This window comes from Vipera berus (genome assembly GCF_964194415.1).
Source record: "Vipera berus genome assembly, chromosome: 4".
Classification (NCBI taxonomy): Eukaryota; Metazoa; Chordata; class Lepidosauria; order Squamata; family Viperidae; genus Vipera; species Vipera berus.
The window spans coordinates 82,502,496-82,790,853 of NC_138206.1; the positions used below are offsets into that span (position 1 = coordinate 82,502,496).

The following is a 288,358-nucleotide window of genomic DNA, read 5'->3' on the forward strand; positions in this document are numbered from 1 at the left end:
TACAGTCATCAACAGTGATTGTAGCAGAATGATCAAATATATAAATATTGCAATTCTCACAGTCCTGAATGACAAACTGTTGTCCTGCAACTTTCCCAGGTAAACGTCCAACTGTTTCATTCTTGAGTCCAGAAAACATGTAATCTTTAGGATCAATCTAGAACAAAAACAATATTTTATAATCAATGTATATTCTTAAAAGACATGAACACTTTAAGTCTGGAAAAAATTAGAATCAATATTTACTATAATATGCAAATTTTCTAGTATTACCATTATTTTATTTCCTCTCTTAAGACAGTCATCATTTCTATTCCATTGTTGAAGAGACTGAAGGAAAGGGTTTTTTAGTCAGAGAATTTCTATTAAGAGCTTACGAACTATTAATACAGAAGGGTATTCTATACGATAGTTCAAATATGTTATTGATTGATAAAATACTATTCGATTAAAAAAATCACAGCACAGCATAAAAAGAAAATCAAGTATCTTTTAAGAGAAGGAATGGCAGAATTTGGAGCGCAGTGAAAAGGGGGATCAGCTTAGAATCCCTATGTAGCCACAAGCAAACTAAGTCTAGCCAGATGCTGTTAGTTGAGAATATTCATGTGCATAGGCTTTTAGCAATAAATCATCTTAACTGTACCTTTATGTGTGGATTTGGTCTTTTGCACTTGTCATTTTTAGTGGTTTAAGTTTACTGATATATCAAGGATTTCTTGCAAGATGGTAATAGAATTGTACTTCTATAATAATATTGAAGGGTAGCATTAAACATTTCCATTTAAAGATATGGATTTTATCACAAAAGCATAACAATTTGTCTTAAAATGTAAATGTTATTTGATTTAATTAGTAAGCCATAGATATAGGTTCTAGGCCAGTGGCTCCCAACCTTTTCTATACCCTGCACCCCTAGAATTCTTCTGATATATTCTCGCACCCCTTACAAAAGTTCAAAATAATGGCAACGAATTATGCATATACACTATAATTTTGAAAACCCAATTTTTTGCACCCTCTGGAATATTTTCTCACAACCCCGGTTGGGAACCCGTTCATATAATTCAAGTATCACATTTTGAAGGATCATATCACATATTCCATTCACAGAGAATACTGAAAAATGGAATATTTAGCCAGATAAATAAAATTTATAGTTTTACACTTCATTGCACATCTAAGATGTAAAACAGGAAAACAGCAGATGCCAATTAAAATTAAACCAAATGGAATTGAGAAGCTGTGTCACAACTAATCTGAAAACACAAAGTTGTTCTGCTAAAATTGGCAGGATTGTGCAAATAATGACAGAACAGTATAATTCCACATGCTATCATCTTTTAAAGCAGCATTTCAATTTAGCTTAGCTTCCTCAAACATCAAAATGTTCCCCAGCATTTAGAGAGAAAAAAAGCTAAGCCTCCTTTAAATGGGTAACACAACCAGTTATATTATCCATTAAGTAACATTTATAGTCCCCATTAAAATATTTTATTATATAGCCTTATCTAGCTTAATTTCAATTCTTCCTAATATTAGGACATTTGGCATAATCCACTCTAAAGCACCAGCTGATACAAAATGGCATAAAAATTGAAAGTTATAAACTATTTAAAAGTAGGATACAATAAATTTCTGCAATTTGTTTTTAACTCAAAATTCATTTATAAATGTAAATATATTACATCTATATTCAGGTCTAATCATTTAAAAGTTACCGGTAACATGTATAGTATAGGAATATAAGGGGCAGCTAATTTAAAAGGATGTTTGTTAGAAAATCAGGAAATACTGTATTTTTCAGGGGGGGAAATCACACTGTATTTCACTTATTTTCATAACTCAAGGAAATGAGTCAAATAATATTTCAAAATTTCCTTAGGCACCAAATCTAAAGGACAGTTGAAGGTGGCCATCTAAATGTTCTTAAATAAAGGAGAAAAAAACTCCTTGGTTAGTGTTATGTATCTTGAAAGGGAGGCTTCCATAAAGCTTCACTTATTTTTTAAAAAACCCTCTGGGAATATTTAAAGCTTGTGTTACTACCTGCAGTCTCATTCTTTATACACAAGAGATATCTAGATAGAAAACAAGGGAAGATCATTATATATCTTAGATTATGTACACAAGAATACATTGATGTGCTCTGAACTATCACTATCAGGTTTAGGTATTTACCAAATGCAGACTAAATTAAAACTGATAAAATAGAAGTCAACAAGAAAGGTTGTGGCAGTGCTAAACTAGTTTGTGATCGTTTCATCAACTTGTCTATGGTACACTTCAAAAATATGAGCTAACACCTGTTTCCTTCAAAGGCTTCCTGAATTTTTTTAAATGTATTTCAATATCTTAAACTACAATATCAATAACTTTGCAGCTATATTGATCTATGACATCCATGCACTAATATATTGTAATCTAATTTAAATACCATTTATCTGCCCAAACCCAAATCGCTGCTTCCGAAGGCTGAAAAATTTCATATCATATCATTTCTTCAAATTCACCAGGACGGCTAAAGGCTGGTAAAGAGTATCTAATCACACATCTTTGGAGATGACAGGAATAACCTTTCAAATCCTGAAGAAGCTGCAGATAATACCTATTTGCCACACAAGCAGTATCTGGTGTTTACAGAAGTAATTTGATAAGCCCAAGCAAGCAAGCAAAAACATTGGGAAAGGTGGTGGTGGGGTGTTAGATGGGCTAAAGCAAGTTCCCCAACCCGGCACAACACCCAGAATTCTCATTCACCATAATCCACAGCTGATATTTTGAGAGTTCTGCTGCGAACAAAGCTAGAATGATATCCGTTTGAGGAAAACCGAAGTTAGAAAGATCTCCTGGGAACGAGAGAGGAACTGTTCGTGTTTCCCCAGTATATTGTTTCGCAGTAAACGGAATTAACTGAATTGATTGGATTCACACGATACACTGATCCGTGAACTAGCCAAACTGGCGCGGCTTGCGCAACACACACGAGCCAAGCCCCATTTATCCCAACATGTTGTGCAAACACAGCCAGCAAAGAAGAGGAAGTAGCCCTGTGCGCTCAGCCCTGTGCCCCCACCCCCAGGACAGCCGCTTTCAAAGGAGGAAATAGCGGTTACCTTGGCTCGCTGGTCCCAACTATACTGTGGCTGTTTGTCGGCCTCCGCGGACAGAGAGCCATTGCGGTCTCCGGTCTCAGCGCCCGCTTTGGTCTCTTTAACCTGCTTCCGCCTCTTGGAGAAGAAACAGCCCATAATCTGTTTCTTCACCTTAGAACACAGACACGCGCACTACAAACACCTTCCCTTCACTGCGCCTCCCTCCAGTCCAAACAGCCCCAGCGCCTCCCGCGAAGGAACTATAACTGAATATGCTCCACCCTCCACTTAAAGCTCCTGCTTCCGGCTTCTCCCTCATCCGTCTCCCATGGCGACTGCGGCTCCTCCCTTCCCAGCATTTCTTCCAATCAGCATCGTATGAAAGCTTTCCGTCAATCTGGCTCGCTGACTAATAACGAAGCACGACGTCGATCGCGCTGCTCGCCGTGAGTCTCGTGACTGGAAACCGGGAAAAGAATTGTCCGTAAAGAGAGCAGGGCGTTGACGCCGTGCTGCGCGCGTTCCGAGATGTGTTGCTTTTTCTGGCAGGGATGGGGGCGGGGAGGGAAGGATGTTTTTAATAATAAGCTCCAGTATGTGAATTGAACCATATGTCTTGCTCAAGCCTCGACTAGGGTGTGCACACAGGTTGCTCGGTGCGTGAAAAAAAGCATTCTGCTGATGCACAAAGGCACAAGGAATAGTGCTACCAACCTTAAAGATCGTCTGCACGGGAACCTACGAATCCTGCTTTCCTGGGTGTAGTAAAGTATCGTGGATTATGCTATTAACTGGAATGGTCGGCTATTTTATATGTATATAGCGTAACCTGTAAAGATTTAATCTCTTGTCTAGAAAGTACCGGCAAGTTGTCTGTTACCAAGATGGATGTTCTATTCTGGCTCTTAAGGTATAATATTTTACTGTTTTAAGACAAACTTTTTTAAATTACACATTAAAAAGTCAAATACTGTCAGCAGAAAGCTTTTTTTATCTCTTCTTATATGGGAAGAAGCTTCTGCCAACTGATGGGACTTCTAAGGAAATATAAAACAATCTCTATATAGATTGTTAAGATAAACATTAGTATTCCATCCAGGGTTCTCACTTGAGGCACAAATGACCAGGATCAAATTATCATAATGGACATATTATGTAAATACATAGCTCTGAACAAGGCTCTGTGCTAGAAAAAATGGAAGCAAGGAGAAGAGGATGACCAGCAGTAAGCTTGATGGACTTTGTTACAGTGGTGATGGATGGAAGATTGGAAAGATCAAGTTAGGGACAGATCATGGAGAAAAAATTATGGTTACTAAGAGCTGACAATGTCTTAATGGCACATAATCACAAAATACCAGCATAGGTTTTTATTTGCTTTGTACCTTCAAGTCAGTCTTGATGCTGGCAACTGGCTGAACAAGGTTTCTTGGCAAGATTTTCAGAATTGATTTGCTCTTGCCTTCTTCCCATGTTCACAGAGTGACTGGTACAAAATTTCACAGTTGGCTTTGTGCTGGAGGCTGGACGAGAACTCACTGTTTCCTGCTACTCTAGTAAATCTACAGAACTAAAATCCCTTGTGCACATTTTAGTCAATAGCATCTGTCATCATTTTGCTAGGCAGATGAGATGATTAGACAGTATTTTATGTATTTGTATTCTGGCTAACTCCCAATGATTTTGAAATATGAAGTCCCTATTTAAAAATGTGTGAAGAGTTAAAAAAAATAGTCCTGTGTATACTTAACCAGAAGTAAACAAAAGTAAAGACCTTAAGTTAAATCTCAGCTGCTTATCACAATCTAAATATATCCACACAGTCTTCTTGCTATTTCTTCTCCAGAGATGATTTTGTTCCCTCTCTAATATATGTCTCTAGCATTTCCTGGTGGTCTATATCATTCAGGTACCAAACAGGGATGGCTCGCTTTCAGATACAAACAAGTTACTAACCATGATAAGTACCGTACATCTAAATTCAAGATGTATGTGTCTGTATATGTATTAAAAGAAATAATTAAAATATAATTCATATCTGCTGAGGTAATTCGCTACCTATTTTTTTGCATGTTGAGAAGACTGACATGAAAAACATTTGAATCATATTAGTGCATTAACTTTAAAAATATTGTTTCTAATGCTTTTGCTACAGAATAAATTACTGCATCCTATATGAATAGCATACAATTTATAATTTAGACTGATTAAAATCAAGGAGAATAAAATTGTAACAGCTCTTAAGTGCAATATTAGAAAACTGGTTTATGTCAAGACAGCCCTTCTCTATGATATAATGAGTTATCTTTTGTAAAGCAGCACTTTAAATAAATACAAAGGAGATGGTCTGACTTCCAAGCCAAGGAAGAAAACAGAAATTTCACAGTATTACAGTCCCAGATCCCATTTTCTGTAGTCTAATTCAGTGCCCCCCAACCTTTTGGGCGCTGTGGACCATGGAGAACAGTTTTTCTGCAGACCAGGTGGGGGGATGTGGTTTCATGGTTCTGCATGTGCATGGATGGGGCTTTGCTTGCTTGCGCTGACTGATTCCTAGCAGGCTGGGGGTTGGGGACCCCTCATCTAATCAACATGTTCAAAGATACAACTAAACATTTGCTGATCATTCTCTTTTTCTCCGAATTAATTTCAAAATAATCCAAAAATGGCTAGTTGATTTTCAGTTAATAGAAGGAAATTATCTCTTAATCATCAATTCTTGAAATTAGAATTCCAATGCAGCTGGTGAACTTGGAGTCAGATTGTATTGAAAATGTAACCTTAATAATAAATACTTTATGGTCCACTTTTGTATTATATATATTATGCTGCCAAGCATGTGATCAAGTATTTTAGATTCTGAGGAAAAAAACTGCATAAATCCTTGTGTAGTTAGGGCAATAAAAAACAATTATTCCAAAGGACATGTAAACCTAATTTATGCATGTTTAATAAGTAAATGCTACTGGATTTAATTGAACATATATTCAATAAATTTGCATAGGACTTGCTGAGGTTTATATGAGAATCAGAATAACAGTTGGAGGGACCTAGTAGATCATCTAGTGCCCCTTGCCCATACAGGAGACCCTACACCATTTTTGACAGATGGCAGTCCAGTCTCTTCTTGAAAACTTCCAGTGATGAAACTGCCACAACATCTGAAGGCAAACTGTTCCATGGTTGATTGTTCTCACTGTCAGAAAATTTGTCCCCTCTAGGTTGAATCTCTCCTTGACCAGTTTCCATCCGTAATTCCTTGTCTAGCCTTCAGGTGCTTTGGAAAACAGGCTGATCCCCTCCTCTCTGAGCCCCTCAAATATTGAAATATGATAATGTTTCTCCTGGTCCTTCTCTTCACTACACTAGCCATGCTCAGTTCCTATAGCTCAGGGTTGTCAAACTGCTGGCCCTGCACTTATTTTTTATAGTGTGGAGACCAAAATTGGTTGCAGTATTCTAGGTGTGATCTTACTAAGGCTTTATAGAGTGGTATTAGTAACTCACGGGATCTTGATTGAATCCCTCTGTTAATGCAATTTAGGATTGCACTGGCTTTTTTGGCTGCTGCAGCACATCGTTGGCTCATACTGTATTTAATTGATTGTCCACTAAGACTCCAAGATCCCTCTCACAGTTGCTGCTATTAAGCTTGGTTTCACCCAATCTATATGTGTAGTTTTGGTTTTTCTAGCCTAAGTGTAACACTTTACTTGTCTCTAAATTAAATTAAATTTTGTTAGAGAGGGCCCAATGTTCAAGTCTATCACGATCCATCTAGATCTTGACCTAAAAGGGTGTTGACTATTCCTGCCAGCTTAGTATCATCTGCAAATTTGATAAGTTGCCCTTCTATTCCCTCATCTAAGTCGTTTATGAAGAAGTTGAAGAGTACTGGGCCTAGGAAAGAGCCTTCTGCTTACTTCCCTCCATGTAGACATAGTACCATTAAGGACAACTTGTTGAGTGTGGTTTGTCAGCCAGTGAAAAATCCATCTGATGGTGATGCTGTCTATCCCACTTTTTTAGCTTTCCAAGAAGTAGGTTGTGGTCTACTTTGTTGAATGCCTTGCTGAAGTCTAAGTATACTATCTTCACAGCATTTCTCTGGTCTACTAATTTAGTTACTTAATCAAAGAATGAAATAAGATTGGTTTGGCATGATCTGTTTTTAACAAACCCATGCTGGCTTCTAGTTATAACTTTGTTTGTTTCTAGATGTTCGCAGATCTATTTTTTTATTATCTTTTCCAGTATCTTCCCAGATATTGATGTTAGGCTGATTGGTCTGTAGTTTCCTGGGTCTGTTTTTTCCTCTTTTTTGAAGTTGGGAACCAAATTGGCTCTTTTCCCCGGTGCTCCAGGATTTTTGAAATCTTTGTGCAGCCATGTTGGTTTCTTCTTGATATTTTTGTTTTTTGTTTTTCAGTGGTATTGTGTTGGACTAGGCTTTTATGTTCGTACCGTGTTTTTCCGAAAGACCCGGTCTTATATTATTTTTGCCTCGAAAAGAGGCATTAGGTTTTACTTTGGGGCAGTATCTTATATTTTCCGTGATACCTGTGTCACCTTGCAGTGGCGGTACCAACAACCCCATCCAGCAGGAGCTCACATGGCTGCTACCCCACTTCTGCTGTGGCCACTCGTGGCAGGAGGCCGCATGGCATATTGCAACAAGGACAGGCAGGTGAGGGAGGGGGTGAAGCTGCCCCATGTGCCCTGCACCTGCTTTCTTCAGCTCCCCCCCAGCCAGGCCATTCCCCTCCCCGTTCTCCGTCCTCTTCAGTGGCGGCAATGAAGGGCTGGCGGCAGTCACGACGCAAGCCATGGGAGAGTTGGCAGCAGAACCTTTCACCATCACTCTCCCCTGGCTCTGAAACGGTGGAGGGGGAACAGGTCTACCCGGCCTATCCTCCATACAGTAGCATGGCAGTCCAGCTTGGGAGGGGAGTGAAAGAGAGCAAGGAATGGCCTGGCTGGGGGGGCCCTGACGGAAGTGGGTGCGGGGTGCGTGGGGCAGCTCCACTCCCTCCCCCACCTGCCTCACCTTGTGGCAGCCTCCTGCCGCATTGTGGCAGCCGGGTGGGACGGAGTGGGTGGGGTCCTAATTAGGGCTTATTTTTAGAGTAGGGCTTATATTAGGCCCACCCCCACAAATCAGGGTATGTCTTTTTTTCGGGGTGGGGTTTATTTTCAGGGAAACACGCTATTTTTCAGAGTTTCCCAAGCTTGTTTTCCCCTTTAGGATTGTCATCCAAGGAATCTTTCCCAAGTTCTCTCAGAGTTTGTTAAAATCAGCTCTTTTAAAATCTAAGACTGATATCATTATCTTCTATTGCTTATAGTTGCATTACATTGAATTCCAGTATGACATGGTCACTCTCACCCAAGGTTCCTGCAGTTTCAACTCCATTGCTTTTTCTCTGTTTGTGAGAATTAATTCCGGTATGGCTGTCCCTCTAGTTCCCTCCTCTACTTTTGGACAATAAAGTTGTCAGCTAGGTTGGTCAGGAACCTATTCAATTTCTCACTTGGTGCATAATTAGTCTTCCAGTTGATGTCAGAGTAATTGAAGTCTCCCATTACTATTGTAGTGTGTTTTCTACATATATTTGTTAATTGGTTAGCAAAAAGTACATCTATTTTTTCTGCTTGGTTGAGTGGCTTGTAGTATACATCTATGGCAATGTCATTCTTTTTTTCCTTTTATATTGACCCATATGCCTTCTAGGAGGCTTTCATCTTTAGTCTCATGCATTTCTGTAGCAATATAGTGGTCTTTTACATATTGTGCAATTTCACCTCCTCTTTTATGGGATCTGGGTTTTTTTAACAGTTTGCATCCATCAGTATGTTCCACTCATGGGTTAAATCCCAGCAAGTTTCACTAATTCCAATTATATCATATTTACCTTCATGTATTAATAATTCAGGTTCACCTGTTTGTTCCCCAAACTCTGAGTATTTGTGTATAGGCATTTGAGATCTTTATGTCTCACTCTGGGTATGCTTCCTATGTCTCCTATTTGGTGTTTGGATTTGTCTTCTTTCCCATCCTTGTTACCTCATTATAGGGGGGTTTGCTTGGCATTAGGTCCTGGAGATCCTAAAGATTTGTCACCCTCACCCCTCAATTTTAGTTTAAAGCCCTCCTGATAAGTTGAGCCAGGCATTTTCCGAAAACATTTTTCCCAGTTATGTGTGGTGCAGCCCATCCCTTGCCAAAAGTCTATCATAGAGGAAGTGCAGACCATGGTCCATGAATCCAAAGTTCTTTTGAGGACACCAACCCTTTAGCCAGTGGTTCACTTACAGCAGTGATGGCGAACCTTTTGGAGACTGAGTGCCCAAACTGCAACCCAAAACCCACTTATGTATCGTCGGGTGCTGGGTGGGCGTGGCCCATTGGGTGGGCGTGGCTATGGTGGTCATGGCAGACTGGGTGGGCATTGCCACCTCGATGTTGCTCATGGGGAGGGATACCTGTGGGGGCCAGGCAGGGTTGGGGGAGATCCACCGGGTCTCTGGTGGGTGGGACAGTGGGCAGGAGGCTCGTCCTGCGAGGCAGGGGGGGCAGGGCAGGGGTGCCATTGCCGCAGGCAAGGCAAAACGAGGCAGGGGTTGGGGCAGCTGCTGCCTGACACCATCGGCCCCCCGCATACAGCGAGCGCATGGGGCCCAACTCTGTCCATCAGCAGCCACAGCCTGCCAACCCCTTGGTTTTGGCACAACGTGGCTGTTTGCTGCCTTGCGCGTTGCACCCAATGCAGCTGCCATGAGGCCGCGGAACAAGCGGAGGTAAGGAACCAGTATACAGGTTTCTTACTGCCACCCGGCTTGTTCTGCGGCCTCATGGCAGCCGCATTGATCAGCAGGCGGCAAACAGCCGGTTTTGGTGTGACACAGCTGTTTGCCGTGTCATGTATTGTGCCCAATGCTGCTGCAATGCGGCTGAGCCGAAAGCCGCCATGAAACAAGTGGGACAGGTTTCCCCCCCCGCTGCGTGGATTGCCGCTGCCACCTTTCCCCCCACCTGCCATGCGGATTGTGCTGCCCCCCCACCTGCCGCTCGGATCACGCTGCTGCCGCTGCTCTTCCCCCCACTGCACGGATCACACTGCCAACGCCCCCCACACCTGCTGTGCAGATCACACTCCCAATGCTGCCATTCCCGCCAGATGGATCGCACTGCCTCTGCCCGCCGTGCAGATCACACTGCCTCCACCCCCCACCCGCCGCGCAGATCATGCTCCTGCCCCGCCCCCGCTGTGCGGATTGCATTGCCGCAACTTGGAAAAGTCCTTTTCCAAGCTCCGGAACTCACATCCATGGCCACAGGTTGATTTTGCAGTGCGCCAGCAGCCCAATCCAGGCTCCAGAGGCCTGGAAAATGCTTCTGCCACCCAGATCAGCCATGGGTGTGTGTGCAGAATTGCTCTGCAGCCCTAGATCTGGGCAGCAGAAGCATTTTCCAAGCCTCTGGAGCTTGCATCCATGGCCACAGGTTGATTTTGCAGTGCGCCAGCAGCCCAATCCAGGCTCCAGAGGCCTGGAAAATGCTTCTGCCACCCAGATCAGCCATGGGTGTGTGTGCAGAATTGCTCTGCAGCCCTAGATCTGGGCAGCAGAAGCATTTTCCAAGCCTCTGGAGCTTGCATCCATGGTCACAGGGTGATTTTACGGTGCGCCAGCAGCCTGATCTGGGCTCTGGAGGCCTGGAAAAGGCCTCTGCTGCCCCGATCGGCCATGGGGGGAGGGGTTTTTGCTAAATCTGCAGCCCTAGATCCGGGTGGCGGGTGGGGTGTTTTGCAAGCGGCGGCAGCACAATCCGCACGGTGGGTGGGTGGATGGGAGTGGCAGCATGATCTGCATGGTGGGGGGGTGGCAGCAGCACGATCTGCACGGCGGTGGAACAGCGGCAGTGGCGCGATCTGTGCAGCAGGTGGGGGGAGGTGGTGGCAGTGTGATCTGAGCAGCGGGTGGGGGATTTCAGGCCCTCCCATGGTCGATCCAGGTGGCAGGGGCCTTTTCCTGGACCGGGCTGCTGGCGCACTGCAAAAATTACTCCGGAGGGTTACCTAGACTTGTGCTGGCAGCTGCCTCCACCATCCAGCCCAGATCCGCCCAGCTTTTGCACCTGCTCCCTGACTCTCAGTGCAGAGAGAAAGAGAGCGAGAGCACAAGCTCACCTGGAGAGGTGGAGGGGATCAGCCTGGCCCTGCCTCCCTCCGGGGCGATGGCGCTTGTGCCCAGAGGGATGGCTCTGCGTGCTGCCTGTGGCACACGTGCCATAGGTTCACCACCACGGACTGATAGAATCCTTTGTTCTGTTATGGGCTGTTGTCCTTTCTTTGGCAGTACAGATTAAAAAACTACTTGTGCACCTAACTCCTTGACCTTCCTGCCTAGCTGTTCATAATCACTCGATATTGTTTTCAGGTTCATTTTCATGTCATTCATCCCTATGTGTAATAGAAAAGGGTAATAATCTGTGGGTTTTATTATTTTGATTAGGTTCTCAGCCACATCTTTGACTTTTGCTCCAGGAAGGCAACATACCTCTCTGGATTGATTATCTGGAGTACAGATGGCTGATTCTATTGGATCATGGATCATATTGGATCATGCTACAAAGTCTTTATGAATTAATTTTGCACTTGCTGGCATCTATAGAATTTAATCAATTTTAAATTAAATGAATACATATTTATTCAAGTTGTATGGTTACCATCTCACCTAACTCTGGACAGTTATATACCATCAATTAAAAACAGGTTAAAACATACAGTAAATACAACAACATAAAACCAATAATCACATTAAAAACAAAAATAAGTATAATGAGCAGCAAAATCCATCTCAACACAGCCATTATAAAAGTTCCCAACCATTGCCAAACCTCCAAGTGCAATGGCAAAACCAGGTCTTCAGACCTTCCTAAAAGCCATTGGGGTTGCAGCCAATCTAAGATCTGTGGAAATGATGTTCCAAAGGGTAGAGACCAAAACAGAAAAGGCTGTCTTCCTGGGTCCTGCTAGAAGACACTCTCATAGATGGGGCCCATAATATGCTTCTCCTGCTGGATCTGATGTAACTGGGCAAGGGCAGCCCCTCAACCCTGCTCCATGCCATATAGGTTTTATATGTAATTACTAGCACCTTCAATTGAATCAATAAACATATTAGCAAGATAGCTCATGGAGTAGAGATGTAATGTGCACTGATTAAGGAGCATGTGTACTGTAACTGCCTGCTATGTCATGTTTTGTACCAACTGTACCTGAGGATTGGAGAAGGGCTGATATGGTTCCCATCTTCAAGAAAGGAAAAACAACAGACCCAGGAATCTGCAGACCAATCAGTCTAACATCAATACCTGGGAAGATCCTGAAAAAGATAATAAAAAACAGATCTGTGAACAACTAGAAGCAAACAATGTTATAACTAGTAGCCAGCACGGGTTTGTTAAAACAGATCATGCCAAACCAATCTTATTTCATTCTTTGACAAAGTGACTAAATTAATAGACCAGCAACATGATATGGACATAGTATACTTAGATTGAAATAACGCATTTGACAAAGTAGACCACAACCTACTGCTTGGTAAACTACAAATAGGTGGAATAGACAACATCACCACCAGATGGATTTGTAGCTGGCTGACAAACCGTACTCAATGAGTAGTCCTCATGGTACTACCTCCACATGGAGAGAGGTAAGCAGTGAGGTACCACAAGGCTCTGTCTTAGGCCCAGTACTCTCTTAATATCTTCATTAATGACTTAGATGAGGGAATAGAAGGGGAACTCATCAAATCTGCAGCTTACACTAAACTGGCAAGAATAGCCAACACCCCAGAAGACAAGGTCAAGATCCAAAAAGATCTTGACAAACTTGAACAATGGGCCCTATCCAACAAAATGAGTTGTAATTGAAGAAAAGCAAAGTTTTACATTTAGGCAGGAAAAATCAAAGGTTTAAGTACAGATTAGGCGAGACCTGGCTCAAAAACAGCAACTGTGAGAGGGACCTTGGAGTCCTAGTGGATGATCACTTGACTATGAGCCAGCAGTGTGCAGCAGCAGCAGCCAAAAAAGCTAATGCAATCCTGGGTTGTATAAACAGAGGCATGGAATCAAGATCACACCAAGTATTAGTTCCACTCTACAAAACCCTAGTGAGACCACACCTGGAATACTGCAACCAATTTTGGTCACCATACTACAAAAAAGATGTTGAGACCTCGGAAAAAGTTCAGAAAAGAGCAACTAAGATGATCCAAGGCCTGGAGACTAAAACATATGAAGAACAGCTGCAGGACATGGGTTTGGCTAGTTTAAATAAAAGAAGAAATAGGAGTGACATGATAGCAATATTCAAGTATTTGAGGGACTGCCACAAAGAAGAGGGGGTCAAATTATTCTCCAAAGCACCAGGGGGCAGGACAATAAACAATGGTTGGAAACTGATCAAAGAAATAAGCAACCTGGAATTGAGAAACTTCCTAACAGTGAGGACAATTAAGCAGTGGAACAGCTTGCCTTCAGAAATCATGGATGCTCCATCACTGGAGGTTTTTAAGAAGAGACTGGACAGTCACTTGTCTGAGATGGTATAGTTTCTCCTGTTTGAGCAGGGGGCTGGACTAAAAGACCTCCAAGGTTCTGTTCTATTTCTATTTCTTTTTTTTCTTAAATATTTTATTAGAATTTTTTAACATAACATAAATCATTCAGTAATTTATAAACAGAATGTTGTCTGGGTAACATTTATAAAACAATCCTTAACAAGTAATTTCTATGATCTATATTCCATACGTTAATTTCATTTGATTTCCCCTTTCCCCAAAGTATCTTTGCAAAATATTAGATTAAGACAGTTCTCATTATTTTAATTAACAGTTAAGTATATAATTTCAATAATCCTATTTGTCATTTTAGTTGCCTTATCATAAATCCTGTTACCGTGTTTATTTCAGCTTATTTCTCCCTCCAAATTCTAAATATTCTTACAAGTGACAATCTTTTCAACATTTAACTATATTTACATTGGTGGATTTAATTCTGTTTTTTCCATATAAACCCTCTCATGCTTTTATATTTTTTAATCAATAAGTAAAAAAAGTAGAAAAAGAAAAAAGAGAGACAAAAAAGAAAAAAAAGAAGAAAGAAAAGGGAAACAAGAAAAAAGAAGAGCAGTGAAATACAAAAAATAACATATAACTTAAAATATGTATCCCTCCTAATTTAATATATATTTATTCCCTCAATTTCTTATTCTTTTTGACCATAGCTAAGAATGTATTTAATCTGTTTAAACTTGAGCATTCCATTCAATAGTTCTAATCATCTAATCCTTTAACTCTCATTCAAAACACATTTTTATGCTTTTCTTATCGTCACATTTAAATAGCTAAAACATTTGCTTTTGTTTAAATCATTTCAACTTTTTTCAGAAGAAAAAAAAAAACCCAAACATATTATATTAGTTAAGGGAAAAAAAATTTTTATCCCTCTAAGAGTAGTATATTTCAAAGTTTTTCCATTTCTTTAGCCATATTGAAACAAATGTTTCTTTTTAAAGTATTCTTTCTGATAAGATCCCATTTTTTTTCCTGAATTTTCATTTTAGGCTTTTTTCTCTGGTCGTTGCCTTTCTTAATCAATATGTTTTGCTGCACCATTTCCCTGTAAAGAATTTTTTCTCATTCTTTTCCTTATCTTCAAAGTTGCTTAGACATGTTGAAATATTTCCCATATGAATTAAATCATATTTTTTATTTTATATGGTTCCATCTTCAAGTCTCTATCCTCAAAATTATAGTCATCTCTGCTGTATTTTCCTGAGAAAGTTCTTGAAGTGAAATTAAGTTGAAAATAAGTTGATTCATGTTCTCAAGTTTATTCTGCATTTCCTTGTAGTTTGTCATTGTCCTTTGAAATTTTTGCTGCTTATCATATGCTTCCTTTTGTGAAGTGATCATTTTATAAGATTCCTTCTTTAAGTCTCTATCCTCAGAATTTTGTTCAGTCATTTCTACTGTATTTTCCTGGAAAATTTCTTGGAGTGAAATTAAGTTGGAAATGAGTTAATTCATGCTCTTAAAATTATTCTGGATTTCTATGTAGTTTAAAATCATTGTCCTTTGAAATTGTTGTCACTTATCATATGTTTCCTTTTGTGAAGTATTCATTGCTTCAGCTTTGTTATTTTCACTTTGTTTACACAGCTGCATTTTCTAAAAGCTTTGAGGTTCAGAGAAAAAAAATCCTCATCCACCAGCAGGTGTCAGCATTTGCTCATTTTTCATGTCTTTCTAGTCTTTTCTTTCTCTAAAGGGTAAGTTTCGCAGCTAACTAAAAAGGGAGGGAGCAGAGTCCCCCTCCCCCTTTCCTTCTTCAGAGATCTCTTATTTTGGGGACTTTCTTCTTCAGGAAATTAGGTAGGATAGAGAAAATCAATATTCTTACCCAGATTCAAGCATGCTGTTTAAGATCCGCTTAGTTTAAAAGCTTATGGCTTCCGTTTTTTCAGCTATGGCTGGACATGGAGTTAGCCAGCCTTTTCTTCCGTTGGTTTCTGGGAGGCTTCTCCTGGACTGTTCGGAGAGACCGCCGTCTCTCCTAAGTCTCTGGGATTTCCTTCCTTCATTCCACCCCTTCAGGGTGGGTTCTGGCCCCTTAGGGTCCCCAACAAAAAGAAATTTCAGCCGAAGGATTCGGCATTCCGAATCTTCCAACTGTTTCACTGAAAAACAGGACTCTATTTCTATTCACTGCAGGATGAAGGTCTCTTCTGCATGTTTCCAACCAATACAGTCCTGAGCTTTCTTTTGCTAGTTTGTTTTAAATATATTTTTATAAGCCACAATGTGAAAGCACTGCACCTGAAAAACAAATTAGAAAATTTCCCACTACTTTAAAGAGAGTGAAGCAGAGACCTTCTTTAAGGACTACAGTATACAACTCTATGCAGCAAAATCCCATTTATATAAGTCTTAAGTAGTGCCTACTCCCAAGTAAATGTGCTTGCAGAAGGAACAATATTGTGCCCACTGGTGATTCCTATCAGTCGCAGCCATTAATACAATCCTAATTGCATTCACACAACCTGCTTGCCCCAGATTAAACCATGGTTTCTGCAATATTCTGAGTTTGAACGACCTTCCAAGTCATAATTGACAACATAGACTGGATTAACACATAATGAAATAAACTACAGCTTGGTAGGCTAACTTGTAACTAAGTCATGCAAACTCATCCATCGTGGGAGTTGTAGTCCAGAAGAACTGGAAATGATCAGCTGAGTTTTAAGACTTCAGTTTGAGGTTAGGTTATTAACAGTCCCAAATTTGACCTCCTGTAATTTCCTAGTTCATCCGCGTCTTTTACTTTTCGCTTGTAATCGGGGAAAGCGGGCAAAAGCCACAAAAACAGAATGCCCTCCGAAGTAGCAGGTAAAGAGAAACCTCATCCGCAGTTAGTTTATTCCGAACTAACAGAGGTACATCAGCTGAATAAAAGAGGGATCGAACAGCTCGTGATTTGAGGGTTTGGTTGGGGGATTTTATTTTGAAATCTGACTATAATTATATAATTTAAGCAAACCGTGCAACGATTGAAGAACTCTTTCTGAAACTCGCCTTGTGCTAGATCTCCAAGTAATTATATTGCTTTGATAAAGGGAGAGCACCCAAAAGAGGTAACCACCCCTCCCTCAACCTGCAATGGTGCAGCCCAGTGTACTCTTTCTGCTGCAAGCGTAGACTCCACCCCGGTGCAGCGGGAAGGGGAGGCGGCGCGCTGCCCTTAGCGTGGCCAGTCTTTAGAAACGAGGCGCGACAGCGCTTTTCAATAAACTTAATGCTGGAGCTGTGACGCCGAGAGGTGGAGTTCGGTGATTCTGCCTGCCGAAGTCGCTTTTGCCTGCCTTGCCAGAAGCGGCGAGTTGCCTGAGCGTTCAGCACCGACGCCCGAGCGGAAGACTGCTCGGCTGCTGCAGAGGCTGCTGGCAGGAAGCTCGGCGCGCCGAGAGGACGCAGGCGGGCACGAGCGGTGCTCCAGGGGAGCCTGCCATGGCGCGTCTGCGGCTCCTGCTTCTCGTCTTCTCCCCAGTCCCTGGGCTGTGCCTGGGGGAACGGAGCAGCAGCGCCATTGAGGAGATCACCACGGAGAAAGAAGCGGAGGAGAGCCACCGGCAAGACAGCGTGAGCCTCCTGACGTTCATTATCCTCCTCACCCTCACTATTCTCACCATCTGGCTTTTCAAACATCGCCGGGTCCGCTTCCTCCATGAGACCGGCCTGGCCATGATCTACGGTGAGTCGCAGGCTCTTTGAGAAACGCGGCATGGCATCTGGGCATTCGCGCTGCAGTCCGGTTCTTCAGGACCGCCGCTAAAACCTGGTACCAGTTTTTCGTGTAAAAGTGATAAATGCTGGGCGTGCACCTAATTACATGTGCGCAGGTCTCTGTCTCTAGAAACCCTTTCTTTAGTTCCGTTTTTCCCCTTGGCTTGTTTGACAGGTCGCAGGAGACAAATGACAAACCGGGTTTTTTTTGTACGTGTGAAATGCCGGTTCACGGACACTCCTGTTCCTCCCTCCTCCCCCAAACACTTGATGTGGCTTCATTCTTCCCATGACTTTTCAACACATCAGTATTAATTTCAAGATGAATATTGTCCAGTTCTACCTGCTGTGTTCACCTTGCCTTGGCCTTTACATAGGAACTAGCAATATGATCTCTAATAAGGGAATGGGACAACAGAACCTCTTGCATCCTGCTTTGTTACGTGCTTAAATATTTTATCTGTATTAGGAAGATTAATTGAGATAAATATTCTACAGGAAGCATAAATATTTCTCATGGTCACTTGATTTTTCTCTCCATCATCTTTACTTGGAGATTATACTCTTCCCTCTGCATCTTTCTGCTACAATTTATTTAATTCGGTTGCTCCATCAATCGCGGTATTATCCTATTCCTGTTCAATAATTGGCCCTCTTACATGTTTGAGAAGAGGGTAGAATGTCCTAAAATTTGGGTATTTCCAGATTTTCTTTTACACAAGAGAACTCAATGGGATGATTTTTGCTGTCATTAGATGTCGTTTCCACCACCCCCTTCCAATATATATGTGAAAGGTTGTAAGGGAACTCTCTCAATGCATATTCTATTATTTCTTATCACACTCACTTGTTTTACATTATATCAAAGGATCATCATTCTTTCCTTTTACATAATAAAACTAATATGAACTGTACTTTTTTGGATGCTGTTATTAGTTAATCTTCTTAGAGATGTGTTACAGTATTCTAAAAGTATATATTTTCAAATCCTACCATGAAGGTTGTTCATTAATGGAACAAAGATGTGGTGGAAGTTGTGGTCAGTGCCCTATAGTTAATATTTTGAATTGTGGCTTGTGACATGCTACTTTTGACTACCATGTACCTTATTTCTGCACCATACACATAGAACTTTTTTTTGTTATTGATATCTTGAAATTTGTAGAAGGTGAAATGAAACCTTTAAACAGGGATGCCTTTTTCCAGTTCAACTAGCTCTGTGTGTTTATGTGTTAATCTTTGGCTTTTAGTGCTTTTTTCTCTCTGATTGTACTGGAACTAGAGACTAGGAAAGATTACACAATGTATCATAAATCCATTGTGAATGATTAGGAAACCAAATGAACAGTGTACCCTTCAAGGGGCTTCGGAATGCATGACAAAGTAAAAATGAAACCAGGCTTTTGTTCCTGCTGTCTGAAGTAGCACAGGCTTCTGCCCTCCAGATTTGTTTAATGAGTGGTGCAAAGGATTGTATGTGAATCTACAGTGACAGTGATTGTTTTTCAAGCCCTATTTGCAGTATTCAGATTTGGATCACCTTTTAAGTTTTGTGTTTAATGTTGGTAGCTGGCATAGGGGGAAAAATGACCTAAGAATTGGCAACTGTCTCTCTTTAACTTTATTTGATAGAGACACATATTTTGGTAAAGATCCACCAGTGGATGTTTACCTAGAGCAAAAAAGCATGTTTCTTCTCCAGTGCCTTCTTAAAAGTTAACTGCTTGAAACGTTATGGATTTTTCCTCTTCTGAAGTTTCCCAGTTTTGACTGTCTCCTTAGTCACTTGTTCCTTGCTGCATTGCTGTGTGATACTGTAGCTGCTGTCTTTTTTTTTTAAGTGCCCCAGATCCCTGCAGATCTTGAAAGACAGGCCAGAACCTGCTATGCACTATAATCCTGTCTAGCTATTTCAGAAATAAGCACCATGAACTCAGCAATACTTTTCCTTTTATTATAATCATTTTCATCTCCTGTTTTTCTGGCTTCATATTTACAACTTCGTAGAAAACTGCTTCAAAGGTTATGCACTGGATTTATATTCTATTTTCCGCAGGAGGTCAGGGTGCTTATGTAGGAATCCCTTTTCCATCATGATGTCCAGACGAATCACCCTGTGGCTGGGTTGAGTATAACTGGCCCAGTGTCCCCCACTGAGATTTTAGGGGTGAGGGTGAACTTGATCCTAGTCCTCAAGATGTTTGCTTCATTACATGGATTTTCTATAATGAGCAATCACAATAATAAACTATTTTGCTGTTCCATGAAGATATGTGGACCTTCTTAGAATTGCATTGTTGTCCATTTTTTAGAGTAGCTGCTCTTCTAGGATCTGATTTAGAATAATCTGCAACACAGCTGCACAGTTAGTAAAGAAGAAAGGGCCACTTCGACATTTTAAAAATAACAATGGGCTGCAAAGGAATACCTGTCACACCGATCAGCTGTTTTGGTGGCTAGCACAATAATGGCAGCACTGGAGTTAGCAGTACTGGTAAGTCCTGGAAGCATTGGATTGCAGAGTGTCTTTTGAAGCAGCGGCAGATCCTGCTTGGCAGCAGTAATATTTAGTGGCAGCAAATTGAGTTTGTAAAAAAACACTGGTAGGCTTCACAAGCCTTCTTGGAGGGCCCAATGTTATGCAGGCCTAGTTTAGAAGGCAATATATAGGCTTTATTCTATACAAGATATTTTGAAATTAATATTTATAGAACGCACATATAGCTATTAATAGGCAATATATCATTTAACCTTTATGGGTATGAGTATACACTGAATTTTTTATTTTTTGGAATTTTCTTTATAACACATTATCTTACTATTCTGTCTTTTCTAACATCTTTTTTGTTAAGTTTTTATCGCTATAAAATCAAGAAAATTGGCAGGACCTTTATATTTTCATAAGGAAAGGGTTGCAAACTAGAATAATATTCACTTTGTTTAGGTAATGCTTTCAGAGTATATTGTACCTTTAAATTACATAAACAAAAACATGTTTTGCCCTGAGGTGCTTTAACCTAAATTGACATTAAAATCAGGAAGGCAAGTGAGCAGTTGCAGTTATACAAACTTACGTTTTGTGTCCATTGTAGAACAAGGAATTGATTCAGCCTTCCCCTGTAAAAGGATATCTAGGTCAGTTGGACTTAATTCTTTAGCTCTTATCAGTTATGTGATATACTAGTACTAGCTTCAAATATAGTTAGTGCTCTCTTCCCACTGCTTGTGACAGATAAAGGATCTCAAGATTGTGGGTTGCTTTTCTTGGGCACTGGATGGCCACTGGAAAGTTGTGCACGGTTGCAATGTCCAGAGGTTCATGTGATCACCTTTTGTGACCTTGTGACAAGCAAAGTCAGCGGGGAAGCCAGATTCACTTAACCGTGTTACTAACTTAACAACTTCAGTAATTCACTTACAACTATGGCAAGAAAGATGATAAAATGAGGCAAAACTCATTTAACAACTGTCTTGCTTAGCAATGGAAATTTTGGACTCAATTGTGGTCATAGGTCAAGGACTAACTGTGTATTGGTGTTGCTCAACCATAGGAACTTAAAGATGCTGACTGAGGAATTCTGGGAATCCATAAAGCTTAAAGTTGTCAAGGCTGAGAAACCCTGCCTTATAGGACAACCATTTAAAATATCTGAAGAGTTCAATTATGTCTTTCCTCAGTCATTTCTCTTTTGGTAACTAAGGCAAACTCTAATTCCAATTCCGATTCTTTTGTCCTCCAAATGTTGCAACATAATTCCTATCATTTCTACAGTGACATGCTTCTTGGAGCTATTGTCAGTGAAGGTTGGCAATGTCTAAAAGGCCATAGGTTATATTCACCCGCACTAATGTTTACAGCCAGGGTAATTTGGTAATTTGAAAAATGTTATATTCTGGGCTGTATCTTGAGTGTGACAATAACAAAGAACTCTTGTTTTTGAGGCCTTAAAAGGTGTTTTTTTTTAATTGGCAACCAGAATTTCTAATCTTCCTTGTGTTGTAATCCTATATATAATTTAAACAGTGAAACTAAGCTTGACTTCTGTAACTTCATAGACATTGCTGAACAGTTTGCTTGCAAGATACAAAAATAGGTGGTCATTCTGTTCTTTGCCATGTTTCAAAAGCAGTTTAACCTGTAGCCTTGGACCTTACAGATACTTTATCATCCTGGTAGAATTATACTCAGCTTTCCAGATCAGCCAGCTGATTAGGTGTTGCATAGTATACATTTCTTAAATTTACTGTGGCTTATCCCTGCATTTTAAAATTGCTTTTTCATTATAAGGGAACAGCAGAAATCGCAGCAGCTTTTATATTTTAAAAAAAACTACTAGGAGATCTTAAAATAATTCCTTGTTTTCTAGTTTATTTCACAGCTTGACCTTGTTAAAAGTGCGTTGTTAATCTCTTCTGGCTTGTTTTATCTTAATGTGATATACACACCCACCCTTTGTGGCTCCTAAGGCATTGTTTTTGGTGGGGAATGGGCTCACCCCTAAAGCCAAGCACCATGTTATGGATTAGTGCCATATGTAAATCAGGTTCTATTCTTACTTGTTAAAGACTTATTTTTCAAATTAAGGTATTAAAAGTATTCAATTTTTTTTTCTTTTTAGGGTCATGTATTGATTATGCCTTGCAGTATGGTGAATATTAGATAGGGCTGCTGTTATATTATAGAAGAAAATTGATTTTTTATTTGTTCTTGAGCTTACATAGTACCCTAATGAATATATCTTGGGTTTAGGCTTCCGGTTCCTGTTTTTCAGGAGTGGAAAAAATGGATTGATTATATCCAGAACAAATATGGGACTAAAAAATTTCATTTAGCATTTGAATAAGTTTTCTTTTATTTTTTCTTTTCTTTTTCTTTTTATATGTAATATTAATATTGCTTGTAGTTATCTTATATGAGCTAGAGGGCGATAGAATTAATAGTTTATTGTTGTTAGCATGTGGATGTTTATGATTGTTCTTTGTTTTTATACCTTGTACTTAGCTCTGGGAAGTCGGGGGGGGAGGGGGGAATGGGGGGGAGGGATAGGGAGGGTTAGGTAGAGGTGGGGGGAGGGGGGATTGTTAAAGATAAAATGTACTGTAAAACTTTTCAATAAAAAAAATTGATTTTTTATTTGTTCTTGAGCTTACATAGTACCCTAATGAATATATCTTGGGTTTAGGCTTCCGGTTCCTGTTTTTCAGCGAAACAGTTGGAAGATTCGGAATGCTGAATCCTTCGGCTGAAATTTCTTTTTGTTGGGGATCCTAAGGGGCCAAAACCCACCCTGAAGGGGTGGAATGAAGGAAGGAAATCCCAGGGACTTAGGAGAGACAGCGGTCTCTCTGAACAGTCCAGGAGAAGCCTCCCAGAAACCAACGGAAGAAAGCTGGCTAACTCCATGTCCAGCCATAGCTGAAACAACAGAAGCTATAAGCTTTTAAACTTAGCATATCTTAAACAGCATGCTTGAATCTGGGTAAGAATATTGATTTTCTCTATCCTACCTATTTTCCTGAAGAAGAAAGTCCCCAAAATAAGAGATCTCCGAAGAAGGAAGAGGGGAGGGGGACTCTGCTCCCTCTCTTTTAGTTAGCAGCGAAACTTACCCTTTAGAGAAAGGAAAAAGACATGAAAAATGAGCAAATGCTGACACCTGCTGGTGGATGAGGATTTTTTTTCTCTGAACCTCAAAGCTTTTAGAAAATGCAGCTGTGTAAACAAGTGAGAATAACAAAGCTGAAGCAATGAATACTTTACAAAAGGAAACATATGGTAAGCGACAATTTCAAAGTACAATGATTTTAAACTACATAGAAATCCAGAATAACTTTGAGAGCATGAATCAACTCATTTTCAACTTAATTTCACTCCAAGAAATTTCCCAGGAAAATAGAGATGACTGAACAAAATTCTGAGGATAGAGACTTAAAGAAGGAACCTTATAAAATGATCACCACAAAAAGAAACATATGATAAGCAGCAAAAATTTCAAAGGACAATGACCTTAAACTGCAAGGAAATGCAGAATAACTTTGAGAGCATGAATCAACTTATTTTCAACTTAATTTCTCTTCAAGAACTTTCTCAGGAAAATACAGTAGAAATGACTAAATATAATTTTAAGAATGGAGACTTGAAGATGGAACCATATAAAATAAAAAAAATCATGATTTTATTCAAATGGGAAATATTTCAACACGTCTAAGCAACTTTGAAGATAAGGAAAAGAATGAGAAAAAATTTCTTACAGGGAAACAAATGAAGCAGCAAAACATATTGATTAAGAAAGGCAACGACCAGAGAAAAAAGACTAAAATGAAAATTCAGGAAAAAGAAGATGGAGATTATCAGAAAGAATACTTTAAAGAGAAACATTTGTTTGAATATGGCTAAAGAAATGGAAAAACTTTGAAATATACTACTCTTAAAGGAATAAAAAAAATTCTTCCTTAACTAATATGTTTTTTTTATTCTTCTGAAAAAAGTTGAAATGATTTAAACAAAAGCAAATGTTTTAGTTATTTAAATGTGATAAGAAAAGCATTAAAATGTGTTTTGAATGATAAAGGATTAGATGAGTAGAACTATTGAATGGAATGCTCAAAGTTTAAACAGATTAAATACATTCTTAGCTATGGTTAAAAACAAATAAGAAATTGAGGGAATATATATTGAATTAGGAGGGATACATATTTTAAGTTATATGTTATTTTTTGTATCTCAGTGCTCTTGTCTTTTTTTTCTTTTCCTTTTTCCTTTTTTTCTTTTTCTTTTTCTTTTTCTTCTTTTTTGTCTCTCTTTTCTTTTCTCTTTCTACTTTTTTTTACTTATTGATTAAGAAATTTAAAAGCATGAGAGGGTTTATATGGAAAAAACTGAATTAAATCCACCAATGTAAATGTAGTTAAATGTTGAAAAGATTGTCACTTGTATGAATATTTAGAATTTGGAGGGGGAAATAAGCTGAAATAAACATGGTAACAGGATTTATGATAAGGCAACTAAAATGATAAATAGGATTATTGAAACTATATACTTTAATCCCATTTATATCCCGCCCTTCTCCGAAGACTCAGGGCAGCTTACAATCTAAGAAGCACAAATCAATGTGCTTAGCAATAGCCTTCATTCTATGTATATGCCTGCTTATTAGGGCTTTCGGGGTGGGGGGGCAGCAGCATTTTTACAAAGTCAGCTTATTGCCCCCAACAATCTGGGTCCTTAACTGTTGTTAATTAAAATAATGAAAATTGTCTTAATCTAATGTTTTGCAAAGAAAGATACTTTGGGGAAAGGGGAAATCAAATGAAATTAACATATGGAATATGAATCATAGAAATTAATTGTTAAGGATTGTCTTATAAATGTTACCCAGACAACATTCTGTTTATAAATTACTGAATGATTTATGTTATGTTAAAAAATGCTAATAAAATATTTAAAAAGAATATATCTTGGGTTTAGCATGTGAGCGTTGCACACATTAATGGTTAAATGCATTGCAGTTCCAAAGGAGGATTGTGTAGAAATATATCTATTTCCCAAAATATGGTTCAAAGCTACAGCAACTGATTCCATTTTTCTCTTCCTTGCAGATCCTCAGTATGCACTTTGCTGGCGATATCACACTCACAATATACCAATGCAGATACTTGCACGCTTCATATAGGGGTTAGGTAAGTGTGAATCTTTACACCAATATTGTATTTTTTCACTTCTCTTAATATTCTTATTTCATAGCTTGTCCATAAAATAAGAATATTTTTAAAGGAAAACATGCCATATTGAACAGCATCACAGAAGTTTCATTTATTGCTATGATCAGGCCTTCCATTGGTTATTATTGAGGGGTGTGATGTTGCCAGCAGAGTGCATCCTGGTCTGGTCTGGTCTGGCCAGTCACTGAGTACCTGGATATTATGTTGAGGTCTGTTTTGTGGCTATTTTGAGAACATTACATTTTTGGGAGGAGAAGACAAAGGTAAGTTGTTATCATAAAATGCCACTTCATCGTCTACTCTTAAGCCTTTCCACTGCACCATATCGAAGACCATTAATTCTAGTGTGTAGTGTGATGTGTCCCTTGGACACATCCCCAGATACCTCTCCAAATGTCAGTTCGGAGGATGAACCATCCCAGGCATATCAGGATGGGAGTTGGTCAATGGCTCTGATCAGCTGTTTGAGAGGGATTTGGCTGAAGCACAGCTGCAGCAGGACAGCCCTGAGGCTTCAGGTGGGAAGAGCATGCAGCTGCAGCTGATCAGTGGTGAGGAAGAGGAACTGCCTTCTGCAGACAAAAGGCAGGAGCAGCTAAGGTGAACCTGATTACTCGTAAGGAGGCAGCCTCATCCCTCTTGATGGCCTGCACTGGAACCTGGCTATTTAGCATAGCAGACAGATTTTGATGATGGTGGGGACAATATGTTTATTTCCTAGCTGCATGTTTCCTGGTCGCTGTGATTCCTGCCTTGCTTTGGATTGACACTATGCCTTGACATTGGACCATGCCTTGTGAACTCTGGACTTTTCTCATGAATCCTCTTGCGTTGTGGATTTAATTTTATCTTGTTTGGGAAACTTTCAAGTGCCTTGTGGACTCATTGCCCATTGCTCTGTGGACTAGTATCGGTCTGCTTTTGGATGGACTTAATTGGGACAGTTCTCGGGTTTTGGTGAAGGGAATTGTTGGGAAACAACAAACCTATTAAAGCACTGATACATGTGTGTGTGAGTGAGTGGGACAGCACATGTACTAGCTGTAAACTCTGAAACAAATAAAGAAACAAGTGCCAAGATCTTGGGATAATAAATTTAATAACCTGTGTTTTTGTTTGATGTGGCCAAACCAAGTAGGAAGGCCTATGAAAGGGAGCTGTGCAGAGTGAGAAGGGAGATATTTAATGACTCTCCTTTGATCTCTTCTTTGCAACCTCTTTCTTTCCCCAACTTTTCCCCCTCTGGATATCTTATCTGCCTTACTGATTGTTCTGTTTTCAAAAGTAAATTTTTCAGTGTAGTAGTTGGTAAGGAGAGGGTTTGAATGGAAAAGTTAAGTATTGTCCTTCTTTTTACAGGTAGTCCTCAACCTGACCGCAATTGAGCCCCAAATTTCTATTGCTAAACAAGGGAGTTAAATGAGTTTTGCCTCATTTTATGACTTTTTGCTGCAGTTGTTCAGCAAATCACTGTAGTTGTTAAGTGAATCTTGCAGTTGTCAAGCGTATCTAGCTTCCTACATTGACTTTGCTTCTCAGAAGCCATCTGGGAAGGTTACAAATGGTGATCACATGACCTCAGGACAGTGCAACTGTCATACTTGCCAGTTGCCAAGCACCCAAATTTTGATCATGTCACCATGAGGACACTGCAACAGTTTAAGTGTGAAAACTGGCCATAAGTCATTTTTTTTCAGTACTTCAAACAATTACTAAACCAATGGTTGTAAGTGGAGGGCTACTTGTACTGTTTCTCTGCTGTAAATAAACACCTTTGTCCTGCTCCTGTTTTGCTTTTCTGGGGCCGATTCTGGGGGAAATTTCATATCAGCTACAAGGTTTTTTGTTTGCTTTTGAAGATTGGCAGAATTTCAGTACAGCTGGGGACATGATACAGTGATCTGCTATACAAAAATCTAACTCCGTGGTCCAAAATCATGTTGTAGAACGTAAACTCTTGACTTTTAATGAAAAAACTTCTGACAAGGAAATGGTTCAATTTTCAGCATATAGTATATGTTTTTTCACGTGAATAGTATTTCTCATCATTTGGTTTGTGTACGCTAACTAAGAATGATTGTTAAAGGTAGTCCTCAACCTACAACCATTAGGCCAATGACCATTCCAAGTTATGACAATACTGAACAAAAGGTGGTTACTTGGAACTGTGGCTGTTCTAGCATCCTCAATGGTCACATAAGCATGGCAACCCATTTGCACTTACTACTGGTTGCCAAGAACTCCACAATCATGTGATAACCATTTGCAATCTTCCCTTCTAGCTTCTCCAGAAAATTATTAAAGCCAGCAGAGAAGGCGGCAAGTCACTGGGATAGCTCTCCCCCACCCACACACTGTCCCCCAAATCCTTCTGTGCTTGTACTGGTTGACCACTCACACCCCTCCACACATCCTCCCCAATCCATGCAGAGCCTCTTGCACGTACTTACACCTGACTCCTACTTCTCATACATCCCTCTTCTCATACATCCCTCTCACCCGCATGCACCCTCCCCAACACTCCCCTGCATCCTCCTCATGCACCTTCTTACTCTCCCACACCTAGTGGCAGCTACTTACATGCCCACAGACCTGGGACTTGCAACTTCCTACCAGTTTCCTGGTTTTGGTTGTGGGAAGTCTCAAGGATGTTGCCTCACATAATTAATGTGGGATTCAGTTAACAATGGCAACTGGGATTTCAGGGATTGCCATCGCTAAGTGATGTTTTCAGATCTACCAGCTTCAGCTTGGCGTCTTGCCAGTATTCAGCCATCAATCAGGGAAGGGAGGGGGAACAAATGGACAATAAAGCTGTATACCTTTATTATGGGAAATTAAGGGGGGAATTGATAGTTTAGGAATCTGGTTTTTGCTGGTGAGCTGGCTTCAAGGCTGTTTGCCCTGAGAATGGAATTTCACCAACCCAAACACCTCAGCGTGGTGCCTGATTGGCTACACACAGACGGACCATGGGGAAGGGCTAGGGGAAACCAGGGGTTTAGTTCTGTATTGGCAAGCGGGAATTTTAGATTCCATTTGTCTTTATTGCAATCAGTGTTTCTTAGTAAAAGTGCCTATTCACTTCAACCAAATGGAGTCGAGAGTTTACTTCCCTAAGGGATCAGACTGGGGCAGATCTGACAGATGCACTTGTGTTTTATGACCACATTGCTTCTGATGGAAATTCCAGTTTCAGTTTGTCCATAAACCAAGGATTATGCATAACATCGAATTATAGTGGGAATTAGTCAAAGCTCTTTTTGAATGCACGGCAGAGGACGGAGCAAAATAACATTTGAAACAGAGATGACTACTGTTTTCTTATCATTGAAATTACAATTTATCTTTTTCCAGCCAGAATTCTGGATATTTTAAGTTAGTCTAGTACAGGAATAATTTCCAGAATACTGCTTTTTGAAGTGTAGGGTTCCTTTGGGAATTACACTTGGCACTGTTTGACCATTTGAAAGAAGAAAGCAGCCATTGATGAGAATAGCATCTGCAAAAGATGAAGTAAGAGTAGGAGTGATAGAGAATGGCAATTCATGAAAAGATGAATTGTCTTGTTGTTTGTATGTTTAGTTGACAATATCTTGCATATGCAGTAAGAATTAAGTTTAATATACTTGGACAATTTGATAAACTGAAAATAGTTGACTGCATTTAGAGCGTCTTGTTGAGAAAAAAAGAGTTTTTGAAATGCAGTATTTGTTCCCCTACCCGTCATTGGCAAATCTAAATAATAATAGAGTTTGGCTGGTGTCCTTGTAACTGTACATACTATGATTACTACTACTACTACTACTACTACTACTACTACTACTACTAATAATAATAATAATATGATCATGATATCTATTCAGTTGTGTCTGACATTTGGCCAGATCTCGCCACATCTTCTGATCTTGTATTCCTTCTTTATGTTTTTATATGATCTGACTGGTGTCAGCTTTGATGGTGACTAATAATATATAACCTATATAAACTTACTGTATGTAAACCATCAATGTACTAACATGGTGATAGAGCAATTAGGCCTTTCAGCAGATGACCAAACTGGAAGAGAACAAAATGCATCAGTAACTTTTCTTGCAAGCATCTGGGAAAGGAATTTTAGGTATTTTCCTCCTTCAGTCTCTTTCTTAAGCAGCGGAAGTGGAAGCAGATAATATTATTTCTGTAAGACCTCTAGCTATAGAACAGAGATTCTCTCAGTTTTCTCAGTTTTCCAATGATAAGTTTCCCACTTGGAAGGGATATTTGGAGAATGTGTAAGCAGAGTGGGCAGCTTAGTGCACACAATTCTATATGTCAGGGCTTTTCAACCAGTGGCACGGGTAACACCTGTGGTACATTGGCACCTAGCAGGTGGTATGTGACCATCCTAGAAAAGTGGTAGTGGGGGAGGGGAATGAGCTGAACCGGTGGTAACACCGCAGAAGCTGCAGGGCTGTCAGGGCTCAGCAGAAGAGCCAGGATCAGCGCCAGTCTCCAGCTGGAGGTCGGTGCTGATCCTGGTGCTTCTGCTGAGCCCAGAAGAAGCACCGATCAGCTGGAATGTTGCAGCATCTCCAGGGTCTTGTGATTTACATTCAGATGCTTGGCAACTGATTCATATTTATGATGGTCACAGTGTCCCAGGGTCATGTGAAGTGACCAAAACCTGCTGCAATCACCCAGCAAAGGGGGGGGGAATAAAAACCAAACACCCACCCCACCCCTGCTGCCAATCCTCAACAGAAATGCTCACAACAATGAAAACCTCAAACAGGAGGAAGAGTGCCACCGGGTGGGCAGGCAGGTGTCTTGCTCAGCTGTGGCTTGGGGGGCACTTTTTTCAGTGCCATTGTAACTTCAAACAGTCACTAAGCGAACTGTTGTAAATCAAGGACTACCTGTACTTCATCACTTTTATCCTTTTTTTTGGTCCTCAAGTTTTTGACACCTTGCTAGGCCACTGGTGGTACTTGGATGTTGCCATATCCTAAAAGTGGTACAATGGGTGAAAAAGTTGAAAAGCCCTACTATATGTAAAATGAACTGTTATACAGTGCCACTGGCTACAAAAAATAGTGGCAATATTAAAAGCTGCATACCTTAGAGCAGGTAGGGAAGATGCTGCAGTGCAAGTCTGGGCCTGTGCTAGGATTCCCAGGACATCCCCTACCCCTGAGGCACCCGATACTCCACTTAACAACCCACACAGTGACTTAACAATCACAGTAGGGAGAGAAGAGATTGAGATCATTAAGTGAGACAATCACATTGGTACCTTGTTTAATGACCAGTATGACTTGTGATGATAGTTGTCAGGCTCCATTATGATTATAAATTGAGGATTACATGTAATATAATGTCAGGTTCTTTAGGATAACTCATTCCCACCATCAGTAAATGTACAAAGTTCACCCATTGCCACAAGATGCAGTGCGAATCATTAGTTTGATTTGACTAAATACATCAAGGTATAGGATGCTTCCCCTTCATGGATTACTGCCTTGTCATGGCGAAGGGGCTTGCGTAATTCAATGAAGCTATGAGCTATGCCGTGCAGGGCCACCCAAGACGGAAAGGTCATAGCAGAGAGTTCTGACAAAACGTGATCCACTGGAGAAGGAAATGGCAACCCACTCCAGTATCTTTGCCATGAAAACCCTATGGACAGTACCAAATGGCAAAATGATATGACGCTGGAAGATGAGCCCCTCAGGTCGGAAGGCGTCCAATATGCTACTGGGGAAGAGCAGAGGGCTAGTACTAGTAGTGCTAGAAAGAATGAAGCGACTGGGCCAAAGCCGAAAGGACGCTCAGCTGTGGATGTGTCTGGTGGTGAAAGGAAAGTCCGATGCTGTAAAGATTTTTTCTCCATAGGAACCTGGAATGTAAGATCCATGAATCAAGGAAAGCTGGACGTGGTCAAACAAGAGATGACAAGACTGAACATCGACATCTTAGGTATCAGTGAACTAAAATGGACAGGAATGGGTGAATTTAATTCAGATGACCATCAGGTATACTACTGCGGGCAAGAATCCCTCAGAAGAAATGGAGTAACCTTCATAGTCAATAAAAGAGTAGGAAAAGCAATACTGGGATACAATCCTCAAAATGACAGAATGATCTCAGTTCGAATCCAAGGCAAACCATTCAATATCACAGTAGTCCAAGTCTATGCCCCAACCACCAGTGCTGAAGAGGATGAAATTGATCGATTCTATGAAGCCCTACAGCACCTTATAGAACTAACACCAAAAAATGATGTCCTTATCATCATGGGGGATTGGAATGCTAAAGTAGGAAACCAAAAGATAACTGGAATAACAGGCAAGTTTGGCCTTGGAGTACAAAATGGAGCAGGGCACACGCTGATAGAAATTTGTCAAGAGAATACGATGGTCATAGCAGACACTCTTTTCCAACAACCCAAGAGACGGCTCTACACATGGACATCACCAGACGGTCAACACAGAAATCAGATTGATTATGTGCTCTGCAGCCAAAGATGGAGAAGCTCTATACAGTCAGTAAAAACAAGACCAAGAGCTGACTGTGGCTGAGACCATGAGCTTCTCATTGCAAAGTTTAGGCTTAAACTGAAGAAAGTAGGGAAAAGCACTAGGCCACTCAGGTATGAATTAAATCATATCCCTCTTGAATATACAGTAGAGGTGACAAATAGATTTAAGGAATTAGATCTGATAGACAGAGTGCCTGAAGAACTATGGACAGAGGTTCGCACCATTGTACAAGAGGTAGCAACTAAAACCATCCCAAAGAAAAAGAAATGCAAGAAAGCAAAATGGCTGTCTGAGGAAGCTTTGCAAATAGCTGAGGAAAGGAGGGAAGCAAAAGGCAAGGGAGAAAAAGAAAGATATGCCCAATTGAATGCAGAATTCCAGAGAATAGCTAGAAGAGATAAGAATGCCTTCTTAAATGAACAGTGCAAAGAAATAGAAGAAAACAATAGAATAGGGAGGACCAGAGATCTTTTCAAGAAAATTGGAGAGATGAAGGGAACGTTTCATGCAAAAATGGGCATGATAAAGGACCAAAATGGCAGGGACCTAACAGAGGCAGAAGAGATTGAGAAGAGATGGCAAAATTACACAAAAGAACTATACAAGAATGAGCTTAACGTCCCTGATAATCACAATGAGGTGGTCACTGACCTCAAGCCAGACATCCTAGAATGTGAAGTGAAGTTGGCCTTAGAAAAACTGAGCAACAACAAAGCTAGTGGAGGTGACAGTATTCTAGCTGAGCTATTCAAAATCTTAAAAGATGATGCAGTAAAAGTGCTACACTCAATTTGCCAGCAAATTTGGAAAACTCAACAGTGGCCACAGGATTGGAAAAGGTCAGTTTACATTCCAATTCCAAAGAAAGGCAGTGCCAAAGAATGTTCAAACTATCGCACCATTGCACTCATTTCACATGCTAGTAAAGTTATGCTTAAAATCCTACAAGCTAGACTTCAGCAGTATGTGGATCGAGAACTACCAGAAGTGCAGGCAGGATTTCGAAGAGGCAGAGGAACTAGAGATCAAATTGCCAACATACGCTGGATCATGGAGAAAGCTAGAGAGTTCCAGAAAAACATCTACTTTTGCTTCATTGACTATGCTAAAGCCTTTGATTGTGTGGATCATAACAAACTGTGGCAAGTTCTTAAAGAGATGGGAGTACCAGACTGTTGTGTATTGTGGGCTGACCGTCAGACACAGATGACAGGACACTGTGTTAGAACGAAGGTTTATTGTGGTTGGAACAAGGAACTCTTCACAGCTCCGTTCTTATATACAGTTGCCGGCTAGTCGCTGGCCAATCCACATACTTGAATGATTCCGCCAAAAACGGTCGGACCAATAGCATACTGTTGCTAGGAGAGGCTTAGCTGATGCCCAGCTGGCTGTTAGACCAATAGCATACTGTTGCTAGGAGAGGCTCAGCTGCTGCCCAGCTGGCTGTCAAGTTTAACCATAACACTAACATATAACACTGAATATATAACATCCCCTTCACCCCCCCAATGAAGAACAACAACTTTAAACCCGGCGCTGCGCATGCTATTGCTGGTGATCTATGACCTTACGAAGTCTTGAAGATATGCTGGAGGCCTGCGCATTCTGCTGGAACGTCTTAGTGGCAACTCTACCCAGGTAGGGGACTGGTTATGTTCCTCATGTTCATTTTCCTGTTCGGGCATTGAGTCTCCCAGCTGGTGCCCCTGGCCCTGTGCTTCCATAAGAGGCTCTGGCCTACCCATGTTTGGTGGACTCACCACAGGGGGGCTTTCAGGTGGTGGTGTGGCTCCGTGGTCATATGTTTGCCCTCTGTCTATAGTGACTTCTTTATGCTGATTTTCAGGGGCCCGCTTCCTCAGCTGATCTAAATGCCTCCTCATCTGACGGCCCCCTTCCCCCTCAATGAGGTATGACAATGGCCCCATTTTATCAATTACCACCCCTTGCACCCAGAAATCTCCAGTGGAGTAATTTCTTGCCCATACAGTGTCCCCAATTGCTAACCCCGACATGGTCCAGTGTTGTAGTCTTTTAGATGCCACCCGGTCAGGGTGCAATCTGTCCAATTTAGTCCTGAGGCGATGACCCCAACGTAGTTCAGCTGGGCTTTTACCAGAGGTTGGGGACGGGGTGGTGTGTTGGCTTAGCAGGAATTGTGCCAGTCGTTGGTGCCAGTCTCCGATGACAATTCGCTTCAGGGCGTCTTTTGTTGATCTTACCATTCGTTCAGCAAGGCCGTTAGTCTCCGAGTGGAAGGGGGCGGACGTGATGTGCCTAATCAAGTTGGCCTTGATGAAAGCCTGAAAATCAGCAGATTTAAATTGTGGGCCGTTGTCTGACACAATGACATCTGGCAAGCCATGCGTTGCAAATAGCCCCCTTAGCACCTGTACAGTTTTTTCTGTGGTCATGCTAGACACTGGCACTACTTCCAACCATTTAGAATAACTGTCCACTACTACCAGGAAAAGGTGACCTTGAAAGGGGCCTGCATAGTCAATGTGGATTCTTGACCATGGTACTTGTGTTGGTTCCCAATTGTGTACAGTGGAATGAGGTTGTTCGGGTCTTGTTTTTTGGCACTGATAACACCCTGCGACCTGTCTTTCTATGTCCTTGTCGAGGCCAGGCCACCATACATAGCTGCGAGCTAGGGCCTTCATCCTGACAATACCAGGGTGTCCTTCGTGTAATGCCCCTAAAACTTTAGCCCTTAGCTTGTCAGGGACTATGACCCTGTTTCCCCATAACAAACACCCTTTATGTGATGATAATTTGTTTCTTCTTGTGTAATATGGTTGGAAGTCCTTTCCAGGGCACTGTGCTAACCACCCTGAAGCCACCCATGTTGCTACCCTGCTTAGGATTTTGTCAGTTGCTGAACCATTTGCTATATCTTTGGCTTGTAGGGGGGAGTCAGGAAGTTCTTGAATGGCAATGACATTACAGGCTGGGGCTGGATCTGGCTCAAAATGTGACAGTGGCAATCTGCTCAGTGCGTCTGCATGCCCCATGTCCTTACCAGGTTTATATCATAGCTCAAATGAATATGCAGACAGGAATACAGACCATCTTAAAACCCTTGGGGACAGGATTTGAGGTGTAATTTTATTGGTCGTGAATAACCCTAACAAGGGTTTATGATCGGTGAAAATAGTAAATTTCCTACCATACAGGTAGTCATGAAACTTTTTTACTCCTGCTACTAGGGCAAGGGCCTCTCTATCGATCTGAGCGTAGTTTCTCTCAGCTTGTGTAAGTGTCCTGGAGTAAAAAGCAATAGGCTTTTGCTCCCCTGTTTCTTCCAAGTGGCTAAGTACGGCGCCTACTCCATAGGATGAGGCATCGCACGCTAGGCATAAGGGTTTCCCCTCAATGAAGTGTGTGACAGCTGAATTGTTAGAAAGCAACTGTTTTAAGGCTTTAAAACTATTGTCGTGTCTGGTGGTCCAATTCCAGGGGGCGTTATTATCAAGTAGCCTATGCAAAGGCTCAGCAATTGTTGCTTTATGGGGTAGAAAGGAATGGTAAAAGTTGATTAATCCTAGGAATGCTTGTAGTTCTGCTTTGTTGCTAGGGGTGGGTGCCAACTTAATAGCCCTTATTTTGGAGTCAGTGGGGTGGATGCCCTGAGCATCCACCCTAAACCCTAAAAATTCTGTAGAGGGAACTCCGATATGGCACTTGTCTTTATGTAATTTTAAACTGGCCAATCGGAACCTGTGCAATACGGCTCTCAACCTGTCAGCTAGCTCAGACTCCGATTCTCCGGCTATCAGCACGTCATCAAAGTAAGGGCACACACCAGGGATGCCTTTGAGTGTTTTTTCCATTATCTCCTGGAATATTCCAGGAGCTACAGCGATTCCGAATTGCAAGCGATTCACTCGAAAGGCTCCCTTGTGTGTGACAATTGTTTGAATTTCAGCTGTTTCGCGGGTGACCGGAAGTTGCTGATACGCCTGCGCCAAGTCAAGCTTGGCAAAGATGGCGCCGGACTGTATTGCAGCGAGGATGTGTTTCACCGAGGGGACCGGGTAAGCATGCGGATTCAAGGCCCGGTTTACTGAGGCCTTATAATCCGCGCATATTCTTATGTTACCGTTCAGTTTAAGGGGGGTAACAATAGGAGTTTCCCACTCTCCCCCTTCCACGGGTTCTAGGATTCCCTGTTTCACTAGTTTATCTAGCTCGTTTTCGTTTTTTTCTTTTAATGCAAACGGGACCCTCCTAGCCTTAATTTGAATGGGCAAGATGTCAGGATTTAATCTTAGTTTTATTGGGGGCCTGGTGTATTTCCCTAGCCCCCCCAAACACGTCTGTAAATTCGTTACAGACGGAGTCTAGGGTGTTTGTTTGAATGGTGTTTATGCCCCCTAACCAAATGCCCAGGGCCTGGAACCAATCTAAGCCCACTAAATTAGTTTGTTTGCCTTCTGTAATTAAAACTTGTAACGGGCCCTGGAATTTCTTAAATTTGACTAATACCGTTGCCTGCCCTTTTAATCTTATCGGGGAACGTTGAAAGTCAGTTAGTCTAATTTTGGTTGGCTTTATGCAAACCCGCTGACCGCTCTTTAAACAAATTGCCGAATAGGTCTCTAACGAGATTAGAGACACAGGTGATCCAGAATCCACCTCCATTTGGCAGGGGATTCCTTCCACACTGATTGTTATTTTAATTTTTGGTTTGAGCGGGGGGTGGATTGCCGTCTGGCATGCCACTTCCAAATTTTCAATGACTAAAGGTGCCCGGGACTCAGGGGGCTTGGGGGGGGTTTGATACCTGCTGGCAGTTCATCGATGTCATTTATGTTGTCGCGGTTCCTGGCTCAGCAGACGGTTTGAATATGGCCGGTTTTACCGCAGGCATGGCATCTAGCACCGCGGAACCGGCAGGATGCTCTGGGGTGGTTGCCTCTGCAGCTGGCACAATTTGAGTTGGTTCCCCTCGGGTTTCGGCTTTGGGCTCTTGGGCTTTTGATGGTGTCAGTCGGCTTCTTCTGTGACGGTGTGAAGTTCCTACGGGTTTTAAACTTCTCCAGTCTCTGGAGGATGGCATCGATTTGTGTTTCGTTTGCCGGTTCCCCTTCTTTGTTGTTTGTGGCATTCTCCTGATGTACAGAGCCACTCGAATTGTCACCGTGTTTGAGCGCGTTCTTTTCGTTGATCACCTCCTGAGCCATAATTTCGTTGACGACTTCTGACAGGTTCAGAGTGGGTTTGGCGATTATCTTCTGTGGAGGTGATCGTCGCCCAGACCGAAGACGATTCTGTCCCGAATCCGATCTTCGAGGTCGGGGAAACTGCACATTCGGGCGGCTTGCTGTACGGCGGCCACGAAGTCCATTGCTGATTCTCCAGGGAGCTGGTTCCTCTGGATGAATCTGAGTCGCCAGTAGATTTCAGATTTCTTGGGCATGAAATGCTGGGTCAACTTGCCGACGAGGTCAGCGTAGGGCAGTGCCGAGACTGGATCTGGGATGCTTAACCCGACTGCCACGTCATACACGGCTGGCCCGCTGATGCATAGCAGCGCTGCTGCTTTCGCCCGATTTTCCGTAATTTTATTGACGAAAAGATATCCCTCGACTTGTTCCAGGTGGGACTCCCATTGCCCGGGGTGGCGGACGTCAAATTCGCGTACGTGTCCAATTTGCGTCATTCTGGTCTGGTCAGGTCACTGCTTGACAGGAAGGAATGTAATCGGGAGAGTTCACTCTTCCCTCCTTTCCCGTAGTCCGTGCTTCAGCTCTTGTGACTCAGTTAGTGCTTCAGCTCAAGCAGTATCCCACCCTCGTCGCCACTGTTGTGTATTGTGGGCTGACCGTCAGACACAGATGACAGGACACTGTGTTAGAACGAAGGTTTATTGTGGTTGGAACAAGAAACTCTTCACAGCTCCGCTCTTATATACAGTTGCCGGCTAGTCGCTGGTCAATCCACATACTTGAATGATCCCGCCGAAAACGGTCGGACCAATAGCATACTGTTACTAGGAGAGGCTCAGCTGATGCCCAGCTGGCTGTTACAGTTTGCCAAAATGTACTTGAGTAAACCAAAATCCTTCTGGGAAAACGTCTTGTGGACAGATGAGACCAAGATAGAGCTTTTTGGTAAAGCACATCATTCTACTGTTTACCGAAAACGAAATGAGGCCTACAAAGAAAAGAACACAGTACCTACAGTGAAATATGGAGGTTCAATGATGTTTTGGGGTTGTTTTGCTGCCTCTGGCACTGGGTGTCTTGAATGTGTGCAAGGCATCATGAAATCTGAAGATTACCAAAGGATTTTGGGTCGCACTGTAGAGCCCAGTGTCAGAAAGCTGGGTTTGCGTCCGAGATCTTGGGTCTTCCAGCAGGAGAATGACCCCAAACATACATCAAAAAGCACCCAGAAATGGATGGCAAGAAAGCGCTGGAGAGTTCTGAAGTGGCCAGCAATGAGTCCAGATCTGAATCCCATTGAACACTTGTGGAGAGATCTTAAAATTGCTGTTGGGAAAAGGTGCCCTTCCAATAAGAGAGACCTGGAGCAGTTTGCAAAGGAAGAGTGGTCCAAAATTCCGGGTGAGAGGTGTAAGAAGCTTATTGATGGTGATAGGAAGTGACTGATTTCAGTTATTTTTTCCAAAGGGTGTGCAACCAAATATTAAGTTAAGGATGCCAATAATTTTGTCCGGCCCATTTTTGGAGTTTTGTTTGACATTATGTCCAATTTGCTTTTTTTCCTCCCTTTTTTGTTGTGTTTCAATACACACAAAGGGAATAAACCTGTGTATAGCAAAACATGTGTTCCTGCAATACTTTTCTGTGAGAAATATTTGATTTTCTGGAAAAATTTCTGGGGTGCCAACAATTTCGGCCATGACTGTATTCCTTCAGAACAACCACTCTATGTAAGTTATATTGACAGTGTTTAGTTTAGGTATACTTAACGCATTAATGAATCTGTGCATTTTGTTGTCCTTGGATAGACAGGTTAGAATATCTCTCCAGAAGTTTCTGTACTATTGAATCTTTTGTATAAGTAGAGATTGAGACTGATAAAAATAGATGAAAATGCATATTTCATTATGTACAAAGATTATTAATGATATGCTTGAGATTCTTTCCAATAGTTTATTACTGGACAGTGAAATATTTTGTTATAATGCTATGCTTTTACTGAAAGAAGACACTGACTCATATCAGTTTTAACACACTTTCTTAAGTATTATATTAGAGTAAAGGGAATACTAGTAATATTACATTGTGGTGTTAATATTTTTAAACAGGTATGCAAGAGATTGGGATAAACAAAGAAAAGTAGCAATCACACATAGAAAAGGTCAAATAAAATCTCAACAATCTAAGCAAGTTACATATAATTACTTACCTGGATTTCGGATTATATTGTAGAGAAGATCATTGTGACTGGGCATAATTTGTTTTCAGTTTTTCATCCTCTTGAGAGCAGTTGTTTCAGTTTCATAAAACTTAGGCCAAAGACTACCTCTTAAGAGAGACTGACTGTTGCATGTCAAACTCGCGACGTCACGTGACATCACGCGACGTATCGGAACTTTTTCCCATTGCCGAAAATTGGATGGGCGCTGTTTGACTAAAGTATTCTAGACATTATTCTGTACTTGAATCAAAAAGAAATGCTGCAGTTTTCTTCAGATAAAGTACTGTGTGGAATTAACTTATTCCTTACAGTGGGGAACAAAGGTGAGTTCTCATCTATTAAGTATTCCAAACACAGTGCTAACTTGCCCAATTCTAAAAAATATCAACATATTAGGGTTTTTCACTCTCTCAGGAGATAGAGGTCTGATTACCAATGTAAAGACAAGCCAAAGGAAAGTAGTATAAATAATAATAATCAAATGGTAGTATAAATAATACTAACCAAATTCTACAGTGCTTTGATTCAGATTGGATAAAAAATATTTGTTCCATGGCTTTTTTCTCTACTATAAAATTGAGGTATGTAAAATAGCTATTACATTTCTAAAATACCCAAATAAATGGATGTGCTATTGATTCAGTTTGTGCAATTAAAATGCATTTGTGTTAGAAGAATGCCTTCAAGAGAATAAGATCCCTCTTAAGGTTTGTTTGTTTGTTTATTCTGTCTGCAATAAAAACAGGTACTATTTAAATGTTTGAAATGTGAGACATCAGATTTAATCTCTGGGCTAACAGAAGACTCCTGTTTGATATTGGATGAATCATTGATGGATTTCCTAACCCATCTCAGAGGAAGGTTTCTGTAGAGATGAATATTGATTGGGAACAAAATGAGTTGCTCCAAGCTTTGGAGGAAACCAGGAGTAAAGTTCAAATTACAGGTGACACTGTGGACAGCAAATTCCAAGTTTCATTACTTTTTAAAAATAAAAGGCTAAGGGTGGACCCAGCTATGGTAATGGATCCCACTCTTGAAAATAATGAAATAGATCTAAATCTGATATTTTTATAAATGCTGTATTTATAAATGCAATTTTTTTGCATTTTGATGGATCAACATCGTGATAAATTTGACAACAATAGATTACACATATAGGGACAAAATAATTTAATTAAGCTTAAGGTTTTATACTCTGACTTGATGCTGTGAGATTTAAAAGCCCAAAATCTGATACTCACAACTCAAAGACAAGTCTGGTTAACAAAAACAAAGATTTATTGAAAAGAAAATTGAAAATAATAAAGAAAATGAAGAAAGAAAGCGTTTGCAAACGTGGCCTCTTAGACCCTTCCCAAGTTGGATTGGGTTCAAAGAGCGCGCTGAGCAAGTTTCAAACTAGGCATTTATACTTTCTTTTCTCGATACATGCCCCCCTAAGAAACTTAAGTTAGTCTTTGAAGTCATTTACATTTCTAGAAGATCTTCTTTGAACTTTTACATCCAAAAGACTTATTGTAACAACTTCCTTACATCCGTCACTACACATCTTGTTTTACTCACCACCTTGAGATGTTCCTATCCTTTTTAACATTTCAAAAGAACTTTGTTGATTACCATGTGTGAATTCTCTGTCTAAGCAGGAAATAGATAGCCCCACATCTTAGTGTTACATTTTATACAATTTATAAAAGAATAACCTTTATTTATTTTCCTTTAATGCTATGCCTGTTACAAGTAGTCAACTTACAACTGATTAACAATGGTTCAGAAGTATGAACTTGGAAAAAGTAACTTTCAATCTGTACTGTCACTTATGATCATCACACCACCCTCGTGGTCATATGACCACAGTTCAGCACATTTACACGTGATTGCAGTGTTTTATGGTCACATGATCGCAATTTGCAACCTTTTTGTTGATTTCCAACAAAAAAATCATGGGTAAGCAGGATATACTTAACAACCAAATGACTCCCTTAACTACTTCTGTAAAAATTATTGTAAGGCCAACTTTGACTTATGATCACAACAATGAAATTGTTCTGGTCATAAGGATTATCTGTACCTTATTCTTTCCTGAAAATGGATTAGAGATCGGTTATATTTTGTTGGTATGTAATTGGCTGGTCTTGTACAATGTAAAACCAAACTAACCATTTTATGACTAATGCAATGTGTGAATGCAGCCATTTATGCAGTTTTCTTGGCAATACTTTTGAAAGTAGTTGCCATTGCCTTTTTCCTAGTGCTGAGAGAGAGGGACTTTGCCTAAGGCAGAACTAGAACTCATAACTACCTGGTTCCTATTTCCTTTAACAATAACTACAAGCTGGTTCTCCAAAAAAGTACAGGCATAGTGCTTACTTTTTTGAACAATATTTATTTGCTCTAGCATTTTTATTTAGAAAGCCTTTGGTAATTATATCTGACAATTAATATATGTGATTTGAGTGTTTGTTGATGCATATGCATTTTATTGCTCCAATATGCATTTGAAGTCCTTGTTATGTGCCTAATTCTCTTCATAATACTGGTTATTCTACAGTATATATTGGTGATATTATTGAAAGAATGAGTGTTGAGTAAATTACTGGTGATCATACTCTTTTGCCCTGGAACATTTTATGTTATCCTTCAAGAATGTTCAGGCTCTCGAGCCCTTCTCATTAATCAATTTACATCCCAATTAAAGTGTTCAAGGAAGCCTAGATAATCAATCTGGACATATATTAGGTTTTGCTCCTGCATAGGCATGACAATACTACCAGCAGTAATTATTTTCTAATTTTGGAATGATCTCAGCTCTCACTTAAAATTTATTTTTAGGCATATGAGAAAAAAAAGAAAAAATACCTTGTTTAAAAAGCTAGAAAAGCAAATATTGTATCCACTGATTGTGAATACTTCAAAAAAAATTGAGGAATTTCAGTGGAAATGTGTGTATAGTCATTAGGAAAATTATAGCTTTAGCATATTGAAGGAACAGAGTTTCCTCTTGACTAGAGATAAATGGTCTTGTTCTGATAACATGTTTAATTCAAAGCAGTCATTAAACCAGTCAAATCTTCTTTAATAGTTCTGACCGCACACAATCCTACCAAATTAAAGAAAAAAAATACAACTTGGGGAACATAGAACAAGGCTATATTACATCATTGGTTCTTTCTCAGATGGTTAGGAAGGCATCAATAATGTTTGGAAGTTATGATGTGTGTTGCCTGACCTTTGTAGCAAGTGTTGTTTTTTCAGCTATAGGATCTTTTCCAGAAATTTTGCTTTGAATAAATATGCAAGATAGGTGAATGGACAAGTTTAAGTATTCCCATGACACAGGTTAGTTAGTTTAACTCTGTGCATTAGTAAGTCCATTTTAACTGAAATTTAAATGGATTGACTTGATCCTTTTTATTGACATCATCCTTACCTCTCCCTCTGTTGATTTAATTAGGCATCTTATGGAAAGGAATTTTTTTCTCTTTGGTAGAAAAGGAAAGAAGATTTAAGAGCATGATAAAATACAGTACAGTAAAGATGGGAAACTTAAAGATGATAGCAGACATCAACTTTTGCCAAGTGGGAGATGGGAGTGATCGGTATTATGACATCACACAATGACATGGATTATGTAATATGTGCAAATTACATTTGTGTGATGTCAGGTTGCACATCACAAAGATAAGCCAGGCATAAATTCCCTGGCTTAGGTCTTTCAGAATTTTACCCTGTTGTGACTAGTGTACTAGACTACCAGAAAGAAAAAAAATCAATTTTAAAGCCATTCAGCCCTGAAATTCAGAGGGCTGGTCACTATCTTCTTCCTCAGTGTGTTGCAAAGGTGAATTCTTGTGTGGAACTTTGAGCCTCCAGAAGAAAGACGGTATAAATACAACAAAATAAATAACTGCTGCCCTGTTCTCTACTTCTTTTACTTGGGACATTGGTTTTCTAAGATAGTTGATGTAGGAATATATTTCCCATTTTTCTTTGGAGAAAACCCTAATGGTTCAGTTTTTTACATTGCTCACTTTTGGATGTGCTTTTTTTTTAAAAAAATGTTTTTAGAATGAAACAAGGTCCTTATTAATTAGTTTCTGTTTACTGCAGTGCAAACAGGGATATCAAGCAAATGGAAAGATTCACTCCCTTCTGTGTATTGCATCATCCTGTTGTCATTTACCTTTCCTTCCTCCCTCTGCTTCCCATATTGAAGACTGATCAGTTGAATAGGAGGGGCTATGAATTTGAACAAACCTGCCAGGTTATGTGTAGATACCACTCTCTTCCTCAGTTCAGCAGAAAAAAAGCCTCAGGTGCTGCTGAGAAACAAATGTTATCTTTTCAAGCATGGATGGGCTTAGAAACAAAGATTACAAAAGGATATTCGTTCTCTTTGGTTGTTCATTTCTGAATGTGAATGGGTCTGCAGAGACATGCTGGGCTAATTCTGTCATCTTGATAAAACCCCCTGTGCCACCGGAGGGTGGCTATTTGAGCACAGTAAAGGTTGCCCATAGGATTTCCCAGTGGGAGCTTGATTGGCTGAGACTCCTTTGTTCTTTATTATGTAATAATACTTCTGCTAAAACACCTATGAAGGCAGGCCTTTAAAATTTAACTAACCAAGAAACCTAGCCCACATGTTGGAAGTGTGCAATTAAAGTGGCCTTTTACAGATGCAGTTGATTGCCATAAGAATGCTTACCAATACAACGAAACAGGGTCAAACTCGGTAGTGAGTCCCTAGAGAAGATCAGAAGTGAAATTCTGTGCAGATTCGAACTTTCATCCTCCCAGAGTTCAGTCATTCATAATCTTGGATTTAAGGATTAGCACCACTTTTCTCATACTGCTCAAATTCTTAGCTTCAGCATGCCAACAATAGTTACAGAAAAATTCCAGGTTCAAAATATCCATCTGCAGCTCAGTTTTTCTTTCAGAATTAAGTTGTTGCTAGTTGCGAAGTCGTGTCTGACCCATCGCGACCCCATGGACAATGTTCCTCCAGGCCTTCCTGTCCTCTACCATCTTCTGGAGTCCATTTAGGCTCACGCCTACTGCTTCAGTGACTCCATCCAGCCAACTCATTCTCTGTCGTCCCTTTCTTCTATTGCCCTCAATCTTTCCCAGCATTAGGCTCTTCTCCAGTGAGTCCTTCCTTCTCATTAGGTGGCCAAAGTATTTGAGTTTCAACTTCAGGATCTGGCCTTTTAAAGAGCAGTCAGGGTTGATCTCCTCTAGGACTGACCGGTTTGATCCCCTTGCAGTCCAAGGGACTCGCAGGTGTCTTCTCCAGCACCATAGTTCAAAGGCTTCAATTCTTTGGTGCTCAGCCTTTCTTATGGTCCAAATTTCACAGCCATACATTGCAACTGGGAAGACCATAGCCTTGACTATACGCACCTTTGTTGGCAAGGTGATGTCTCTGCTTTTTAGTGTGCTGTCTAGATTTGCCATTGCTTTCCTCCCCAGGAGCAAGCGTCTTTTAATTTCTTGGCTGCAGTCCCTGTCTGCGGTGATCTTGGAGCCCAGGAAAATAAAATCTGTCACTACCTCCATTTCTTACCTGTACTTCTGGTAGTTCTCAATCCACATACTGCTGGAGTCTAGCTTGTAGGATGTTAAGCATAACTTTACTAACATGTGAAATAAGTGCAATGGTGCGATAGTTTCAATATTCTTTGGCACTGCCTTTCGTTGGAATTGGAATGTAAACTGATCTTTTCCAATCCTGTGGCCACTGTTGAGTTTTCCAAATTTGCTGGCAAATTGAATGTAGCACTTTTACTGCATCGTCTTTTAAGATTTTGAATAGCTCAGTTGGAATACTGTCACCTCCACTAGCTTTGTTGTTGCTCAGCTTTCCTAAGGCTCACTTCACTTCACATTCTAGAATGTCTGGCTTGAGGTCAGTGACCACCTCATCGTGGTTATCAGAGACATTAAGCTCGTTCTTGTATAGTTCTTCTGTGTAATTTTGCCAACTCTTCTTAATCTCTTCTGCCTGTGTTAGGTCCCTGCCATTTTGGTCCTTTATCATGCCCATTTTTGCATGAAACGTTCCCTTCATCTCTCCAATTTTCTTGAAGAGATCTCTGGTCCTCCCTATTCTATTGTTTTCTTCTATTTCTTTGCACTGTTCATTTAAGAAGGCATTCTTATCTCTTCTAGCTATTCTCTGGAATTCTGCATTCAATTGGGCATATCTTTCTTTTTCTCCCTTGCCTTTTGCTTCCCTCCTTTCCTCAGCTATTTGCAAAGCTTCCTCAGACAGCCATTTTGCTTTCTTGCATTTCTTTTTCTTTGGGATGGTTTTAGTTGCTACCTCTTGTACAATGGTGCGAACCTCTGTCCATAGTTCTTCAGGCACTCTGTCTATCAGATCTAATTCCTTAAATCTATTTGTCACCTCTACTGTATATTCAACAGGGATATGATTTAATTCATACCTGACTGGCCTAGCGCTTTTCCCTACTTTCTTTAATTTAAGCCTAAACTTTGCAACAAGAAGCTCATGGTCTGAGCCACAGTCAGCTCTTGGTCTTGTTTTTACTGACTGTATAGAGCTTCTCCATCTTTGGCTGCAGAGCACATAATCAATCTTATTTCTGTGTTGACCGTCTGCTGATGTCCATGTGTAGAGCTGTCTCTAGGATTGTTAGAAAAGAGTGTTTGCTATGACCATCATATTCTCTTGACAAAATTCTATCAGCCTGTGCCCTGCTTCATTTTGCACTCCAAGGCCAAACTTGCCTGTTATTCCGGTTATCTTTTGGCTTCCTATTTTAGCATTCCAATCCCCCATGATGATAAGGACATCATTTTTTGGTGTTAGTTCTATAAGGTGCTGTAGGGCTTCATAGAACTGGTCAATTTCATCCTCTTCAGCACCGGTGGCTGGAGCATACACTTGGACTACTGTGATATTGAATGGTTTGCCTTGGATTCGAATTGAGATCATTCTGTCATTTTGGGGTTAGGGTTAGGGTTATCCCAGTATTGCTTTTCCTACTCTTTTATTGACTATGAAGGCTACTCCATTTCTTCTGACGGATTCTTGCCCGCAGTAGTATACGTGATGGTCATCTGAATTAAATTCACCCATTCCTGTCTATTTTAGTTCACTGATTCCTAAGATGTCAATGTTCAGTCTTGACATCTCTTGTTGGACAATGTCCAGCTTTCCTTGATTCATGGATCTTACCTTCCAGTTTCCTATGGAGAAAAAATCTCATCTGACTTTCCTTTCACCACCAGATACATCCACAGCTGAGCGTCCTTTCAGCTTTGGCCTAGTCGCTTCATTCTTTCTGGCGCTACTAGTACTAGCCCTCTGCTCTTCCCCAGTAGCATATTGGATGCCTTCTGACCTGAGGGGTTCATCTTTCAGCGTCATATCCTTTTGCCTTTTGGTACTGTCCATAGGGTTTTCATGGCAAAGATACTGGAGTGGGTTGCCATTTCCTTCTCCAGTGGATCACATTTTGTCAGAACTCTCTGCTATGACCTGTCCATCTTGGGTGGCCCTGCTCGGCATAGCTCATAGCTTCATTGAATTACGCAAGCCCCTTTGCCATGACAAGGCAGTTAGTCCACGAAGGGGCAGAATTAAGTACTTTTGCTAAAAAAAGTAAGGCAAATATTTCTTTTCTTGCTCTCCAGTTTATAGTTTAAAAGCTATTATCCACTCATTAGATGCACACATTATTTTACCTAGCTTTTATTTTGAGAGGCAGAGCTTTTCCGGATTTATATTTGCTGCTAATTCGTGTGAGCAGTTTAGCAAGAAAGTAGAGCAGGATCACAATGCATTTTCCCAACCATTTTTAAAAGGGTTGTCTGCACATTGGATTGTTGAGATTTTGTTACCTTTTTAGAAAATGTAGCATGCAAGGGAAATTGCAAGCTGTCCACTGACATTCTTTGAATCCATTAGATTATCCATTTTTAAATTCACTTGACTGTTGAATTAGTCTTTTGTACAAATATAAATTTCTAAGATGTGTGTTTTGAGTTTTATAAAGGTAAACCAAAGCTCATGTCAAATTATTGAACGGGTAACAGATATTCTTTTGAAAAGCATAAATGAGATTGCTCTCTAGTTTACTCTTGTGATCTCAAAAATGCACTAGAATAAATAGCCTTGTGATCCAAGCTTATGCTCTTTGGCCAGGCTAGTGTCCTACATTGTTAGAATACTATGTTTCTTTATCAACCATGGTTCATGGAACATATAATCCATGTTGTGTTGTTCTATATTGGTTAATGCTAATTTTTCATACTCATTATGAGATTCCCTTTAGAACTTCATTTCTTTTCTCTATTGGTGGTATCCCACTAGATATCCAAAGGTAATAATTAATTTTAAGATATATCTGTTAGGTGTTTAATCTGGTACTGTTGGAAGAGAGGTCTTCATCGTGGTTCATCCAAGCTTGGAATAAACATGGCAACTGCTTTAGGAAGAAGGTTGTAGTTTATTGGTGAGAGAACAGACAGGAAGATGTCAGGCAGAAAAAGGACTGAGCACATTTTATACCCTCGGGAGCCTTTTGTTTCGAATTATTTTCTATTTCAGGCTTTGTATTTCCTGTGTCACGTATTCTGACCTGAGTCTGGGTGTGCCGTTCTGGTATTCTTGATGGTGGTGGGTTAATCCTATTATGTCCCAAGGTCATATCCTGCATTCCTGGGGCTGGGGTATGTAGATTTTAGGTCAGGGCTTTTCAACCAGTGATACGGGTACCACCTGTGGTACATTGGCACCTAGCAGGTGATACTCGACCATCCTAGAAAAGTGGTAGCGGGGGAGGGGAATGAGCTGAACTGGTGGCAGCACTGCACAAGCCTGAGTGAGAGATGGATGGAGCTGCAGGGCTGTCAGGGCTCAGCGGAAGCGCCAGGATCAGTGCTTTCTGAGCCCAGAAGAAGTGCCAATCAGCTGGAATGTTGCAGCATCGCCAGGCTGTTGTGATTTACATTCAGATGCTGGGCAACTGATTCATATTTATGATGGTCACAGTGTCCCAGGGTCATTGAAGTGACCAAAACCTGCTGCAACCACCCAGCAGACGGGGGGGGGGGGATAAAAACCAGACACCCCCCACCCCACCCCCGCTGCCAGTCCTCAACAGAAATGCTCACAACAGTGAAAACCTCAGACAGGAGGAAGAGCACTGCCAGGCAAGCAGGCAGTTGTCTTGCTCGGCTGTGGCTTGGGGGGCACTTTTTTCAGTGCCATTGTAACTTCGAACAGTCACTAAGCGAACTGTTGTAAGTTGAGGACTACCTGTACTTCATCACTTTTTTCCTTTTTTTTTTGATTAAGTTTTTGACACCTTGCTAAGCGACTGTTGGTACTTGGATGTTGCCATACCACACAATGGGTGAAAAGGTTGAAAAGCCCTGTTTTAGGTGTCTTCTTCCTAAGCTTCTAGCTCCAACCTTCCTGATGATTTACATCTGCATTTCTATAGAATTGGTTTCTGCTTGGGGGAAGGAGACCTGGGGCTATTAAGAGACCTGGCATGCTTTCCTGGTTCTTCAATATCTTTTTAGGAAATATATTTTTCTGCCCTTTTAATATTTCCTTCTCTGGGGAGCTGACTTCCCACAGAACTATTGAACTATTTTGCCTAAATGATCATGCAAATTTGTAGTGTGATTAAAGTGCTGTTTGTTTGTTTTTACAAATCTTAGCATTTCATTCTCTCCAACTAAAGATCTGATATATGATACAGCTATTTTCCAAGAACTCATGTCAACAATTTATCAATAAAAGTTTATGCCATAAATAGCATGGTTATATTTCCCCCCTTTTTTGGAATAACAAATTTATGCATCTCCCTTTGGAATACTATTTATAGGCTACTTCAGAACAAAAAAAATTCTCTAGGCGATTTACAATACAGAGTGAAATTAAATATACGAATAGCAAATACAATAAAAACAGATCAGCTCTAACTCAATCTTTTGAGACGCTTAGATATGAATTCATTTTGAGGCTGGAAACTTGCCAAATCAACCTGCTGGTTACTGGAATCACAGCAGAACCCAAGGTGCTAAACAAAATGTATTCTCCAAAGCACCTGAAAGCAGGACAAGAAGCAACGGATGGAAACTAGTCAAGGAGAGAAGCAACCTAGAACTAAGGAGAAACTTCCTGACAGAACAATTAACCAGTGGAACAACCTGCCTCCAGAAGTGGTGGATGCTCCAACATTGGAAGTTTTTAAGAAGAGACTGGACAGCCATTTGTCTGAAATGGTATAGGGTTTCCTGCCTGAGCAGGGTGTTGGACTAGATGACCTCCAAGGTCCCTTCCAACTACTTATTATTAATATTAATATTAATATCATTATTTCAGTTTCTAAATTGGTGTTTAATTGCTCAGTGTGTTTGGGGCTTTGGTCAGTGAATTGCCCAAGTATAAATCAGATAAAGATAGGACATTTTAAGGATCAAGTGCTTGCATTTTATGTTTTTTTTTAAGTTCTGAATGGTTTGGGGATCATCAGAAATTGTGGTATACTGAATCTGAGAAGGAGGTATGAATCCCTATATATTTTTTAAAAAAATAATCTAGTATATTTATGGACATGAGATTATTTATAAATAGGACTTCCTCATTTTCCAAGTAAGAATTAAAATATCAACATATGGCAGTGAGGCAGTTCTAAAATGATGCCCCACTGAACCTATTAAGCTTGCTTTGCATAATATTGTGATTATAATTATGTTTATAATGATGAGAAAAATATCTGTATACCTATCCTCCTTATGTAAAACATGAAAGTGAACATAAACAGTTGGTGACAAATCCTTCTTAAGAAATAAAACATGTAAAAGCTTATATAGCCCCAGTAGGATGTAACTCATAGTCCTATTTGTCTTTCAGGGCTGATTGTTGGAGTAATCTTGAGATATGGCATACCTCCTGCCAGTGGTCATGACAAGCCTTTCAGCTGTTCTCAGGAAGACAGGGCTTATTCCACTCTATTGGTCAATATCAGTGGGAAGTTCTTTGAATATACTTTAAAAGGAGAAATAAGCCCTGGAAAAATACACAATGTGGAACAGAATGATATACTGCGAAAAGTGAGCTGCCTTTTGTTAACTAAGGTTCTTACTGAAATGTACCATTTTACACAAGATTTTTTTCAAAGCTGAAAATGTGAGATGCCATGTGATGTTTCCTACTAGTAGGCTGCAGTTTGTAGTGATTTTCAAATACAATAACATCTCATTTCTTTTGCATTCTGTGGCCCTTAGACATAATTACTGTATTGATCTTTCCATAGGAGTTTGGTAGTTTACCTTCCCTCCTCCCACCAACTAGGGTACTTTGTTCTGATAACCTCAAAATCTCAGGTGTGCGCAACATGTACTATTAATAATCATTTCTTATTCTTTCTCACAAGTCATGATGTGGCTTGCTTCTTCTGTTATTTTTTTACAAATCAGGAACTAAATGTAAGGGTAGATTATCCAAAGCCACTTTCTCATTGATTTTCCTAATAAGGATATGAATCCAAACTTATTTTGTTCAACTGCTGATTTTATTACTGTGGTCTTAGTATTTGAAGGAAAGCCACCATTTTGCCATGTGCAGAATGTAGGTTAAGTGAAACTTTTGTTGGAAAAGATAAATGGTTGCCTGAATCTTCTTGCAAAGTGGAACATATGCTTGTGAATTAGAGTGATGTAGGAACTTCTTGCAATAAAATCTGTTTCCTGAGGCAGATATCAAAGTAATAATTTCAGAAAAATAATTTGAAAAATATGTCATGAGAAACTATCAAAAATATAGCCACATAGGCATTTTATTTAATAATATGTTCTCTCTCTTTTTCTTTTAAGGTAACTTTTGACCCAGAAGTATTTTTCAACATCCTTTTGCCTCCCATTATTTTCCATGCTGGCTACAGTTTAAAGAAAGTAAGCCTCAAATCCTCTTATTTTCCAGAATCTGGATTTTCATCTTGTGTTCACATAAAACTGAATTTTTCTTATATCACATTCCCTTCTTAAATACTTACATATTTTTCTGGATAGTTACCAATTTTGTCTTTATTTTCAATTTTTAAAATAACAGAGGGCAGTTTTTTTGTTATTATAAATTATTTCGTATATTGCCATTTTCTACTTTGATATTACAAAATCCATATGCCCTTGTCAGTGAAGCTAAGTTTATTTTATTTAAATATGTTTATGGCTACAGTTTTCCTGCCTCAACCATATCTATAGTGCAAATGTTTATAAATAATGTCTTGGATCCAGTGAAGCATCAGATGAAGAAGAGGGAGCCACAAAGAAGAGGGAGTCAAGCTATTCTCCAAAGCACCTGAAGGCAGGACAAGAAGCAACGGATGGGAACTAATCAAGGAGAGAAGCAACCTAGAACTAAGGAGAAACTTCCTGACAGAACAATTAACTAGTGGAACAACCTGCCTCCAGAAGCTGTGAATGCTCCAACACTGGGAGTCTTTAAGAAGAGACTGGAAAACCATTTGTCTGAAATGGTATAGGGTTTCCTTCCTGAGCAGGGGGTTGGACTAGATGACCTCCAAGGTCTCTTCCAACTTCACTATTATTATTATTATTAAGAAGAAATGGTCTCTATTTCCACAGCAAGACAGTTATGTGTGGTGTCTAACACCAACCCATCCACAAGCCTGGCAAATTATTTCCTGCAATCTCTACCCCACACACACACTTTTATTTTATTTTATTTTATTTTATTTTATTTTATTTATTTTATTTTATTTTATTTTATTTTATTTTATTTTATTTTATTATTTTATTTTATTTTATTTTATTTTATTTTATTTTATTTTATTTTATTATTTTATCCGCTCAACATATACAATGAGTCCAGGCAGTGTACAGCATTAAAACTTTTAGTCATCTTCTAAGAAGCATTCAGCGAAATCTAACATAGCAAGTGATAAGCATTTTATTTTTTCCTTGTCTCTTAATTAAGATTTGTGTTTATAGTATACAGCTAAGAAAGCTGCTGAAATAAAATAAATGCAAAAGGCTTTATTTTTTTTCTTGTGGGAGTTCACTGTAATGTGGAAATTAGGGCTTTAAATTCAGCCACAGCTGGATTTCACTTAATACTGTCTTCAGTTTCTCCTTTCACAGGTGCAATATATAGCTGCTGATGTTTTGTGTACATGCAAATTTATTATTTTTTAAATCCAGAGATAAAATTATAATGATGAGATATCCATTGAAACTGGTGTGCCAGATTTCTTGAATATTAAGGTAAAGTTAAGGTAGGAGATTGGAGAGTGTTAGAAAGGATGCACTCTATATTCTCACTGAGATTACTTGCTTTGTTTTACTCTTTGTTTCATAATTGCTAAGAAATAAAGGATGAAATTATAATATTGTATTTTGGCCATCCCAGAATGATTTATAAACCCATTTGGGATTGTAAACACCTTGTTGGAATGATAGGTCTGCATCCAAAGTAGATGAACCCTTATGGCCTGTAAAGTGTTGATAAATATTCCTCTATTTTCCACCAGGGATTCAAACATGACAAAGTCATTTTCAACCATTTCTTGAATACAGAGAGGACTATGTGTTAGTAACTGGATTGCTGTAATTATCTTGCATGCTCCATTTGCGTGAGCGATGGGCCCACACGCACTTGCCCACCGCATGCGCAGAACCATCCCCTCTTCCCCTGCCAGTCCACAAAGGTTGGGGAACTCTGTTCTAGTGGGTTAACTTATGAAGCAAGTAATAAACTATGAACGTCTCCATCAAATAACTTCCTTTTTTGACCCTGACTCAGCCAAACCAAAGCCCTGCATAGACACCCTGAGCTCTTTATATTAGCTAGCCCTGCAAAATGATTCAGAGATGATTGATGTTCTAATAAACATTTGTTTTCTGGCCAACATTTCCACACTCACATTACCAAATGTGGTACTTTTTTTTTGAGTTTGGCAAAAATTCTGAAGAACTCCTTTTTGCAACTAACTCACTTTTTTCCCTCCTTACAGAGACACTTTTTCAGGAATCTTGGGTCAATTTTAACTTATGCTTTCTTGGGAACTGCAGTCTCTTGTTTCATTATTGGGTGAGTTGAGTATTGCAATATTTTTTAGGCCTTGTGGGAGATAATTTTGGCCACTGTTCTTCAGCTGATTCAGTAAAACAGCATGCAAGAGAAGATATTTGGCAAAACTAATAATCAGTAAAAAAATTCTCTTTAATTTGTTTTGGTTTTCATTCCTGCAATTTGGTTACCTTTAAAAATAGCTTTAAAATAGTTCCCCTCCCCCTCTCTCTTTCTATGTGTGATGTGTATGAGAAGAATCAAGGACAATGTCCTTTTATTTATTTGTATTCAATGAAAACAGAGAGGTTATGAATGTAATCTCAGGGCCTTCCATTTAATTTAAGTAATATATAAATTAAGTTCTATATTTGTCCATTCTAGAATTACTTGGAAAACAAAAATAGTCATACATTTAAAAAAAACACATAATAGACTAAATCTAAAATAATGTGGTTTATGACCATTTCATTGTTGTTTATATTTGATATTACTCTACATGGCATTTTATGTGTTTATTATGTTTGACTGAATTTCATGTATTTTTAATTCTGTGTAGGGCTGAAAAGTATTTAAATAAGGTCAGAGAAATAAATAAAAACACTGAAAAAATAATGTTTCCTTGCATCTTCTTATTCTGCAGGAATCTCATGTATGGTGTGGTAAAACTAATGAACCTGGTGGGACAGCTTTCTGATAAATTCTACTACACTGATTGTCTTTTCTTTGGAGCCATAATATCTGCTACTGATCCAGGTACAAACTTCAGTTCTTAAAATTAGGTTTATACATGGTTGTAGTATGTTTTAATTCATGATTCACCTACATTATAATTGGCTCAGTTCATACAGTGTGTAAGGCATAAAGCATACTTTACGTATGCAGTGATTTCACAAACATGCTAAGCAAAACAAACAAGGAAAAATGCATTTGGCTTAACATGATGTGTGAATCACTTTGTGTCTGTATGGTTTTGTATAACTAGTAAGGTAGAGTTACCTTGTAATAAATTTAACGCATACAAATCAAGTTAAATATTTATTACATTCATAGATCAGCATAATTCATGTAAAGTAAATAAAGAAATTGCAAAAATGCTTGTAAGTCATTTCACTAATACTTAACTTAGCCTGTTAACATCTTTGACTACATGTTTGTATTGCAACATGAAAACTTTTCCCTGTATAGGAAATGTAAAGAAAATGTTTTCTATAAAGAATTATATACAATTTAATGTTATGTCTTTTACACTTTTTTTGTTTCCTTATTTTAGTCACTGTACTGGCAATTTTTAATGAACTTCATGCTGATGTTGATTTATATGCACTGCTGTTTGGAGAAAGTGTTCTAAATGATGCTGTTGCTATTGTACTATCTTCGTAAGTAAAATGCTCAGGTGTTTTCCTGTGTTTTGTAATGTCATTGTGGGGACATCATTGTTCTTTTATTTACCTGGAGATATTTGGGAATGGATGAATAGGTGAGAATTACCTGATGTCTAGAACAATGGTTTGTTGGTTGTTAATAATGATGTAGGATAGATTTTTGGCTGATTGCTATTTCTCTCTCCCTTCTCTTTTTACAGTTCTATCGTAGCATATCAGCCCACTGGGGAAAATGCCCATGCCTTTGATGCAGCAGCCTTTTTTAAATCTGTTGGCGTCTTTCTTGGAATCTTCAGTGGTTCTTTCATGATGGGAGTAGCGACTGGAGTTGTGACAGCTCTTATATCCTTCTGCTAAAATGCCTTCCAGCTGTTTGTATGTGCAAACCAAGTTGTAATTTCCCTTTTTGGCACAGGCAATTTGTTTTTCTCTTCTTTGCAGCTCTTGTCTCTGGAGAATTGTGATGGATAGCATATAATCTTCCAAAGCTTCTCTGGATAAGGGAAAATTTTGCAGCACAGGAAACTTGGTTTAGAGACAGGGTCTATTATGGATCAAGCCTAAATCAAACTTTTCATTCAGATTAGGCTAAAATGGAAAGATTATATGAAAGTAAATTTAAGGAGAAGGCAGGTAGGAAGATAAGGAGGGATGGAAGGAGATGAGAGGCCAGTTGACAAAGGAGTTCAGAATCTGGCCATTGTCCAAGCAAAGATTTAAGGCTAATCTAAAAACATTTTTAGTCTACATTAGGATGTTGTGGGAACCAACAATTAACTGTATAGCTGCTCTACAATTCTGCCTCATCACTGATACCCTTGAGACAGATATCAGTAATTCTTAAATCACATCTAGTCTTTGTGTGGCCTTGACAAAATGTTCACGTGACAAAGTTTACCAAACTACACTGCTTTCCCTTGCTGGAGACAGCCCTTTTTTTCCTGATGTCTTGGAGTACATTCTTGTTGGCTGAAGCTTGTGGTTTTACAGGTAAGACGCTTTTATAGAAAAGAAGAATTTAAGTAATGTCATGCTGACATAGCAATTTCTATTGTTGGAACAGTATAATTGTTCCTGTCATCAGATGTGTGTATTTATTTTTGAGATAAGTAAATTAATTTAGTTTTAGCAACAGTGCATGGAGTACATAATTGAATAGACTTCTGCAACACTTTGAATTCAATCTGGGCTTTGAATCATGTGCAAGAACAAAACCATAACACTTGCTCTCAGTATCTAAAAGCGGTGGCATCTTTTCCAAGAACTGCTTTAAGTTGTTGATTCACACTGATTTTCTTGGAAGCATAGTTAGGATATTGAAAATGAAAAGTTATGCAATCTATAACTTAGTTCCTTGGCCTTATTCCTGCATCAAAATAAATGCTAAAAACAACAATGTATACTTCAATTGAGAATGACATTTGCACATTTCTTTACATTTTGATGATATATATTTTCCTGGACTAAGCTGCCTTAGTTTCTGTCCTTTAGTGATGTTACAGAGTTCAAAATCAGTTTGAATTGTACCAAAACAGGAACATCCTTATATATTTTGAATTGGCTACCATAAGGCAGCTTTTGTAATCAGATACGCAGACTTCACTCCCAAAATTCTAAGCTAGCATGACCATTATTGATAATCCAGGTAGTTTAAAAGTTTTTATTTATAATATTGAAATTTTCTTTTCTATAGAATTGACATTGGGAATACATTTTTATGGAGACTATAATTTTTTGAAAAACAAGTTCAAAAGTTCCAGTCAGAGCCAGAGAAGCTGAAGCTGATTCCTCTGTATTTTGTTTTCATTTAAATAAGATTGTTAACATTTTTAATGGGCTGAATTTTATATAAATACAGAATTATTTATATTGAACAATTCTAGACAAAATATGATCTATGCTGTATTCTTTCTGGTTCTAGTAGCTATTTACAATTTTCTTTATTAGCAGGAAATAAATCTTTAAATGTTGAAACATTGTATGAACTGAAATGTAGTACATTTAAGTGCTATGTTTCAAATATCACTGAATTGCTGATACAAAGAGTCTAGTTGTAATTTTGTCCTTTGTACCTAGATGGTTGTGCATAAAATGCTTGTATTCTACAAACTATAGATTGATTTCTCAATGCCAGAATGAGGCTAGTATTTTATTTCAATCTCACCAATGGTTTGAAGAATCGGGAGCTGTGAAGGTTCTCTCTATAAACATGAAATATATATGATAGGTGGGCATCTGAGAAGATGCTGTATGGCAGGTCTTACTTACAGGTAGAACAGTTTTCTTTGTACTCCTGGGAATACAGAACTAGGTGTCCAGGACACAGAGTAATATCTTCAAGTAAGTTAAGCTCTGTAGCTTTTCATGTGATACGTGCCTTAGAAAAGGTTAACCTACCAGGTCCTCATAGGCAAGCCAGATCTTCAATACTTTAGGAATGAAAAAAACATATTTAAAATCTTAATAAGCATAGAAAAAAGACAATCTACAGTTATTTAATGTTTCTTTTTATTGCTGTTTTCTTGACAGGGGTTGTATCTGTTCTTTTCTGTGGAATAACACAAGCTCATTACACATACAATAATCTATCTGTTGAATCAAGAAGCCGAACCAAGCAGGTGAGGAAAAAAAATGTTGGTTTTGCTGTGTAAATAAACATGATTTGTATTGTATACATACACTTATTGCATCAAGTTGTTCTTACTGGATAAGAACAGAAAATGCTTTTTGTAGTTAATAAAAATGGATGAACTGAAATATATGATTGGGAAAACAGTCAAGTGCAGTCTTCTTTGGATTGTTACCCAGACTACAGGGATGCAGAATTGTAGTTTGAAATGTACCTCTGTCATGTCCCCCAAAAACATTCTTAGTCCCACAGAACCACAGGGCTGGGGCAAAGATTCTTGGCTATTCTTCTACTACACTTTTCCTTGTGCCAGTGTGACTGATGTATTCCCATTTTTGCCACATGATTCTGCTAGGACAGGGCTTTTCAACTGGTGGTACATTGGCACCTGGCAGGTGGTATGCGACCATCCTAGAGAAGTGGTAGCAGGGGAGGGGAATGAGTTGAACTGGCGGCAGTACCGCACAAACCTGAGCGAGAGACGGCTGGTGCTGCAGGGCTGTCAGGGCTCAGCAGAAGCGCCAGGATCAGCACCACTTTCCAGTTGATTAGCACTTCTTCGGGGCTCAGCGGAAGCGCCAGGATCAGTGCCACTTTCCAGCTAATCAGTGCTTCTTCAGGGCTGTCAGGGCTCAGCAGAAGCACCAGGATCAGCGCTGCTTTCCAGTTGATTGGCGCTGATCCTGGTGCTTCCGCTGAGCCCAGAAGAAATGTCAGTTAGCTAGAGCCCTGCCCCTACTCCGCAGAGGGCAGATCCCCATCATCCCCAGCATGGCAGGGGTCTTCCTACTGCACTGTTAAAGACAAGGCGGGGTCTGGTGAGGAGGAGGTGGAGAAAGAGGATTTAAGCAAGCGTAGCAACCAGAGTGGAGATCCCCCCAAAAAACAAACATGCTTTGTGGGTAACCTCCCAGCATGACAGAAGTGACCAAAACCTGCTGCATCCACCCAGCAGATAGGGGTGGGAAAATAAAAATCAAACACAGATGCTGCCAATCCTCAAGAGAAATGCTCACAACAACGAAAACCTCAGACAGGAGGAAGCGCGTGGCCGGGCGGCTGGTGTCTTGCTTGGCTGTGGCTTGGGGGGAGAGAAGGGGGCAGTTTCACCCCCCCCAAACGCTGTCCTCTCATGAAAGCAAGATGAAAACTCCAAAAAAGACAAGGGAAAAAGGTTAAAACAGAAGAGTGTCTCCTGATGGTTTGCTTCCCCAGTTCCTTCTAGCAATTTAAATATATAAAGGCCAGAAAAGAAAAAAAACTTCACTTTCTTTCATTGTAATTCAGAAGGGAGGAAGGGGAGGATTTGGGCGGGGTGGGTTGTTTCAAAGGAAGGGAAAGAAGGAATTTGGGTCTGTGGGGGGCGCAGCAGGTGAACGGTGATGGGACGTGGTCTTTTGAAAAGATCAAAATGAGGCAAAAAATAAAAATCCCCACCCCACCAAGAGCTGGATGCGGATGTGATTTTCTTTTTCTTGTTCAGAAGAGACACTCTTCTGTTTAAACCATTTTTCCTGGTTCTTTTTCAGAGTTTTTTTTAATGTAGTAGGTTACTTCAATAGGCAGGGAGCGACACAGCGTCATAACCTAGCTTTATTGCAACAGGAACAGAACTAACTGAGCAACAGGTAATGGCCGGAACTTATACCCTTAACCCCTCAGGTGTTCACCCAATTACCAATTGCCCGGAATCTCCCACCCAAATACGAATGTTCCCGCCGAAATGGTTGGGACTAACCGTCAGGGTCCCCTTGGGGCTAGCCTCGGCTTGGCAGGAAATACCCGCTTAGCTTCTCCACATTAGGTCAATGGCTTAGCATATTTACAATACCGTACATAACACCCCTCCCTCCTTAGATGGCTGTCACCCTCAGTCTATTCAGCACTCGTAGTCCTTGAGGTAGGCTGGGGGACCTCACATCCTGGTGGACTGGCGCAATGTCTGTGAGGCATCTGTCTCGAGAGGGGGGTATGATCCTGCTCCAGTCTAATGGACTCACGCTGTCTGCTCAAGTCACCGCAACTGCTGGCGACTCTCCCGGCCTTCATGCCTCCGTCTCGCCGGAGGCGGCCGCGGTAGACCAGGGCAGACTCAGGGAAATGTCATCACCCTGGGTGTCTGAGGAAATATCTGGTACTTCCTTGGCATCTGCCCCCTGAGCGGTCTCCATTTGCTGACGCCATCACTGGTCAATGTGGTATCTAACCATGGGCTCATCACCTAACATGATTTCGGACAAGGGCCCCTTTATCTTGGTCACCCTGGCTGCCACCCAAACACCCCACCCCCGTAGTTCCTGGCCCAGACCAAGTCACCCAGCTGCAAATTCCTGGGTGGCTTGGGTTGAGCCATCTCTGCCACTACTTTATCTGGATAAAGTCGGTCGAGCTTCGTCGTGAGCCGGCGGCCCCACCTCAGCTCCGCTGGACTGCGACCCGCTGCGGTATAGGGGGGTTGTGTGTTGGCACAGTAGGAAGTCCCCCGTGGTTATCTGCTTGAGCGATTCCTTTGTCGTCCTGACCATCCGTTCTGCCTGGCTGTTGGGTGGAATGGAGGAGACGTTGCATGCCAGATCATGTTGGCATTTAGGAAAGCCTGAAACTCTCCTGCTGTGAATTGTGCCCCATTGTCGGACACAATCACATCTGGCAGACTGTGCATGGTGAACAGTCGGCGCAAGTCATGGATGACTGTTCGTTGTCATTGATGAGACTGGTGCCACTTCCAGCCACTTTGAGTAGCTGTCCACTAATTATGAGGAATACCTGCCCTTGGAATGGGCCTGCAAAGTCAATGTGCACGCGAGACCATGGGGGTGGTGGTCTCCCAGTGATGCACTGGCGTGTGTAGCATCTCCGGTTGGGTTTCTTGGCACGCCTGGCAACTCCTAACTCAGTCTTCAATGTCCAGGCCTGGCCACCACAAGTAGCTCTGGGCTAACGCCTTCATCCTCATAATTCCGGGGTGTCCTTTGTGTAAAGAATCCAGCACCCTGGAGTGCAGACTGGGTGGAACAACGACCTGGCTCCCCCACAGCAAACAACCATTGTGGGCTGACAGTTCATCTTTCCTGCACCACCCAGTTGAGAAGCAACTGAATGTTCTGTCAGTGGCAGTTTCAGCTGGTACATCCTCTGCATTTAACGGGGTTTCTGGTAAGTCCTGGATTGCCAAGATACGCGATAACAGAGCTGGGTCCGGATCCGTCTGTGATAGGGGCAGTCAGCTGAGTGCATCGGCATGGCCCATTTCCCTCCCTGGCTTGTGGACTAACCTGTATGAGTAGGCAGCCATGAAGATTGACCATTGCAGCATCTGTGGGGACAGGATCTGCTGAGTCTGCTTCTCAGCCATGAAAAGGCCAAGCAGCGGTTTGTAATATGTGTAAACAGTAAAGGGTCACCCATATAAGAAGTCATGGAACTTCTTAATACCTGCAACAATGGCGAGAGCCTCTTTGTCAATTCGTGTGTAGTTCCTCTCCTCTCAGCCAATGATAAGGTTCTGGAATAGTATGCAATGTGGGCCTCGTGACCATCTGGTGTCTGATGGCTTAGCACTGGCCCGATGCCATATGGTGAAGCATTGCAGGCTAATGTTACTGGTAACTTCTCGTTGAAGGCCAGCATGGAGATGGAGGATAGCAGTGACTTGACCACCTTAAATGCCCTATCGTGGGTGCTCGACCAGACCCAGGGTGCCTTTCTGTCCAATAGGCAGTGCAGTGGTTCTGCCACTGCAGCCTTCTGTGGTAAGAACGAATGGTAGAAATTCAGCAAGCCAGGAATGCTTGCAGCTCCCCCTTGGATTTGGATCTGGGGGCTTGTAGAATCGCCTTCAGCTTTGCCTCTGATGGGTGGATTCTGGCAGCATCTATCCTGAATCCCAGGAACTCTGTGGATTCCATGCCGATTTGGCACTTGTCCTTTTTTAGCCTTAGGCCTGCCTCCTGGAGACGTTGAAGAATGGCCCTAAGCCATTCTGCCAGGACCGCCGCTGATTCTCCTGCGATCAGGATGTCACCAAAGTACGGGCAGATGCCAGGTATGTTTTTAAGTATCCATTCCATGATGCTTTGGAACAACCTGAGGGCTACACTTACTCCAAACTGCAGGCAGCGCACCCAGAATGCCGCTCTGTGTGTGATTATGGTTTGTGCCTTGGCGGTAGCATCATTGACTGGCAGCTGTTGGTATGCCTGGGCGAGGTCTAGCTTCGTAAAGATTCGACCGCCTTGCAGCAAGGCGAGTATGTGGCTTACCACCAGAACTGGGTAAGCATGCTGTTGGAGTGCCTTGTTTATGGTGCATTTATAATCTGCACATATGTGCACATCCCTGTTGGGCTTGACTGGGGTCACTATTGGAGTCTCCCACTGGCTACTGTCCATGGGCTGGAGCACTCCTTGCTGCACTAGCTAGTTTCGCATCTATCTTCAGCTTCAATGCAAAGGAAACTCTGCGTGGTTTTAGTTGGATGGGCATTACTGTTGGGTCAAGGTTGAGGGAAATGGGTGCCCCCTTGTACTGCCCCAGCTCCAAACTGAACATGTCGGCATATTGCTGGCATACTCCGGCTAGCTCATCTATTTAGGTCCGATGGATGCTGGTCACGTGATGCCCAGGGCTTTGAACCAGTCTAGCCCTATGAAGCTGGTGTGTTGTCCCTCCACAACCACTATGTTGAGGGGACCCTCAAATTCCTTGAATTGCATGTTGATGATGGCCTCTCCCCTTATGGGGACGCGACAGTGCTGAAAGTCTGTTAACACCAAACTGGATGTTTTAAATGGGACTCACCATCTGCTCTGCTTCGAGATGTGGTCAAAGATTTTGGAGGATAATGAACAGTGCTGATCCAGTATCTAGGTCCATGAGGCATGGGACACCTTGCAGCCTTGGCTGTAATCTGATTTTCTGCTTGCGAGCGCGTTTAGCTCCTGTGCGTTGGATCCGCTGTCTCCCTGAACAGTATTCGATTCGGGACTGCCTTGGAGACCATTTCCCTCTTGGCTGTTGCGTCGGGGTTTTCGTGTCCCGCCGCTGGCCTCAGCAAACTTTGCTGATGTGGCCCTGCTTTCCACAGGCACAGCATACAGCTGTGCAGAATTTGCACTCCGCTCGTTCATACTGGCCCCCACAGCTCGCACAGTTCAGTGCTGAAGCTGCTTGTTCCGTGGAGCGTGGCCATCGGGGTGGCTCTCGTTGCAGCTGGTCGACCTCTTCGTCCTCGCTGTCTTCTGCGAAGCCTTCGGTGGTCTCATGGTTGATCGCTGTGGGGCTGGTGTGTGTTTTAGGTGGCTGGAGAGTCTTCATTGCTCCTCCGGCAGCTTCTTCTGCCATGACTTCTTTCAGCGTATCTTGGAAGGTCAATTTTTCAATGGTGAAGAGGTGTTGTTGCAGTTCTCTGTTCCGCAATCCACAAATGAGCCTGTCTCAGAGACGGTCTTCCAGGTCAGGGAACTTGCAGTTGTGTGAAACTTGGTGAAGGGCTGCCACAAACTCCGCTGCTGACTCCCCTGATCTCTGGTCACATCACTCGAATGCGTGGCATCAGGCGATGACTGATAACTTGGGCTTGAAATGTTCTCTGTCTTCTTTTTAGGTTGGCATAGGTAACTGTTTCTGTGCTGGCCAGGGCTATTAGGTTTTCCGAAACGTCAAATGTGTCTTACCCACAGACACATAGCAAGGTTGCCGCCTTCAGCCCATTGTCCCTGATCTGGTTTGCACAGAGATAATTGTCCACCCGGGAGACGTATGTGCTCCACTGTTTGGGGTGGGTTATGTCGAACTCTTGAATTCTTCCCAATTTGGCCATTCTTGGGAGGCGGCATGTGCAGGGGTCTTGCCTGTGCTGCTGCGGTCGGAGCTTTGCTGATCCTAGGGGTCCTGGGGACAGATCCTCAGGTCTGTTGTGCCTCCAGTGTGACTTACTGGCAGGCAGCTGGGGAGCGGGTCCTGCCAGGGCTCGTAGCCTGGTCTCTCACCGGTCCATTGATCAGCAGCACCCTCCTTCCCTGCAGAATCCCATCCTCATCACCAGTTTTATGTAGTGGGTTACTTCGATAGGCAAGGAGCGACACAGCATCATAACATAGCTTTATTGCAACAGGAACAGAACTAACTGAGCAACAGGTAATGGCCGGTACTTATACCCTTAACCCCTCAGGTGTTCAACCAATTACCAATTGTCTGGAATCTCCCACCCAAATACAAATGTTCCCGCCAAAATGGTTGGGACTAACCATCAGGGTCTCCTGGTGGCTAGCCTTGGCTTGGCAGGAAATACCCGCTTAGCTTCTCCACAGTAGACGGGGGTCAATGGCTTAGCATATTTACAATACAGTACATAACAGTTTTCATACCGCTTTCGTGAAAAGGCAGCATTTTGGGGGGGTGAAGCTGCCCTCTTCCCTCCCCCAAGCCACTAGCCGAGCAAGACACCTGCCTGCCTGTGCTCTTCCCCTGTCCGAGGTTATCATTTTCATGAACATTTCTGTTGAGAATTGGTGGGGGGGCTGTTTGGTTTTTATTTTCCCCTTCCCCCCCATCTGCTGGGTGGTTGCAATAGGTTTTGGTCACTTCTGTCATGCTAGGTGGTTACCCATGAAGGAAGTTACCCACTCCAGTTACTAAGCTTGCTTAAACCCCTTCCTCCTCCTCATTGTCTGCAACGGTGGGGCAGGAAGACCCTGCCGGGCCAGGGATGATGGGGTCTGCCCTCTGTGGAGTAGGGGCAGGGTTACTATGATCCTTGTCAATCAGGTTTGATTTCCTTTCTTTCCCCCCCCCCCCGCTCCCTGCCTCCCCTGCTTGTAGCTGCCTCTGAGCCCCTCATTTTTGGAAGTTAGCATTGCCAGCATCTTTCTCCTGAGCCCCTCATGCTGGGTAACTGTTGCCACCCAAGAGCTAGGGAATCTTTGGGGGATAGCCAATTAGCACCCCAACATGCCCACATGCCCCCACTTAAGTGCAGAAGCTGCACCCCCCCAAAAACCCCTGCAGTCACCTAGCTTCTTTGAGTCAACCAGAAGGAGAGAAGGGGGTACAACAGTGCAAAGATTAATGTCAGAAAAACAGGCACAAGTTTCCCATTAAAAGTGTGGTAAGTGGGTGTACAGACAGTCCTCAACCTACAATCACAATTGAGCCCAAAATTTATGTTGCTAAGTGAGAAATTTGTTAAATGAGTTTTGTCCCACTTTATGACTTTTCTTGCCACATTTGTTAAGTGAATCACTGCAGTTGTTAAATTAGCAACACAGTTGTTAGGTGAATCTGGCTTCCTCCATGGACTTCGCATGTCAGAAGGTTGCACAAGGGCATCATGTGACCCCGGGACACTGTGACCATCATAAATATGAATCAATTGTCAAGTATCTAAATGTAAATCACAAGACCCTGGGGATGCTGCAACAGTCATAAGTGTGAAAAATGGTCATAAGTCACTTTTTTCAGTGCCGTTGTAACTTTGAACACTCACTAAGCAAACTGTTGTAAGTCGAGGACTATCACTTTTATCCTTTTTTTTTTGGTCATCAAGTTTTTGACACCTTGGTAGGTGACTGGTGATACTTGAATATTGCCATGTCCTAAAAGTGGTACAATGGGTGAAAAGGTTGAAAAGCCCTGTGTTAGGATACCTTTTATGAATTATGGCAGAATTGGGACCTTCTTGTTTTCTGTGGTTTCAGCTGTGCTGGAACATTTAAAGACAAAATGATGATAGCAGTGACAACATCATCTCTACTTCCTAAATGATTGTGAGGCAAGGTCCAAACACTGGTGTCTATAGATATGATGATACACTGTTCAACATTCAGCTAGAAATGGAATACAAGGCACCTCTTATGCTACTCATTTAGTATAAGACTTCTGATTTGTAGTTGGCTTTAGTGGTTTAGTTTTTAGGGGGGTTAGTTTTACAACTCTGAACAGGAATCTTAGGTGCTTTACATGTTGCTGAAGTACATCTACAGCAATCCCATTAGCACAGCTGATTATGAAAGTTGTAGTCCAGTAAGATCAGGAAGGACTTCTTGTTTTATGATAACTATCTTTGCTATGCTGGAAGATCATTCAAATTCAGTATTTATTAGGAATAGGAGAACAGTTATGAATTTGGGAATTACCTTCTTAACATTATACTATCTTAGGTGTATAATTTCAGATGCATAGTATAAAAATGGTAAAAATAACTAGTAACAAAATGACATATTTAACTTTTAAACCCGTTATTTTCTATTATTACATGTATTTTTATTTTACTTTGCATGAGCTTTATGGAAGATGGGAATACATACGTATTATATAAAGTGTCAGCTTTATTGAATGCAACTGGCAAACTAATCATTTCACATTTCCCCTCAGCTCTTTGAAGTTCTGCATTTCCTGGCTGAGAATTTCATATTTTCTTATATGGGATTAGCTTTATTTACTTTCCAGAAACATGTTTTTAGCCCCATTTTCATAATTGGAGCTTTTGTATCCTTTCTTCATATTTAACATATTTCAAATATGTGTTTCAAAGGTTTCAGAAGTTTTCTCGTGTTTTTATGGAGTTGAAATAAAATATTTTTAAAAGTGCAATGCTATACAGTAGATGGCTACTTAGAAATAAGTCCTGCAGAATTTATGGGATTAGCTCCTAACTATATGTGTTTAGGGTTTCAACTGTATTTTATCAGACTACAGTAGCTTTTGCTGCAGCCCCTTTTATGAAACCATGGCTTTTGAATTTTGTGTTGCTGCAATCCAAACAAGAGGATGGAGCTTCTTAAACTATATTAGATATTGCATCTAGTAGATTAAATATTAGAAAAATATTGTCTTAATTATTATCTTAAATTAAATTATTGTCCTTGAGTCACAGTATTGTGTGGGATAAATCTGTGTACATGTAGGATCTCTGAAACCTGCATATTTATCAAACCAAGTGTGAGATTTGAGAAATCTTCAGAAGAAGGTGGACAGAGTATGTTAAAGTTAGATGACAAAAAGTCAGATTCTGGTATCTTCTGAAGTTCTCAAGCATCTGAGAATAAAACTGAAGGAGAAGTAGTTTGGCCATAAGAAAAAAGTATCCTGGTAATATAATTTCTAAAAACATAATTACATTAGAGTTACTTTAATGTCATAGTCTGGGAAAGATGAAAAAGAAGAACATGGTACAGTACTTGCTGAAAACTAGGAAATGGAAAATTATACTTTCAAATGAAAACTGAGGGATGAGGAAATTATTGTCATCCTAATCTTTATTGTTCCTAAATTTATCATGCAAGGAAAAAACCCAAACTTAATCTTGCCTTCAGGATTAAGTTTAAAAAATCCTTTTATTATCAGACCTTTGGCTGATTCTGTTGCACTTTTGAGCCTTTATTGTCAGCCCCAGAAAGAAATTTACAGATTCTAAACCAGAATCTTCTTTTTAATCCCTCTCAATCATTTTCACACAGTAATGCCAATATCTTAAGTTGTACTGATTATTGTTAATATTTATGATGCAGTCTTCAGAGAACTGCTACTCTTCCTCTTCCTCATGTGTTCTTGACTTTTCAAATTATATAAGGAAGTGAAAGTTCCTATATATGTACGGTAGATATGTAGACATGTAGGTATTTAAGTATATATGTATGAGATAGCAAAAGTCTGAAATTTGGTGAACATAATTATGAAGAAACATTGATCACCTGATCAAAATGGTTGAAATATTAAAGCAAGTATAGGGAATAAGTAGCAATTTTAGTTTTTTCTTTGTAATGAAGGCAATAAATAAGTTGAAGTGATTAAAAATAATAGCTTTTTCAGGTCAGCAAGCACAATTTTCTGATTTTTGTAATAGTTATTTGAACAAGAAGATTTGCCTTTTCTCAGAGTGTTTGGCTGCACCCTCCAAAACATTCATTAAAGCACATTTGTTAAAAGGGACACTGGTATAGTTGCTCAAATGCTGTCTTCCAGCCCTACTGATTTGCCTCTTATTTACAAAAAGATGGATATACATATATTCAAGTAGGGAAAGTATTACTATCCATCTTACTTTTTAATCTCCTAAGAATGCCTACAAATACATTTCTAAAATGAAAGCTGGCATTTTACCATGTAGCTTGCCGGATTCCAGTGGATTCCTTTCAGTTAACAGATTCTTAAAAAGGGAAGCATCAGATAGCTCAGGGACCTTGGTGGCAAGTATCATGGAAAATGTTAATGGGCATACTGGTACTGGCAGAATGCTTTCTTGAAATCATTTTCTCTATCAGATTAACTGAATTAATTAACTAACTGTCCACACACAACTGAATTGTTTATGTGAGGTAACATTAGAATTAAAATCTGTTAAAAATGACCAATGTTCCTGGAAAACAACTTAAAAAATATGTGGGTCTCCATGTGTCAGCTTTGGTTGTTATTCAGATGAGAGATCTTGGAGGAAATCTCAAGAGTATAAATTAGGGCAAGGGTGTCAAACTCGCAACATCACATGATGTGTTGCTGCCCACGGGCCAGCAGTTTGGCACCCCTGAATTAGGGTATAGATGAGGAAACATCCCACATGAAAGGAGTGGTGATTTTTTTTTATTAAAAAGTTTTAAAGTACATTTAAAAAAAAAAGCATAAACCCCATCCCCCCTACCCCTAACCCATACACTAACCCACCCAATACCCCTACAACCCCCACACGCATCCCCCCCTGACTTCCCAAAGCTGAATACAGGGTATTATTTTCACAATCTTAATCTAAAATATACTAACTATAATTACACTTTAAATCCAATCACGCTTTAACTCTCTTTAAACATCACAATATATCTCCATTACAAATATTCTTCACATATTCCAAATTCTACCTTTTCTACCTAATTGAAAACTTTCAAACTCCATTCTTCTATAATAAACAAATTGGCCTTCTTCCAATATAACAGTATCAAAAATTCTACTATAGTTATTAAATTTAATTTCTATAACAATACAATCTATAATAGTACCCTACAAAAATAGTTATACAAAGAAAAAAGAAAGAGAAAAGAAAAACCCTATCTTTTATCTTTTTCTTAAGTCTTACATATTCCACTAAATTACTTTAACTTTTAAAATTGTAATCTTGTACAATTCAACCATACATAATAATACATTGCATCATCACAACCACATCTCCAACATTTAGACTAGCAATTTAAATACATACATACTAATTTTTAAGATCTACTGTAAATACCATCCCCAAATATCCACCATTATTAGTTCTTGATTATCCTACTATCTTTAACAAATTCCATTACTAAATCTTATTTCTATCAATGTCCTCCTTACATACACTTGACTTTAATCTCTACTGTTGTTATTATTGTTATTCCTTGAATCTAGATGCAGCCCGTGTCATTCTTTGAATCTTAAGATCTTTAAATAAAACCAAGGATTGCACAGCTTCCGAAACTATTTCTTGTAACTGTTGCTCTTCTTCTTCCTTTCCTTTTTTAACTTCTGAGGATGACAGTGAGCCTGCTTTCAGTACATTAGAATAAAAATCACATGCCTTCCCTAATGTATTAAGGCAATATCTTTTTCCAGAATGATTCACCACAATCCCCACTGGTATTTCCCACCTGAACCAAAGCTGTTGTTTCTTTAATTCATCTGCCAGAAAGAAAAAATCTTTCCTTTTTCTCAAAATTCTTGGAGGAATCTCTTTCAGAATCAAAACCTCCTGATTAGCCACCTTAAGTCTTTTATTATAAGAGATTCAAATGATCTCATTTCTAATCTTTCTCTTTGTAAAATACACAACCACATCCCTTGGCAGTTTCCTTTGTTTAGCAATCCAAGAATTAACACGAAATACTTTATCTTCCCAAAAAAATCTTCAGGTTGAAACCCCAAAATAGGTGCCAAAGCATCCACCAACATCTCTTCCAGATTCTCCTGTGGGTTCTCTTTCAAACCTCTGATCCTCAAGGCAAATTCCATATCTCTATATTGCATTATCATCATTTCATCTTCAACTTTTTCCATTTTATTCTCCACTTCACCTATTTTAGCTTCCAGCATCAGATTTTTTTGTTTCACTTCTTCCACACGTTCATCCAGGTTCTCAATACAGTCTGAGAACACTTGAAGTGCCATCAAAGTATCCTCCCTTATTTTCTTGCATTCCTTTTCAATAAATTCTGCCACCTTCTCAAATATTTTTTCAGATTGGATTTTTAAGGCATCGTTTAAAGCATATTGTAAATCTTTTAAAGTCAATACAGATGCAGCAACTTCGGGGGGGGGTAACTTCAAAGACTGCGTTCCAGACTGCTGAACAAGCAATGCCTCCGCACTTTTAAAAACGGGTCTATGTGGTTTGGGAGCCATTTTTGCGACTGATGACTTTCAGTACACACTTTCACTTTCTAGTCCATTTATTACTTTATAGTTAAACTGTGAAATAACCAAATCTTGAAAATAACTTTTTAGCACCTCCAAATTATAGCAAGCTCTTTTAAAGTTTGATAGTCCATTTTACATATTCCCACTCAGTTCAAGCAGTCACTTTACTTTGAAGAAAAACACTTTCACTTCTTGTTAGAAAAAAAAAGTCCGTCAGGCGCCATCTTCCCCTTCTTTAAAACAATTGTTGGGGTAGGAAGAGAGTTTGAGTTTCAAAGCTTTGTACTTGCTATTTATACTACTCCCGCATCAGCTCTGCTGCTACCGTAACTCAAGATGACAATCAGATCTGGCAGGAGTGGATTCAGCATCTTGTTCTGCCTAAGCAGAAGAGTCCTTCGTTCCGGAGCATTCCCAGGCTTTGGGGGGCTCTCACCTTTCATGCTCCAGAACAAATGTTCTGGGCCACTAGGGGAGCTCTACCCCTACCTGGAAGCTCCCCCTCCCCTCTTTGCCCAAGGAGAGGGGTTTTTGAGCGGCGGAACAGCTGATCGTCAGCTATTCCACCGCTTCAACGGGATCAAAGGGCTGGCGGTCAAATCCAACCGTCCTCGCCGCTGAAGAGCCACCCGGAAGTTCCCAAGTGGTGAAAAACTTTTTGTACAGGTAGTCTTTGACTTATGACCATTCATTCAGTGCCCATTCAAAATTATGATGGTGCTGAATGAAGGGACTTAAAACCTGTACCCAAAATTATGGCTGCTCCAGCTCCCCTATAGTCAAATGATCGCAATTCAGGTGCTTGGCTATCACAGGAACACCACTCTGTCTTCCCTCTATCCTACCGGGCTGGGTCCCTTGGGCCTACTTCCCATCTGGCTGGATTCCACTCAGCCTTCCTGTATAGAAGCTGCTGTCATGGTTCTGATAGATGAGACCAAACAAATCAGAACTCCAAGGCTAGGGATTTCCTCAAAGAACATGTTTATTGGTTACATAGTATCGGCACGGTCAAAAGTGAAACCAAGTCTGAAATCCCCTCCAAAGAGAAACACTATTACAAAGTTAAACCTCCTACCCCACTGCTATGCAATCAGCTACATTTCCCAATAGAATAGTTTGGTGAGCTTTCTGACCAAATGCTCACACCCCCTCCCCCAACTGACAGAAATGACCTTGATTCCCATGGGAAAGTGAAATGTTTAGCAGAAATCCTCCACACCCTCTCCCATTCTTGTGGCAACCTAGAACGAGCAAGATGGCTGCAGCCAGGTTTGTTGTAGAGTTGACAACTGTATCATGCTGTTTTGGAATTGGCTACAATTCTTGCATTCCAAGAATTAATTAATTTATAATGAAATTTCTTTACCTCTTTCAAAGAACTATTGGCTTGGACCCTGGATAGATTGCTGCAAAAGCTATAACAGAGGTGGCAATTCAAAGTGCTATGGTATCATTTTGCCATACAGCATTGATGTTTCAGCATGAAAAGATGATTAGGAGAGCCTATTTATTGTTGGATTTCATAACTTTGCCTTTGGGTTCAGTTTTATTGGTTCAGCAACAACAACATTCTCTGGAGCTTCTCTTGAGTGTCCTTCTGTCTCTGTGTAAGGACCTGCCTCAGCTAGGTCTCCAAGAAAGCAGAACTCTTGAAACAGGCATTGTCTTAAAAAGAAACTTTTATTGGGAGTTAGTGACAGCTAGGAAATAAAGCAAGGTCTGGGGGAAATACCCGCAGAAGCAGTGTATCAAAAGCAATATCCTTTACTCTTCCCCCCAGGGTCCCACTGTCCGTTTTAATCTTGGCCAATCCACAGATGGTATATTGTTTTGGTAACTGGCTCCTTTGATGTGTTCCTCAAGGTCTCTCAGTTTCATTTCCTTCTGGCTCCAAGCACAAAATGTCTTCCAGATAAGGGTAATGGTATTCGGCTACATTCCTTTCACTGGGGGAAGGGCAGTGTAGCAAAGCAAAGCATCCCCCCTCCCAACAGAATGGCAAGCCCCCCAAAATGGACAGAGAAACACATATATAATAGAAAGAAAAGTGATACATTTCTTTGGGGCTCTGACACTCTGTTTTCACTGAGCTGACCAATGCCTTTTAGGAAGGCTCTTGTAAGATTCACATGTACTGTATGTAGAATTCACAACTAAGGTTGGCTTTATTTCAAAGAGATCTTGTTCTTCCTCTTTATCTTAAATTTCATAAGCCCATTTAGATTAGCCTAGTGCTGAATCTCTGTGTAGAGCATTTCTTCTTGTTAACTTTTATTCAGAAGCTCAGTTTTAAATGTTCATAAACATTCATTTGATAAACACTTAAGCACTTGCAAGTGAGCAATGTACATATGCAAATGAGTATTTGAAAATCAAGCTGTACATTTGCATGTGAATGCAATATGGAGTATACTTTGTATGCAAGCATTTTCCTACTTGAATTGACTTGGCAAAGAAGTGCAATTTATCTTCCGCCTGTTTTCCCTAAGGATCCATTAAAGTGGCTTTCATGATATGAGTGGTTTCTTAGTGACCAGTGCAAGAGGAAGATTGACTGAAGGTTAATTCTATTTTTTTTCCAACAGCAGCCTTATGCTTTCTGAAGATAATGAAGAACAAATAGATAGCAAGAGATGTTGTTTCTCTTACTATTGAAGTAGAGGCTTCCCTTGTTCAAACCACACAAGCAGATTTCAGTGGAGTAGAGGCTTTCTCAGAAGGTGTTAGGACTTAAATATCACATGTTTAAGAATAAGAAAAGGGTTTGTTACATGGGAAAGAGATGTTGTAGAATAGTTATTCTTAAAATTATTAAATTAAATTGTCTGAGTTTTAGTCTCAGTCTTAATAAGCTGTTTTACCATACTATATTATACTTCTGTTATGTCCCAGTGTTGTTTAATAGTGCACACAGATCCAATATTCCCTGCTTTGTATTTGTATTTTATGACTCATTGCTTTGGTTTTTGTCCAGGTTTTGTGTTTTATGCAATTTGATATTTGATGTAATATTTTATATTCTTAAAATTAATGAAATTACTGGAAAATAATAGAAGGGATTTATATGCCTGTTGGATACTTAACCAAAAGTTCTGAATAGATAGCAGTCTTTCTGGGACGAGCTGCACACGTCTACCCACTCTCTTTCTTCCTGAATTTGGGCAGAAGGCACAAGATCTCCTGGAATTTTCAACATATGATGATGTTTTCAGGTAAATTAGTAAGAATAAACCAATAAAGAGGGTTTCCTTAGCCATAAAAAAATAATAATAATAGGATTATATTCTAATATACTGGTAGTCTTAAAAACATTCATTTAGTGATCAAAGTTACAACGCTACTGGAAAAAGTAATTTATGACTGGTTTTTACACTTATGACCATTGCAACATCCCTGTGATCACTTGATCAAAATTTGGATGCTTGACAACTGGCATGTATTTATGACTGTTGTAGCATCCTGGGGTCATGTGATCACCTTTTGCGACCTTCTGGCAAGTAAAGTCAATAGGGAAGTCAGATTCACTTAACCATATTTACTAACAACTGCAGTGATTCACTTAACTGTGGCAAGAAAGGTCCTAAAATGGGGCAAAACTCATTTAACAACTGTCTTGCTTAGCAACAGAACAGAGTTACTAATTTAACAACTACAGTGATTCACTTAATAACTATGGTAATAAAGGTCATAAAATGGGCTAAAATTCATTTACTTACAGCAACTGTGAGAGGGATCTTGGAGTCTTAGTGGACAGTCAATTAAATATGAGCCAACAGTGTGTGGAGGCAGCCAGAACAGCCAGTGCAAGCCTAAGTTGCATTAACAGAGGGATTCAATCAAGATCACATGAGGTACTATTACCATTCTATAAAGCCTTAGTAAGACCACACCTAGAATACTGCAATCAATTTTGGTCTCCACACTATAAAAAAAGATGTTGAGACTCTGGAGAGAGTGCAGAGAAGAGCAACAAGGATGATTAGGGGACTGGAGGCTGAAACATATGAACAACGGCTACAGAAACTGGGCATGGCTAGTCTAGTGAAGAGAAGACCAGGGGAGATGTGATAGCAGTGTCCCAATATTTGAGGGTCTGTCTCTGAGAGGAGAGAATCAACCTATTTTTCAAAGCACCTGAAGGCCAGACAAGGAATAACATATGGAAACTGATCAAGGAGAGATTCAACCTGGAAATAAAGAGAAAATTCCTGACAGTGAGAACAATCAACCAATGGAACAGACTGCCTTCAGATGTTGTTGGTACTTCATCTCTGGAGGCTTTCAAGAAGTGACTGGACTGCCATCTGTCAGAAATGGTTTAGGGACTCCTGCTTGGGTAGGGGGTTGGACTAGAAGACTTCCAAGGTCCCTTCCAACTCTGTCCTATTCTATTCTATTCTATTCTATTCTATTCTATTCTATTCTATTCTATTCTATTCTATTCTATTCTATTCTATTCTATTCTATTCTATTCTATTCTATTCTATTCTATTCTGTTCTTCCTTCTTAGTGATGGATATTTTGGGCTCAATTGTGTTCATAAGTTGAGGATTACCTGTATTTATTTGTCATTCTTCCCCATTATTTTTGGCTCCTCTGATCTTTTTTAACTTCATTGGTTAAGCTTGTACTTTTATTTGTTCCTCCCTTCTCATTCCATCATAAAATAAAGAAAGATAAGACCATTTAGGCCATGTAATTTGGGGGATGTTCCCATGGCAAGATTAACATAGTTTCAATTGTTTTCTGAACTACATATCATTCATTTCACTCATACTGAGTTTCTAAAAAAAATTCAAGAAAATGAAATAACTGCCTATCATGCTCCATGAATGCTGTTGATTGCTCAATAACCACAATTTATTTGCTATAGTGAACCCAAATAGTGGCATTGCAGTGATCCTGGGACATCTTGTGACCCCACACTACTGCTTTTTCTGAAGGAGCCTCGAAGTAAAAAAATAATTTTAACATTATTGGGAGTTTTTATTTTTTAATGTTTCTATGTAATCTCAAAAGTAACGTTAAAAGAAAACAATCCTAATATATGATTATTATTCTTGTAGCTAGTATAGGCTCTTAGAATAACAGAATAACAAGTTGGAAGGGACCTTGGATGTCTTCTAGTCCAACCCCCTGCTCCAGCTGGAGACCCTATAGCAGGGCTTTTCAACTGATGGTACTTTAGCACTTGCAAGGTGGTACGCGACCCCTAGCCAAGTGTAGTGGGGGAGGGAATCAGCTAAAGCGGCGCTGCACAGATCTGGAGGAGATCAACTGGAGCTGCAGAGCTTGGCAGAAGCCCTAGGATGGATGCACGTGGCAACATGGTAATTAGGAGCTTCCGGCACACCCAGAAGAGAAGAGGAGGAAGAGGGTGGAGAGAAATATAAAGGGCAGGTTTTGGTGGGAGAGGGAGAGAAAGAGCGAGAACAGAAGAGGCTTTTCTTACCAAAGCAGTGAGGAGAGACAGAGCGAGCAGCTTGTCTTCAGAGGAAGGGTGAGTGAGAAAGCGGCCTGTTTATAGAGAGCAGCATGTTTTTTGGGGAATGGTGCGTGAGCGAGTGGCCTGTTTAGCGAGTGGCATGTTTTCAGGTGAAGGGTGAGTAAGCGAGCAGCCTGTTTAGTGAGCAGCATGTTTTCGGGTGAAGAGTGAGTGAGCAAGCAGCGTTTATCGAGCAGCTTGTTTTAGGGTGAAGGTGCGTGAGCGAGCAGCCTGTTTAGCGAGCGGCATGTTTTTGGGGAAAGGATGCGTGAGCGAGCAGCCTGTTTAGTGAGCAGCGTATTTTCAGGGGAAGGGCAAGGGAGCAAGCCGCCTGTTTGGGGGGGAAAGGTGAGCGAGAGCTGGGCAGGAGGCCCAGGATCGGTGTGTGCTTCGGCAGGAATATGGGGGCTTGGCAGGAGCCCAGGATCAGCACGTGCAGCTACAGCTGATCAGCGCTTCTTCTTTTTTTAATTAGTTTTCCAATATTACAATAGTATCTTTAAAAAGCAACGTGGTGTCTGGGTTACAATAGTTCCATTTCAGACAAATACATATTATTACAAATCTCCAAATTGTTGTAACCAATACTTCGTCTCTCTTTTTTCCTTTAATACATACTATCTCTTATCTAAATTAACATATTTCTCATTGTTATCCATCAGTCATTTAATAGTTTTCTTGTATTTATCAATACTTTAGTATATTTTATATTTTAACATTCCATCTTTAAAACATCAAACACCTTATATATTTTTCTAGCTTTAATTTTACATTGATATTAAAATTAAATATTTAAAATTTCATTTTCATATTGCTAAATAACCTCCTTTCCCTTTACACAATTTTCTCCAATACCTAGTAATGTAATACACTTCTTATTTATCTCATTTCCATATCAATATTAGTAGTACAATATTAGAATAGTAGTCATTGGAATACCAGTTGCAAGGAGGAGAAAGAGGAGGACAATATAATATTCTTGTTTCTCATTTATATACTGCCTTGGTGGAGCAGTGGGCTAATGCCTCCTTAAGTAACACCAGCTGCCTGCAATTAGTGCAGGTTCGAGTCCCACCAGGCTCAAGGTTGACTCAGCCTTCCATCCTTCCGAGGTAGGTAAAATGAGGACCCAGATTGTTGGGGGCAATTAAGCTGACTTTGTAATAATGCCGCTTGGGGGGGAGCCGAAAGCCCTAATAAGCAGGCATATACATAGAATGAAGGCTATTGCTAAGCACATTGGTTTGTGCTTAAATTGTAAGCCGCCCTGAGTCTTCGGAGAAGGGCGGGATATAAATGGGATTAAAATAATAAATAATAATAAATAATATTAAAAATTAACCAAAATTTCTTCCGTTTCAACATTTAATACATCCTCTCGTGTCACTACATCCAAATATATTAGTTACTTTCTATCATTTTTAACATATAGACATCTTAATCCATATCATTTAAGGAACTCAATATTTCAATGTTAGTATTCATACATCTGTGTTTTATTTTATTTTTTTTAATTAGTCAGTATTTTTATCTACTCATTAAAACAATCTCTTGTAATCCAAGTACAATCCTGTCTATTTTGGTATTATCTATTTCAGGCCTCTTAAGAATGTCCATATTTCTTCAATCTTATTCTTGCTTTCTTCCTTTGCCATGTCATTGTTCGCTTCTTTGCCTCAGGATCATCAAAGCATTCTTGTGTTGTTATATCATATTGAAGTGGCCCTCCAGTCTCCACTTTTGAAGGATTGAGGAGCCTGTTAACAGCATCAAATCTTCTCATTATTTTCACCTCTTGATATAATTGTCCTGGTCTGAATAGATTTTTTTTCCACCTTTTTTCCATTATAATCTTTAAAAGTCTGTATTTGTTCAATATTTAATTCTTCTGCCAATGTATTTGATTGTTCAATTTCTTCTGTTAAGTTCTGTCCCAATGAAATATTAGTTGTAGTCACAGTATGAGTTTGTTTCTTTGAGATGCTTTCTATTTCTTTTCCAAAAGCTCTTATTTCATCGCCAGCTGAAGAAAGGAACTGATAAGTTTGGTAAGATATTTCCAACATAGCATAGATTTGTTTTTGAAACTCTTCCATAGTGAAGTTTCACATCTGGTGTTCAAGGTTAATCTTATCTTGTTTTTCTTAAATATTTACTTGATTTTTTTTAAAGAGAAAATCAGATTGCAATTTCAGGTTTAGCCACTGGGTGTCCCCCAAATACTTCAAAAATTCTTTTCTTTTAGTCCGTTTCTTTTTTCAATGTTTTTTTTTAAAACACCCCTGGGCTTGCTCACCGCTTATTTGAAGGGAGGGTTGAATTCCCCCCTCCCTCTCCACAGGGGGGAAGGTACTTAACAGCTTATTTAGGTGAAAAGAAGAAGATTAAGGTATAAGAGAGGAATCTTACCCCCCCCCCGTCTCTTCTACGCTGTTTTAATGTTGCCTGATGGTAAGTTTGACTTAGGCTGTCTGCAGCCTAGTAACTGGCCATATTACTATGGCCAGTCTTTCGTCCACCGGTACGAAGGGAATGCAGGCACTAACGGGGGGGTTGCGGCTCCCCTGCGTTTCTGCAAATCCCCTTCTTTCTGGTCACCACTCCGGGGCAACTCTTCGGCCCTTTTAGGACCCCCCCAGTGATGCGAAACTGGATGTGGAAGACGAGAGCCATCCTCCAGACGTCTTATGTCGGCTGACTTGGCAAACCGGAAGTCTGATCAGTGCTTCTGTTGAGTCCCCCAGAAGCGCCGATCAACTGGATCTTGGTGCTGATCCTGGCACTTCTGCTGAGCCCCCGAGAAGCACCAATCAGCTGGATCCCGGTGCTGATCCTGCATTTCTGCTGAGCCACGAAGAAGCGCCGATCAGCTAGATCCTGGCACTTATCCTGGCATTTCTGCTGAACCTTGACAACCCTGAAGAAGTGCTGATCAGCTGTCAGGGCTCAGCAGAAGCACCAGGTTCAGCGCAGGCAGGCAGGCAGGAAGGAAGGAGATGGGAATGAGAAGGAGGCAAAGAAGGAGAGGAGGAAGGAAGAAAGGAGAGGAGGAAGGAGATGAAAATGAGAAGGAGGGAAAGAGCGGTTTGCCACGCAGCCGCCGTGGATGGCTGGCAGACTTTCTCTCCCCCGTTCAGTTTCGGATCACTGGGGGCCTCTGAAAAGGGCCGAAAGTCACCCCGAAGAGGCAACCAGCAAGGAGGGCTCTCACTGGATTGTGGGAGAGCAGCAACTCTCCCATTGGAGCTGGCGATCCCTCCAAATTGGCAGATGAAAGGACCGGCCATAGAAATATGGCTCGTCCCTAAGCTGCAGACAGCCGAAGTCACACTCACCATCTGGCAACTTCAAAGCAGCATGGAAAGGACTCCGTGAGATCTACCTCTCTTAAATCCTAACTGCTTTTTTGTACCTATTCAAGCTGCTAAAGTACTTTTCCCCCCTGTGGGGAGGGAAGGGGGATTTTAGCCCTCCCTCTAGAAACAGCGGCTACTAAACATACCGGAGAGCTTTTTTGAAAATGTTAATTGGATCTCAATTGGAACTTTATTTCCTAAAGCTTGTGGATTAAAAGATTTTTGATTATCTACTTTTTACCTTCTATTTTTATTTGAAATTCTGGGTTTTTTCCCTTAAAATAGAAGAATCCCCCCCCCGAAAGGATTGAAATAACTTTCAAGGGGATTTAAAGGAATTCCTTAAACTCTGGAGTGTCATCTTGTGGCTAAACCTGAAATTGCAATTTATTATTCTTAAAGACAGTTCAGAAAATAAGATAAGACTCATGTGACCTTGAACACCAGCTGTGAAAGTTTTAGCTCTGTTTTTTATTTACTGGGGGGGGGAAACTGTAAAAGTTTTCAATTCAACTCATTACTATGGAAGACCAGAAACAGACCTTTTCTATGGAAGAAATGCAAAAACAAATTTCTGCTATATTGAAAATAACTTACCAAACTTACCAAACTCTTCTTACAGCTGGTGATGAAATAAGAGCTTTCGGGGGAAAAATCAGAAAGTGTCTTAGATATGAAAACTCAAACTTTGAATATAACTAAAAACCTACCGTATTTTCTGGTGTATAAGACGACTTTTTAACCCATGAAAATCACCTCAAAAGTTGGGGGGTCGTCTTATACGCCCAGTCGTCTTATACGCCGGAAAATCAGCGATCGGGCGGGAGCCGGCAGGACAGTCCTGCGCACGCGCGTGCTCCCCAGCTGTTAAGGAGCACTCCTTAGCAGCCGGGGAGTGCGCGCGTGTGCAGGACTGTCCTGCCGGCTCCCGCCCGACGCTCTTCCCTCTTGAGGCAGCATCCCCGAGGACTCCTTAGGAGCCGGGGAGCGATGCTGCCTCAAGAGGGAAGAGCGTCTGGCGGGAGCCGGCAGGGCAGTCCTGCGCACGTGCGCGCTCCCCAGCTGTTAAGGAGCACTCCTTAGCAGCCGGGGAGTGCGCGCGTGTGCAGGACTGTCCTGCCGGCTCCCGCCCGACGCTCTTCCCTCTTGAGGCAGCATCCCCGAGGACTCCTTAGGAGCCAGGGAGCGAGCGAGCGGGAGAGCCAGCCAGCGAGCGAGCGCGCGGGCAGGCGGGCGAGCAGCACCTGCTTTCGCGCCGCGCCGGAATTTCTCCCGCGCTTGCGCGCCGGCCTCCCAGATGCCCCTCATGCAAGCTTTGGATGCTGCTGCGCGCCGCCTGCCTTTCTAGCGCGGCTTTGTCTCTTTCACGCTGTCTTGCGGGCGCCGCCGCCGCCGCCCCTCAACGTGCCGCAAGAGGGTGTCATTTGTCGCGAAAAAAAAATTGGAAGGGGAGGAAGCGCCCGACGCACGTGTGGGCTATAGGTAACCCAACCCTAGACCATGGCAGCAGGCGGCGTTGGGATAGGTGAGGCAAGGCGCGCGTTCTTCCTTCCCTCTGAAGAGGCAGCCCCGGCAGTTCTTCCACCAAGCTTACTCCGTTTGCTGAATCTTTGTAGTTACTTAAGTAAGTGCTAGGCATTTTTAATAGGTCGCATCCTTTCTTTTCTCCACGTATTGGCACCTCTCCTTTCTACGCTCTTACCTCTCTGGCTCTGTGTTTGAATACACCTACATGCTGCACGCACCGGTAACTTTAACAAGCCAAGATGACGTCAAAATGATTGTACCACTGATACGACAAAATCATTGTACCACTGATATGAGGGTTTGGTCATTAGCATGCCTCCACATGCCTCCCTTTCCCCGACCCGTGAATCCTTTGCAAACACACATGATAACCATCAAAATCCCTTTTCAGGGCAAACCATATTATGAATTCTCTTTTTTTCCCCCAGCATTTTCTTACATGAGAGATTATAAATTAGTCCTAAGGAGTGCTCGTTAACAGCTGGGGAGCGCGCGCGTGCGCAGGACTGCCCTGCCGGCTCCCGCCAGACGCTCTTCCCTCTTGAGGCAGCATCGCTCCCCGGCTCCTAAGGAGCCCTCGGGGATGCTGCCTCAAGAGGGAAGAGCGTCTGGCGGGAGCCGGCAGGACAGTTCTGCACACGCGCGCACTCCCCGGCTGCTAAGGAGTGCTCCTTAACAGCTGGGGAGCGTGCGCGTGCGCAGGACTGCCCTGCCAGCTCCCGCCAGACGCCAGCCTGCCCTGCTTCCTCCACAGTGAGAGGGGAGGGCGTGCCTTCCCGGGCTCGCTGATTTTCCGGCGTATAAGACGAAAAATCTTGAAAATAATCTCAAAAGTTGGGGGGTCGTCTTATACGCCCAGTCGTCTTATACGCCGGAAAATACGGTATCTATACAGATTACAACAGAAAAAAATGAACAATTAAATATTATCACAGAAGACCTAACTGCCCAACAAGTACAGTCAATAGAAAATTCAGAAAAAAATCTGATAACTTGGATGGAGGAAAAAACCTGCTATATAAATCAGAAGGAATTTGAAGAACAAGAAGAGAAACAGATGGAAGGAAAGATAAACAGTCCAGGACAACTATGTCAAGAGGAGAAAACAAAGAGAAGATTTGGTAGTCCTGCCAGACCCCTTAATCTTTCAAAAATGGTGACTGGATGGTCATCTCAATATGACATAATAATACAAGAACTCTTTGACGATCCTGAAGCAAGGACACGGAAGAAAAGAAAAAAAGCCAGAATAAGACAAAAGAAGAATGGAGTATGGACATATCTAGGAGGTTTAAAATAGAATATATCTAAGTAGACAAGACTTGTATCTTGAATATGAGATATTGTTATGATGTGAAGATAAAGAAAAATGCTGGCTAATTAAAATCTAGATGCATGAATGTCAATAGTTAAATTGAGATATTGAGTTGTTTATAAAGGTTAGATAAAGGTGATTAAAACATATATGTTACGAGTAATATAATGTAATATGTTTTGACATAGTGAAAAGAATAAAATTATAAGCTTAAATATGAGAAAATGGACATAAAGAAGAAGAGAGAGGATGTATTAAATGCTGAAATGGGAGAAAACTTGGTTATTGAACCTATAATATTTGGAAATTATAATGAAAATAAGAATATTACATTGTATTAGTAATCTGTTGATATGGAAATGAGATAGAAAAGATATGAATCTAGAACACTAGAGGTTGGGGGAAATTGTGATAAAGGGAACTGGGGTCATATAAAAATTTGGAAATGATAAATATTAAACGTTTAGTTTAAATATTAATGCAAAACTAAAGCTGGGAAAATTTATAAGGTTATTGATGGTCCAAAAGATGGAATGTCAAAATAAATAAGACATGTAAAATTATTGATAAATGTAAGAAAGCTATTAAGTAGCTGATGGATGGAATAAGAAGTACCGTATATACTTGAGTATAAGCCGAATTTTTCAGCCCACTTTTTTTTTATTTAAAAAGTTTTACAATACATTTTGACTTTAATCCCCCCCTCCCCCACCCCTATCCAACCCTCCCTATCCCTCTCCCCCACTCCCTCCCCCCCCCGACTTCCCAGAGCTAAATACAGGGCATAAAATCGAAAAACAAACATAAACACCCCTATGTTATCAACAATAAACTATAAATTCTATCTCTCTCTAGCTCATATAAAATGAGTACAAACAATATTAATATTACAAATAAAGTAGAAAAGAAAAAGAGGAAAACAGAAAAGGAGCTTTACTCAAAATAAATTTTCTTAATCCCAGTCCTTATTCATATTAATTTCAAAAAAAAAAGAAAAGAAAAAAAAACTTTCACCTGCTATTTGCATTCTCCCACCTTTCTCTAATTTCCAAACAAATTCTCAGTTACGCGCCAAAAGCGCCTATCTCTGTTAATCTTAATAATCTCCGACCAAACTAAACTATGATCAAAAATAGTTCTTGCATGTATCACGCCAAATGTCTCGCAGTTCCAAATCATCCTTAAGTTCAAATAAAAGTTCAAATAAAAAGAGTATATAAAAAAAAGATTTAGGCAATCTCTAAGACAACTTGTTGTTAATTAGGAGCTTACATACCCATTCTTAGTTCAACACATACTTTAAGTCCATAACCCTAATATACTTTTCTAGCAAGCAAATAACATCAATCTTAAATTGTGTAAAATATTAAAAAAAAAAACTTTCTTTCTCCTCTATAATAATTTTACTCCATTGACATTCTAATCTAAAAATTTAATCAGCAATCTTAACGCCCCAAAACTTTTGGAGCACCTCTGTCATGACCCCAAAACTTCTTTAGACCGCTCTCCTCCCATATCTTCACTGTAAACACACTTTGAAGATTCCATAACTTTCTGCTGGTCTTGCTCTTGCTCTCGTCTCGCTCTTCTTAGGGCGGCACGCGTCATCTTCTGGCCTCCTGCAGCAACCGATGAGACTGTGACTTGATCCCCTCCAACACCATTGTCCTCTGTCTGTCTATCTGCAACATCTTGAAGCTTTCCCACACCGTATCCTTTTGCAGCTTCCAAAAATGATAGGGGGGTTGCTTTTAACACATTACTATAAAAATCATGTGCCTGAGCCACAGTAACCAAACGATGTCTTTTACCTTCGTGCGTCGCCACCAATCCAACTGGAATCTCCCATCTAAACTTAATATCACGTTTCTTAAGTTCCTGTACTAGAAATGCAAAATCTTTCCTTCTCCTTAGGATCTTCGGAGGGATCTCTTTTAAAACCAAAACTTCTTGCTCAGCCACTACCAAATTAGTATCATAAGCAGCTTGAATGACTTCATCTCTAATTACTCTCTTTGTAAAATAGACCACCACATCTCTGGGTAACTTCCTCTGTCTTGCAATCCATGAATTTACACAAAAAACTTTGTCCATATTTCCCTCAATTTCAGATGCTGACTGGCCCAGTACCCCTTCCAGAGCCTCAGAAATCAGCTGCTTTAAATCTTCTTTACCATTCTCCTTTAAACCCCTAATTCTAATAGCATACTGCATCTGATTATACTGAACAAGGCTCAATTCTTCGTCCATTTTATCCCTTATATTTTCATTTTCTAATACCTTTGCTTCTAATATAGAGTTCTTTTGACTGAGGTCCTCCACTTTTATATCCAGCTGTAGCACACATTCAGCTACGGATTCAACCATAGACAAGATGTCCACCCTCATTGCTCTCAGCTTCTCTTCCATCTTCTTCTCCAATTTCTCCATTTTCTCCTCCATTTTCTCCTCCAGCTTTTTCAACTTTTCATCCATCATATCAGACATCAATTGTGCATGCTTTCCAAGAGCGTCTTGTAAATCCTTAAGCGTCAATACCGGGGGAGATGCAGGAGGAAGAAAAGCTTGCAATGAGGTCTCTTGCACCAGGGAAGACCCCGCATTCCGAAGAGCTTTAGAAGTTTTAGCCGCCATCTTCCCCCACTTTCACTTATTACGCACTTTCACTTTAAAGCTATAAAATCCATTGAGCTAGAGAGTAAAAATAAAGAGTCCACTTCACCTTGACCTCCTGTACCGCTCTGCCTGCATCTTGATAATCAAAAGTATTTCCTTTTGGCAGGGGTGGTTGCTAACGCCTGGCTCTGCTCCAAAAATCCCAGAGCAGAGGCACTGCGCAGCTCGGAGCAACCCAGGCTTCGGGGGGGCTCATCCTTCAGCCGCCCAAGCTCTCAGCTCAGGCGGCGCGGAGAGCTCAACCCCTACCTGGGGCCTCACCCCCTCCTCTTCTCCCGAGGAGGGGGCTTCAAATCCATCTAAACAGCTGATCGACGCTGTTTACGATGGAAAAACACAGCTGCGGAGCGGGCAGCCCAAAAACGGCTGTCTTTCAGCGTCGCGTCGCCACCGGAAGTCAACCCACTTTTTGGGCTGAAAAAATCCACTTCGGCTTATACTCCAGTGAACAAAAAAAAGAACTTCCACCCCCCAGTTTGGAGAGCTGCGCGCACAGCTCCGCCGCCACCTCTGCAAGCCTCCGCTGAGAGAATGGGGCGGTGGAAGCTTGCCACCCATTTTCTCGGTGAAGACTTCTTTCGGGGGATCCAGCCTCTGCCGCCCCCTTCTCTCAGCTGCCCAGGCAGCTGAGAGAAAGGGGCGGCAGAGGCTGGATCCCCCGAAAGAAGTCTTCGCCGAGAAAATGGGTGCTGAGACGAGAGAATGAGGCGTTGGAGCACTCCGCGAAGTATGGGGCGGTGGGCAAGCTTCCACCGCCCCATACTTCGCGGAGCGCTCCACCGCCTCATTCTCTCACTCAGTGGAGACTTCTTTCAGGGGATGCAGCCTCTGCCGCCCCCTTCTCTCAGCTGCCTGGGCAGCTGAGAGAAGGGGGTGGCAGAGGCTGGATCCCCTGAAAGAAGTCTTTGCCGAGAAAATGGGCACTGAGACGCGAAGTATGGGGCGGTGGACAAGCTTCCTGGGCAGCTGAGAGAAGGGGGCGGCAGAGGCTGGATCCCCCGAAAGAAGTCTTTGCCGAGAAAATGGGCGCTGAGACGCGAAGTATGGGGCAGTGGACAAGCTTCCTGGGCAGCTGAGAGAAGGGGGCGGCAGAGGCTGGATCCCCCGAAAGAAGTCTTCGCCGAGAAAATGGGCGCTGAGACGAGAGAATGAGGCGTTGGAGCGCTCCGCGAAGTATGGGGCGGTGGGCAAGCTTCCACCGCCCCATACTTCGCGGAGCGCTCCACCGCCTCATTCTCTCGCTCAGCGGAGACTTCTTTCGGGGGATCCAGCCTCTGCCGCCCCCTTCTCTCAGCTGCCCAGGAAGCTTGTCCACCGCCCCATACTTTGCGTCTCAGCGCCCATTTTCTCGGCGAAGACTTCTTTCGGGGGATCCAGCCCAGGCAGCTGAGAGAAGGGGGCGGCAGAGGCTGCATCCCCCGAAAGAAGTCTCCGCTGAGCGAGAGAATGAGGCGGTGGAGCGCTCCGCGAAGTATGGGGCGGTGGAAGCTTGCCCACCGCCCCATACTTCGCGGAGCGCTCCAACGCCTCATTCTCTCGTCTCAGCGCCCATTTTCTCGGCGAAGACTTCTTTCGGGGGATCCAGCCTCTGCTGCCCCCTTCTCTCAGCTGCCCAGGAAGCTTGCCCACCGCCCCATACTTCGCGGAGCACTCCAACGCCTCATTCTCTCATCTCAGCGCCCATTTTCTCGGCGGAGACTTCTTTCGGGGGATCCAGCCTCTGCCGCCCCTTTCTCTCAGCTGCCCAGCTGAGAGAAGGGGGTGACAGAGGCTGGATCCCCTGAAAGAAGTCTCCGCTGAGACGAGAGAATGAGGCGGTGGAGCGCTCCGCCAAGTATGGGGCAGTGTAGGCTTGCTGCCCATTCTTTCGGCGGAGACTTCTTTCGGGGGATCCAGCCTCTGCCACGCCGCACCGCACCAACAGCAAGCCACCCCATTCTCTCGGCGGAGCGCTCCACTGACCCATTCTCTCAGCGGCTTGCTGCCCCATTCTCTCATCTCGGCAGAGCCCAGCTGAGAAAAGGGGGCGACAGAGGCTGGATCCCCCGAAAGAAGTCTCCACCGAGATGAGAGAACGGGGTGGCAAGCCGCCGAGAGAATGGGGCGGTGGAGTGCTCCGCCGAGAGAATGGGGCGGCTTGCTGTTTTCTCGGTGCAGCACGGCAGAGGCTGGATCTCCCGAAAGACGTCTCTGCTGAGATGAGAGAACGGGGTGGCAAGCTGCCGAGAGAATGGGGCGGTGGAGCGCTCCGCTGAGAGAATGGGGTGGTGGAGGCTTGCCGCCCATTCTCTCGGCAGAGACTTCTTTCGCGAGATCCAGCCTCTGCCGTGCTGCACCGAGAGAACAGCAAGCCGCCCCATTCTCTCGGCGGAGCACTCCACCACCCCATTCTCTCGGCTGCTTGCCACCCTGTTCTCTCATCTCAGCAGAGACGTCTTTCGGGGGATCCAGCCTCCAGCTGCTGCATTTCCCAGCCTCGGCTTATACTTGAGTCAATAACTTTTTCCAGTTTTGGGGGGTAAAATTAGGGGTCTCGGCTTATACTCGAGTCGGCTTATACTTAAGTATATACGGTATATTAATTTAAACAAGAGACAGTATATATAAAAGAAGAAAAGAGAGGAAATATTGGCTGTAACAATGGAGATTTGTATTAATACACATATGTATGTAATGGAATTATTATAACCCAGACACCATGTTGTTTTTCAAAGATATAATTGTATTATTGGAAAATTAATAAAAAGTTTTTTAAAAAAGGAGGGGAGGGAGGAAGGAAGGAAGAAAATGGGAATGAGAAGGAGGGAGGGAAGGAAAAAGGAAGGAACCCCCCCCCCACACACACACAGTAACCACAGTGCTAATGTGGCCCTCAACGAAATTGAGTTTGACACTCCTGATATAAAAGGTTGTTAAGTGAATCTGGTTTCCCCATTGACTTTGCTTGTCAAAAGGTTACAAAATGGGATCACATGACCTTGAGACACTGCAGACATCATAAATATGAATCAGTTGCCAAGCATCCAAATGTAAATCACATGACCCTGGGGATGCTGAAACGGTCATAAGTGTGAAAAATGGTCATAAGTCACTTTTTCAGTGCCATTGTAACTTCAAACAGTCACTAAGTGAACTGTTATAAGTTGAGGACTACCTGTACTTTATCACTTTTTTCCTTTTTTTTGGTCATCAAGTTTTTGACACCTTGCTAGGTGACTGGTGGTACTTGGATAGTGTCATATCCTAAAAGTGGTACAATCAGTGAAAAGGTTGAAAAGCCCTACCCTATAGCATTCCGAACAAATGGTTGTCCAGTCTCTTCTTGAAAACCTTCAGCAATGAAACTTCCAGCTCCCAGCTGTTCCACTGCTTAATTGATCTCACTGTCAGGAAATTTCTCCTTACTTCGAGGTTGGGTCTTTCTTTAATGATCTTCCATTCTTTATTTCTTGTCCTCCCCTCAGGTGCTTTGGTGAATAGGTCAATCCTCTCTTCTCTGTGACAGCCCTTCAAATATTGGAAGACCTCTATCATGTCACTTCCAATCTTTTTGCTAGACTAAACTTACCTAGTTACCACAGTGCAATGGCTTCTGACCCAAGAAAATGATTGTGACAGATATTTTTAACTTCTCTTTCAGTAGAGCAAAATTTAGAGTAGGTCTTCAGTATTTGGAATACCTGTTTTGGTGTGACAAAAGACTAACATGAACTAACCTCACCATAACTGACAAAAACGTTTATTATTTGTTCTACTCATTTTATATCCTGGGGGAGGGGCTATTTTATTTTTTTAATTTTTTTGTTGTGCTGTAGAAATTAATCATCTCATAGTGATTTTAAAAAACAGGAGACAGGTTCAGAAGTGGTTGCACTGATATGTTCAAATAACTGTGATATGAAGGGAGACTTGTGACATCTTGAAAAATAATAAATCTATTGTGGTGGTTCTTGTCCTGTTCTTTGAAAATAATAACTTTTCTTGTTAAAGTAAACAAAAATAAGAATCCTGAAGTCATGTCAAATCTCTAACTAGATCACAATGTTTACCTCTGGCAATTAAGGCAAAGTTCTTGGAAATCTGAAAGAACTACCAGAAGGAGAAAAAAATTAAGCAGTTAAAAAGTGGCAGTTTCTGGGATTCAGCACTGACTGGAATGGACAACACATATACAGAGAAACACTTAGACTTAAATATGTCTTAAAAATATGTTCCACAGGTAAAATATTGGGAGGTCAGCACTTATTAGAACTTGAGTACATTAAATCCTTCCTGAAGTTTCATAAATTTGAGCTTTCTCACCATTTACTGTGTTTTTTCAAAACTTGTCTAGCTCAGGGCTTTTCAAACTTTTCACCCATTGTACCACTTTTAGGATAAGGCAATGTCCGAGTACCACCAGTTGCCCAGCAAGGTGTCAAAAACGTGACCAAAAAAAGGAAAAATAATAAAATACAGATAGTCCTCGATTTACAACAATTCGCTTAGTGACTGTTTGAAGTTATGACAGCACTGAAAAAGTGACATGACCATTTTTCACACTTATGACTGTTACAGCATCCCCAGGGTCATGTGATTTATATTCGGATGCTTGGCAACTGATTCATGCTTATGACGGTCACAGTGTCCCAGGGTCATGTGATCACCTTTTGCAACTTTTTGACAAGCGAAGTCAATGGCCGGGGGGGGGGCCCGCAGCTCATCACTCAGGTTGCAGGGTGCCTGTGGGGGGAATCCATGGGTCTCTGGTGGAGAGGGGTGGGACTAGGGTGGGTGCCCTCCTTCCTCCCTCTCTCCCATTGTCCCTTCCTTCTTTCCTTCCTTTCTTTCCTCCTTCTTTGTCCCTTCCTCCTTCCCTCCCTCCCTTCCATTGTCCCTTCCACCCTCCCTCAGGTTGCAGGGTGCCTGTGTGTGTGTGTATGGGGAATCCATGGGTTACTATTGTGAGTGGGCAGGAGGGAAACCAAAGTTTTCAATAGGCATGTTACTGTTTATACTCTGAAGGGCAAATTGTTGTTGTTGTTAGTTGCGAAGTCGTGTCCAACCCATTGCGACCCTATGGACAATGTTCCTCCAGGCCTTCCTGTCCTCTACCATCTTCTGGAGTCCATTTAAGCTCACGCCTACTGCTTCAGTGACTCCATCCAGCCACCTCATTCTCTGTCGTCCCCTTCTTCTATTGCCCTCAATCTTTCCCAGCATTAGGCTCTTCTCCAGTGAGTCCTTCCTTCTCATTAGGTGGCCAAAGTATTTGAGTTTTAGCTTCAGGATCTGGCCTTCTAAAGAGCAGTCAGGGTTGATCTCCTCTAGGACTGACCGGTTTGATCGCCTTGCAGTCCAAGGAACTCGCAGGAGTCTTCTCCAGCACCATAGTTCAAAGGCTTCAATTCTTTGGCGCTCAGCCTTTCTTATGGTCCAACTTTCACTGCCATACATTGCAACTGGGAAGACCATAGCCTTGACTATATGCACTTTTGTTGACAGGGTGATGTCTCTGCTTTTTAGTGTGCTGTCTAGATTTGCCATGGCTTTCCTCCCCAGGAGCAAGCGTCTTTTAATTTCTTGGCTACAGTCCCCATCTGCAGTGATCTTGGAGCCCAGGAAAATAAAATCTGTCACTACCTCCATTTCTTCCCCATCTATTTGCCAGGAATTGAGAGGGCCAGATGCCATGATCTTGATTTTCTTAACGTTTAGTTTCAACCCAAGTTTTGCACTCTCCTTCTTCACTCGCAACAAGAGGCTCTTTAGTTCCTTTTCACTTTCTGCCATTAGAGTGGTATCATCTGCATATCTTAGGTTGTTGATGTTTCTTCCGGCAATCTTAATTCCAACTTTTGATTCATCTAGCCCTGCCTTTCTCATGATGTGCTCTGCATATAAGTTAAATAGGCAATGCGACAGTATACAGCCTTGCCGGACTCCTTTCCCAATTTTGAACCAATCAGTGGTTCCGTGTCCAGTTCTCACTGTTGCTTCTTGGCCCGCATATAGATTTCTCAAGAGACAAATAAGATGGTCTGGTATGCCCATCTCTTTAAGGACTTGCCACAGTTTGTTATGATCCACACAATCAAAGGCTTTAGCATAGTCAATGAAGCAGAAGTAGATGTTTTTCTGGAACTCTCTAGCTTTCTCCATGATCCAGTGTATGTTGGCAATTTGATCTCTGGTTCCTCTGCCTCTTCGAAATCCTGCCTGTACTTCTGGTAGTTCTCGATCCACATACTGCTGGAGTCTAGCTTGTAGGATTTTAAGCATAACGTTACTAGCATGAGAAATGAGTGCAATGGTGCGATAGTTTGAACATTCTTTGGCACTGCCTTTCTTTGGAATTGGAATGTAAACTGATCTTTTCCAATCCTGTGGCCACTGTTGAATTTTCCAAATTTGCTGGCAAATTGAGTGTAGCACTTTTACTGCATCGTCTTTTAAGATTTTGAATAGCTCAGCTGGGATACTGTCACCTCCACTAGCTTTGTTGTTGCTCAGCTTTTCTAAGGCCCACTTCACTTCACATTCTAGGATGTCTGGCTCAAGGTCAGTGACCACCTCATTGTGATTATCAGGGACGTTAAGCTCATTCGTGTATACTTCTTCTGTGTAATTTTGCCACCTCTTCTTAATCTCTTCTGCCTCTGTTAGGTCCCTGCCATTTTGGTCCTTTATCATGCCCATTTTTGCATGAAACGTTCCTTTCATCTCTCCAATTTTCTTGAAAAGATCTCTGGTCCTCCCTATTCTATTGTTTTCTTCTATTTCTTTGCATTGTTCATTTAAGAAGGCATTCTTATCTCTTCTAGCTATTCTTTGGAATTCTGCATTTAATTGGGCATATCTTTCTTTTTCTCCCTTGCCTTTCGCTTCCCTCCTTTCCTCAGCTATTTGCAAAGTTTCCTCAGACAGCCATTTTGCTTTCTTGCATTTCTTTTTCTTTGGGATGGTTTTGGTTGCTACCTGTTGTACAATGTTGCGAACCTCTGTCCATAGTTCTTCAGGCACTCTGTCTATCAGATCTAATTCCTTAAATCTATTTGTCACCTCTACTGTATATTCAACAGGGATATGATTTAATTCATACCTGACTGGCCTAGCGCTTTTCCCTACTTTCTTTAATTTAAGCCTAAACTTTGCAACAAGAAGCTCATGGTCTGAGCCACAGTCAGCTCTTGGTCTTGTTTTTACTGACTGTATAGAGCTTCTCCATCTTTGGCTGCAGAGCATATAGTCAATCTTATTTCTGTGTTGACCATCTGGTGATGTCCATGTGTAAAGCCGTCTCTTGGCTTGTTGGAAAAGAGTGTTTGCTATGACCATCGTATTCTCTTGACAAAATTCTATCAGTGCCCTGCTCCATTTTGTACTCCAAGGCCAAACTTGCCTGTTATTCCAGTTATCTTTTGGCTTCCTACTTTACCATTCCAATCCCCCATGATGATAAGGACATCATTTCTGGGTGTTAGTTCTTTAAGGTGCTGTAGGGCTTCATAGAACCGGTCAATTTCATCCTCTTCAGCACCGGTGGTTGGGGCATAGACTTGGACTACTGTGATATTGAATGGTTTGCCTTGGATTCGAACTGAGATCATTCTGTCATTTTGAGGATTGTATCCCAGTATTGCTTTTCCTATTTTTTTATTGACTATGAAGGCTACTCCATTTCTTCTGAGGGATTCTTGCCCGCAGTAGTATACCTGATGGTCATCTGAATTAAATTCACCCATTCCTGTCCATTTTAGTTCGCTGATACCTAAGATGTCGATGTTTAGTCTTGTCATCTCTTGTTTGACCACGTCCAGCTTTCCTTGATTCATGGATCTTACATTCCAGGTTCCTATGGAGAAAAAATCTTTACAGCATCGGACTTTCCTTTCACCACCAGACATATCCACAGCTGAGCGTCCTTTCGGCTTTGGCCCAGTCGCTTCATTCTTTCTGGCGCTACTAGTACTAGCCCTCTGCTCTTCCCCAGTAGCATATTGGACGCCTTCCGACCTGAGGGGCTCATCTTCCAGCGTCATATCGTTTTGCCTTTTGGTACTGTGCATAAGGTTTTCATGGCAAAGATACTGGAGTGGGTTGCCATTTCCTTCTCCAGTGGATCACGTTTTGTCAGAACTCTCTGCTATGACCTGTCCGTCTTGGGTGGCCCTGCACGGCATAGCTCATAGCTTCATTGAATTACGCAAGCCCCTTCGCCACGACAAGGCATTAATCCATGAAGGGGGAAGGGCAAATATCCCTACCTTTCTTCTTTCCTTCCTTTCTTCCTTCCCTCCCTTTGTCCCTTCCTTCCTTCCCTCCCATTGTCCCTACCTTTCTTCTTCCCTTCCTTTCTTCCCTCCCTCTCTCCCACTGTCCCTACCTTTCTTCTTTCTTTCCTTCCTTCCTTGTTTTTTTTTCTTTTAACTTGATCATATTTGAAGAAGTTCTTTTTATTCCTCCACCAACCTCGGTTCATTCTCAGCAGTTCACTGTTCTGGGCTTCTTCTTTTGTCACCTTTTTGTTTTCCCAGTTCTTCCCTAAGATTTTTTGGGTCACTTCTTCTCTTCTTTTCTCCTTCATTCTCCAAGCAATTGTGCTTTCAATGAGTCCAACTCTCCCACCCCACCTCATCTCCTTTCCCCATTATTTCCTCTTGCTACCAGGCACTCTTAGTTTAGGAAAACTGCTTTCTGAAGTCCAAGATAGGGAAGTATCAGACACAGTCACACTTCCATTGCAGTTGCCCTTAAAGTCCCGAAATTGGGCTTATTTTGCTTCCATAAAGATCGTTCTTTCCCATGTGGGCTTTGGCTGCCTCAGAAGACGCGAGGGGCCTTGCTCCTTATCGGAGACGCACAGAGGGAGCCGTCAGGTGGGGGCAGAGCCTGGAGGAAACTCTTTGGAGGAAACTCGCTACACGCCCGCCCGCCTGCCTCCGCAGCTTCTTCCCCGGGCACTTCACATCGTGCAAAGGGCGATGGGAGAGGAGCGGGCACAGGGCCAATCAGGAGCCTTGCTAGGGGGCAAGCTGGCATGAAGAGAGAGAGAGACAGTGCCTCTCTGTCTCTCTCTCTCTGCAAATGCTGGAGTACTGGGAGCCGTAGTTGAAGGCTGAAACGCCTTCAGCTGTAACTGCTTGTGTGTGTCTGTGTGTGTGTGAGCAGGGATCAATGCTGCTTTCCAGGTGATAAGTGCTTCTTTGGAGCTCAGCAGATGTGCTGGTATCAGTGCTGCTTTCCAGGTGATTGGTGCTTATTCGGGGCTCAGCAGCTCCAGCTGGAGCCTGGCACTGATCCTGGTGCTTCTGCTGAGCCCTGACTGCCCAGAAGAAGCGCCGAACAGCTGGAAAGCGGCGCTGATCTTTGCTGAGCCCTGGCAGCCCCGAAAAAGCGCCGATCAGCTGCAAAGTGGCCTGATCCTGTCGCTTGAGCCCTGGCAGCCCCAAAAAAGCCCTGATCAGCTGCAAAGCAGCGCTGATCCTTGCTGAGCCCTGGCAGCCCCCAAAAAGCCCCGATCTATGTAAAGCAGCCTGATCCTGGCGCTTGAGCCCTGGCAGCCCCGGAAAAGCCCCGATCAGCTGCAAAGCGGCGCTGATCCTTGTTGAGCCCTAGCAGCCCCAGCACCGGGCCACCACCTCCCTCTCAGCCTCCTCACTGGCCAGGGCTGCCACCAGGAAGCCATCAACCCACCGGGAGCTCTCTATGGACTGGAGACCATCGGCGGAGGTCGGGGCCAGCCGTATGGAGTTGCCAACTGATCGGTGCCTACGGCCGGCCCTGACCTCCCCTGACGGGCTCCAGTCCACAGAGAGCCCCTGGCGGGTCAACGCAGCAAGGCTGGTGCATGGGCGCGATGAGGGGGGAGGAAGGCTACGCCCTGTACCACCAGCCCAGTGATTGCGTACCACCAGTGGTACGCATACCACCTGTTGAAAAGCCCTGGTCTAGCTGCTTTGTTAATGGTTGAGAGGCTTACATAATCTTCAACAGATACATACTGATTTTGAATAGCATTCATATTTCATCGTAGTAACAGATTCTCTTTCCTGGGGTTGAGAAACTGTTTATAACCTTGGTAATTATAGATTGTGTCATATATTAAATGCTGGCATTCTGTTTAGATGGAGATACTCAAAACAGCTGTTCTCTATTATGTGACAACCACCGTCCTTTTGTCAATGTTGCCTGCAGGTCTCCGTGGAGCCATGGCATTTGCTCTTTCCATCCGGGACACTGCAACGTATGCTCATCAGATGATGTTCTCCACAACCCTACTTATTGTCTTTTTTACTGTCTGGATCGTTGGTGGAGGCACAACACCCATGTTGTCATGGCTAAACATAAGGTATCCAGTCTGAATTTGAACCTACTTGTTCATAACTGACTTTTTTTTAAAAAAATCAAATCAGTATTAACATAGTTATTCAAACTGGAGCCATTTTGGTCTATTGGTTAAGACACAAAGTCAGAAAACAGGAGATTGTGAGTTCAAGTCCTGCCATAGCCACGAAAGCCAGTCGGATGACCTTGCGCCAGTTACTCTCTCTTAGCTCAATACACCTCACAGAGGGGAAAATAGGAGGAAGGCATGTTGGATATCTTTGCCACCTTGATTTATCTGTAAAAATAATAATGGTATGCTATAAATAAACAAAATAGTGTACTTAGTTGCATAGAAAATATATGATCATAATTCATATATTCAGAAGTTTGCTTGCTTTGAAAGGTTCAACTGGTTTTGTGTATGTGTTTTTAAAGGTAAAGAGACACTTTCAAATAGAAGATTGCTTTTGATTGATTACTAGTATGAGGAAAAATTCTAAACCAAGGAGTTACTTATGAATATCAGGCAGGACCAGGATCTAGTTCGCTCATAGCAAAATTCCATTCTTGATTATTTTCATCAACCTTCATTTCAGCAACAAAGTTCTTTAGGATTTATTTTGTCAAATGGTCAGGTGATATCTTTTCCAAACACTTAGAATTTGTTTGGAACTTTGGAATCCTTCTCTTTCTTACCCACTTCTGACCTAAATCATATATAAAGGAGTATGCTTCGTAAAGAGACAAACTCTTAAGATTTGCAGTGTTAATTATCCCTGTTCCCTTCTAATTGAGCTTAGTCTGTCTGTGTGTACAAAATAGAAAATCATTGAAGCTGCAGGACATAAAACAACCCAGAAGATGGCAGTCATGGGCAATTGTAATACAAAGAGAAGGAGGAAAAATCATAACACTATTAGTTGATTAGAGCAGGGCTTTTCAACCTTTTCACCCATTGTACCACTTTTAGGATATGGCAACATCCGAGTACCAACAGTCGCCTAGCAAAGTGTCAAAAACTTGAGGACCAAAAAAAAAAAGGAAAAAAGTGAATTACAGGTAGTCCTCAACTTACAACAGTTCACTTAGTGACTGTTCGAAGTTACAATGGCACTGAAAAAGTGCCCCCCAAGCCACAGCCTAGCAGGACACCTGCCTGCCCGCCCGGCGGTGCTCTTCTTCCTGTCCGAGGTTTTCATTGTTGTGAGCATTTCTGTTGAGGATTGGCAGCGGGGGTGGGGTGGGTGTTTGGTTTTTATTTCCCCCCCCCCCTTTGCTGGGTGATTGCAGCAGGTTTTGGTCACTTCACATGACCCTGGGACACTGTGACCATCATAAATATGAATCAGTTGCCAAGCATCTGAATGTAAATCACAAGACCCTGGAGATGCTGCAACATTCCAGCTGATCGGTGCTTCTTCTGGGCTCAGCAGAAGCGCTGGGATCAGCACTGACCTCCAGCTGGAGCATGGCACTGATCCTGGCTCTTCTGCTGAGCCCTGACAGCCCTGCAGCTCTAGCCATCTCTCGCTCAGGCTTATGCGGTGCTACCACTGGTTCAACTCATTCTTGTTGTGATTCAGGGTCAGCCTGTGGGTTCGGCAGTTGGGTCGGACGATTCAGAGGAGGAGGGGGGGGGTGTTGGAGAGGTTGCTGATGAGAGCCCTCAGCCAGGCCCCTCCCATCTGGTTACGACGCAGACCCAGCTGTGTGAGCCTTACAGCGTGGCTGAAGATGACCCACAGCTGGCCCTGTTCAAGGACACCCGACGCAGGAGGCAATCAGGAGTAAACAGAGGAAGGCAATGGGGCACCTTGGAAGGAGGCAGAGAGAAGCCACGCCCTGAACTGTTTAAAAGGGGAATGCGTGGAAGGGCTGGTTTGCTGAAGGCAACCGTTTGAATAGCTCCTGTTTCATGGTTGGTGTCTTGTTTTGCTCTGTTTTATGTTAATAAATTTGGCAGGCTTAGTTCCAGCCTCTTGCCGTTTGTAAAGGGGTTGTCCCTGCCTTTTCTGCAGGGCCGGTAGTAGGCTGGTACAGAACAATTCTCTTCCCCCACTACCACTTTTCTAGGATGGTCATGTACCACCTGCTAGGTGCCAATGTACCACAGGTGGTACCCGTACCACTGGTTGAAAAGCCCTGGGTTAGAGTTTGAGGCAGTGCTAATTGCAGGTAGTCCTCAACATTTGATCACAATTGAGCCCAAAATGTATGTTGTTAAGTGAGAAATTTATTGTGAGTTTTGCCCCATTTTATGATTTTTCTTTCCACATTTGTTAAGTAAATCACTGAAGTTGATAAATTAGTAACACAGTTGTTAAATGAATCTGGCTTTCCCATTCTCTTTGCTTGTCGGGTTGTTGCAATGGTCATAAGTGTGAACGAGCAGTCAAGCCTCCAAATGTAAATCACATGACCAGGGGTATGATGCAATGGTCATAAGTGTGAAAAATGGAATTAAGTCACTTTTTTCAGTGGCATTATAACTTTGGACAGACACTAAATGAACTGTTGTAAGTCAAGAATTGCCTTTATTCTCTCTGCAATAGAAGAATATTCCAGTCGAGGTTAATAATACTATGGCACAGTAAGGAACATAGCCGTCACTAGCCTTGCTTGTGGTCATATACAATGTGTAGAGGAGTGATTCTGTTTAGCTGAACTTACAATTAGAGTGTAAGGTGTGATGTCCATTTGAGGATTACTAGTGAAAACAAAGGATAGAAAGTTATGTGCATAGCACATTTACTTGGAAATCTGATACAGTCATTTGTTACCAGGGAAACTTCTAATCTAATACAACTTTTGTGTTTACCTTCTTCAGTTATATATCTTTAGCCATTACTAATGTCCTGTGCAACTTTTGGCTTAACTGCTTTGAAGATTTCTTAAATGTTCTTCATTAGTAAAGAGTGAGCTCTTGTTACAACCCAGTTCATTAGGACAGAGGATTGTATTACATTTAAGTCATGCATAAACATGAGCATTAGCATTCAGTTATCTTTCAGATCTTCTGCTGATAACAGCCTTTAGAGAAAATAATGCTTGAATCAGGGTATCCTAAACCACTATGCAGAAAAGAGCTGATCAATTAATTTTGCTTATAGTTCTGAGAAAGGAAATGATGCAGCAGTAAAAAATATTTTCTGTGAGAACACTATTTAAAAGAGTTTGTGTTTTTAAAATCAGTAATTCTGAAATGACTTGTTTTTCTTCATTTATACCAGAGAAATTTACTCAGGAGCAGTTCCAAGAATCTCTGCTAAGCACATAATAACACAGTCATTTAATGTGTTTATGTAGTAATAGTATAGGAGAGTGTTGACCAGTTTACAATATTAACATTTCAGACCATGGCTAAAGAACCATTGGTAGGCAAGAATTTATTGTGGCTTGCTGTGATTAACTTTACCCAGCTAGAGTATAATTTTGAAATGGATTTACAAACCTGGGCTAGTATGATTTAAAACATTTATGTAGCTGATCATCTTATACTAAATTCTGAGTGGCTTCCAATCAATTAGTTATGGTAAATACTTTGTTTTAACAGATCATTAGAATTATGTGCAGCTATCTTTGTGCATGCTGCTAGGGACTGAAGGACAGAGTAGATGAGAAAGGGAAAGTAGACAAGCCATTATCATCTTAGTTTCCCTTTATTAGCTGTTATTCTATTTTTTAAAAATCAAATATTTTAGGCTCTAATTTTATGGCTTGAAAATACTGTGTATTTGAATTGAGTCACTGTCTCATATAGTTGATGTATCAGCTGCTAGCACTTGGTTGGATATATAGAAAATTTCTGAAAACTTCTGACAGCTGGAACTTTGAAATTGTTCAAGACAGCCTGGCAAGAATTATTTAGTCAGTGAAGAACTATAGGAAAGACTTGATCCATATTTTGGAAAATGTGTTTAGTATTTTTAAAATGAAACATTTCATAATTTTAGTTCTTTCTAAGGCCTCAAGAATGGGATCTTGGATGGACAGTATAATGCCACATCGATTTTGCATTACCCCAGGAACATTGTTCTAGAATTTTGAAAATAAATATAACCTGCTAAATTTTATATGTATATTTCTTTCTATGTAATTGGAATTCTGGTAGCAATTTTATCCATAATGATCTACAAGTGTTGTGTGCAAATGCAAGGACATTTCTCCCTATCTTTCCAATCAGTAAACCTTGATTCAGATATGGCTTCAGAATTGTGTGAGTCAAAACCTATTCCTACTGCATTTTTTCTCCACACACCATTCCTTCAAAGAAAACTTCTTAAAAGGAGGAGGATCGTTCTAGAAATAATGAGATACATTGTAAAGGATTTCAGTGGAAGGGGCACGCACAGTGGTGAAAGATTTAGCTAAGACATCTGATGCAAGTGGAACTTTTCTTGACAAAACACTATTTATTTATTTATTTATTTATTTATTTATTTATTTATTTATTTATTATTTATTTGACTTATATGCCGCCCTATCTCCCGAAGGACTCAGGACGGCTCACAACAATAAAACAGCTATAAAAAACAGTAATACAAATATTAAAAAAGAATTAAATTACAAAGCCCCATAATTAATTACTAAAACCAATAAGATTAAAACAATATTAAAAACCCCCATCCTCAGTCCAGGTCGGCCAGTTGGAATTAGAATTACAGCCATAGAAAATGCCACAATATTCCCTTGGTGCCAGATGTTTTCATTGCCATAGAGAAGACGGCTAATATAAGTAGTTTCAACTTAAAGTCATTTATTTAGTAACCAAAGTTCCAATGGCACTGAAAAAAGTGACTTACGACCATTTTTCACACTTACAACCAGGGCTTTTTTTCTCATAGAATGCTCAGAACGGAGTTCCGGCACCTTTTTTGGATGGAACCTTGTACGGTAGGCATGGCGGGTTGTATGACATGTGTGAGTTCCGGCACCTTTTTCTTTTACAAAAAAAGCACTGCTTACAACTGTTGCATTATCCCCATGGTCACATGATAAAAATGTGTACACTTGGCAACTGGCATGTATTTATGATGGTTGTGGTCACCTTTTGTGACCTGACAAGCAAAGTCAGTAGGAAAACCAAATTTACTTAACAACCATGTTACTAACTTAACTGCAGTGATTCACTTAACAACTGTGGCAAGAAATATCATAAATTCACTTAACAACTGTCTCGCTTAGCAACAGACGTTTTGGGCTCAATTGTGGCTGTAAATCAAGGACTATCTGTAATGCACCATCATAGGCAAGAGTTTTCTATTTACTTCAGACAAGATCCTCATCTAAGAATTACATTTTCTTGATTAAAATCCAGTGGCTGATTATAATGTGGCAGCTGGTACATATTTGGATGCAATGCAACTTCATGGCACTTTATAACTCAGGCCTCAGAGTTCAGCAGTCGCACCAAAAATACAGAGAAGGAATGCAACCCATCCTTGCACTGCAGCACAATGTGTCCTAGCTATATGATTTGTAGAAGTAGTTCTCAGTAGTGATAGTTACGACCACTACTGAGCCCAAAATTTCTGCTGATAAGCAAGATAGTTGTTAAATGAGTTGTTAAATGAAGATCGCAAAAGGGGATCACATGACCCTGGGACACTACAGCTGTCTTAAATATGAACCAGTAGCCAAGCATCTGAATTTTTATCACATGACTGTGGGGATGCTGCAAAGTCATAAATGTGAAAAATGGTCATGTCACTTTTTTCAGTACCGTTGTAACTTTGGACAGTCACTAAATGAACTATTGTAAGTTGAGGACTACCTGTATTTGAATGATCATATGAGGGTCCTTCAACAGTCCAAGCAAATGAGAAAATCATAGAAAAAGCAGAAAAGCTTGGGAAAGTAGGTTGCCACTACAGGAAGCAAGGACCTGGAAAGAAGATGGTAGCATTCCATAAAAACATAAAGAGAAGGACAGAAGTGACTCTGAAAAGAGTAGAAGCAATGCACCTGAGAATGAGAAGAGGAATGATGGGAAAACTTCTCATTATAAGTACCTCTGATTAATTATAATGGTTTTTTATATACATTTCAGCTCAAGTTTTTTTGCTTGCTTAAGAGGGTTGATGGAAGCTTGTAGTGTTTCATCAAGACTTCTAGCTTTTATCTCCATCCTTGCTCTCCACATTCCATTGGCACTGAAATGGGTGGCAGGGAGAGAGGAAAACGAATGAATCCTGGTTATGGATCAAGGACATTTGAAAGAGAAGGTTTGCTTGGTGCCTTTAATTTCTTTTCACTATAATCATAATAATAATTTTTAATTTTCTGAGTTACTTAATATTATTGTCTTTTTTCTTAATGTTTTTTATTTTCATACTTGGCACTCCATTAATGATAAAGTAGTCCTAGAAGAAACAACATGGAAAGGCTTTTTTTTTTAAAAATGTATAAGTAAATCAATCCCATTTTTGTGCTATACTAGAGTCGGTGAATATATTCCATCGGTGGAAGAGATGAATGAAAGCCACTGGCTGTATTTCAGGTGACCAAACAGAATGACCTTTACCTGGTGCTTGGCTTTCTTCATTTTTCTAACCTCAAGCGTGTGCATCCTTTGCTGTTGCATGTCTTTCTCTTAATGCTGCAGAAGACTTTTTACCATTCTTATTTTTATTGTAAATTTTACTACATGTGAATTGGAAAAATACTATTATCATTCTCCATGTTGTTCAATCTAGCAACTGAAAAGAGTGCAGAAACTCACAAGCAATCATAAGTTTGTTAGGAGCTAACTCTTTTGCAAATCAGATTGCATTTATTATTTTGTCTCAAAACCCACTTCAACTTCTTTACATTATCTGGCCTTTGCCAAATTGGGCTATTCTTCTAAATCCTGATGAGTGTTATTTTTTTTAACATGTTTGGTGTGAAGAATTTTTCCTTAAATAAGCTAAGTCAGTTTGTAGGTAGAAGTGGATATTCTAAACAAATGTTTGCCAGAAATGCATTTGGGAATAATAATTCAATTGGCAGCCATAGATAAAAGTACATAGGTTGCAGATTTAACTGGTTTTTGAATACCTAAAACTAGATTTTTGGAAAATCTACGTAACGTTCCACTGGTTTGGATTTTCCTATGTCTGTTCATAATTTTTTTTGCATTAAATTTTGCATGGGGTTAGTATGGATATTGTACTGAAATTTAAAACCCTGCCAAATAGAAAGCTTTAGAAACTTAGTTTTGCTTATCCTTCTTGTGAGGAAAACATGAAATAACCAAGTTGTTTGAGCAAACTATAATTTTGTACTGATTATAAATAACTATTATATAAATAAAAACATTGCTTACCAGGGGAAGATCATCAGAGGGAAGAAGTGGGAGTTACTGATTTTGGAAGGCTGTCTTCCAAATTTTTGCCAAGTGTGTTTCACAAGCAGGTGGAACAGAGAGAAAGCTCTTTCCATTTTGGACCAATTTATATTGGGGAACACTAGCATTCAGATAACCTGGTTTGAATTATGTAGGATATTGTTACTGCTCAAAGTTTTGGTTATGATCTACAAATAGAACCAGAGTTTTATGGTCCTTGGTTATGATGTACAAATAAAATCATATCCACCTAGATTCATTGGATATGAGATGGACAGTAAATAAATTTTATAATAAATTAATTTCATAATAAATAAAATTGCTAAAAGTACCCTGAAATTAGAATAGAAGCACAGTAATAACAATTGTTATCTTACCAGACACTTTCTGATACTTTGCATCTTCCCCTAAACAGCTGTAGCTTCTTCCTTAAATATGAGTTCATAGATGTTGCTAGCTTAGGAGGCCCAAACTGTCAAGACCCTGGTCTGAAAAACAGGTTGTGTTTAGTCTTCCTCTCTGCTCTATACACATAAACTGCAGTCTAACCTAGATTAAAATCCATTGCCTGCAGTTGTGTAGAATAAAAGATCCTAACTGTTCCTATGGGCCTTTCCTTGTCAATACAGATTGCCACTCAAGGCCCCAAGAATTAAATTGCCCCATATATCTCCACCCCTTCATGGATTACTGCCTTGTCGTGGCAAAGGAGCTTGTGTAATTCAATGAAGCTATGAGCTATGCCATGCAGGGCCACCCAAGACGGACAGGTCATAACAGAGAGTTCTGACAAAACGTGATCCACTGGAGAAGGAAATGGCAACCCACTCCAGTATCTTTGCCATGAAAACCCTATGGACAGTACCAAAAGGCAAAATGATATGACGCTGGAAGATGAGCCCCTCAGGTCGGAAGGTGTCCAATATGCTACTGGGGAAGAGCAGAGGGCTAGTGTTCTGTACCAGCCTGCTACCGGCCTTGCAGAAAAGGCAACCCCTTTACAGACGGCAAGAGGCTGGAATACGTCTGCCAAATTTATTACAAAAACAAACAAGACACGAACCAAGATACCGGAGCTTTGAAACACTATCTGAGCGGTTGCTATCAGCAAACCAGCCCTCCCCACACAAGTCCTTTATAAAGAGTTCAGGGCGTGGCTTCTCTCTCCCTCCTTCCGAGAAGCCCCATTGCCTTCCTCTGTTTACTCCTACTTGACTGCCTCCTGCGTCGGGCGTCCTTGAACAGGGCCAGCTGTGGGTCATCTTCATCCACGCTGTCAGGCTCACACAGCTGGGTCTCCACCAGGTGGGAGGGGCCTGGCTGGGGGCTCTGCGGAGCCTCAAAGCCATCATCAGCAAGTTCTTCAACACCCCCCTCCTCCCCCTCATCTGAGTCATCCGACCCAACTGCCGAACCCACAGGCTGACCCTGAATCACAACACTATCCCGCACCGCAGGGCCCTTCCCCCGGGTCTGCCGATCCGGATGCGGTCGAGATGGAAATTGTTCATGAAAAGCGGTCACCAACGCCGGGGCATGAACGGCGGTCGCGTCTTCCCAGGTGAAGTCCTCTGGTCCGTAACCTTTCCATTCAATCAGGTACTGGAAACGACCTTTCAGCCAACGGGAATCCCTGATGCTGGCGACCTCGTACTCGGGGGTGCTGCCTCCATCACGAGGTCCTGATGGGGGAGGTTCTGCTCAGCGGAGTGGACAGGCCGGTTGCTCGGGGACCAACAGAGACCCATGAAAGACTGGGTGCACGCGCAGGGAACGTGGCAGAGTTAAGCGATAGGCGACCGGATTGATGACAGCCTCAACTGGGAACGGTCCTAAATATCGGTGATCTAACTTTCTCACCGGCCGTGTTGACGGTAGGTTCCTGGTGGACAACCAGACCTGATCTCCCACCGATAGTGGAGGCGTATCCCGTCTTGACCGATCAGCAAACCTTTTGTAATCGGCCTTGGCCTTCTCTAACTGACGTCGCACCAATCGATGGATCGCCTGTAACTCTGCCATGAAGTCGTTCGCTGCCGGCTCCGGTGAGTCCACGGGAGAAAGGGGGAAAAACCGGGGGTGATATCCCACATTGGCCAAGAACGGTGTCATCTGTGTGGAGGTGTGCTGCGAATTGTTAAATGCAAACTCAGCTATGGCCAGATAGTCCACCCAATTGTTTTGCTGCAGATTGACGTAGCAGCGCAGATATTGTTCCAGGATACTGATGACCTTCTCGGTTCCCCCGTCAGTTTGAGGATGATGCGCGGACAAGAGGCAAATCTTGATATCCAACGCATGCATCAACTCCTGCCAGAAGCGGGCTGTAAACTGGGCCCCCCTATCAGAGACGACTATCAGGGAGGCCGTGCAGCCAAAACACCTGCTGAATGAACATACGACTAGTGGCGCGGGCTGACGGTAAGCCGCGACAGGGGATGAAGTGCGCCATCTTGGTCAGCATGTTCACCACCACATACACTGTCGTAAAACCAGAGGATGGGGGTAAATCCGTCAGAAAGTCCATGGACACAGCCCCCCAGGGTCTTTTGGGTGTCGGCAAGGGCTGCAGTAATCCAGGCAGGGCCCCTGTCGCTGACTTGGCCTGCCTGCATGGGATGCAGGAAGTGACATACAGTAGGACTGGACGTCGTGTCGGACTCGGGGCCACCAGAAGGTACGGGAGACCAGGTTCAGGGTCTTGAACAGGCCAAAATGCCCCGCCACCGGGTTATCGTGACACTGGCTGAGGATGAGTCCCCTGAGTGGCCCTCCCGGAATGTAGAGCCGGTCACGATAATACAAGAGTCCATCCGTGACCGTCCAAGGAGAATCTGGCCCCACCTCCTCCTTCCGCTGAGCCACCCACACCTCCTGCTGCTGTGCCTCCCGGATCCGAGCTCGTATATCAACCGGCTCCCGCACCGCAGCAAAAGACTCGACGGGGATCACTGTCCTGGGCAGAAGCTTGTCTTCCACTCGGGAATATTCGGGCTTCCTGGACAGAGCATCCGCTCTTTGATTGTGCCCGCTAGGTATGTACCGAACCCGGATGTCAAACCTCGCAAAGAAAAGAGACCACCGGATCTGGCGTTGGTTCAAATTCCGAGCGGTCTGCAGGCTTTCCAAATTCAGTGGGGAAATCAGCTGCTCTCACGCTGATAAAGAGCTGGCATTGTCCCAGGAAAGCAGGAAACAGTTCTGGAGTGCCTGTAAATTTATCCGGCATTGCAACTTGGCATTTTCCCCTGGGTGGGGGTGATGGTGGGGGTGCAGCATGAACCTGAGCTTGCAGTTGAGCCACCTGAGCTGCCAGCAAAGTGAGTTGCTGGGTGAGCTGGGCATTCTCAGCACGTAGCTGCTCCATAATATTAGTAAGGGGTGGGAGGCTGAAAGCAAACTGTTCTGTACCAGCCTGCTACCGGCCTTGCAGAAAAGGCAACCCCTTTACAGACGGCAAGAGGCTGGAATACGTCTGCCAAATTTATTACAAAAACAAACAAGACACGAACCAAGAAACGAGCTTTGAAACACTATCTGAGCGGTTGCTTTCAGCAAACCAGCCCTCCCCACACAAGTCCTTTATAAAGAGTTCAGGGCGTGGCTTCTCTCTCCCTCCTTCCGAGAAGCCCCATTGCCTTCCTCTGTTTACTCCTACTTGACTGCCTCCTGCGTCGGGCGTCCTTGAACAGGGCCAGCTGTGGGTCATCTTCATCCACGCTGTCAGGCTCACACAGCTGGGTCTCCACCAGGTGGGAGGGGCCTGGCTGGGGGCTCTGCGGAGCCTCAAAGCCATCATCAGCAAGTTCTTCAACACCCCCCTTTTCCCCCTCATCTGAGTCATCCGACCCAACTGCCGAACCCACAGGCTGACCCTGAATCACAACAGCTAGTACTAGTAGCGCCAGAAAGAATGAAGCGACTGGGCCAAAGCCGAAAGGACGCTCAGCTGTGGATGTGTCTGGTGGTGAAAGGAAAGTCCGATGCTGTAAAGATTTTTTCTCCATAGGAACTTGGAATGTAAGATCCATGAATCAAGGCAAGCTGGACGTGGTCAAACAAGAGATGACAAGACTTAACATTGATATCTTAGGAATCAGCGAACTAAAATGGACAGGAATGGGTGAATTTAATTCAGATGACCATCAGGTATACTACTGCGGGCAAGAATCCCTCAGAAGAAATGGAGTAGCCTTCATAGTCAATAAAAGAGTAGGAAAAGCAATACTGGGATACAATCCCCAAAATGACAGAATGATCTCAGTTCGAATCCAAGGCAAACCATTCAATATCACAGTAGTCCAAGTCTATGCCCCAACCACCGGTGCTGAAGAGGATGAAATTGACCGGTTCTATGAAGCCCTAAAGCACCTTATAGAACTAACACCCAAAAATGATGTCCTTATCATCATGGGGGATTGGAATGCTAAAGTAGGAAGCCAAAAGATAACCGGAATAACAGGCAAGTTTGGCCTTGGAGTATAAAATGAAGCAGGGCACACGCTGATAGAATTTTGTCAAGAGAATACAATGGCCATAGCAAACACTCTTTTCCAACAACCCAAGAGACAACTCTACACATGGACATCACCAGATGGTCAACACAGAAATCAAATTGACTGTTCTGTGCAGCCAAAGATGGAGAAGCTCTATACAGTCAGTAAAAAGAAGACCAGGAGCTGACTGTGGCTCAGACCATGAGCTTCTCATTGCAAAATCTAGGCTTAAACTGAAGAAAGTAGGGAAAAGCGCTAGGCCACTCAGGTATGAATTAAATCATATCCCTGTTGAATATACAGTAGAGGTGACAAATAGATTTAAGGAATTAGATCTGATAGAGTGCCCGAAGAACTATGGACGGAGGTTCACAACATTATACAAGAGGTAGCATCTAAAACCATCCCAAAGAAAAAGAAATGCAAGAAAGCAAAATGGCTACCTGAGGAAGCTTTGCAAATAGCTGAGGAAAGGAGAGAAGTGAAAGGCAAGGGAGAAGAAGAAAGATACACCCAATTGAATGCAGAATTCTAGAGAATAGCTAGAAGAGATAAGAATGCCTTTTTAAATGAACAATGCAAAGAAATAGAAGAAAACAATAGAATAGGGAGGACCAGAGATCTTTTCAAGAAAAGTGGAGAGATGAAGGGAACATTTCATGCAAAAATGGGCATGATAAAGGACCAAAATGGCAGGGACCTAACTGAAGCAGAAGAGATTAAGAAGAGTTGGCAAAATTACACAGAAGAACTATACAGAGCACATCATGAGAAAGGCAGGGCCAGATGAATCAAAAGTTGGAATTAAGATTTCCAGGAGAAATATCAACAACCTAAGATATGCAGATGATACCACTCTAAAGGCAGAAAGTGAAGAATAACTAAAGAGCCTCTTTTGTGGGTGAAGAAGGAGAGTTCAAAAGTTGGGTTGAAACTAAACATTAAGAAAACCAAGACCATGGCATCTGGCCCTCTCAATTCCTGGCAAATAGATGGGGCAGAAATGGAGGTAGTGACAGATTTTATTTTCCTGGACTCCAAGATCACTGCAGATAAGGACTGCAGCCAAGAAATTAAAAGACGCTTGCTCCTGGGGAGGAAAGCCATGGCAAATCTAGACAGCACACTAAAAAGCAGAGACATCACCTTGTCAACAAAAGTGCGTATAGTCAAGGCTATGGTCTTCCCAGTTGCAATGTATGGCAGTGAAAGCTGGACCATAAGAAAGGCTGAGCGCCAAAGAATTGAGGCCTATGAACTCTGGTGCTGGAGAAGACTCCTGCGAGTCCCTTGGACTGCAAGGTGATCAAACCTGTCAATCCTAGAGGAGATCATCCCTGACTGCTCTTTAGAAGACCAGATCCTGAAGTTGAAACTCAAATACTTTGGCCACCTAATGAGAAGGAAAGACTCACTGGAGAAGAGCCTAATGCTGGGAAAGGTTGAGGGCAGAGAAGAAGGGGACGACAGAGAATGAGGTGGCTGGATGGAGTCACTGAAGCAGTAGGTGTGAGCCTAAATGGACTCCAGAAGATGGTAGAGGACAGGAAGGCCTGGAGGAACGTTGTCCATGGGGTTGCGATGGGTCGGACACGACTTAGCAGCTAACAACAACAACAACAACAACAACAACAACATATATCTCCATATCAGGGTTGCAAGTCAGGTAAGACTGCCTTGCTTTTCAAAGCAAAACCACAGAGTTTTGTGTTTCAGTTTCATGTTCAGTAATTTAATTGGGTGGATGGGGAACACTGGAAAGCTGTTTTTGGATAAATTGAAGACATGCTTGTTCAAAAGAGTTAGGGGAAATGGGAGTAAAGTTAATAAACAGAAAATCATGGTGGAAAGTTTTTTTTGTTTGTGATGAGTCACCAGAGGAATATAAGATATATTTTAAAATATTTCACTGTATTATAAGTTAAAACATTACTACAAAGAATCCTCTTTCAGTTAAGAATTGCATCAGCCATATTCCTTGCTTTTGCATTTACTTGGCAACAAATTTGCCTTATGTTTGAATTTTTTGTTGGGTTCTAAAGATCACTGATAGGGTGTAATACTGCTGAGTGCTCTTTTCATGCTTACAAGATTTCTACTGCCTTAAAAAAAACTACTTGCTTATGGTGTATCTTCCTGCAATGTTGACTGAACTTCTGTCCGCTTTCTATGCAATTGGTTCTTTAGTCTTTATTTCACTTATAATAACTGAATTCCTCAATGAAGCCACTACAGAACTGATGTGGTCACTAGAGACCTTCTGTCACATTCTTCTAAACTCTGGGGACTGATTTAGAACCATGGTATAAGTGCAGGAGATGGGGGGAAAGGAACAGGGTGAATTCAGTAGAGGGGCTGCTTCTCTCCTGATACTCAAACCCTGATAACATCCAGTCCATGCAATAGGGAGCAGTATCAACCCCTGGAGACGGATTTGGTTCCATGCTCCTGATTTTCCCCTTCTATTGATCCTCTACAGCAGGGGTGCCCAACCTTGGCAACTTTAAAACATGTCAACTTCAACTCTCAGAATTCCCTAGCCAGCATGGGAGGTTGAAGTCCACAGGTCTTAAAGTTGTCAAAATTGGACACCCTTGCTCTAAGTCTTTCAAGGTCAGATAACTCATTTCCTTAATTAATAGCATTAGTTATTAATTAGAATAGTCATTAGAAAATAAAATCCAGACAGGTACTCAGTTGTTTCTCTTAACATATCTGGTTGTCTTATTAAAACAGTGAGAAAGTTGATGAAGCTTTCAAGGTCTACAATAGTCAAACAAGCATTCTCTTTCTACACAATATTGATAGCTTCAGTTCTATGGAGTGGTATTTTATTTAGGTTGTTTAAAAAAATATCCTGAAATTAAAGTATTAGAGTAGAAGTACAGTAATACTTAATAACCATTATATGACCAGACACTTTCGGGTTCTCTTTGCACTATGCATACCTACCTATGCTACATCTTTTCCACTGACCTCAAGCCCAGTGGAAAAGGTATTAATTCAGTTAATTATCTCATGCTCTTTGTTTCCTGATATTTGTACAGAGTTGGAGTTGACCCAGATCAAGACCCTCCAGTTAACAATGACAGCTTCCAAGTCTTACAAGGAGTAAGTAGTTAACTTTTTCATAGGGTCAGTGATGTTCATATACAAGCATGTTCGAGCAGCATTCATATTCTACCTTTCCCCCCCACCCAAACTTGTGCTCAATTCATGTGACTCTGAAATTCACAGGCAAGCTTCAGCCTTATACTGTATTTCCCTGAATTTCAGCGCCTGGCACCCTTGGGGATTTGCGTTGCCACCTGCTTTCCAGCTCTGTCGAGTTTTTCCACTGCTGGGGAGCTGAAGAGCTTGCCCCACCACTGCCCAGATGCCCTTGTTTCCCCCAAGCATTTCTTTGCTAACCTGCTTTTCAGCTGTGTCACGTTTCTCCATCATGTTTCTCTGCCTTTGCATGGATGGAAACAAAAATTTGTGGGACTAAAAAAAAAATCAGACCTTCCACATTCTCGTGAAGTTAGACGGTCTGATTGATTTTTTTTTTTTAGCCCCACAAACTTCCTTGGTTTCCCTGCACATGGCGGCAGAGAAACGTGACGGAGAAACATGATAGAGAAATGCAATGCAGCTGAAAAGCAAGTTAGTAAAGAAATGCTTGGGGGAAGCAAAGGCATCTGGGTGGTGATGGGGCAAGCTCTCCAGCTCCGCGGTGGTGGAGAAACAAGACGGAGCTGGAAAGCAGGTGGCAAGGCAAACTCCACCAAGGGCGCCAGGCGCTGAAACGGGCCCGTCTCTCTCCAGCAACTGCCCAGGCCTGCCGGACAGAAGGCCAGCATCTACTGAAATGCAGTGGCATTCTGGCTCTGGCAGGGAAGGGGCAGCCGGTATGGGTGCTGCAGGCAGGATCTCCGTTCGCTTCAGCACCTTCTCCGACCCTCCAGGGCTCCACCTGCTGCTTCGGTGACTGTGTGGACAGAGCTGCAAAGGAGGCCAGGGGGCCAAAAGCATCAGCAGTCTGGCTCAGAAGGAGAGTGAAAGGGAAGAGTGGGCGGGGCTTAACTAGGGCTTATTTTGGGGATAGGTTTTATTTTCGGGGAAACACAGTATTAGAATATAAATGGGGCAGCCGAGTTCTTTGTTAGGAAGTTTTATTTTTGTCCTTCAGTTTTGTTTCATCCTATACATACGTATGGAAAGGAAGGGAAAGGACCAATCACATATTGCCTTGTGTTCTTTCATCTTTGTCCTCTACTGCTGTGCCTCCTCACCTTGTTCCCCCATATCTATTTGATGCATTTCTTACCAAAGAAGCTCCAGTTTTGGATTCTTATATCTACTTTTTAAAAATTAGTTTTAACATAACAATACAGCTAGTGCCCCACACACTTGAAACCTGGCAGTCACCAAATCCATTATTGCATTCACCAAGACGTGAAGGATTAACTTCCTTAAAAGTTTGGAGGGAGAAATACAATGTTCCTTCTGAATAACCTCACTTACTTTTCAGATATCTCCTAAGACTCTTTCCTTTTTCTTACCTTCTGATTTCAACTGACTGAATCTTCTAATTTTCAGCAATTGTTCCAGTTCATCTCAGGAAAGAAAATCGTATACTAGTTAAATTATTTATTGATGTTTATTTATATTGATACAGACATTTCTCATCTGATCTTCTCTATAACTAGAGTTCCATTTTGACAGTTCTTAAGTTGTTTAGAGCTATATAATTAGGATAAAAGGCGAGGACTTCCGGTGGCGGCGCGGCGCCGAAGATAGCCATTTCGGGCTGTCCGCTTCACAGCTGAGTTTTTCCACCTAAAACAGCGCCGATCAGCTGTTTAGGTGGATTTGAAGCCCCCTCCTTGGGAGAAGAGGAGGGGGTGAGGCCCCAGGTAGGGGTTGAGTTCTCCGGGGCCGCCTGAGCTGAAAGCTTGGGCGGCTGAAGGATTGAACTCCCCCGTAGCCTGGGTTGCTCCCAGCTGCTTAGCGTCTCTCCTCCGGGATTTTTGGAGCGGAGCCAGGCGTTTGCGACCACCCCTGCCAGAAGGAAAGACTTTGGAGTAAAAGGAGCAGGCAGAGCGGTACAGGAGGTTAAGGTGAAGAGGACTTTTATTCTTACTCTCTAGCTTAATGGACTTTATAAACTTAAAGTGAAAGTGCGCAACAAGTGAAAGTGAAGAAAGATGGCGGCTAAATCTTCCTCTAAAGTTCTTCGGAGTGCGGGAACTTCCCCGGTGCAACAGACATCGTTGCAAGCTCTGCTTCCTCCTGCACCTCCTGTGGCATTGACGCTCAAGGACTTACAAGATGCCTTTGCAAAGCAATCCCAGGTAATGTCAGAAATGCTGGATGATAAGATGGTAAAGTTGGAGGAGAAATTGGAGAAATTGGAGGAGAGGATGGAAGAGAAGTTTAACAAGAAGTTTAGTGCAATAAGGGTAGACATCTTGTCTACAGTGGAAAGCGTGGCTGAATGTGTGCAATGTTTGGAAGAAAAAATGGAGGATCTTAGTCAAAAGAACACTATATTAGAAGTAAAGGTACTGGAGAATGAAAATTTAAGGGATAAAATGGACGGAGAATTGAGTCTTGTCCAGTATCATCAGATGCAGTACGCTATTAGAATCAGGGGCTTAAAAGAGAATCCTAAAGAAGACCTAAAGCAGCTGATTTCTGAGGCTTTGGAAGCAGTATTGGGCCAGCCAGCATCTGAAATAGAGGGATGTATGGATAAAGTTTTTCGTGTAAATTCATGGATTGCAAGGCAGAGGAAGTTACCTAGAGATGTGGTGGTCTATTTTACAAAGAGAGCAACTAGAGATGAAGTTATTCAAGCTGCTTATGATACTAAAGTTGTGGTTGCTGAGCAAGAAGTGCTGGTTCTAAAAGAAATTCCTCCAAAGATTTTAAGGAGAAGGAAGGATTTTGCATTTCTCGTGCAGGAACTTAAGCAACGTGATATTAAGTTTAGATGGGAGATTCCAGTTGGATTGGTGGTGATGCACGAAGGTAAAAGATATCGTCTGGTTACTGTGACTCAGGCGCGTGATTTCTACAGTAATGTTTTAAAAGCAACCCCTCTATCACTCCTGGAAGCTGCAAAGGGATCTGGAGAGGGAAAACCTCAAGAGGCTGAAGCTGGACAGACAGAGGAGAATGGTGCTGGAGGGGATCAAATTACAGCTTCATCGGCTGCTGCTGGAGAGCAGAGGTTGATGCGCGCCGCTGTAAAACGAGCAAGACAAGTACAAGAGCAAGACCAGCAGAAGTTTATGGAACTCTCAAAGCGTACTTATAGTGAAGCTGTGGGAGGAGCGCGGCCCAAAGAAAATATAGGGGCTATTAAAGATGTGCTCCAAAAGCTTCGGGATGCCACGCATGGTGACTAAATTTCTAACCTGGAATGTTAATGGATTAAACTCACCACAGAAGAGAAAGAAAGTTTTTCAATATTTAAAACAATTTAAGATTGATGTTATATGTTTGCAAGAAACGCATATTAGGGTTATGGACCAAAAGTATTTATCGAACTCAAGGTTGGGCATGCAATTTGTTGCTTCTGCGATGAATAAGAAAAATGGAGTGGTTGTCTATGTTAAAAGTACTCTAACAGCGGAATTAATTGAAGCAGATAAGCAAGGAAGATATGTTATGATAGATTTGTTGTTAGAAGGTAAAAAACGCTCTTAGTTGGACTGTATGCTCCTAATCAACAACAAGCTGATTTTTTTAGTTCACTTCATACAAAGCTTACTCAATTGGATTACAAATCGTTTATTTTTATGGGGGACTGGAATGGTGTTTTGGATGTACAGATGGACAAGGCTGGTTCTTTTAAGCGTGCTCCGAGTCATGCCAGATTGCCTAAATCTTTTTTTGAAATGAAGGACGACTTGGAATTGCGAGATATTTGGCGTGACATACACCTACATGAAAAGGATTATACTTTTTTTCCTGACAGACATCAATCTTTTTCTAGGATTGATTTTATTTTGCTGACTAATGATTTTTTTTCTAGGATTAAGAAGGTAAAGATTTGTGCAAGAACTATTTCGGACCATAGTCCTGTTTGGTTAGAGATCAATAAGGACAATAGGGATAGGCGCTCGTGGCGCGTAAATGAGAATTTGTTTAGAAATCAGAGAAATGTGGAAGAATGTAAACAGCGGATGAAGGATTTTTTTGAAATTAATATGAATAAGGATACTTCTATGGACATGGTTTGGGATGCTAGCAAGGCCTACATGAGAGGGGTGTTGATATATATGAATAATAAATACAGACGTACTTTGGAAGCCAGAAGGAAAGAATTGGAGAATGAAATTAGGGAAAAAGAAAAGGTCTTAATTTTGAACCTATCGGATGTGAAGACTAAGGAGGTTATTAAGCTATTAAGAGGACAATTTGATAAATTGATGGCTGATCAAGTGGCAACCAACGTGCGGTTTGCTAGGCATAATACTTTTTGCAATGCTAATAAGCCAGGTAGATGGCTAGCTTATAGACTAAGGAAAAAGCAAAGGGCTTCTAATATAGATAAAATTGAACATAAGGGAAAGGTTGTGTTTCAACAGGATCTTATTAAGGAAGCCTTTGTGGATTTTTATTCTAAATTATATGCTAAGGAGAAGATTAATGAAAAAGATATTGATGTATATTTGGAGAATGCTAGCATCCCGGTTCTTACGCAAGCACAAAAAGAGGAGATTAACCAGTTGATAACAGAAGAAGAAATTCTCATAGCAATTAAGGAATTGAAGTTGGATAAAGCGCCAGGTACGGATGGTTTGACTGCGGTTTACTATAAAAATTTACAAATGGAGTTGATAAAGCCGTTAAAGGAACTGTTTCAGACAATTCAGAGAGGGGGAAAGGTGCCTCCGTCTTGGAGAACTGCTTTTATCTCTTTGATTCCGAAGGAAGATCAAGATGCTACTCAAGTTAAAAACTATAGACCGATATCACTTTTAAATACAGATTATAAAATATTTGCTAAGGTGTTGGCTAACAGATTGATGAGGGTTCTGCAACAGGTGATTCATGGGGATCAAACTGGGTTTATTAGTGGTAGGCAAATGAAAAATAATGTGAGGCATATAGTTGATGTGTTAGAGTTTTTGGAAAGGAACAACCAGATCCCTGCGGCGCTAATTTTTTTAGATGCTGAAAAAGCTTTTGATCAATTGAATTGGCAATTTTTGATGAAAGTTTTAGATAAAATGAATTTTGGGGATAAATTTTTGCAACCAATTAGGGCATTATATCAAAAACAAACTGCCCGAATAATAGTTAACAATAGTTTGACTGAAGCATGTAATATTGAGAAGGGCACAAGGCAAGGGTGTCCGTTATCGCCTTTACTATTTGTGTTAACATTGGAGATATTACTAGTAAAAATATGGAGTTCGGAAAGAATTAAGGGTATACAAATTAGAGATCAGGATTATAGATTGAGGGCGTTCGTAGACGATCTGGTTGTTACAGTGACCCAGCCAGAAAATTCTGTTGTGGACCTGATAGAGATAATAATGCAATATGGGAGGGTTTCTGGATTTAAAGTTAATGCACAAAAAACTAAAATTCTGGCCAAAAGTATGACAGTATCGCAAAAGGCTCTTTTAGAAGGATTAACTGGATTTGAGATTGCTAAAAGGGTCAAATATTTGGGGGTGTTTTTGTCACCCTCTAATACAAAGTTATATAAAAATAACTATGAAAAACTATGGGGAAAAATTCAAAAAGAAATGGAGAGTTGGGAAAAATTGCAATTGTCTTTGTTGGGAAGAATCGCAGCAGTGAAAATGAATGTCCTGCCTAAATTTTTATTCTTATTTCAAATGATACCGGTTCTTAAGAAAGATTCTAATTTGGAAGAATGGCAACGGGGTATCAATAAATTTGTGTGGGCAGGGAAAAGGCCACGAGTTAAACTTAAGATTATGCAGGATACTCGTGAAAGAGGTGGTCTTAAAATGCCCAATCTTAAATTATATTATGAAGCTGCTGCGTTAGCAGGGATAAGTGATTGGATTAATTTGACACAAGAGAAATTATTAAATCTTGAGGGCCACGACTTGTTATTTGGCTGGCATGCATATTTGTTGTATGATAAGAAGGTAGATAATGTGTTTAAAGTGCATATGTTAAAACAGGCATTGTTGAGAGTTTGGAAGAAGTATAGATACAAGTTAGACTGTAAGATGCCATTGTGGGCAATTCCAAAACACGCAATAGAAAACATAAATGTTGGTTTCAAACATGACGTGACCACGTATAAGGAGATTTTAAGCTTGGAAAGAAGTGTATGGTGTTTAAAATCGTATAATCTCTTGCGAGATGAGAAGATTGTTCAAACCTGGTTTCAATATACTCAGTTACGGGCCAGGTGGAAAGAAGATCAGAAAACTGGTTTTGCAATGACTGAGGAAAATTTGATAAAGCAAATTAGAAATCAGGGTCCAGCACATATCAAACGGATATATCTTGCATTGATAGAAATTGACTCAGAAACAGAACTGGTTAAAGATTGTATGATAAAATGGGCCCAGAACATCCAAGAAGTTATTACAATGGACACGTGGGAAAAGATCTGGGTGAGGAACGTAAAATTTACACAAGCTCAAAACTTAAGAGAGAACTTTTATAAAATGTTTTATAGATGGCATTTAGATCCTAAAAAGCTTGCAAGTATGTATCCGAGCTATCAGCCAAAATGCTGGAGGTGTGGTGGTGAAGATGCAACATATTTTCACATATGGTGGACTTGTAAAAAGGTCAAGGCTTTTTGGATAAAAATTTGGTGGAATATGCAGAAGATCTTCAAGCAAAAGATAAAGTTTTGTCCGCAATTCTTTTTGTTGGGTATAATTACAGATGCTACTGTTGTGGACACTAAGTTGATGCTAAATTTAATTACAGCAGCAAGACTTTTAATAGGTCAGTATTGGAAGAAGGAGGAACTGCCGACTATAGAAGAATGGACTTTAAAGGTTTCTGACCTGGCAGAAATGGCAAAGATCTCGGCTTATTTGAAAGATCATTCGCAAGAACGCTATATTATGGAGTGGAAAAAATGGATTGAATATATCCAGAAGAAATATGGGACTAAAAAGTTTCATGTAGCATTTGAATAAGTCTTCCTTTCTATTTTCTTTTTTTTCCTATATGAAATATTAGTATTGTCTGTAGTTATCTTATATGAGCTAGAGAGTGATAGATTTAAGAATTTATTGTTGGTAGCATATGGATGTTTATGATTGTTCTTTGTTTTTATACCCTGTACTTAGCTCTGGGAAGTCGGGGGGGGGAGGGGGGAAAGGGGGGAGGGGTAGGGAGGGATTGGTAGGGGAGGGGGAGGGGGGATTGTTAAAGATAAAATGTATTTTAAAACTTTTCAATAAAATAAAAAAAAATTAGGATAAAAGGCAGGATGCTATCCTGATACTCATGTCCTAAATAGGAGTAGTATAAGTTACATCCTTCTTTTACATCTTATGGAGGAACTCCATGTTTGTGAATAGTTGCCCTTGCTTCATACAGCTCATATAGCTTAAGTAAACTTTTGATCCAGTTGGTATATTTAGTAACTAGGCTCCATATTTTGCACATTTTCATAGAATGGACTCCAGGTTTTGTATGGATATGGTCACTTCACATTCTTGTACCAGAGGTTAAACTAGCAAAATGGACACTCTCTTCCCCAAGATGTCCTTTATGCAAGCCTACATTTGACCCTTTTCTGGCAAGATGAGCATACTTCCAAACAAAGTACAGGGTTGTAGCCCTCCCTCACTTTTATTTTCTAAGCATGTCTCTAGGTGTTATGTTTCTGACCCCTTTGAAAAGAAAATTTCTGCTGTAAAACTATTGTCACCTTGCTCTTACTCAGATTGTATTATTCCTTTATTTGATAATGTTCTTTGCATAACAAAATTGTCTTTCCTGCCCAGGATGGTCCAGATGCTGAACGAAGGAATCGGACAAAACAGGAAAGTGTATGGATCTTCAGGCTTTGGTACAGTTTTGACCACAAGTATCCTTTCTACACTCTTAGTGGGCAAAACTCTATGCAATGCAAGAAGCAATTGTAAAACTGCCAATCCTTGTCTGGTCTGAACAGGCCATGTGTTCCAGTAAAAACAACTGCTAAATGAAGATACTGTTATAATCCAGAACAGAAATGAAGTAGCCAAATGAATCACATTTATTGTGAGCAGAAACTAATATGGCCCATCTGTAAGGACCTGCCTCAGCTAGATCTCAAGAAAGCAGAACTCTTGAAAGAGGCATTGTCTCAAAAGGAACTTTTATTGAGAGTTAGTGATGGCAAGAAAGCAAAGCAAGTTCTAAAGATTTGGGGCATAAAGGATTACATCAAAAAGGCAATTCAAAACTCCACCCAGTGTCCCACCATCCGGTTGAAATCCAGCCAATCCACAGGTGCCACAGTGTTATGAGAAACTGGAGATTTAGTGCCCATCTCAAGGTCTCTCGGTTTTGTTTCTCAACGGCCCCAATGTCGGGAGATAAGGCACATGTTTTCAGGTTGCATTCCTCTCACCCAGAGGAAGGGCACTTTGTACACAGCAGAGCAAAGCAAATAATATTCCCTATGGAAGCATTTTCCCCCAACATTATGGCAAACCCCAAAAATAGATAGGCAAAAGCAAGAAAGGGAGAAATGGGAGGATTAAAGGCAAATACATTTGAGGAGCATTGACATTCGGCCCCTCTAATAGAAAGAAAAATCCACCTGCAAAACAAAAAAAGGAAGGGGGGAAAGGAAAAACTAAAATAAACACATTAATCAAGTTTATCTGGATAGGGTGTACCCAGTACTGGAGTGTACTGCATTGTTGTAAGCCACTTCAGCAAACGGCAACATATCAGTCCAATTGTCCTCCTGATAATAAAACAACAGAGGTATTGTTGTAGAACTGAGTTCTTTCATTCTGTCCCCCCATTTGTTTGAGGATGATGATTAGATGACAGGCCCTGGTCCAAACCTGAAAGGTCCAAAAAGGCTTTCCAGAACTTAGAGGTGAATTGCACACCCCTATCGAATATTATACACCATGAAGGTGATAAATATGCTGAACAAACAACTTAGCCAAAGTCTTTGCAGTTGGGATCTTCTGACATGGGATAAAATGGGCTTGTTTAGAGAACAAGTTGGTGACAACCCAAATGACAGTGTTTCCCATGCTTTCGGGTAGCTCCACAATAAGGTCCATGGTGCCGAAGGGCTTGCTACCAGCTGCAGGAGGCCAGGCGTTTTTCCCTGCCTACATTTAGCAGCAGCATAAGTAGTACAGCTTAGCCACATAGCTTTCAATGTTCTTCTTTAAGGAGGGCCACCAAAATTGCCTCTTAAGCAGGTAAAGAGTTTTTAGAAATCCAAAGTGTCCTGCCATTTTTGAATTGTGACAGGCCTGCATGATCCTCAGTCTCTGATTTGCAGACACATAAAACTTTCCTCCAACCCAAGCCAACCCATATTGCACTGAGCAGAGGTTTTTATGGCCAGTGAACCACTCGTCATTCTCCAGCACCTTCTTGAACTCCCCAATCACCACATTGTCTAACTGTGTGTGTGTGTGTGTTAGTCTGTGCCCTCGTAGTGGCTGAGGCAGTTTTAACCACTTCTTCCTTCACACTGTTATATTGTGGGATTTGTGAAAAAGCATCTGCCAGGAAGTCTTCCCCCCCCCCTTTGGCAGATAGTGGATGGAGAAATTAAAACAATGGAAATGTTGGGCCCTGTGTGCCTGTTTCGGAGACAACCTCCTGGGGTTTTTTAAAGTTTCAAGATTCTTATGATCAGTCCAGACCTGGAAAGGGATTTTTCTTCCTTTTAGGAAATGCCTCCAGGTTAAAAGGGCCCATCTCACTGCATAGGCTTCCTTTGCCCAAGCAGCCCATTGTTGTTCAGTCTCCAACAATTTTTTGGATATGTCGACATAGGGTTGTAACTGGCCCGGCTGGTTTTTCTGTAGTAACACCGCCCCCACTGCCACATCGCTAGCGTTGCCTGAATCACAAATGGCTTTTCCGGGTCTGGGTATTTCAGCACCGGTTCTGCGGAAAAAAGTCTCTAAGTTTCTCAAATGCAGCTTGGGATTCAGCTGTTCATTTTAGTGGCTGGCCAGGCTTCGGCTTACTTCCTCCCTTAGTTTTCAGTAAGTTTGTGATAGGGAGTGCGATCTGAGCAAACGGGATAAATTCACTGTAAAAGTTGGCGAACCCCAGAAACCTCTGCAGTTGCTTCCTGGTGTGGGGAGGGATCCATTCCATGACAGCCCGCATCTTCTCTGGATCCATCTCCACCCCCTCGTGAGAAATGCAGTAGCCCAGATAGTCAATTCTATCCTTATGAAATTCACACTTCGAGAACTTGGCATACAATTTAGCAACATAGAACTTCTTTAAGACTGCCCTGACTAATTTCACATTCTCAGCTTTAATTTTGGTGTAAATCAGGATATCATACAAATACACCAGGACCTCCTTATACAGGTGTTCATGGAGGACCTCATTGATCAGTTGTCAACGCTGCTAACATCGAATGTTATTGCTTGACAAGAGATGAAGGAGTAGCTATTTCATATGTTAAACTTGTATATTGCTTTAAGTCTTGTGTATTGTTTTAGTTTAAAATTGGTGGGAGGGAAGAGTAGGAATGCACTTTGAAGGCCATTTGTCTCTCTAAAGAAGATAAGACTTTGGCAGTTCTTCTAACAGAAGGGAAACTGATTCTTTAAATTAATTGGAGAATATGATTAATGACAAAATTAGAAAGGTGGAGAATTATGTTTAATTATATTGTGCAAAGGGCGGAGATTTCAGATTCCAGCTTCCTTCGAGCAAGCATTTGTCGGTATATTAGGCTAATAAAGGACTTTTAAGCTAAACAATGCCTCAGAGTCACTTAAAAAGCCCATACATCGGAAACGTGACATCAAGCTGGAATCCACACTACTTTTTAAACTAATTAGGGAGTCCCGACCTCCCGTCGCTGTCTCTAAGCTTCAGAGGCAGTCTGGCAAAGAGTTGGGGAAGATCCCATAATGGAAGGAGTAAAATTGCCTGAAGCCAGCTCCCCGGCACCAGCAGCCACCCAGTGGGGGAAGGGCCAGCTAAGAAGCCAGCAAGGAAAGAGTTTCAGCAATCCTCCCAGCTGGGAGCTGGACCCAAACAACCAGGAGAGTGGATTAAGCCCAGCAGAGACTCCAGGAGCCTCGGAGCAGCCAGGCCAGCTGAGATTGAATACTCGGGTGAATGGAAAATCCTGTCTGCAGATCAGATTGCTTGCCAGATCCAGGAGTCCCTGCTAAGCCCTCCAGATCCATAGAGACAGAGGACCCCAGCCTGGGGCCTCTGCAGCAATGGGAGTTTGGGGAGCCCCCACAAGTGGAAGGCCAACAACCTCTGAGCTTTCCCCAGCTAATAGAAGCCTTGCAACAGCTGGGGGTGGTGCAGAAGCCTGGAGATCAGGAGCTGGTGGGAAGACAACAGCAAGGGTGGCAGCAGCAGGACCCAGATGTGCAAGCCCTGAACGTACAGCAGGGCCAGAGGGGCCAGCAGCAGGGGAGGCCCTGGCAGCCATTAAATCAGCAACCAGAGTGGGGCCAGCAGCCACTGGAAACACAACAACAGCAGTGGGGGCCCTGGCAACCGGTGAATCAACAACCAGGAGTGGGCCAGCAGCAGTGGGACCCCCAGCAACAGTTGATCCAACAACCAAGGGGGGGCCAGCACCAATGGGGGCCCCAGTAGCCACTGAACCAACAACTAAGGTGGGGCCAGCAGCAATGGGGGCCCCAGCAAGCAATGATGAGCCCACCCTTCAGAACAACCTTTGATGGGGACCCAGAGAAACTGATTTTTTTTTCCTTAACCAAGTACGCTCTCACTTGAATTGCTGGGGTCACTCTTACCTGGACCCGGGTGCGATGGTCAATGTGATTGCGTCCAACCTAGAGGGAGAAGCATCTGAATGATTGAACAATTTATATAACGAGCAGGCCCCTGAATTGGAGGACCCCCACCTTTTCCTCCTGGGGCTGAGGGAAAGATTTGAGGACCCATCCATTGCCCTCAAAGCAGAAGAACAAATCCATAAGATAAAGCAAGCTGGCCGGCCTGCCCTAGAGTATGTGTGGGAGTTTCAAAAGATGGCAGGAAGGATAGAGAGATGGCCTGAGCAATCAATGATTCATCTTTTTAGAGAAGGGTTAGACAACCACCTCTCTCAGGCATGTATCTATCGAGCTGTACCTGACCAGCTGCATGAATGGTACCAGGCACCGGTGAAATTAGATGTCCAGCTCGCCCACTATAAAAAGCCTCCCCCACCTGAAACTGCACCAAAACCAGGATCCAGATGGCTACCATCATCCTGAAAACCCCCAACGTCTGCTACTGCCGAAATACCTAGACCACCTACAGGTCTGCCAATCAAGTGCTTTCGATGTGAACAGCAGGGACATCGAGCAGTGAACTGCCCAGTTCCTTACCCGCAACAGCAGAGTAGACCAGATCCAACAACGAGGAAGAAACCCTCACAGCAGCCATCGAGAGAAAAGTCCAACTGGGCCACCCAGGAGCCCGTTACCCAGGTTATGTCCCCCACCCAGGAGGACACTGGCCCACGGACTGGGCCCACCCCCACTTTACCTGGTTTTGACAGTGACGATGAAGGGGAGAACGACCCGATGGTGAGTCGACCCATCCTACCTTTTTTATTGCCTGCTAAACTCATAATCCCTAAGTCAGGGGCACAAGTAGACCTGAAAGTGCTACTTGATACCGGCTGCTCCCGATGCATCATTAGCCTGTCATGTGCCTTGAGACTGGGCATACGGGCCAAGCTGCTCTCCAAACCTGTGAGGTTCGAGCAAGCCGATGGCTCCCTAATGGGAGGGACTTTAGTCACGCAATTAACAGAGCCCTTACGCCTGGAGATAGGCGAGCACTGGAAGTTTATTCACTTCCTAGTAGCTCCAAAGATGTCTGAGACTGTTATCCTAGGACTAGCCTGGCTAGACAAATGGAAGCCGCTTATCTGGTGGGAAAAAGGAATGAGAACTGTGAGATTACCCATAGGGCCCGATCCCCCATTGATTCAAGAGATGTTACAGGGGATTTTAGCCCACCCAATGAGCAAGCACACATGGCTGCCTTACGGCCTCCTGGCAAGCTGCTCATCCCCGGTGAGTACCAGGACCTAACGGAGGTGTTTAGTGAGAAAGAATGCGATACCTTGCCTCCTCACCATCCCAATGATTGTTCCATTGAACTGCTACCAGGGGCTAAACTCCCCCGACCAAGGATGTACGCTATGTCCCCCCTTGAAATGGAGGAAATGGTGAAGGGGAGGGTCTTCACCAAGTTAGACCTGAGAGAAGCATATTACTGGGTAAGAATAAAGGAGGGGGACGAGTGGAAGACAGCCTTCAACTGCCCCTTGGGGAGCTACCAGTTCAAAGTCATGCCATTTGGACTGCAGGGGGCCCTAGCCGTATTTATGCAATTGATCAATGAGGTCCTACATGAACACTTATACAAAGGGGTCCTAGTATACCTTGATGACATCTTGATATACAGCACGAATATGACCGACCACATAAAACTGGTCAGAGAAGTGTTAAAGAAACTACTGAATGCCAAACTTTATGTCAAACTGTCGAAATGTGAATTTCACCAAACCCGATTAGATTATCTTGCCTATAGAATCTCCAATGAGGGTATCAAAATGGACCCAGCCAAAGTAAAAACTATAATTGAATGGCAGCCCCCCAAAACCCACAAACAGCTCCAGAGCTTCCTAGGGTTTGCCAACTTCTACTGTCAATTTATTCCCTCTTTTGCTGAGATTGCTCTACCTCTTACAGAACTACTCAAAACGGGCAAGGGAGGGGGAAAACCATGACCTGGCCAGCTGCTAGCATGGACTATGAGTTGTCAGAAAGCTTTTGAGAATTTAAAAAGACTATTTGCGGCTGAACCAGTCCTAAAGCACCCTTGCCCAGGGAGCCCTTTGTAATTCAGGCAGACACCAGCGACGTGGCAATCGGAGTGGTGTTATTGCAAAAGAATAAAAGTGGGGTCCTACAACCTTCTGCTTACACCTCTAAGAAATTTACTGAAAGCAAGAGGAGATGGACAGTCTGGGAGAAGGAGGCCTTCGCAATTAGGTTTGGGCTATTAAACTGGCGACACTACTTAGAAGGGAGCAAGGTGCCTTTTGAAGTATGGACAGATCACAAAAATTTAGAGGCACTAAAAACTCCCCGAAAATTGTCCCCAAAACAAGTATGATGGGCACAGTACTTCAACTGTTTCAACTTTACTCTAAAGTACATACCAGGAAGAAAGGCCCTCAACCACAGCCATGATGTCAAACAGGCTGGACATTCCAGATATCTAAAAACTCTACATCTCATTCGCCAGCAATTTTGGTGGCTGGGACTAAAACGAGATGTAGAAAACTATGTCAAGAGCTGTACTGTATGTGCCACCATGAAAAGAATCCCAGGAAAGACACCTGGGTTATTGCAACCAGTGGCCGAACCTTCTCAACCATGGGAAGAAATAGCTATGGACTTTATAGTAGACCTACCCGATAGTAGAGGAAATACTGTCATTTGGACTGTGATAGACCTATTTTCAAAACAGGCTCACTTTATCGCCTGCAAAGGACTTCCATCGGCTCAACGCCGTGACTAAGTTGTTCCTAAAACATATCTATCGACTACATGGCGCCCCTAAGCAAATAATTTCGGACAGAGAGGTGCAGTTCACAGCGAAATTTTGGAGAAACTTTCTTAAATTAATTGGATCATCTCAAGGCCTATCAACTGCTTTTCACCCGGCTACTAACAGAGCCGCAGAGTCCGCCAACAAAATGGTGGAGCAATACCTTAGATGCTACGTCTCTTACCAACAAACAAACTGGACCTACCTCCTCCCTTTTGCAGAAGTGGCTTACAATAATTCAGTACATAGCAGCACTGGCTACACTCCTTTCTGTGTAGCCACAGGGAAAGAATTCAACCCCATACCGGAATACCCTCAGTTACCCTCCGCTTCCCAGACTCTTGATCAGTGGGTGAGGGGTTGGGAAGAAGTTTGGAAAAATACAAAGGTGGCCTTAAAAAAGACTTTTGAGACCTACAAAAAGCAAGCTGACAAAAAGAGAGCTCCCCAAAGAACATTCCAAGTTGGGGAAAAGGTCTATTTTGTCGACCAAATACCTACGCCTGAAACTACCCAACAAGAAATTGGGACCGAAATTCTTGGGGCCTTTCCCCATTGTGAAAATCATCAACCCAGTCACAGTGAAATTGAAACTACCCAGACTTTTGGGGAAAATTCAGCCGGTGTTCCATTGTAGCTTGCTGAAACCTTTTCAAACCTCCACTTTAAGACCTCCCCCTAAGAAAGCACCTGGACCCCTCGTGGTAGCAGGTCAAACCCATTATGACGTGAAACGTATTCTTGACTCTAGAATCTTTAAGGGAAAATTGCAATACCTAGTACAGTGGAAGGGATACCCATTGTCTGAAGCCACTTGGCTGAAATCTACTGATGTGAAAGCTGACAGACTTATCAAAAGGTTTTATGAGAAACACCCCAACAAACCAAAAGCCAATTCCTAACTTGTGTTTTGTTTACGTTACAGGATTTGTCCTCTTTCTAAGCGGGGGGGGGGCGGATGTCAACGCTGCTAACATCGAATGTTATTGCATGACAAGAAATGAAGGAGTAGCTATTTTTTATGTTAAACTTGTGTATTGCTTTAAGGCTTGTGTATTGTTTTAGTTTAAAATTGGTGGGAGGGAAGAGTAGGAATGCACTCTGAAGGCCATTTGTCTCTCTAAAGAAGATAAGACTTTGGTGGTTCTTCTAACGGAAGGGAAACTGATACTTTAAATTAATTAGAGAATATGATTAATGACAAAATTAGGAAGGGGGAGAATTGTGTTTAATTATATTGTGCAAGGGGCGGAGATTTCAAATTCCAGCTTCCTTCAAGCAAGCATTTGCCGGCGTATTAGGCTAATAAAGGACTTTTAAGCTAAACAATGCCTCAGAGTCACTTGAAAAGCCCATACATTGGAAACTTGGCATCAGTTGCATGAACACTGCGGGGGCTCCCTGTAGCCCAATAGGGAGCACCCTGAACTGGAAGCAACCTAAGGGGCAGTTGAAAGCAGTCTTCCATTCATCCTTAATCCTGATGTGATAATATGCTTCTCGCAGGTCTAGCTTATGATGGATAGGGGTACACATTCTTCAGGGATACTGCATTTAAACACCTATAATCCATACAGAAGCGAAGAGACCCATTCTTTTTCTCTGAATAGAACAGGGGCTGCTGCCCAAGGTTTGGCAGGCTGGATGAACCCCCGGGCTAAATTCTTGTCAATGAACCTGCAGAGCTCATCTAATTCTTTAGAGTTCATCGAATACAGCTTTGGCTTAGGCAATTTAGCTCCTGGGATGATCTCAATAGCACAGTCCATAGGTCGGTGAGGGGGAAGCTCATCCAACCTCTTCTCACTGAAAACCTCGGCTAGATCTCAGTACTTTTTCAGAATGCTCTGAAGCTCTTCTTCGCTCAGTGTGGAGGCTAGTTCCTGCTTTGGACCCTCTGTTCTACTTCCAGACAACCCTGGGGAGGCGCTCTCTTCCTTGGGAACCTTAGCTTCCCCTCTCTCCAGTCAATTAAAGGGTTCCATTTCTTTAACCAAGTTATCTCAAGGACTAGGGGTCATTCCATGCAAGGAGCCGTGGCTTCCCATGGTTAGTCCCAGGGGTTTGGTGACAAAACTTGCTGGGATGCCCCTTGCTACGAACCCATCAAGCTAACAAAAAGTGATGGGCTCCTTGAGTTTTCTTAGGGGAGGCCCCAGTTTCCCAACTAATTTGGGACTTATTAGGCTCCATGTGCAGTCCAAGTCCAACAGAGCAGTTAGGGCCATTTTCCTGGTCGTGCCCGGGATTGTCAGTTCTATGGGCATGGTTATGGGGTCAGTCGGCTCACTTACCAATGAATCATCATTGTCTGGTGGTGTCAGAGTTCTACCCCCTGCCTTTGGGGCTCAGGGGAGCTCCACAACCTCTGTTGACTTCACAGCTGTGTCTTTTGAGAGCTGGGTGGATTTGTTTGGCTTCCCCTCAGAGGTGTGATCCAACTTCCTAACTGGGGTCTTGCTGCGGCACTCTGCAGTGCAATGCCCTTCTTTGCTACATTTGAAGCAGGCGGTGGAACGTGGTTGGGTTGCAGGGGTTTTGCTAGTCTCTCCCCTTCCCTCTGGCTAGCTTTGTCTCCCCAATTTCACGGGACGGTACAGGTTCTGGGTCTGGTCAGTTTCCACCTCTTCAGCCAGAAGACACCATTCATAGAGACAAGTGGGTGTTCCACAAGCCACACAGGCATTATACAGGTCATCGTTTAGCCCATCCTGGAAACAGCTTATCAGGATGTCTTCGGTCCAGTTCAAACAGCAAGCCAAGTCTCAAAACTCCTCCATATATTTAGCTACAAGATAATGCCCCTGTTTTATGGTGTCTCAGTGGTGTCTCAGTGTGGTCATGAAGCAGTTAAATTCTGAAGCTCAGGAGTGTTGCAGTTATATAGGGTCACCATCCACCTGGCGTCACTAACTTCCATGGCTAGCATGACAACCTAGATCTTGGCTGCATCATTTGGCAGAGACCTCCCATACACTTGCATGTAGGTAAGGACATGAGTCAGGAAGAAGCCCAACTGCTTAAGGATCCCCATGAAATTTGACTCCCAACGGAACCAGTTTTGATTCCTCTGGGGGAGTTCTCTTTCTGAGCGGTTGTGGGGTCCTAGCTCTCCAGGGGTTTGCCTGCTGCTGTACTGCTGGAGTAGCCACCACTGTCTTTGTCACAGTGAGTAGTCCCTGCTGCCATCTCCATCATCACTGTCTCCTCTGCTTCCACCCTTCTTGGTCAGTTCTTCCTCTTTTTCTGGGCAACTCAAGGATTTGGCTTTTAGGTCCTCGAAAGCTTCTACCATATAATTCATGGCTTGCTTGAGGATCCCCTCCATCGGGTCCAACTATGGGTTCAGATCTTCATCATCGGAAAGCAGCTCTGTCCTTTTTTTGTGAATCTTTTTCTGACTTCCTCGGGTGAGAGTTACTTTTTGGGAGCTTTCCTCCCAGTCCTCTCTTCTCCCAACACCGAGCAACCATCTTGGCCTCGATGCGCAGCTTCCTCTACCCAGGTGGAGGTGCTTTCTCTGGGATAAATCTGAATGGCTGCATCACTGCAGTCTTCAGTTCCAACTTCTCTCATTTCGCTGCATGCAGAGACATGCTATGCATGACCCTCTCAGTAGGGCAGATGCCTCTCTGGGTTGGGCACTACTGCAGAGCTTGCTTTATGTAAGGACTTGCCTCAGCTAGATCTCCCAAGAAAGCAGAACTTGAAACAGGCATTGTCTCAAAAGGAACTTTTATCAAGAGTTAGTGATGGCAAGAGAGCAAAGCAACATCTAAAGATTTGGCACATAAAGGATTACATCAAAAGGGCAATTGAAAACTCCTCTCAGTATCGCACTATCCGGTTGAAATCCAGCCAATCCACAGGTGCCACAGTGTTATGAGAAGCTGGAGATTTAGTGCCCATCACAAGTTTCATTTCCCTAAGGTCCCAGATAAGTGAGATGTTTTCAGGTCGCATTCCTCTCTCCCAGAGGGAGGGCACCTCATACAAAGCAGAGCAAAACTAATAATAATCCCCATGCAAGCACCCTCCTCCAACAGTATGACATGCCCCAAAAATACATAGGCAAAACCAAGAAATGGGAGTATTAAAGGCAAATACATTTGAGTGGCTCTGACACCATTCCTCCAAGTGGTACAAGACAAAATACGTGAAGAATGCCTATTAGACTAGCTGAGGTACAAAGAAAACAAAGAATATGTTATTCTATATCATTCAGATTCAGTTCAGAATGTTGGTCCAGATCACCACATGATTGTTGACTGTATATGAGTATATCACTGCTGAATTTAACTGTTACACTTAGGATGTATATATTAATCTTGAAACTAACATTTATTCATGGAGTTTGGTTTATAAATAGTTTTCACAGATGGTTTCTCCATTAGTTTCACAGCTCGTTTTTACCCTGGAGATAGTTAATATGCTCTGAAGGCTCCTTCATTTAATTAGCTCTATGATCTGGCTGATGGTTGATTACCTTTTGTCCAGTGAATTTTTCATTTTCCTTTTTCCTTACAATTCCTGATACCTGGTGGCTAGCGCTATTCATAATACATAGTTCAGTATAAGAATGGGCTGAAATTACTGTATCTATTAATGGTAGTTTGAACTATTTGCATATGGTTGTTTGATAGGTGTATTTTCCTTAATGAAATATTACAGATACCTCAAGCCCATTTTGACCCACAGTGGTCCACTGCTCACAACAACTCTTCCAGGTTGGTGTGGAGTCATAGCTCGTTGCTTAACTAGCCCCCAGGTTTATGAGGTAAGTGCATTTTGTTGCCTACCAAACTCTTAAGTAGCATCAGATTCGGGGGAGGAGGGGGAACTGAATGGGAAGAAGGGTAAATATTCCAGGAAATAACCATGCAATTTCAATACATTTTAATAAACTTTGCTTGTACATTTGGGTAGAAATGGGACATACTGAGTGTCAACCCTTTGAGATAGGTGAGGTGAGAAAAACAGGCTAAGGATTCCAAATTATTTATTGCTGTAGGATAGAAGAACAGAATTTTGAAAGCCTATCAGAATTTCTCAAAATCCAGGTGAGGTTGTTTTGAGACTTTTTTTTTCCTCATGCTTTCCTCTTTCTCAGGACTGAGTCATATTTTCAGAAACTCTCTCCCTCCCATTAACAATTCACACATTCCTTTCCCACTTCCAAGGCCTGGTCTACATTTATTTCACACCATCTCCCTTCATCAGAATCACGCATACATTTTGCAATAGCTGTAAATATATGCTTTGATGTAGAATAGGGTATCAGTGTGGAAATTACGTATGGCTACTCTAATACTGTTTAGTTATGGGAGTGTGTCAGTCCAACGAGTATTGTTATTACTGAAACAAATAGAAGCAAATAGAACCAGATACTTCTGAAGTGAATTTAGGAGATCTTATCTGCAAGAATGCAAGGAATCAGAGAGGCCTGCTTCAGGTTATTTTTGGAACATTTTCAAGTCCCCTGGGATCCAGATGGATTGTTTTTCTCTCTGCCTCCGAAGAATGTTTTGGTTTACTGGGACTCCATAGCTTTTCTAGTTAAGGCAGTAATATTGAATATGCAGATTAAGTGAAGTATTTAGTCTACATGTATAAAATAAAAATATGTCTACGATTACACTATATTTCTGAAAAAACTGTAACCTAAAACAAAACAAAACTGTAACCTAAAACAAAGCAGAAACTTAATAAAGAATGCAAATTTAGGTTTTCTCTTCAAGTAAGTATATTGGGAAGAAATGAGTAGAACAAATATGCTGTTTTTTGAGGAAAACAAGGAAAGAATATTTAGAGAATGATACAATAGTATTTTTATTCCTTTTTTACTGGGAAAGTTAGAAAGTTAGAGCATAGAGGATTAAGACATCTTTGAAAATATTTATCCTTTCCTTTGTCTGAGCGTGGCTCAGGAATTCTGGGAGTTGAAGTCCACAAGTCATAAAACAGCCAATATTGCCTACCCCTGATCTAGATCAACAAATGGTTGTTTCTAATGGAGAGTCTTGAACTTGCTGCACTTCTTAAATAGAAGGAATGTCAGTGTTACTCATCTGGAAGACCAATGGTCCTTTCTGGCAAGGAGCCTTGCAGAGCTGCTCTCTGCTCTGCTCTCTGCTGCTGCTCCTCCTCTTGCTCTGCGCTCTACCCTGCGCTGCTCTGCAGTGTGCTTGCACTGGGTGGGGTGACAGCTCAGACCCTTCATTGTCGTAAGAGTGGTTGCAGCTGCATCTCCTGTTTACCAGTAGCATAGCTTCTCTGCCTGCAATTCCTCAGGCAGCAATTTGTCTTGCAGCTCAAAAACTGAGTGTTTATTGTTGGTTTCCTCATCAGAGTCTGAGGTGACCAGGACAGCAACCTCTCTTGCATTCCATTTTAAGGAACTCCACACAAAATATAGAATGTACTAGTTTAGATACATTAGTTTGGGAGAGATTGCTGATTGCCTCCCTCCAATGATAATTTTCATAAATTCTGTGCTGTTGTAAGCCCAACAAGGTAGACCAGACTAAGAAACTAATGCCATGTAAGTTAGGACTCCTTTTATTTTAACAGTTATAATATCAGAGTCTTGCAAATTGGAATCTGCTTCCCCCGATGCTTACTTTAATTCCATGTAAATTAGGGGAGGCAGTTTGAGATGTTTTCTCCTTTTCTTGGCCTTGTCTCAAGCCCTGCTGTCTTGATACAGTCATTTCTTCCTGTCCCTCAGAGTGATTTCCTAGATATTTTCATACTAACCTCTTTTTATTTAATAAAAATCTCCTAGAGTTACATATGAATACACATTTCTGGACAGATTTTTCCAGCAAAACTAGTTTTCATCCAAAGGTATTTTTTCTCCAAATGCACAGCTGGAAACATTATTTATCCTGTGATTTCATTTATTATCAAAATAGTAATATTCAAAACAGGTCAATATGAATCTAATCAGTTTGCTGAAACAAGGCTGAACAGATTATTGAAATGTACATATAGTATCCTCAGTCATGCAGTAGAGGACAAATACGATCACCTGTTGGTGAACACACATCTAGTACAAAATACCTGATTCATAGTACTTAGCAAAATAAGTACATGTAGTCCTCGATTTTGACTATTCATTTAACAACAGTTTGAAGTTATGGTGGCCTTGGAAAAAGTTACTTATGATCTGTCCTTGAGGTTATAACCATTACTTCATCCTTACTGCCATGTGATCACTATTTGGGTGCTTGGCAACTGGTTCACATTTATGATAGTTGCAGTATTTTGCTGTCATGTGATCATGTTTTGTGACCAAAATTAAATCTGGTCTTATGATGACTCATTTCACAACTGCATCAATTGTGATTGTAAGCTGAGGACTACTGGTAGGGTAGAGGTGTAGAGGAAAAATTAAATGAAAAGGGACAATTTATAAGATACAAAGCTACTGTATCTGGCTTCTGTCATATCTGGGCTGCCAAAAATAAAAAAGGACAACTACTAGATGGCACCAAAGAATTGGAGTCTTTGATGTCTTTGCTGACATCTAGAGGTCACCTGTATTTTTGCAGCCCAGATATCACAACAGACCATATTGTTGGATTGGACTCTGGTAATAGTTTTATTGAAAGGCCACCTTTCAATGTCATTTAGAACAAAATAAGTATCAGTAAAATCAAAAACAAGTCCCCAAAGTAAAATTCCCCTCAGTACCTGTAATGGGCTGTCAGAATAAATTTGAGAAACAAGGAGCATATGACAATAGTTAGATAAGAGAAATGGAGTTCAAAGCAGGAATGGAATTTGAGAATGTCTTAGAGCTAGCTTTCTCTAGTTTTCTGAGCTAAAGGCAGGGAGGGAAGAAGTGCGTTCAGGCTGTCAAGAATCTTGCTACAATCTTCTAATAAAAATATTATTAGCATTCAAAACTTTGATTTCTTGATCTGGATTATCTCAAAGAGCTGACAGTACTGACAATGCATCTCTTATTTTGGGTGGAGGGGGGAAATAGATGGAAATGTTAAACAGGTATACTCCAAAGCTGCCTCCAAAATCTAGCCTCTTCCATATGAAGGATGTAGCTCCACTAAGTTTCTGGCCAGTTCCATTAAGATGCAATGGAAGTTTCTTCTGTTTTCCTTAAAAGCCCTGTTGAACTCATTTCAGAACCAAGAACAGCTTAAAGACGAAGATTCTGATTTTATCTTGAATGACAGTGACTTGACACTGACCTATGGAGACACAACAATAACTGCTAATGGCTCCTCTAGTTCCCATGGTGCTGTTACCAACCTGGATGGCAGGAAAGCAAAAAGTAGCTCTGAAGAAGCCTTGGAAAGTGATCTTGGAACAGAAGCACCTGAGGTGATGAGCAGAGGAACTCGGCTTGTGTTTCCGATGGATGCATGAAGACTGCTTGGCATATGGAGCAGTAAAAGATAGGCTCAGTGCCCCCAAATCCAAACTATCTGCAGGCCATTTGTCAGTGGAGACGCTTAGCGAGTAACTTAATGTCTCTGGTACGATGTAAGTTTTTTTAAAGTCTCAAGATGCCCTTGCCCCCCCATCATGTCTTTCTAAAAAATAATTTGAGATGCTGACAGTTTCTAAAATGGGTGAATGGAAAATGGCTAAGGTTGTCATATTAAGGGAAAAACGCTATCTTGAAACAAAAAGCAAAATGTTGTAATCCTCTAATTCTAGGCACTGTGGGGATATTAACCATCCTGGGGGCTAAAATAATTCTGACCCACTTGAGGTCTTTTTGTCAGAAGAAAACCCTTTGGTCACTTTTGTCCTGGACAAAAGATGCAGTGTTGACTTATACTTGAGGGGAAAAAATAGTTGGAAAAAAGAACATATAATTTCCACATGAACATTTTTCTGGACTTGTTGCAAAAAAAGAAGAAAAAAATCCCTTCTCATTTCAATAATATTTGTATTAGTAAAGTTTGACATTTAATTTTTCTGTATCTGAACGAGGGAAGGAAAAAAAAGCAATATTATATACATTGCTCTTTGGACAGCTTTTTGAGACTTTCAGTGTGAGTCCTGTGGTTGCATCACAAGATGAGCTGTTGCTGTCTAAAATATATGTTTTCTGACTTGTGCCCTTAATATTCTCCAGTACACAACTGTAGACAGTAACACTCTTCTGTTACAAATGTGAAGAACATTGAATGGGTCTAGTGAAGTTACAAACTGCTGTACAACTGCTCAAGAAGTATTGATAGAATCTGTCTCGGGCTATTGTAATCTTTCCCAGGCTGATATCTTCCAGATGTGTTAAACTACCATTATTAACTTCCCCAATCAGCATGGCCAAGCTAGAGATCATTGGATTGGATAAAGCCATTTATTTCAATTTAGGTGGTGTGTCTTTTGTTTAGCAGAAGACTACTGTAAACTGTACCTCTTTCTCTGATATTTGCATCAGAATGAAAAGTGTAATCATAATCAATTAGATAGTGTTGGTGTGTTTGTTAGTGGCATATGGCACTATGATCCTTATGTTTAAAAATGTCACAGTGCCTTTATGTAATAAAGAGTATCATGTTGTGACCTGACTAGAGAGATCTTAGTGTTTCTCAACCTTGGCAACTTCAAGATGTGTGAATTTCAACTTCCATAATTTTCCCTTCTGTGAAGTCCATGCATTTTAATATTACCAAGGTTGAGAAATGCTGGCCTAAGATATAGCAATGCTCATTTGCAAATAAAGCATATGCAATTCTAATTATAAATGAGCATCTGCTTTCCATGATATAATTTGACAACTCTCTACAGCTTTCTTTGTCGGGAGGTTAGCTGTTAAAAAGCAAGTTTAATAATAAAAGCAAGTTTAATAGCGTAACGATTCAACTCTAATGGGCACTATTTAAATGGGCTGCCCTGTAATTTAAAAATGCTTAGGAAAATAAAAATATGCTCTCACATTCTTGTATTTTTGTTTCCTATTCTGGATACATTTTTTTAATTGCTGTTTCATTTTTAGTCTGTTTGTGAAATGAAAGCTACATTTGAACCAACCAATGTAATAAAGTCTATTACTTTACCATGACTCTTATGGTATCACTGATCAATATTCAACTAAGAAGATTCAACTTTTTAAAAAGCAACATTACTTTAAATTATCAGTTTCTATAGAAGTACATGTAACTAGCTTAGTTGTAGAGAAATCAGACACATCAATTTATGCTGAGACTTTAATAATGTAAAGAAATTAAATGATTTTCATTTCACAATTCATTTCACATGCCTGATCCTATGAATTATCAGTCCTCCAAGGTAAATGACAAAGAAACAAGACTAGATTAACTAATTGTACTAATTAATTAGTAGAACAGGTCCATGTGCCAAGGTAGCCCTCTTTTTCCTAGGAGGTAGTTATGAGTAAGTTTTATAGCAAGAGAGTGGAAGATACCAAGCTCACAAAACGTAAATGGGAATCTACATTGATTTTGCATTTTCTGATTAGAATTAAGAATATATAATGGGATATGAGAATGACCTTGGGAGAAAGGAGGAAGAGTTACAGCCTAGACATCCATCATGCAAAAGATATCTCAGCACCCAGAAAGAAAGAGGGAAGTATTTAAGAAGAGACCCTCCCTGGTTTTCTGGAAAGTAAAAATAAGGGCAGGGAGAAGTGTTTTTAGACTTGTAAGATTCTTTTAATGTAACCTCACAATAAAGGTAGTGTTAGTACCCAGGATTTGTGTTTCTTGTCTGGACTGCCTCAAAAGACTAACAGCAGAGGTGCTGGAATACAATTAGGATAAAGATTGCTTTGACTTCCAATGGAGGCACAGCAAGCTAAACACGTCTACATGGGGAATGGAAATGACCAAAGTAAAGACCAAAGAACCAATGAATAGACTGATTCCTCAGAGCCTCTCTGGACAACAAGATGATGGGAGATCACTTACTTGTACTTGAGATGGCTGCTCCTTATAAGGAGACCTCAGGACATCGGTCTCCTGTGGGTTTGAGTGCTGGGAGACAGATTAATCTTCAAATTCACAACTGAGGCAGTGCCTTTTAAAGACTATAGAGTTTGCTAATCTTGCTTCTAATCATTTTGGCAAATTTCTTCTCTAACCATCTAAAAGCTATTAGAGATTTTCAAAATGAGAAGCTTGAAAAATCTACCTGCTGAATCTATTTTCATTTCTTAATAAAAGAAAAATTAACTATAAATGTAAGAATTTTAAGTAAATAGCAAAAAAGCTAAATAAGATTTTGAACCAAGAATATTATAAACAAATCAAGGGTCCAGACAAGCATAGAATATTGAAACTTTTACAACAAAAGTTTGGAAATAAATAGCTTTTTCTGAAAACCAGAATTACTTTTGTCTACTGTAATCATAAAACAAATTAGAAAGCTTATAATTTAAATTGAACACTAAAGAGGATTAGAGATTCCAGGTAAAAAGAAGAAAATAACTGCCTTTGGTTTTAATTAGGATCTGTAAAATGGCACAAAACATTTTAAATATTAAAGATCTCTGAAGATGAGGCCAGAAATTAGTAGCCACAATATCAACAATTTCAGGGATGATGTCTGTTTCTATGGGCAGATATGTTTAAAGAATGTTAATGAAACAATGACAGATGTGAAACAAATCTGGCTTGAAACAGAAATTGTGGAATCCAAAACAGTGGATTAACAAAAAGTGTGGATTATAAGTATGTATTTACAATGGTTGCAGCATCCCAGGGTCACATTATCACCATTTTGCAACTTTCCCAGGGGCTTCCAACAAGAAAACACAATGTGAAAGCTGGATTCGCTTAACAACTTATGATGATTTGCTTAATGACCCTGGCAAAAAATTGAATGCAACTCACTTAACAACCACAATGCTTAGTGATGGAAGTTACTGTCCCAATTGTGATTGTAAATTGACGATTGCCTGTATAGCAATTATAAGACTAATCTAGATATGTCAATGAATGTAGAACCAGCCTCTAAAACAGCAGTCCTCGAGGTCTTCTAGCTGTCCTGTTATGGTAATTTTACAGAAACCATATCTATAATGCCCCACTTGCTAGTGCCAACAACATGAAGCAGAAAATAGAGAATGCATGTGGCTGTGAAAAATTTTTGAAAAGTCAATAAATTTGCTGCTTTCATCCCAAAAGAATCCTATCAAGCACCTTCAACTCCTCCACGGCTCACCACCATGGCCACTAGTTTCAAGCTTGCTACTGCTTGGCTAGCTACTATATGACTGATTGGCACACCAAGTGTTTGCAGCCTGCTCTCCGGTATTAAGTATTCATTGTATGTTTCATCTTACCTTGTTTCCAGTCTATGATTTCCAGATAGTATTAGCCACCTGTCCATCTCACTTTAGCCAAAAAGGTTAACTTTCTTTTTAGTCACCTTCAGCTTAGGAGGAAGGGGAGTTCTCAGCATAATTGTGTAACTTTACACTATTTTCTTCCTGTTCTATTAAATTCATTTCTATTAGCAACTACAATTGGGACAGTTGCCAAGTAAAACCACAACTATGTATGATCTTACTTTGTTTTAGTTAATTAATTTGGTGCTGATTGAGTACTTGAGAAGAAGCAAAGTTGGATCTACATACATGTTATTAACAAATTTTAGTCTCTAAAGCTGTAATTAGCATAACTCCATATCACATTAAAAATAACAGTCTCTCCTATAATAAATCTTACATGAACTTGCTTCTTCGTAAGTACTGTTGTGCATCAAATGCAATATAACAGTTTGGCTGTACCTTACAATTTGTTTAAGAACTTTGTCTCAACTTTCTTACAAGAATATAAAAGGTCAATCTAATGCAGATAATCATGAAAAGGCCAACTAGGAAAAACCCCTTTTTGTAGTCTAAAACATCAAATACCATAAAATAAATTTAGAGATTAAGCCAATGCTACACTATACTCAGTCATCATTGTTGAAGCTGGAGTAGGGTTCACAGAGTTTATTATGTGTAAACCAAACAAACATTTTTATGGTTCAACACACAACCTGTGATCACAGCCACCAAATATGACCTAATTATCTAAAAAAATTACAGTGTCATCCCTGCCTAGCCTACCTCTATATTCTGCTCTTACAGGATGGCTGGGTTCAGGTATTGCTTTGGTTGGATTTGACCTACTATGATATGGAAAACTACTCTTGAAAGAAAAATCTTCATCAAGGTCCAGTCCAAGCTGGAAATAATGAAAATGGAGTCTGCTTTAGAAAGAAGGTTGTAGTTTATTGAAGAGGAGAGCCAGACAGAAAGATGGCTCTGGGAAAGCTGACCACATGTAGGGAGTGGTGGGTTTTTATACCTTCTTGAGCTTTTGTTTGGAGTTGTTCCTGTGGCATTAACTTTGACCTGAGTCTGAGTGCCTTTCTGGTATTCTGATTGTGGTGGGTTAATCCTATTATGTCCCTGAGGGTGTGGCTGATGACTATGTCCTGTGTTGGATTTTTTTGGTGTGAGGGATTGTTGATTCTAGAGACCTTTGTCTTTCTAATCCCATCAGCTCTAAGCTTCCAGGTGCCAGTCTTTCTGAAAGGATTATGATATTTGCATTTCTACAGAGCTGGTTTCTGCATGGGGGAGGGAGACTTGGGGTTATTAAGAAAATCTGGGCATGCTTTTCTGCCTTTTTAAGATCCTTTGAGGAAATATATTCTGACCTTTTTAATATTCCCTTCTGGGGGGGGGGGTGACTTCCCACAATTCCCCCTTTGTGCCATATAAGTGTAGATGACACACTTTTCCTGGCACAAGATAAAAAATTGATCTGGTCAGAGAGACTTGATGGGCATTTGTATGGGGGCTCCAGGATGTGGGGAAACAAGCTTTTAAACTGTTAATGCAGGAAGGGGAAGACACTAATAGAGGCAGCAGAAAAAGATCCCTGCAGTGGCTCCCAAAAGGGGAGCTTTTCAACCATGAAGGTCTAAAAGTCAGGGCAAAAGTTCTATTAGATGGAAAAGAAATTTATAGTGTCCAATATTATGTGCCAATTATTTTAGATGTTTGATGCCCCTTCGAGTTTCCAGTCAGGTTTGCACATTCCTCCAAAATTCTTCACAACCATGGTTTACCTCAGTACATAATCACTGGCTGCCCATTTTCCAGGGTTTTTTCTTGCCTTAGCTCTTAGCATCCAGGTTTGTGATGTACAATTGAGGTTAGCCAGTATGCAAGCTAGGCTATTAAATTGCACCCAGTGAACTCTAGGACTCCCACTCTGAGTCCACCAGTGCAACATATTCAGGGCTTGGGTTTTGGAGATCTCTTTCTTGCTACTTCCTTAGTGAGAGCATATGAATTGCAAATTGCCTGAGGGGGCCTGGTTCCCTTCCCTTTGGAATTTGTGCAAGTTGTGCAGGCAAAACTTTAATGCCACAGAGCAAGAACCAGCCTAAGGAGCTTTACTGAAGGTAGGTGAAGGGAATAGCTTCACTGTGTTTCTGAATGGTGTGTGTGCATGTGTGCATGCAGCTAGTTCTAAAAACAAGCAATACAAGCATTCTGGACAAATTTTCCCTCCCACCAGACAGAAATCCAAAGTGTTAAATACTTGCTGTTTCAACCATTCCTAAATGCCATCCCTCCATAAATACATTCAAATGGCTTATTGCAATACACATGAAGCAAGAAAGAAAACCTTACAATGAGTTTCTACCCTCCCCACCTAATCTTTCCAGTTGTCTTCTGAGGCTTCACATGAGGGTCCAATGGCTCCAGGACTCATTCCTTCCTCTGCAGCATTGGCGGGGGATGGTAGGACTTGGTAAGATCTGTTCCACTCTGGTTGCATAATGACTTTCTAATAGATGGCTGGATTCAAACCCAATTCTCTGGCTCAAATGGATAAAGGCAGCATCTGGGTCAGTGTGCTCTGCTTCCAAAGGTTGTGCGGAGTCATCTGTGCAGGGCTGGAAGACATGAGAACAAGATCCCCTCCCCCCTTTCATGGTGGACTCTCCCAGGAGAGGCATTGCTGGTCAGACTTAGGCATGGAGAACAGAGGGTTAAAAAATGGAAAAGTGGAAAGGGAAGGGGATAGCTTGCAGGCAAAGTTTGAAAATGCATTAATACTGCAGTTGTTAAAGAAACAGATAAGACCATTTACAACAAAATGGGGACACCACAGATGAGGACAAAAGAAAGAGTGGATTCTGGTAAGAGAACAACAAAGGTAATATCCTGCTTCCCTGAGGGTGTGGCTGATGACTATGTCCTGTGTTGGGTTTTTTTTGGTGTGAGGGATTGTTGATTCCAGGGATCTTTGTCTTTCTAATCCCATCAGCTCTAAGATTCCAGGTGCCAGTCTTTCTGAAAGGATTATAATATCTGCATTTCTACAGTACTGGTTTCTGCATGGGGGAGGGAGACTTGGGACTATTAAGAAAATCTGGGCATGCTTTTGTGCCTTTTTAAGATCCTTTGAGGAAATATAATATAATATTCTGCTCTTTTTAATATTTCCTTCTCACTTCCCACACTACCAATTAGAAATTTATAGCATAACTTTAAATATTAAAACCTTACTTTCAACTTTAGGCTGTGTTAAAGCAACACACAAAGGGTAACCCATAATTTACAGACTGCAGTGCCTAAAGCAAAACTACAGAAAGCACATTTGTTTTTGTTATCTCATAAGAACAAGACTATCTTAATACTGTTTATTTTGGCTTAATTTTGAAGACAGTTTGGTTTTCAATATAACATTGTTTATCATATGATGTCTACCCACCATTTTCATCACATTATGTGAAGGCAGCATTAGATCTGAATTTGGTCTTTCTTAGTTAAGAAGAACTCCATTTTTGGACTCAAGTATGTCAGTTTGGTCTCAAGTATGTCAGTTTAACCCCTTGTCCCAATTCCTATAGTAATAATAACACTATTGACAGTAAAAATCAGTACATGTTTTAACTTATTGAACCATTTGCCAATTTCAGACATTTTTTTAAAAAACCAATTGAAATTAAATTAAATACAAAGTGCATTTTCTTGTATTATATGATCAACTTCATTTAAAACAACATAAAGGCACATCTGCTTTTTCAAGTCATCAGCATATTTACAGAGTAACAGTGTAATTTTGTTGTTGGTAAAGGAAAGGAGAGAAATCAAATAAGAGAGAAGAAATGGCAAGTGAGAGCTTTAAAAATAGCTAAAAGATACTACAGTATTTATCCAATACATTCTTTAGTCAGGATTCTTCCTTGATCTCAGTCTAAGTGATGCACTAACTAGGGCTGCTTTGATGGCTGTCTATGGGCTTTTATGCATGCGGACAGAGAAGATGCTTCTGTCAATACTTTTGGTGAAGTGAAGTGGTCCATCTCAGCACTGAGGCAGAAGCATCTTGGCTGTGCCTTAAAACACATTGTTCTTTCAATTTAGTTTGATGTGGCTTCCTTAGATAGCACCATTTTGTACAAGTCTAGAGCTCAGGCCTTATGTTTATGAAAGAGGGTACAAAGATTTTGATATGACTATTCTACTAAAATCTATACACCTTGGGAAAATTTCCAAACCTGTAGGTAAGTTGGCTTTTCCCCTATGACATAAAAAATGAGTCAGACTTCCTTTCTACTCTTCCACACCAATTTCTCTTTTTAATACTGGAAATTCCTGTTCCTTGTATTAGCTCAATAGGGGACAAATGCAGGGACAACAGAAGAACTTTTAGATCCAAAAGATGCAGGGTTCACTCATCTCTAAGCCACACTCAGTTTGGAATCAGTTTGAAAAAAATACTTATATAAATATATTGCCTGCTATTATTTTTATGAGTATGTTTTTAAAGATAAAAATCAGAAAAGACAATGACATTTTTAAGGGGAAAATGTGGGAGGAATAATCAACAGATCTTCAAGATTTCCGCTTCTATTTTTGACAAGTCCTTGGGTAGGTTGAAAAGCTCAAACATCATAGCTGGATTGCCTTGTCTGAGATTCTAAATTCCACTATTGTGTTTTTACTTGGTATAGTAGGTGGTTTGAATGTTGCAAGTACGATAAAACAGTAACATATTCATTGACTGAAGATAAAACACTTCAAAACCTAGAGGGGCACAGATATTGCACTGTGTCATATGTCATATTTAAAGGTTTTTTTTCCTTCATAATAGTAACAATTTCATTAAAGCTAGTCAGTATTCATTCTGCCATGCAGAATTTACAGTAAAATTGCAGTTCATTGATGGTTCCAATGTCTATAGAAGGCATAGCTCTATCCAGAAATCTTCTGTGATAAGTGAGCAACTGGTCCGTTAGCCTGTGGTGATGAGAAAAGTCCACAATTTAGATTAGGATTTCTGCAGTTAAGTTCTTCAATCTGACTTGTAAATAAAGGCACACATAAGTAAGAAGATAGCATTTTACTTTTAATCAGTCGGTAGCATTTTCTTAAATTAGGTGGTAACACACCTCAATAAACAAAGTATATCATATCATTTGCCAATAAACAAAGCTAAATCTCTCACCACTCATCCCCAGCATTATAGGGAGAATTATTAAATTGCTAGCATTTTAATATTAATATTAATATTTTAAGTCTTGATGATTTTAAGTTTTTAAGTCTGATGCAGTGATTAAGGCATTAAGCTAAAAACTATGAATACATGAATTGTCCTGCTTTAGGAAGAAAGCAAGGAAGAAGGCAACGGCAAACCACCTGTGAAAAACCTTGCCAAGGAAGCTGCAGGGACTTGTTCAGGCAGACCTCAAGAATCAGATACAAGTGAACAGAAGAAAAAAGGACTTCTGGTCTGTGTCGCCCGATTTCGCCCTGCTGGGGGCCCTAAAAAGGACCTAAAATCACCCCAAAGAGGCGATGAAGAGGAGGGGTACCTTGTCGATCATGGAAAGGTGGTGGTCTTTCCATTCGATCCAAGGAAAGCCATCCAAACTGGCAGGGGAAAGACTGGCTACATTCCTGTGGCGGGCCATTAGCTGCTGACAACCAAAGAGGAAAAAAGCACTACTTAATATATCATAAACAGCATGTCTGGAACTGGGTGAGAATATTGATCCTTTCTTTATTATTTTACAACTGAATTTCCTGGGAAAGGCTCCCAAGAAGTGAAAACCCCCGAATGTAAACAGAAAAGGTGTTTTAATTTTATGGGAGACAGAAACATACAATATTGAAGTGGAAATAACATAAAGCTACAGTTTCAATAAATTTGAGAACTGAGATAACTGTTAAGATTTTCTGTTTGAAAAAAGAAAAAATTATTGATGCGAAATATAACAAATCAATCCTTCATTTTAAGAATAGAAAATGGACTCATTCAGACATCTAGTGGTGGATTTGTGTATGGTACTATAATTTGCTTTGCTTGGTGATTCCTACCCTGGAAGAACAGCTGGCAATAAAGGAAAATATTTTGACATACTTATCATCCTGACCTTCTTGGATTATAAATACCTACTGACCTTGGACTTTTAACTTCAAGAGCTAGTGGGAGAGAAAGAAGCATTTAACTTTGGACTACGCCTGGCTGGGAGAGACCTTCGAGCTGTTTTGAGAGAGGTTGAACATTTGGAACACTTCGAATATTGTGGATTACAACCTTGCCTGACTGACAATTTTTGGGATACTTGAGACAAGGGATTACTATAAAATATTGCTTTCAGAACTGAATCTATACTTTGGAATATATTGGATTATAAAGGATACATATAAAGACCAGAAAACTAATCTCCATGAATGATGCCTCAAGAAAAAACAAACACCTTTCAGAAAGAAATATATTCTTTGTACAGCTAATCCACCAAACAATTGTTGAATGCAAAGAGGCTATAAAAAGAAACCATAATTTATTTATTTAGTTACATTTATATACCGCCCTATTCCCTGAGGACTCAGGGCGGTTTACAGGAAATTAAAAAATCCACCATACAAAAGTTAAAAAACCAAATTAAAAAATATTAAATTGACCCTGTATACTTAAAACCCCAATTAAAATTTCTCCTCAGCCTGGGCCCGAGAGCTCAAAGAGCCAGGTCTTCAGGCCCCGGCGGAATGATCGGAGGTCGGGGGCAGTCCTCAGCTCCACCGGCAGCTGGTTCCAGAGGGCAGGCGCTCCCACTGAGAAGGCCCTATCCCTGGGTGTCACCCGCCGGCAATCTCTCACCGGCGGCACCCTGAGCAGACCCTCCCTGTGGGAGCGCACTGGGCGAAGGGCGTTTGATGCCGGCAGCAGGTGTTCCCTCAAATAGCCCGGACCCAGGCCATGTAGGGCTTTATAGGTAATAACCAGCACCTTGAATTTCACCCGGAGGGCAACCGGAAGCCAATGCAGCTCGCGGAGTAGAGGTGTTACATGGGAGTATCAGGAGACCCCCATTACAACTCGCGCGGCCGCATTCTGCACCAGTTGAAGCCTCCGAGTGGTCTTCAAGGGCAGCCCCATGTAGAGAGCGTTACAGTAGTCCAGACGGGAGGTAACAAGCGCATGAGTAACTGTGCGTAGGGCGTCTCGGTCCAGATAGGGACGCAACTGGCGCACCAGGCGAACCTGTGCAAAAGCCCCCCTGGTCACGGCTCCTATGTGGTCTTCAAAATTGAGCCGTGAGTCCAGGAGGACGCCCAAGTTGCGAGCCCTATCAACGGGGGGTAACACCTCACCCCCCATCGTTAGAGGTGGAATAAGTTGGTTAACCCGAGATGCCGATATGCACAGCCACTCAGTCTTGGCGGGATTGAGATGAAGCCTGTTTCTCCCCATCCAGACCTGAACCGCCTCCAGGCACCGGGACATCACGGAGAGGGCATCGCTGGGTTGGTTCGGGGTGGAAAGAAAAAGTTGGGTATCATCAGCGTACTGGTGATACCCCACCCCGAAACCACGAATGATCTCGCCCAGCGGCTTCATATAGATGTTGAACAGGAGAGGCGAGAGGACCGACCCCTGAGGAACTCCACAAATGAGAGACCTCGGGGCGGATCTCTGCCCTCCTGTCAACACCGACTGCGAGCGGCCCTGGAGGTAGGAGGAGAACCACCGTAGAACGGTGCCTCCCACTCCCAACCCCCTGAGACGCCGCAGCAGGATACCATGGTCGATGGTATCGAAAGCCGCTGAGAGATCTAATAGGACCAGGACAGAGGAGCAACCCCTGTCCCTAGCCCTCCAGAGATCATTCACCAGCGCGACCAATGCCGTCTCCGTGCTGTGTCCGGGCCTGAAGCCCGATTGGTACGGGTCCAGATAATCAGTTTCCTCCAGGAACAGAGGGAGCTGATGCGCCACCACACTCTCAACAACCTTCGCCAGAAAGCGAAGGTTGGAGACTGGACGATAGTTGTTTAAAACAGCCGGGTCCAAAGCAGGCTTCTTGAGAAGGGGCCTCACCACCGCCTCCTTCAAGGCGGCAGGGAAGACACCCTCCTTCAAAGAAGCAGTTATTACTGCATGGAACCAGCCTCGTGTTCCCTCCCGAGCCGCATAAGCTAGCCAGGAGGGGCACGGATCCAACAAACAGGTGGTGGTGCTCAGTCTCCCCATGATCCTGTCCACATCATCAGGGGAAACAGGGTCGAACTCAGTCCAGATAACATGCTCAAGACCGCCTGATTCCTCCACGTCAGACTCTGCCCAGTCAGAGTTCAGACCGGTCCGAATCCGAGCGATTTTGTCTGCCAGATGATGACTAAACTCCTCGGCTCGTCCCTGCAAGGGATCCTCTCTCACCTCCTGGTTAAGGAGGGAGCGAGTAACCCTAAACAGGGCGGCCGGGCGATTATCTGCGGACGCGATAAGGGCGGCAAAGTAGTTAGACTTCGCCGTCCTTATCGCCGCAAGATAAGACCTTATAAAGGTTCTTAACTGCAATCGGTCGGATTCGGATCGGCTGGATCTCCAACCGCTCTCTAGACCTCGTCTCCGACCTCGTCTGAGACTAAAAACAATTTAGACAATATAAATGAGCAAATCTCCAAATTAAATCTACAACTAGAAAGCTCCCAGATAATGACCACAAAGTATGAACAAATAATCCAGAAATCAGAAGATGAAACAGAGGAAATAGATTTAGAGATGGAAAAGATAAAAGAACTGTAAGACTTAGCTATAACAATGAAAATGCAAAAGACCTATTACCCCTTAGGTCTGCAAAATATATCTGATGGCAAAGAAAAAGATTTTTAAAAAGGGAATATAGAGCTGTTAAGGGAAATGTCACAACTTGACAGACTGGAAATAAAGAGAAATGGAGGGAGAAAGCAATTGGGAGTTGTTTAAAGAATATAATTGGCTGGAATTTACACCACCCCCCCAAATACCCTACCCAAACTGTTTTCCTCAGGTCAAGCAATTTTCACAAAAATAGAAAGAAAACTCCTGGGCGATCTAATAGCCCTGGCTTGGAAAGCAACTTGGCAAAGAAAGAAAGCTAGAGTCAGATTTAAAAAACAGAAGACTTGACCTTCTAGAGGGGGCATTATATGTTTAAATACTTTTTTGAATAAAATTAAAACAATGGAAGACTTTTAGATATAATTAGACTTTTACAATGAAAGATATTTAGAATTAAGATAGCATTTTTTTCTTTTTTTGATATGGGAAATATGAACGTAAGAGGATTGATTTGAATAAAACTTTCAGCTATATAAATGTAATTAATATTGAGAAAATTATAATTGATAAGGATATTTTAAATACTGATCGGAAATTAAACTTTAACAAGAGCACAAAAAACAAGATATTGATTAATGAATTGACATTATTTATGAATTGATATTATTATTTGTATGATATTAGTAAAATATGATGAAGATGCTTATTTCTTGTATACATTAACAGTACCAAAAATTGTAATGATGTAATGCGGAGGGAGTGAATGCTCCAGCCTGGAATATTTGGAATGGCTGGAGGAACCGGAGGAACTGCAGCTTGAGCGAATGTTGCCAGAGGAGTCATGGCTTGAAACGCCCCAGTTTTGGGGCAGATAGAGCCACGGCTCCGAATGGCTGGATTAACCAGAGAAACCGCGGCATGGGTGAATGCTGCTGGAGGAGCTGGGATATTTCTATCTACTCCTCGCTTGTTCCTATCTGCTACCTGCTGCTATCTACCCCCCGCTGGTTAAAGCAGCTACTGGAGATCACCGAGGAGAAGATCAGGACGGTGTTGGTCTCCTATGTTGATTAAGACCTGCTGCCTTTAAGAGATCTGAGGCAGCTTTCAATCATGGCCTGGAGTTACGGCTTCCAAGATGGGCTGGGCTTGCCTATCACCTATATGGAGTTGGACTCTTGCATGCTGTTTCTCTTGTTCCCCATAGACTCAGGAGGACCTGGGGTGAAGAGTCGCTGTGAGAGGGCGGCTCAGTTTCTTTTTCATCTACAACCTCTCCGGATGTGGGAGATCCATGAGGGTATGTTCTTTTTCCCTGGATGGGGTTTCCATCTGCCTCCCAGATCAGCCTCGAGGTCGGGGTGAGAGAACAACTGCTGACTGGTTCTGGGGTACCCAGCACAAGTGAGAGTGGTGCTGGACTGGTGGTTTTGGACTCATATACTCCTTCTGATATGACATCATCTTTCAACATCTGACTGCCACTTCTCGAACTCACATGGCCAGTCATGGCACGCTTACGTTATTCAGGCACGGACTTATATGCCCTCAGGGGTGCTCCCCCCTCCTGGGTGCGTCCCGCCTTCTTTTCTACCTTTCGTCTTGATGACGAGCCCAATTGTTGGGACCCTGAGAGATGGTCAGGTATGGATTGGGGTCTCCGGTTTATTGTTAGGAAGAGACCCCTGATCTGTTTTTTAGCAAAAAAATTTAAGGGGTTAAGGGGGAGGGTTGGATTGCGGTTTGGGTTGGAATCTGGGGGGCTTCCACCAACCAAATTTCAGTCCAGGCTTGTGACAGGTCGCGGTGGGACTGGGCTTGGGTTGGGCGCCTCTGGGTCTCCGGAAGGAGGGGTGGGGTTGCGGATCCCCACAACGATTGGGAAAGGCAATAGGTGGTTGTACAGGGGGCCGCATCAACATTCAGGAGCGCACCCCCACTATCTTCAAGAGGTGGCGCGCTCTGACCCCCCAGATTTACCCCGTATTCCTGGGAGCGGGGATGAGCAGACCCCTGAGCTCAGGCTGGTGTACCTTAATGCCAGATTGGTAGTTAACAAGGCTCCCCTTATCCGAGAGTTGGTTGAGGAGGAGCATGCCGATCTGGCTTGCATTACTGAGACCTGGTTGGGCCCAGAGGGAGGTGTCCCTCTGACTGATCTTTGCCCGCTAGGTTTCCGTGTGCTTCACCAGCCCCGGGCTCAGGGAAGGGGTGGGGGTGTTGCGGTAGTTGTAAGGGAGACCTTGTGTCCGCGGGAGGCTACCGTTACTCAGATATTTGGGTGTGAGTCGCTCCTCTTGAGATTTGGCCCTGGGGTTCAGTTGGGCTTGTTGCTGGCGTATCTTTCACCTACCTGTGTAGCAGCCGCCCTGCCCAAGCTCCTCGACACCCTCTCTGGGTTGGCGGTTGAGTTCCTCAGACTTATGGTTCTGGGGGACTTTAACCTGACATCCTTGGGAGGTTCGTCGGGGTTGGCTCGGGAGTTCATGACCTCCATGACGGCCATGGACCTGACCCAGGTAATTCAGGGCCCGACTCATGAGGGGGGTCACACACTCGATCTTATTTTTATATCTGGATGGTGGCTTGATGATCTGGGAGGGGGATCTCCATTTATTACCCCCCTGTCATGGACCGATCATCACCTCCTGCAGCTGGCCTTCCACTTCACACACACCCCTGTCGCGGGGTTACGGAACCGACCAGGTGGTTCCGTCCCAGGCGCCTAATGGACCCTGAACGGTTCCAGGAGGCATTTGGATCTGTGCCTGCCATCTTCGCTCACAGCCCGGTCAATGCCTTAGTGGAAGCCTGGGAAAGGGCGGCCACAGAGGCACTCGACCATGTTGTTCCCATGCGGCTCCTGACCCGGCGCAGATCCTGGCAGGCACCATGGTTCTCCATGGAGCTCCGGGAGATGAAGCGTCAGAGACAGAGCCTAGAGAGCTGTTGGAGGTCCAGCCGGTCTGAGTCTGATCGATTGCGACTAAGAACCTTCACGAGGTCTTATCTCACAGCGATGGAGGCAGCAAAGTCCAGCTACTTCGCTGCCCTCATCGCGTCCGCTGATAATTGCCCGGCCGCCCTGTTTGGGGTGACTCACTCCCTCCTGAACCAGGAGGTGAGGGAGGAGCCCCTGCAGGGTCGTGCCAAGGAATTTAGTCAATATCTGGCGGATAAAATCGCTCAGATTCGGGCCAGATTGGACTCCGACTGGGCAGAGTCTGATGACGGGGAATCGAGCAGTCTTGGGAATATTATTTGGGAAGAATTCGATCCTGTGACTCTGGAAGAAGTGGACAGGATCATGGGGAGGCTGAGTTCCACCACTTGTTTACTGGACCCGTGCCCCTCCTGGCTGGTTTATGCAGCGCGGGAGGGGACACGAGGCTGGCTCCAGGCAGTAATAACTGCTTCTTTGAGAGAGGGCAGCTTCCCCGCCGCCTTGAAGGAGGCGGTGGTGAGGCCCCACCTCAAGAAGCCTGCCCTGGCCCCGACTATTTTAAATAACTATCGTCCGGTCTCCAACCTTCGCTTTTTAGCGAAGGTTGTTGAGAGTGTGGTGGCTCATCAGCTTCCTCTGTTCCTGGAGGAAGCAGATTATCTGGACCCCTACCAATCGGGCTTTAGGTACAGCATGGAGACTGCATTGGTCACACTGATGAATGATCTCTGGCGGGCTCGGGACAGGGGTTGCTCCTCTGTCCTAGTCCTATTAGACCTCTCAGCGGCTTTTGATACCATCGACCATGGTATCTTACTGCAGCGCCTCAGGGAGTTGGGAGTGGGTGGCACTGTTTTACATTGGTTCTCCTCCTACCTTCTGGGTCGTTCGCAGTCGGTGTTGACAGGGGGACAGAGGTCAGCCTCGAGGCCTCTCGTTTGTGGAGTCCCTCAGGGGTCGGTCCTCTTGCCTCTCCTGTTCAACATCTATATGAAGCCGCTGGGCGAGATCATTCGTGGTTTTGGGGTGGGGTATCATTAGTACGCTGATGATACCCAGCTTTTTATTTCCACCCCAGATCAACTCAGTGATGCCCTCGCCGTGATGTCCCATTGCCTGGAGGCGGTGAGGGTCTGGATGGGGAGGAACAGGCTTTATCTAAATCCTGACAAGACCGAGTGGCTGTGCGTACCGGCATCTCGGGTTGTCCATTCTATTCCATCTTTATCTATAGGGGGTGAGGTGTTACCCCCGTAGATAGGGCTCGCAACTTGGGCGTCCTCCTTGATTCACAGCTCAATTTTGAAGATCATATAGGAGCTGTGACCAGGGGGGCTTTTGCCCAGGTTCGCCTGGTGTGCCAGTTGCGGCCCTATTTGGACCGGGACGCCTTACGCACAGTCACTCATGCGCTCGTGACCTCTCGGATAGACTACTGCAACGCTCTCTACATGGGGCTGACCTTGAATACCACTCGGAGGCTCCAGCTGGTGCAGAATGCAGCCGCGCGAGTTGTGATGGGGGTTTCCCGATACTCCCATGTAACACCTCTGCTCCGCGAGCTGCATTGGCTTCCAGTTGTCTTCCGAGTGAGATTCAAGGTGCTGGTGATGACCTATAAAGCCCTAAATGGCATGGGTCCGGGTTATTTATGGGAGCACCTTTTGCCGGCATTAACCTCCCATCGTCCTGTGCGCTCCCACAGAGAGGGCCTCCTCAGGGTGCCATCGTTCAAGGAATGTCGACTGGTGGCCCCCAGGGGGAGAGCATTCTCTGTGGGCGTGCCTGCCCTCTGGAATCAGCTTCCGGTTGAGCTCCGGATGGCTCCCGACCTTCGCTCGTTTCGCCGCGACCTGAAGACTTGGTTGTTTGAACAGGCTGGCCTGGACTGAGGGATTGGATTTTAGTGTTTAAATTTTAAAAAATTTAAAATTTTAGATTGTATTTATTACTTAGGGCTATTGATTTAATCTTATTTTAATTTTTATACCTTGCGTGTTGTTCGTGTTTTAATTGCCCTGTACACCGCCCCGAGTCCTTGGAGAGGGGCGGTATATAAATCTAATAAAATAAATAAAATAAAAATAAATAATGAAGAGAAAATGGAAAAAATATTGAGAAGAAAAGAGGATCAGGGGAAAAAACTGGATTATGTAGTATTGAACAGATTTATTTTGAAAAAGTCAATGTTAAATATTTGAACCCAGACATGTTGTTTACTAAGCACTAAAGACTATACTTTTTAAAAATTAATAAAACTTTTATGAAAAAAAAGAAGAAAAAAGTCACTCCATAATCCTGAGCTAGACCTAGAGATGAATTAGGTGTGGCTGCATCTTACATTTCGGTAACTATAACAGAAACTATTAGTCACTTTGATTACAAGCTTTGTAATATGTAGGCATGCAGTTCCATAATCCTAAAAAGCATTGTATGTTCATTTCATAGAACTAGATAATTTTCCTCAAAAAATAATGCTAATGTGGGCTGCCCCTTGGGGGACTACATTAATTCTTTCTATAAAAAGGCATGGGGAAGGAATGGTGATGCATTAGGAAAGGTTGAGTAAGTGTTTTTTGTATTAAATAATTGATCTTGTATCAGCTACATTGGAAAGAATGGAAGAACATGGGCTGCAAGTAATAACTGGGAAAGAGATGTAGGTGAGAAAGACTGGCTAAAATAGTCTGACCCAGATATCTGATGGTGCTTGGGTAAATTATCACGGCATCTATCATCATTATGCTGAAATATTGGATTACAAAGATGTGTGGCCTATGTGGCTAATGCTATAACCGCTGAAACTCACTTCTAGCATCCTGGCTTAGCAGGGAGCAATGATGAGGTTAGATAGAGGGCTAGAGCATAAGTGGAGATAACAAGGTACTGCTTGGGCCTATTTTAAGAAATGTAAAGAATGTCTAGAAATTTCAATTGGCATAAATGCTGCAGCCAGGCTGCTAACTGATATAGACTATAGGGATCACATGATAACTGTGCAGAAATCATTGGTTGTCAATTACATGTAATGTATCTTTTTCACTAAATGCTTAATTCTTTTAATTTTATTTATTCAGTGTCGTTTTAAATCTTGTGTTTTTGTTTTAAAAGTTGTATGCTCTTATAACCCCGGTGCTTATATAAACAGAAGCAGAAATTACATTTTAAAAAAATGCATTGCCTGTCATGTGGTTACCTAAAAAAAAATAACCAAATTGCTGAATGATATAATAGCAGCAACTGATTCACAAACTAGCCAATTGCAATTTAGTCTAATAGGTTTTCAAATCCAGCCAGTGTGGCTAATTTGAAATTCAATGTACTATCCAAGATTTCTTTGGCAGAAATATTGTTATTAAGAAAGGGAAAAGGTTTACTCCACAGTGGAGAACCTGAGGCTAAGGGAGTTTGAAAAAGAAAGTTATAAAAGTGAATAACTACAGGGATACTATCAACCATGTTTTTATAGAAGAAAGATTATGCTAAATTGCATTTTTATTCTATAAGTGGTACTAAAAGGTCTGTACATCATAGGTTTATTAGTGGCTCATGTTTTCTTAGTCTGAAAAAAATCAGCATATTTAAAAAGGCTAGCTGTGGCTCATTATATATTTTAACTAAAGTTACATAGATATAAGCATATATACATATTATTATGTAAAAAAGTAGTACTAAGGGAAGTTCCTAATTTAATATACAAATTTCTGGATGTTTCATGACATACTTTACTATGAAAACCGCTATTAAGGAAAATTTAATTTAACTGGACATTAAATATTTTAGACACAAATGTTTGAATTTGTGTCTAAAAGGGAATCAAACTTTTAAAAATTTTAAAGATCAGTACCAGCATCTTAAATTGTACTTGATATGCAATATATAAATTTGACTTTGAAAAAAGATAGAAAAAACATTGGTGCTTTCCTATTTTGGTGTTAAAGAAGATACTTGGAAATACTATGAATAGCCAAGAAAATGAATATCTAGATCATCAAACAAATCAACCCAGAATTCTCACTAATTACACAAATGACCAGGATCAAATTATTGTACTTCAAACATATTACAGTATATGCAGAACTCTAATGATGGGAAAAATGGAAGGAAAGGGAGGAAGAGGACAAGAAGTTCAAAGTTGATGGACTCAATTACAGTGGTGATGGGTAAAGAAAGAAGCAATGCCAACTTTAAGGCACATAATCATCGTCAAATCAATCAATATACAAATATTTAATATATAAAAGTATTCATATAGTGTAATAATTATGTTTGCAGGGTGGCATTTTAGTTCAGTAAACTTATTTTGATTCAAAACCTTACTTTCAAAATGTGACAAAACCTAATCTATGGTTAGTGAGGTATAAAGGAGTCCTTTAAATTATGCAAGTAAACACTGTTTCAGACCATGTATTAATGTAGAAATGATTTTAAAAATGCACTCCATAGCTATTAAATTAAGAAATATATTTCATATTAATTTTGCACATGGAATAGATAATTCTGGTATCTTCTAACAAAAATCTAGTTTACTGAAGTCCTATAGAAGTAAGAATCAGCAAAAAGATATATGAACACTTCATGACTTTATAGATGACATAGGTTTTGTTTGTATGACATGTTATATTAAAAAGCCCTATTAATAAATTGATACATTATGCTTTAACTATCCCCTGACTGTTTTATAAATGACTGTTCAACCCATTTATTATGGTTATCTAAGCTGAAACTGAAATCAGAATTTGTAACAAATATTCATTGGCTTAAATTTAATTTTCTATACATTCAAATAGCAACTTTTGTTGATTTGAAAGATACAGCAAAAACCCTAATGGTGAAGAGCTGCATGCCATGGTAAGTAAAATGAGGGTAGGTATATATCCTTACTAAATGGTATTTTTGGTGTAGCATGCTATGCAATAGTGTCCAAAGCAAACTGTGATGATATCACCATGCAAATAATGGTGCTATGCTGCAAAGTATTGGCTCAGATGTGCTAAATCATGGTTTGCTCCATCACGGTTTCCCAAATAAGCCAAAATTAATGATTTGCAAATCCTAATAGTTGAGTTCATACCATGTGCTAAAGCAAACCAATGACATGATAACCAATCTTTTCTAAAGACATCCTCCAAATAGTATTAAATTTTAATAGTAATCTTAAACTAAAATTAATTAGTTTAATACTGATATTTTGACCATGATAAATATGTGTTATAGGATTTGAAATTTAATACATATGAGATCATTACATTGCCAGAGACTAGTCTATACAATTTCAAGGATGGTTCACCAATGATTAACCAAAATTAACGCAACAATCCAGATTATGGTTCAACGAGATTTGTAAAACAACTCATTAAGATTCGTAAAACATGGCTTATGGTGCAAAATGCAGACATCCAACAATACGTAATTCAACAAATCATCATTTAGTTCAATGTGTGGCCTAGGTTTTAGATGAAAGAAAAGTGTCCTAAAGGGTCCAGAATGCAAGAATAGCTACATACTAAAGAACTAACAGAAAATAGGATAAAGAAAGGAAACACAGCCAAGACAAAAGAGCATTTGTGCTCTTTATTGGATAGACTTCACAAAAGTCTGCTTTCTACACAGCACTTAAAAATAATCCTTGGTTATAAGCCATCAGGAAATACCAGAGTTGTAAGATATAGTGTAAAGTAAAAAAAAACATTCTAGAAAAAGGCACTGGTAAATCACCTTCAGAGCTGTTGCCAAAATCAATACAGAATTATTTTTATGTAGCTACTAGCAGGGCATCTTCACTTTTTAAATAACTAGTCAATATCTAGCTGCAGACTAAATCATACTGTGGTAGGCAGACGTCTGTTTTGCTGAAAAAAAAATGTTTTTAAATATTTTCCCTTCAGGCCTCTCATTCCTGGGGCTCACATCCTTGCCCTAACATTTTAAGGAAGGCTACCTAATCAAGGAACTCAAACCAGGCCAGCTGCTGATTCAGGGTTAATTTCTTTTTCCAGTTGCACATAACTTAGCTAGAATGTTTTGTATACTTACTTATCAGCCTTACAGATGAGGGTCAGAAGGGCAAGGGCTGTAACATTTTAGTAATGAACCTACCTTCTGGAAGGGCTGTCCTCTATGGGAGGGGTGAATTGTTGCTTGTTGCCTATAGCTGGCTAGTGATTATATGCCTTTGCTTTCCCAAAGTGTATAAAAGATATGTATATTAGGGACTCTTGATTACAGAATAAGCAGGTTGCAATTGCCTGCCTTGTGTAATAATTGGCTACTTTGCACCAGTGAAAAACAAAATCAGCATTTGGCGGGCCAGTTCATGATTTGTCTCTCAATGATGATAGAAGACAGTCTTTCTTTATGTATATAATTCCTCTATTTGGATTATTTTAAAACCATATATGGAAACCAATATTAATGTATTTTCAGTTATAACCAATAAAATGTATACTTTCACTTCAGCTAGGTAACTATCAGAATGTAACATTTTGGTGCCTCCTTTGTGTGAAAATTTGTTAGGCTCTATCAATAATATAAGGTTAATTATACTACTGATCAAGTGAAGTCAAGGTCAGAAAATTCAACTTGGCATGTCCAAGGCCTACAAAGCAAGTGAACAGACTTATTCAACATGTAGGAGTATACGACGCTTATATGAAAGAACACAATAAATGTTAGGGATGCTGGCTCTATACATCAAATTTTGTTGTTTAAGCTTTGGTATAGTGTAGATTTATGGTGGAACTGGAGAAGGAACTGGCAACCCACTCCAGTATCTTTGCCATGAAAATCCTATGGACAGTACCAAAAGGCAAAACGATATGACGCTGGAAAATGAGCCCCTCAGGTCGGAAGGCGTCCAATATGCTACTGGGGAAGAGCAGAGGGCTAGTACTAGTAGCGCCAGAAAGAATGAAGCGACTGGGCCAAAGCCGAAAGGACGCTCAGCTGTGGATGCGTCTGGTGGTGAAAGGAAAGTCCGATGCTGTAAAGATTTTTTCTCCATAGGAACCTGGAATGTAAGATCCATGAATCAAGGAAAGCTGGACGTGGTCAAACAAGAGATGACAAGACTGAACATTGACATCTTAGGTATCAGCGAACTAAAATGGACAGGAATGGGTGAATTTAATTCAGATGACCATCAGGTATACTACGGTGAGCAAGAATCCTTCAGAAGAAATGGAGTAGCCTTCATAGTCAATAAAAGAGTAGGAAAAGCAATACTGGGATACAATCCTCAAAATGACAGAATGATCTCAGTTCGAATCCAAGGCAAACCATCCAATATCACAGTAGTCCAAGTCTATGCCCCAACCACCGGTGCTGAAGAGGATGAAATTGATCGATTCTATGAAGCCCTACAGCACCTTATAGAACTAACACCAAAAAATGATGTTCTTATCATCATGGGGGATTGGAATGCTAAAGTAGGAAGCCAAAAGATAACTGGAATAACAGGCAAGTTTGGCCTTGGAGTGCAAAATGAAGCAGGGCACAGGCTGATAGAATTCTGTCAAGAGAATACGATGGTCATAGCAAACACTGTTTTCCAACAACCCAAGAGACGGCTCTACACATGGACATCACCAGATGGTCAACACAGAAATCAGATTGACTATATGCTCTGCAGCCAAAGATGGAGAAGCTCTATACAGTCAGTAAAAACAAGACCAGGAGCTGACTGTGGCTCAGACCATGAGCTTCTTGTTGCAAAGTTTAGGCTTAAACTGAAGAAAGTAGGGAAAAGCACTAGGCCACTCAGGTATGAATTAAATCATATCCCTGTTGAATATACAGTAGAGGTGACAAATAGATTTAAGGAATTAGATCTGATAGACAGAGTGCCTGAAGAACTATGGACAGAGGTTCGCGACATTGTACAACAGGTAGCAACCAAAACCATCCCAAAGAAAAAGAAATGCAAGAAAGCAAAATGGCTGTCTGAGGAAGCTTTGCAAATAGCTGAGGAAAGGAGGGAAGCGAAAGGCAAGGGAGAAAAAGAAAGATACACCCAATTGAATGCAGAATTCCAGAGAATAGCTAGAAGAGATAAGAATGCCTTCTTAAATGAACAGTGCAAAGAAATAGAAGAATAGAATAGGGAGGACCAGAGATCTTTTCAAGAAAATTGGAGAAATGAAGGGAACGTTTAATGCAAAAATGGGCATGATAAAGGACCAAAATGGCAGGGACCTAACAGAGGCAGAAGAGATTAAGAAGAGGTGGCAAAATTACACAGAAGAACTATACAAGAATGAGCTTAACGTCCCTGATAATCACAATGAGGTGGTCACTGACCTCGAGCCAGACATCCTAGAATGTGAAGTTAAGTGGGCCTTAGAAAAGCTGAGCAACAACAAAGCTAGTGGAAGTGACAGTATTCCAGCTGAGCTATTCAAAATCTTAAAAGACAATGCAGTAAAAGTGCTACACTCAATTTGCCAGCAAATTTGGAAAACTCAACAGTGGCCACAGGATTGGAAAAGATCAGTTTACATTCCAATTCCAAAGAAAGGCAGTGCCAAAGAATGTTCAAACTATTGCACCATTGCACTCATTTCTCATGCTAGTAAAGTCATGCTTAAAATCCTACAAGCTAGACTTCACCAGTATGTGGATCAAGAACTACCAGAAGTACAGGCAGGATTTCGAAGAGGCAGAGGAACTAGAGATCAAATTGCCAACATACGCTGGATCATGGAGAAAGCTAGGGAGTTCCAGAAAAACATCTACTTCTGCTTCATTGACTATGCTAAAGCCTTTGATTGTGTGGATCATAACAAACTGTGGCAAGTTCTTAAAGAGATGGGAGTACCAGACCATCTTATTTGTCTCTTGAGAAACCTATATGCGGGTCAAGAAGCAACAGTGAGAACTGGACACGGAACCACTGATTGGTTCAAAATTGGGAAAGGAGTCCGGCAAGGCTGTATACTGTCGCCCTGCCTATTTAACATATATGCAGAGCACATCATGAGAAAGGCAGGGCTAGATGAATCAAAAGTTGGAATTAAGATTGCTGGAAGAAATATCAACAACCTAAGATAGGCAGATGATACCACTCTAATGGCAGAAAGTGAAGAAGAACTAAAGAGCCTCTTGTTGCAGGTGAAGAAGGAGAGTGCAAAACTTGGGTTGAAACTTAACATTAAGAAAACCAAGATCATGGCATCTGGCCCTCTCAATTCCTGGCAAATAGATGGGGAAGAAATGGAGGTAGTGACAGATTTTATTTTCCGGGCTCCAAGATCACTGCAGCTGGGGACTGTAGCCAAGAAATTAAAAGACGCTTGCTCCTGGGGACGAAAGCCATGGCAAACCTAGACAGCACACTAAAAAGCAGAGACATCACCCTGTCAACAAAAGTGCGTATAGTCAAGGCTATGGTGTTCCCAGTTGCAATGTATGGCAGTGAAAGTTGGACCATAAGAAAGGCTGAGCGCCAAAGAATTGAGGCCTTTGAACTGTGGTGCTGGAGAAGACTCCTGCGAGTCCCTTGGACTGCAAGGCGATCAAACCGGTCAGTCCTAGAAGAGATCAATCCTGACTGCTCTTTAGAAGGCCAGATCCTGAAGCTAAAACTCAAGTACTTTGGCCACCTAATGAGAAGGAAGGACTCACTGGAGAAGAGCCTAATGCTGGGAAAGATCGAGGGAAATAGAAGAAGGGGACGACAGAGAATGAGGTGGCTGGATGGAGTCACTGAAGCAGTAGGCGTGAGCTTAAATGGACTCCAGAAGATGGTAGAGGACAGGAAGGCCTGGAGGAATGTTGTCCATAGGGTCGCGATGGGTCGGACACGACTTCGCAGCTAACAACAACAACAACAGATTTATGGTCTGCATGACTTTTACTATCTACTCCTGCTAGACTGATCTTCAACTCATTATCAATCTGCTATTAAATTCCACACCCAAAAACTGAATATATATCAATCTAGCATTTAAATAAACCTCATGTTAGTGGCTACAGGGGTTTGATGGTTTGAGACCTTTAGGATATAATCTTTAGATTAACATTGTGATCTTATTATTAGTTAATTACCTGGATATAAGCCTACATAGATGAGAACTAGACTAAGACAATATGAAAGATGGTATTACCAGCCATGATTATATTCTGTGCATAACCCAATCACATGAAATGAAATAAATTCTAAAAGATTCACTTTGTAGTAGAAGAAACTGGAGAAAACATACATTTTCTTCTCTTCAGCTTTCTTCACAGAGATTCTAATGTACAGCTCTTCTTTAACTCACATTTCTATTCAATTTTTAAGAAATTAAGTGAAAAAACTATCTTCTGTGCTTTGCAAATCAAATACAATTCAGTATTCAGCCTTAGTAGTTTTATACTTTTCAAGATTTATCTACATATTTAATAATATATGTAGAAATCTTTGTGTCCCATTTTACAGACACATATTATGTAAACTAGTATATGTTTGCTAAGATTAAATTTAAAAAATTAATTATGATTTGTCATCATTTGTGAAGCCAACCTATCTTAGAGATAATGTATCACTAAGATCCACATAAAAATCTGAAAACATTCAATAGAAAAATTCAGAAAATCTGAAATACAACAAATACTTTTTTACAAATCTGTATATAGAATCACTCTCAGTCCTGATATTACTTTTGTGGGCATTCATGTCAAGTAATATCAAAAGTAATATTAGTAAGTCTGCACCCACCTAAGAATATCTACTTATGAGAGGTAAATGTGCTTTTGAGATTCTTCTCAAGTATATTACTTATAAATGTCCATAGCTGTAGACATTTACAACAGTAGTATTAACCTCTGAATAACATATGCATGTATCAGCATACAAAATCAGGATATATCAAAAGCAAGACAATTTTGCGTTACATGCTCCTGCTTTTCCTGAAAGACAGAAATGGTAACCTCAAGATGTCTAATGCTTGTTTCCAGAATGTTTTTCCTGGTGATTTCTTCGTTTTAGAAACTAAAACTTACTGGGTCAAATCTCAAACTAAGCAACATAAATATTTCCTAATTTTGGCCTTGATTTACATCTTTAGGACTCTTGAGATTTGATGTGTCTATACCCAATCCCAGTATATGAAGTAATCTGTTTCAACCATATATAATATATATATACATATATAATATATACATGCTTCCATGAGATTTTATGAAATGTTTCTGTAGCTGTTCTTAAAACTATTATCCCCTCCTCCTTACAAGAGGAATAATTCTCCTCAGAAGCTGACTTAAGAATAGATTTTCAGCAAGAAAGTGTTATAATTGCCTTACATTATAGTAGTCCATTACCAGTCTCTTGGCATTATCATTTTTGGCACTTTAAAACAAGTTGGCTCTCCAGACAAAACAAGGCATGCAAATAAATAAGAAATTCTGGATGGCATAATGCCTTTATGTGGGAAAACTAAGATCATTTACTCACTAGAAATGAATGATCAGATAATTTGAGTTGCTCAGGTTTTATGCCAATGCAGAAGTTACATATAAAGCACTCTATTTTCTGTACTTTTTAAAACCTACCCAGTTTCAAGGCAAGAATGTTGCTGGCTGAGACATAGTGGCATTATAATACTTTTGCAAGCTTTTTCTTTCTCTGCAGACCAAAATTATCACTTGAATGATTTACAGTGCATTTCTTGTTTCAAGCATGTAAATAGGGTCCTTTCAACTGATTGCAATAATCCCCCTCCAGTAATTACTTCACCCAAAAGCTCTTCATTATGTCCTGTATAATTGCTATTTTATAAACCAGTTTCTCCTTTTAAAAATCTTTTGGCTGGAAACTTTCAAACATAGCAATCAAGAAAGGAATGCTTCTTTTATAATGGCCATTTGCATCTTTCAAATTTTAAAAAAGTAGTCTTTTATTCTATATTAGGCCAAATATCTTCAAAATGTTTTGTTTGACTATCAATATGATTTAAAAAAAACAACAATCTGATCATTATGGAGAACCATTATAAGGATTAAGACTCAGCTTTAATGACTTGCTTTGCAGCCTGATTCATGTTCAAGAGACTAAAGTCCTCATTCAAATACAGGAGTTACAGGAGTTGGTATTCAGATGTCAATCTATTTGTCAAAAGCAGGAAAGAAAACAGCTAGTAGCATGCATTTCATACATCTTAAGTCTCTACAGTGCCACTCATTTTAAATAACTAAGAATCCTATAAAAAAATCAAACTGGTATTTCTACCCACCCACCCGCATATATATTTTTTTATCATAGGCTATGATTCTTTCTCCAAGCTGATAAATAAAAGAACATGTAAGGGGGCCCTCTCTGGGCAGATGTTGCACCATACTAGCTTGAGTGATAAGACTTTCCTCAATAGCACCAAGATGGGGAAGACTGAGACAGAATAAATGTCGGAGGGGGATGGACAAGCTCCTCTTCACTTTAGTGACTCATAGAATCAACGGAGAAAACCTGCCCCAATTTCTGTCGGGATGTCTAGATGCGGAGGAGCCCCGAGACCAAAAGATGGGGTCATCTGAGTGCTCTGTTATGACAGCCTAAGGCGGAATATACTTCGTTAAATAGATTGTGCCAGGAGCGACTTTGCGGCTACCTGGATGAGGAGAAGCGCTGGAGCGTCCCCTAGAGAAGTCACGTCGAACGCTCTTTTCGCTGCTCGGCGGGTAGGAGAGGAGCCTCATAGCCTCTCCGCAGGTAGCCTCTACTTGGTGCACCTGGTCCCGGCTGAGCCGCTCCCGCCAGGCGTGGATGGCTTCCCGAGCATCGCGGGCGGAGATGAGGAAGGGGCGCTCCGAGGAATAGGCGGCCCCGCGGGTCATGTTGAAGACGAAGGCCTCGAGGGCCGGCGGCGCGGGAAGGTTCGCGAAACGCAGCAAGCGGCGCAATTGGGCGCGGGGCTCCAGCACCAGGTCCTCGTAGCGCACTTGCGTGTACCGGCGGCGCAGCCAGGCGGGGGCCCGGCGGGAGAAGATCAAGTCACGCAGCCAGGCCTGGCAGATCACCTCGAGGGCGCCGCCCAGGAAGAATTCGGCTCGATGCTGCTGCTGTGTTCGGACGGCTCCACCGCCGGCGATGGCGGCGGCAGCGGGCGGGAGCTGCCGGCGGGGCAGTCCTCGGAACTCGGCGTGATACTTGCTCCGCAGCACCTGAATGCTCTCCCGGAGCAGAGCTTGTTTGGCCTTGAGTCGAGAATTATGGACGGCGCGGGGATCGCGGAAAAGCTGGATGACGTGCAGGTTGAGGTCCGGGTCTCGCAGCAGCGGCAGGAGCGCCCCCAACTCCAGCAGCCTCACGTCCTTAATCACCATCACCGGGTACTTTCGGCACTCGGCTTCCAACTCCCGCAGCGACCGCGGATGGCAGCTCCGCTCGCAGGCGGCGCTGTCGACGAGGCCCACGTCGGCGCGGGCCCGGGCGGCTCGGGCACAAAAAGGCGCGGAGCAGATCACTTTGTTGGTCCGCCAGCCGAAAATGCTCGCCGTGCTCAGGTTGCCGCTCCCGCTGCCCGACTTGGCCCCGAAGGAGACGGGCAAGGGGATGAGCGGATCGCGGCCGGCCGACGGTGTGGCATAGAGGCGCAAGACCGAGAAGTCGCAGCGGAAGAGAGAGCGCATCATGTCCCGGAGGGCGCCCTGCAGGCTCAGCGCGTCGCTGGGATAGAGCGCTTGCCACAAGTGCCACATGGGCTCGTACAGGTAGAAAACATCCGGGTGCTGATTGAACAGTTCTCCCAGGAAAGACGAGCCGGTGCGCCAAGTGGCGTGCAAGTAGATGTGCCGCTTCCCGCCCACTCTGCTCCGCAGGCTGGGCGCCCTCCGAGTCCCGTCCTCAGCCTCTCCTGCCGCTGATGGTGGTGGCGGCTGCGGCTCTTCCCAGCCCCAGTCGCCGAGCGCCTCCTCCAGGCTGGGGCAGCGGCGGGGCAGCTGTGACTCCTCGCCCGCGCGCCCCCTTCTGGCTCGATAGTTCAGCGTGTAAGACACGAGCAGCAGGAGCAGCAGCGTGTAGGCGACTAAACCCAGCGCAAATCGCCGGTGGAGCTGCCATCGCCACCTCCATCGTCGCCGGCTCTTCATGGCTCCCTCGGAACCACGCCTGAGGGAGCTGTCCTCCCCGCCACTGTCGCCCGGTTCAAAAACAAGCTCAAACTTGAGGAAGGCGGAGGGGAAACGGGGGTGGTGGCCGCTGCTGTAGCGGCCGCCTTCCCGACGTAGAAACACGCCCCCAGTTGCCGGCAAGAGGATGCAAAAGAACGCCCGCGTAAGGTTAAGGCTGGTCTCCTGTTCCGATTATTTGTGGGGGAGGGAGGGGGGAAAGCTGTCGGAGTGGCGTTTTCCCAGCCAGGCTGTATTTACATAGGATGAAGTTGAGTGACAGTTCCCTCAGCATTCATTAACCTCACAAATCTAAATGCAAATTAAGTAATTTAAGTTAAAAAGAGGTATTGTTTATTTATGGTTAAAGCACTCAGTACTTGCAGTTATCCTGTACTCTTTGCCTTGGAGATGAGGATAAATACTGAACAGCATAATCCTTAAGCCTAAAAAGGGTGTATGCTAAGTACTGATGTTGCAAATTCTACTCTGCCTTCTCATCCTTTAATCCTCAAGGTGAGTTGGACACTCATAAGCCAAGACACTTAAATAAGCCAGTAAACTACATTTACACCTAACATTTAGCCAACACCCATGATTTGCAAATGACAGCTGATTTTGCACAATAAAGTAATGGTGTCTTCTGAAGTCTTGAACCCAACAGCAATATAAACTCTTGGTAAAGGGAACAAACATTATTTGATTGGACTGAAACACTCAATTCCCAATACTACTCAAAGGAGTTCAGGGTGATTCCAGCCTACCTATAATCTAACCAACTTTATGGCATTGTGAGGCTACTACTAGTTGTTTTAGGAAAAAGCGGGAATGATTCTTTGAGTTCCTTGGAAAGAGAGAGATATGGAGAACAGAAAAAAAATCAAGCTACAGATTTCTCTAGTCTAAATAGATCACTTTAACTGAAGATGCATATTAATGAATAAGAGAATGATTCTGGAGAAAAGTTACATTTCTTGGTTTCTGCTGCAAAGAACACCTGGTTCCTTGATCTTATTCAATGTAATGTATAAATAGTGTGATATATAAATAATAAATGTATTCCATGAGAAAAGCAGAAGGGCATCTTTACTTGGTCACATAAATTAAAAAGGGCCATATGAGAAGATTTTATTTTTAATCCATTTAGATTTTTAAAAGTAACATTTCTCAGCATTTTGAACTGTACTTAGAAATGCGCCATTAATAATAGCCAATAAAGTATATGTAAAATGAGAAGAGAGAAGGATTGTCTTTTGGGGAAGATGATATGTCACTCCTGTTATACTTTCTCTACATACAAGTGTTTGCACACACATGGGCATGGTATGCAGGTACACACACAGAGAGAAAGCAATTAGGCTTTAAGACAGTCTCCAGTGATAATAATGGAGATCGTTTTAAAAGCTTGATTTTGACTTTTTAAAGGGCTTTTGAAAGTAGATATAATGGAATTAGTTCTCCTCTACTCTGGAGCAGCCCTTCTGTCAGAATACATTTATATTTCATTTCTAACTATCTCCTCTGAGCTAAAATCAAATCTCACCTTCTCCTGGATTCTGCCATATTCCCAAGGGGGAGAGGGAACAGGCATGGGGCTTTATTGCTTTCACTTCCTCCATTAAATGTAACCTTTTGTTCATTCGCCTGTCTGCTATCCATTACAATGTAACCAATTGCTTTCTATAGTAGGCATTCTCTCTGAACTTACTGGGCAACTAGAAAAGAGGGTAGGGGGAAGAAATGCAACCTTCCGGGATCTGGTTTATTTCTCCGAAGAGGTGTGAAGAGTGGTAGAAATGATAATGCTGCAAATGGAACCGGACTGATGTTATATTTCTTTTCCCACAATGGACTTGCCATCTGGAGATTGGCTCATCTGGAACTGGCCGAATGAACTGTGGGGTGGGGTTTGCTTGGGGGCATTTTAAAAATATCAGTCTGTAAGAGAATCCCTCAGATCCTGTCTATTATGACTGCTATCTCCTATTTCTTAGTAAAAGTTCCTGCTTGGAAAAAACTGTCTCCAAGAGCTCTGTTTTCTTAAGATGTGGGTGAAGTAGGTCCTGAGATTAGACAGGATCTGCATTAATAGTCAACCTGGAAGGAAGAACCTTACTGGGGGATTTTGTAAACAATATAACGTCGAACGACAAGGCAGGGAAGGAAGGAAGCCCTATGGAAAGGGAACCTTCCCCCCGACCAAGATCCCACCAGCTATTGGGATCATACTCCTCAGGGGAAGAGGTGGTGGAGGCGTGCGACCACAAACCTCGGCGGTCGATGGGCATTGGAAGGAAAAGCGAGTGGGAAAAGGTATCGAGAAAAGTGACCCTGAGACGGGGCAGCCACCAACCAGAATGGAAGCAAGAGATGGAGAAATCCCTGCACATTAACGAAGAGGATGGGAATTATGCACCACACTCAGACTGGATCCTAGAGAAAGCTATTGACCTGATTAAAAAAACCCTTGGCTCGCTAAGGGATGAGAAACCTGAGCCCCGCAACTGCAGCTGGAGCTGCAGCTGGAAAGACATGGGGGGATCTGGTACCTATAGCCCCGGGGACATCCCCTGAACCCGTAGCTACCACCTCAGCAGCCCCCATCCCCCACCAACACACAGATGGGGATCAGGATGGGAGACAATACCGCCAGCAGTGAAGGCACTGATCCATTCAAAGAGTCCCGCCACTGGAAGCAAAATTCAGGGGGGAGCTGCCATGCTTGGGGTTTTTCTTAACTCAAGTCCTCAGTTACATGGAAGAATATGGACAGGACATCCCCAGCAACAAAGCCTGCATCTGTATTGTGCAATCCACCCTGGACAGACCGGCCGCAGACTGGGTGGTGAACCTGCATGACTCCAACACCCCAGAGCTCAACGACTTCAACCGTTTCATGTCCTCTTTGAGAAGGCGATTCGAGGACCCCCTCACTGATTACAAGGCCCGTGAGAGAATCAAAACAGTGAGGCAGGGCAGATGCCTGGTGGCTGAATATACACAAGAATTCCGGGCCTTTGCCAACAAGCTGAACTGGCCAGAAGACATCCTCCTTAGACATTTCAAAGATGGGCTAAACTACGACCTGTATGATGCTTGCCTGCCTCGAGGGGACCCACACCACCTCGATGACTGGTACGTCCTGGCAGAGGAGGCAGAGATAGACCTTTAGAAGAGGCACTGCTGAGGAAAACCATGGGTCCTCCCACCTCCTGAGCAGATGCGGGAGCAAGCGAAACCACCGGCTACAGCTAAGAAGTCAATGGGCTGTTTCAACTGTGGGAGAGAGGGCCACCATGCCATAGAATGCCGCTCAAAAGCCCCTCAGCACAAATCATACCCATCACCGGCCAGGAGATCAGGGAAGTCCCCAGCCAAACCAAAAGAACCTGCCATGAGGGGGATAGAGGCTGTAGAGTCCCCAACCCGTGTCAAGGAATGGGAGGGAACTCTGGCCTACACCGCAGGGGTGGGGGACACATCGGAGGACAGCTCAGAGGGCGCACCCCTGGTAAGTGGATCCATTCCACCCATCCTCAAGACAGTAACTATATTAGCTCCCTCCATGCCCGAAGCTGTCAAAGTGAAAGCATTAATAGACTCTGGCTACACCCACTGCATAATAATAATAATAATAATAATAATAATAATAATAATAATAATAATAATAATAATAGTAGTAGTAGTAGTAGTAGTTGGAAAGGACCTTGTAGGTCATCTAGTCCAACCCCCTGCTCAGGCAGGAAACCCTATACCATTTCGGACAAATGGCTGTCCAGTCTCTTCTTAAAAACTTCCAGTGTTGGAGCATTCACAGCTTCTGGAGGCAGGTTGTTCCACTGGTTAATTGTTCTAACTGTCAGGAAGTTTCTCCTTAGTTCTAGGTTGCTTATCTCCTTGATTAGTTTCCATCCATTGCTTCTTGTCCTGCCTTTGGGCACTTTGGAGAATAGCTTGAGTCCCTCCTCTTTGTGGCAGCCCCTGAGATATTGGAACACTGCTATCATGTCCCCTCTCGTCTTCATTAAGCTAGACATATCCAATTCCAGCAGCCGTTCCGTATATGTTTTAGCCTCCAGTCCTCTGATCATGTTTGTTGCTCTTCTCTGTACTCTTTCTAGATTATCAACATCTTTTTTACATCGTGGTGATCAAAACTGGATGCAGTATTCCAAGTGTGGCCTTACCAAGGCATTGTAAAGTGGTATTAACACTTCACATGATCTTTATTCTATCCCTCTGTTAATGCAGCCTAGCACTGTGTTGACTTTTTTGGCAGCTGCAACACACTGCTGGCTCATATTTAAGTGATTGTCCACTAGGACTCTGAGATCCCTCTCACAGTTACTACTATTGAACAAGGTACCTCCTAAACTATACCTGTGCATTTGGTTTTCCTTGCCTAAATGTAGAACCTTACTTTTTTCACCATTGAATTTCATTTTGTTAGATAGCGCACAGTGTTTAAGTCTGTCCAGATCCTCCTGTATTTTAAGCCTGTCTTCTGGAGTGTTGGCTATTCCTGCCAGCTTGGTGTTGTCTGCAAATTTGATGAGTTCCCCATTTATCCCTTCGTCCAAATCATTGATGAAGATGTTGAAGAGCACTGGGCCCACAAGAGAGCCCTGGGGCACCCCACTACATACTTCCCTCCATGTAGATGCAGTTCCATTGAGGACCACACGCTGAGTACGGCAGGTCAGCCAGCTACGAATCCATCTGGTGGTGATTCTGTCTAACCCACATTTTTCTATCTTATCAAGTAGAAGGTTGTGATCTACTTTATCAAATGCCTTACTGAAGTCCAAGTAATATCCACAGCATTCCTCTGGTCCACTAACTTTGTCACCTGGTCAAAGAATGCAGTAAGATTTGTCTGGCATGATCTGTTTTTGACAAACCCATGTTGGCTTTTAGTAATGACTTTGTTTGCCTATAGGTGCTTGCTGATTCATTGTTTGATTATCTTTTCCAGAAGATAATCAAAGGTCAGGCTGAGGTCAGGCTGATAGGTCTGTAATTCCCTGGATCTATTTTCCCCCTTTTTTCAAGCCCAATGCTAGTGGGGAACCTGGGCATTCCAGTGAGGAGACTAAAGCAACCAATATCATTTGGCCAGTTAGATGGGTCCATAGCAGGGCGAGGGCTAGCTACCCTAACCACCTTACCAGTCCACCTGTCCCTTGGGAACCATGAGGAAGAGATAACGTTTATAGTGACCCCAGGCATGGAATACCCAATGATTCTAGGGCTGGAATGGTTAAAAAGGCGGAACCCCTGGGTAAATTGGAAGACAGCAGAACTCAAATTCCCTGAGGGGTATTGTGTGAACCTAAAACCACAAAGGCCCCCACAAACCCTAGGATTGGAGAAAGCATCAGTGGGAGAAGAAAAGGGGTTACCAGAAATACCGGAAGAATACCGGGACCTTGCTGAAGTTTTCAGTGAGGAACGGGCAGATGAGCTCCCTCCTCACTGACCCACAGACTGTGCTATAGAAATCAAACCCAGGGCAAAACTCCTGAAGCCCAGGCTGTACTCCATGAGCCCTAAAGAGACGAAGGAGATGGAAAGATTCATAAATAAAAACTTAGAAGTGCCAAACCCAAAGTGGCCGCCCTGGTCCTTGTTCTGCACCAGCCTGCTACCAGCCCTGCAGAAAAGGCAACCCCTTTACAAACGGCAAGAGGCTGGAATTACGCCTGCCAAATTTATTACTACAAAAACAAACAAGACACGAACCAAGAAACAAGAGCTTTGAAACACTATCCGAGCGGTTGCCTTCAGCAAACCAGCCCTCCCCACACATTCCCCTTATATAGAGTTCAGGGCGTGGCTTCTCTCTGCCTCCTTCCGAGAAGCCCCATTGCCTTCCTCTGTTTACTCCTAATTGACTGCCTCCTGCATCGGGCGTCCTTGAACAGGGCCAGCTGTGGGTCATCTTCATCCACACTGTCAGGCTCACACAGCTGGGTCTCCGTGGTGACCAAGTGGGAGGGGCCTGGCTGAGGGCTATCATCAGCAAGATCTTCAACCCCCTCAGCAAGGTCTTCAACACCCCCCTCCTCCTCTGAGTCATCCGACCCAACTGCCGAACCCACAGGCTGACCCTGAATCACAACACTATCCCGCACCGCAGGGCCCTTCCCCCGGGTCTGCCGATCCGGATGCGGTCGGGATGGAAATTGTTCTTGAAAAGTGGTCACCAACGCAGGGGCATGAACGGCGGTCGCGTCTTCCCAGGTGAAGTCCTCTGGTCCGTAATCTTTCCATTCAATCAGGTACTGGAAACGGCCTTTCAGCCAACGGGAATCCCTGATGCTGGCGACCTCGTACTCGGGGGTGCTGCCTCCATCACGAGGTCCTGATGGGGGAGGTTCCGCTCGGAGGAGTGGACAGGCCGGTTGCTCGGGGACCAACAGAGACCGATGAAAGACTGGGTGCACGCGCAGGGAATGTGGCAGAGTTAAGCGATAGGCGACCGGATTGATGACAGCCTCGACTGGGAACAGTCCTAAATATCGGTGATGTAACTTTCTCACCAGCCATGTTGACGGTAGGTTCCTGGTGGACAACCAGACCCGATCTCCCACCGATAGTGGAGGCGTATCCCGTCTTGACCGATCAGCAAACCTTTTGTAATCGGCCTTGGCCTTCTCTAACTGACGTCGCACCAATCGATGGATCGCCTGTAACTCTGCCATGAAGTCGTTCGCTGCCGGCTCCGGTGAGTCCACGGGAGAAAGGGGGAAAAACCGGGGGTGATATCCCACATTGGCCAAGAACGGTGTCATCTGTGTGGAGGTGTGCTGCGAATTGTTAAATGCAAACTCAGCTATGGCCAGATAGTCCACCCAATTATTTTGCTGCAGATTGACATAGCAGCGCAGATATTGTTCCAGGATACCAATGACCTTCTCGGTTCCCCCGTCAGTTTGAGGATGATGCGCGGACAAGAGGCAAATCTTGATATCCAACGCATGCATCAACTCCTGCCAGAAGCGGGCTGCAAACTGGGCCCCCCTATCAGAGACGACTCTATCAGGGAGGCCGTGCAGCCGAAACACCTGCTGAATGAACATACGACTAGTGGCGCGGGCTGATGGTAAGCCGCGACAGGGGATGAAGTGCGCCATCTTGGTCAGCATGTCCACCACCACATACACTGTCGTAAAACCAGAGGATGGGGGTAAATCCATCAGAAAGTCCATGGACACAGCCCCCTAGGGTCTTTTGGGTGTCGGCAAAGGCTGCAGTAATCCAGGCGGGGCCCCTGTCGGTGACTTGGCCTGCCTGCATGGGATGCAGGAGGTAACATAGGACTGGACGTCGTGTCGGACTCGGGGCCACCAGAAGGTACGGGAGACCAGGTTCAGGGTCTTGAACAGGCCAAAATGCCCCGCCACCGGGTTATCGTGACACTGGCTGAGGACGAGTCCCCTGAGTGGCCCTCCCGGAACGTAGAGCCGGTCACGATAATACAAGAGTCCATCCATGACCGTCCAAGGAGAATCTGGCCCCACCTCCTCCTTCCGCTGAGCCACCCACACCTCCTGCTGCTGTGCCTCCCGGATCCGAGCCCGTATATCAACCGGCTCCCGCACCGCAGCAAAAGACTCGACGGGGATCACTGTCCTGGGCAGAAGCTTGTCTTCCACTCGGGAATATTCGGGCTTCCTGGACAGAGCATCCGCTCTTTGATTGTGCCCGCTAGGTATGTACCGAACCCGGAAGTCAAACCTCGCAAAGAAAAGAGACCACCGGATCTGGCGTTGGTTCAAATTCCGAGCAGTCTGCAGGCTTTCCAAATTCTTATGGTCCGTCCTGACCTCGATTTGATGCCGCGCTCCCTCCAGATGATGCCTCCAGGCCTCAAATGCCGCTTTGATGGCCAGCAGCTCCTTCTCCCAGATTGTATAATTGCGCTCCGAAGGGTTCAGTTTTCGTGAATGGTACGCGCAAGGGAAGAGGGTACCGCTGGGCGTCGTTGCCTGGAGTAACACCGCCCCAATGGCAATGTCGGAGGTGTCCGCCTCCACAACAAACGGCCGTTGTGGGTCAGGATGCTTCAAGATGGGCTCCTTCATGAAGGCTTCCTTCAAAGTCTGGAAAGCCTGTTGTTCTGGAGCGTTCCACTGGAACCGAGTCTTCTTCTGCAGGAGCCGGGTGAGGGGGGCTGTCAAGGCAGCAAACCCAGGGATGAAAGTTCGGTAATAGTTGGCGAACCCAAGAAGTGGCTGAACATCCTTCACGCGACGCGGGGGTTGCCAACTCTGCAAAGACTCAACCTTACTCGGCTCCATGGCGATGCCCTCAGGAGAAATGCGGTGACCCAGGAAATCGATGGTCACCCGGTACAACTGGCACTTCTCCAACTTGGCAAACAGCCGATGTTCTCGGAGTCGCTGCAGGACCTGATGGAGATGCTGTTGGTGCACCTCACACGACGGGGAGTAGATCAGGATGTCATCCAAGTAGATCACGACAAACTGATCCAACAAATCCCGGAAAATGTCATTCATGAAATGCTGAAACACAGCGGGGGCATTTGTCAGGCCAAACGGCATCACCGTGTACTCAAAATGTCCATAGCGAGTACCAAACGCCGTCTTCCACTCATCACCCGGCCGAACCCTGACGAGGTTGTAAGCTCCACGCAGGTCCAGTTTCGTGAAGATCTTAGCCTCCCGGAGTCGGTCCAAGAGTTCGGGGATGAGGGGCAGCGGGTAACGATTGCGCACCGTGATTGCATTGAGTTTCCTATAATCGCAGCAAAGGCGCAATTCGCCCGACTTCTTTTTGACGAAGAGCATGGGTGCAGACACTGGCGAGGACGAGGGCCGGATGAAACCACGAGCCAAATTCTTCTCCAGAAAATCCCGCAATGCAGCCAACTCGGGGTCCAACATGGAGTACAAACGCCCCACTGGGAGAGGCGCGTCAGGGACTAAATCAATGGGGCAGTCATAGGGCCTGTGTGGGGGTAATTGATCCGCCTCTGTCTCGCTGAACACATCAGCAAAGTCGGACAGTTCGGGAGGCAAGGAAACCCCTGGGGAACCCTCCACCTGGCCAGCACAGATATGGAGGGAGTGGTCCACGCACTGCAAGCTTGGGAAGGTGACCAAGTTCTGTGACCAATAGATCTGTGGGTCATGCGTCCGGAGCCACGCCAGTCCCAAGATCACGGGGAAATGCAGATCTGAGGTGATATAGAACTGGATGGCCTCCACATGGGAACTGATGGCCATACATAATGGTTGTGTGGCGGCCGTAATTGGCCCAGACAGGAGCACTCGACCATCGATAGTCTCCACTAACATGGGCGGATCCACCGGGCACTGGGGAACAGCCCATTTGGCCACAAATGCTGAGTCCATAAAATTTGTGGTGGCCCCAGAGTCAATTAAGGCATGGACTGGAATCCCCTCTGGCTTGCCAGGAAGGATCAGACGTGCCTCCAAAATCAGATGCCGTGGAGGTCCACAGGCAGCATCGGAAAGACGTCGCTCAGTGTTGTTGTGGGACGCCCAATCTATCACACCGTCTAGATCGGGCTCGGGGCGTTTCCAGACAGAAAAGTAGGGGACTTTCTCGGGGCAGACTCAGTCACTGATGCCCGCTGTCGCTTCTTTGGGCAAAAAGCAGCCAAATGCCCAGGGTCCCCACAGTAAAAACACAACCCCCCCCCGATCGTCGTCTGTTCATTTCAGTCACCGATAGACGAGACCTGGCGGCACCCAGCTCCATTGGCTCCTCCCTTTGAACTGGGGGCTCACGCACAACAGGGGCTGCAGGGGTCTGTGGGGTGGCACGGCGACTCCTTCGCTGCTGCAACCGAGCATCGATCCGCAGGCAGAGATGGATCAGCCCATTCAGGTCTGAGGGAATATCCACACGGGCCAGCTCATCCAACATCTCCTCCGACAATCCATCTGTTCTGCACCAGCCTGCTACCGGCCTTGCAATAAGGCAAACCCCTGTTCAAACAGTAGAGACTGGAGAGCGTCTGAGGCTGAAAAGCGTCTGCCAAGATTTATTACTCAAACAACAGAACAAGAAACAAAAACACTGGAACTTGAATCCTCAAACGGAAGGGTTGCTTTCAGCAACCAGCCCTTCCCCAAACACTCCTTTTATTTAGAGATCAGGGCGTGGCCTCCCTGTGCCTCCTCCCGAGGAGTCCCACAGCCTTTCTCTGTTTGTTCCTGCTCGACTGCCTCCTGCGTCGGGCGTCCTTGAACAGGGCCAGCTGTGGGTCATCATCCTCCGCACTATCGGGCTCACGCAGCTGAGAAGAGGGCCCCGGCTGGGGGCTCTGCGAAGCCTCCAAACCATCATCAGCCGGTTCGTCTCCCACACACTCCTCCTCCCCCTCATCTGAGTCATCCGAGACATCTGAGCCGGCTGCCGGACCCACAGGCTGGCCCTGAGTCACAACACCATCCTGGAAGGCATCCACGAGCGCAGCCTCATTCCACGCGGAATCCTGGCTAAGCAGCCGAAAATCACTGATATAGCCCTGTAGGGGGCGTTGACCCTGCCTCAGAGCTTTCAGGCATCGAGTAGCAGTCTGTGTCTTAATAGGGTCCTCATACATCAGACGCATATGATCACAAAACCCCACAAAGTTGTCCAACAATGGGCTAGGTTGAGCCAGCAGAGGCGTGCCCCAACGAGCTGCATCACCCGAAAGAAGGCTTAACACAAACCCCACCTTAGCCCGGTCAGTGGGGAAATCAGCTGCTCTCACGCTGATAAAGAGCTGGCATTGTCCCAGGAAAGCAGGAAACAGTTCTGGAGTGCCTGTAAATTTATCCGGCATTGCAACTTGGCATTTTCTCCTGGGTGGGGGTGATGGTGGGGGTGCAGCATGAACCTGAGCTTGCCGTTGAGCCACCTGAGCTGCCAGCAAAGTGAGTTGCTGGGTGAGCTGGGCATTCTCAGCACGTAGCTGCTCCATAATATTAGTAAGGGGTGGGAGGCTGAAGGCAAACTGTTCTGTACCAGCCTGCTACCGGCCCTGCAGAAAAGGCAAACCCTTTACAAATGGCAAGAGGCTGGAATTACGCCTGCCAAATTTATTACTACAAAAACAAACAAGACACGAACCAAGAAACAAGAGCTTTGAAACACTATCCGAGCGGTTGCCTTCAGCAAACCAGCCCTCCCCACACATTCCCCTTATATAGAGTTCAGGGCGTGGCTTCTCTCTGCCTCCTTCCGAGAAGCCCCATTGCCTTCCTCTGTTTACTCCTAATTGACTGCCTCCTGCGTCGGGCGTCCTTGAACAGGGCCAGCTGTGGGTCATCTTCATCCACACTGTCAGGCTCACACAGCTGGGTCTCCGTGGTGACCAAGTGGGAGGGGCCTGGCTGAGGGCTATCATCAGCAAGATCTTCAACCCCCTCAGCAAGGTCTTCAACACCCCCCTCCTCCTCTGAGTCATCCGACCCAACTGCCGAACCCACAGGCTGACCCTGAATCACAACAGTCCTCTTTAGGAAGAAGAAGGATGGCACTTTGCATTTGTGCATGGATTACCGCGCCCTGCATGCAATTAGTGAAAGTAATCTGTATCACCTACCCCTAATGAAGGATAAGCTATCCCACCTATCGAAAGGAAGGGTTTTTACCAAACTAGACCTAAGAGAACCACACTAGCGCGTTAGGATCAAAGAAGGGGACTAATGGAAGACTGCGTTCAATTGCCCAATGCGTTGCTACCAGTTCAAAGTCCTGCCATTTGGAGTGCAAGGGGCCCCTGCAGTTTTTATGCAATTAATTAATGAAATGCTAAGAGAGCTCCTATATAAGGGGGTCCTGATTTACCCACATGACATCCTTATCTTCACTGAGACCAAAGAGGAGCATATTAATCTAGTCAGAGCAGTTCTGGAGAAATTGCAGGCCGCCCACCTATATGCAAAATTATCGAAATGTGAATTCCACCAGGAAAGAATAGACTACCTGGGGTATCACATATCCCCACAGGGCATCGAAATGGACCCCAAGAAAGTCAGGGCAGTATTAGAATGGGCACCCCCCCACACACAAGGAAGCAATTGCGAAGTTTCCTGGGGTTTGCAAACCTCTACCACCAATTCATCCCTTCATTTGCCCAAATAGCCATGCCTCTCACAAACTTGTTGAAAACGAGGGGGGTGGGTAGTGAAACCCAGCTAGCCCCTGAAGTGGACAATGGAATGTCAAGCAGCATTTGAGAGGATAAAGAGACTTTTTTCTGCCAAACCTGTACTGAGACACCCAGATCCCGATAAACCTTTCATAATACAGGCAGACGCATGTGATGTGGTGGCGGGAGCTGTATTATTACAGGAAAATGACGAGGGGGCATTGCAACAATGTGCATATGCATCCAGGAAACTCATTGAGACAGAACAATATTGGGCCATGTGGGAGAAGGAGGTTTACACTGTGAGGTGGTCATTACTTACAGGGCGTCATTTCCTTGAAGGAAATAAAATCCCTTTCCAAGTCTAGACAGATTACAAAAACTTGGAAGCACTAAAAACATCCAGAAAACTCACTCCTAAGCAAACCCGCTGGTCTCAGCACTTTCACCAATTCCGTTTCACACTTAAACACTTGCGGGGAGGGGGAAGAATTTCCTGGAAGATGCACAGTCTCGCATGCCCCAGTACAACAACACATGAGCAACTGACTCTAAACCACTTATGCCAAACAACAACTGACAGCACCAGTAACCACCAGGGCCCAAGCTAAAATAAAGCTGCAGCTGGGCAGCCAAACTGGAATTGAATTCTGAAAGACTTTGGAAACAGATGAATGGTTCCAGAAAAATAGACATGTGTGCACAATCAAAGACGGGCTACCCTGGGTGAGGGAGAAATTATATATACCAGCCACCCAGAGAATCAATTTCATACAGTTGTGCCATGATACAAAATCAGCAGGGCATTTTGGATTTGTAAAAACTTTACATTTAATTAAAAGGCAATTTTTGTTTTTTGTTTTTTTATTATTGAATTTTTTTATTAAATGTACATTTAAAAACAAAAGTGGACATGATTCAAGTTCCCTGGCTACAACACTGCTATTAGTATTACCTTATGTGACAGAAAGAAAAACAGAAAATTATAATGCATTCTATGACGGGACAGAGTATAACAAAATGTACATATAACATCTGTAAATTTTCTGGTGAACCATCTTTCGGTCCTCAACGTTGTACTTAAATATCTTTCAATTGTGCTAATAAGAAGTCTTTATGTTATCAACTAATCAATCGATAGTCATCTCAGCGTTCCTCCTTATCTCTAACCAATCGTACAAATTTTTCCAAATTTCATAATACTCTGTTTCAGTTTTATTTTTAATCTCTAGAGTTAACCTGTCCATTTTGGCGCAGGATAAAATTGTATTTATTATTTCTTCTTCAGTGGGGGTTTCCTTTCTTTTCCATTTTTGGTCGTAGGCCAATCTTGCTGCGGTTAAAATATGCAATAGTAAGTAAAAAGATGCTTTGCTGAGCTTATCATTAATAATCCCTAATAAGAAGGTTTCTGGTTTTAAATCAATTTTTTTTATTGAAAAGTTTTACAGTACATTTTATCTTTAACAATCCCCCCTCCCTCCACCCACCCCTACCTAACCCTCCCTATCCCTCCCCCCATTCCCCCCTCCCCCCCCGACTTCCCAGAGCTAAGTACAAGGTATAAAAACAAAGAACAATCATAAACATCCATATGCTAACAACAATAAACTATTAAGTCTATCGCACTCTAGCTCATATAAAATGACTACAAGCAATACTGATATTACATAAAAAAGAGAAGAGAGAGAAAAAAAAGAAATGAAAACTTATTCAAATGCTAAATGAAACTTTTTAGTCCCATATTTATTCTGGATATAATCAATCCACTTTTTCCACTCCATAATATAACGTTCTTGCGAATGATCCTTCAAATGAGCCGAAATCTTTGCCATTTCCGCCAGGTCCGAAACTTTAAGAGTCCATTCCTCTATAGTCGGCAGTTCCTCCTTCTTCCAATATTGACCTATTAAGAGTCTTGCTGCTGTAATTAAATTCAACATCAACTTAATGTCCACAACAGTAGCATCTGTAATTATACCCAATAAAAACAATTGCGGACAAAACTTTATCCTTTGCTTGAAGATCTGAATATTCCACCAAATTTTTATCCAGAAAACCTTAACCTTTTTGCAGGTCCACCATATATGAAAATACGTTGCATCTTCGCCACCACATCTCCAACATTTAGGTTGATAGTTCGGATACATACTTGCAAGCTTTTTAGGATCTAAATGCCATCTATAAAACATTTTATAAAAGTTCTCTCTTAGATTTTGGGCTTGCGTAAATTTTACGTTCCTCACCCAGATCTTTTCCCACGTGTCCATTGTAATAACTTCTTGAATATTCTGGGCCCATTTTATCATACAGTCTTTAACAAGTTCTGTTTCTGAGTCAATATCTATCAATGCAAGATAAATCCGTTTGATATGTGCTGGACCCTGGTTTCTAATTTGCTTTATCAAATTTTCATCAGTCATTGAGAAACCAATTTTCTGATCTTCTTTCCACCTGGCACGTAATTGAGTATATTGAAACCAAGTTTGAACGATCTTCTCATCTCGCAAGAGATTGTACGGCTTCAAACACCAGACGTTCCTTTCCAAGCTTAAGATCTCCTTGTACGTAGTTACATCATGTTTGAAGCCAACATTTATGTTTTCTATTGCATGTTTCGGGATTGCCCACAACGGCATCTTGTAGTCTAACTTATGTCTATACTTCTTCCAGACTCTCAACAATGCCTGTCTTAAAATATGCACTTTAAACACATTATCTACCTTCTTATCATACAACAAATATGCATGCCAGCCAAATAACAAGTCGTAGCCCTCAAGATTTAATAATCTCCCTTGTGTCAAATTAATCCAGTCACTTATTCCTGACAACGCAGCAGCTTCATAATATAATTTAAGATTAGGCATTTTCAGACCACCTCTTTCACGAGTATCCTGCATAATCTTAAGTTTAACTCGTGGCCTTTTCCCTGCCCACACAAATTTATTGATACCCCGTTGCCATTCTTCCAAATTAGAGTCTTTCTTAAGAACCGGTATCATTTGAAATAAGAATAAAAATTTAGGCAGGACATTCATTTTCACTGCTGCGATTCTTCCCAGCAAAGACAATTGCAGTTTTTCCCAGCTCTCCAATTCTTTTTGAATTTTTCCCCATAACTTTTCATAATTATTTTTATATAACTTTGCATTGGAGGGTGACAAATACACCCCCAAATATTTAACCCTTTTAACAATCTCAAATCCAGTTAATCCTTCTAAAAGGGCCTTTTGCGATGCTGTCATGTTTTTGGCTAAAATTTTTGTTTTTTGTACATTAACCTTAAATCCAGAAACCTTCCCATATTGCATTATTATCTCCATCAGGTCCACAACAGAGTTTTCTGGCTGGGTCACCGTAACAACCAGATCGTCTGCAAACGCCCTCAATCTATAATCCTGATCTCTAATTTGAATACCCTTAATTTTTTCCGAGTTCCGTATTTTTATCAATAATATCTCCAATGTTAAAACAAATAATAAAGGTGATAACGGACACCCTTGTCTTGTGCCCTTCTCAATATTGCATACTTCAGTCAGGCTATTGTTAACTATTATTCGGGCAGGGTTTTTTTGATATAATGCCCTAATTGGTTGTAAAGATTTATCCCCAAAATTCATTTTATCTAAAACTTTCATCAGAAATTGCCAATCCAATTGATCAAAAGCTTTTTCAGCATCTAAAAAAATTAGCGCTGCAGGGATCTGGTTGTTCCTTTCCAAAAACTCCACCACATCAACTATATGCCTCACATTATTTTTCATTTGTCTACCACTAATAAACCCAGTTTGATCCCCATGAATCATCTGTTGCAAAACCCTCATCAATCTATTAGCTAACACCTTAGCAAATATCTTGTAGTCTGTATTTAAAAGTGATATTGGTCTGTAGTTTCTTACTTGAGTAACATCCTGATCTTCCTTCGGAATCAAAGAAATAAAAGCAGTTCTCCAAGACGGAGGCACCCTTCCCCCCCTCTGAATTGTCTGAAACAATTACCTTAATGGCTTTATCAGCTCCAGTTGTAAATTTTTGTAGTAGACCGCAGTCAGTCCATCCGTACCTGGCGCTTTGTCCACCTTCAATTCCTTAATTGCTAAAAGAATTTCTTCTTCTGTTATCAATTGATTAATCTCTTCCTTTTGTTCTTGTGTGAGAACCGGGATGCTAGCATTCTTCAAATATACATCAATATCTGTTTCATTAATCTTCTCCTTAACATATAATTTGGAATAAAAATCCACAAAGGCTTCCTTGATAAGATCCTGTTGAAACACAACCTTTCCTTTGTATTCAATTTTATCTATATTAGAAGCCCTTTGTTTTTTCCTTAACCTGTAGGCTAACCACCTACCTGGTTTATTGGCATTGCAAAAAGTATTATGCCTAGCAAACCGTAGGTTAGTTGCCACCTGATCAGCCATCAACTTATCAAATTGTCCTCTTAGCAAGTTAATGACCTCCTTAATCTTCGCATCCGATGGATTCAAAATTAGGGCCTTTTCTTTTTCCTTAATTTCATTCTCCAGTTCTTTCCTTCTAACTTCCAAATTACGTCTGTATTTATTATTCATATATATTAACACCCCTCTCATATAGGCTTTGCTAGCATCCCAAACCATGTCCATAGAGGTATCCTTGTTCTTATTAATTTCAAAAAAATCCTTCATCTGCTTTTTACATTCTTCCACATTTCTCTGATTTCTAAACAAATTCTCATTTACGCGCCAGGAGCGCCTATCTCTATTGTCCTTGTTGATCTCTAACCAGACTGGACTATGGTCAGATATAGTTCTTGCACAAATCTTTATCTTCTTAGTCCTAGAAAAAAAATCATTAGTAATATAAAATCAATCCTAGAAAAAGATTGATGTCTATCAGAAAAAAAAGTATAATCCTTTTCATGTAAGTGTGTATCTCGCCAAATATCTCGCAATTCCAGATCATCCTTCATTTCAAAAAAAGATTTAGGCAATCTAGCATGACTCGGGGCACGCTTAAAAAACCCAGATTTATCCAGCTGTACATCCAGGACATCATTCCAATCTCCCATAAAAATAAAAGATTTATAATCCAACTGGGTAATCTTTGTATGTAATAAAGTAAAAAAAATCAGTTTGTTGTTGATTAGGAGCATACAGTCCAACTAAAAGCGTTTTTTTGCCTTCTAACAGCAAATCTATCATAACATATCTTCCTTGTTTATCTACTTCAATTAGTTCCGCTGTCAGAGTACTCTTGACATAGATAACCACTCCATTTTTCTTATTCATTGCAGAAGCAATAAATTGCGTGCCCAGCCTTGAGTTCAACAAATACTTTTGGTCCATAACCCTAATATGCGTTTCTTGCAAACAGATAACATCAGTCTTAAATTGTTTTAAATATTGAAAACTTTCTTTCTCTTCTGTGGTGAATTTAATCCATTAACATTCCAGGTTAGGAACTTAGTCGCCATTCTTGGCATCCCGAAGCTTCTGGAGCACGTCTGCCAGGACCCCTTTAACTTCCTTAGGCCGCGCCCCTCCCACAGCTTCACTGTAAGTACGCTTTGGAGGTTCCATAACCTTCTGCTGATCTTGCTCTTGCTCTTGTCTCACTCGTCTTAAGGCGGCACGCGTTATCCTCTGCTCTCCAACAGCTGCCGATGAAACTGTAATTTGATCCCCTCCAGCACCATTCTCCTCTATCTGTATTCCTTCAGCATCTTGAGGCTTTCCCTCGCCATTTCCCTTTACAGATTCCAAAAGTGGTAGAGGAGTTGCTTTTAAAACTTTACTGTAAAAATCACGTGCCTGAGTCACTGTAACCAGACGATGTCTTTTACCTTCGTGCATCACCACCATGCCCACTGGAATCTCCCATCTAAACTTGATGTCACATTTCTTAAGTTCCTGTGCTAAAAAGGCAAAATCTTTCCTTCTCCTTAAAATCTTTGGAGGAATCTCTTTTAAGACCAAAACTTCTTGCTCAGCAACCACAAACTTAGTATCATAAGCAACTTGAATAACTTCATCCCTAGTTGCTCTCTTTGTAAAGTAAACCACCACATCTCTAGGTAACTTCCTCTGCCTTGCAATCCATGAGTTCACACGAAAGATTTTATCTATACTTCCCTCAATTTCAGCTGCTGACTGACCCAGTACCACTTCCAAAGCCTCGGAGACCAACTGCTTTAAATCTTCTTTAGGATTCTCTTTTAAGCCCCTGATTCTGATAGCAAACTCCATCTGATGGTACTGGACGAGGCTCAAGTCTCCATCCATTTTATCCCTTATATTTTCATTCTCTAATACTTTTGCTTCTAATATAGAATTCTTTTGACTAAGATCCTCCACTTTTTCATCCAAGCGTTGCACACATACAGCCACACCTTCAATTGTAGGCAAGATGTCTGCCCTCATTGCTCTAAACTTCTCTTCCATCTTCTCCTCCAGTTTCTCCTCCAGCTTTTCCATCATATCTGACATTAATTGTGAATGCTTTTCGAAGGCATCCTGTAAATCCTTAAGCGTCAATGCCTGAGCAGGTGCAGGAGGAAGCAAAGCTTGCAACGAAGTCTGTTGCACCGGGGAAGCCCCCGCACTCCGGAGAACTTTGGAGGCTTTCATCGCCATCTTCCCCCACTTTCACTTGCTGCGCACTTTCACTTTAAAGCCATAAAATCCATTGAGCTAGAGAGTAAAGATAAAAGTCCACTTCACCTTGACCTCCTGTACTGCTCTGCCTGTGTCTTCATACTCAAGAGTCTTTCCTTCTGGCAGGGGTGGTTGCTAACGCTTGGCTCTGCTCCAAAAATCACGGAGCAGAGACGCTGCGCAGCCCGGAGCAAACCCAGGCTTCGGGGGGCTCGATCCTTCAGCCGCCCAAACCTAAAGCTCAGGCGGCCCCGGAGAGCTCAACCCCTACCTGGGGCCTCACCCCCTCCTCTTCTCCCAGGGAGGGGGCTTCCGAATCACCAAAACAGCTGATTGGCGCTGTTTTCAGTAATTCAACAAAGCTGCGAAGCGGACAGCCCGGAGATGGCTGTCTTCAGCGTCGCGTCGCCACCGGAAGTTCCGTTTTAAATCAATTTTTTGTAATAATATTTCTTCCAACCAATTTTTTATCTGGTGCCAAAAATTTTGTGCTTTTAGACATTCCCACCACATGTGATAGTAAGTCCCTGGAAGCTTTCTGCATTTCCAGCATGTTGGTGAGATTTTTTAATCTATTTTTGCTAGCCTTGTAGTGGGAAGGTGCCATCTATAAAACATCTTTTTTTTTTTTATTAAAAAGTTTTATCATACATTTTATCTTTAACAAACCCCCCTACCCCTCCCCTATCCCTCCCTCCTTACCCCTCCCCCCCTCCCCCCCCCCCGACTTCCCAGAGCTAAGTACAAGGTATAAAAAACAAAAAAAAAGAATCATAAACAACCACATGCTAACAACCGTAAACTCTAAAATCTATCACTCTCTAGCTCATATAGAATAACTACAAACACTATTAATATAAAATCTTCATTTCAAAAAAAGGATTTAGGCAATCTAGCATGACTTGGGACGCGCTTAAAAGCTCCAGCCTTGTCCATCTGTACATCCAAAACACCATTCCAATCCCCCATAAAAATAACAGATTTATAATCCAACTGGGTAAGCTTTGTATAAAGTAAACTAAAAAAGTCAGCTTGTTGTTAATTAGGAGCATATAATCCAACTAAAAGCGTCTTTTTGCCTTCTAGCAGCAGCTCTATCATAACGTATCTTCCATGCTTATCTGCTTCAATTAAGTCTGCTGTTAAAGCACTTTTAACATAAACAACCACTCCATTTTTCTTATTCATTGCAGAAGCAACAGATCGCGTACCCAACCTTGAGTTCAGTAAATACTTTTGATCCACAACCCTAATATACGTTTCTTACAAACATATAACATCTATCTTGAATTGTTTTAAATATTGAAAAACTTTCTGCCTCTTCTGTGGTGAATTTAGTCCATTAACGTTCCAAGTTAAAAATTTAGTTGTCATGCATATCATCCCAAAGCTCTTAAAGCGCTGCTCTGATAGGACTATCTTTTTTAGGCCGTGCTCCTCCCACTGCTTGGCTATAAGTACGTTGTGAAAGTTCCATAAACTTCTGCTGATCTTGTTCTTTTATTTTTTATTTTTTAATCGTTTTAAAGCAGCACGCGTCACCCTCTGCTCTCTAAGATCATCCAAAGAAGTTGTAGCTTGATCTCCTCCAGCACCGTTCTCCTCTGTCTGTCCATCTTCAGCCTCTTGATGTTCTCCTTCTCCAGATCTCTTTGCAGCTTCCAAAAGTAATAATGGGGTTGCTTTTAAAACGTTATTGTAAAAATCACGCGCCTGCATCACAGTAACCAAACGGTACCTTTTACCTTCGTGCATCACCATCAACCCAGCTGGGATCTCCCATCTGAACCTTATATCTCGTTGTTTGAGCTCTTGCACAAGAAATGTAAAATCCTTCCTTCTCCTTAAAATCTTTGGAGGAATTTCTTTTAGAACCAAAACTTCTTGATCAGCAATCACAACTTTAGAATCATAGGCAGCTTGTATAACTTCATCTCTAATTTCCCTCTTTACAAAATAAACCACCACATCTCTAGGCAGCTTTCTCTGTCTAGCAATCCATGAATTCACACGAAACACTTTATCCATGCCTCCCTTTATTTCAGATGCTGGCTGGTTCAATACCACTTCCAGAGCCTCAGAAATCAGCTGCTTTAGATCTTCCTTAATATTCTCTTTTAAGCCTCTGATTCTAACAGCAAACTGCATCTGATAATATTGAGCAAGACTCAATTCTCTGTCCATTTTGTCTCTTAAATCTTCATTCTCCAATACTTTTGCTTCTAATATGGCATTCTTTTGAGTCAAATCTTCCACTTTTTCATCCAGGTCTTCCACACATTCAGCCACTTTATACACTGAAGACAAAATGTCTGCCTTCATCACACTGAACTTCTGTTCCATCCTCTCTTCCATTCTCTCCTCCAATTTCTCCAATTTCTCCTCCATCCGTGCAAATTTATCACCCATTGATTCCAGAATTACCTGGGCATGTTTTTCAAGAGCATCTTGTAGATCCTTCGGTGTCAATACATCAGGAGGATGCAACGCCTGCAATGATGATTGTTGCGTCGGAGAAGTTCCAGCACTCCGAAGAGTTTTTGAGGGAGGTTTAGCCGCCATCTTTTACTTCCACTTGTGACGCACTTTCACTTTAAGTTTAAAAAAGTCCATCAAGCTCGAGAGTAAAATATAATAGTCCTCTTCATCCTTTCCTCTTGTACCGCTCTGCCTGCTCCTTTTATTCCATAGTCCTTCCTTCAGGCAGGGGTGGTCGCAAACGCCTGGCTCTGCTCCAAGAAATCTGGAGCAGAGACGCTGGCCAGCTGGGAGCGACCCAGGCTACGGGGGAGTTCGATCCTTCAGCCGCCCAAGCTACAAGCTCAGGCGGCCCCGGAGAACTCAACCCCTACCTGGGGCCTCACCCCCTCCTCTTCTCCCGAGGAGGGGGCTTCAAATTTACCCGAACAGCTGATCGACGCTGTTTCGGGTGAAAATTACTCAGCTGAGCCGCGGGCAGCCCGGGAAGGCTGTCTCCGGCGCCGCGCAGCCACCGGAAGCCCTATAAAACATCTTGTATAAATTTTCTCCCCTTCATGGATTACTGCCTTGTCGTGGCGAAGGGGCTTGCGTAATTCAATGAAGCTATGAGCTATGCCGTGCAGGGCCACCCAAGACGCACAGGTCATAGCAGAGAGTTCTGACAAAACGTGATCCACTGGAGAAGGAAATGGCAACCCACTCCAGTATCTTTGCCATGAAAACCCTATGGACAGTACCAAAAGGCAAAACGATATGACGCTGGAAGATGAGCCCCTCAGGTCGGAAGGCGTCCAATATGCTACTGGGGAAGAGCAGAGGGCTAGTACTAGTAGCGCCAGAAAGAATGAAGCGACTGGGCCAAAGCCGAAAGGACGCTCAGCTGTGGATATGTCTGGTGGTGAAAGGAAAGTCTGATGCTATAAAGATTTTTTCTCCATAGGAACCTGGAATGTAAGATCCATGAATCAAGGAAAGCTGGACGTGGTCAAACAAGAGATGACAAGACTAAACATTGACATCTTAGGTATCAGCGAACTAAAATGGACAGGAATGGGTGAATTTAATTCAGATGACCATCAGGTATACTACTGCAGGCAAGAATCCCTCAGAAGAAATGGAGTAGCCTTCATAGTCAATAAAAAAATAGGAAAAGCAATACTGGGATACAATCCTCAAAATGACAGAATGATCTCAGTTCGAATCCAAGGCAAACCATTCAATATCACAGTAGTCCAAGTCTATGCCCCAACCACCGGTGCTGAAGAGGATGAAATTGACCGGTTCTATGAAGCCCTACAGCACCTTAAAGAACTAACACCCAGAAATGATGTCCTTATCATCATGGGGGATTGGAATGGTAAAGTAGGAAGCCAAAAGATAACTGGAATAACAGGCAAGTTTGGCCTTGGAGTACAAAATGGAGCAGGGCACAGGCTGATAGAATTTTGTCAAGAGAATACGATGGTCATAGCAAACACTCTTTTCCAACAAGCCAAGAGACGGCTTTACACATGGACATCACCAGACGGTCAACACAGAAATCAGATTGACTATATGCTCTGCAGCCAAAGATGGAGAAGCTCTATACAGTCAGTAAAAACAAGACCAAGAGCTGACTGTGGCTCAGACCATGAGCTTCTTGTTGCAAAGTTTAGGCTTAAATTAAAGAAAGTAGGGAAAAGTGCTAGGCCAGTCAGGTATGAATTAAATCATATCCCTGTTGAATATACAGTAGAGGTGACAAATAGATTTAAGGAATTAGATCTGATAGACAGAGTGCCTGAAGAACTATGGACAGAGGTTCGCGACATTGTACAACAGGTAGCAACCAAAACCATCCCAAAGAAAAAGAAATGCAAGAAAGCAAAATGGCTGTCTGAGGAAGCTTTGCAAATAGCTGAGGAAAGGAGGGAAGCGAAAGACAAGGGAGAAAAAGAAAGATATGCCCAATTAAATGCAGAATTCCAAAGAATAGCTAGAAGAGATAAGAATGCCTTCTTAAATGAACAATGCAAAGAAATAGAAGAAAACAATAGAATAGGGAGGACCAGAGATCTTTTCAAGAAAATTGGAGAGATGAAAGGAACGTTTAATGCAAAAATGGGCATGATAAAGGACCAAAATGGCAGGGACCTAACAGAGGCAGAAGAGATTAAGAAGAGGTGGCAAAATTACACAGAAGAACTATACAAGAATGAGCTTAACGTCCCTGATAATCACAATGAGGTGGTCACTGACTTCGAGCCAGACATCCTAGAATGTGAAGTGAAGTGGGCCTTAGAAAAGCTGAGCAACAACAAAGCTAGTGGAGGTGACAGTATTCCAGCTGAGCTATTCAAAATCTTAAAAGACGATGCAGTAAAAGTGCTACACTCAATTTGCCAGCAAATTTGGAAAACTCAACAGTGGCCACAGGATTGGAAAAGATCAGTTTACATTCCAATTCCAAAGAAAGGCAGTGCCAAAGAATGTTCAAACTATCGCACCATTGCACTCATTTCTCATGCTAGTAAAGTTATGCTTAAAATTCTACAAGCTAGACTCCAGCAGTATGTGGATCAAGAACTACCAGAAGTACAGGCAGGATTTCGAAGAGGCAGAGGAACTAGAGATCAAATTGCTAACATACGCTGGATCATGGAGAAAGCTAGAGAGTTCCAGAAAAACATCTACTTCTGCTTCATTGATTATGCTAAAGCCTTTGATTGTGTGGATCATAACAAACTCTGGCAAGTCCTTAAAGAGATGGGCGTACCAGACCATCTTATTTGTCTCTTGAGAAATCTATATGCGGGCCAAGAAGCAACAGTGAGAACTGGACACGGAACCACTGATTGGTTCAAAATTGGGAAAGGAGTCTGGCAAGGCTGTATACTGTCGCCTTGCCTATTTAACTTATATGCAGAGCACATCATGAGAAAGTCAGGGCTAGATGAATCAAAAGTTGGAATTAAGATTGCCGGAAGAAACATCAACAACCTAAGATATGCAGATGATACCACTCTAATGGCAGAAAGTGAAGAAGAACTAAAGAGCCTCTTGTTGCGGGTGAAGAAGGAGAGTGCAAAAGTTGGCTTGAAACTAAACATTAAGAAAACCAAGATCATGGCATCCGACCCTCTCAATTCCTGGCAAATAGATGGGGAAGAAATGGAGGTAGTGACAGATTTTATTTTCCTGGGCTCCAAGATCACCGCAGATGGGGACTGTAGCCAAGAAATTAAAAGACGCTTGCTCCTCGGGAGGAAAGCCATGACAAATCTAGACAGCACACTAAAAAGCAGAGACATCACCCTGTCAACAAAAGTGCGTATAGTCAAGGCTATGGTCTTTCCAGTTGCAATGTATGGCAGTGAAAGCTGGACCATAAGAAAGGCTGAGCGCCAAAGAATTGAAGCCTTTGAACTATGGTGCTGGAGAAGACTCCTGCGAGTTCCTTGGACTGCAAGGCGATCAAACCGGTCAGTCCTAGAGGAGATCAACCCTGACTGCTCTTTAGAAGGCCAGATCCTGAAGCTAAAACTCAAATACTTTGGCCACCTAATGAGAAGGAAGGATTCACTGGAGAAGAGCCTAATGCTGGGAAAGATTGAGGGCAATAGAAGAAGGGGACGACAGAGAATGAGGTGGCTGGATGGAGTCATTGAAGCAGTAGGCGTGAGCTTAGATGGACTCCAGAAGATGGTAGAGGACAGGAAGGCCTGGAGGAACATTGTCCATAGGGTCGCGATGGGTCGGACACGACTTCGCAACTAACAACAACAACAAATAAATTTTCTTTATAGGAGGTAGCTAGCGTTAACCTCCTGTTTCTATCCCTGTAACTGTAACTGTAACCAAAATTTTTGCTCCAGTTTAACATTGTTTCTTTTACTTATTCTTCTAACATATCTTGTTCTAATAAATATTGATATATGTTTTTTATCATTTGGTCTTCTGTTCCTAGAAGGATTTTATCTAATTGTGTATGCTCTAATTTTATCCCTGGTTCTTTTTTGTCTTTTCTGTATCGTGACTGTATTTGTAAGTATGCCCACCATTCCAACTCTATACTGTCTTCTAATAGTTTTTTCCTTGTTTTCAAGTCTCCATTCTCGTATAATATATCTTTATATGTGATTACTCTTCCTAAATTTATGAATTTGGGGTGCATGAATATGGATAGCTAATTGGAGATTTCTATATAGTTAATTTTTTAAATTTTTATCCACATGTCTAATAGTGCCCGTCTAATATGATGATTCTGGAAGTACTGATGAGCCTTATATTTCCCGTCCCATATTATGGCATGCCACCCTATTTGCATGTTGTGGCCTTCTAACGCTAGTAGTCTTCTGTTCCTTAAGTGTATCCAATCCTTTATCCATACCAATATTGCCGCTTGATAATATTTTTCCCAGTTCGGGAGGCTGAGCCCTCCTGTTTCCTTTGCATCCTATAATAATTTTAATTTAATTCTCAGTTTTCTACCTTGCCAGATAAATTTGGATGTAATTCTGTTTAAATTTTCAAAAAAATCTTTGCCTAATTTAATTGGTACACATTAGAATAAAAAGAGTAATTTGGGAAGTATATTCATCTTGATTGTTGCTATTCTTCCCATAAAGGAGAGATGCAAGTTTTTCCATCTGTCTAAGTCTGCTGTAATTTGATCTATTAATTTGTCAAAATTTTCTCTTTTAAGTGAAATACATCTTGCCAACAGTTGGATCCTCAAGTACCTTACTCTTTTAGATGTCTGGATATTAGATGTCTGATAGAGATTTGGCTGCTTGAACCTGAGCATCTGACATTTATAACTGAGCTCCCTGCAGCCCTAGAAATGGATTTGTGTGCTGGATGGTCTGCTTGCTACTTTCTAAGATGGACTGGATGCTGGAACAGGACTTGGGACATTTTTTCTCCTGTTCCCGTGACCTCCCTATGATGTTCCGGAAGGAGTCTTGGACAGGCCGTGGTGAGAGGGCGGCTCTGGACTGGCTATGAATCCCCTACTGGTGTGAGAGACTAGCAAGGTGGACTTTTGCTTCCCCAGCAACGCTGCCCCTATCCATCCCAGGCTGGATTTCATGGCTAGGTGAGAGGACAGTCATGAGCTCTTGTCTGGACCGGCTCAGGTGAGAGCAGAGCCGGATTGGCAGACTGCTGGAGGAAGACACGTTCCGGACTTAATGTTCTTTACATCTGAACTAACATCCCATCAGCTTAATAACTTCTGACCCCACTTGTGAACAATGGCTCATATAGACAGTTCCATCTCATGGCTCGTTTACAATACTCTGGTTCGGACTTGTGCGCCCTCAGAGGGGTTTCTCCCTCTTGGATACGACCAGCCTTCTTTTCTAACATTCCCCTTGATGACGGACCCAATTGCTGGGGCTCCGAGAGGTGGCTGGGCTTAACTAGGGGCCTCGAGTGGAGACGTACTAAGAGGCCCCTGATAAAATTTTTAGCCGGTTATTTTAAAAGGTTAGGGAGGGGGAGGGAGGGGAGGGGAGGGAGGGAATCTTTAACCGGCACTCAGTCTGGACCTGTTAGAGGTCCCGACGGGACGGGTCGGAGGAGGTGGCTGCTGGTTCTGGGAATGTGGGGGTGGGGCTTCAAATCCCCACGGCGATAGGGAAAGGCAGCAGGTGTTTGCGCGGAGGGCCATATCAACACCTGGGATCGCGCCCCCGCTATCTCCGAGCGGTGGCGCGCTCCGACCCTCCGGTTAGCACCCTCTTACCCGGGGATGAGGGTGATCAGGCCCCTGAGCTCAGGTTGGTCTATTTTAACGCTAGATCCGTAGTCAACAAAGCTCCCCTCATCTGTGACCTGATCGAGGAGGAATGTGCGGATCTAGCGTGCATCACGGAAACTTGGCTGGGCTCGGAGGGAGGGGTGCCTCTCACCGAGTTATGCCCGCCGGGTTTCCGGGTGCTGCACCAGCCGCGGGCTCAGGGCAGGGGTGGTGGAGTGGCAGTGGTTATTCGGGAGACTTTGTGTCCCCGGGAGGCCACCATTGTCCAGATGGCTGGGAGTGAATCCCTCCTCTTGAGATGTGGTCCTCGGGTTCAGTTGGGCTTGTTGCTTACATACCTGGCGCCCAGCTGTGTGGCAACAGCCCTGCCTGAGCTGCTCGACGCCCTCTCAGGGTTGGCAGTGGAGTTCCCCAGGCTTATAGTCCTGGGTGACTTCAACCTGCCGTCACTGGGAGGGTCGTCGGAGTTGGCTCGGGAGTTCATGGCTTCCATGACAGCCATGGGCCTGACCCAGGTTATTGAGGGCCCGACTCATGAGGGGGATCATACTCTCGACCTGGTGTTCCTGTCTGGACAGTGGTTGGACGATCTGGGAGGGGGTTCCCCGTCCATCACCCCTCTGTCATGGTCAGATCACCACCTCCTGAGGCTGGTTTTCCGTCATGCCACCCCCCGCCGCTGGGCGGCGGAACCGTCCAGGTGGTTCCGCCCCAGGCGCCTAATGGACCCGGATCGGTTCCAGAGGGCGCTTGGGCCTATACCTATCACCCTTACCCACAGCCCAGTCGATGCTCTGGTGGAGGCCTGGGAAATGGCTGCCACCAGGGCACTTGACGGCGTTGTACCCATGCGACCTCTGACCCGGCGCAGATCCCGTTGGGCCCCATGGTTCTCTGTGGAGCTCCGGGAGATGAAGCGTCGGAGACGAGGTCTAGAGAGCGGTTGGAGATCCAGCCGATCCGAATCCGACCGATTGCAGTTAAGAACCTTTATAAGGTCTTATCTTGCGGTGATAAGGACGGCGAAGTCTAACTACTTTGCCGCCCTTATCGCGTCCGCAGATAATCGCCCGGCCGCCCTGTTTAGGGTGACTCGCTCCCTCCTTAACCAGGAGGTGAGAGAGGATCCCTTGCAGGGACGAGCCGAGGAGTTTAGTCATCATCTGGCGGACAAAATCGCTCGGATTCGGACCGGTCTGGACTCTGACTGGGCAGAGTCTGACGTGGAGGAATCAGGCGGTCTTGAGCATGTTATCTGGACTGAGTTCGACCCTGTTTCCCCTGATGATGTGGACAGGATCATGGGGAGACTGAGCACCACCACCTGTTTGTTGGATCCGTGCCCCTCCTGGCTAGCTTATGCGGCTCGGGAGGGAACACGAGGCTGGTTCCATGCAGTAATAACTGCTTCTTTGAAGGAGGGTGTCTTCCCTGCCGCCTTGAAGGAGGCGGTGGTGAGGCCCCTTCTCAAGAAGCCTGCTTTGGACCCGGCTGTTTTAAACAACTATCGTCCAGTCTCCAACCTTCGCTTTTTGGCGAAGGTTGTTGAGAGTGTGGTGGCGCATCAGCTCCCTCTGTTCCTGGAGGAAACTGATTATCTGGACCCGTACCAATCGGGCTTCAGGCCCGGACACAGCACGGAGACGGCATTGGTCGCGCTGGTGAATGATCTCTGGAGGGCTAGGGATAGGGGTTGCTCCTCTGTCCTGGTCCTATTAGATCTCTCAGCGGCTTTCGATACCATCGACCATGGTATCCTGCTGCGGCGTCTCAGGGGGTTGGGAGTGGGAGGCACCGTTCTACGGTGGTTCTCCTCCTACCTCCTGTTCTGAACCAGCCCTCTTCTGGCCTTGTAGTAAGGCAAACCCCTATTCAGAAAGAAGAGACTGGAGAGCGTCCAAGGCTAAAAGGCGTCTGCCAGGATTTATTACTCAATTAACAAAAACACTAGAGCTTGTCTCCTCAAGCGGAAGAGTTGCTTCCAGCAACCAGCCCCTCCCCAAACACTCCTTTTATTGAGAGCTCAGGGCGTGGTCTCCCTGTGCCTCCTCCCGAGGAGTCCCACAGCCTTTCTTTGTTCCTGCTCGACTGCCTCCTGCGTCGGGCGTCCTTGAACAGGGCCAGCTGTGGGTCATCATCCTCCGCACTATCGGGCTCACGCAGCTGAGAAGAGGTCCCCGGCTGAGGGCTCTGCAAAGCCTCCAAACCATCATCAGCCGGTTCGTCTCCCTCCTCCCCCTCATCTGAGTCATCCGATACATCGGAGCCGGCTGTCGGACCCACAGGCTGGCCCTGAGTCACAACACCTCCAGGGCCGCTCGCAGTCGGTGTTGACAGGAGGGCAGAGATCCGCCCCGAGGTCTCTCATTTGTGGAGTTCCTCAGGGGTCGGTCCTCTCGCCTCTCCTGTTCAACATCTATATGAAGCCGCTGGGCGAGATCATTCGTGGTTTCGGGGTGGGGTATCACCAGTACGCTGATGATACCCAACTTTTTCTTTCCACCCCGAACCAACCCAGCGATGCCCTCTCCGTGATGTCCCGGTGCCTGGAGGCGGTCCAGGTCTGGATGGGGAGAAACAGGCTTCGTCTCAATCCCGCCAAGACTGAGTGGCTGTGCATATCGGCATCTCGGGTTAACCAACTTATTCCACCTCTAACGATGGGGGGGTGAGGTGTTACCCCCCGTTGATAGGGCTCGCAACCTGGGCGTCCTCCTGGACTCACGGCTCAATTTTGAAGACCACATAGGAGCCGTGACCAGGGGGGCTTTTGCACAGGTTCGCCTGGTGCGCCAGTTGCGTCCCTATCTGGACCGAGACGCCCTACGCACAGTTACTCATGCGCTTGTTACCTCCCGTTTGGACTACTGTAACGCTCTCTACATGGGGCTGCCCTTGAAGACCACTCGGAGGCTTCAATTGGTGCAGAATGCGGCCGCGCGAGTTGTAATGGGGGTCTCCCGATACTCCCATGTAACACCTCTACTCCGCGAGCTGCATTGGCTTCCGGTTGCCCTCCGGGTGAAATTCAAGGTGCTGGTTATTACCTATAAAGCCCTACATGGCCTGGGTCCGGGCTATTTGAGGGAACACCTGCTGCCGGCATCAAACGCCCTTCGCCCAGTGCGCTCCCACAGGGAGGGTCTGCTCAGGGTGCCGCCGGTGAGAGATTGCCGGCGGGTGACACCCAGGGATAGGGCCTTCTCAGTGGGAGCGCCTGCCCTCTGGAACCAGCTGCCGGTGGAGCTGAGGACTGCCCCCGACCTCCGATCATTCCGCCGGGGCCTGAAGACCTGGCTCTTTGAGCTCTCGGGCCCAGGCTGAGGAGAAATTTTTAATTGGGGTTTTAAGTATACAGGGTCAATTTAATATTTTTTAATTTGGTTTTTTAACTTTTGTATGGTGGATTTTTTAATTTCCTGTAAACCGCCCTGAGTCCTCAGGGAATAGGGCGGTATATAAATGTAACTAACTAAATAAATAAATAAATAAATAAATATTAATTTTTTCTACTAGCTCAGTTTCCTGTAAATTAGACATGTTTTTAACTAACATTTTAGTTTTTTCTTTATTAACCTTCAACCCCGCAACATCTCCATAATTTTTCAGCACCTGTAATAGTCTTGTTCCAGATTCTAAGGGGTCTTCCAAAATGAAAACTAAGTCATCTGCATAAGCCTGTAATTTAAATGTCTCTTTTCTGGTTCCTAGTCCTTTAATCAGCTTATCTTTTCAGATTATTCTTGTGAGTGCTTCTAAAGAAAGAATAAATAATAGAGGAGATAGTGGGCAACCTTGTCTCATGCCTTTTTGTATTTGAACACTATTTGTTAATTCTCCATTTATGATTACTTTTGCTTCTTGTTTGGAATAGATTGCTTTAAACTTGTTTATAAATCTTTCCCCGAATTCCATCTGTTTAAGTTGAGTCAACATAAAATTCCATTTGACGTTATCAAATGCTTTCTGAGCATCAACAAAAATCAATACCATTTGTTTTTCGCTGTGTAATTCATAATATTCTAAGGTGTCTAGTATAATCCTAACATTATGTCTAATTTGTCTTTTAGGCAAGAAGCCATTTTGGTCGGTATGGATAAATTCAGCTAAATATTTTTTTAATCTTTCTGCCATTATAGTCATGAAAATCTTATAATCCGTATTCAGTAAAGAAATGGGCCTATAGTTTTTAATGCAGGTCAAATCAGAGTTTTTGTTAGGAATTAGTGAGATGATTGCTTCTTTCCATGATTTTTGCTGTGTTTAGTACATTGTTAAATATGTCCAATAGAGTTGGGGCCAATAATTATTGGAGGTTCTTATATATTTTGAATGGTAATCTGTCAGGGCCAAGTGTTTTATTACTTTTTTGCTTTTTAATTGCTTCTATAATTTCCTGCACTGTTATATCCTTATTTAATATATTTTGAAATTCTTCCAAAACCTTCAGTAAGTCCGCTTTCATAAGATATTGTGATATTCTTTCCTCAGTAATCTTTTCATCCTCTTTATAAAGATTTTTATAGAATTCATACGTTACCCATTTTTTTCGTCATTTTGATGTACCATCTCCCCTGCTTGATTGCATAATTTACTAATCCATCTTTTATCTTTTTGTTTTTTCAATCTATAGGCCAACCATCTCCCGGGTTTATTTGCCTGTTCAAAAAATTTTTGTCTAATACTTTTTATTTTTTGTGCCATTTCTTCCTTTTCTATAATGTTCAATTTATGCTTATTTAAATCTAGCTGTTGTTTTAGGTCTCTACATTGTGGGTTTTTTTGTAGTTCTAATTCTAATTTTTTGTGTTCTTCCTCTAAACTTTTTTGGTATTGCCTTTTCTTTTTATATTCATTGGCCATGTATGAAATTGCAGTTCCTCTCATAACAGCCTTGGCCATGTCCCATAAATTTTGAGTGCTAGTTTCCTCTTTCTTATTTGTCTGGAAGAATGTCCGCATTTGTTCTTCCATCTTATCCTTAAATTCTATTTGGTTTAGGATTGCCCTTTTTAGAGTCCACCTCCTTGTTGTTGTCTTCTGTTTTTTCCATTTAATTATAATGGGATTATGGTCTGCCCAGGTATTAATGTCTATTACTACGTCATCTATAAAAGGTAAAGGTAAAGGTTCCCCCACACATGCGTGCTAGTCGTTTCTGACTCTAGGGGCCGGTGCTCATCTCTGTTTCAAAGCCGAAGAGCCAGCGCTTGTCCGAGGACGTCTCTGTGGTCATGTGGCCGGCATGACTAGACGCCAAAGGCGCACAGAATGCTGTTACCTTCCCACTGTAGTGGTCCCTATTTTTCTACTTGCACTTTTACATGCTTTTGAATTGCTAGGTTGGCAGAAGCTGGGACGAGTAACAGGCGCTCACTCTGTTACGCAGCACTCAGGATTCGACCCATCAAACTGCTGACCTTCTGATCGACAAGCTCAGCGTCCTAACCCACTGAGCCACCGCGTCCCTTTGACATAATCTATATCTGAATTTAATTCTTTTGTTGTCCAGACCATATCAATTCTGGACCACAATTGGTGCCGCCCTGAATAGTATGTAAATTGCTTTTCATTCAAATTTCTCTCCTTCCAACTATCTTGAATATTTAATTCTTCCGCCATTTTAAAAAAAGTACTGGGTAATATTCTTCTGGTTCGTTTCCTTACTTCCTCACTCTTATTGCCTAATTCTCTGTCTATAATTGCATTAAAATCGCCAATTAAACAAATGTTCTCATATTCAATATCAGCAATAACCTTATGCAGTTTCTTATAAAATTGTCTTTGTTTTTCATTGGGGGCATAAATTCCTACCAGGGCGGCCTTTTTTTTATTCAGGGAAATTTCAGTGATCAGTATTCTATCTTCCTCATCTCGATAGATTTGTTTTGCTGGGATTCTTTCTTTAACATATATCACAATTCCTCCTTTCTTCTGCTGTGAAAGCTATACAAATTTGATTCCTAGCTTAGAGTAGTTTAGTAGATCTTGATCTTGATTCTTTATATGTGTTTCTTGTAGAATTATTATGTCTAAGTTTTTCTTACTGAGCTTATTCAAAATTATATTTCTCTTAGCCAGGGAGTTTAGTCCATTTACATTTAATGATAATACTGTTAATATTTCCACATTACTGCCTATGTTTTGATCTTGTCGCTCTTGTCAGTCTATCTTCCTTGAGTTCTTTGTTTCTACTTTCAGCCTCATTGTCATACTTCATTCTCATTTTTTTCTCTTCTCTCCATTTCCCATAATTTGCCTTGTGATTCTCGTATCTTTCTATTATATCTCTCTGTATCGTTCTCTTCTCTTAACTCTCTTTCTTCTAATTCATCTTCATTGCCTAGGTGCTGCTGGAAAAACTCTTCTGCTTTGTCAATCAAATCTAGCCTGTATCTTTTTTCTTGCCAGGTCACCAGAATCCCTTCCAGCATCAGCCACCTAAAATTGATGTTTTGTCTTATTAATTTTGATGTGATATGTTGGTAGGGCCTTCTCAGGTCTTGTTTAAGGACAGTTAGTTGTTTGCCTCTGTATTCTATTGGGTCGTCCCTTGTTCTGTGCAAAATCTCATCCCTAATTGACTTCTTCACAAATCTAATATGTACTTCCTTGGGTAGGTTATTTCTTCTCGCATAGTTTGTGTGGATTCTGTATATTTCATCAATCTCATTTGCCATCTCTTCTTTCCCTGTCCCTAGGGCCCTTGCTAACAAGTCCATCATCATTTCTGGGAGGTCCTCCCCCTTCTCTTCTTTCACGTTTTGGAAATGTAGATAATGGTCGGCTTTCTCAGTTTCAAGTAGGATGACAGTTTTTTCTAGTTCTTTGTTTGCTTGCGAGAGTTTTTCATTCATTTCATCTACTCTTCTTTCTTCCTTATTCATTCTGTCTTCCATTTCTAATAATTTCTGTTCATTTTTCAATATTTGTCGTTGGAAACATTCAAATTTTCCGTCCATTGCTCCCATCTTCTCTTTAAGTTCTCCAGTATCGTTCCTTATTTCACCTATTTCTTTTTTTAGATCCTCATGATTTCTCAGCATAACCTCTTGCATTGCTTGTAGGTCTTTAAGTGAGCCTGCTCTCTCCCGTGGCATCATCTCTTCTATGGATCTTTGCCCTGCTGGGCTTAATTCCACCAATGAGGCTTGGGTTATCTGCCTACTTCCAGTCCCAACTCTTGTTAGATTTGGGATGCTTGCCATCTTTCGAAATGATGTCAACCAACCCTCCCACTTATACACGATCTTTGTCTTTCCCTCCACCACACCTGGAGAATTTTTTATTCTTCCAAGGTTATAATCACTAGTGCCTTATATCTTAACAATGATATATTTTGTTGCTAACACAATATGAAACCTATTACACTAACACTTCTAATATACAATAATCAATATTAATCAATTTCAAGTGTTTATATTCCACTACAGTCGTAATTTATCTATATAGTAACATGTAACAATAATATAACCATTAAATTACCTCAGTATTGTAACCAGTATTCAGTTCATTAGCAATAAAGACCAGGTTTTACAGTCAGTCCCTTGACAGTTATAGATATAATTGTATTCAACAAGAAGACAAGTAAATAAATTTTCTCACCCTCCTTGGGCATTCAACCTTTTGTTCCTAGTTAGCCTCCTCCAATTCAATCATACAATGGGTTATGTTCAATTAATTCTTATTGGTCTAAGCTCTCAAATCAATTACAGTTTATCCCTTTTGTTTTAGAAACCTTTTAAAGAAATTACTTCACTTCTTAAGTTATGAGTATTACTCTTCCCTCATCTAATGCTAATTGGTCATCAGTTCTTATTCAAGATGTCCGCTCTCTCTGCTCAGTCCACACTTTCACTATTCAAGTTTATTTATTTATTTTTTAAACTTCTTGGCTTTGCTGCAAGAGCCAGAAAGAGAAACCATCCTTGATCACCAGTCTTTACAGCCTGTGAGTCTGTTACTTTAAGGTCAGATCTATTTTTTCCCCTGTCTCCTTTTCACCACTATCTGACAGGGGAGATGATTTCCCCCTTTCGCTCGGGGCTTCTCCTCTTTTCTTCTCTTCTTTGAAATTCTCTGGAATGATTTCACAATCTGGAACACTTACAAAGGTTCGCTGAGTGCTCACTCCGCCAGGTTAGTTGAATCCCTGTCCTGCTGATTCACCGCTATTTCTGACAGTTGTCATTTTTTCACAGCTGCCATAATGGTCCGTCTCCTTCACCCAGATTTCTCCTAGGCTTTCCTGCTTTCTGCGGTTTGGACCGCCGTCCAGAACCACTCAGCTGGGTGCCTCCATTTCTGATCTCCCTATGAGAGATCTGGGGCTTTTAAAAAACCCACTGGGAACAGAGAAATGGCTGTGAAATCGGCACGCTCATTTGGAGCGGCGTCTCAACACAGCCATTCCATTTCACAGCTGGCTCCGCCTCCAATTAAAAGGCAATTTTGGTGGCCATCCATGAAAAAAGATACAGAAAGCTATGTGGCCAGCTGCCCAACCTGCACAATGGCGAAGAGGCTGCACGGGAAGTCGCCTGGACTGTTACAACCAGTGGCGAACCCCTCAGCCCCCTGGAAAGAAATATCCATGGATTTTATGGTGGAATTACCAGAAAGCAACGGGAACACTGTCATCTGTGGAGTTACAGATCTGTTTTCCAAACAAGTGCAGTTTATCCTTTGCCAAAAGATTTGCACTGCAAAACCTTTAGAGAAACTATTTGTGCAGCAAATTTACAGACTGCATGGGGCACCCCAACACATCATATCTGATAAAAGGTAAAGGTAAAGGTTCCCCCGCACATGCGTGCTAGTCGTTTCCGACTCTAGGGGCCGGTGCTCATCTCCGTTTCAAAGCCGAAGAGCCAGCGCTTGTCCGAGGACGTCTCCGTGGTCATGTGGCCAGCATGACTAGACGCCAAAGGCGCACGGAACGCTGTTACCTTCCCACCGTAGTGGTCCCTATTTTTCTACTTGCATTTTTATGTGCTTTCGAACTGCTAGGTCGGCAGAAGCTGGGACGAGTAACAGGCGCTCACTCTGTTACACGGCACTCGGGATTCGACCCGCCAAACTGCCGACCTTCTGATCGACAAGCTCAGCGTCCTAACCCACTGAGCCACCGCGTCCCTTTCATATCTGATAGGGGAGTGCAATTTACATCAAAATTTTGGAAGGAATTTTTATCCCTCTTAGGAACCACTCAGGGACTGTTATCTAGTCATCATCCTCAAGGGAACGGCCAATCGGAATGCTCGAACTCAGTATTTGAGCAATACTTACTATGCTTTATTAATTTCCAGCAAATAAATTGGACGGACCTACTCCCTTTCGCAGACGTTGCTTACAATAAAGCAGTCCACTCCAGCACAGGCTAAACTCCTTTTCAAGTAGCCACCGGTCAAAGTTTCAACCCTCTCCCAGAGCTAATCTCAAATGAACTGGAAATCCACACACACACACACACACACACACACACACACACACACACACGCACCATCTCCAATCATGGTTGAAGGAGAATAACTCTTTGAGGTAAAAGAAATCCTAGATACTAGAAAGTATCATGGAGCAACTCAATACCTAGTAGCATGGAAATACTTCCCTCCTCAGAAAATGAGTGGGTCCTTAAACGTCACATCAGAGCTGCTAAAGAAGTTTCATGCAGAATATTCCAACAAACTAAGCTAACATCTATATTTTTGTTTCCCCTACAGGTGGATCTTTCCTATTTTTAAGGGGGTCAGGATGTCAGAATCCATTTATATTTCATTTCTAACTACCGTATATACTTGAGTATAAGCCGACTCGAGTATAAGCCGAGACCCCCAATTTCACCCCCAAAAACTGGAAAAAGTTGGTGACTTGAGTATAAGCCGATCCGCCGTTCTGCAAGCCTCCGCCGCCGGCTGCTTCGTTCCGCAGCGGAAAGAAGCAGGCAGGCTGCTTCGTTCCGCAGTGGAAAGAAGCAGCCTGCTTCGTTCAGGCTGCTTCGTTCCACAGCGGAAAGAAGCAGGCAGGCAGGGGGCGGAGGAACGGAGACCCGGCGACGTTTGGGGAGGTTTGGGCGCCTCTCCAAATATCCCCAAACGTCGCCGGGTCTCCGTTCCTCTGTGCCCTGCCTGCCTGCTTCTTTCCACAGCAGAAAGAAGCAGGGAGGCAGGGGGCGGAGGAACGGAGACCCGGCGACGTTTGGGGAGGTTTGGGCGCCTCTCCAAATATCCCCAAACGTCGCCGGGTCTCCGTTCCTCTGTGCCCTGCCTGCCTGCTTCTTTCCACAGCAGAAAGAAGCAGGGAGGCAGGGGGCGGAGGAACGGAGACCCGGCGACGTTTGGGGAGGTTTGGGCGCCTCTCCAAATATCCCCAAACGTCGCCGGGTCTCCGTTCCTCTGTGCCCTGCCTGCCTGCTTCTTTCCACAGCAGAAAGAAGCAGGGAGGCAGGGGGCGGAGGAACGGAGACCCGGCGACGTTTGGGGAGGTTTGGGCGCCTCTCCAAATATCCCCAAACGTCGCCGGGTCTCCGTTCCTCTGTGCCCTGCCTGCCTGCTTCTTTCCACAGCAGAAAGAAGCAGGGAGGCAGGGGGCGGAGGAACGGAGACCCGGCGACGTTTGGGGAGGTTTGGGCGCCTCTCCAAATATCCCCAAACGTCGCCGGGTCTCCGTTCCTCTGTGCCCTGCCTGCCTGCTTCTTTCCACAGCAGAAAGAAGCAGGGAGGCAGGGGGCGGAGGAACGGAGACCCGGCGACGTTTGGGGAGGTTTGGGCGCCTCTCCAAATATCCCCAAACGTCGCCGGGTCTCCGTTCCTCCGCCCCCTGCCTCCCTGCTTCTTTCCGCTGTGGAAAGAAGCAGGCAGGCAGGGCACAGAGGAACGGAGACCCGGCGACGTTTGGGGAGGTTTGGGCGCCTCTCCAAATATCCCCAAACGTCGCCGGGTCTCCGTTCCTCTGTGCCCTGCCTGCCTGCTTCTTTCCACAGCAGAAAGAAGCAGGGAGGCAGGGGGCGGAGGAACGGAGACCCGGCGACGTTTGGGGAGGTTTGGGCGCCTCTCCAAATATCCCCAAACGTCGCCGGGTCTCCGTTCCTCTGTGCCCTGCCTGCCTGCTTCTTTCCACAGCAGAAAGAAGCAGGGAGGCAGGGGGCGGAGGAACGGAGACCCGGCGACGTTTGGGGAGGTTTGGGCGCCTCTCCAAATATCCCCAAACGTCGCCGGGTCTCCGTTCCTCTGTGCCCTGCCTGCCTGCTTCTTTCCACAGCAGAAAGAAGCAGGGAGGCAGGGGGCGGAGGAACGGAGACCCGGCGACGTTTGGGGAGGTTTGGGCGCCTCTCCAAATATCCCCAAACGTCGCCGGGTCTCCGTTCCTCTGTGCCCTGCCTGCCTGCTTCTTTCCACAGCAGAAAGAAGCAGGGAGGCAGGGGGCGGAGGAACGGAGACCCGGCGACGTTTGGGGATATTTGGAGAGGCGCCCAAACCTCCCCAAACGTCGCCGGGTCTCCGTTCCTCTGTGCCCTGCCTGCCTGCTTCTTTCCACAGCAGAAAGAAGCAGGGAGGCAGGGGGCGGAGGAACGGAGACCCGGCGACGTTTGGGGATATTTGGAGAGGCGCCCAAACCTCCCCAAACGTCGCCGGGTCTCCGTTCCTCTGTGCCCTGCCTGCCTGCTTCTTTCCACAGCAGAAAGAAGCAGGGAGGCAGGGGGCGGAGGAACGGAGACCCGGCGACGTTTGGGGATATTTGGAGAGGCGCCCAAACCTCCCCAAACGTCGCCGGGTCTCCGTTCCTCCGCCCCCTGCCTCCCTGCTTCTTTCTGCTGTGGAAAGAAGCAGGCAGGCAGGGCACAGAGGAACGGAGACCCGGCGACGTTTGGGGATATTTGGAGAGGCGCCCAAACCTCCCCAAACGTCGCCGGGTCTCCGTTCCTCCGCCCCCTGCCTCCCTGCTTCTTTCTGCTGTGGAAAGAAGCAGGCAGGCAGGGCACAGAGGAACGGAGACCCGGCGACGTTTGGGGATATTTGGAGAGGCGCCCAAACCTCCCCAAACGTCGCCGGGTCTCCGTTCCTCCGCCCCCTGCCTCCCTGCTTCTTTCTGCTGTGGAAAGAAGCAGGCAGGCAGGGCACAGAGGAACGGAGACCCGGCGACGTTTGGGGATATTTGGAGAGGCGCCCAAACCTCCCCAAACGTCACCGGGTCTCCGTTCCTCCGCCCCCTGCCTCCCTGCTTCTTTCTGCTGTGGAAAGAAGCAGGCAGGCAGGGCACAGAGGAACGGAGACCCGGCGACGTTTGGGGATATTTGGAGAGGCGCCCAAACCTCCCCAAACGTCGCCGGGTCTCCGTTCCTCCGCCCCCTGCCTCCCTGCTTCTTTCTGCTGTGGAAAGAAGCAGGCAGGCAGGGCACAGAGGAACGGAGACCCGGCGACGTTTGGGGATATTTGGAGAGGCGCCCAAACCTCCCCAAACGTCGCCGGGTCTCCGTTCCTCCGCCCCCTGCCTCCCTGCTTCTTTCTGCTGTGGAAAGAAGCAGGCAGGCAGGGCACAGAGGAACGGAGACCCGGCGACGTTTGGGGATATTTGGAGAGGCGCCCAAACCTCCCCAAACGTCGCCGGGTCTCCGTTCCTCCGCCCCCTGCCTCCCTGCTTCTTTCTGCTGTGGAAAGAAGCAGGCAGGCAGGGCACAGAGGAACGGAGACCCGGCGACGTTTGGGGATATTTGGAGAGGCGCCCAAACCTCCCCAAACGTCGCCGGGTCTCCGTTCCTCCACCCCCTGCCTGCCTGCTTCTTTCCGCTGTGGAAAGAAGCAGGCAGGCAGGGCGCAGAGGAACGGAGACCCGGCTTCGTTTGGGGACTTTTGGGGAGGTGCGCGCGCACCTCCCCAAACCTCCCCAAACTTCGGCAGGTCTCCGGACGGCGGTGGCTTGGGAGAGGTGAGCGCGATCCCGGAAGCTCCAAAGCCTCGGCCGCGCACAAGTCCTCAGTAAGTTTTTTTGTTGACTGGAGTATAAGCCGAAGTGGAATTTTTCAGCCCAAAAAGTGGGCTGAAAAATTCGGCTTATACTCAAGTATATACGGTATCTCCTCTGAGCTAAAATCAAATCTCACCTTCTCCTGGATTCTGCCATATTCCCAAGGAGGAGAGGGGACAGGCATGGGGCTTTATTGCTTTCACTTCCTCCATTAAATGTAACCTTTGTTCATTTGCCTGTCTGCTATCCATTGCAATGTAACCATTTGCTTTCTATACTATGCATCTCTTTGAACTCTCCTCTCCTTGCTGGGCAACTGGGGAAAGGGGTGAGGGTGGGGGAAAGGACACAAACCTCTGGGATCTGGTTTATTTCTCCAAAGAGGTGTGAAGAGTGGTGGAAATGATCATGCTGCAAATGGAACCGGGCTGATGTTGTCTTTCTTTTGCCACGATGGACTTGCCATCTGGAGATTAGCTGATCTGGAACTGGCCAAATGAATTGTGGGGTGGGGTTTGCTTGGAGGCATTTTAAAAATATCAGTCTCAAGGGAATCCCTCAGATCCTGTCTATTTTGCCTGCTATCTCCTATTTCTTAGTAAAAGTTCCTGCTTGGGAAAAATTGTCTCCAAGAGTTCTGTTTTCTTAAGATGTGGGTGAAGTAGGTCCTGACAGTATTGAGTTGCAGCCATGGGTAATTTGTGTGTCTATGTGGGATTAATATTGGAGTAATTTTTGAAAATAAAATTAATTCTGAAAGTTGGACTTCTGCTTCATATCATATTAACTTTCCACTTTTAATATTTGAAAATATTTATCTGCAAATGTCAGTAGCCTAGTTACTGGGGATGGTAGCAGTGTGAAAAGTCCTTAAATAAGAATGGGATTTTTGAAGTAACATTCACCTCAGTCACTTTTTTCTCCTGAATACTTACATACTGTTACCTTTTTCATAGGTTGCTCTGTCATTGGTAATTTTAATTGTGCTCTTCTTAACTGCCGTTTGAGCTGCAGTACCTCAAACAATAAACAGTAAATATCTCTATCTATCTATCTATCTATCTATCTATCTATCTATCTATCTATCTATCTATCTATCTATCTATCTATCTATCTATCTATCATATTATCATATTTAGAAACTGCCCATATCCTTTATAGAGGGATATTGAGTGCTTTACAGATAAAACCATATCATATTAAAAACAAGAAAACTGAATATAAAACTTTAAAATAGGGCAAGAATAGTTAAAAACATGACATTAAAAGTTAATTAAAAGGCAGGGGAAGGGCTTTCAGTGCACTAACCAGTCCCAAGGCATTCTCTTCTATGAGCTCCAAGCAAACTGGCAGAGCCAGATGTTTAAATATTTTCAAAAGGCCAGGAATTGGAACCTGCCTTGCCTCTGGGTGGCGGAATATTCTAAAGGGTGAGGGTAATAGCAGAGAAGGCTCTCTTCCTGGACCCTGCCACTGGGAATTCTTTGACTGATGGGTCCACAGCATACCTTTCCTGCTTGACCAGTTGAGATAGGCTAATTGTGATGGGGCAAAGATGGTCCCATAGTAGCCTGACACTATGCCATGTAGAACTTTAAAGATCATAACCAACACCTTGAATTGGCCTTAGAACAGAAACTGCTTCCATGTAGGCTTTTTAAAACTTCACAATAATGCAGAAGAGCATTTTTTCAAGGAAGATTATAGCACTGGTTAGCTCTTATAGCACCCTTATGAGGGTGTAAAACAGTGTCCATTAAACATAATGGATCTTATTTAAGGAGTCTTTCTCAATGATCAGCAGTGGATTGAAGATGCTCAAGGGAAGGGGAGCTCAAATTTTGTAAGCTGACTGGATGGAAAACCCTTCAAGGCCAGAGATGTCAAAGGCATAGCATGAGTTCCATCAAGCTATATTTAATAAAAGTCTGACAAATACATTGGCTCACACAACACCCTAAGTCAAAATGTGTGTTTGTTTGAGGGGCAATTCTTGGCTTCTTTGTTATGTAAATCAGCCAATGTGATTTATAAACCATGCTTTTTACCCTTAGTTATGAAAAATAATATTGGAAGTTTTTAATTACTTTTTCAAATCCCCTGTAGGTAGATTATTTTACAGTAACCCAATATGAACGTAAGTAAAGCACAAATAACTAACCAGATATATCATCTACAGATGCTTGCTAAAAACTGAAACAGAGTATTAATGACTATTGCTATAATTTGAGAAATTCATGTAACAAAGATCAAAAGTATTCCAGAGTTATGAACCTTATTTCCTAGATACCATTTAGAATAGGTAGAATTTTTAATCCTATCAGCCAAGAATATTCTGTCTAGTTTATGTTATGTGTCAGTTTGGCCATAATCAACTATTATCCAAGCAAGACAGAATGTGCTTATTTGCTCAGTTACTACCAACGTAGTAATCTCCCTGAATGTTGGATTTTGACTCCCCGGATTAATTGGAATAACAGATCTAAATACATTCACCAAACTATTTACAGCAGGAAATAAGTCAAGAATCAGTGCTGTAGCTACTTGTGATCTGTTTGTCTCCTAATGTAAAAAAGATTACTTCAGGAAACAAACTGATCACAAGTTGCTACAGGACCGATTCTTCTCTTGAAAATGTACAGGAATTAAAACATTTACATTCTGTTTAATACTGTATGAATCTAATACTCTATATTACTTTGAGCTTACACTATAAGTTCCAGCCCTGTTAAAATATATAAGAACTCTGGGAAAGTTCTATATGCGTCCTGCTAACCATCCTGCTAACTATGAATACCATAGTTGCCTTTTCTGCTCTTCATAAAGGTGCTTTTTTCTTCAAAAGACAACTGCATTGTTTTTTTTCCTTGAGGAAGAAGAAGTTTCCTTTGGATGAGAAGAGAAACTTTTTCTTCTTCTTCCTCAAGGAAAAAACAGTCCTGTTGCCTTTTGAAGAAAAAGCACCTTTGGAACAACTATGACCTGGAGGACTGAGAATCCCCAGAAACTTTTCTGCTCTTGTGATTTAAAAGCCATAACACATGGATTTTTAACTTCAATTTAATAAATTAAGGATATTTTCTGATCATCTTCAAAGCCAAAATAGGCCAATATATTGCAGCTAAATACCCATCTGCATGGAGAAGCCTATTTTAGTACTTTGTTCAGTACACTATCCTATCTAATTTTAATACTTCAAAGACTTTTAAGTTTAAATAATCAAATCAAATATTTTATTACCAGCATTTACAGCAGAATAAAATAGTTTAATATAACAATTTGTTATCAGAGAAAAAATAAGACAGTAAAATAAAATGATGTCTAATTTTGTGGAATTCTATAACTTGATGAAAATATTTGGCCACCTGGTATGTGAATGTAGAATGTAGAACCTGCATCAAAAAGCAATAATTAAAAATAATTGAAAATGCAGCATGCTACAAATCAACTTTACTGACTTTACAAGAATAACTTCAGGCTCTAAATAAGCCCCTTTAGAAAAAATAAAAATTGAGTGATAGCAGTCCAGTGGTTTGTTTGGAGGTCCCTATCTGCCCAGTGCCCAGTAAAAACAGCATCTTCATCAGCAAAAAAGGACAGCAGAGAACAACCTCACCACCAATTTGTTGTCTCTTAAGTATTGGTAACTTCACAAATAGGCAACACCTCCATGGTAGCACTTGAGAAAGTGCCCGTAACATGCTTTCAAAATTTTAGAAGTGCTCACTTATCCAAAATAATTGTCCACTCCTGTGATAGGAGGAGTGGACAATTGGTACCTATGATAGGTACACTAATCTAGCTCACAGAAAATGTCCATAAAAGAACTCTAGCACTGGCAAAAGGTGAAACCTGAACAGAATATAGAGCTATTTATTTAGTACAAAATGAAAGCTTATGTACCACTTGTAGTCTTATAGTTGCTATAGTAGTTTTTTTTCCTTTGCCATTATTACCATAATCTTTATTTGCTAGCATACATTCTTATGTCTTGTTAAACTGCTAGAACTTCATTGGCATTTGAAAATCAGTGAATTTAAAAGTGCACACAATGTGACAGCAGATAGTGCTGGAAAGATGAAAGATAAACATCCTGTATGGATAACAGCAGATTTCTTTAACAATTATTTTATCTTCTCCTCTTTCTTTTTACATCTCTTTAAATGCCCCTTTATACATCCTTGAGGTTTTCTTATGAACTTGATTCTTTCCATTCAGTTTGTATATTGATTTTTTAAGAACAGAAAGTGAAGAAGGCACTCATTCAATGGTATGTGGAAGTGTTGCTCCTATTAATACTAACAGGTGCCTCTCCTGTTTTGTGAAGCTCACTGCAAGTATTCTCCTAAAATGCTTAACATATTAAAATACAATGCTGAGTTTAGAATCTATTCTTGCTTCTTACAAAGTACTGTATGTCATCTTTTCCAGAATCACAAATAGTAATTTATATCAGTAATGGAATATATTCTCATAATACAATAATAAGGAACCTCCAACCAAAAGGCCCAAATTTTGTCCATCATGCCTGACCATCAGCCTGATCTTCTCCCACCATTGCAATCTACTTAATCTGCAAATATTCCTGAAGCATAAATACCCATCAAATCTACTTATACCAACTTTGTTCACTCCTAATCTCCTTCACTGGGTAAAGGCAATATTTGAGTTAAGTCAGTCATATAGGAAGGGTCAGCTTTGTTCATATCTCATGCTTTCCCTTTGAGAGGGAAGGACAAAATATGGATAATGTCCATTCTGCAGGGAAATTCTTCTTCAGCCCTTCGGGAAAGCAGGCTTCTGTAATGGACAGGACTTCCCTACCCAAAGTCTTCCTCCCTTATTTCACTCAGGCTAGTGAAGGAAGAAGGCCAGGGGTCCCCAACCCCCAGTCTGCAGACCAGTACCAGCCTGTGGCATGCCAGCAACTGGTCCGCACAAACAAGCAAAGCCCTATCTGTGGGATGCAGGCAGCACACAAAACTATGCAATTTCCGGTCCGTGACAAAACCTTTCTCCACGGAACTGGTCCCTGGTGCCCAAACGGTTGGGGACCTCTGAAGTAGGCTATCCTTGCAATAATGTAACAAAGATTATAATGTTAATAGGTTTGTATAAAAGAAATTGTTATAGGCTAGAGCAGATATATGAAAAATTTTCATAGTTAAGAGCTGCACTTAATATTGTTAGACTGGCTGAAGGTTACACTACTTCTGAAAATTCTGGATTTCTCTTCCCTATACCATTCCAGAGAGGCCTGGCCTTCTCCCTGCCCTACCCTGCCCAGATCCACTTACTTGTACCTTCACCTGCAGCTGCTGATGCAAGGCTAAGCTAGAAAGCAAACAAAGGCAATTTTCCTCAAGCCTAGAGAGGCAATCTTCTTCAAGGCTGGAGAATCAAGAATCAAGATCATGTGAATACAATGTCTTGGTAAGACCACACTTGGAATACTGCATCCAGTTTTGGTCACCACATTATAAAAACAGTGTTGATGAGGCAGGCCATAAAGAAAGATACAAAGAATACATCAAAATGCTGCATGTCATAAAAGTGAGGTAGGACATAAAAGTGAGGCATGAAGAAAATGTATTAGTTAGAAGAGGATCAAGGAAATGGAGAATACCAAACCACAAGTTCAACTGTAGGTCACACCTCGTAGGACAGCACAAAGTTCAGTTACAGCTTACCACATATGTATGGCTTGTAGCTAAACCACAAATGGAAGGCCGGAAACTCAGATGTTTAGCAAGACAACTGTAACCTTTGCTTGAGACAGGGTTGCAAGATATTTAGCCATAATTTAGCAATGCAAAGGGCGGCTAGAAATGAGCTAGAAGGGGGCTTAGAATTCATGTAACCAATCAGAGCTCATAAGTTACATTTCCGTGTTTTGCTACTTTTGGAGACTATATATGTACTTGCTTTTCCATGACAAGGTGTTCAGACATTGACATTGCTTTTTGTTCTGAACCTTTTGCACGCAAACTAAAACAAACTTCTTTTGATTCCGAGGTCTGAGTCTCTTGATTCTGCAACATTGAGACTTTGGAAAGAGTACAGAGAAGAGCAATAAGGATGATTAGGGGACTGAAGGATAAAACATATGAAGAATGGTTGCAAGAATTAGGTATGTCTAGTTTAATGAAAAGAACTAGGAATGATACGATAGCAATATTCCAGTATTTAAGAGGCTGCTACAAAGAGGAGGGGGGTGGGTCAGTCTATTTTCCAAAGCACCAGAAAGCAAAACAAGAAGCAATGGATGGAAAATAATCAAGGAGAGAAGCAATCGAGAACTAAGGAGAAATTTCCTGACAGTGAGAACAATTAACCAGTTGTGACCTATTTAACCAGTGGTGACTTAAATGAGGGGTCTCAGCTGCTATGTTATTTTATCTTGTTTCTGTTGTTTTTAATTTTGTTTTTTTAAATTATGCTTTTATTCTGTTTCTAATTATTAGCTGCCAGAAATCATGTATATGAGCTGGACAGCCATATATAATAAATAAGATAATGAATGTTTTCCCTTCCAAAAGTCTTTTATGATCTACATCAGGAGATTGGTGCTAAATATATTAAAAGGATTATTACATTTTCAAATATAGAGGTCAACTGATATTCATTTCTACCATAGCAGTCTTATGCGCAACATCCTAAAAATAAAAGAACTTCAGAACTTAATCTAATTATTTTTGACATTTTCTTATTGTGATGGTTTTTACATCTTTATGTCTGCTTAATCTAGCTGATTGAATAAGCTATTGTGCCCTAGTTCAAAACTCTAAGCTTCAAATTATTCCTTTTCTCCACTCTGCATAAAGCTGCTTTCACAAAATAGAGCAGCATTTGCATATGTATGAATTTATGAATGTGTATTCTATATTTTGCATCAACTTTTTCACTTTTCTACCTTGTGTAAATACCTAAGAGTATAAGCCTAATACTAATGGTCAATTCAATATCTTAAAAAGATCCTTCCCGTATCAAGCTACTGACCCAAACTGTTAATGCAGATTCCAAAGGCTAGTCTGCTTATGACAAGCATCCTGATACCTAGGGCTAATATACACTATTAACATACATCAAATATACCCTGTAATTTTGACACTGTGGCACTCCCATATAATGCTACATGACAGCCACAGAAGGACTAGTCAAAAAGTAGCATATCTTGTTGGACAGTTCAACTTTTGTTTTGCTACTGCTAATGAAATCAGCCATCATCAAATGAGATTAACTTTGTTACTAATGCCTTCAACCTAGCACTAATCTGAAAGAATGGTGGTAGTATATTATGTTGCATTATGCCATTTTGAATTCTCTTTAGGGGAAAATAGAAACCAAGAAGCTACATCCTCCTCAGCAGATGTTTCCACCAAAGACTCCCCATGTTCTTATTCAAACTTTTCCCCCCTCTTAGTACTAAACAGATTACATGAAGTATTTAGATTTATCAACAGGAACCAATCTACTCTATTCTCTTTCCTTCTATTGTAACCAACTGCTTCTGCTGAATTATGGCAATTTCAGCAAAACAAACACTAATGCTGTCATCTCAGGCAGTTAAACTGCAGACTTCTCATAATACAGCACTTCCATGTTCTGGGTAATGGAGAAAGAGTCAAGATATTAGGAAAAAATAATTCATTAGGCCTTTCTAGTTGTATAAACACAAGGCATATTAAAATAACAACTCGAAAGCCATCTTTACTACATCAGCCAGAACTGAGCTGTCACCATTTCTTAGAAGAAATTATGACTCTGAGCATGCCTGTTTACAACCCATAACTCTTACATACCTCCCAAGATAAGATAAAATCTCTAGGAGGGAAAGATGTCTGTGAAGCTGTTAATAGAAAACATCCTGTGGGAAAGCATCTTATCTTTGCTATCTCTGTATGTAGATTTGCTAATAATGTGTATTAATCAAAGAAAAAAAGAAAAAAGTGTGCACAGGCACATGTAAGCACTCTAGGACAAAAAAAGGAGAGGTACTTGCAGAAATATAATATAGCAGTTGCTTCTCCTAGAACTCTAAGGCTGTTGGCATCAAGGTAAGCCTTAGATGCAAACCGATGTGGGATTAGATGTAAAATATAAAGTACTAGAATTTGTGTACAAGTAGGCCTTATGACCTGTCACTTAATGACTGTTCAAAGTTATGACGGATCCTGAAAAAGCAACTTTCAATCCAGTTCTGGAGTTATGACGTTCAGTCCTCTCACCTCAACATAGTCTTGTGACTGCATTTTGTGTGCTTGGTAACTGGCTTGCATTTACAGTATGGAAATCAGGGCTTTTTTTGTTATAGAACGGTGTTCCGGCACCTTTTTTTGAATGGAAGAACCGGTTCCTTCTAAGCTGCCAGTGCGATTACAGGTATGGCTGCAGAGAATTTTGCGGACCCCCAGCAGCCCGATCCAGGCTCCGGAGGCCTGGAAAAGGCCTCTGCCACCCAGATCTATGGCTGCAGAGCGATTTCGCGCCTCCCCCATGGCCGATCCAGGCTCCAGAGGCCTTTCGCAAGCCTCCAGAGCCCAGATCGATGTGTCCCCTAACCTCAGATCGGAGCGGCAACAGGAACCATGGCAGAGAGGAAACAGACCTTTTCCAGGTGAGTGATCTGTGCCTTGGAACTCCCTAAAGTGGTTTCTTCTCTGTAAAGCTCCGTAAATGGCTTTTGACTGGAGCTGGAGCTGTGCGTGAGTTCCGGCACCTTTTTTTTTTACGAAAAAAAGCACTGATGCAAATATAATATTTCCAGTATTTGTGATCATAACCATGATTTACATTTTTACGGAAAACTGGTGTTTGCTTCTAGATTTTGGCAAAACCCACCACATAGCAGGTTTGCTTAATGACTGGGTTATTTGTTTTACAATCATAGCATTTATTTAATGATCACATTAAAAAAGGTTGTAAAATTGAGTCTGGTCACCTCGTACCTGCCTTATGAGTATCACAATTCATAACCAAAAATTTCAGACTGGATTATTATTGTAAGTTAATGGCTCCATCCATCCATCCATCCATCCATCCATCCATCCATCCATCCATCCATCCATCCATCCATCCATCTCTCTATCTATCTATCTATCTATCTATCTATCTATCTATCTATCTATCTATCTATCTATCTATCTATCTATCCATCCATCCATCCATCCATTGATCCATCCATCATCTCTCTCTCTGTCAGACCTGCCCCAGTCTAATCTGTCTGACCTTGATGAATATAAATTACCGGGACCTGATGGATTACATCCCAGAGTTCTGAAGGAGCTGGCAGATGTTATCTCAGAACCATTGTATCATATCTTCAAAAAAACTTGGAGCACTGGGGAACTACCAAAGGATTGGAAAAGAGGTGATGTGGGTCCCATCTTCAAAAAAAAGGAAAAAAAACAGAACCAGGAAACTACAGACCAACCCGCCTAACATCACTACCTGAGAAGATACTGGAAAAATAATCAAAAAACAGATCTGTGAACATCTACAGTAGAAACAAATAAAGTTAGAACTAGTAGCCAGCATGGGTTTGTTAAAAATATATCATGCGAAACCAATCTTATTTCATTCTTTGACAAAGTGACTAAATTAGTAGACCAGCGAAATGCTGTGGACATAGTCTACTTCAGCAAGGCATTTGACAAAGTAGGTAAGCTAGAAAAATGTGCTATAGACAGCATCACCACCAGATGCATTTGTAACTGGCTAAGTTGTCCTTAATGGTACTATATCTACAAGGAGGGAAGTAAGCAGTGGGGTACCACAAGGTTCTGTCTTAGGCCCAGTACTCTTCAATATCTTCATAAATGACTTAGATGAGGGAATAGAAGGGGAACTTATCAAATCTGCAGATGACACTAAGCTGGGAGGAATAGTCAATACTCCAGAAGACAAAATCAGGATCCAAAAAGATCTTGACAGACTTGAACAATGGGCCCTATCCAACAAAATGGTATTTAATGTGCAGGAAAGCAAAATTTACACCTGGGCAGGAAAAAACAAAGGTACAAGTACAGATTTGGCAAAACATGACTCAAAAACAGTAACTGTGAGAGGGACCTTGGAGTCCTAGTAGACAATCACTTAAACGTGAGCTGGCAGTGTGTGGCAGCAGCCCCAAAAGCTAATACAATCTTTGGTTGTATAAACAGAGGCATGAAGTATTAGTACCGCTTTATAAAGCCTTAGTAAGGCCACACCTAGAATACTACATCCAGTTTTGGTCATGACATTACAAAAAAGATGTTGAGACTTTGGAAAAAGTGCAAAGAAGAGCAACTAAGATGATTAAAGGACTGGAGACTAAAACATGAAGAATGGTTGCAGGATTAGGGCATGGCCAGTCTAAAGAAAAGAAGGACTAGGGGGGACATGATAGCAGTATTCCAGTATTTGAGAGGCTACCACAAGGAGGAAGGAGTCAATTTATTTTCCCAAAGCACCAGAAGGCAAGACAAGAAAAAATGGACTAGCAAAACTAATCAAGGAGGGAAGCAACGTAGAATTAAAGAGAAACTTCCAAGGTCCCTTCCAGCTCTATTCTGACTGATTGAAGAAAAACCCTCGACTCCATTTAGTTGAAGTGAAAGGTACTTTTACTAAGAGATGCTAGTTGCAGTAAAGTCTGGTGGAATCTGAGTTTCCTGTATAACAAGACAAATCTATTTCTTTTAGTCCAATCCCTCCCGCCATGACCCAACCAAACCCAGCCAATGAAATGTTGTGGGGATGTTTTGGGAACCCTGAGGTGTTTGGGCTGGTAACTTTCCAAACAGCCTTGGCATGAACCGGTCTCATGGTGATTTGCTTTTCTTTAGCTATCAAACCCTTCCCGAATTCTCACACAAAAATGCATTTAGCTTTATTGCCCATTTGTAACTCCCTCATGCCTTCCCCCCCACCAGTCCTTTGAGGGCAGGACAACAGTGTGGTGCCAAGCCGAAAACGGTAGACCTGACATGCTGCCATGCTTAACAGGGACATTAGTCCAGCCCTGAAGGGTAGGTGGAGCACCCCTGGAAATGCAAGTGTTGTAGATCTCATCGTTCAACCCATCTTTGAAGCAGCCAATCAGGATGTTTTGTAGCCTGTCGATAAGTCTGCAAGCCAGGTTGCAAAATTCCTGAGTTTACTTGGCCACCCCTTTCAGTCCCTGGCTGATGGTCTTGATGCAGTCTCTGGCTTTGCAATCAGCAGTCAGCCAGGGGGTCCTTGAATCACTTGGGAGCGCTGCCATGAATCGGTTGAAGTATCTCAACTTTGAGGCATCATCATTGTGGGAGAGATCATCCACTGTGCTGCAGCACCTTCCAGAGCCATGGTGACATACCTCATTTTGCCACTTTCTGTAATTATTTCTGAACCATACTCTTGGGGCTAAGAAGAACCACAGTCGCTGGGGATTCCCGTTAAACTTCATGTCCAGTGGCGAGGTTCCTCTGTCTTGCTGATGCTAACCCCATGGGGGGGATGAGTTGAGTTGCCCCCCCAGGTGCTGGGGCTATGGGGTCATCAATGTTGTGGTACCAGCCCCAGTGCTGCCAGTGGCAGCATATATGATTGCCTTGTTGGTTGCTGTGGCTGGAGGTGGCCGGCAAGGGCTTGCTCCATCATCAAATCGGCTTGGCCATACTCTCTGGTCATCTCCTTTTCTTCCTCCAGTTCTTCCAGCTCTACTTGTTGTTCCCATCAATGGCTGTTTTGGCTTCCATGAGTGAAAGTCACTCCCATGGGTCACTCTTCCCACTCTTCCCTCCTCCAGACACCCAAGAACCACCTGGGTCTTGGTGGATCACAGCACTTTTTCACCTCTCCCATCCATTTGAAGAGATCCAGCCCAGGAGTGGGCCTGGATGACGGCATCCCCCAGCATTCAATCTCTTCTTGGTCACTCCCTTGAGCTGACATTGTATGCATGGTCCCCATGGTAGAGATGATGTCCTCTCTGGGTTGACCACAATTGCAGATTCCACCTAATGTTAGGCCTGTCCCGGTCTGATCACTTAAGAAAGAAAAAACCTCAACTCCATTTGATTGAAATGAAACGTGCTTTTACTAAAATATGCTGGTTGCAATAAAGTCAGCGCAACAAGACAAAACTATTTCCTTCAGTCTCATCCCTCCCCCTATGACCAGCCAATGCAATGCCATGGGTATGTTTTGGGAACCCTGAGGTATTTGGGCAGGAAATTTTCCACACTCAGGGCAAATGGCCTTGAAGATGCCTTGGCATGAACCAGTCACACAGTGATTTGTTTTTCTTCACCTGTCAAGCCCCTTCCAAATTCCCACACAAAAATGCATACAGGTTTATTATTCATTTGTCCCCTCTTCATGCCTCCCCCACCCGAGTCATTTGATGGCAGGAAACCAGCATGGCACCAAGCTGAAGATGGTGGACCTGATAATATTGGAAACAGAAAAGACATTTTATAAACCAAGGTTTCAGAACGTACTGGATGACAAGGAAGGAAAGCTAATGGAATGGAAGATAAAGTTGTTAACAGAACAACTGTGGGGAACTGGAGAAGAAGGGAGGCGGTTTAATGAATATCAACTAGCTAGCTCTTCCAAAAACACTTTAACCAAATTGTTTCTCTTGTTCCAAATAATATATACAAAAATAGAGGAAGAATTATTGGATGATCCAAATGCACTGACTTGGAAAGTTAGTTGGCAAAGAAAGAAAGCTAGAGGAAGGAAACAGAACCTTTGACCTACTAGAGGGGATGCTATATTATTAATTGGAGGTTTGAATATGGTTAAGAATAGATTGTTAGAAATAGAAGTATTATTATAATTAGATAGTTAGGATTTGTAATCAGAATATTATATCTTGGTATGAAAAGAGAAATAAGAATATGTTAGGAACTTTGAATAAGGGATGCTTTTGGTTGTGCAAATATAACTTGTTTTGAAATTATAAATGATTGGGATATTTTGAACATGAATGAGAAATTAAAATTGAAAAAAGCAAAAATAGGATATGGATTAAATAAATGGAAATTGAGTGCAAATGCAATTAAGATATGCTTTGGTTAGAAAAGATATTTTAAACTGATATTATTGATATTAGAAAAATGTAACAAATGTTGATATGCAATTGTATGTTCACTAACAATAATAAGAATTGTATTTGGTTAAATGTGTAGTGGGGTGCCCTAGGGCTCTGTTCTGGGCCCAGTGCTCTTCAACATCTTCATCAATGATTTGGATGAGGGGATAGATGGGGAACTCATCAAATTTGCAGACGACACTAAGCTGGCAGGAATAGCCAACACTCCAGAAGATAGGCTTAAGATACAGAAGGATCTTGACAGACTTGAACATTGGACGCTATCTAATAAAATGAAATTCAATGGTGAAAAAAGTAAGGTTCTACATTTAGGAAAGAAAAACCAAATGCACAGATATAGTATAGATGGTACCTTGCTCAATAGTAGCAATTGTGAGAGGGATCTTGAAGTCATACTGGACAGTCACTTAAATAAGAGCCAGCAGTGTGCTGCAGCTGCCAAAAAAGTCAACACAGTGCTAGGCTGCATTAACAGAGGGATAGAATCAAGATCATGTGAAGTGTTAATACCACTTTACAATGCTTTGGTAAGGCCACACTTGGAATACTGCATCCAGTTTTGATCACCACGATGTAAAAAAGATGTTGATACTCTAGAAAGAGTACAGAGAAGAGCAACAAAGATGATCAGGGGACTGGAGGCTAAAACATATAGGGAACGGTTGCTGGAATTGGGTATTGAAGGGAAAAGAATTAAGACGAAGGGAAAGGAATTCAGACCCGGGTCGATAGAGTTGTCCTGAACCAGCAGGGCAGCCTCGTCTCCAAAAGAACTCTGGAGAGTACACTGCCCGCTGAACTTTTATTCACCTCCAATATTACAAAAATTACATCAGTCTACACAAACAGGATACACAGAAATAATTGGATACTCAGGTGCTTATGAGATCACACAAAAACAAGATAGCATAAGATGCATGTGAAGTCTTTATCATAGCGTTTCCCAAACCTCCCACATGCCAGGCCCCCCTCCCAGCCAGGAGAGTGTGCTCTGCACTGAAGCTACAGAGAGGCCCAACTAGGAAGGCACGGAAAGGCTGAAAGGTGAAAAGCCAAATTCTTGGGAGACCAAATTCTGGCCGTTCCCACATGTCCCCTTTTTTTGTGTAATGACAGAAGCAGAATGTTTGAGATAAGCTTGCATAACATGTAAATCTTTGGCATTGAAGGTAGAGGTGTGAGATCGTTGAACAAAAAGCGAACGGCACAATGCCAGCAAAGAGGGAATACATTGGATACAGCAACACAAACTAATCAATATAACTATAGTTAAAATACCATAAACAAATAAATGCTTAAGCCAAGCAAAATCCGGTAGCCAAGATGTAAGCCACTGCCAAATACCCCATCCTTTATCCTGACGAATTTGGTGAACTAATGTGTGCAAAGCAGATATATGGTTACGAATGGCATTGGAATTATCAGTTATATTAAAACAGCACATTTCTTCCACTGCTTCACATCCTGTATTATGTAAAAGCATGAGATAATCTATAGCAGCTCTATTTTCTAAAATAGCATGGCGTAACTCCTTCTGTTCATCATTTAACTGTGCAATAGCAGAGGAAGTATGATTCAAGGCTTTAGCCACAAGACATGCAAGAGAATTAATATTTCTGCTATTTCTAGCAGCCAAAGCACGAGGAACAAACAAAGCCAGGGCTAAAATTTCCTCCTTGTTGAAAAGACGTGTGGAAGAGTTACAGGTGGAGTCTAACTCATCGCCACTGTACGCACGCCTTTTACGATTGACCGGAGATGCTTGCCTGATGGTTTTACTGTCAGGCATGATGAGCGCTAGACGGCTCAAACAACAGAAGGTTGGACTGGACAGATTGGCCGGAATATAATTAAACGTTCTCTGTCCACATGAAAAAAACCATCCACTGGGAAGAGGAATGTGACCTAGAGTGAAGGATACATGAACAATCTGAACACAATTAGTCAAAGCTGAATTACAAAATTATAACAGTTATGGGTACAATTAATGATTCTAACACAAGTGATATTCTCGTGGTGAATAACATTTGGAGTAATAATAGAAAAAGCATTCTTCTTAAGTTTATAAGTGGGAGAGCCCCAAGAATACATAGTATCATAAGTAGTAGATATATTAAAATTGGCAAAAAGAGTATAATTTTGAATAATAGTAGCTGGAGCACAGACAGGAACAATGCAAGAGCTAGTGACTTCATGAGCAAAGGCAGACATTTTTAAGCAAAAATTACTCTGACCAGAAATATTGGCCAGTTGCAGCCACAAATTGAATTGTCCTCTATTTGCTAAATCTTCATGAATTCCTACAGCTAAAGGAATAAAAATTAAAAAACACAGCAACAGTCCAAGTGCTGAATTGATGTTAAGTTGAGCGTGATAAATGCCGACAGGAATTCTGCTGGCCGTGAAGGTCTTTTACGCCTTTGTGGTGTTTCACCCACCGGGTTCAGGTTCAATGTCAGGGCTGGATTGAACTCTGGGAGTGGACTGCTTAGCCTCTGGTGCCAGCTCATGTTTGGCTCAGAATGGCTTCACACACCTGGCAGGCACCCACACCGGTCCTGTAGGAGTAAGAATAGATGCAAAACCCCTTCCCCAAGTAATCAATTCATCTGGTCCCTTCCAGGTTGGTTCGGGCAGCTCCTTATATAGCACTTGTGGTCGCTCCAGGGGAAGCTCCTTCCTAAAATGTCTCTCTGCAGGAATATAAGCTTGATTAGTGATAGTTAAATGATTCAAAGGAAACAACAATACTGGAATTAAGGTTTTAAGATCTGAGGGAGTAATTCCCCTTTATTTTGAATGTTTAAACAACAAAGCTTGAAATGTACGATGTGCACGTTCCACTATAGCTTGGCCTGAGCTATTGTATGGAATGCCATGTCGGAGAGAAATATCCCAAGTTCTGCAAAATTGAGAAAAAGCATTAGAAGTATACGCAGGAGTATTGTCAGTTTTTAAAACAAGCGGTTGTCCCATGACAGCCATGGCAGCGAGAAGGTGCTGAATAACAGGAGAGGCAGTTTCGCTGCGAAGGGGGGTAACCCACACATCTGTTCCTCTTGGATTAACAGCATCAAAGGGAAAAGAGAGGGGGGAGGAAGAGCAAGGAGGACAGGCTGAGATAATATCACGAGCCTGAGAAAGTGGAATGTTAAAGGTAGCACGAAGAGATTTAGCATTCTGGTGAAAAAAGGAATGGTTAGTCAAAGGGTAAGCCTCCTTAAGAAAATGGAAAACCACATCGGTTCTATGGTTGCCATCAGGAATAGTATCAGAAAAACCTGTATGGGAGCGAATGTGAGCAACAAAAAATGGAATAGTTCGGTCACGCAAAAGAGTTTGAAAAGTAAGGAATAAAGAAAGCAAGTTACGATCCAAAAGTGGAGACAGGTAAGCAAAGGCAATATGATTAAAAAGATTGTTCACAACAAGATTAAAAGGAATTGAATCATGCAATTGAAAGGCTAAAATCACTGCAGAAAGTTCAGCACGCTGAGCTGAGGTTTGAAAAACTGTGAACTTAGTTGCCATTTTCCATCAACTTGCCAAACAACCACCTCACGGGTATGAGATCCATCTGTAAATAATGTAATAGCATTAGGAAGAAAGGTAGAAACCTGTGCAGATTGAAAAACAAAAGGTAATTCCTGTAAGAAAATCAAACGTTGGTCCTTGGGGGGGTTAAACAATACAGCTCTCACATAATCTACAAAGGCAATCGCGTAAGCATTAGACATTTGCATAAAGAAATTATGCTGATCCTTAGTGCAAGGTAAATGAAAAACTAAAGGATGAAAGCCAGAATATAACACCTTAACGGAAAATACATTTTTAGCTGATGTGTGTAGCAAATACAACCATTCTACAATGCAGATAGATTTAAGCGTTTCAGGAAAAAATAAGATAGCAGTTGGCTGCAAAGGAGTATGAAAAAGGGCTGCTGACATTAATCCTAAAACAGGGGCTCTGTTAACCATAACTTTGTGAAGGGCAGAATTGATTTGATGAAGGCAATGCCGCATTGCCAGGGAGACTGGAATCTGCGCGTCAGGGGTTAAATGACCTTGCAAGGCAATAAAAAGTGGACGCAACAAAGCAGTAGTTAACCCTAAAAATGGTCTAGCCCAAATTAGATCTCCTAAAAAGTTTTGCAATTGTACCAGAGTAAAATGAGATGGAATGCACAGAGTTGAAACAAAAGGAGAAAAAGAAGATTGAAGCATCCGAAGACCTAAATATAAAAAAGGAGGTTTATTTTGAACCTTCTCAGGGGCAATGACAAGTCCCGATTTAGACAAGATTTCCTGTAAGGTTAATAAGCAGTTAACAGGTAAAGGCTTTCCAGTTAGCAAGTTATCATCCATAAAATGGTAAGCAAAGCATTTTTTGTCTTTGGCTGGATGAACTACAGCTGCAAGAGCTGTGGCCAAAAGTTCTGTCTTAGGAGATTCAGTTTCAATGTTCTGACACAAATTAATCATCGGAGCAATAGTTGTCTCAGGTGTAGAATCAATTGCTTTCAGGGCTGTTTTGCAGTTCTGATTAATATTTTCAAATACCAATTGTTTCATCAGAACGTCAGCAGCAGCTTCATTTTGAGCCTTCTCAGGGAGAAGCTCTTGGGTGAAACTGCTTTGCAACCCATTTTCTGTAACACTTCCTTTCAGCTCTTTGTGAACTGCAGATGGAACAGACTCATGGACTTGCTGATTTTGAGCGTTTTGGACCACGGGGCAGACAGCCATTAATGGCAATGCCTCCTGGACGTCCTCTGAATTTCCAGAGACCAAAGCAGACTGCACCATTTGCTGAAAAGCAGTCTGTGCTTGAGGCTGAGGAGAGTCCAAATTTTGCTGACTCTCAGAGCTCCACTGCCGTGAAGAATTATTATGAGACAGTGGTGGCTGAGGGTCTGGGGGATACAGGATTGGTGCCTCAGGAATTATTAATTTTGGAGGATACAAGAGAGGATTAGACAACTCAATAATAGCTTTACCACAGAGTTGCCAAGTGTGCAGTACTGATATTGGAGTGGTTGCAGCCCGATGCAAATTTTTCCCAATTTCTTGCCAATCTTTGGGATTAAGAGATCCATCTGCAGGATACCAAGGGCATAATTTACCAATAATCTTAACCAGCTCTTCTACATCCTCTTTATAAACTTTAACTGTTTGCGTAGTCCTTGTCAACAAATTCCAAAGATCAGATACCTGTTTTTTCTGTCCTGTTGAAAGAGAAGTCCCCATACTTACCTCGTTGATTCCTTAGACGGAATGAAAAGTTGAATGCGTTCGTTTAGCTCCTGCCGAGCGAAGGTAAGCTAGAAGTTACAGTTGGCCTCACAGCCTCACACGGGGCACCAGATGAAGGGAAAAGAATTAAGACGAAGGGAAAGGAATTCAGACCCGGGTCGATAGAGTTGTCCTGAACCAGCAGGGCAGCCTCGTCTCCAAAAGAACTCTGGAGAGTACACTGCCCGCTGAACTTTTATTCACCTCCAATATTACAAAAATTACATCAGTCTACACAAACAGGATACACAGAAATAATTGGATACTCAGGTGCTTATGAGATCACACAAAAACAAGATAGCATAAGATGCATGTGAAGTCTTTATCATAGCGTTTCCCAAACCTCCCACATGCCAGGCCCCCCTCCCAGCCAGGAGAGTGTGCTCTGCACTGAAGCTACAGAGAGGCCCAACTAGGAAGGCACGGAAAGGCTGAAAGGTGAAAAGCCAAATTCTTGGGAGACCAAATTCTGGCCGTTCCCACAGGGTATGTCTAGTCTAATGAAGAGAAGGGTGAGGAGTGACATGATAGCAGTGTTCCAATATTTCAGGAGCTGTCACAAAGAAGAGGGAGTCAAGCTATTCTCCAAAGCGCCTGAAGGCAAGACAAGAAGCAACAGATGGAAACTAACCAAAGAGAGAAGCAACCTAGAACTAAGGAGAAATTTTCTGACAGTTAGAACAATTAATCTGAGGAACAATCTGCCTCCAGAAGCTGTGAATGCTCCATCACTGAAATTTTTTAAGAAGAGACTGGACACCCATTTGTCTTAAATGGTATAGGGTTTCCTGCCTGAGCAGGGGGTTGGATTAGATGATCTCCAAGGTCCCTTCCAACTTTTGATGATGATGATGATGCGGAAAAATGGTTATTACCAGAAGAAGAGAGGATGTACTGACGGATGTAATATTGGACTTAGTTGGAAGAAGCTTATATATACCACAGAATTAATAATGGACTCAGTCATCACATTGTCTATTGAGCACTTGTTTGTGAAAATAGAAAATTAATAAAATATTTATTAAAAAAAGATGGTGGACCTGACTGTCAAGTCCCCAAATCCTTATTGTCTTACTTGCATATATACTCTTGTGCTTTTGTTTTGGGGCCTGCCATTCTGCTTTCGCTTGGGATAACTTTTGCTTTCTATTTTCTTCTCCTGTCTCTATCCACTTGAGAAATTGGAGAAGATGAGATGTGTGCCAACTGTGCCAGTTACCCACACATCATGCCACCTGTGGACTGGCTGGATTTCAAATGGACATTATGACTTTGGTGGGAGGAGGAATATTGCTAGTTTAACTATAACATTTAAGTGGGATTTTCGCCAGATCTCACCTTGAGTTCCCTACTGTCATTAACCCCTAATAAAAGTTTCCTTTTGAGACAATGCCTGTTTCAAGAGTTCTGCTTTCTTGGGTGGTTAGCTGAGGTGGGTCCTTACATAAGGTGAGATCTGCATAGTATTCAACCTACAGAAGCTGCTGCCCTATGGGGGGAGTCACAACTAAATTTCATATAGAGGAATTCCAGGCAGAGAAATGGGCAAAGGATCTCCTGTGCTTGAAACCAGATGAAAACCTCTCCAGGGACCTGGAAGAAGCCGGGCCTTCTGGTGAAGATCAAGCCAGATGGTTACTTGGGGTTGGAAAAAAGGAAGGATGGGAAGAAAAATCCCCGAAGGTCACCCTTACCCAAGGTGGAGGAAAGAAAAAGGCAAAGAAAAAGAAATCCAGAGCCTGCTTCTCCTGATAAAGATGGAGAAAAGGAAGCATTGAAATCGGGGACAATGGAAGCAGTGATGGAGTATGTGAAAAATGAAAAATGAAATGAATGTAAGGTGCAGCTGAAAGAAAGCCCGGAATCAGAGGAAGAGTCGGAGGGTGAATTGGAGGAGGAGGAATCAGAGGTCCGAGAGACGGCAGTGGCTGGAGCCCAGGAGGCAGCACTGCGGGGAGGCCGCCCATCTCAAGGAATCAGAGGCAGACCACCCCAACCAGCCAAGGTGAAGCTGATCCTGATCTGAGTGAAGTTTGATGAAGACCCGAAGCGATTGGGCTATTTCCTGGCACAAGTGTTTACCTACATGCAAATCTATGGGAGAACACTGCCTACTATCGAGAAGGTCCAGGTAGTTATCCTAGCTTTGGAAGGTGGAGCAGCTGACTGGATGGTAACCCTGTACAATTGCAACACACCCGAATTTCAGAATTTCAATCGGTTTATGGCTGCTTTCCGCAGATGTTTTGAAGACTGGCTGGCAGACAAGAAAGCCCGGGAACGCATAAAAACAGTGAAGCAGGGAAGGAGACCAGTCACCGAATACACTGAAGAATTCAGAGAGCTGGCCAGTTGCCTTTGCTGGCTGGAAGACATCCTGGTAAGCTCTTTCCAGGATGGGCTCAACAAAGAGCTATATAATGCCTGCATAGCTCACAGAGCCTTGGGATGGCCATACGACTGATGCCTGCTAGCTGAGGAAGTAGAGGTTGATCAATGCAAGCACCTACATCCCCCAGTGAGACCAAGCTTCAAACCATAGTCTGAGAAGCGAGGGGAGGCTGCACAAGGTTTGCCTGCCCCATCTCGCAGCACCGCCTACTTCAAATGTGGTAAAGAGGGACATCGAGCTGTGGATTGCTGCAGTAAGACACCGGCCAAGAGAGGGGATTGTCTACTGGCTGGAAGACCTCCAAGAGCCTCACCGCACCCCAGGGAGACTGTGATGAGGTCCAAGGAAGTTGTAGAGCTCCCTTGGGATCGCGACCAAGAGGGTCAAGCTCCAACTCCATGCTACAATGGCCCAGAAGGGGCAGAAGACGACTATGAGGACAACCTTTCGGTGAGTGGGCCAATTGACCCAATAACAGTGCCCCTAGAACTTTCTATACCTGGCACTGGGAAGACAGTAAAATTAGCCACCTTGCTGGACTAAGGGTGTACCCAATGCATGATTAGCCCAGAACTAATGGGGAAAATGGGAATATCCCTCGGGAGGCTAAAAACCCCAATTACTTTCTGCCAATTGGATGGCTCGGTTGCAGAGGAGGGGGTACCTGCCAGCTTTGCCACAAGACCATTACGTATTGACCTGGGGGACCATGCAGAGACTCTAGCTTTTATTGTGGCCCCAGGGATGGAGTGGCCATTAGTTTTGGGTATGGCTTGGTTAAAGAAGTGGAACCCCATGATCAACTGGAGGGACAGTTAAAATTCCCACAAGGGGGAGCCCCGCCTGCTTCTAAATAAAACAGCAGATGTGGATTATGCTGCGATTTTGCCTCCACCCTCAGTGAGTCAGACTTGAAAGCCCTCCCAATGGAATACCGAGATTTGGCTGAATCCTTCAGCGAGCAGAGGGAGGATGAACTCCCCCCTCATCGGCCCACAGACTGTGCTATTCAGATCATCCCAGGGGCAAAACTGCCAAAGCCAAAAATGTACTGTATGACTCACAGGGAATTAGATGAACTGGGGAAGTTCATCAAAAAGAATCTAGACCCGGGTAGACCCTGGATAGCAGCCCCTGTATTATTCTCTTTGTCTATGCATGGATTATAGGAGTCTGAATGCTGTGTGCCTGGAGAACATGTATCCCTGACTTTAATGAAAAATATGTTAGCGTACCTATCAAAAGGGAAATTTTCCCCCCCAAACTAGACTTGAGAGAAGTTTATTACTGCATACAAATTAAGAAAGGGGATGAATGGAAAACTGCTTTCAATTGCCCACTTGGTTTCTTTCAATTCAAAGTTCTCCCATTTGGGCTACAAGGGGCTCCTGGAGTATTCATGCAAGTGATTAACAAGGTCCTACATGATCACCTGTATAAAGGGGTTTTGGTTTACCTGGATGATATCCTTATTTACACCGAAACCAAAGATGAGAACATCAAACTGGTCAGAGCGGTATTAAAAAAGCTGCGCCCTGCCAAGTTGTACACCAAACTGTCAAAGTGTGAGCTCCACAAAGATCATATTGATTACTTGGGCTATTGTATATCCAACGAGGATATAGAGATGGACCCAGAGAAAGTGAGAACAGTCCTGGACTGGGCTCCTCCAAGCGCCAGGAAACAGCTGCAAAGTTTCCTAGGATTTGCAAACTTACAGACAATTCATCCCATCTTTTGCACAGATTGCCCTCCCAATCACAAACTTGTTAAAAACCAGAGGGAGGGATAAGCCAAAGCCCAGTCAACCATTAAAACGGAGAGAAGCCTTTGAGAAACTTAAGAGACTTTTTTCTCTTAGGTTTGGGCACTCGGTCTCAAAAAGGTTCGCCACCACTGATTTAGGCTGACATCTTGTTCTTTTCTATAGTGTCTTATTGAGCCAGCAGGGAAGCAAGCGTGGGGAAAGGAAAGCATTGCAAAGTAAGCAAACTTACAAAAAGGGGAATCTCTCTCTCTGTCTCACACATACACTTCCCCACCCCCTTTAATATGTCTTCCCCACCCCCTTTAATATCATGTCTTCCCCCACCCCCTTTAATGTCTTCCCCCACCTTTAATATCATGTCTTCCCCACCCTTTAATATCATGTCTTCCCCCTTCCCTTTGTCTTCCCCCACCTTTAATGTCTTCCTCCACCCCCTTTAATGTCTTCCCCACCCCCTTTAATATCATGTCTTTCTCCACCCCCTTTAATATGTCTTCCCCCACCTTTAATATCATGTCTTCCCCACCCTTTGTCTTCCCGCACCTTTAATGTCTTCCTCCACCCCTTTAATGTCTTCCCCACCCCCTTTAATATCATGTCTTCCCCCACCCCCTTTAATGTCTTCCCCCACCTTTAATATGTCTTCCTCCACCCCCTTTAATATGTCTTCTCCCACCCCCTTTAATATGTCTTCTTCCACCCCCTTTAATATCATGTCTTCCCCCACCCCCTTTAATATGTCTTCCCCCACCTTTAATATGTCTTCCTCCACCCCCTTTAATATCGTCTTCCTCCACCCCCTTTAATGTCTTCCCCCACCCTTTAATATCATGTCTTCCTCCACCCCCTTTAATATGTCTTCCCCACCCCCTTTAATATCATGTCTTCCCCCACCCCCTTTAATATGTCTTCCCCCACCCTTTATCATGTCTTCCTCCACCCCCTTTAATATGTCTTCCCCTACCCCCTTTAATATCTCTTCTCCCACCCCCTTTAATATCATGTCTACCCCTACCCCCTTTAATATCAGTGAGGCTCCTCCAGTGAACCATGACCCGGCACTCACTCCGGTCCCATCCCCCTTCCGCTGGAGATCCTCAGATCCGCTCCAGTCCTGCCCAACTCCGAACAAGTGCCCCTGACGCAAGTGACGTTGAGCTGGCCACACCCACCCAATACACTATGCCCATGCCACCCACGCCCACACAGTGGGCCACGCCCATCTGGCACCCGACAATAAGTGGGGTTTGGGTTGCAGTTTGGGCACTCGGTCTCAAAAAGGTTTGCCACCATTGATCTAGGCTGACATCTTGTTCTTTTCTATAGTGCAGTGATGACGAACCTTTTAGAGACCGAGTGCCCAAACTGCAACCCAAAACCCACTTATTTATCTCTGGGTGCCAGGTGGGCATGGCCTACTGGGTGGCTATGGCTGTGGTGGTCATGGAAGATTGGGTGGGTGTGGCCAAGGTGGATGTGCTCACCTCAATGTCGCCCGTGGGGAGGGACACCTGTGGGGGTTAGGCAGGGTTGGGGGAGATCCAGGGGGTCTCTGGTAGGTGTGGCGGTAGGCAGGAGGCTCATCCTGCGGGATAAGGCGAGGCAGGGTGGGGATGCCATTGCCAAGGGGCAAGGCAAAGGCTGGGGCGGCTGCTGCTGGACACCATCGGCCCTCGCACACAGAAGCCAGCGAGCGCATGGGGGCTGATGGTGTCTGTCAGTACCCACAGCCTGCTGGCCCCTTGACCGGCGCACTCTGGGGCTCCACAGCCCATCGCCAGCAGTTCAAAGAAGCCATCTCTGGATGGTTGGCCGACAGCTGAGGAGGCAATGCAGTGGGCCATGCCTGGGAAAAGGAGAGCATGTGAGGCCAGGAGGGATGGGGTAGTGGGGGGAGGGAAACCAGTCATGCTGGGATGCATCCAGCCACGTGGGACCTCGGCAAGTTAGCAGGGGGTTGGTTGAAGAGGGACAGTTGCCACCTCAAAGGCATGGCGTGGGTGCCCACAGAGAGGGCACTGAGTGCTGCCTTTAGCACCCGTGCCATAGGTTCGCCACCATTGCTATAGTGTATTACTTTGTCAGAAGGTGTAAGAATATTTTCATGAATTGCTTTCAACATAGAAAAAGTCTGTTCCTGATCTTTATCCATATTCTCTTAGTAGTGTATTAAATTAAAAGCTTTACAATCAGGGGATGAAAATAATTTTATCACTAGGTATAGAACAGGGCTTTTCAACCAGTGGTACAGGTACCACCTGTGGTACATTGGCACCTGGCAGGTGGTATGCAACCATCTTAAAAAAGTGGTAGCGGGGAAGGGGAATGAGCTGAACCAGTGGCAGCACTGCACAAGCCTGAGTGAGAGATGAGAGACATGAGACGGAACAATGCAGAAGAGCTGAAGGCTGCTATTGAAGCATCCTGGTCTTCCATAACACCTCAGCAGTGCCACAGGTTGATAGCTTCCATGCCACGCCGCATTGAGGCAGTAATTGCTGCAAAAGGGGCCCAAACCAAGTTCATTTTTAAATTTTATTTTAATCCCATTTGTATCCCGCCCTTCTCTGAAGACTCAGGGCGGCTTACAATCTAAGCACAAATCAATGTGCTTAGCAATAGCCTTCATTCTATGTATATGCCTGCTTATTAGGGCTTTCCGTCCCCCCAGTGGCATTATTACAAAGTCAGCTTATTGCCCCCAACAATCTGGGTCCTCATTTTACCTACCTCGGAAGGATGTAAGTACTGAGTACATGTGCATGCTTATACTTTTCAGAGGTCCGATATTGTTCTATGTACACTCGTTTTATTGATTGCATGTAATATTCTAATTTTCTGAGATTGTGGATTTGGGGTTTTCATGAGCTGTACGCCATAATCATCACAATTATGACAAATCACAGCTTGAACTACCTTGCTTTGAGTCTATCTCATATATTCCATTCCATTCTATTCAAGGACGCCGACCCTACTTAGCTTCTGGATCAAGGTCGCCTAGGTGCTGGGGATGGTTTTTATATTTCTAATTACTGCTTCTCCTATTCAGCCAGACACGAAAATAAAGTTTTATAAGCAATTACAGAAAATGAATATCAAGTACAAAATAAACAACAAAAACCACAATGTAAAATTATAGACCAGCTTCTCAAACGTGCCTTCTCTGTAAAAGGGGGACTGGGGAAGGCGAAAGAAACGAGAGTGGGGGCAGAAGTGACGCGTTACGTAAACCATCACGCAAAGCGCTTCCCTACCACAGAAGAGGAGCAGAATCTCGCGAGATGTTAGCGGTACTGGCCACCGAAATAGAGCTTCCGGAATGTGACAATAGAAAGTATTTCAGCACTTGCCCCCCCCTCCGACTTCTTCTCTTTTCTTTGGCCCATGATGGCGACGGCATCGTCGGTCACGACTCCGCCTGCTCACTGGAGCCGCTTCGACCAAGAGCAAGACCTAGCGGTACGGGAACTCATCTGGCAAGTAACCGGCCTGAACGAGCGGAGACCCGAAACGTCCGGCCACTTTCAAGCGGCGCTAAATTTCGCCTGGTCCAACTTCAGGTCCGTTAGGCTTGCGCGCGGGTCGGGGGAAACGGAGGCATCTCGTCTCGCGGTAGTTTGGGGCGGGTGGCGCGAGAAAAAAAAGAGGCACGAGGACCGTTGGCTTGTAGGATAGCGTAGATCTGCTTTCTCCTCCCGAGGAGTTAGGACGATTATTTTTCAGAAGGTGTTGACAGCATGGGATCATTAGAGCCAACCAAGTTTGTGGAAGGCTGTCACCTTCAGACACCATGCTCAGCCATGATTTTTTACTTTTATGGGTTACAGGTAGTCCTTGACTTACAACAGTTCATTTAGTAACCATTCAAAGTTATAATGGCACTGAAAAACTTGAGGTATGAACATTTTTCACACTTAACGACCATTGCAGCACCTCAGTGGTTATTTGATCAAAATATAGATGCTTTGCAACAGACTCATATTTATGACCGTTGCAGTGTTCCAGGGTGATGTGATAATCTTTTGCGACTTTACAAGCAAAGTCAGTAGGGAAGCCAGATTCACTTAACAACTAGGATACTAACTTAACAACTCCAGTGAGTTGCCACAACTGTGGCAAGAAAGGTAGTAAAATGGAGCAAAATTCATGTAATGAATGTTTCACTTAGCAACAGAAATGTTGGGTTCAGTTGTGGTTATAAGTTGAGGACTATATTACATAAAAGATATTACAGTACCAAGTTTTCAGACTGGATTAGTGAACCTACCAGTTAGGAGAGGGCCCATACTAATTACTGGAAAAAATATATCCCTGAAAGTGTCTCCACTATTTATCCTGCTTGATTTATGTTTTCTGTGTGTATTTCTTGCCTCTTATAAATAACTCAAGATGGTGTACATACCTAATACTCCTTCCTACTCCTATTACTCCCCCCAAAAATCCTGCTTTCTTGTGGAACTCAAAACAGGCTTACCTGAGGGTGTCTGTCTTAGCTCATATGTTGGATTAAACTATAATAGTTGTTTGGTAGTAGCCTGTCATCTTACATGAGCTGAAGTATTGTGGCTTGTTTCCTATAGTTTTTCCCTTAGAACAAAATTTAAAACTACAATGTGTATCCCTATAGGATCTGCAGAAGTTGTCAGCAAATTGTAACTTGAGATACAGTTGAAGCTACACGCTTTACAGAAAGGAAAATTTGTTAAATATGTAAGGAGTAATATTCCTTGCATTTAAGAAACCCTTCATCAAGGAGATGAATGACTACAGACCGGTTGCTCTGACATCGGTAGTTATGACAATCTTTGAAAGGTTAGTGCTGGCACATCTGAAAATAATTACAAATCTGCTGCTAGACCCCTTGCAGTTTGTCTACCACACAACTAGATCAGCTAATGATGCTGTTAATTCTCATAGCACTGTCTTATGTCTAAGGATATTTACCCATGTAGTATAGTAGGGCTGTATTGCTATTATCCTCATCTTTTCTACTACTTTCTCCATTGGTATCTTATGATTATATACTTTGTTGTTTGAGCTTATGCACTAGAGACAAATTTCCTGTGTCCTTGGCCAATAAAGTATTCTATTTAGGGAATTTAATAAAAAATATTTGTGTTTAATTTATATTAAATTATTTTGTCCAGTCTAACCCACTTTTTTGTCCTTGATCACATTTACTTCAGAATGACTTCCAGAACACTAAAGCAAAGCTATACCTCTGCAGGGGAAACACTATTGAATAGATGATAATAAAACAAGCATGCTTGTGACGTTGTGTGGATTTAAGTGGTACTTAGGGCTAATGCCAAAGGAACGTAGATGTTTTTATTCAGATAGTCCTTGACTGTTTAACAGTGGTCTGGTGTTACAGTGGAATTGGAAAGGTTGTTTTATGGCCTCTAAAGCACTTACAACTGTTGCAAAATGTACCACCATGTATGGCCGGTTGCCAAGCATCCAGCAGTCTTGTGATTACATACTTGCAATCTTCTCTGCCAGCTTCCCCAGAAAGTCAGTGGGAAACGATGCAAGCTGTTGCCAATTGGTGAGAAGATTTGAATTGTGTTCTTGAATTCTGATTTGAGCTCTGTTTCTGCACCCTACTGCAGGAATTCCTCTCCATGCTGTAGGGGAGCTCAGCTTCATCAGGGTGCAGAAATGGAGCTTAAATTCTGAAAATTTGAGCTCCATTCCAGTACCCTGCTGGAGGAGTTCCCTTCTGTTCACAGTGTGGAGTTGAAATCTTTTATTGGGCAGCTCTTTTAGCTAGTTCCCAAAAGAGAGAGGGAACTGAAATCTAGGCCAAGAAGCAGCGTGGTAAGGAAAGGGGGTGCCTTAAGCAAGTGGGGGAGGCATCAGGATCTGAAAATTCATTCCTATATTATTATATAACTAATATGTCAATGCTGTGACACTGAACTGAAGCCATTTTTCATTTTGTCTTCATTGCCACGTTTTAGTTTAGAGATTTTAGATGAAGGAGGGGGAGGGGGGACGTTAAGTTTCTAAGTTAACCATAACAATACTTTGTGTGAGAACCAAGGTCAGTCCTGATAAGAGTTTTGGTGGGCTGAGTAACTGGGAGAAGAACCCGCGTTTTGAAATAATTGATGAATGTGATTTATGACAGCAGTTTGGGGTGGGAATTGCAACTTGTTACTTCGTAGCCTGAGGGAGGGGATTTTAGTCTTTGGTTCACCTTTGTATATGCCGATATCTTGTTTCCTAAATAAAATGCGCATGTCCAAGATGGCTGTCCACTGGTCTTGAGCTTTTAGCACGGAATGGTTTTCAGCTTTGCTGGGTGGCCATGGTGCTTTTTTGCTATCGTTTGGCCCCTGTTCGGTCGGTTGAATTTCCGGTGGAGCGTTAGCGCCCTCCCCCGTCTGGATGCAGTTTGTAATGACGGAGGATGGAGGAGGAGAAGCCGACCATCTAACACAGACATGTCAAACACAAGGCCCGGGGGCCGGATGCGGCCCACGAAGTGGTTTCATGTGGCCTGTGAAGCCATCCTGGAAACAGTGAGGGAACAGTCCCCACTGCCTTGGCCCTGGCCCAGAGACCCTCCTTCTGCCAGAGACTCTCAGATCTGTACCACTCCTGCCCAGGCCCCCATAGGCACCCTTGATGCGAATGATGTAGAGCTGGCCATGCCCACCCAGTAGGCAATACGCACTCTAGCCACGCCCACCCAGTAGGCCACGCCCACCCTGGCCATACCCACCCGGCCCCTTGAGGGCAACCGCAATGCTGATGCGGCCCTCAATGAAATTGAGTTTGACACCCCTGATCTAACACTTTGGTGAGAGGACGCTGGCGGCTGGGCGGGGCCGACCTGACTGTTTCTTTGTTGTGCCGAGCCTTTGTTGTGCCGAGCGGAGCTGGACCCCGAGTGAACTTGAGTCGGAATTTGGGCTCTGCTCTTGCTTGTTTGCTTTATTGTGAGACCTGGGTTATGGCAGGGGGGAAGGGGGCTTCGATATAGTGTTTCCCCCCCTTTGCCACTCGGCGAGTTGGCTCCGTGAGCGCGGTGGACCTGGTGGCGCTGTGGGGTCTGCCACTGCTGCTGTTCCTTCTCCTTGCCGCTGCGGAGGTCGCAGCTGTCCCTGTCGTCGTGCCTGAACCCGTTGTTTTGGGTCCGTCGGCATTGTCATCGGGCTGCCTCCTCCCCCCTCTTCTGGACTTGTCATGTCTACCTATTGGCTTTTGCTGTCACCACCATTGATTATTCCATTATCATCATGATTGTGGCTTTGGGACCTGCCACCGGCCGACTGAACTTTTCAACTTTTCAACTTTTCAACTTTTCATCGATTCCTTCTACTGGCACCCTCCATTGCCCGATGTTACCATTACCGTCTCCCTTTATATGCCAGCGTATACCTTAGAAGAACTTTACTTGCTGTGAGATTCCCCCCTCTCGCAGGAGCATTCATCTGTTTTGCAGAAGATCTTTCTTGATGACGGGTTGTGGGACCTTGAGAGATGGCATGCTGCAAAGAGGAGTTTGAGGGGATTTTTATCAAGATTTTTAAATAAAATTTTAAGGGGATCCGGGAGGGGGGAGGCCCAAGGGATCTGGAATGAACTTGGGGGAGTTCAACCTGGACAGCAGTCCAGACCATCGGATGGTCGTGGGGGGGGGAAAGCAGGGATTTGGGGGTGGACTCAGCTCCGAGTGAGGAGGGTCTTTCTATTTTGTTGGTGATTGGGAGGGGCAGAGAGTGTGGGAGCAGAGGGCTCTATCGTAATTGGGGAACGGACCACCGCTGTCTTCAAGTGGTTGTCTGTTTCCGCCCTCATTGCTCTTCTTGCTTCCCCGGGGGCATAGGATTGCAGGACCCTGGGCTTAGGCTGGTTTATTTCAACGCCAGGTCCGTGGTGAACAAGGCTCCCCTCATACACGATCTCATTGAGGAGGAGAACGCGGATCTGGCCTGCATCACGGAGACCTGGTTGGGCCATGAGGGGGGTGTCCCCCTCCCAGGGCAGGGGCGGGGAGGGGTGGCGGATATTATTAGGGAAAGTCTTTGTCCTTGAGTGGCCACTATCCCTCAGATAGGCGGGTGTGAGTCTCTCCTTTTGAAGTGGGGTCCTGGAGTTCAGTTGGGCCTATTGATCACGTACCTGTCTCCCAGCTGCGTGTCAGCGGCCCTGCCCAAACTTCTCGATGTCTTGTCCGGGTTGGCGATTGAGTTCCCCAGGTTCATAGTTCTGGGGGACTTCAATCTGCCTTCCATGGGTGAGGCATCTGAGTTGGCTCGGTAGTTCATGTCCTCCATGACGGCCATAGACCTGACTCAAATAATTCAGGACCTGACTCATAATAGAGGCCACACACTCGACCTGGTTGTTATCTCTGGGCAGTGGATTAATGATCTGGGTAGGGGAGATTTAACCATCCAACCCCTGTCATGGTCCGATCATTTCCTTCTCCGGCTAGACTTTCAGTACGCCACCCCCCACCGCTGGGAGGCAGAACCGACTAGGTGGTTCCGCCCCAGGTGCCTGATGGACCCTGAGAGGTTCCAGACAGAGCTTGGGACATTTCCTGCTTCCCTTGCCCACGACTCTGCCGAGGCCCTAGTGGTGGCCTGGGAGAGGGGGGCTGCTGGGGCCTTGGATCGAGTTGTGCCTTTGCGGCCACTGACCCGTCGCAGATCCCGGGTGTCCCTCTGGTTTACCGAGGGACTCCGAGAGATGAAGCGCCGGAAAAGACACCTAGAGAGCTGTTGGAGGTCCAGCAGATCCGAATCTGATCAAACACAGCTAAGAACATATCTTAAGTCTTCTCTAGTGGCGATGGAAGCGGCAAAGCATGTTTACTTTTCCGCTCTCATTGTGTCCGCAGATAACCACCCAGCCGCCTTGTTTAGAGTGACCCGCTCACTGCTTAATCAGCGACCGAGGGATGACCCCTTGCAAGGTAGGGCTGAGGAATTTATACAGTATCTGCAGGACAAAATTGCTCAGATCCGGACTGGTTTGGACTCCAACTGGGCAGAATCCGGCGAAGTGGAGAGGGCAGGTCTTGGTTATACCATTTGGGGTGAGTTTGACCCTGTGTCTTTGGATGATGTGGACAGGATTATGCGTAGATTCAGCGCTACAACCTGTTTATTGGACCCGTGTCCCTCCTGGCTAGTTTTGGCTGCTGGGGAGGTGACAGGGGGCTGGCTCCAGGCAGTTGTCAATGCTTCATTGACAGAGGGTGTCTTCCCCTCCGCCTTAAAAGAGGCGCTGGTGAGGCCCCTCCTCAAGAAGCCTGCTCTGGACCTGGCCTCGTTAAATAACTATCGTCCCGTGTCCAACCTTTGCTTTGTAGCGAAGGTTGTTGAGAGTGTTGTGGCGCGTCAGCTTCTGCATTTCCTGGATGAAGCGGACTATCTGGACCCGTACCAGTCCGGTTTCAGACCCGGTTACAGCACGGAAAGGGCATTGGTCGCACTGGTAGATGATCTCTGGTGGGCCCGGGACAGGGGTTGCTCCTCTGTTACTTGACCTCTCAGCGGCTTTTGATACCATCGACCATGGTATCCTGCTGCGACGGCTCGAGGGGTTGGGAGTGGGAGGCACTGTTTTACGGTAGTTCTCCTACCTCTCGGGCCGTTCTCAGTTTGTAGTGGCAGGGGGGCAGAGATCTACCCTGAGGCCCCTTTCCTGTGGGGTACCTCAGGGGTCGGTTCTCTCCCCCCTCCTGTTTAACATCTATATGAAGCCGCTGGGTGAGATCATCCGTGGCTTTGGGGTGAGGTATCACCAATATGCGGATGATATCCAGTGATGTCCCGGTGCCTGGAGGCGGTGCGGGTCTGGATGGGAAGGAACAGGCTCAGGCTGAACCCCTCCAAGACCGAGTGGCTGTAGATACCGGCATCTCGAATTGTCCAACATGTTCCATCTCTTTTTTTTTTATTAAAGAGTTTTACAGAAACAAGATTTTACAATATATCCCCAAATCCCCCCCAACCCAAACCACCCCACTTCCCCCCCCACTTCCCAGAGCTAAATACAGGAGTATAGTTATAATAATCATATTCTAAATAAGAATTATCCATAATATACAATTAACCAAATTCATAATGTGCTTTAACTCCACTTTAACATAGATACATACAAAGTACTAACACTAAGATAACAATATCCCTCTAAAATCTACTCATAAGCTAAATGGAACTTTTTAGTCCAATATTTATTCTGAATATAATCTATCCATCTCCTCCAAACTGAAATAAATCTTTCCTGTGAATGATCTTTCAAATAAGCAGAAATCTTAGACATTTCTGCAAGATTCGAAACTTTAAACACCCATTCTTCTATAGTAGGCAAACTATCCTTCTTCCAATATTGTCCCACCAGTAACCATGCTGCTGTTATCATATTCAACATCAAATTAGTTTCTTTAACATCACAATCTACAACAATACCCAATAAAAACAATTGCGGAGAAAACTTTATCTTCCTCTTAAAAATCTTTTGAATGTTCCACCAAATTTTAATCCAAAAAGCTTTGATATTTCTACAAGTCCACCACATATGAAAATAGGTGGCTTCTAAACTACCACATCTCCAACATTTAGACTGCAAGTTAGGATACATATTAGACAACTTCTTGGGATCCAAATGCCATCTATAAAACATTTTATAAAAATTTTCTCTTAAGTTTTGAGCCTGAGTAAATTTAACATTTCTGACCCAAATTATCTCCCAAGTATCCAGCGAAATTGGTTCCTGAATATTTTGTGCCCACTTTATCATACAATCTTTAACTAATTCCGTTTCCGAGTCCAATTCAATTAAAACATTATATATCCTCTTTATATGTGCACAATTTAAGTCTCTAATTTGTTTTACTAAATTTTGATCTGTAATTGTGATGCCAACCTTTTGATCTAACTTCCACCTAGCTTTCAATTGGGTATATTGAAACCAAGAGTAACTTATTTTTTCTTGTCTTAACTCCTCTAATGATTTAAGTTGCCAATCATTCCCTTCCAATCTAAGTAATTCCTTATAGGAAACCATATCCGAACTCACTCCCATAGATACGCCCTCTATCGCGTGTCCAGGAATTCCCCAAATCGGTATTTTATAATTTAACTTATAAATACTTTTTCCAGACACGCAACAAGGCACTTCTAAGAATATGAGATTTAAAAGCCCTATCCACCTTCTTGTCATAAAGCAAATATGCATGCCATCCATATACCAAATCCCAACCCTCAAGATGAAGTATTCTCTTATTAGTTAAATTAAGCCAATCACTAACCCACGTCAAGGCAACCGCATCATAATACAATTTCAAATTCGGCGCCTTAAGTCCCCCTCTTTCCCTAGCATCTTGTAAAATCTTAAATTTAACTCTTGGTTTTTCCCCCGCCCAAATAAATTTATTAATACCCTTCTGCCATTGATCAAGGTTGGCATCCTTTTTCAATATAGGTATCATTTGAAACAAAAAGAGAAACTTTGGCAGAACATTCATTTTAACAACTGCAATTCTTCCCAATAAGGATAATTGTAATTTTTTCCAATTATTTAAATCCCTTTGTACCTTCAACCATAGTGTTTCATAATTATTCTTATATAATTTTACATTTGAAGCTGCAATATACACTCCTAAATATTTAACCTTTTTTACTATTTCAAAACCTGTTAATTTAGATAACATGTCCCTTTCACTCATAGATAAATTCTTAGATAGTATCTTAGTCTTATTACTATTCACCTTGAACCCAGAAACCTTACCATACTGAGTTATAATTTCCATCAAATCTATAACCGACTGTAACGGTTGAGATACTGTCACAACCAAGTCATCAGCAAAAGCTCTCAATCTATAATCATTCTGTTTTATTTTAATTCCCTTTATCATAGAGGACTCTCGAATTTTAATTAATAAAATCTCTAATGTTAAAAGAAACAATAATGGTGATAGGGGGCATCCCTGTCTTGTACCTTTTTCAATTTTAAAGGTCTCTGTTAGCCCCCCATTAATTATAATTTGTGCAGTTTGTTGTTGGTATATAGCTTTAATAGTATGTAAAAAACCTTCTCCAAAATTCATCTCCTCAACAACTCTCAATAAAAATTGCCAATTCAATTGGTCAAAGGCTTTCTCTGCATCCAAAAATATCAATGCTGCGGGGACTTGGTTGTTCTTATCCAAATATTCAAGCAAGTTTACAATTTGCCTTACATTATATTTCATTTACCTCCCGGATATAAATCCCGATTGATCACTATGAATCATTTCTTTCAAAACTTGCATTAATCTATTAGCCAATACTTTAGCAAAAATCTTATAATCTGTATTCAAAAGCGATATAGGTCTATAATTTTTAGGTTGAGTAAGGTCTTGATCCTTGGAATCAATGATACAAAAGCTGTCCTCCATGATGGAGGAACTGCACATCCAGTCTGAATTTCATTAAACAAAATCTTTAAGGGTTCAATCATTTCAACCAGCAACATTTTATAGTAAATTGCTGTTAATCCATCTGTTCCCGGAGCCTTGCCCAATTTCAACTGTTTAATAGCTAAAGAAATTTTTTCTGATGTTATTGGGCAATTCATCTCAAGTTGTTGTTCTTTTGAAAGTCTCGGAAAATGAGCTTCCTGTAAATACTTGTCTATATCTAAAGCTTGTATGTTTTCTTTAGAATATAATTTCGAATAAAAATCTAAAAAACCCCTCTTAATCAAATTTTGTTGGTAAACTTCTTTTCCTTTATATTCTATTTTGTCTATAGTACGTGATTTCTGTTTCTTCCTTAATTGGTAAGCCAACCATCTACCAGGCTTATTAGCGTTACAAAAAGTATTATGTTTAGCATAACGCAAGTTGGTTGCTACTTGATCAGCCAGTAGCATGCTAAATTGTTCTTTCAATAAGTATTGAAATCCTTAAGTTATTATCCAATGGATTCAAAATAAGGTTTTTCTCCTTAGATTTAATCTCTTCCTCAAGATCTAAACGTTTTTGCGTTTGCTTATGCCTATAGGCGTTATTCATATAAATCAAAACCCCTCTCATATAAGCTTTACTAGCATCCCAAACCATTCCCATCGATGTACCTGATCTTGATTGGGCTTCCGGTTGCCCTCCAGGTGCGATTCAAGGTGCTGGTAATTACCTTTAAAGCCCTACATGGCTTAGGCCCGGGGTACTTGCGAGACCACCTGCTGCCAATGTCAACCTCCCATCGCCCGGTTCGCTCCCACAGAGTCGGCCTCCTCAGGGTTCCGTCGGGAGAGCCTTCTCTGTGGGCGCGCTAATCCTCTGGAATGAACTGTCTCTGGAGCTGCGGACGGCCCCTGACCTTTGATCTTTCTGCCGTAATCTGAAGACATGGTTGTTCCAACAAGCGGGCCTGGACTGACCATGGTTTTTAATTTGGTTTTTATTGTGTTAAATTGTCCCGTATTTCTTATATTCATTGTTTAATTCTTTTTTAATTTTTGTATTTTATGTCTCTTAATTTTTATTGTTGTGAGCCACCCTGAGTCCTTGGGGAGAAGGGCGGCATATAAATTTAATAAATCCTAATCCTAATCCTTTAGGAAGAAATCCTTTCCTTGAAGTTCTTTTAAATGGTTTCATCTATCAGAATGATGACATTAACCCAAGACTCACTTTTATTTTAACTTCACGGGGTCCTAAGCTCCAGTCACCTACCCAAAGCTTGAGCGGGACAGACAAAGACTCAGGGAAGAACCCAAAATTGAGAAAAAGGAGGAACCTGTCACCAGCACCGCAACCACAGCTACCACCTCAACAGGTGGAGCACAGGCCATTGCCTCTAGAGAGAGTGTGGTTTTGGTAACTCCAGCAGCAGGTGCAAGACTGAAAGAATAGAAACACATTTGGTCATCGGAGTAGACCTTGTCTAGTGATGATTTGTGGCGTTCAGAGGCACCCCAGCCGAAAAAGAATTCTGCAATGGCAGCTGAAGCTGATTTTACGCTGACTGCCTCCCATGAGTCGTGCTTTCCTATTTGAAGAGGCGCCAAGCACCTTCGAATGAGTCGGGTGAGTGGAAATATCTGACAGCAATTCGGAGCCAGTCAGTCAAGCATTTGAGAGAGAAGTTTGAAGGACTGGACATGGGAAGTAAGGAGTAGATCACCCACCAGTTACTTGTCAGTGAGCGGGATGACAGATGCCCCCAGGATCGTTCCCAGTCCAGGAGGAGTCTCAGTCCCATAGTCGGGGCCAGGGCTGGCTCCTCAAGACTGAAGCCACCAGCTTTAACTTCTAGTCTGGTGCAGAGGCGAAGTCCAGATCATTATCAGCAGCGTGCTAGCTCCAATTGTTGTTGGCAGCCTCTGAGCCGTGACCACCATTGAAGTCGTGACAGCCCTGATAGTTGGGAACAGTATGTTAGCCCTGAATGGCACCACCCCTATGTGAGCCCCGACCGGTATCAATGTCATGTTATCCCAGACTGCCATTGGTGCAGGACAAGCCCCGATTGTCACCGATATCCTGATAGCCCTGACAGGTATCCACGTCAGGCTAGTCCAAATCATTATCAATACCAGGCCAGTCCCGACCGCTGTTACTGTCGCCACACCAGTCCATGACCCCTGCCAAGGGTTGATAGGGCAGGGGGAATCCAACGAGATATAGTACAACAGTATGGGTGGCTGTGTGCTCCCTTAGGCAGCAGCCCTTTAGCAGCTCCTCCTTTCAAACCCACATTTGATGGAGACCCTGAAAAGTTAACATTCTTCCTAAACCAAGTGCACTCCTACATGAACAGAAATGCCAATGCCTACCTGGACCCTGCTGCTATAGTTGACGTGATAGTGGCAAATCTAGAGGGGGAGGCATCAGAATGGCTGAACAGCCTGCACATTGAGCAAGCACCTGAGCTGTGGGACTACAATCTATTCATCCAAAGGTTAAGAACCAGGTTCGAGGATGAGTCCATAGCCTTGCAAGCTGGGAAGGACATTCACAAAGTAAAGCAGGAAGGTAGACCAGTGAAGGAATATGTGTGTAAATTCCAGAGAGTGGCTGGCGGAATTGAATGGTGGCCAGAACGATCCCTGGTCCACCATTTCAAGAACATCCTGGATCCCAATTTGTCCCAGGATTCTGTCTACCGAGGAATTCCTGACCAACTTCAGGAGTGGTATCGTCTGGCAGTGAAATTGAACATCAAGCTAACCTGCTACAAAAAACCGCTGATCACTGGACCGAGACCCAAACCAAACAAGACGGCCACCTGCCTGACAAACCCCAGCAACTGGGATGACTGAACCTCCAAAATCATCTTTGGGACCTCCAATCAAGTGTTTTAGATGTGGCCAGCTGGGCCACTGGGCAGCAGCTTGCCCCATTCCTTTCCCTCAGCAGAAAAGCATCTCAGCTCTGCCAGAAAAGAGAAAGGGAAGCCAGCCTTCCACCAGAAAGAAATCAAATTGGACTACTCAAGAGCAAATTACTCAAGTCACCTTACCCACTCAAGAGAAGGTCGAGGCCCCAGCTGAAACTGCCATCACACCTGCTCCATATGACAGCAATAATGAGGGGGAGAACAATCCGATGGTGAGTCAGCCTATTCCGCCTTTTTCCCTCTTTGCCAAACGTATAGATCCTAAGACAGGTGCTCGAATGGACTTACGAGTGTTGGTAAATTCGGGTTGTTCGTGATGCCTAATCAACCTCCCAACTGTCCTAAAGTTAGGCATCAGGGCAAGGCAACTCTCCAACTCTAGGAAATTTGAACGGGCAGACAGATCTTTAATGGGCGGAACTCTAATAACCCACCAAACGGAGCTGGTGTGGCTAGAAGTGGGAGAGCATTGGAAATTCATTAGATTTGTGGCAGCTCCAAAAATGACTGAAGTGGTGATTCTACGTTTAGTTTGGTTGGACAAGTGGAAACCCTTCATAGGGTGGGAGAATGGGATGAAAACCTTGAGATTACCCATCGGGCCATCATCCCCCAGCTCCTCCCATGACGCTAGTGGGTGAGCAAAACCTCCATCTGAAACAATAAATATAGTGACTACTCCCCTCTCCCAGCAAATACCGAGACTTGGCAGAGGTGTGTAGTGAGGCAGAATGTGACTCCTGATGGCTCATAGAACAAATAACTGTGCCATTAAGATTTTGCCAGGAGCCAAGTTGCCAAAACCGAAGATGTATACCATGATTCCCCTCAAGGTGGAAGAATTACGGCCATACATCGACAAGAATTTAGCCAGAGGTTTCATTGAGCCTGCCAAATCAAAAGTAGCTGCCCCAGGGCTCTTTAAAGAGAAAAAAAGATGGGTCGCTTAGGCTCTGAGTGGACTTTAAAGGTCTCAATGGGGTGAGTGTGGAGAATATGTACCTCCTTCCTTTAATGAAGGACTTATTAGCCCATCTGGCAAAGGGGCAATTTTTTACCAAGTTAGACCTAAAAGAGGCATATCACCATGTGAGGATAAGAGAAGGTGATGAATAGAAAACTGCTTTCAACAGCCCTCTGGGTAGCTATCAGTTTAAAGTTATGCCTTTTGGATTACAAGGAGCTCCTGCCATGTTCATGCAACTGATTAACCAGGTGCTACACGAGCATTTATACAAAGGAGTTTTGGTGTATCTTGATGACATCTTAATACAGAAACTATGGCAGAGCATATAAGCTTAGTGCAAGAGGTACTGAGAAAACTACTGAATGCTAAGCTCTATGCCAAACTCTTAAAATGCGAATTCCATCAGACACGTTTAGATTATCTTGGCTATAGAATTTCTAATGAAGGCATCAAAATGGATCCAACTAAGGTGAAAGCTGTGATAGAATGGCAGTCCCCAAAGACTGGGAAACAACTCCAAAGCTTCCTGGGTTTTGCTAATTTCTATCGTCAGTTCATCCCTTCATTTGCCGAGATTGCTTTGTCCCTTACCAAACTATTGAAAACCAGTAAAGATGGGGGAAAACTGCATCCAGGTCAGCCTCTGCATTGTTGTTAGAATGCCAAACCCCTTTTGAGAATTTAAAAAGACTTTGCTGCTGAACCAATTCTAAAACTCCCCCATCCTGAAGAGCAATTTGTAATTCAAGCTGATGCTAGCGATATGGCTGTGGGGGCAGTACTCCTACAAAAGAATCATGAGGGACTTTTGCAGCCTTGTGTTTACACTTCAAAAAAGTTCACTGACACAGAGCGGAGGTGGGCCATTTGGGAGAAAGAAGCCTTTGAGATTACATGGGCTTTGCTAATGTGGTGTTATTTCCTGGAAGGGAGCAAGGTGCCTTTCAAAGTATGGACTGATCACAAAAATTTAGAGGCATTGAGAACTCTCCGTAAACTCTCCTAAACAAGTACACTGGGCACAATATTTTAATTGTTTTAATTTCACCCTGAAATGCAAACCGGGTGGAAAGAATTTCTTAGCTGATTCCCTCTCCAGATTACCCCAATACAAAAGCCAACCTGAACAAGTCATAGATTCTATTATGCCTCCACCTCAAGTTATTTCTCAAATAACTTCCTAAAGTCACCAATCTGCAAAGACTCTTAACCCTGACGAGCCTTTGACAAAGAAGTTACAAAAAGAATTTATTATTGACCAATGGTTCAAGGACAATCAAGCCACCCTTACCCATAGGGATTGTCTAGCTTGGAAAGGGGGGGATTATATTTACCTAAATCTCTCAGACTCCAAGCGCTCCAATGTAGTCATGATGTTAAGCAAGCTGGTCATTTTTGTTACCTAAAGACACTACACTTAATCCGGAGGCAATTTTGGTGACCAGTCTTAAAGAAGGATGTGGAGAACTATGTAAAAAGCTGTGCAGTCTGTGCTACCATGAAAAGAATCCCAGAAAAACCACCTGGGCTTTTGCAGATCCTTCCCAACCATGGGAAGAGATCGCTATAGATTTTATCGTCGAATTACCTGAGAGGAGAGGAAATACAGTAATATGGACTGTGATTGATCTATTTTCAAAGCAGGCTCATTTTATTGCCTGCTCAGGCCTCCCTTCTGCCCAGAAATTAGCTAAGTTGTTCCTTAAGCATATTTACAGACTACATGGTGTGCCAAAGCAACTAATTTCCAACGGGGGGGGGGGTGCAGTTTATGCCCAGGTTCTGGAGGGACTTTCTAAAATTAATTGGATCTACATAAGGGCTGTCATCGGCTTTTCACCCATCTACAAATGGGGCGGCTGAAAAAGCGAACGCAATGGTGGAACAATATCTTAGATGCCATGTGGATTACCAACAGACAAATTGGATCTATCTCCCTTTCGCTGAAGTGGCTTATAATAACACTGTACACAGCAGCACCAGATTCATGCCGTTTAAAATAGCCAAGGGGAGGGATTTTATCCCGATGCCTGAATACCTCCAGGAGCCACCTGCCACTCAGACTTTAGATCAGTGGGTGTCCACTTGGAAGGGGTTGTGGGACAATGCAAAGAAAAAGCCTCAGAGTCTTACAAAAAACAAGCTGATAAGAAAAGGGCACCTCAAAAGTCATTTCATGTGGGAGAGAAGGTTTATCTTTCCACAAAATATTTAAGACTCAAATTACCTAGCAAAAAATTGGGGCCAAAATACCTGGGACCTTTTCCCATAGTGCGGATTTTAAACCCAGTGACTGTGGAACTAAAACTTCCTCGACTTTTAGGAAAGATCCACCCAGTGTTTCACTGCAGTTTGTTGAAGCCTTTCAGAGATTCTACTCTGAGACCCCATCCCAAGAAAGCACCTGGCCCACTTTTGGTAGCTGGAGAGACTAATTATGAAGTGAAGTGTATTCTTGATGCTAGATTGTACAAAGGGAAATTGCAATAATGGAAGTGATATCCATTATCAGAGGCTACCTGGATGAAGTGTACTGATGTGAAAGCTGATAGGGTCATACATAAATTTTATGATAAACATCTGAACAAACTGAGGGGGGATTCGTAACTTTTATTCTTGTTTGATTTGCAGGATTTCTCCTTTCTTTTAAGGGAAGCGGAATGTCAATGCTGTGACAAACTGAACTGAAGCCATTTTTCATTTTGTCTTCATTGCCACATTTTAGTTTAGAGATTTTAGATGAAGGAAGGGGAGGGGGATGTTAAGTTTCTCAGTTAACCATAACAATACGTCTGTGTGAGAACCAAGGTCAGTCCTGATAAGAGTTTTGGCGGTCTGAGAAGCTGGGAGTAGAGCCTGTGTTTTGAAATAATTGGTGAATGTGATTTATGACAGCAATTCGGGGTGGGAATTGCAACTTGTTACTTTGCAGCCTGAGGGAGGGGATTTTAGTCAGGTTCACTTTTGTATTTGTCGATACCTTGTTTCCTAAATAAAATGTTCTTTAAGGAAGAAATCCTTGCCTTGAAGTTCTTTTAAATGGTTTCATCTATTGGAACTATGAGGTAATAAAGACAGTATATCAAGTTGATGTCAACATGTTTGGAAAACACTAGCGTGAGCAAGGCTGTTTTTTACAAAGTGGTCTTTGAAAATATGCTGAATATCCTAAGGGTTTGTGACTATAGTAAATAAATAAAAATGAAGTCCATCCTTTGTAAAAATGCTAAAATAATACACATTGAAAAAAATACAATTCATCATTTCTAACCCATGACCCTAAAGATAATTCTGTGTTTTTTTCCTAGGTTTCATCAATTTCTTGATGTCAGTAGGCACAAAGTGGAGAAAATAATGGAAGGGTAAAGTTTTTGTGTTTCTTTTAACATCAGATTAATCCTTTTAATCTAAAAAATTAGTAAACATTCCATATTTTTACATAGAATTTATGAAAAGCTGGTTGTTCACTCTGACCTTGTTAAAGCTGGAAGTTGGAGGAGACTAACAGAAGAGTTTCTGAATTTGTCTCTTCCCACCACAGAAGGAACAAAGGTTTGTGATTTTTAGAATATATCAATCATTTTGTAGCAGAAATGTATATGTGCATCAGAAATTAATAAATATTTTTTTTCTTTTCTATAATATTGATTCTCTGGATTTTGATGCATTATCAGACTTCTGCATGTAATTGCCATGAAACCAATTACCTATGTAACATGGCATGTAAGACACTTGCAATTGTTGGAATAAATTATTTTGATAGGCTAGTAGCACTGTGATTTATGAAGACTATTATAAAATCTCAGACATATTTAATTAAAACACAAAGAATAGTCCCTGGGCTCTGAAAAGAGGATAACGTATAAAAATTAAGATTACTTTGTTAGTTCCAACACTATAATAGTTTCAAAGTCAGTAAACCTTCAACATTGCTTTTATGCGAATGTTTTATTTAGGTGTTAAATTTACATGCTGCCCATTAAATTTACAGTTAATGAAAGCAACAAGACAAACTATTAAAATAATAAATGTTAACACTATAATTGACTTAAAAATTATATAAGGCAAGGAAGGGAGCAAGATCCACATATGGAAGAGGTGGGGGTTTTTTCATAGTCCATTGTAAAGGTAAAGGTTCCCCCGCACATGCGTGCTAGTCGTTTCCGACTCTAGGGGCCAGTGCTCATCTCCATTTCAAAGCCGAAGAGCCAGCACTTGTCCGAGGACGTCTCCGTGGTCATGTGGCCGGCATGAGTAGATGCCAAAGGCGCATAGAATGCTGTTACCTTCCCACCGTAGTGGTCCCTATTTTTCTACTTGCATTTTTACATGCTTTCGAACTGCTAGGTTGGCAGAAGCTGGGACGAGTAACAGGCACTCACTCTGTTACGCGGCCCGCCAAACTGCCGACCTTCTGATCGACAAGCTCAGCGTCCTAACCCACTGAGCCACCGTGTCCATTAATCATCTCTAAAATGACATGCCCCCATCGAGACTCCAAGCCAATGGCAGAGCCAGGTCTTCAGTCCCTTTCAGAAGGCCAAAAAGGTGCATGTGTATCTCAATTTAGGTGGGGGCACAATATTCCAGAGGGTGAGAGCCATGGCAAAAAAAGGCTCTTCTCCTGACCCCACCAGTCAGAATTATTTGACCGATGAAGTCTGCAGCATGTGCTTCTCCCAAGGTGGGTGAGGTGGGCCAATCCCTTGTCCAATGTTGATGTTTTTCTGCTCTGATTTGTAAGTGAATAGATGGGAAGGATAGGGACAGTAAATAAAGTGTTTTTGTATATATTTATTTTATTATGTATTTTATATTTAAAGAAGAATGCCTGGGTTTAAAATAGTGAAGAAAATATAGTATTTTTACTGAATAGGAAATATATTTTTGCCAGTCAGTTAAATTTGTACCTAGGTTCATCACATAACAACCAAGAATAAAAAACTTCTGCTTTCTTGCCAAAATGAATTTCTAACACGACAAATAGTAAACATCTGAAGTGATTGTTCTGATCGCTTCCAAACCATAACATGTACCATGGAATATTTAGTTTTTTTCAGCTTGTGAAGATAAAATCTCATATTTGAAATATATAACTTGATAAACAGAATTATACTTTTATTTTGTGTTGTTTCTTATGTATTTCCTATATTAATTCTAATCCTAATTAAGATGAATGATAAACTAAATGTGTTGTTTTTCACTTCTAAATATACCATTGGATTAGAATTCTGATATCTTTTATTTTGCTGTCCTGTTCACTGAATTACTTGTTTTCTGTGTTTAAGACAGATGCACATTATGCCATACTCTCACTTCTATTGTGCTTGTCTGATTCTCCTTCCAACACCAGCTTTGCAGAAGAACCAATAAAAAAACCAGTAGGTAAGTTGAGAGCATCCAAGAAATTATGAGGAAAATGCTTTATTCTACCATTTTGATTATATATTTTTCAATTTTGTGTTGTCCTTTTTAAAAAATAATTATGCACTAGGAAGGTACTTGATTTCTAGCAATGACATACAGTAAATGGATTTTCTCCATTAGGATATAGTGAGGGAAAAATTATTTGATCCCCTGCTGATTTTGTACGTTTGCTCACTGACAAAGAAATGATCAGTCTATATGTCAGGGCCCGCTTCAAAACCTCATCCCAAGAAAGCAGAACTCATGGAAGCAGATTCTTACAAAAGGAACTTTTATTAGGAGAAGCTGATAGCAGGCATACTAGACAGGATCTGAAATTTTCCCACTCAGATCGATAGGTTAAAGTGTCCCAAGCAAAACCCCTCCCCATAGTTTGTCCAGTTGGTTCAATTCGGCCAATCCCCAGGTGTTAAGTCCATCGTGGGAAATAGGAGATAACATCAGGCTGGCTCCAGTTGTAGCAGAGGTGTTTAGGTGGCTCTTCACACCTTGGGAGCGCAGAGATAAACCAGTTGCCAGAGGTTACATTCCTTTCTTCCTCCCCCTCTCTACTAGCTGATATCAAGGGAGAAGAAAGTTCAGAGAGAAATAATGCAAAAAAGCAAAGTGTTACATTGTATCAAAAGAGGAAGTCAAGGCAATAACCCACAAGCACTCCCCCTCCCTTCCAGGAGTATGGCAGAACCCAGGAAGACAAGAGAGTAAGGTTTGGGTCAGGATGAAAAGAGAGAATGAAAGGAATGGGTTAGGAGGGGAGGAAAAGGAATCTATAGATATGGGTTCTGACACCAATACAAAGTTAAGGAATCCCACCCCTAAAGCTATGCAAGCTACAACATTCCCCAATATATCTTCTTGGCAGACTTTTCACAAAACACCCAGCCTGCAGTCTCAGGTGCAGCCGATGACCTTTGTTCCCACAGGAGAAAATCTTTTTAGTCTAGTGAAGCACCTGGTAAACCCCCTCCCTCCGTGCTATGTGTCAACTGAAAATGAGTAGGGTAAATGGCTACAGCCATGCTCATTTTCAAAGTTGACAGTTGGCTCCTCTTCAGAAAAAAAGAGTCTCCTGCAGGAGAACAAAAATCAGGTTAGGTATCCCCTTGAGGCTTGTGAGGGTATTTATCATACAAATTTTTTATCAATCTATCTGCCTTCACATTTGTACATTTTACCCATGTAGCTTCTGAAAGGAGGTAACCTTTCCACTGGATAAGGTATTGTATCTTTCCCTTGTACAGCCTAGAATCAAAATACGTTTCATTTCATAATGCGTGTCTCCCTCTACCACCATTGGACCAGGCGGAATAGGTCTTAAAGTGGATTCTGACACAGGTTTCAAAAGACTGCAATGTCACCCATTGGCCCAAAGTCTGGGATATAGGAGGCTCCTGTGGGAACTCAGGCATGAGCACAAAATCTTGACCTGTCACTATTTTGAATGGGATGAGACTAGTGCTACTGTGCACAGTATTGTAGGCTACCTCTCTTAAAGGTAAAATATCAGCTCAATTAGACTGCTGGTAATTTACATAACATCTGGGGTACTGTTCCACCATTGTGTTAGCTTTCTCAGCAGCTCCATTAGTATTTGGATGAAAAGCAGATGAAAGCCTCTGGGAGGACCCAATCAGACTCCCTCCAGACCTTTGCAGTAAACTGGACCTCTCTATTAGACACAATCTTCTTTGGGGCACCATGGAGTCGGTATATATGCTTCAAAAACAGTTTGTTTAGCTTCTGGGCAGAGGGAAGTCCTGAGCAAGTGATGAAATGCACCTGTTTGGAAAATAGATCAACCACAGTCCATATCACAGTGTTTCTTTTGCTCTCAGGTAATTCTACTATAAAATCCATGGCTATTTCCTCCTAAGGCTGAGAGGGGTTGGCCACTTGCTGCAATAAACCTGGTGGTTTTCCAGGATGCTTCCCTCACAGTAACACAAGTAGCACAACTTTTTACATAATTCTCAATGTCCTTTTTCATTCTCGGCTACCAGAACTGCCTGTGCACTATATGCAATGTTTTTTTAAAATCCAAAGTGACCCGCTTGCTTAGCATCATGACTCTGTTGCAACACCTGGAGTCTGAGGCCTTCTGGGAGGTATAATTTAGAACCTTTCCAAACTAATCCCCCCCCCTAAAAGTCAATATAGATATGTTATCTTTAAACCAGGCATCATTCTCTAACTTCTCCTTCAATTCCTTTAGCGATTGATCATCAGGACCAGCAGGGAATCTCTTTGTGTGCGATCTGATTGTTATTTGGGAAGTGAACTGCGGCAGAGGAATAATAGAATTAATTACTTCCTCTCGGTGGCTCTTGAACTGGGGCATTCTAGACAAGGCATCAGCCAAAAAGTTCTTGTCTCCAGGAAAATATTTTAAAGTGAAATTAAAACAGTTGAAGTATTGAGCCCATTGAACTTGCTTGGGAGATAATTTGTGGGGGTCTTGAGAGCCTCCAAATTCTTGTGATCAGTCCATACCTCAAAAGGTACTTCCCCCCCTCCAAGAAATGATGCCATATCAGCAAAGCCCAACGAACTGCAAAAGCCTCTTTCTCCCAAACTGCCCACCTCCTTTGGTCTCTGTTAATTTTCAGGAAGTGTAAGCGCAAGGTTGTAACTCCTTTGTGATTTTTTGTAAAAGAACAGCACCCATGGCCATGTCGCTTGCATCAGCTTGAATGATAAATTGTTGCCCGGGGTCAGGGTATTTAAGGATTGGTTCAGAAAGAGTCTCTTTAATTTTTCAAATGCTGCCTGGCACTCTAATGACCATTGCAATGGCTGACAAGGTCGGGTTTTTTCCCCCCTCTTTGCCTGTTTTGAGTAAATCGGTGATTGGCATGGCTATCTCTGCAAAAGAGGGAATAAATTGATGATAAAAGTTGGCAAACCCCAGAAAACTTTGAAGCTGTTTGCGGGTGCGTGGGGGTTACCATTTTAGAACTGCTTTGACTTTGGCAGGGTACATTTCTATCCCCTCATTCAAAATCCGATACCCCAAATCATCAAGGCGTGTCTGGTGAAATTCACACTTTGACAGTTTTGCATACAGTTTGGCTTTCAAGAGTTTCCTTAATACCTCACGGACCAATTTTGATGTGTTCATCCATGGTTTCAGTGTCGATAAAGATGTCATCAAGACAAACCAAACCCCCCTTGTATAAATGATTATGGAGCACTGGATTTATCAATTGCATAAATACATCATCAGGGGAAGGGAAGTATTTTCCATACTGACAGCATTGAGAGACCCAAAATCGATGCATAATCTATGAGAGCCATCTTTCTTTTCCTTGAAAAGCACAGGAGCGGCCACAGGTGATTTGGCTGGCTAAATGAAACCCCTAGTTAAATTTTTATCAATGTACTCTCTTAGTTCTTTCATCTCTTTGGGTGTCATAGAGTACATGCTTGGTTTGGGGAGCTTGACACCAGGCAGAATTTCAATAGCACAGTCTGTAGTCTGGTGTGGGGGGGGGAGGATGTCACATTCCTTCTCACTAAAGGCTTCTGCCAAATCTCAGTACTCAGTAGGGACAAGCTGAATCCCTGGCAGCTTTTTGGCTACAGTTTTTAGGATTTCACGGGACTCCCCATGAGTTTCACAGATGGCCAGTGTCTTTGTTTTATCATCAGTATCAGGTGGGAAGTCTTAATTTGCACATTCCCTCCTCCCACTAGATGTGAGGACGCCATTTGTCAAGCTACGCTAGCCCCAAAATTACTGCTTCACTCATCTCCCGAACCACCACAAAACAGATGATTTCCCAATGCCGACCGATTTCTAAACATAGAGGTTCGGTTAGGTGCATGGCAGGGGCACCTCCAATGAGGGACCCGTCGGCCTGCTCAAACCTCTTGGGATGAGGCAATAGCTTGGCTCAGATGCCCAGTTTCAGTAAAGTGGGTAAATTAATTAAGTGCTGAGAGCAACCCGAATCTATTAGGATGCTCAGATTCATGTGAGCCCCTTTTTGGGCACTATCAGTCTGGTGGGAATAGTAAAAGGGGGAATGGGTCAACTCACCATAGGGTTCTCCTTCCTTTCTTCGTCACTGTTGTACGGTGCCGGCATCTGCTGCAGCTTGGCTTGGGGCTTGGCTTTGAGCTTGGTAGGAGGGGAGGCTTCGATGCCTGGGCCTTGATGTGTCCAGTTGGTTTTTTCTCTTCCCCCTCTGGGAGCTCTTCGTGGTTTCATGGCAGCAACTGGCACACACCTGGATTGAGGATGAGTGAGGCAGTTCATAGCACAATGACCCAACTGCACCGGTAGCACTTGATGGTAGTCCTGGCTGGCACTTCAGAATGCGGGTGGCTGCAGAGGCTTGGGGATGTCAGCCATAGATGCGTTTCTCTTGGATGCGCGGCAGCTTGGGTTTGGTGGTGCTTGACTTTTGGGGTGGTCCAGTTCGATGTCTAGTGCCATTGACACACGGTAACACATAATAGATTAGGAAAACCTTGAATGATGCAGGCTTGAAGCAAGTCGCAATCTAGCCCCTGTTTGAAGTAATTGACCAGTGACCATTCAGGCCACTGCCCCAACCAGTTAGCAACTCTTCTGAATTGACAGACGTACTCCTTTGTGGGGACACCTCTTTGCCTCAAGCGGTGAATTTCTTTCTCGGCCGTCAGGATTTGGGATTCATCTTCAAACTGACTCTCAGTTGCTCCATGAATAGATTAATGTGCAGTTCAGGAGCCCCCTCATGATGGAGGTTGGTCACCCAGTCAGCCGCTTCCCCCCAGTTTGCCGCTACCGCATTCACCTTCATAGCCCCATCCAGGTAGGCATAAGCGTAGCAATCCAAATGAGCCCACACCTGGTTTAGGAAGAAGGTTAACTTCTCAGGATTCCCATCGAAAGTGGGCTTGATGAGAGGCGGCTCGAATCTCAGCGGGGCCACCTACGCCTGCTGCTGGGCTTGGGCGGATTGCTGGTCCTGGGGATGTGGTTGAATCACTCTCCGGACTCCTCTTGGCTGGGCTCTGGGACTGGCATCCTGAGGCTGTGGCAATGGGCTTGGCTGGGATACAGGGCTAGATATCGCAGCTGGTTGGGGGGAGGATGAAGCAGCACGGGCTCTGGTGGTTGGGCTGGAACCCGCTCATTTCCAAAGTTGGCTGTCAATGCTGCAAACATTGACATGTTTTTGCACTGACAATATAAGAGGCAGCCTTTTGCTTTAACTGTTTGGCTTTGAATCACTAAAGTGCGGGAGGAATTAAAGCTGGATATTTTGAGAAGATAAGAGCGTGCTTCAGAAGGGAAGTGAAACTTCGTGTGTTAAACTAATTGGTAAATGTGATTCATGACGTGTAATTAAGGGAGGGAGATTCTGTATGATTTGATGTGTTAAGGGGAGGAGAATTCAGATTCTGATATCCACCCATGAGTGCCGATGATCCGTCTTTATTATTATAGACTTTTTTGCAATAAACAATCATGCAGTATACTTTGATGTGTCTCATTAATCGGAACCATGACATCATGCCAGAATCTTCTTTCTTTCAAACATCTTGGGAGTCCTAAGCTCCCACCGCTGTCTCTAGTAAGGGAGATAACCTGGCAAAGATTCAGGGACGAATCTTCAGTGAGGAAGCCTGGTTGCTAACAAAACCTCAGAGGAGGGAGTGATAGATGGCTTGCTGTGGGATGTTGAGTTTGGGCAGATCTCCAACCCTCAGCAGCTAAGTGAGCTTATCTGGTCATCAGGCTGGAATCACTCCAGCGGAGACTACAGATGCCTTGAGACTGCACTGCCAGAGTCTTAAAAAGCAGAATGGTGGAGAGCTACCAGACCATCTGCCACTGAGAATTTGGGTGAGCGGAAAATCCTGTCTGCAGCCCAGACAGCCTGCCAGCCCCAGGAGTCCCCTGCCAGGCCCTCCAGGCCCACAGACACAGAGGACCGCAGCCTGGGGCTCTGCAGCAATGGGAGGTTGGGGAACCCCCACAAGTGAAAGACTTAAAAAACCTCTGAGCTTGCCACAGCTAATAGAGGCCTTGCAACAGCTGGGGGTGGTGCAGAAGCCTGGAGATCAGAAGGTGGTGGGAGGACAACAACAGCAAGGGTGGCAGCAGCAGGGCCCGAACGTGGGAAGTGAAACTTCGTGTGTTAAACTAATTGGTGAATGTGATTCATGACGTGTAATTAAGGGAGAGAGATTCTGTATGATCTGATATGTTAAGGGGAGGAGAATTCAGATTCTGGCATCTACCCATGAGTGCCGATGATCTGTCTTTATTATTATAGACTTTTTTGCAATAAACAATCATGCAGTATACTTTGATGTGTCTCATTAATCGGAACCATGACATTAACAGCAAATCAATTTATAACATTTTTGAAATGTGTTTTTTTGTAATTCTGTCTCTCACTGTTAAAATAAACCTACCATTAAAATTATAGACTGATCATTTCTTTGTCAGTGAGTAAACGTACAAAATCAGCAGGGGTTCAAGTAATTTTTCCCCTCAGTTTATGTCTCTAACCAGGCCTTTTGTTTTTTCAAGCACTGCACTCATTACCACTGTAACTGACTATTACATTATTACACTACTTTACATGACATGATATAACATTACACACAGTTTCTGACATTACAAACCTTTATAGTAGTATGAGATTATGGTGAGGCTTTCTCAGTACTTAGCTTTTCAGAATCACATAGCATGGCAGCATGGTGCAACACATATTCGTTTAGTTTTCTGGAAAAAAAGATATAAAACTAATTAATAAACAATTATACTTTTTCCTTAGATGAAATATATTGAGATCATTGAAGAAATAGCTGAGTATATAAATATTTTTGTGCATTTTCCATAGAAAAAGAGGAATTTGATTGGAGAAAATATTTAATGAAAGACGAAGACCTGGACTTTGTTCCTGATCTAGAATCACCAGTAAGTAATAGAGAATAATAATTTGTATTGAATAAGTAAATAACATTTAGCATTTAGTCAAGATAAATTTCTCAGGTGTATGTTCCCATGTAGAAATGTATTTTCTATTTTCTCAGTAAATTCCTTTGTCTATATTATATCATGATTACATGGTTGGTTTTAGTAATTTAGTTTCAACCTCGTATTATAGTTTTTTCCTAAGACTGATGTAGGGTGTGTGTGTGTTTGTCTCTCTCCCTCTCCAATAATAGAAACAGTGTAATCATTGATTTTCTGCCAGCAAATCTTTATCTTAAAATTCTGACTTTGTCTTAGAGAATTGTAGAATTGCTCCACTCTATTACTTCTGTTTATGGTGATGTTAAAGTGGAATTCATAGTGCATTGTTTATGAAATGAGATAATTATTGAATATTTACATGTTTTAGATGCTATATTATACTGTAATGTTTTTAACGTTTTAATGCCTCGTAAATTACAAAAATCCATTTAAGTTTCCACTGTGCCATTATCTTAGAGGGAAGTATATTTTGTGCTTTAATATTATATAGGACTGGTCAGATGTAAGTGATGAAGAGGATACCGAACCTTTGAGCAGAGAAGACTCTGGCATTCAGGTAGATAGGACACCACAAGAAGATCAGGATCAAAGCAAGAAGTCAGCATCTCTTGTCAACTGGAAAGGTATTTTCTGAAGCTGGTCTTTACATCAGAGTGGACTATACCAGTTCTTATCTTGATGTATTTGATTTAAACTTTATGACAGTTTGTGGTACTGTGGTGTTAGCAAATGTAGATAAAATGCATGTTTTGGGGGTATTTAGAGAAATGATTCACATTTACTTTATTCAGTTGGTCTGCTTGCTGATTATATGGCTCATAAAAATTTTGGTAGAACTCTGAAATTGTTAGTAATAACTATGCTTATGCTGATATAATTTTTGTTTAAATTACATTTATATCCCGCCCTTCTCCGAAGACTCAGGGCGGCTTACAAGCTTAGCAGTACCCTTCATTATATGTATATGCCTGCTTGTTAGGGCTTTCACACACACCCCAAGCGGCATTATTACAAAGTCAGCTTATTGCCCCCAACAATCTGGGTCCTCATTTTACCTACCTCGGAAGGATGGAAGGCTGAGTCAACCTTGAGCCTGGTGGGACGCGAACCTGCACTAATTGCAGGCAGCTGGTGTTACTTAAGGAGGCATTAGCCCACTGCTCCACCAAGGCTCATAATTTAAATTGTCCTTATAGTTGTTGGAATCAGAATATAAAAAAGTCTTAATGTCCCTGTTAATCTCATTTTAGAAACTTAGCAGCATTTGTGTGTTCTGTCTGTGTCTGTAAATATATTTAAGCATAATCCAATGTTTGTAATAAGATCTTAGTTTTGTTCATTTTTATGTATAAAACATGAATATACGGTATATACATCTTTTTTTAATACATTTTATTATTTTTTTAAAATAACAATCCTTAGTGCTTAGTGAACAGTGAGTGTATTTCTGGGTTCATATATTTAAAAACAATCAATAGTAATTAATTTCTATAATTGATCAATATGTTGGTTAATAATATACTGCTCAAAATAAGGAACACTTAAACAACACAAGGTAGTGTATTTAATAGTAGGATGTCTTATCTTGTGTTCCCTTTATTTTTTTGAGCAGTATATATTTCCTTGATCTTCTCTCCTTCCAGTAATATTCTCCTTTTGTCTTCTTCTTCTTGTTGTTAGTTGCGAAGTCGTGTCCGACCCATCGCAACCCCATGGACAACGTTCCTCCAGGCCTTCCTGTCCTCTACCATCTTCTGGAGTCCATTTAAGCTCACGCCTACTGCTTCATTGACTCCATCCAGCCACCTCATTCTCTGTCGTCACCTTCTTCTCTTGCCCTCAATCTTTCCCAGCATTAGGCTCTTCTCCAGTGAGTCTTTCCTTCTCATTAGGTGGCCAAAGTATTTGAGTTTTAGCTTCAGGATCTGGCCTTCTAAAGAGCAGTCAGGGTTGATCTCCTGTAGGACTGACCGGTTTGATCGCCTTGCAGTCCAAGGGAGTCGCAGGAGTCTTCTCCAGCACCATAGTTCAAAGGCTTCAATTCTGTGGCGCTTAGCCTTTCTTATGGTCCAAATTTCAAAGCCATACATTGCAACTTGGAAGACCATAGCCTTGACTATACGCACTTTTGTTGGCAGGATGATGTCTCTGCTTTTTAGTGTGCTGTCTAGATTTGCCATGGCTTTCCTCCTGAGGAGCAAGCGTCTTTTAATTTCTTGGCTACAATCCCCATCTGCGGTGATCTTGGAGCCGAGGAAAATAAAATCCGTCACTACCTCCATTTCTTCCCCATCTATTTGCCAGGTATTGAGAGGGCCGGATGCCATGATCTTGGTTTTTTTAACGTTTAGTTTCAACCCAACTTTTGCACTCTCCTTCTTCACTCGCAACAAGAGGCTCTTTAGTTCCTCTTCACTTTCTGCCATTAGAGTGGTATCATCTGCCTATCTTAGGTTGTTGATATTTCTGCCGGCAATCTTAATTCCAACTTTTGATTCATCTGGCCCTGCCTTTCTCATGATGTGCTCTGCATATAAGTTAAACAGGCAGGGCGACAGTAAACAGCCTTGCCAGACTCTTTTCCCAATTTTGAACCAATCAGTGGTTCCTTATCCAGTTCTCACTGTTGCTTCTTGACTGGCATATAGGTTTCTCAAGAGACAAATAAGATGGTCTGGTACTCCCATCTCTTTAAGAACTTGCCACAGTTTGTTATGATCCACACAATCAAAGGCTTTAGCATAGTCAATGAAGCAGAAGTAGATGTTTTTCTGGAACTCCCTAGCTTTCTCCATGATCCAGCGTATGTTGGCAATTTGATCTCTAGTTCCTCTGCCTCTTCGAAATCCTGCCTGTACATCTGGTAGTTCCCCGATCCACATACTGCTGGAGTCTAGCTTGTAGGATTTTAAGCATAACTTTACTAGCATGTGAAATGAGTGCAATGGTACGATAGTTTGAACATTCTTTGGCACTGCCTTTCTTTGGAATTGGAATGTAAACTGATCTTTTCCAATCCTGTGGCCACTGTTGAGTTTTCCAAATTTGCTGGCAAATTGAGTGTAGCACTTTTACTGCATCGTCTTTGTTGGAGGTCCAGCCGATCCGAATCCGACCGATTGCGACTAAGAACCTATATTAGGTCTTATCTCGCAGCGATAAGGGCGGCGAGGTCTAATTACTTTGCCCTTATCGCGTTCGCAGATAACCGCCCGGCCGCCCTGTTTAGGGTGACCCGCTCCCTCCTTAATCAGGAGGTGAGGGAGGAACCCTTGCAGGGTCGTGCTGAGGACTTTAGTCAACATCTGTCGGACAAAATCGCTCGGATTCGGACCAGTCTGGACTCCAACTGGGCAGAGTCTGACGACCAGGACATGGGCGGTCTTGTCGATGTTATCTGGGAGGAGTTTGATTCTGTGACCCCAGAGGAAGTGGACAGGATTATGGGGAGGTTGAGCTCCACCACATGTTTATTGGACCCGTGCCCTTCCTGGCTGGTTTATGCAGCCCGGGAGGGGACACGAGGCTGGTTCCAGGCGGTTATATCTGCCTCTTTGAGTGAGGGTAGTTTCCCTGCCATCTTGAAGGAGGCGGTGGTGAGACCTCTCCTCAAGAAGCCTGCCATGGACCCAGCTGTGTAAAATAACTTTCGTCCGGTCTCCAACCTTCGCTTCCTTGCGAAGGTTGTTGAGAGTGTGGTGGTGCATCAGCTCCCTCTGGTCCTGGATGAAGCGGATTATCTAGACCCGTACCAATCGGGTTTCAGGCCCGGGTACAGCACGGAGACGGCATTGGTTGCTCTGGTGAATGATCTCTGGAGGGCCCGGGACAGGGGATATTCCTCTGTCCTAGTCCTTTAGACCTCTCAGCGGCTTTCGATACCATCGACCATGGTATCCTGCTGCGGTGTCTCAGGGGATTGGGAGTGGGAGGCACTTTTTTTCAGTGGTTCTCCTCCTATCTCCTGGGACGTTCGCAGTCGGTGTTGGCAGGGGGGCAGAGGTCGACCTCGAGGTCTCTCGTTTGTGGAGTTCCTCAGGGGTCGGTTCTCTCGCCTCTCCTGTTCAACATCTACATGAAACCGCTGGGTGAGATCATTCGTGGTTTTGGAGTTGGGTATCATCAATATGCTGATGATACCCAGCTTTTCATTTCGACCCCAAACCACCCCAGTGATGCCCTCGCTGTGATGTCCCGTTGCCTGGAAGCGGTTCGGGTCTGGATGGGGAGGAACAGACTTCAACCCAACCCCAACAAGACTGAGTGGCTGTGCATACCAGCATCCTGGGATATTCAGAATATTCCACCTCTTTCCATGGGGGGTGAGCTATTACCCCCCGTAGATAGGGCTCGCAACTTGGGAGTCCTCCTAGATTCGCGGCTTACTTTGGAAGACCATATAGTGGCGGTGACTAGGGGGGCCTTCGCCCAGGTTCGCCTGGTGCGCCAGTTGCGGCCCTATCTAGACCGGGATGCCCTGTGTACGGTCACTCATGCGCTCGTGACCTCTCGTCTGGACTACTGCAACGCTCTCTACATGGGGCTTCCCTTGAAGACCACTCGGAGGCTCCAACTGGTACAGAATGCAGCCGCGAGAGTTGTCTTGGGAGTCTCCCGATACTCCCATGTTACACCTCTGCTCCGCGAGCTGCATTGGCTACCAGTTGTCTTCCGAGTGAGATTCAAGGTTTTGGTAATGGTTTTCAAGGCCCTACATGGCATGGGTCCGGAGTACCTCGGGGATCACCTGCTGCCGATGTCACCTTTCCCCCGCCCTGTGCGTTCCCACAGAGAGGGCCTCCTCAGGGTGCCACCGGTCAGAGAATGTCGTCTGGTGGCCCCCAGGGGGAGGGCCTTCTCTGTGGGCGCCCCGGACTTATGGAATCAGTTGCCGGTTGAGCTCCGGACGGCGCCTGACCTTCGCTCCTTCCAACGCGATCTGAAGACCTATTTATTTGAACAAGCCGGCCTGGCCTGATGGGGGATGTGTTGGGGTTTTTATTGTGGTTTTTTACACTATTTATTTATTTATTTATTTATTGATGGGATTTATATCCCGCCCTATCTCCCGAAGGACTCAGGGCGGCTAACAACAAAACATTTACTGTGTTAGCTCGGGCTTATATTTAATTCTCTTTTAACTTTTGTACTTTGTATTTTATGTGTGCCCTGTTCACCGCCCTGAGTCCTTTGGGAGAAGGGCGGTATACAAATATAATAAACTTAAACTTAAACTTTTAAGATTTTGAATAGCTCAGCTGGAATACTGTCACCTCCACTAGCTTTGTTGTTGCTCAGCTTTCCTGAGGCCCACTTCACTTCACATTCTAGGATGTCTGGCTCAAGGTCAGTGACCACCTCATCGTGGTTATCAGGGACATTAAGCTGCCGGGAGTGTAAATCAAAAACTCCGTATCTTTGTTTATCAGAGGTCGATGAACCGTGGTTCATCCAAAACATGGTACAAAACAAGTAAGATAAAGAAAATCCGAAACATATTTACTATAACAACACTTTAATCAAAAAACTCTTAACTAACTACATGTTCTGGCTTACCGAACAGCACAAAGAGAAGGAAGGAAGTAAAACAATTGTTTTTTCTTTTATGCGCACGCAGTAGTAGAGACAGAGATTAAACCAGAGACATGCGCACGCAATAGTAGAGACAGAGATTAAACTAAAACATAGTTGAATATGTGACAAACACCATAGTTACAATGATAAGATAACAACACATCTGGCAAAGAGCAAACTGCAACGTGCTTAGCTGACAAACACAAAAATGCAGTGACAACCCCTTCTTTGTCAGTAAAGCAGAACTCAGGTAAGGCACATTTTCTTACACAGATACTTATGCTGAGCTGTAGGAAGTGGCTTGTTAAGCATATCAGCAATCTGATCATGTGTAGGCACATACTGCAATTTCACAAAGCCCTGTTTAACTACTTGTTTTTTTTTATTTAAAAAGTTTTACAATACATTTTGACTTTAATCCCCCCCTCCCCCACCCCTATCTAACCCTCCCTATCCCTCACCCCCATTCCCTCCTCCCCCCCCTCAACTTCCCAGAGCTAAATACAGGGTATAAAATCGAAAAACAAACATAAGCACCCCTATGTTATCAACAATAAACTATTAATTCTATCTCCCTCTAGCTCATATAAAATGAATACAAACAATATTAATATTACAAATAAAGTAAAAAAGAAAAAGAGGAAAACAGAAAAAGAGCTTTACTCAGAATAGATTTTCTTAATCCCAGTCCTTATTCATATTAATTTCAAAAAAAAAAGAAAAAAAAACTTTCACCTACTATTTACATTCTCCAACCTTTCTCTAATTTCTAAACAAATTCTCAGTTACGCGCCAAAAGCGCCTATCTCTATTAACCTTAATAATCTCCAACCAAACTAAACTATGATCAAAAATAGTTCTTGCATGTATCACGCCAAATGTCTCGCAGTCCCAAATCATCCTTGAGTTCAAATAAAAAGAGTAAAAAAAAAGGTTTAAGCAGTCTGTAAGACAACTTATTGTTAATTAGGAGCTTGCGTACCCATTCTTAGTTCAACACATACTTTTAGTCCATAACCCTAATATACTTTTCTAACAAGCAAATAACATCAATCTTAAATTGTGTTAAATATTAAAAAAAAACTTTCTTTCTCCTCTATGATAAATTTAATCCATTTACATTCTAATTTAAAAATTTAATCACCAATCTTGACGCTCCAAAGCTTTTGGAGCACGTCTGTCATGACCCCCAAAACTTCTTTGGACCGCGCCCCTCCCACAGCTTCACTGTAAGTACACTTTGGAGATTCCATAACTTTCTGCTGGTCTTGCTCTTGCTCTCGTCTCGCTCTTCTTAGGGCGGCACGCGTCATCCTCTGGCCTCCTGCAACAACCGATGAGACTGTATCTTGATCCCCTCCAGCACCATTGTCCTCTGTCTGTCTATCTGCAACATCTTGAAGCTTTCCCTCGCCATATCCCTTTACAGCTTCCAAAAATGATAGGGGGGTTGCTTTTAACACATTGCTATAAAAATCTTGTGCCTGGGCCACAGTAACCAGACAATGTCTTTTACCTTCGTGCGTCACCACCAGTCCAACTGGAATCTCCCATCTAAACTTAATATCACATTTCTTAAGTTCCTGTACTAGAAATGCAAAGTCTTTCCTTCTCCTTAAAATCTTCGGAGGAATCTCTTTTAAAACCAAGACTTCTTGCTCAGCCACTACCAATTTAGTATCATAAGCAGCTTGAATGACTTCATCTCTAATTACTCTCTTTGTAAAATAGACCACCACATCCCTGGGTAACTTCCTCTGTCTTGCAATCCATGAATTTACACGAAAAATTTTGTCCATATTTCCCTCAATTTCAGATGCTGGCTGGCCCAATACCCCTTCCAGAGCCTCAGAAATCAGCTGCTTTAAATCTTCTTTACAATTCTCCTTTAAACCCCTGATTCTAATAGCATACTGCATCTGATGATACTGAACAAGGCTCAATTCTCCGTCCATTTTATCCCTTATATTTTCATTTTCTAATACCTTTGCTTCTAATATAGAGTTCTTTTGACTGAGATCCTTCACTTTTACATCCAGCTGTTGCACACATTCAGCTACAGATTCAATCATAGACAACATGTCCACCCTCATTGCTCTAAACTTCTCTTCCATCTTCTTCTCCAATTTCTCCATTTTCTCCTCCATTTTCTCCTCCAGCTTTTTCAACTTTTCATCCATCATGTCAGACATCAATTGTGAATGCTTTCCAAGAGCATCTTGTAAATCCTTAAGCGTCAATGCCGGAGGAGGTGCAGGAGGAAGCAAAGCTTGCAATGAGGTCTGTTGCACCAGGGAAGACCCCGCACTCCGAAGAGCTTTAGAGGTTTTAGCCGCCATCTTCCCCCACTTTCACTTATTGCGCACTTTCACTTTAAAGCTATAAAATCCATTCAGCTAGAGAGTAAAGATAAGAGTCCACATCACCTTGACCTCCTGTACCGCTCTGCCTGCATCTTGATAATCAAAAGTATTTCCTTTTGGCAGGGGTGGTTGCTAACGCCTGGCTCTGCTCCAAAAATCACGGAGCAGAGACACTGCGCAGCTCGGAGCAACCCAGGCTTCGGGGGGGCTCAATCCTTCAGCCGCCCAAACTCTCAGCTCAGGCGGCCCCGGAGAGCTCAACCCCTACCTGGGGCCTCACCCCCTCCTCTTCTCCCGAGGAGGGGGCTTCAAATCCATCTAAACAGCTGATCGGCGCTGTTTACGATGGAAAAACACAGCTGCGGAGCGGGCAGCCCGAAAACGGCTGTCTTCGGCGTCGCGTCGCCACCGGAAGTCCCTGTTTAACTACTTGTTTTATATTTTTATAACGGATGTCAATGTGTCTAGACCTAGAACCTGAAAATCGTGTTTCAGATATATAAACCACAGATTCGTTGTCTTCCATCACAGTGATTGGTCGAATCGGGTGTGTCCAGATATCTGTGACTAAAACATCAAACCACGTTAAAGAATTACATGCATCTGAAACACAAGCATATTCAGCTTCAGTAGATGAACAGGAAACAAAATTCTGTTTACGTATATGCCAGTAAACAGGACATCCATTTATAAACATCATATAACCTGAAGTACTTTTACGTGATTTCCTATCACTCGCCCAATCAGAATCTGCATAACAACATAACTCTACATAATCAGTATGTGTGGGTTCTAATAATAAATTTATGTTTTTAGTGTGTTTTAGGTATCTCAATAATCTCTTAACACATGTCTAATGAAACTGCTTTGCCTTGCCTACATGTCGTGATAAGAGATTAACACTAAGTGCAATGTCAGGTCTAGTCAAACTACTAATATACAGCAGTGAACCAATTACTGAGTGATAAAGTGTTTGGTCTTCGAACTCAGGACTTGGTTCATATGCCAAGTTGTAAAAATCTGTTTGCATGGGTATACTCACTGTCTTAGCATCCTTCATGTTACAGTGATGCAAAAGTTGTTCAATTTTATCTTCTTGTGAGAGATTAAACCCCTTCTGCGTTTTGACAACCTGAACACCCAAATAAGTATTAATATATCCTAAAGTCTTCAATGTGAAATACTTTTGTAAAGCTTTAGCAAAGTTCTCACTCATCTGCTTATTTGGACCAATATAAACAATATCATCGACATAAACAAGAACTATCTCATACGTATTGTCAGATCTTTTAGTAAACACACATTCATCAGATTCGGACTTAATAAAGCCCATTAAATTAAGTTTGTCAGAAAGACATAAGTACCACATTAAACCAGACTGTTTCAGACCATAAAGACTTTTGTGTAAAAACCATGTATCCCCTTCTTGCTGTTGGAATCCTGGAGGACCTTTCACGTAGATTTCTTCATCTAGGTCAGCATGCAGATAAGCTGTTTCAACATCGAACTGGAAAACTTCTAAATCAAGAATAGTTGCAGTGACTAAGGCAGTTTTCACACTTTCATTCCGAACTGTCAGTGAATAAGTATTTGTATATTCCTCAGGATAACGTTGAGTGAAACCCTGAGCTACAAGTCTGGCTTCATACAATGACTCACCATTCGGCTTCTTTTTAATTCTGTAGATCCACTGAGTGCCAATAACTTTCTTGTTTGCTGGAGGGCTTGCAGGCGTAAACACCTGAAGTTTCTTTAGACTGTCCATTTCAGCCTGCATTGCCTCATACCATTTATCTTGCTCTGGTTCAGGTAGATGTTTGATTTGTATGAACTTATCAGAAGGAAGTGTAACATTACAAATCAAAGATAAAGGTGCTTTCGTTACTTGCCCTTTGTGGTCCTCTTGGAATGTCTTGGAACAATCGTCCATTCTTCTTCCATTTCGTCCTCATCTTCATAATCGTCGCTAGCATTAGCATCGGCGGCTTGCGAACACGGAATAGTAGGTTGATAAGAACTCGTGGAAGGAACATTCGCCTGTGTATCTTGATCATCAGGCTGCGTAGCATCAACAGCATCATTTCTAGGAAAATAAACTCCAGGATCGTTAGAATTAATCCTGGACCAGTCAGCATCTTCCTCAAAAGTAGCGGATTGGGAAATCACTATTACATGAATGGAGTCAATGTATTTGCTCCATTTTGAATTATCTTCAATACCCATAAACCATATTCTTTTTTTTTGAATATTATTTTTTTATTTTATTTAAATCATCCACAACTACATCATAACAATACATCGCAGTGCTTATTAAAATTCTTTTAGAAAAATACACAACATAATAATAAACATTCTAATGATTTAGACAAGTTGCTGTTACATTATAGAATCAATCCTTCCCGTAACCATCCCTTTTTGTCAACCATTCATACCATGGTCTCCAAGATAAATAATAATCTGTATCCCCCTTATCTTTCAACAGCATGGTCAAACGGTCCGATTCCACACAATCAATAAATTTCTTGATTAACAGATCCTTGGGAGGACTAACAGAATTCTTCCAATATTGAGCCCATAAAATCCGTGCTGCCATTAACAAATGCGACATCAAATACCATGCAGATCTATTCAGATTGTCTGGTTTTAAGCCTAACAAAAACGTCTCAGGAGTCAGTTTAACAGAATGTCCTAAAATCTCATTCAACCATATATGAAGCCGATGCCAATACTCATTCTTTTTGCCGCAGGACCTCCTTTCTTTCTTTGAGCTAAAGGAATGTTCACTATAGCGTATGAACCAAAAATATGGAGATGCGAGAGATCAGGCTTGTATCCATACTGTATAACATGAAATTTTTTATTTATTTATTTATTTATTTATTTATTTATTTATTTATTTATTTATTTATTTATTTATTAATGGGATTTATATCCCGCCCTATCTCCCGAAGGACTCAGGGCGGCTAACAACAAAACATATAATAAGTACAGAAATTAAGATAAAAATAAAATTAAAATATCTGTGCAATAAATTAAAATTAAAAATTAAAAATAAATTAAAAATTGTAAATAAGGGGTCTGATTTATTACACTACTCCAGGTACGGTTGATAATATGATTGGCATATTTAATAGCCTTCCCCCAGTATGGGAAACTGAGGTTGGCATCTTCAAGGAGGCAACGCATCATTATTTGCAGAAGCTGAAGAGCTGAAGTCTGGTATAGTATGCCATTCTTACGCATCCAGTCCTGAAAATGCTGAGACATGAATTCAGCACCGCGATCACTCTGAATTCTAGCTATGCTAACTTCATGTTGGGTATAGACGAGCGGCAAAGTCTTTAAAGATCTGAAAGGTCTCAGATTTTTCTTTCATAATGAAATATGTAATATGTAATATCTAGAATAATTATCAACAATTGTCAAGAAATATTTTTTACGACCAATTGTTGGCGCAAAAGGACCCACTATATCAGTATGTACCAAATCAAAAATGCGTGTTGACAGGCGTGTAGCGCGCTTTGGAATGGCTGCTGCTTTGGATTTAGATTTTTTGCAGACAGCACAATCCAAAAACACCTTACAACCCTTTAGATCTAAACCTCTTACAAATTCTGGCATCTTCTTAAGAACATGGAAACTGGCATGACCCAATCGTCTATGCCATTTATGGATACCGTATTTTCCGGCGTATAAGACGACTGGGCATATAAGACAACCCCCCAACTTTTGAGGTGATTTTTAAGATTTTTCGTCTTATACGCCGGAAAATCAGTGAGGAGCCCGGGAAGGCACGCCCTCCCCTCTCACTGTGGAGGAAGCAGGGCAGGCTGGCGTCTGACGGGAGCTGGCAGGGCAGTCCTGCGCACTCGCGCACTCCCCGGCTGCTCCTTAGCAACTGGGGAGTGTGCGTGTGTGCAGGACTGCCCTGCCGGCTCCCACCCAACGCTCTTCCCTCTTGAGGCAGCATCGCTCCCCGGCTCCTAAGGAGTCCTCGGGGATGCTGCCTCAAGAGGGAAGAGGTCGGGCGGGAGCCGGCAGAACCCAAGAGTAAAATAACGGCCCTGCTAAGATCTCTGTCTTGTGCACACATATTGGATATATATTAATGCTTTGATTATGATTTAGTTAGCATACATAACATTGGATCTTGCTGGCCAGACCGAAAATCCATTCAACCTGTTTGTATTTCTCTTGGCATTTACCATATGCTGAAAAGTTCCAAATTTAGTTATTTTTCTACTGCGATTCCAAATCTTGGAAGAAACGTTTTCCGGCTCTTGGCTGTGAAAGGAACAGAAGCTACCGCTTCCTGTGCTAACTTTCTAATACTGATTAGCTTTCCTGGAGAAGCAAACCTTCCGTTCCAGCAAGATCACTACGGAGCGGGTTAGAAGACAAGACTCCAGCAACAGCTAGACTCCTTCCAAAGATCCGCCTAGATCCCGCCGACAATGTTATTTTCCGGGTACACCCAAATTCCCTTTTAGCACCGGGGAGGGGAGGGTGGGAAGAGATCATCGCTACTTTCTTCCTCCACTGTCTCCCTAATGCCTTCCCGCAGCTCCTCCCAATAATTCCCTTCCCCCAGGCTTACCCTACAAGTACATAATGTCCCGGGCAGCTGTAAATATCATGAATCATGGCTAGGAGGTGAGCGAGAGATAGAAAATAAGACGAAAGCATCCCTTCCCCTTCCCCCCTCCACCCGATCCACCTCGTCTCCAAAGCCGAGGAGGAGCTGCCCTCCCTAACCAGAACGCGCAGCCACCTGTGGAATCCCTGGAGCAGCTCGCAACGGAAGAAAAGGAAGGCGCCACCTCTTTGGGTGTCACTGGGTCCTGATTTGTCCATCGGACACAGGAAATTGATCACTGCCTCTACTTCCATCGCTGTCCTGGAACCGAGAGTCGTACGAACAATCTCCCTTTAATTTGTTTATCCGAAGTGGAAATGAAAGCGGAGGGCCTGTTGGGACGTTGCATGAGATTCATTTGGACGGTGGAGCTCAGGCTCGAAACTGCAGGCAGTGACGCGTCGGGCGGGAGCCGGCAGGACCCGACGCTCTTCCCTCTTGAGGCAGCATCCCCGAGGACTCCTTAGGAGCCGGGGAGTGATGCTGCCTCAAGAGGGAAGAGCGTCTGGCAGGAGCCGGCAGGGCAGTCCTGCACGCACGCGCACTCCCCAGCTGTTAAGGAGCAGCTGGGGAGTGCGCGCGTGCGCAGGACTGCCCTGCTGGCTCCTGCCAGCTGCTGATTTTCCGGCGTATAAGACGACTGGGCGTATAAGACGACCCCCCAACTTTTGAGGTGATTTTCATAGGTTAAAAAGTCGTCTTATACGCCGGAAAATACGGTACATCTGTAATGCAAAGGTTTACCAATTAGTGAATTCTCAACGTTAACATTTTTATTAAAAACCACAGGCTTGCTGTGAGCAATCTGTGTCTTTTTTTTTTTTGGTTTTAGGAGCTTTTGGAGTAGCAACAGAATCTCTCTGGGACATCTCTCACTGAGCCTGCACTCTCCTCTTTTCGATCTTGTATATTTGCCTGCTCTTGAGGCTTAAACTTTGGCTTTATGTAATAAACACCACCAATCAACATGGTTTCAGCAATAATATCTCCGTCTTTAACTAAATAGCTTGCGTTTTCAAGATGGTGGACCTGAAATTTTAATACTCTAGACCAGTGTTTTTCAACCTTTTTTGGGCAAAGGCACACTTGTTTCATGAAAAAAATCACGAGGCACTCCACCATTAGAAAATGTTAAAAAATTTAACTCTGTGCCTATATTGACTATATATAAAGTAATTCTCTTGAATAGGAATCAAATAAACACAAAGAAAGTATTTTATAATTACTTTTCAATTTTTCCCACAGCACACCAGGCAACATCTCGCGGCACACTAGTGTGCCGTGGAACAGTGGTTGAAAAACACTGCTCTAGACAAGTGGCTCTGACTAAGCAAACTATTTGCTGATGGTACATAATAAACGTCAGGAATAAATGCATCGAGCTCTTCAATATAAACAGTTCCTTTTCCCATAACCTGAACAGGAAGATTTGAAAGAGAGTAAAGTTTACCAAGTTCAGGTTCAGGCTCGTGCATTTCTGTATAAAGCTCCTTTCTATAAGTAACATGTAATGCTGCTCCACTGTCTAAAGTCCAAAGTAGTTGTCTGTCGTACTCTGGTTGAGATTGTGGATCGTTAGTTAAAGCTAATGTGGCAAGTGGAGTTTGCGGATCACGCCTGGGACCACGACGACCTTGTCGTCCGCCTCTACCTATGCTCCCTCTGGACTCTGGTCCTCTAGGCTGGTACGTGGGGGGCGCTGGAAATCGTTGGGGACAATCCCGGGTAACATGTCCCACACGATTGCAGACGTAGCATCTTGGCATTCTTGGAACGTAGGCTCTTCCATAGGCTCTTCCACGGAAAGGACACCTCGCTGGAGCTCTTGATGCAGGTGGTCCTCTTAAATGTGGCGCGGCTTGCATAAGTGCCACTTCTTCAGTTAAAGTTCTGCATACATGATCCACTGTGCATTGAGTAATGGGCACTTGATTAATTTTTGTAATAGCATCTTTCCATTCATAATTCAGTGAGTTACCGTATTTATCAGCGTATAACACGCACCTCATTTTAAAAAGGAAATTTCAGGAAAAAAACTTAAATTTCAAATAAATAACTTTAAGGGTAGCTCAGAACTTTTTTTTTATTAATATTATTAACACTTATAAGGTAAATAACGTAAAATGACAGTAAAAGCAACTGTTTTAACAAAGAAACTTGGATCTCATATGTTTTTACAAAAGTTTACTCAGAAATCGCTGCTATCTGGGAAACCAAGAAACTCTTCATCTTCACTGCTATCTTCAATATCTTCGAACTGAACACTGCTGCTTTCACTGCTACTGTCTTCATAAATCAGCTCGTCTTCTTCACCATCCAAAGAATTGCTTATGCCACATTTCTTAAAACATTTGATGATAATATCTTCCTTAACTGCGTCCCACGAAGTCTTTATCCACTGACACACTTTTGAAATGCCAGGTCTTTTCATTCTCCCAGAACTTGTACTTTCATGTTGGCTTTCATCACACATGTATTTATTCCATTCTTCATGCATGAAGGCTTTGAAGGGCTTATTAATGGAAACATCCAATGGCTGCAATTGTGATGTAAGTCCTCCTGGAATGACTGCTACTTCTGTTTTGCACATTTGAAATTCTTTCTTTGTTGGTTCTGTAAGATGAGATCTGAATGAGTCCAGTACTAACAAAGATGGCTTCTTTAACAATGCACCTGGGCGCTTCTCCCACACATTTCTAATCCAAAGCCTCATGCCTTCTTCATCCATCCAACCTTTGGGATGAACATGCACCTGTATGCCACTTGGAATCTTCTCCTTAGGAAAAGTTTTCCTTTTAAAAATGACCAATGGTGGTAGCTTGTTTCCGTCTGCAGTGACAGCAAGGACCACAGTATAACGGTTTTTTTCATGCCCTGAAGTTTTAATTGTTACTGTCTTGGCACCTTTTGCTTCAACAGTTTTATTTGAAGGAACATCAAAAGTGAGTGGTACTTCGTCCATGTTGCCGATTTGACCAATTTCAAAATTTTGTCTCTTCCTTTGTTTGATAATAAATTTATGAAAATTTATTATCTTCTCTTCATAATCTTCTGGCATACGCTGGGCAATCCTGGTTCTTGTTCGCATCCGAAGCTCATGCCTCTTCATAAATCTTTGGCACCCTTTGAAATCTTGTATTTGCAACTCTTTGCTGATTTTCACTGCTTGAATGATGATCATTTTTGTTGATAATGCAATGCCCGCTTTTCTATGATTAAGAACAAATTCCTTCACCCGTTCTTCTAATGTTGGCCATTTAGCAATACCGCTGCGAAAATTGCATTTTGTTTTTGATAATGTCTTGAGTTTTTCTTCCATTTTTCGCCACTCTCGTATTGTGCATTCTGTTGGTGGCTCTCCAAAATGCCTTGCTGCAGCCCTATTTCCATGTTGCTTGGCATATTCCACAACCTTTAACTTGAAAGCGGCTGTATATGCTGCACGCTTTTGCTTTGATTCCATTAGGGATAGGGATACCGTAGTACGGAAATACCGTAAGTACCGTAATGAATGCACGTATGATAGTGCAGAGTTCAGCGTCGGAATGTCAGGATGAGTCACACTGCAGTGGTATACATTTACCTAAGTTTAAATTAAAAAAGAATAAGGTAGTATCAGGGGTCTGTAAATTTACGGTTACTCTTGCTATATACGGTATGTGTGTTGTAGGATGGCTGTGTTAGCATGTGTTTGTATGGTATGGTAAAATTAAGGATGGGCTCGGACGTATTCAGATTGAGCCCCCCAGGAAGCCAATCATAGGTAGTGAGGCATTTCCCAAAAGTCAGCTTCACATACACACGCTACCTATGATTGACAGGGTGCAGTGTCGGCTTCCTGGCGGGCTCAATCCAAACACGCCCATCGCCTGAAAGGGGGAGTGGGGTAAAATGACAGGGATGGGGTCCTGTGTGTCTCTTAGCTCCCATCCCCCTCTCAGGTAGTGTTTCTTTACTCTCTCCCCCCCCCCCCAGGCAGATTTCTTTTGCCATTCTGGTCCCCTTAAGTGCCGGTTCACATTAGTGCGAGTACAGAGATCGCATGTAATTCGGAGCGCACTGCTCCTAAAATTACCATACATGCGATCTCATGTGCGGTGCAACTGTCAGCCATACAGTTTGTATGGCTGAATTTGCACCGCATCAGCACTAAACACGCACATGACCCTTTTTTTTTATCCGCAGCAGAATCGGATCGCATGGTGGTTCACACTAGTGCACGGGTCGGCAACCCGCGGCTCCGGAGCCGCATGCGGCTCTTTGAGCCGTCTCCTGCAGCTCCCAGCCGCCCAGTGCGCGCGCACCTCTTTGAACGGGCAGTGGTGCGCGCGCACCTCTCCAAATGCAGAGTGGCACCGCCCGTTTGGAGAGGTGCGCGCGCACCTCCCCGAATGGGCGGAGGTGTGCGCGCACCTCCTCAAACCTTTGGAGAGGTGCGCGCGTACCTCCGCGCGAACGGGCAGAGGTGCCACTCTTTGAGGAAGCTGTAGCGGCCCGTCTCCGAAGCTGCCGCTTTCGGCAGCTTTGCAGACGGGCCGCGGCAGCTTCCTCAAAGAACAGCGCCCCTGCCCATTCTGAGAGGTGCGCGCGCACCTCTCCGAACGACCGGAAGTGCGCGCGCACTTCCCCAAACCTTTGGAGAGGTGCGCGCGTACCTCCGCGCGAACGGGCAGAGGTGCCGCTCTTTGAGGAAGCTGTAGTGGCCCGTCTCCGAAGCTGCCGCTTTCGGCAGCTTTGCAGATGGGCCGCGGCAGCTTCCTCAAACAGCAGCGCCCCTGCCCATTCTGAGAGGTGCGCGCGCACCTCTCCGAACGACCGGAAGTGCGCGCGCACCTCCCCAAACCTTTGGAGAGGTGCGCGCGTACCTCCGCGCGAACGGGCAGAGGTGCCGCTCTTTGAGGAAGCTGTAGTGGCCCGTCTCCGAAGCTGCCGCTTTCGGCAGCTTTGCAGATGGGCCGCGGCAGCTTCCTCAAACAGCAGCGCCCCTGCCCATTCTGAGAGGTGCGCGCGCACCTCTCCGAATGACCGGAAGTGCGCGCGCACCTCCCCAAACCTTTGGAGAGGTGCACGCGTACCTCCGCGCGAACGGGCAGAGGTGCCGCTCTTTGAGGAAGCTGTAGCGGCCCGTCTCCGAAGCTGCCGCTTTCGGCAGCTTTGCAGACGGGCCGCGGCAGCTTCCTCAAAGAGCAGCGCCCCTGCCCATTCTGAGAGGTGCACGCGCACCTCTCCGAACGACCGGAAGTGCGCGCGCACCTCCCCAAACCTTTGGAGAGGTGCGCGCGTACCTCCGCGTGAACGGGCAGAGGTGCCGCTCTTTGAGGAAGCTGTAGCAGCCCGTCTCCGAAGCTGCCCTGGAGGTCTGTAATGCCGATGTAACGTTACACCGCACCATTCAAGAATTCCACTTGCTTATATTAATGACACATTCCAGTGTAGCAGAGGAAGGCTGCCGGGGACTGCAATGCGCGCCGATCACATCCATTCGCGCTGCTGTGCGGTATTTACTATGGGTCATTAACATTATATCGGTGTATAACACGCACACATCATTTGCCCCCTATTTTCAGGAAGAAAAAGTGCGTGTTATACGCCGATAAATATGGTAATAATAATGCTGATCATTTGAAAATCATCAATAGGATAGCCTTTTTCACCCAGTTCTTTTCTTATTCCTTTCATTTTAGTTAAATGTTCTCCAATATGTTCACCAGGTTTTAATCTCGAACCATGGAACTCAGACAAAAGTACACTCAAAGTACAGTCAGCTCCTGGTCTTGTTTTTACTTTCTGTGTAGAGCTTCTCCATCTTTGGCTGCAGAGCACATAGTCAATCTGATTTCTGTGTTGACCGTCTGGCGATGTCCATGTGTAGAGCCATCTCTTGGGTTGTTGGAAAAGAGTGTTTGCTATGACCATCGTATTCTCTTGGCAAAATTCTGTCAGCCTGTGCCCTGCTTCATTTTGTACTCCAAGGCCAAACTTGCCTGTTATTCCGGTTATCTTTTGGCTTCCTACTTTAGCATCCCAATCCCCCATGATGATAAGGACATCATTTTTTGGTGTTAGTTCTATAAGGTGCTGTAGGGCTTCATAGAATCGGTCAATTTCAGCCTCTTCAGCACCGGTGGTTGGGGCATAGACTTGGACTACTGTGATATTGAATGGTTTGCCTTGGATTCAAACTGAGATCATTCTGTCATTTTGGGGATTGTATCCCAGTATTGTGGGACGTGGTGGCTCAGTGGGTTAGGACGCTGAGCTTGTCGATCAGAAGGTCGGCAGTTTGGCGGGTCGAATCCCGAGTGCCACGTAACAGAGTGAGCGCCTGTTACTCGTCCCAGCTTCTGCCAACCTAGCAGTTCGAAAGCACGTAAAAAATGCAAGTAGAAAAATAGGGACCATTACGGTGGGAAGGTAACAGCGTTCCGTGCGCCTTTGGCATCTAGTCATGCCAGCCACATGACCACGGAGACGTCCTCGGACAAGCGCTGGCTCTTCGGCTTTGAAACGGAGATGAGCACCGCCCCCTAGAGTCGGAAACGACTAGCACGCATGTGCGGGGGAACCTTTACCTTTATTCCAGTATTGCTTTTCCTACTCTTTTGTTGACTATGAAGGCTACTCCATTTCTTCTGAGGGATTCTTGCCCACAGTAGTATACCGGATGGTGATCTGAATTAAATTCACCCATTCCTGTCCATTTTAGTTCGCTGATTCCTAAGATGTTGATGTTCATTTTTGTCATCTCTTGTTTGACCACATCCAGCTTGCCTTGATTCATGGATCTTACATTTCAGGTTCCTATGGAGAAAAAATCTTTACAGCATCGGACTTTCCTTTCACCACCAGATACGTCCACAGCTGAGCGTCCTTTCGGCTTTGGCCCAGTCGCTTCATTGTTTATGGTGCTTTTAGTACTAGCCCTCTGCTCTTCCCCAGTAGCATATTGGACACCTTCCGACTTGAGGGTCTCATCGTCCAGCATCATATCTTTTTGCCTTTTGGTAATGTCCATAGGGTTTTCATGGCAAAGATACTGGAGTGGGTTGCCATTTCCTTCTCCAGTGGATCACGTTTTGTCAGAACTGTCTGCTATGACCTTTCTGTCTTGGGCCCTGCACGGCATAGCTCATAGCTTCATTGAATTACACAAGCCCCTTCTCCACAACAAGGCAGTAATCCATGAAGGGGTCCTCTTGTCTTCATTAAACAAGTATAATTCTTAATACTTTCAACACATACAAAGTTGAGTATAAACATTTTTCCAATATTTGTACATATAACAATAACATCAACATATAACATCTTTTCTGATCAGCTTATGTTTCAATTCTATTTATAGAAGTCATCTTATCAAGTCGTTATATGTCCTGTTTTCGAGATTCTTATTTAAGCTTAATTTCTCCTCAGTATTCAAACCACTCTTATCAGTCATGATTTTCTCAAAGTTCATTATCTTTGAACATCCAAACTTTTCATTCAAATACACCATCTCAATATTTTTATATTTCATATATTATAAAAGTATTATACTACTTATATATCTTATCCCTCTTACTATAGGGCCCCTTTATGCCCAAGCTTTGTCTGTTCTTTTGGCCATGTTCAGAAAAAGTATTTAACCATATAGTACACCATCTAGTAATCTTATTATAGGGCCTCTTTATATCCAAACTTCATTTTTTTAAAATCTTAGTCATATATTATTCCATCTGGTAAGTTGAATCACATCTCTTAACTCTAATTCTAATCTTGCTTTTCTAGGTCGCTTTCCAAATCAGTAGGTTTAGATTGCCAGGTTGTATTTTTGCAGATGTTGTTGGGGGTAAAAAAGACAACTTGTGTAGAATATTCATTTTTTATCTCCCACGCTGTGATGGTTCCCCTGACAGCTCTTTAATCCATTTTATTAAATCTTTTTTGTCCACCAGTTTGTTTTGAGGTCCTGGAAGATAAAACATCTTTTTTATTTCCTTTGTTGTAACAAATTTTTGCAGATTTTCTTTTGTTTGTATTAAGTTGTAGTTCTCTTCATTTGTAGCTTCCATATTTGAGTCATTTTCCTCTTGTTTGTATTCTGTTGTCTGATTGGTTTGTTCATTCTTTGTCGTCATTTTTTACAATTATTTAATTGTAAGTTTAAGTTAGAGATATGTTCATTTATGTTATCAAAGTTGTTTTTAATCTCATGATTTAAGACAATTGTCATTTTAATCTGTCACAGCATTGCATATATTTTCTCCTTGAATGTGTTTGCTTTGTCTTGAGTCATTTTTCCTGCAGATAACATCCATGGATGTGTCCTTAGAGAGTGTGCAGATGAGCTGGCTTGTGTTCTCACAGAAAATTTCAATCTCTCATTGCAGCAGGCAGTGGTCCCATCGTGTTTTAAGATGGCCATCATCTTGCCAGTGCCAAAAAAGTCCACAATTACAGGCCTCAATGATTGCCGTCCGATTGCACTGACATCCACCATTATGAAATGCTTTGAGAAACTGATAAAGGACTTTATAGTATCTAGCCTCCCGCCAACATTTGACCCGGTTCAGTTTGCCTACCGACCAAATCACTGTATGGAGGATGCTATTTCTTCCGTTCTCCATCTGAGCTTGAAGCACTTAGAAGAAAGAAATACTCATGTGCATTTGTTATTTGTCGACTTCAGTTCGGTGTTTAACACAATCATTCCCCAGCATCTAGTAGACAAACTGGGCCTTTTAGGCTTAAACACTCCTTTGTGCAACTGGATTCTTGATTTTCTTAACAACAGGCCCCAGTATGTGTGAGCTGGAACAAATACCTCTAATACTATTTTCTTGAGCGTAGGTTCTCCTCAGGGCTGCATCCTACGTTCGCTGCTGTTCACCCTGTTGACTCATGACTTTTGTGCTAGGTTTGCCACCAACCATATTGTGAAGTTCGCAGATGATACAACAGTAGTGGGCCTTATTCATGATGACAATATGGAAGCTTATTGCAAGGAGGTTGAGGGGTTGGTGAACTGGTATAAGGAAAACATCCTAGTTTGAAATACTGGAAAAACCAAAGAGATCATTGTCGATTTCAGAAAAGGCAGGAACAGCCACACTTCTCTGTGCATTAATGATTCACCTGTGGAGATGCTTACCAGCATCAAATTCTTGGGTGTGCAGCTAACGAGTAGGCTGACTTGGTCGCTCAACAGTGAGAAACTGGTGAAGCAGGCACAGCAGTGCCTGCACTTTCTGCGTTGCATGAAAAAAGTTCATCTTTCTTCCCCTTTCCTGACCACCTTCTACAGGGTGACGATTGAGAGCATTCTGTCATACAGCACCAGTCTGGTTTGGAAGCATCACTGCTTCAGACAGGAAGGCGGTGCAGAGAGTGGTGAGGATGGCTGAAAAGATCATTGGCAGTTCCCTCCCTCCCATCCAGGACATAGCACAGGAGCGTTGTTTGAACAGGGTCCGTAAGATTATCTGGGACACTACTCATCCTCTTCACAACCTGTTTTCCTTGTTACCTTCTGGGAGGAGGCTTCATGGTATCCATAGCAGAGCATCCAGATTCAGCCATAGTTTCATTCCATACAGCATTAACCTTGTTAACTTTCAGGCTTCCTCCTTCCGTTATATATTCAAGATGGACAGTATTTAATATTTTATTGTTACATATATGTAGGGGTGTGGGTCTATACATATGTTGTATATAGTATATTTTAGGTGTGTGTCATGTATGTTTTTCACTTTGAGAGCGGGCAACTAAATTTCATTTTTAATGTGTGCCGTTGTGCCCACAGTAAAAAATGACAATAAAGATTATCTTATCTTATTTCTGATGTTGCAAGCTGGAGTCTCCAGGAGGAAATGTTAGGTGTGGTTTTCTATCACTTTTAGATAAATATACAGCATCCATTTTATCTCCTCCCTCTTAAGTAGTTTTTCACCAGTACCATAGTCTCTAATTAGCTTTATCAAACCAGCCCGTCTTAAAATCCAAACAACCACGTTTTATGTAGTTCTTATCTTTATATATGGTTTTTATAATCCAATATGTTTCCAATTTATCAAGGCATCACTGAAAACAGTATTTTGTAACAATTCTTCTTTTCAGGGGTCAGACCACCCCTCTTTTGTTTGGAGCGACCATTGGAGCACCCCTCTTTCTTTGTCGCCTCTCCAGGGCGACTTTATTTTTTTTAAAAAAAATATGTTTTATTAATTTTTAACACACTTTAATATTTGGTAAGCATCTTGTCTAGGTTAGTGTTTAAAAAACAATAACAATTAATTTCTATAATTCTATAGTCCATATAATACAGGTGAAACTCAAAAAATTAGAATATTGTGCAAAAGTTCATTTATTTCAGTAATGCAACTTAAAAGGGGAAACTAATATATGAGATAGGCTCATTACATGCAAAGCAAGATAGTTCAAGCCGTGATTTGTCATAATTGTGGTGATTATGGCTTACAGCTCATGAAAACCCCAAATCCACAATCTCAGTAAATTAGAATATTACATGCAATCAATAAAACAAGGAGTGTACATAGAACAATATTGGACCTCTGAAAAGTATAAGCATGCATATGTACTCAATACTTGGTTTGGGCCCCTTTTGCAGCAATTACTGCCTCAATGCGGCGTGGCATGGAAGCTATCAGCCTGTGGCACTGCTGAGGTGTTATGGAAGACCAGGATGCTTCAATAGCGGCCTTCAGCTCTTCTACATTGTTCGGTCTCATGTCTCATCTTTCTCTTGGCAATGCCCCATAGATTCTCTATGGCGTTCAGGTCAGGCGAATTTGCTGGCCAATCAAGCACAGTAATCCCACAGTCATTGAACCAGGTTTTGGTGCTTTTGGCAGTGGGCAGGTGCCAAGTCCTGCTGGAAAATGAAGTCAGCATCCCCATAAAGCTCATCTGCGGAAGGAAGCATGAAGTGCTCCAAAATCTCCTGGTAGACGGCTGCGTTGACCCTGGACTTAATGAAGCACAGTGGACCAACACCAGCAGATGACATGGCTCCCCAAATCAACACAGACTGTGGAAACTTCACACTGGACTTCAAGCATCTTGCAGTATGTGCCTCTCCATTCTTCCTCCAGACTCTGGGTCCTTGGTTTCCAAATGAGATGCAAAAGTTGCTCTCATCAGAAAAGAGGACTTTGGACCACTGAGCAACAGACCAGGTCTGTTTTTCTTTAGCCCAGGTAAGATGCTTCTGACGTTGTTTGTTGTTCAGGAGCGGCTTGACAAGAGGAATACGACATTTGAAGCCCATGTCCAGGATCCATCTGTGTGTGGTGGCTCTTGATGCACTGACTCCAGCCTCAGTCCACTCCTTGTAAAAGTCCCCAACACTTTTGAATGGCCTTTTCCTGACAATCCTCTCCAGGCTGCGGTCATCCCTGCTGCTTGTGCACCTTTTTCTTCCACACTTTTCCCTTCCACATAACTTTCTATTAATGTGCTTTGATACAGCACATTGGGAACATCCAACCTCTTTTGCAATTACCTTTTGAGGCTTTCCCTCCTTATGGAGGGTGTCAATGATGGTTTTCTGCACAACTGTCAGGTCAGCAGTCTTCCCCATGATTGTGATTCCTACTGAACCAGACTGAGAGACCATTTAAAGGCTCAGGAACCCTTTGCAGGTTATGGCTTAATTAGCTGATTAGAGTGGGACACTTTGAGCCTAGAATATTGCACCTTTTCACAATATTCTAATTTTCTGAGATTGTGGATTTGGGGTTTTCATGAGCTATAAGCCATAATCATCACAATTATGACAAATCACGGCTTGAACTATCTTGCTTTGCATGTAATGAGCCTATCTCATATATTAGTTTCCCCTTTTAAGTTGCATTACTGAAATAAATGAACTTTTGCACAATATTCTAATTTTTTGAGTTTCACCTGTAGCTTTACTTGATTTCCTCTTCCAATAATATTCTCTTTTGCCAACCTTAAACTAATATAGTTCTCATTTAAATAAATGACAATTAAAAATAAACATTTTTTTCATGTTTCTGCAAATAACCACATCAATATAAAGCTTCTTTTCATTGATTATCTTGATTGCCTCATCATAAATCCTGTTTACATTCTTACTTAAATTTGTTTTCTCCATAATATTCAAAACATTCTTACTGGTTAAGATTTTCTCAAAATTAGTTACACCTAAGTATTTAAGTCTTTTTTCCCATACAAGCCATCACATTTTTACATTTCTCATATCTTAAAGAGAAATAAGAAAAAAAAGACAAAACAGAGTAAACATTTCTTTTATGTAAACCATCCCAACCTTTTTATATTTCTCATGTTAAAAAACCAGACACAAAAGAAAAAAGAAAGAAGGCATTACTTGAGGGTTCATCCCTCTTAAACTAATCTACATTTATATTCAAAATCTTTCTATTTCTTTAATAATATTCAAACAAATGTTTAATTTTTAAATACTCTTAAATATTTTTAAATAATCTTTCCATAATCTTATAAATGTTGTTGCAGGTACAAAAGGCAAAACATGTAAGATGTTTTATAGGAATGTTTCGCCCCTTTGTATTGTTTGAAAATCTTTTCCTTTTTTTCTTTCTTAATTTTCTTTATTATTTTTTGTCTCTTAAGTTCCCGTAATTCTTCTGGCAAAATCCATTTTGCCAAATCTTTTTTCTTGTCCTCAAACTTATTTTGTAATGTTAAAGTGTAGTTTGTCTTTTCCATGTCCAGAGTTTCCTGTAAATTTTTTTCCATCTGGGTTAAGTCATACTTCCTTGTATTGTTAACTTCCATCTTGAAATCTCTCCTCTGTCTCGTATTCAGTTGTCTGTTTTTTCTGCTCACTCTCTATTTTTATTTTCTGTGAATTTTTATGTTGTAAAGTTAAATTGGAGATATGTTCATTTATGTTTTCAAGGTTATGTTTAATTTCCTTGTGGTTTGACATTATTGTTGTTTGGATTAGTTGCAACATAACATAGATCTCCTTCTGGAAAGTATTTGTTTTTTCTTGGTATATTCTTTTTGCAGATCTCTGATTTTCCATGATAGCCAAAAATCAGGGTTTTCCTTTCTCTGCAGACAGCTTTAGAGTCACAGTTGGGATGAGTTAGTATTTGTAATCCAGAAAGGTCAATTCTTTTTTTTTAGAGTTTATAATTCTCACTTTGTAGAAAGCACAAGATGTTTTTTTTTCTTTTGTCACAGCTGTTCTCTGTTATTAAGACATTGAAGGTCACCAGAATCAAATTTATCTTTTCTTGGGCCTTGCCAGTCCCTGTAATAGAGCAGCTGTTGTATATTTTCATCCACCACTAGATGTCAGCACTAGTTCTTTCAGTAATAGACAATTAGTTACTTCTATCTTATATTCTTTTCATTTCAATATATTTCTGTTCCCCCTGAAAGGTTTAATTCACCGCTTCCATCTGCAGGAGGGTGGGGCAAAGGTCCCGTCCTTCTCACTTTTGGAGGCTTTTTGCTTCTTGGGGTTTTTCTTTTTCCCAGGAAAACAATTTTCAAATAGAAGAGAGAAAATCACTGTTCTTACCCAGTTCCAAACACGTTTACAATCAGCTTGAAGTAGTACTTTTGGACTTTGATTGCTTGTAGCTTGGGCTAGACTCGGAAGTTAAGCTAGCCTCTTCTCCTGCCAGTTTCTGAAGGGCTTTTCCCAAACCAACTGCCATCTCTCCGCAATCAGCAGGACTTCCCTTCTTCTATGTTGCCTCTACGGGGCAACTTCAGGCCCATTCAGGGTCCTCTGGCAGGCAGAAATCAGCTGTAGCGTGCAGAGCCCCACGATCCCTTGGCTGCTGCGCTATGCGCAAAACCGGAAGTCTCTCCAGGGTGACTTTAGACCCATTTAGGGTCCCCTGGCAGGGCGAAACTAGCTATGGAGTGCGGAGCTCTGCAATCCTGCAGCCACGCGCTACTGCGCAAAACCGGAAGTGTCTATATAGTATATACATCTTATATTTCTATAAGAGAACCTCAGAATACGCTAATATCTGCACAGGCTTTCTGAATAAGACACCATGCAATATACAGCTGAAAACATAATTATTTAACATTTTTTTTAACTTGGCTTTTGAACCTACAAAGTCTACAAAGATGATTAAAAACTTTCAGAGCTAGTGTTATGCAGTGGCTGAGATGCTGGACTGGGTAGTTATATGGTCTTTAACCTTTCTTCTTCATCTTGCAGTAGACTTGATATGGGCTGAAAAATATAACTAAAATTATTAATATGTGAAAAAATAAAACAAGCAAAACTAATAATTACTTTAAAAAGCAATTAATTAAAAAATCCCCTTTTAGAAATTTCTAATAGTTTTTAAAAATATAACATTACTCTGTGTAATAGCTGGATTAGAGCAGAGCTTTTTCCGGAAAGAGTTCTGCCAAAAAGAGTTGACATTCTTTTCTGGGAAAGATACTCAAATTATGGCCAAGCCTCTTTTGAAATAGTTGCTTGCCTCAAAATCACTAAATAAAAAGTCTGTGCAAAGTACCCTTGGGCATACTCTGTTTACTCAAGTTCTCATATCTTATTGTATGGTAGTTTGTACTAAGTTTTCTTATAAAAAACAAAACAAAGATGTCTGTTCTTTTCTGAGAAAAAAGTGCAAGAAGTAATTTCACTGAAAGTGAATATTTGTTTCATTTTTTGTTGCTGTTTCTGGCTTGTGAATTTTCAAATTTATACTTTTGTCAGTACACTAAAATGCTTTTGAGATTAGGATTTCACTTGGACAAGCCTCCACATTTGTTTGAAAAATTCTGGTAATAAATAAGTTGATTCAAACACTATATGTGATGGATAGTGAAGACTTTTTTATATAACTGTTTTCTCTCTAGATGAACCTGATGCACGTACATGGTTAGAACAACATGTAGTGGCTCAGTATTGGACTGGTAGAGTTGTTCGTTTCTCCCATAGTTTGCATTTTCATTCCAATTTAGCTTCTATATGGTGAGTTGCCAAACACATTTTTAAATTATTACAGCTGTAATCCACATATAGAACTATACTGACTTCTTACTGTTTCCCTGTACAAACTTTGTGATCAATTATGTGTTGTAGAACTATACAGGTAGTCCTCGAGTTATGACCAGTTGCTTAACCATTCAAAATTACAATGGACCTCCCCAAAAGCTACTTATGATCTGATTTTGAAGTTCTGATGCTGCCCCTCCCCCACATTTGGGAGCTTGACAACTGGCCAATCGTGACTATGATTTACAGTGTTTTTGCCAGAAACCAGCATTTACTTCCAGCAACAGCAAACTATGGGTTTGCTTAATGACTCTTTACTTAACAACTGCATCATTCACTTAACAATTGTGAAAAAGTTTGTAAAATTGAATCTGGTCACATGGTTATTCCTTTATGACTGTCATGATTTACAGCCATAATTGACAGGCTCAATTAGGGTTGTAACTTGAGGACTACCTAAATCCTTATTCAAAGTCTCAACTAAGAGATAATAAGAAAGGATTTGAAGGGTTACAAGATTCTTGGATTAGGTGGTATAAAGTGCTTTAAGATTATCAAAATAAGTTTTGATTTAATAGACCAATATAATTTTTTAAATGAATGTTTTTCAGAATAGGAATATAATGCAGTTTGTCTTTGCAAGTGTTACCAGTGGTTTGTTGATGTAGTTCTATAAGTTTATTGGTCCTATAGGAAAAGAGGATGAAATGCTCTTTACCAATACAATCAGTTAAAAGTATTAAAGACATTTTTCTCTTAGGGAACAGCACTTATATAATAGTGATCCATTATATGTCCCAGAAGAAAGAATTCTTGTCACTGAAACGCAAGTCATTCGTGAAACAATTTGGTAAGAAATTGTCAAAGAAAAAGCACGAAGTTTGTTTTATGTTGAATAATACATGCTATCTGTAGTTAATTTTAAAATTCAGAAAATGGTTTTATGATACTATTTGTTTTTATTACTGTGTTAATATTAATACTTTTTCTAAAGCAAATTGTCTTAATCAAAATGAGGAAAATAGAGTTTCACAAGGCAAATGATGCTATAACTTTTATAGCCTACATTACTACTTGCTTTTAAATTTTTCTCTGTAAAAAAAAACTAATAAAATGTTGCTTTTATAAGAAAAACACTACAATTTCTTTTTTCAAAAACGGATGGGTTTGTATCTATTATATAGTACCATTTTGCAAATATATAAGGTATGAAGTATCTGTTGAAAATCAAGGATTTTTACAGTTTCAGTATGTAATGGACACCGTTCCAAAGCCACTTGTTTTGTGAGACGGACAGCTATATAAATTTGAAAAATAATTTAATAAATAATGCTACCTTCTGAATATATGTTTTGTTATATTTTAAAATGGGATGTGCTGAGATCATTTTTATTTTTTCAGGCTTCTTTCAGGTGTAAAAAAACTCTTTATATTTCAGCTGAATGATGGAAAGATAACTGTGAGAAATGACATAACAGTAACCCATTTGACACATGTGAGTGAAATGATCAGTGAATATGAAATAAGCAAATATAGCAATGTAATTCAATATTAATTCTTTAGCCAGCAAATAAAAAATAAGACAATACCGATTAACCCTTGCTTAATTACTGTCTATTCAGTGATCACTTGAAGTTACATGAATGATACTTCCCCAGAGTCACAACCATTGCAGCACCCCTGCAGTGTCATCAAAATTAGGGTGCTTAGCAATTTGCTGGCACTTAGAACTGCAAATGTGCTTCAACCACCCCCACTTTCCTATCTCCCCACGTCTTCCCTTTTGGCTACCCTGTTTGATGGTGGTGATGTCATTGGTGCTGGGGTGGCCCACAGTCTTCAGCAGTCTTAGCCAGCTCTCACTACTTCTAGGCCTTTACTTCAGCACCAGTGCTGCCACTGCTGCCAAAGAGTGCCACAGTGGCCACCTCCCCCCGAGCAGCACATTTCAAACTCTAGTTGCCACCCCAGATGACTTCAATGCTGCTCACAAGGCTTACCTGGCTTGTCCTTATTTAAGGCAACTGCCAGCCACACTGGACCTTTTTCCTGAGGCTGTGCATGCCATTTTCCATATTGCACGCTGCCCTCTTGCAATGCTTCTAAGATTTTCCAAAATTCAGTAGAGGGCCATGCCCACCCCTCTCCAAATTGTGCACTGCCTTCTCATGATGCTTGGAAGGTTTTAGAAGGATCACGATGAGCATTTCGCTGTTTGAAGAAATGTGCCCAAAGTGCTGATATGAGGGAGATAGGTGGGTAGGGAGAGTTCAAAAGGAGGCAGTTCCTTACCTTACTGAGGCTTAGGACTGGGAAGGACCAAACTGGGAATGACCTGGATCAGGGTGTGTCCTTGCCTAATGATGACCCAATCAGGTACAGGTTGTCTAGTATAAGGATAAAGGTGGCATGTTTCTTTCCTCCCAATATAATAGATTGTACTTTATTTTGTGACTTGAACTACTCTGCAAACTTTTCTATGTAATATCTGCATTTTGTAATTTCTATATCTTATTTCTGTTTTTTTACAATAGATAAATAAAAAAATAAAATCTTTTATTTTCTAGAATTCATTAAGATCAATGCTGGAGCGCATAGCTGCCTATGGGCAAGTGGTATTTAGGTTACAAAAGTTTATTGATGATGTCATGGGTCACAGCTCAGAAAGTGGGATACATGGAACCATATCCACTCCCAAAAAATCTGCAGAAGCCCCTTTTAGAACCTATCAAGCTTTTGTGCGAGCTCTCTATAAATATTTTATTAATTTCAAAAAGGAACTAACAGAAATTGAGAGATGCATAATCAATGAAGGTAAAATAATTGTATTTTAACTGAAAATTTTGGTTTAGTCTTCTGAAGTGCAAGCTTTCTATCTATGACCATAAAAACACGAATCTATACTTTTTTGTAGATATTACAGTTACCCTTTCCATAGTCATAGATAAGATGTCACATCGATTAGCACAGCTGAAAGTAATTCATAAAGTTTTTAGCACTGGAGTTGCTGAAGTACCACCTGATACTCGCAACGTTGTAAGAGCATCTCATTTGCTCAATACATTGTACAAAGCAATTCTTGACTATGACAATATTGGGGAAGCCTCTGAACAGACAGTAAGTATAAAAAAACTTATTTAATAAATACTAAATTATTATTTATTCAATAATTATACTAGAAAAACAAACCATAGTTTCTATTTAAGTTAAGTCGATAATTCTTTTGATTCATAGAAGACTGTTCTAGTCTAATGTCATCTTATTAATCAGGCATATATGAGTTCAGTTAAGTCTCTGCCCCAAGTGTAATAATATCTCATCTGTGTTTCCCTCGTTTTTTTTAATAAATCTAGCTATCAATGTATTCTTTCACATAATTTCCTATCTGCGTGAGTTAATATATGTTGATTCAGTGGAAACAATTTAGCTATATACCATACATAAATAACAAGCTCTTATAAACTGTAATGATACAAACTTATATAAATGATAGCTGGACTTCTCCATAGCAGCAAGAAAAAAGTTGCTTGAGATTTCCTGCTTTAGAACTTTATATGCCAAATTATTTGAAGTTCTCAAATTCACAGCTTCTTTTTGACAATTCATAAGCTGTAGAGTTAAGAGAGTGTGAAATACAGTTTAATAAAATCGACTCTTCTTCAATCAGATATTGCAGCACCCAAATTAGGATGTGTAATAAATTGTAGAATGCTGCACAGGAACAAAAAGTGGCTGAGTTGGAATAGAGATAAAAATTTATTTGGGAGTCAGTTTAACTTTCTCTCATAAGGATTACATAATACAGTTACTATTTTAATAGCATAAGCATTTTATTGCCAGGTAACTGTTGCTTAAAACAGTTGCTTCTGGTTTTTTATTCAGAATGTATAATCATTAAGGCTCCTGCCATGCTGCCCAGCCAGTCAGAAAAAACAGATATTTTTTGCTTATTGGCTGAAATCAAGTTTATTATTATGATTCTCCAGAATGATTGGTTTGACTACTTCTTCAATTCTTTTATTTATAAGTACAAATGGTTTGTGTGTGAAGATATAAAAGTGCATTTTTACATACAGGAAATTCATTTGTACAAATGGTTTATGTGTGAAGATATAAAAGTGCATTTTTACTTATAGGAAATTCATTTGTAGGGAGTTATAAACATATTATTGATGCATAGCTCTTTTAAACAATGAAAAGTCACTCAGATGAAGCGACCTAAATATTTTTTAATATGATGTTCTAAATTATTTTAGGCTTAGCTGAGAAAGCTATATATGTGATATTCTGTCCATGCAGAATATAGAGCAGCTGTAGAACTGTTTTTCTACTCTCCCATTCTTATAGTAGCTTCCTAAATTAGAAGTTTGCTAGAATAATATCTTCCCATCATATATCATGTGGAAAAAATGGGCTCCAGAATATATGAATTTAAAATTTACATAATGCTTTGTATGTTCAAGCCTTAGTTCAGCATTTTGTTTTTCTCATAGTGATTAATCAGATGTCTGCTAATAAGCATCATTCTTCTGCCATTGTTTGTCTGAACTTAAAGGCATGTTCCCCTAGACCAGGGATGTCAGACTGGCGGCCCGCGGGCCAGATGTGTCACCCACAGCTTTGCAAATGCAAAAAACGTTGTGCTACATCACTATATGTCATGTAATCCGATCGTGTTTGACACCCATGCCCTAGACCTTTAGGTTATGGGCTTTTCTAAATACTGGATATATTTGATAAATTTTCTACTAGTGCTGTTGTTTCCTAAGTCATTTAGTGTGTATTATTATTACTCCTCCCTATTCTTAACTTTTCATAATTTCATTTCAGGTCTCTCTTTTGTTTTCTCTGTGGGTTGAAACAGTAAGACCATATCTACAGACAGTGGATGAGTGGATTGTGCATGGTAATTTATTTGATCCTGCTAAAGAATTTATAATTCAAAGGTAATGATAGTGAACATCTTGTGGATATATCGATATTTCTAGGGTGTAGATCATTGACTTTAGAATGATAGTGGTGGAGCCAAAACAAAGCCTACTTACATATTGCTAAGTATCCATATAATGTGCAGTTAGATTTATGTAATCCATAATATAAAACTCAGTTATTGTTTAAAGTTCTAGGTTGCAACTGCAATTTTAAAAATTGACATATTACTGGGAGACTACTTCTAACTGGATTCAGTGCTTTAGTTATTTTATTCCCATTTTGTGTGGTGTAATATCACACTTATTATAGCTAATTGAATTCAGAATATAAAAATGTAAGAATCTTCCTATTTCAGCAGCTGACCTATATATCTTAATTTTAATCTTGGTGTTTACTTAATCAGTATGCATGTTGCATACTACGTTGAAATTTTAATTGGCTGTGATGAGCCTTCTTCAAATCTCTTTATTTGCCCTGAATCTTATCCTTAACTGCAGAACTGAAACCTGCATATATAGTGGATGAGTATTCTTTTCCAGCTATTTGAAAAACCTATTTTAGATTATTATTGTAATTATAAACACTTTTGCATTGAAAATAAACAAATATATACAATTTTCTGAAAAATAACTGACAATTACCTGTTTTTTTCTGCAGAAACAAAAACGTTTCTGTAAATCATAGAGACTTTTGGTATGCCACCTACACATTATACAGTGTATCAGAAAAATCTGAGAATGAAGAGAAAATGAGTGATAATGCTAGTGCCAGTTCTGGCAGTGATCAAGCACCATCAAGCAGACAACATACCATGGTTTCCTTTTTAAAGCCTGTATTAAAGCAGATCATTATGGCTGGGAAGTCCATGCAATTGCTAAAAAATTTGCAGTGCAAGGATGGTTCTCCACAGCCAACTGCAGCCCGAGGTAAAAACTGAATTTCCGCAAAATATTCTTTATTATATAACGTTACATATATTGATTTTTAGAATTCATGTAGCATTGCGTGACTTGCTTGTAAATTGAAAAATGAACTGTTTAGATTTTTAAATAGATATTTCTGATAGACATTCTACAGCAGGGGTGTCAAACTGCTGGCCTGTGGGCCAGTTTCATCATACCGAAGCCACCCCATTGCCGGGAATGCAAAAAGAGTCAAGATACATTGTGACAAATCATGTGACATGGCAAGTTTGACACCTGTGTTCTACAGTTTCTGCCTAATTGATGCTTACTTAATTTTAAGCCACTTTTAAATATCAGTGATATGACAAAACATTTTGCTTGATTTTAAATATAGGTAATCCTCCATTTATGACCATTTGTTCAACAATGGTTTAAAGTTACGATGGGCTTAATCCAGTAGAATTTTTATTAAGATACTTTAGTTAACATGTTATATTTCTTAATGTAAATCAGGATTAACACAATTGGTGTGAGATGATGGCTTGAGATGATAGAATTTCTAGTCCAAAACACTTAAGGTTGACTAGATTGCCCATCCATGGAATAAGTGGTAATCTGAAATTTGTTCCAGCTTCATTTGACTCTTAGAAAATAGCACCTTCCACCTCAAATTAGAGACTATTTGTATCTCAGGCAAGATTAGTACCATCAATTAATTTTGGAGAAAAGGTAGAAGGAACTATAATTGTATTAGTTTTTAATAGAATAAGATGAGATCTTAGTCCAATGGTGGTAGTTGAGATAAGAAAGCCAGCCTAGGTTTAGAGTAACAGATAATTTTAAAAAATCTGTTAGCAGGAAATTTCAAGTTTATATGTTTATACTCTGCTGCAAACCTAAAAGACTCGAATAAGTAGTTTACAGGAACACCTAGATCAGTAAACCACCCACAATTAGATTAAAATAATAAAAATCTTTAAACCATATTAAAAGACAAATGTAACAATAAAACAAATATAAAGTCAGGCGTGACAACCCAAAGGCCCTCCAGAAGAGTTCTGTTTTTGGTTGCTTCTAGAAGGTAGCTGTTGTGATTCAGTGTCAGCCTGTGGTTTCGGCAGCTGAGTCTGATGATTCTGAAGAGGAGGAGGAGGAGGGGTTTGGAGAGCCTTTGGTGTCAGAGGAAGGTTCTGATGCACTGCAGAACTCTCAGCCAGGCCCCTCCCGTCTTGTTCCTCCTCAAACTCAGCTGTGTGAGCATGAGGGATTGGAAGAAGATGATCCACAGCTGACTCTGTTCAGGGACGCTAGGAGCAGGAGGCAATCTAGCAGAGCAGAACAGAGGAAAGCAATGAGGCAACTCGGGAGAAGGCAATGAGAAGCCAAGCCTTGGGACTGCTGATAAAAGGGGAATGTGTGGGAGGTGCTGGTTGCTGAAGGCAACCGTTTGAAGATCTTCTGCTAGAGTCCTGGTCTGTTATTCTTGTTTAACTGTTGTTTAACCTTTTGGTTTAAGTCTTGTTTGAACTTTTCGTTTAATTTTTGTTTGAATTCTTTGTAAATAAATTTGGTTGGGTTTTTTCCAGCCTGTTGATTATAAAAAGGGGTTGTCCCTGACATTCAAACAGGGCCTGTCGTAGGCTGGAACAGAACAGTAGCTAAGAACTAAGCTTCCAAGGGATGCCATTCCAGAGAGTTGACTCTACTGCAGAAAAGCCCTGCCTCTGGCACATCAGTTTGGGGGGGGGAGAGAACCCCCGTAGTGACAGCTTTCATCTGCTCCTTCAGTAAGAGCCATGGGTCCAGGAGGACCCCTGACCATAGATCTACTCCTTTGTGGTAATGCTTGCT

The 288,358-nt window shown here is 42.4% G+C and overlaps 4 protein-coding genes across 8 annotated transcripts in view; 2 read left to right on the forward strand and 2 right to left on the reverse strand.

Moving 5' to 3' along the window:
• Positions 1–3,356, reverse strand: part of RP2 (RP2 activator of ARL3 GTPase) — a 10,852-nt gene extending 7,496 nt beyond the window's left edge. For 2 of the 3 annotated variants that reach the window (XM_081326253.1, XM_081326252.1), the window contains exons 1-2: positions 3,117–3,356; positions 1–157 (exon numbers count right to left, since the gene is read on the reverse strand). The exon at positions 1–157 is cut by the window's left edge and continues 509 nt beyond it. In XM_081326253.1, coding sequence (XP_081182379.1) covers positions 1–157; positions 3,117–3,251 — 292 coding nt within the window. In that variant the 5' untranslated portion in view covers positions 3,252–3,356. The remainder of the gene's footprint in view (positions 158–3,116) is intronic. The other variant, XM_081326254.1, reaches the window with a different exon arrangement.
• Positions 3,357–16,935: 13,579 nt separating this feature from the next.
• On the forward strand, positions 16,936–133,849 carry SLC9A7 (solute carrier family 9 member A7). The gene is made up of 17 exons (XM_081326960.1): positions 16,936–17,415; positions 49,989–50,188; positions 50,951–51,028; positions 53,110–53,186; positions 53,809–53,921; positions 54,439–54,544; positions 54,751–54,892; positions 55,435–55,540; positions 57,080–57,168; positions 65,553–65,666; positions 72,655–72,766; positions 94,090–94,243; positions 100,661–100,720; positions 109,092–109,155; positions 117,000–117,082; positions 128,479–128,584; positions 131,956–133,849. Exons 1-17 carry the CDS (start codon positions 17,172–17,174, stop codon positions 132,196–132,198), a joined length of 2,091 nt encoding a protein of 696 aa, XP_081183086.1. The 5' UTR covers positions 16,936–17,171; the 3' UTR covers positions 132,199–133,849.
• A 26,492-nt stretch (positions 133,850–160,341) lies between these two features.
• On the reverse strand, positions 160,342–161,877 carry CHST7 (carbohydrate sulfotransferase 7; the record flags this gene model as incomplete). Its single annotated transcript, XM_081326385.1, has 1 exon — positions 160,342–161,877. One exon carries the CDS (start codon positions 161,875–161,877, stop codon positions 160,342–160,344), a length of 1,536 nt encoding a protein of 511 aa, XP_081182511.1.
• A 65,697-nt stretch (positions 161,878–227,574) lies between these two features.
• LOC308667672 (cytoplasmic FMR1-interacting protein 1-like) overlaps positions 227,575–288,358 on the forward strand; it is a 163,613-nt gene continuing 102,829 nt past the window's right edge. The window contains exons 1-13 of one of the 3 annotated variants that reach the window (XM_081327066.1): positions 227,584–227,954; positions 244,020–244,073; positions 244,155–244,263; positions 246,000–246,096; positions 252,981–253,057; positions 253,608–253,740; positions 280,532–280,646; positions 281,431–281,520; positions 282,072–282,165; positions 283,238–283,484; positions 283,585–283,787; positions 285,501–285,616; positions 286,260–286,528. In XM_081327066.1, the coding sequence (XP_081183192.1) occupies positions 227,779–227,954; positions 244,020–244,073; positions 244,155–244,263; positions 246,000–246,096; positions 252,981–253,057; positions 253,608–253,740; positions 280,532–280,646; positions 281,431–281,520; positions 282,072–282,165; positions 283,238–283,484; positions 283,585–283,787; positions 285,501–285,616; positions 286,260–286,528 (1,780 nt within the window). In that variant the 5' untranslated portion in view covers positions 227,584–227,778. Of the gene's footprint in view, positions 227,955–229,093; positions 229,207–244,019; positions 244,074–244,154; positions 244,264–245,999; positions 246,097–252,980; positions 253,058–253,607; positions 253,741–280,531; positions 280,647–281,430; positions 281,521–282,071; positions 282,166–283,237; positions 283,485–283,584; positions 283,788–285,500; positions 285,617–286,259; positions 286,529–288,358 lie in introns of those variants that run through there. The other 2 variants (XM_081327067.1, XM_081327065.1) reach the window with 2 other exon arrangements.

What these genes read in the sequence shown, in the direction of transcription:
- SLC9A7 (XM_081326960.1), top strand. Translation starts at nt 17,172, where the DNA reads ATGGCGCGTCTGCGGCTCCTGCTTCTCGTCTTCTCCCCAGTCCCTGGG. An exon ending in AGAATGATATACTGCGAAAA is followed by an intron (nt 50,189 to 50,950) that starts GTGAGCTGCCTT and finishes TTTTCTTTTAAG; the next exon opens with GTAACTTTTGACCCAGAAGT. An exon ending in AATATCTGCTACTGATCCAG is followed by an intron (nt 53,922 to 54,438) that starts GTACAAACTTCA and finishes TCCTTATTTTAG; the next exon opens with TCACTGTACTGGCAATTTTT.